Here is a 288,358-nt window from a genome sequence, read left to right on the forward strand (position 1 = left end):
TTGTAAACCCAGCAGGTTAACATTTATTTGAAACTGCTATGAGTGTTTTACATTTTCTTAGTAGTTCAACATAGTAAAGACAATGTGGAAAACAGAATACATGGTTTTGTTTGTTTGTTTGTTTGTTTGTTTTCATCTTTATTAAAATGGGTATTTGTTTATTTATATTTCAAATGTTATTCCCTTTCCCGGTTTCCATGCCAACATCACCATAACCCCTCCCCTTCCCATTCTATATGGATGTTCCCCTCCCAACCCTCCCCCAACTATACCCTTCTTAGGCATATACCCAAAAGATGCTCCCACATATAACAATAACACATGCTGCACTATGTTCATAGCAGTATTATATATAATAGCCAGAAGCTGGAAAGAACCCAGATGCCCTTCAACAGAGGAATGGATACAGAAAATGTGGTACATCTACACAATGGAATATTACTCAGCTATCAAAAACAATGACTTTATGAAATTCGTAGGCAAATGGATGGAATTGGAAAATATCATCCTGAGTGAGGTAACCCAATCACAGAAAAACACACATGGTATGCACTCATTGAAAAGTGGCTATTAGCCCTACAGTTTGAATTGCCCTAGATGCACAGAACACATGAAACTCAAGAGGGGTGACCAAAATGCGAATGCTTCACTCCTTCTTTAAAAGGGGAACAAGAATACCCTTGGCAGGGAATATGGAGGCAAAGTTTAAAACAGAGGCAGAACGAACACGCATTCAGAGCCTGCCCCACATGTGGCCCATACACATACAGCCAACCATTTAGATAAGATGGATGAAGGAAAGAAGTGCAGGCCGACAGGAACAGGATGTAGATCTTTCCTGAGAGACACAGCCAGAATACAGCAAATACATAGGCGAATGCCAGCAGCAAACCACTGAACTGAGAACAGGACCTCCGTTGAAGGAATCAGAGAAAGGACTGGAAGAGCTTGAAGGGGCTCGAGACCCCATATGAGCAATAATGCCAACCAATCAGAGCTTCCAGGGAGTAAGCCACTACCCAAAGACTATACATGGACTGACCCTGGGCTCCAACCTCATAGGTAGCAATGAATATCCTAGTTAGATCACCAGTGGAAGGAGACTCCCTTGGTCCTGTCAAGACTGAACCCCCAGTGAACATGATTCTTGGGGAGAGGGTAGTAATGGGGGGAGGATGGGGAGGGGAACTCCCATATAGAAGAGGAGGGGGACAGGTTATGGGTCCAGAAACCGGAAAGGGAATAAAAATCAAAATGTAAATAAGAAATACTCAAGTTAGTAAAGATAAAAAGTAAAAATCAAAATTGAACAGTGGGAAAAAAACAATAACTTTATGAAAATCATAGGCAAATGGATGGAACTGGAAAATGTCATCCTGAGTAAGGTTTTTATTTTTAATGGGAATGCCCTTGCATTCAGGTCATAGATATTCAGAATTCTTAATTTTCTCTTGGGGGATTTTCCCTTTAATGAAATATGAGTGTCTTTGTTCATCATACTTATAACTTTCAGTTGAAAGTCTATTTTATTGTATTTTAGGATGGCAACTCCAGGTTGTTTTTTGATCCCATTCCCTCGGTAGAACTGTTGCCATCCTTTTATTCTGAAATAGTGTCTGTCTACGTTAATGAGGTGTGCTTCTTATATGCAACAAAATGCTTGATATTGTTTGTGTAGCCCATCACACAGTTTATGTCGTTTTATAGGTGAGTTGAGTTCATTAATATTGAGAGACATTAAAACCAGATGACTGTTGGTTCCTGTTATATTTGCTATTGTAAGTATTTTTTATGTGTTTGGGGTTTTCTCCTTTAGGCTTTGCTGTGAGATGTTTAATATGTTGTCTTTTCTTTGTTATAGGTATCTTCCTTATATTAAACTTTTCCTTACAGGATTCTCTGTTGTCCTGGATTAGTAGATAGATACTGTTTGAATTTAGTTTTCTCCTGGAATATTCTAGTTTCTCCACCTATTGATTAAGAGTTTTGCTGGGTACAGTAGCCTGGGCTGGCATTTGTGTTCTCTTAGAGTCTGCATGACCTCTGACCAGGCTCTTCAGGCTTTCATAGTCTCTGTTGAGAAGTCTGGTGTAATTCTGACAGGTCTGCCTTTTTATGTTATGTGGCCCTTTTCCCTTGCAGCTTTTAATATTCTTTCTCTGTTCTTTGCATTTAGTGTGTTGAGGATTATGTGACAAGAAGAATTTATGTGAAGAGAGGGAGGTAAGACCGGTCGAATAAGTGTCGTCCCATCCCCTTGGGGAAGGTACTGTCTAAGGAGGCTTGTTTCATAGGAGAGATCAAGCACTCACTCAGGGAGAGAGGATTAAGAGTGAAGAAAAAGGATTTAATCAAGTTATTTTTTTTTTACTTAACTTGAGTATTTCTTGTATACATTTCCAGTGTTATTCCCTTTCCCGGTTTCCGGGCAAACATCCCCCTCCCACTCCCCTTCTTTATGGGCAATCCCCTCCCCATCCTCCCCCCTTGTCGCCCTCCCCCCAACAATCTAGTTCACTGGGGGTTCAGTCTTAGCAGGACCTAGGGCTTCCCCTTCCACTGGTGCTCTTACTGGGATATTTATTGCTACCTATGAGGTCAGAGTCCAGGGTCAGTCCATGTATAGTCTTTAGGTAGTGGCTTAGTCCCTGGAAGCTCTGGTTGCTTGGCATTGTTGTACATATGGGGTCTCGAGCCCCTTCAAGCTCTTCCACTTCTTTCTCTGATTCCTTCAACGGGGGTCCTATTCTCAATTCAGTGGTTTGCTGCTGGCATGCGCCTCTGTGTTTGCTGTATTCTGGCTGTGTCTCTCACGAGAGATCTACATCCGGCTCCTGTCGGCCTGCACTTCTTTACTTCATCCATCTTGTCTAAATAGATGGCTGTATATGTGTGGGCCACATGTGGGGCACGCTCTGAATGGGTGTTCCTTTTGCCTCTGTTTTAAACTTTGCCCCTCTATTCCCTGCCAAGGATATTCTTGTTCCCCTTTTAAAGAAGGAGTGAAGCATTCACATTTTGATCATCCGTCTTGAGTTTCATTTGTTCTAGGCATCTAGGGTAATTCAAGCATTTGGGCTAATAGCCACTTCTCAATGAGTGCATGCCATGTGTGTTTTTCTGTGATTGTGTTACCTCTCTCAGGATGATATTTTCCAATTCCATCCATTTGCCTACGAATTTCATAAAGTCATTGTTTTTGATAGGTGAGTAATATTCCATTGTGTAGATGTACCACATTTTCTGTATCCATTCCTCTGTTGAAGGGCATCTGGGTTCTTTCCAGCTTCTGGCTATTATACATAAGGCTACGATGAACATAGTGGAGCACATGTCTTTTTTATATGTTGGGGCATCTTTTGGGTATATGCCCAAGAGAGGTATAGCTGGATCCTCAGGCAGTTCAATGTCCAATTTTCTGAGGAACCTCCAAACTGATTTCCAGAATGGTTGTACCAGTCTGCAATCCCACCAACAATGGAGGAGTGTTCCCCCTCCACATCCTCGCCAGCACTTCCTGTCACCTGAATTTTTGATATTAGCCATTCTGACTAGTGTGAGGTGAAATCTCAGGGTTGTTTTGATTTGCATTTCCCTTATGACTAAAGATGTTGAACATTTCTTTAGTTGTTTCTCAGCCATTCGGCATTCCTCAGCTGTGAATTCTTTGTTTAGCTCTGAACCCCATTTTTTAATAGGGTTATTTGTCTCCCTGCGGTCTAACTTCTTGAGTTCTTTGTCTATTTTGGATATAAGGCCTCTATCTGTTGTAGGATTGGTAAAGATCTTTTCCCAATCTCTTGGTTGCCATTTTGTCCTAACCACAGTGTCCTTTGCCTTACAGAAGCTTTGCAGTTTTATGAGATCCCATTTGTCCATTCTTGATCTTAGAGCATAAGCCATTGGTGTTTTGTTCAGGAAATTTTTTCCAGTGCCCATGTGTTCCAGATGCTTCCCTAGTTTTTCTTCTATTAGTTTGAGTGTATCTGGCTTGAAGTGGAGGTCCTTGATCCACTTGGACTTAAGCTTTGTACAGGGTGATAAGCATGGATCGATCTGCATTCTTCTACATGTTGACCTCCAGTTGAACCAGCACCATTTGCTGAAAATGCTATCTTTTTTCCATTGGATGGTTTTGGCTCCTTTGTCAAAAATCAAGTGCCCATAGGTGTGTGGGTTCATTTCTGGGTCTTCAATTCTGTTCCATTGGTCTATGTGTCTGTCTCTGTACCAATACCATGCAGTTTTTATTACTATTGCTCTGTAATACTGCTTGAGTTCAGGGATAGTGATTCCCCCTGATGTCCTTTTATTGTTGAGGATAGTTTTAGCTATCCTGGGTTTTTTGTTATTCCAGATGAATTTGTAAATTGTTCTGTCTAACTCTTTGAAGAATTGGATTGGTATTTTGATGGGGATTGCATTGAATCTGTAGATCGCTTTTGGTAAAATGGCCATTTTCACTATATTAATCCTGCCAATCCATGAGCATGGGAGATCCAATCTATTTGGAGTTCTGTAGGCTTCTTGTGTGCCTATAGGTATCGCTTTCTTTAGGTTAGGGAAGTTATCGTCTATGATTTTGTTGAAGATATTTACTGGTCCTTTGAGCTGGCAGTCTTCACTCTCTGCTACACCTATTATCCTTAGGTGTGATCTTCTCATTTAGTCCTGGATTACCTGTATGTTTTGTGACCAGTAGCTTTTTCCACTTTACATTATCTTTGACAGTTGAGTCAATGATTTCTATGGAATCTTCTGCTCCTGAGATTCTCTCTTCCATCTCTTGTATTCTGTTGGTGAAGCTCGTATCTACAGCTCCTTGTCTCTTCTTTTGGTTTTCTATATCCAGGGTTGTTTCCATGTGTTCTTTCTTGATTGCTTCTATTTCCATTTTTAATTCCTTCAACTGTTTGTGTTTTCCTGGAATTCTTTCAGGGATTTTTGTGACTCCTCTCTATGGGCTTCTACTTGTTTATTTATGATTTCCTAGAATTCTTTCAGGGATTTTTGTGACTCCTCTCTATGGGCTTCTACTTGTTTATTTATGATTTCCTGGAAGTCTTTCAGGGATTTTTGCGATTCCTATCTGTAGGCTTCTACTTGTTCTCTAAGGGAGTTCTTCACGTCTTTCTTGAAGTCCTCCAGCATCCTGATCAAATATGATTTTGAAACTAGATCTTGCTTTTCTGGTGTGTTTGGATATTCCATGTTTATTTTGGTGGGAGAATTGGGCTCCGATGATGCCATGTAGTCTTGGTTTCTGTTGCTTGGGTTCCTGCGCTTGCCTCTCGCCATCAGATTATCTCTAGTGTTACTTTGTTCTGCTATTTCTGACAGTGGCTGGACTGTCCTATAAGCCTGTGTGTCAGGAGTGCTGTAGACCTCTTTTCCTGTTTTCTTTCAGCCAGTTATGGGGACAGAGTGTTCTGCTTTCAGGCGTGTAGTTTTTCCTATCTACAGGCCTTCAACTGTTCCTGTGGGCCTGTGTCTGGAGTTCACCAGGCAGGTCACTTGCAGCAGAAAAGTTGGTCTTACCTGTGGTCCCGAGGCTCAAGTTTGCTCGTGGGGTGCTGCCTACGAGCTCTCTGCGGTGGCAGCAACCAGGAAGATCTGCGCCGCCATTTCCGGGAGCCTCAGTGCACCAGGGCTCCAGATGGCGTTTGGTGTTTTCCTCTGGCGTCAGAGATGTGTGCAGAGTGCAGTCTCTTCTGATTTCCCAGGCGTGTCTGCCTCTCTGAAGGTTTAGCTCTCCCTCCCACGGGATTTGGGTGCAGAGAACTGTTTATCCTGTCTGTCCTAAATTCTTTTGTTTTATTGATGAAAAATGTCCCTGGTTAATTTTAAGCAGTGTGGGGCTGAGGGTGACAAGTGTGCAGGCCTGCTAACAAGCAAGCTGCAGGCTGTGCGTGGGCAACAGCACAGCTCAGGCCAAGTCAGCATAAGAAGAGTTTCAAGGTGAGGAAGCCAGCGCAGAAACAGGGATATATTGGGGTAAGATGGGCTAGCTTGAGTAAAACTTGTAATAAAAAAGGGACAAGGTAATGGTAAATTGTTTTTATGTATGCGTTCTTTTAGAGTTATGTTTTAGTCTTTGGACCTGATTAGAGATAGTTTACACCCTAGACATGAGAGAGAATGGGTTTGGGAAAAAGAGTCCTCCCAGACTCTCCATGGATGCTTTGGAGAAAGAGAAAAACTTACAGAGCTCTCCTAGTAACAGAAGAAATGGAGGAGATGTCCTGCCTCTCTGCTGGCTCCTATTGGAGAAATGCTTCTTTCTGGTTCTGGGTTCCATAAGTAGGATATCTGAGTCCCTTCGGTGGGACACCATCTAGTTTTTCCCCTGTATGTCTATTGTCTGGTGCACCAAGCTGTCCATGTCTGTCAGTTTATGTCTGTGGTTTTTGTTTCTTGTTGTTTAAATGTTTTATGTTTCATGTTCAAAAGAAAAAATGGTAAAAACTTTATCTGCCAGTCATTCACACCTTGATTTGGTTTTAACTCGTTTCAAAAAAAGGGAACAAATGAATAAAAAACAGTTTCAATGGGCCTTTGGAGCCCTGTACCTGTAGCTAGGAGCCTAGGTCAGCTGGAGAAGCTGCCTGGGGGCAGAGCGTCTACAGGAGCTGATCTTAAAGGTGCCAACAGCCCCTCAGCTTCTATGGTATGGGAGCTGATGGCTGTTTCTCTTAGAAAAATCCCTGACTTATTATTAGACTTAGCAGGTGACAAGGTGCTTCTCGTAAAATCACAGCTAGAAAAGTAAAAATGGTGCTTGGTCTAAATATCAAAGACATGTGTAGCCACTTCAATCTTGTTTCTGACTGGTTTTAAATGTATAAATATGCTCTACATGCCTTGGTCATAGATTATTGACTTTTAGGTTATTGGAGATGGTTATAAAATTATAACGTTGGTAACAGAAAGTTGACATAAAACTGGTAATTTGGATACAGTCATTCTAGACAACATGTGGCATGAGCCAACCTAGGGAAACAGGTCTAAATTGAGATAATATTTTTATGGAACTCTTATCCTAGAAACCAGGCTTCTAAAAGAATTTAGGGCAATGTCTCTTTGTTGAGGTATTGGAGACCACACCATCGTGCGTTCATATGTAGGAATTGGCAATCAAACTTTGTAGCATGAAGGATAGACTCTGTGTCTTGGAGACTAGATCGTTTGTTGGAGGTTGAGTTTTGCTTTCCAAAGTTGTGGTTTGCCCTGAAGTTACCTGTATTTTGATGCTAATTCTACTGCCCCAAGGGAAGCTTCCTAGTCTTACTCAGAACTCAGATGACTTCCAAAGTTGTGGTTGTGCTCTGGTGTTACAAGGAGAACTTAAGGATTGTGATTTAGGATTGCCAGTGTTACATTGACTAACTCAAACTTATTTATAATTTAAAAAAATGGCTAATACCCTTATTATGTAATTTCATCACTTCTTCAATGTAAGAAGTTAAAACTTTAAATCTTTCAGTGTATCTGGAAATTTTTACTACAAACCTTTGCTCTCAAAATGAGCTTTAACATTTGGGGAATAGCTGTTACACTACTCAAGAACATTTAAGAACTCAAACTGGATTGCCTAGACTCCTTAACAAGGGAGGACAATGATACCAGGCAGATTATAGGCCTTACATAGGAACAATTATTCAAAAAATATTATTCTTTATTATCCAAATGCTCTAGCACAATAATGCTGGAGACAGTAATTTGATATACAAGTCTATTTATAAATACAAGTGCTCAGTGTCCTCAATTTAATCCTAGAGGACTTGTCTTAATAAATAGTATATTAACAATGTCTTAATAAATAAACAGGGGGAATTATATCCCTGTATGCTATGCAATTATTTAAAAATACTCCTTTTATATTAATTATAAATTTGGATGCCAAGGAACACTCTGAGTTTATGGCACCCTACAACTAGGCATACTTCTGCCTAGGTGAAATAGAAAGATCCACATATTGGCATGAACATGTCCAGGTATTTTTATGTGGAAGAGGGAATCTTTGTGTTTTTTTCTACAGGATGCTACAGAAGTGTGCCAGCTGCCTGCGTGTCTGGTGAGACATGCTGATCCTGGGAGCATGAAGATTCAGCTCTCCTGGTTCGGGACCGTGGAGTCATTCCTGTGCCCTTGAAAGAAGATGGAGACTTTTTAGGATTTACCCTCACCGAGGTATCTGGGGTGGAAAGTTATATTTTGGGAGAACATATGCTCCATCCTCACCAGCTGTTAGAAATATACAACCATACCTTGGTTATTAATAAACATCATGAGTACCTGCTCGCCCCAAACCATACTTATCTGGCATGTTCATCAGGGCTGACTACCTATGTAATAATATCTGAGTTCCTGCAGCAGCACGATTATTGTGTATGAGTACAATTACTCCCCAGAATCAGCATACATGAGCCAGAGACTTTTCTTAAATCCTAGGAAAAGGGCTTTCCCCACAAAGTAAAAAGAGAACCAGTAACTGCCATCACTCTCGCGGTTCTCCTAGGACTAGGGGCTGCGGGTGCAGGCACTGGCATCACTTCCCTAGTTACCTCCCATCAATACTATAACCAGCTTAGTGAAGCCATAGATAAGGATATTGCTGAATTAAGAGATGGATTAGCTAACTTAAAAGATTCAGTTGCCTCGTTGTCTGAAGTAGTCTTACAAAATAGACGAGGCCTAGACTTAATCTTCCTACAACAAGGAGGACTTTGTGCAGCCTTAAAATAGGAATGCTGTGCTTATGTAGATAAGACTGGACTTGTAGAAGACAGTCTAAAAAAGGTGAGAGTTAGCCTAGAAAAACGAAGGAGAGAGAGAGCAACAAGAGTCTTGCTACAAAAACTGGTTTTCTACATCCCCATGGCTCTCTACCCTGTTGCCCTCAATTTTGGGACCCCTTGTGGGCCTACTTTTGTAGATTTCCTTTGGTCCTTGGGCCTTTCAGCGACTTATATGCTTTATTAAATCACAAATAGATTCTGCTTTGCCTAGAAATTCTGATTCAGTACCTTATCATTGCTTGGAGACCAGAATAGCTGAGGAGAACCAGAGAGACAATGAACAAGATGAGGTGCCTACAACATATCAGGAGAGGCTTGATTTCCACAATCTCTTATATTAATGTCATCTGGCCCCTACTCTTTCGCCCCTGGGCTCAAATAAGAGGAATGAGTAGATGACCCAGTGTAGCCATCATCAACGACGGGCAACTTCCTCTGACCCTTGACCAATCTAAGACATGGAGCCTTGAGGGCAACAAGGTGACCCTATGACAGATAAGGCTGGGGTTCGAGAGGTAGATCCTAAGACAGAGGTGGCTACACCCTGTTTAAACGTATGGGTTGGTCAAATGCTCCTCGGCCCAGTTTCTCCCCCAATAAACACACACGTATAGCCCAGTACGGTGTGTTACAGCATAAGTTCATTCCTAGCCATTGGGGTGCAGTCCTAACTGCAAGAGTGGCTCGCCATGGCCGAGCTGGGCACTCTGTGAGGCATGTCTAATCTCTCTTAGGCCACTACTTCCAGCTAATGGTCTTTTATAAAGAAAAATGGGGGAAATGTAGGGAGCCATATTGGATTTGGGCCTGGCCACTTTTTGACTCCATGGCGCAAAGTGGCTAGGTGACTCTGGGCTATTTGGCCACAGATATTCACCCCTAAGATGACTGCCATGAAGTCTTGAGATTGTTGGACAAAAGCCTCTCCCATGAATTTACAGCACAGGAAGATAACATTCAAGGGATGCCTCAGCTTGAGCATTTACCAGTTATCTCCTGAGTCAACACCTGGTGTCTCCACCGCATGACCTCATCGTCTACCGCCTGACCTCTTTGCCTCCTGCTATCACTGACTATATCCTCATCCCTCCATCCTTTGTGTTTCACAAAGGACACTCCCCCTACCTGAAAGCCTTAAAAGCTGGAACGTTCACCCCAATAAATGAGACCTTGACAATAGAATCTTGCTTGGTCTCCTTCTCCTCTCGCCCCCCATAGGCCTATGAGTAAGCATACATATAAGACTACAACCAGCTGAGTCATTTGTTGATGTTGTTGCTGTTGTTATTGTTGTTATTGATTGTGTGTATATAATTTCAGGTGTGATCACAATGCATTAAATTGCCAATTAGGGGGTTTATTCTTCCAGTAGGCTGATTCTCTGACTTGCAAATGAATGAAAGGACAGTAGGGGAATAACCCTTCTAATGACCTAGCAGCTTTGGAGAGGAAATATTAAAAAAAAAAAAAAAACCTTGGGATGGAAAACACATGAGCAGCTGAGAACACTGTTGATTTTTTGAGAGCATCCAGGTTTCATTTCCAGCAACATAAGAGTAGCTCACATCTACCTCTAATTCCAGTTTTAGAGGTTCAGAAAAAAGCTGTTCACCTCCCTAGTCAGGCAAAAATTTACCAGGCAGGAATGGGGAAAAGTCACATAAACAGGAAAAAAAAAACCCATATACATGAAATACAAGTGAAATTCTATTTTGGTGCCCATAATCATTTTCAGTAACGAACATTGCCAAGAACGGTAGCACAAATGTTAATGCAAGCACTTGGAGGCTAAGACAGTCTGATTTCCATGAGTTACAGTGCATTTTAATCTACTTAGTCACTCACAATATCAGACTAACCTCACGAATACCCCCGATTTTTTTAAAGTAAATGTAATTTTCATTTGATTCATTGGTTGACAGTAGATGTCACAAGAACTTTGACTTTGATTTACTTCTTATACTATAATCATAATACATATTGAATCTTTAACAAATTCTCATATACATTTAATCTCAGTGCCTGTGAATTATCATTGCTAGCTTTCCAATCTTCTATAAAAGAGAGAGCTAATGAATAAATTAATATTGCTAACTCTGTTAAGGAGTAGATGAGAATGTTCCTTATGTGGTTGTTCATGGCAGTCTACACTCATCATCTTCGGATCTCTTCTACCCTCAAGGTCATGGTATTCATGCTACCTGCTCTAGAGCTACAGTTAAAACACACCCCTTCCTGGTTTCCTGTACCTGGATGGAGAGACATCAGTATTCTGATCTTCCACAGAACACTTTCATACAGTTACCCTTCTACTGCTGTGATAAAACATAACATGGCCAAGGCAGGTTTTAAAAGAAAGCAGTAAATTGGGCTTACAAATCCACAGTTAGAGATGGTGCTGGCACAATAAACACAGGGCAGCAGGAAGCACTGAGAGCTTACATCTGGAACCTCAGGTTGAAAGTAGAAAATACACTAGGCATGGCTATAGGAATCCACATCCAAGACTATTAACATGATGCCCCTCCTTTAAAAGGCCACACCTCTCATCTCTCGCAAAGAGTTAAGGCAGCTGGTTAACAATTATTCAAACAGAAAAGAGTATGGGAGCCATTTTCATTTAACCAACACAGTTTTCTGAAATTCTTAGTTAGTGCCAACTTAAATGGCACTGATATGTTTTCAACATACAGTGCCATAAAATATTAACTGCATTCTCTATGACCGTTATATTTTTGTTCTATTGTATGCAATTACCTTCTATTTAACCTAAGGAAAATAGTTTAAGCATCCTATCTATAGCCACCCTGCACTTCTGAAACTACTTTAGAAGTTTTACAACAGGCTCAAGTTTTTCCTTGCTTCATTTCCATATATGCTTTTGAATCATAATCAATAATGTCTCCAGTCCCATTTATATAAAGTTGTTACCTGCTCCTAGTTCATTATCTTTACCTAAAACTGTATGTCATCAACTTAATATATCTTCTCATCTCTTTGTGGGTGACTGACTTTCTGTCTCCATGGCCTAACAAGTCCCTTCTAACAGTTGCCACATTCACAGGCAAAGCACAAGGAAAGGAAGGAAAAGCACAAGAAAGCAGTAAGGAAATATACTTTAGTCACTCAAAGACTTAGCCTTGTATGCCAGGATTCACTATGCAAACTATGTTTCAAAAGGGGATGTTGGAGATGTCCCATGAATTAATGTCCTGGTTATCTTTACTCTGTAAACCAAACACAGAAAAGAGTTTCATCCTCATTCCCATTGAGCTGATTAAGTAACCTGACCCAACGTGAAATACATGGGAAAACAGTCATTTGTATCAAAGTTCTAAATGACAGCTCATCATATACAAGGCTACAAATGCTGAAAAATAGAGTCTAATCACATCTCATTCATAGTCAAATCCAAAAAATATTAAACACATACTTGCTTTCCTCTTTCCTGCTTTCTTCACTCATTGACAAGTCATGGCTCAGCCTATTGTCCAGACATATCCAGAGTGGGCTTGGTATTTCATATCAATGAACTGTCACACAGTTTAACACCCATATGCAAACAGGACAACCTGGTCAACTGTCAGACATTTTCCAAGTATATTTGCTTGTGTCAAGTTGACAGTTGAAATTCCACAACTTTTAACTTGAATAACACCCTTCACAAGCTTGCCTGTCCATCCCTATTAACCAAGGAGTCCTGTTTTTCCTAACAAAAAACACTTCTAAATTCTTAAATCCCATGGATTAAATAGGGTTCTAGAGTCCCAGAACTTATGAGTAATCTCTATATAGTAAGAGACTTTGTTGATGACTTATAGTCTGTACTCCAAGTCCCAACAATGGTCAGAAGCAGCTGTGAATAAAAGTCCAAAGATCTAGTTTTGGCTCAGTCCCACAAGGCAGTAGAGAGAAAAAGAGAGATTCTTCCTTCTTCCATTGTCCTTATGTAGGTCTCCAGCAGAAGGTGTGTCCCAGATTAAACGTGTGTACCACCATGCCTAGATCTGGGACTTGCTTTGCTCCAGGTGACCTTGAACTCAGAGATCTCCTTGCCTTGGTCTCCTGGGATTCATAGCCACTGTGCCTCAAGATCTCATATCCCAAGATCCATGTCAGAAAACTTGTATCTCCCATCTTCAAGATCAGGATCAGAGGTGAACCCTCCAATGCTGTATTGTAATTTACTCAAGATATATTCAAGTTGACAACCTGGAATAGCCATGATACCCATAGTCTTTAAAAATACCAACATTTAAAAAAAAAACTGAAACCCTAAGTTCCCTGTGTAGATTCCTTGAAATTAACAACAACAAATGATTAGTATCCCAATATTTCAAAGTGGAAAAAAGAGAGTAGTGTAATCAATCCTACTTAAAGAGAGCAAAACCGAATAGCTTCTGTTACCACAATGTGCAAATTCGATGAAACATAATGATACTCTGGACTCAAAAAGACATGGGAAACTCCGTGTTTCAAGCTTGGCCTGTAATACTCACAGCCTCCCTCACATGCCAAATCCATTCCATACCTGCTCTTCTCCTATGTTCTAGAGTATATCATATCTTCAGGTGTCCACTGCAAATAGTGTCCTCTCCAGGGCTCTCTAATGAGACTCCACATATGCCTGAAGGACATTGGCTCTCTTTCATATTCTCAAATATTAGTACCACACAGATGATAATCACTCTTCCTTACTTAACTCATGAAATGGCCTCGTTTCTTTAGATCACACAGTTGCATGAGCTTTTGAGGTAAAACAGAAGATGTCAATTGTGGACTGATACACCAAGTTATTTTTCAGTGACACTGTCCTGTGATAGAAGACCAAGAGACCAAAAGATCAGGCAGATAGTGTTGTTTGGTATTACAACGTCTTATACAAGCTATGTCTTATGCCAAGAGTGATGACTCATAAGTAGAATATTTATTTTTAATAAAGGAATGGGATGAGGTAAGCAGAAATTACCATACAATGCGATGCAGACACCAGGAAGCTAATAAAGCAAGATTGCACAAAGCAACAAAGGATACTTCTGGATCATTATAGACAGAGTACCCAACAGCCTTGGGGCTGGTGACTATAACCTAGTATGAGAAGAAACAATAGGTTCTTCTGATCCTAAGCCAATGATCCACAAAATTGTTGGCCTTGTTCTACAGGCACTGCCAAGCATGCTCCTTGTTATAGAGAAGGAACTTAGTATTTCGCATATAATATACATAAGAGCCTCAGAAAAGGGATGCAAAGACATGCACACACAAATGTTAATGGAACTAACATGTATGTTGATGAAACAACTTTTCTTCTCCATACATTGTAGCCTCAGGGAAAAGCCTGGGAGGACCCCAGACCTCAAGACAAATCTGTAGTGCTGCTCTCTTTCATACTTCCTCCACAGCACCAACAGATTTAGCACACATGAATTGAGTGAAAATACTACAGAAGCCCAGGACAGATAGATGTGTCTGCCCCTTTCCAAACTGTAGAGCCTACACGTTTCCCTGAATATCTGCCATCACCAGGGACACAGGGATGATCCCTATCCCAGTACACATGCCAGCTGGGATCACCACAGAGCCCAGCACAGGAGACTACTCACCTCTCTGATCAAGTCCCGTCTTCTTTCTGATCTACACATCCAACCAGAGCAGATTAGACTGTCTGACCTGCTACCACACCCTACATCCTGAGCACCTCCCAGGAGATCTGCCACAAGCTTTTCAGGAGGTCTCCCTTAACCAGGGACACAGGTGAATGGCTCCAATGAGAGACAAACAATCCAGTTAACATTACAGTTAATGAGGTAATAAGAGAAAAAGCACAAGAATATAAGCAAGAGAAGCCAAGGTAATATGGCACCATGAGAAAACAGTTCTGCTACAACAGCAGGCCCTGGATACCCTAACACACCTGGAAACTAGATTCTGACCTGACATTCCAACTCATAAAGATGAAAGAAGCCTTTAAAAAGGATATAAATAATTCCCTTAAAGAAATACAGGAAAACACAGGCAAACATGTAGAATCCATTAGAGAGAAAACAAGTCAATTCCTTAAAGATATACAGGAAAACATGACCAAGCAGGTAAAGGAATTGAACAAAAATGTTCAAGACACAAAAAATTGAAACAGAAAAAGGAAATCACAAATGGAGGCAACAACCTTGAAGATGGCACCCTAGGAAACAGTTCAGGAACTACATCACCAGAAGAAGACAAGGGAGGGAAGAGAGAATCACAAGTATAGTATATGAAGATATTACCACATTGGTCAGAAAATACAATATACAAAACGTCCTCATCCAAAACATCCAGAAAATGTGGGATACAATGAGAAGAACAAACCTAAGAATAATAGGAATAGAAGAGGGCAAAGAGTCCCAGGTCAGAGAGCCAGAGAATGTCTTCAACAACATTTAAGAAGAAACTTTCCTAATCTGAAGGAGGAGATGGCCAAAAACATACAAGAAGCCTACAGAACACCAAAAACTTTGGACTAGGAAATAAAATCCTCTTGTCACACAAAATGCACAGAACTAAGAAAGAATATTAGAAGCTGTAAGGAGAAAAGGTCAAGTAACATATGAAGGTAGAACTGTGAGAATTACACCACACCCCTCAAAAGAGACACTAAACCGTGAAAATCCAGGACACATGTCATGCAGTCCATAGGAGACCAGAAGTGCCAGCCCAGGCTCCAATACCCAGCACAAATCTCAATCATCATAGATGTAGAAACAAAGATATTTCATGATCAAACCAAATTTAAACAGTATTTTTCTAATATAAAGCACTACAAAGGACACTAGACCCAATACTCCTACACAAGGTATGTAACTACACCCAAGAAAACAAGAAATTAATCAACTCACAATACCTAACATAAGACACACACACACACACACACACACACACACACACACACTACCATGTCCAACCAAAAAACAATAACAATCTTTGATCTTTAATATTTATAAAAATCAGTGGACTCAAATTCAAAATAAAGACACAAGCTAACAGACTGGATTTGCAAACAGGATTCAGCTTTTGTCTGCATACAAGAATAATACCTCACTGACAAATACAGAAAGAATTCTGAGTAAAGGTCTAGAAAAAAGTTTTCCAAGCAAATGGTCCCAAGAAACAAGCTGTAGTAGCCATTCTAATACCCAATAAAATAGACTTTCAACCAAAAATAACCAACGGAGATGGGGAAGGACACTTCATATTCATCAAAGGAAAACTCCACCAATATGAACTCTCAATTCTGAATATCTAAGTCCCAATGAAAGGACACCAGCATTCTTAAAAAAAAAAGCAAAAACATTATTAAAGCTCAAAAAACATATTGAAACTTACACAGTAATAGTGGGAGACTTCAATGGCCCACTCTCACCCATGAACAAGTTATTGAAACAGAAACTAAACAGACACACAGAAAAGCTAGCAGAAGTTATGAACTAAAAGGATTTAACAGATATCCACAAAACATGTCACCATAATACAAAAGAACAAAATTTCTCAGGATCTCATGAAATCTTCTCCAAAATTGACCAGTTAATTGGACACAAAACAAGCATCAACAGATACAAGAAGATTGAAATAATCTCATACATTCTATTGGATCACCAGGGTCTAGTAATGAACATCCATACCGAAAAAGAAAAAGAAAAAGAAAGAAAGAAAGAAAGGAAGGAAGAAAGGAAGAAAGGAAGAAAGAAAGAAAGAAAGAAAGAGAGAGAGAGAGAAAGAGAGAAAGAAAGCAAGCAACAGAAAGCACACAGATACTTGAAAACCAAAGAAATGTCTAATCAATGACAACTTGATCAGGGAGGAAATAAAGAAAAAAATAAAAAATTCCCAGAATTCAATGAAAATAAAAGCACAGCATATTCAAAATCAGAGGACACAATGAAAGTAATGTTAAGAGGAAAGTTCATACCACTAAACGACTTTACAAAGAAATTGGAGAGGTCTTATACTGAAAACTTAACAGAAAACCTGAAAGCTATAGAAGCAAAAGAAGCAAACATCCCTAAGAGGAATAGACAGCCAGAAATTGTCAAGCACATGACTAAAATCAACCATTTACAAAGAGAACAATACAAAGAATCAAAAAAACCAACAGCTGATTCTTAAAGAAAATTAACAAAGCAGATAAACTGTTAACCAATCTAACTAAAAATTATGGATACAGTATCCAAATTAAACTATTATTTAGCACCATAATATGGAATAAATTAGGAAACATGAATAAATAACCCACACAAACGTCATTTTATATCGATATGAAAACCATTCTCTTTGTACAATACCCAAAACACCACTCTGTCAGTCAGAGCAATCTAACATAAAGGCCCAATTTTCCCACACCTCGCTACAGAACAGTTAAGAACAGGAAAAGTGTACCCTACAGTACAAGGACAGTCTGATCAGTGAAGAACAAAGTTACTACAGAGGAAATATTCATACGGCTTTCCTATTTCTATTAGGATACTGCATTCTGTATACCCACTTGATGATTCAAAAACCATAAATAGCTAAAACAGACAGTGAAATGCTAACTGACTCATATAACAACTGACCTAATAGAGATTATTTACATTATCAGTTTCAAGGTTGTAAAGTTTATAATATTTGATTGTGATAACATATTCAGTCCTTTAAAAACTTACTACTTTCCCTCTACTTTAACTACAACTATGATTTTATTTCTTCCAAGTATTACTCTGAACACCCCTAGTAGTCTGCTAATATGATGCCTGTTGTTTTAACATGACACCTAATTATGAAAAGATAATCCAACTGTTAATACATTGAATTAAAAAATATTTTGCTTTGAAATGCCAAAAGAAAATCATCACAATAAATGAAATCTCAGCATATCCATTAATATGAATATTTTTCTGGAAAAGAGTAAATGAATTATCTTAAGAATGTTAAAAATGTTTTATCTGTAACAGAGGAAACTATTCAGGAAATGTTAAAATAAAGAAAAGTGTCACTTCACAGCATGCCTGGCATGGGCTCAATTCTTAGTGGGTTGCATCCTTGACAAACACAGTGAATGGCCACACTCAGTAGACTCTACTCAAGGCAGTCTCCTCAAAGTTCTCCTCACACTTAACTTTCAATGAATCCGTATATAATCATTAAACTGAAGGAGCCTCCCTTCACAAACGAGTAAGCCAGTCTGTCAGGAGATGTTAAATGCTATTCCGAAGGAAGAGTGTCAACAGGGAGGGTATTATAGAACTGATGTAATTCCAATTATTAAGCCAAATGTAGGTAATTACTGCTTTTTCTTTCTCATTTTATGCTCTTCAACTTGAAGCTCCATTTATATCTTAAAACACTGGTATTTTTAAGAGAGCAAAGTGCATAGCGGAGGAAAAGAGGAAATAAGAAGGAGGCTGCAGAGAGCGGGAGGAATGGGCAGGCTTCTCAGGGCCATGGGACAGGTTTTTTCCCATCTTCATTAACTTGGGTATTCCTTATTTACATTTCAATTGTTATTCCCCTTTCCGGTTTCCAGGCCAACATCCCCCTAAACCCTCCCCTTCTATGTGGGTGTTCCCCTCCCCATCCTCCCCCCATTACTGCCCTCCCCTGCAACAATCCATTCACTGGGGGTTCAGTCTTGGCAGGACCAAGGGCTTCCCCTTCCACTGGTGCCCTTCCTAGGCTATTCATTGCTACCTATGAGGTCAGAGTCCAGGGTCAGTCCATGTATAGTCTTTAGGTAGTGGCTTAGTCCCTGGAAGCTCTGGTTGCTTGGCATTGTTGTTCATATGGGGTCTCGAGCCCCTTCAGCTCTTTCAGTCCTTTCTCTGATTCCTTTAACGGGGGTCCCGTTCTCAGTTCAGTGGTTTGCTGCTGACATTCGCCTATGTATTTGCTGTATTCTGGCTGTGTCTCTCAGCAGACATCTACATCTGGTTCCTGTCAGCCAGCACCTCTTTGCTTCATCCATCTTATCTAGTTTGGTGGCTGTATATGTATGGGCCACATGTGGGGCAGGCTCTGAATGGGCGTTCCTTCAGCCTCTGTTCTAAACTTAGCCTCCCTATTCCCTGCCAAGGGTATTCTTATTCCCCTTTTAAAGAAGGAGTGAAGCATTCGCATTTTCTTCATCCTTCTTGAGTTTCATGTGTACTGTGTATCTGGAATAATTCGAGCATTTGGGCTAATAGTCACTTATCAATGAGTGCATACCATGTGTGTTTTTCTGTGATTGGGTTACCTCACTCAGGATATTTTCATCCAGTTACCTATGAATTTCATGAAGTCATTGTTTTCGTAGCTGAGTAGTATTCCATTGTGTAGATTTACCACATTTTCTGTATCCATTCCTCTGTTGAAGGGCATCTAGGTTCTTTCCAGCTTCTGGCTATTATAAATAAGGCAAGGCAGCTTATCCTTATTAAAGAGAAGAAAGCTTTCTTCTTACATCTGGGTTTAATTCATTTAGCATTAAAAGGGTTGAACCTTTTCCTTTCTTTATGCAATAAAGATTGGAGCTCATTAAAAAAAAAAACACTGGTATTTTAAACCATGTTTAAAATATGCCATCTGATAGCATGAAAGGTAAATTAAGCTTTTGAAAAACCTTTGAACAACTTATTCTGACCTAAACTGAGTACTGTAACTTAAGGCCCAGTATGGTATTGACCAACTTAAAAAATGAATAAATGAAAAGAAAAATTTAATTTTAAATAGGAGCTAACAAAATCAGGAGCTAATAAAATGGCTGGCCACACTGATTAGGCACTCACTGTAAAACACAGCAGAATTGATATTTTCTGCTCATCACCACAGCACTGTAGTTTCACTAGCCTAATCAAATATTCATTTTTACATAGAAAACAACCCACTTTAGTGTCTAGTAATTCCTTTTAATGCAACTACCTTTCAAAATGTTGCTGGGACAGGTGTTCAGTCGGTGTGTGAGAGCTCTCAGTAAATCCTGTGGATTTACCTGCTTGAGTCTTTCATCAGTGAGTTTGTCCTGGTTGCCTACTTGGACTTTCTGCAGTAAAGAGCAGTGAGGCGTGACCACTATGAGAGAGGTGTCAGGAAGCTGCTTACACCTATATGTTGTATACCTAAGAAGTCCAGGACACTTAAATGCTAGAACACACATCAGACATACTGAGACAACCAGAAATGCTGATCTCAAATATATTCTGAATTCTGGAAGCATTTTTTTTCCAATAATCATCAGTAATCTGCTGATGACTAGTAAGATCCAGCAGCTTCCAAACCTGGAAATCTAAACAAGTCAGCCCAGGACTTGCAAACCAATGATGCAGAAAGGTAACATTATTCAGGGACAAATTCAAAACTATCTTATGGACTGTGGCAGTTGGGTGATAGCTGGGATTTGGGGGAGGCTCTCTGTGACAGAAACAGGAGTTTTTAGGGATGGGCTCCTGAGAGTAAGTTTGGCTACTTTAAGGCTGCTCCTGGGCAGATGAGGGCAGGTGCACCTGGCTCTGACTGCATGCCCCCTCAGCCCCTCCCCCACAATTGCCTCAATCCTGGCACACTCTGTGGCTGGAGAGGCTGGTGCCAGGTAGAGAGGCAGTAAGGGCTGCACAGGGCCTCATAGCAGCTGGTGTTGGGCAGCCACGGAAGTGAGGCACCTCCCTTGCCCCTGCTGCCCTGGCACTTCAGAGGGTCTTTTCCAGCTCTCTGCTTCATACTACCTCAACTGCATTGAAGTTTTTCCTCTAAAGACTTGCGTCTCAGACATTTTCAGAGCAGTTGGTCACTTGGTCCACCATTTCAGACTGTTCAAATCATTTGTTCAAATCAAAGCTTCATTTATACCTGCACTTTCTCAGCACACAAACCCTGGACAATACATGCTACAGCTAACCAGTTTCCTTTTTTATTAATCATTTTATTCACTTGCATTCCAAATGATATCTCCCTTCCGGATTACCCCACACAAACCCCCCATCCCATCTCCTTCTCCCCCCTCCTATTTACCTCTATGAGGGGGCTCCTCCACACACTTAACCACTCACTCTTCACTTCCCTACTCTAGCATCTCCCTATTTTGGGGCATCAAGCCTCCAGAGGACCAAGGGCCTCCCCTTCAAATGAGGCCAGGTAAGGCCATCCTCTGATATATATGTATGTGGAGCCATGGATTCCCTTCATGTATACTCTTTGGTTGGTGGTCTAGTCCTTGGAATCTCCTACTGTGTAATTACTTGGTATCTTTCTTCCTATGGTGTTGCAGTTCCCTTCAGCTCCTTCAGTCCTTCCCCTAATTCTTCCATGGGGCCCCCATGTCCAGTCTGATGGTTGGCTTTGGGCACCTGAATTTGAATTGGTCAGGTTCTGGCACAGCCTGTCAGGGGAGAGTTATGCCAGGCTCCTATCAGCAAGTGTTTCTTGGCATCAGCAATAGTGTCTGTGTTTGGTGTCTGCAGATGGCATGGATCCCCAGGTGGAGTGGTCCCTGGATGGTGTTTCAGTCTTTGCTCCACTCTTTGTCTATATTTCCTTTAGACATGAACAATTCTGGGTTAATATTTTGAAATGGTGGGTGGCCACATCCCTCAGCTGGGGCCATGCTATCAACAGGATATAGTCTCTACTGGTTCTCTCTCCTCTTTGTTGAGTATTTTGCCTAATGTCATTCTGATTGGGTCCTGGGAAACTCTTGCTTCCCTGGCATCTGGGACTATCTAGTAGTTGTCACCAGTACCCATACCCCACTACTGCACACCTCTGTTCATTTTCCTGACCCTTAGTACATCTCCCCTTCTCCTCCCAGACCTCTTCCTGCCACCATTTTTCCCTGTGCCTGCTATCTCCCTCCCAGGTTCCTCCCTCTTCTACCTCCCATAATTATTTTGTTCCCCCCTCCAAGTAGGAATGAAACATCTACATTTTGCTCTTCATTCTTGGGCTTCATATGATCTGTGAATTATATTGTGAGTATTGTGAAATTTGGGCTAATATCCACTTATCAGTGAGATAAGTGATATGTGACCATATGATCAGTGACCATACCCTATGTGACCTTTTTGTGTCTGGGTTACCTTACACAGGAAGATCTTTTCTAGTTCCATCCATTTGTCTGCAAATTTCACATAGACATTTTTTACAGCTGAAAATTACTTTATTATGCAAATATACCACATTTTCTGTATCCATCCCTCTATTGAGGGAGATCAGGTTTGTCTGCAGCTTCTGGCTACTACAAATAAGGCTGCTGGTGAACTAATACCATCCCACAGTTCCCTGCACCCAAATCCCTTGGGAAAGAGAGCAGACCACCCAGGCGCACAGACATCCCAAGGCCCCAGGACAGACTGCCACCTCTGAACACCTCGGCCCACATTCCTGGTCCAAGGGGAAACTGCACAATGCCTCTGGACAGAGGGATATAAGAACAGACAACTGCCAGTACCTGCAGTTCTGGTCTGCGCCCAGGACGGAACTGATCCCCCAAACAGCTCCCTGAAGCCAAATCCCATGGGGGAGAGAGCTGGAATCTCAGAAGTGTGGATACTCCTGAGAAGTCAGTGGAGAATACCCTCTGCCCACAGTCCAGACCCAAGAGGGAATTGAATAGTGCCAAGTGTGCCCGCTGGGTGCAAGGACCTACATGAGCAATCAGGGACAGGACCCTTTGATTCCTGCCCATGCCTAGAGCTGAAATACAGTCTCCAGGAGTGCTGCCACAGCTGAGAGCAAGCACCTGTTCTCAGGAAAGGCTGAAAGAAAACAGGAAAACAGTTCTACAGGAGTGGGGCCACACAGGCCTCTCACAGGGACAAGACACTCCCAGATATGGCAAGACAAGCAAACACCAGAGACAACACAATGGCTAGAGGCAAACGCAGGAACATAATAAACAGTAACCAAGACTACTTTGAATCAACAGAGCCCAGTTCTCCAACCAAAGAAAATACTGGATATCCAAACACACCAGAAAAGCAAGATTTGGATTTGAAATTACATTTTTTGATAATGATGGAGGATTTTAAGAACGACATAAAGAACTCCCTTAGAGAAATGCAGGAATGCACAAGTAAACAAGTAGAAGCCCTTAGAGAGGAAACACAAAAATCACTGAAAGAATTACAGGAAAACACAATGAAATAAAACAGGTGAAAGAGTTGAAAATGAAAATAGAGACAATAAAGAAAGCACAAAGGGAGACAACTCTGGATAAAGAAAACCAAAGGAAGAGACAAGGAGTCGTAGACACAAGCATCACCAATAGAATGCAAGAGATAGAAGAGAGAATCTCAGGGGCAGAAGATACTGTAGAAAACATCGACACAACTGTCAAAGATAATGTAAAACGCAAAAATCTCCTAGCCCAAAACATACAGGAAATCCAGGACACAATGAGAAGATCAAACCTAAGGATAATAGGTATAGAAGAAAGTGAAGACTCACAACTTAAAGGGCCAGTAAATTATTCAACAAACTTATAGAAGAAAACTTCCCTAACCTAAAGAAAGAGATGCCCATAAACATACAAGAAGCCTACAGACCTCCAAATAGATTGGACTAGAAGAGAAATTCCTCCCGTCACATAATAGTTAAAACAGCAAATGCACAAAACAAAGAGAGAATATTAAAAGCAGTAAGGGAAAAAGGTCAAGTGACATACAAAGGCAGACCTATAAGAATTACACCAGACTTCTCACCAGAGACTATGAAAGATATAAGATGCAGGACAAATGTCATACAGACCCTAAGAGAACACAACTGCCAGCCCTAGTTACTATATCCAGTAAAACTTTCAATTAACATAGATGGAGAAACCAAGCTATTCCATGACTAAACCAAATTTACACAATATCTTTCTACAAATCCAGGCCTACAAAGGATAAGAGATAGAAAACTCCAAGACAGGGAGAGGAACTACACCATACAGAAAGCAAGAATATAATTTCCTTGCATTGAAACCAAAAGAGAGACAAACAAACATAATTTCACCTCTAACAATGAAAATAACAGGAAGCTACAATCACTATCCCTTAACACCTCTCAACATCAACAGACTCGATTCCCCAATAAAAAGACATAGGCTAACAGACTGAATAAAGAGGACCCAGCATTTTGCAACATGCAGGAAACACAGGTCAGAGACAAAGACAGACACTACCTCAGAGTAAATGGCTGAAAAAAATTTCCAAGCAAATGGCCAAAAAAACAAGCTGGAGTTGCCATTCTAATACCAAATAAAATTGAATTTCAACCAAGAGTCATTAAAAAAGATAAGGAAGGACACTTTATATTCATCAAAGGAAAAATCCACCAAGATGAACTCTCAATCCTAAATATCTATGCTCCTAATGCAAGGTCAACTACATTCATAAAAGAAACCTTACTAAAGCTCAAAGCACACATTGTAACTTACACAATAATACCAGGAGACTTCAACCCCTCACTCTCATCACTGGACAGATCATGGAAACAGAAATTAAACAGAGACATACAAAAACTAACAGAAGTTATGAACCAATTTGATTTAACAGATATTTACAGAACATTCCATCCTAAAACAAAACGATATACTTTCTTTTCAGCACCTCATGGAACCTTCTCCAAAACTGACCATATAATCAGTCACAAAACAGGCCTCAACAGATACAGGAAGATAGAAATGATCCCATGCGTCCTATCAGATCACCATGAGCTAAGACTGGTCTTCAGTAACAACAATAATGACAGAAAGCCCACATATACATGGAAGTTGAACAATGCTCTACTCAAGGACAATGTGGTCAAGGAAGAAATAAAGAAAGAAATTAAGACTTCTTAGAATTTAATAAAAATGAAGATGAAACATTCCCTAGCTTATGGGACACAATGAAAGCGGTACTAAGAGGAAAACTCATAGCTCTGAGTGCCTACAAATAGAAACAGGAGAGAGCATATGTCAGCAGCTTGACATCACATCTTAAAGCTCTAGAACAAAAGGAAATAAATAAACCCAAGAGGAGTAGAAGGCAGGAAAAAAATCAAACTCAGAGCTGAAATCAACCAAGTAGAAATGGAATGGACTATACAAAGAATCAACAAAATCAGGAGCTGGTTCTTTGAGAAAATCAACAAGATAGATAAACCCTTAGCCAGACTAACCAGTAGTCACAGACAGTGTATCCAAATTAACAAAATCAGAAATGAAAAGGGAGACATAACAAAATCTGAATAAATTTTAAAAAATCATCATATCCTACTACAAAAGCCTATATTAAATAAAACTGGAAAATCTGGAGGAAATGGACAATTTTCTAGGCATATACCAGGTACCAAAGTTAAAACAAGAACAAATAAATCATCTAAACAACCCCGTAACTCTACAGAAATAAAAGCAGTTATTAGAAGTCTCCCAACCAAACAGAACCCAGGTCCAGATGGATTCAGTGCAGAATTCTATCATACCTTCATAGAAGATCTCAACTCAATACTGTCCAAACTATTCCACAAAATTAAAACAGACGGAGCACTACCAAATTCCTTCTATGAAGCCACAATTACTCTTATACCTAAACCACACAAAGACCCAACAAAGAAAGAGAACTTTAGAACAATTTCCCTTAAGAATATTAACGCAAAAATACTCAATAAAATTCTTGCAAACTGAATCTAAGAACACATCAAAACAATCATCCATCATGATCAAGTAGGCTTCATCCCAGGGATGCAGGGATGGTTTAATGTATGAAAATCCATCAATGTAATCCACTACGTAAACAACTCAAAGATAAGAAGCACATGGTCATTTCATTAGATGCTGAGAAAGCACTTGACAAAATTCCACACCCCTTCATGATAAAAGTCCTGAAAAGATCAGGAATTCAAGGCCTGTATCTAAACATTCTAAAAGCAATATACAGCAAACCAGTAGCTGACATCAAACTAAATGGAGAGAAACTTGAAGCAATCCCACTAAAATCAGGGACTAGACAAGGCTGCCCACGCTCTCCCTACTTATTCAATATAGTTCTTGAAGTTCTAGCCAGAGCAATCAGACAGCGAAAGGAGGTCAAAGGGATACAAATTGGAAGGGAAGAAATCAAAATATCACTATTTGCAGATGATATGATAGTGTACTTAAGCGAACACAAACGATCCACCAGAGAACTACTTAACCTGATAAACAACTTCAGCAAAGTGCCGGGGCATAAAATTAACTCAAACAAATCAGTAGCCTTACTCTACCCAAAGGATAAACCGGCTGAGAGAGAAATTAGGGAATGACACCCTTAAAAATAGTCCCAAATAACAGAAAATATCTTGATGTGACTTTAACCAAGCAAGTGAGAGATCTGTATGACAAGAACTTCAAATCTCTGAAGAAATTGAAGAAGATCTCAGAAGATGACAAGATCTTCCATGGTCATGGATTGGCAGGATTAATATAGTAAAGATGGCCATTTTGCCAAAATCAATCTATAGGTCAATGCAATTCCCATCAAATTTCCTACTCAATTCTTTATAGAGATAGAAAGAGCAATTTGCAAATTCATTTGGAATAACAAAAAACCCAGAATAGCGAAAACTATACTCAACAGTAAAAGAAATTCTGGGGGAATCACCATCCCTGACTTCAAGCAGTATTACAGAGCAATAGTCTTCAAAACTGTATGGTATTGCTACAGAGACAGGCAGGTAGATCAGTGCAACAGAATTGAAGACCCAGCAATGAAACACACACCTATAGCCTCTTGATCTTTGACAAAGGAGCTAAAACCTTCCAATGGAAAAAAGATAACATTTTCAACAAATGGTGCTGGTTCAACTGGAGGTCAGCATATAGAAAAAGGCAAATCGATCCATGCTTATCACCCTGTACAAAGAAGTGGATCAAGGACCTCCACATCAAACCAGATACACTCAAATTAATAGAAGAAAAAGTGGGGAAGCATCTCAAACACATGGGCACTGGAGAAAATTTCCTGAACAAAACAATGTCTTATGCTCTAAGATCAAGAATCAACAAATGGGACCTCATAAGACTGCAAAGCTTTTGTAAAGCAAAAGACAATGTCATTAGGACAAAATGGCAACCAACAGACTGGGAAAAGATCTTTACCAATCCTACATCTGACAGAGAGCTAATATTAATCCAAAATATACAAAGAACTCAAGGAGATGGACTCCAGAGAGCCAAATCACCCTATCAAAAAATAGGGTACAGAGCTAAAGAAAACATTCTCAGCTGAGGATTATCAAATGGCCAAAAAGCATCTAAAGAAATGTTCAACATCCTTAGTCATCAGGTAAATGCAAATCAAAGCAGCCCTGAGATAAAAAAAGCTCAGATGACAGCGGACGCTGGTGAGGATGTGGAGAAAGAGGAACACTCCTCCATTGTTGGTGGGATTGCAAACTTCTACAACCTCTCTGGAAATCAGTCTGGAGGTTCTTCAGAAAATTGGGCATTACACTACCTCAGAACCCAGCTCTACCACCCTTGGGCATACACCCAAAGATGCTCCAACATACAATAAAGACACATGCTCCACTATGTTCATAGCAGCCTTATTTATAATAGCCAGAAGCTGGAAAAAACCCAGGTGCCCTTCAACAGAGGAATGGATACAGAAAATGTGGTACATTTACACAATGGAGTACTACTCAGGTATCAAAAACAATGACTTCATGAGATTCATAGGCAAATGGAATGAACTAGAAAATATCATCCTGAGGGAGGTAACCCACCACAGAAAACACACATGGCACGCACTCATCGATAAGTGGATATTAGCCCAAAACCTCGAATTACCCAAGATGCAATCCACAGACCACTTGAAGCTCAAGAAAAAGATTGAATAAAATACAGATGCTTCCACTACTTATTATAATGGGATAACAGAAATATCCATAGGAAGGGATATAGAGGCAAAGTTTAGAGCAGAGACTGAAGGAACAGCCATTCAGAGCCTGGCCCACATGTGGCCCATACATATACAGCCACCAAAACTAGATTAGACTGATGAAGCTAAGAAGTGCGTCATGTCCGGAACTGGATATAGATATCTCCTGAGAGACACAACCAGAGCATGTCAAATACAGAGGTTAACACTAGCAGCAAACTACTGAACTGAGAACAGGACGCCCTTTCAGGGATTAGAGAAAGGATTGAAAGAGCTGAAGGGGCTTGCAACCCCATAAGAATAACAATGCCAGAGATTGCCAGGGACTAAACCACTACCCAAAGACTATATATGGACCCAGGGCTCCAGCTGTGTATGTAGCAGAGAATACACTTGTTGGTCACCAGTGGAAGGGGAAGCCCTTGATCCTACCCTGGTTGGACCCCCAGTGCAGGGGAATGTAGGGGTGGATTGTAAGGGGGTTGGATTCGGGGAGGGAGACCCTTACAGGGAAGGGGGAGGGCATAGGGGTTTAAGGACAGGAAACTGGGAAAGGCAATAACATTTGAAATGTAAATAAAGAAACATATCCAATTAAAAAAAGAAGAAAAATAAGTAGAGGAGGAGGAGGACGACGAGGAGGAGGAGGAGGACCAAGAGGACGACAAGGTGGAGGAGGAGAAGGACGAGGAGGGGGAGGAGGAGGAGGAGAAGGAGGACGAGGAGGAGGACGAGGACGAGGAGGACGAGGACGAGGAGGACGAGGACTAGGAGGACGAGGACGAGGAGGACGAGGACGAGGAGGAGGAGGGCGAGGAGGAGGACAAGGACGAGGAGGAGGAGGAGGGGTGGAGGAGGACGAGGACGAGGACAAGGAGCAGCAGCAGCAACAGAAGCAGCAGCAGCAGCAGCAGCAGCAGCAGCAGCAGCAACAGAAGCAGCACCCGAAGCCGCAGCCCAAGCTCCAACAGAAGCAGCCAAAGCCAAAGCAGCTGAAGCCAAAACAGCGGAAGCCTAAGCCACCTAATCTGCTGAAACCCCCGAAGCCACCGAAGCCGCCAAAGGCACCAAAGCCTCCATAGCCACGGAAGCCGCCGAAGCAGCTAAAGCCGATGCCGAAACCGCCAAGCCGAAGCCTAAGCAGAAGCCAAAGAAGAAGCAGAAGGCGAAGCCGAAGCAGAAGAAGCTGGCGAAGCAGAAGAAGCCAACAAAGCCAAAGAAGCCAATGAGGACAAGGAAGAAGACAGAGGAGGAGGGGGAGGGGGAGGGGAAGCAAAGGGGAGAAGGCGGGGAAGGAGGAGATGATGACAACCACAAAGATGACTAGGACGAGAAGAAGAAGCCGAAGAAAAAGAAGAAGATGAAGGAGAAGAAGGTGAAGGAGAAGAAGAAGGAGAAGGAGAAGAAGGAGAAGGAGAAGGAGAAGAAGAAGGAGGAGGAGAAGCCGGAGTAGAAGGAGAAGCAGGAATAGAAGGAGAAGCCAGAGAATCTGTATCTATATCTATATCTGATAGAGGGCTAATATGCATACAAAGAAATTCATAAGTTTAGACTGCAGAGAATTAAATAACTCTAGCACAAAATGAGGTGCAGAGCTAAACAAAGAATTCTAAGCTGAGGAATATCAAATGGCCCTGAAGCTCCTAAGGAACTATTAAACATCCTTAATCATCAGCAAAAATCAAACCAAGAAAATGTTGAGATTTGACCTCAGACCACTCAGAATGACTAAGAAAAAAGTCTAAAGTGACAACAAATGTTGACGAGGATGAGGAGAAAGAGAAACATTCCTCCACTGTAGGTGGGATTGCAAGCTCTTATACTAACTCTGGAAATTAGTTTGTAAGTTCCTCAGAATTCGGACATAGTACTACCTGAGGACCTAGCTATACACCCTCCTGGGCATATACCCAAAAGGGGCGCCAACATGTGGCAAGGAAACATGCTCCATTATGTTCATAGAACCCTTATTTGTAATTGCCAGGAGCTGGAAAGAACCCAGATGTCCCGCCATCTACAGAGTACACTGACAGACCCATGTCTTAGGTGCACATGTAGCAGAGGATGGCCTTGTGGGGAACCAATGGGAGGAGAAGCCCTTGGTCTTGCCAAGGCTCTACCTCCACAGTGTAAAGGAATGCTGAGACAGGGAGGGAGGTGGGAAGGGGTGAGTGGATAGGTGGGGGAACAGCCTCATAGAAGAGGGAAAAGGAAGATGGGATGGGCGTTCATGGGTGGGAAACCAGGAAAGGGGATAACATTTGAAATGGAAATAAAAAAAATCAAATACTCCTCCCCAAAAAAGGATGAGGGGAAGGGGTGGTTGGTAAACCTCACTTGGTAAAACTCTTGCCTTGAAAACACAACTGCAGATGTGGGGACAAGGGGATCCCCAAAGCTACTTGCCTGCAAGTGTGAATATCAGTGCGCTCCAAGATAGTAAATCAATCACACCAGGGACGTGGGTGAGTGAGGTTTGTCTCCAGAACAGAGGGACCAGAGGTGGAACCCACAGGGCGGCCTGATGGCCTGAGTTCAGTCCTCAGAAGCCACAATGTGGCAGAACAGAACGGTCAGTTGACCCTGCCTTCTGGCCACTACACACTTAGCTCAACATGTGTGGGGCACTGGAAAGTGAGAGTTGAGCAGGTGTCCCTGTCGTATGGTTGGTTATCTTTTTGGTATATGCCTAGGAGTGGTATACCTGGGTCTTGAGGTAAAACAATTTTTAGTTTTCTGAGAAACCTCCAAATTAATTTTCCAAATTCATTGTACAAGTTTCCACTCCAGCAACACTGAGAAACTCTTTCCTGTGCTCTACATCCTTACCAGCATGTGCTATCACTTGAATTTTTGGACTTAGCCATTCTAACAGTGGATATGGAATCTCAGGGTCATTTTGATACTCATTTCCAAGATGGCTAAGTACTTTGAAGATTTCTTGGCCATTTGAGGTTCCGTTGTTGAGGATTCCCTGCTTATCTTTGTATGCCATTTTAAATTGATAAACCCAGGGACCAGAAATCCTGACCTGGCAGGGCTTAAGAAGTAGTTCTAGCGTAATGAGCTCCAATTGCCAAAATGAAAGCCAAAGATGATTGCACTGTGACATAGGAAGAACCTATATGGGGGTTGCAGGGATGGCTCAGTATTGATAAGGGCCTGGTGCATTTGCCAAAAATCTATGTTCTATTCTCAGAACTTATCCAGTGGCTCAAGAGTACCTGACCTTATCTTCTGGATGCTCTAGATATGACATAGGTGGCAAACACAGACGCACATGACAAGCGTTTATTATTTTGATGTTTGACCTGTATAGATATTTTGTCTGCATGTATTTCTGTGCACCAAATGAATGTAGTGCCTGAAGCATTCAGAAGTGGGTGCCACTGCCAGATCTCCTTCAAACTGTAGTTACAGACAGCTGATGGCCACCATGTACAGCTAGATATTAGGCTCATGTCTCCTAGAAGGGCAGTTAGCCAGTGCGTTTAACCACTGGGCCACATCTCCTAAAAATATTCTAAAAGATAAAATACTATAGAATCAATTTTAAAAGTGCTCAGAAAATCTCAGAGTTGCATAAGAGTGTAGGGGGTTGCGATTATTGCAACCAAAGAAACAACAAACTAGTTGTAGACTCATAAACAGGGAATTTAATGAGAGAACCACTTTCTTGATCACTAAGCATGGAAGTGTAGGAATCAAGTGGACCTCACTCTCCTACAGAATTGAGAAAGGTGACAGTCAGTGAGAGAGATTAACCTTAAGAATGCAGAAGACAAATTTATGTTCAACATACAAAATGAAATGTTTTGAAGTCTCTTGACATCGTCTAAAATTGCCACAGCCATGTACTTCTTTAAACTACTCTTAGCGAATGATTTAGCTCCCTTGAATTTAAGTTTTTATAGGAATAGCCCTCCACTGTTTTTTATTGCTTTTATTAGATAATTGCTTTATTTACATTTCAAATGTTATCCTGCTTCTCTGCTTCCAGTCCAGAAAACCGCTACTCCATCCCATCTCCTCAACCCCTGCCTCCATGAGGGTGAACTCCCACACACCCACACACTACCTCCTGCCTCCCTGCCCTGGCATTCCCCTATACTTGTCATTGAGCCTTCACAGGACCACGGGTCTCTCCTCCCATTGATGCCCAACAAGGCCCATCTTCTGCTACACATGCTGCTGGAGCCAGGGCTCGTTCCAAGTGTACTCTTTACTTGGTGCTTTAGTCCCTGGAAGCTCTGCGGTATCTGGTTGGTTGATACTGTAGTTCTTCCTATGGGGTTGCACATCCCCTCAATTACCTCAGTCCTTTCACTAACTCCCCCATTGAGGTCCCAGTTCTCAATCCAATGGCTTGCTGAGAGCATCTGCCTCTGATTTGTCAGGCTCTGGCATATTCTCTCAGGAGGCAGCTGTATCAGGCTCCTGTCAGCATGTACCTCTTGTCACCCCAATAGTGAATGGGTTTGGTGACCTCATGTGGGATGGATCCACATATGTGTTACTCTCTGGATGGCCTTTCCTTCAGTCTCTGCTCCATACTTTGTCTTCGTATTTCCTCCTGTGACTATTTTGTACCCCCTTCTAAGAAGTACTGAAGCATCAGATTTTTGTCGTTCGTCTTCTTGAGCTACAAATAGTCTCTAAATTATATGGTCAGTATGCTGAAATTTTGGGATAATATCCACCACTCCACTGTATGTTTAGATTCACCAAGCATGCTGCGGTTTAGGCAAATTAGGGAATTTTAGGATGTGGACATCAGTGGGACTGCTCCGTTATCCACCAGAAAACTCAGGTTTCCTTAGCTATTAACTAAAGATTTAGTGAGTATTATCAAGGAATAAAAACATTAAGATTATGAAGAATCAAGTTAAAAAATCTATTATAATTACAGCCATGATAAATATCCCAGAAAGTTTTATAAAGAAAAGCTTACCAGACAGCCTGAAGTCTGTGGCTTTCATATGAGAGGAATAGTGTAGATCCACAAATTAATATTTGAAGAAGTAACATTTCTAAGAAGAACTTAAAGCAAATTGTGTGAATGAGGAAATAGAGACAGAGTAGCAGGATCCAGCCCAAGAACATCAAAACCTAGGGTAGGAAAATGAGTGCTGCCCGTTCAAACGAACTGCAATAAGAAAGGTGTGCCTGGCAAAGAGCCAGGGAAAAACTGCAGAAAGAACACTGTCTCCTAATGTGATCCCGATTTTCCCCCTGAAAATACTTCAGGAAGCACATTCAACTTACATCCATTGTTATAAAGAATTATTTTGCACCTAGTCTCTGTGATTCTCTCTGAAATAACTACACACAAAACCTTGAATGTTTCACTCTCTGACTGTCTTAAATGGCATCTTGTTTCAGCATTTAGTAAGTAAAAACTCAGAATTATTGGCAGAAGGTGAATTAACCATGTGGAGATTAAGCAATGGCCTATCTACGGTACTGATCAAGATATATCAAAACATAAAACCTTTGTGTGTGTGTGTGTGTCTGTGTGTGTGTCTGTGTGTCGGTGTGTGTGTGTGCCTTTCATACAGGAACGTAAACCGTTAAAGCAGGTTACAAACCTGTCAATGTGATTTACTCATAAAATATTAATTCTACGCTCACATTGTTAAAAACATTGGTGTTTGTGTGTCCATGGTAACCTGTGATCATTCAGAATGAGGAGTTTCCTTTATTTTTTCTGAACTTTTCGCTATTGTCAATATAATCAAAATAATATGAGGATGAACTCTTGAATGGACACAAACTTGCTGCCTTGTTTTCCTATTATACAATCTTCTGCTTTATCAGGAGCTCTGAAGAATTAGCTACCTGTATGCAGAAAAAGTGTTCTAAATCCTTCTGAAAATGTACTGTCAACAGAAACAAAATCCTGCGCTTCCTTCACTACAGGATTTTTTATAAAGAATAAATACATGATGTTGATCATCACAAACATCTCCCCATTTGATTTCAAGCAGGCATGGTAACAGGATCGGCTCTGCATGGCAAACCTGAGGCCTGAATGATGTAGGAGGAGGAGCCTGAGGCAGAGATGAATCTTTGCTCTCGGCATGATTTATTGTGTGCTGTCTCCCAGGTTTATCACGTCCCTATTTATGATATCAGTGTGTGAGGGTTGTGGGTTTTTGAAATTTTTCTGTTTAATCTTAATTGAATACTGTTGCTGTTTACTTTGGATAATTGAAAGACTGTGTGAATTTTCTCTTGATAACTGACAGACTGTTGGAGATTCCTATGCATGATTTACTGGTTGTGTTCATTTCCTTTGTATGCATGACAGGCACTTAGCTTTTCCTATGGATGACTCTCACGCAATGTATGTGATGTGTGGATGACTGACAGACTGTGTGTGTTTCTAATAGATGACAGGATATGGTCATTTCTTATAAATGATTCTAAGGCTGTAGGGAATTCTTATGGATGATTGATAGGACGTAGGTTCTTCCTCCAGATGATTGCCAGCTTGGGGGTGTGCCATGTGTATTGATGACTAACAAGCTGTAGCTATTTCCTATAAATGATTGACAGGCTGTGGGCATTCCCTATGAAGGCCTGACAGGATGTGGGTACTTCCTATGGATGATTTGCAGGTAGCACTCAGTTAATATGGATGACTGACTAGAAGGCTGTACATGTTTACTGTGCATATTGAACAATTGTAGATATGTACTATGTATGGTTGACAGGCATTGGGTGGTTTTTTTTTGTTTTTTTTTTAATTAACTTGAGTATTTCTTATATACGTTTCGAGTGTTATTCCCTTTCCCGGTTTCCAGGCAAACATCCCCCTCCCCTCTCCCCCTCCCCTTTCTTATCGGTGTTCCCCTCCCCATCCTCCCCCCATTGCCGCCCTCCCCCAACAATCTAGTTCACTGGGGGTTCAGTCTTAGCAGGACCCAGGGCTTCCCCTTCCACTGGTGCTCTTACTAGGATATTCATTGCTACCTATGAGGTCAGAGTCCAGGGTCAGTCCATGTATAGTCTTTAGGTAGTGGCTTAGTCCCTGGAAGCTCTGGTTGCTTGGCCTTGTTGTTCATAAGGGGTCTCGAGCCCCTTCAAGCTCTTCCAGTTCTTTCTCTGATTCCTTCAATGGGAGTCCTATTCTCAGTTCAGTGCTTTGCTGCTGGCATTCGCCTATGTATTTGCTGTATTCTGGCTGTGTCTCTCAGGAGAGATCTACATCTGGTTCCTGTCAGCCTGCACTTCTTTGCTTCATCCATCTTGTCTAATTGGGTGGCTGTATATGTATGGGCCACATGTGGGGCAGGCTCTGAATGGGTGTTACTTCAGTCTCTGTTTTAATCTTTGCCTCTCTATTCCCTGCCAAGGATATTCTTGTTCCCCTTTTAAAGAAGGAGTGAAGCATTCACATTTTGATCATCCGTCTTGAGTTTCATTTGTTCTAGGCATCTAGGGTAATTCAAGCATTTGGGCTAATAGCCACTTACCAATGAGTGCATACCATGTGTGTTTTTCTGTCATTGGGTTACCTCACTCAGGATGATATTTTCCAGTTCCAACCATTTGCCTACGAATTTCATAAACTCATTGTTTTTGATAGCTGAGTAATATTCCATTGTGTAGATGTACCACATTTTCTGTATCCATTCCTCTGTTTAAGGGCATCTGGGTTCTTTCCAGTTTCTGGCTATTATAAATAAGGCTGTGATGAACATAGTGGAGCACGTGTCTTTTTTATAAGTTGGGGCATCTTTTGCGTATATGCCCAAGGGAGGTATAGCTGGGTCCTCAGGCAGTTCAATGTCCAATTTTCTGAGGAACCTCCAGACTGATTTCCAGAATGGTTGTACCAGTCTGCAATCCCACCAACAATGGAGGATATACTGCTTGAGTTCAGGGATAGTGATTCGTGTTGGGTGTTTCTTATGAATGATGGTCAGGGTGTAGTCATTTCTTATGAATGACTGACAGACTGTAGGCTTGTCCTTTAGAGAAGTGACAGAGTTGGTATGTGTTTCTTGGGGTTGATTCACAGGCTGTTGACATTACCTATGAATGATTTACAGGCTCTGAGACTGGGCACAGAAACAAAAGGTTAAGAATGGGACGATTTTGAGAGATAGTAGAATGTGTATTGTACTCAGTACACATCTAAGTTACATGTGGGGAGTAAATGGACTGACAGAATGAAAAACTACAGTAGGACAAGTCAGTGTATTTAAAGAAAATATTCAATAAAGAGGAAGATCTTGGAATTCTAATTCAGAATTTATTATTTATATGAAACTGTAACTTAAAGACTAAAGGCCTTTAGATCTACAAAATTATCAAGAAGCATGTGGATTATGGAATATCTACTACTGTGCTATGGTTCTCCTTCATAACCTAGTACAGCCTAACAATAGGAAATAAGGATTAGAGCCTGAGGTGTTTGGTAAAACACGTTTCCTGAAAACCTCACTGCAGATGTGGAAATAAGGGGATCCCCAAAACTTGCTTTCATGCAAGGATGAAGATCAGTGTGCTCCAAGACACTAGGATTTGAGTGAATGAACATGTCCCCAGAACTGAGGGACCAGGGGTGGAACCCATACAGAGGGATGATGGCCTGAGTTCAGTCCCTAGAACCCACAATGTGGCGGAACAGAACTGTAGAGTGGCATTGTCCTTTGACCCACACAATTACACATGTGAGTGGGGTACAGGAAATAGAGAGGAAGACAATATCAGTCTCTATCCTTCACATGTGGATCAATGCACACACAAGATGTACACAAGGTTTATACTGGGGTTCAGGGTTATAGATCCAATTCAAAATGTCTTTGTTTGACCCATCTGCAAGCACAAGTCATATTGGTGTAAATATCTCTTGGTGAAAATTTTTGCACTATACTAGAAAATTTATTGAAGTTTCATGATAAAAATTTATCTTATGGTGAAATTTACCATGTTGTATAATATTAACATACATATACATATACATACACACACACACACACATACATACACACATATGGCCTAGAGAGATGGAGACGCAGTTAAGAGTTCTAGGTTTGTTTGTAGAGCACTCAGTTTTAATTGCTAGCACATCGCTGGCCACTCAAAACCAACCATCTGTAAATCCAGTTCCAGGGGAACCAGCACTGGGTTCTATCACACATACTGCATAGAAAACGCACAGCAGTAAAAACTCCTACATATAAATCTAATCAATTTAATGATAGACAAAGAAAATAAAATGTATTAACTTCTTGACCTAAAACATGTGCCCAATAATGGGCTCTAAAGGAGACCATGGAAAAGAATTGATAAACTAACTCAATGTTTCTGTTTTCTGTACAGAAGGCCTATGAGCTGCTGTCTTCAGGTACGCAGCTCTCATATGCCTAGGAGCCTAAAGTAGGTATGCAATCCAGTGGGGCTCAGTGAAAAGGAAGCTAAGCATGACCTCTCCCCTCTCAGTAAGGAGCCTATAAAATAAAGGATGCCCAGTGCTACACTCCACAGAGCCAAGAAGACTGAACAAAAGAAGGGCACAAGAAAGGATAATTGAGAATATGGAAGGGTCATGGAAGGCATATGGATGAAGGGAAGCAGTTGGGAAAGGAGAAAGGAAGGAATAGGGTCACTGAGGGTCCAGTGTGGGGAGGGGGAGGGAACTATGATAATGAATGGAAATCTGCAACAGATAGGGGTGGTGAGTGAGGAGGCGACCTCAGAGAGAGACAGAGACTGAGGTAGGGGAGGCAACAAGAATCACTGGAGCTTGTGACTCACTGCACTGGGGATACAGAGCATGGGGATCCTGGCTCTTCTCGCTATGCAGGAAGCCCAGTGGAGCAACTGGAACATCGACCCAACCACAAAACTTTAAATCCAAATTTTTTCCTGTCTACAGGAAATGAAGGAATAGGGCTGGAGGGGAGACTGAGGGAACAGCCAACCAATAACCCACCCAACTTGAAACTGATCCCTTGAACAAGCGACAGTCCCTGACTCTGAATGATACCCTGTTATGCTAGCAGACAGAGTCTAGCACAGGCTGTCTGGAGAGGTTGCACCCAGCAGCTGACTTAGATGTACACACCCACAGCTAAAATTGGATGGATCTTGAAGACTCTTATGGAAGAAAAAGTAGAAGGATTGCAGTCCCTCAGAGGATAAGAACGCAACAGGAAGACTAACAAAATCGATTGACCTGGACTCTTAGGGCTCTTAGAGACTGATCCACCAACCAAAGAATATACAGAGGCTGGTCCTAAGCCTCCACACACATAGGTAGCACATATGGAGCTCGATCTTCGTGTGAGTCCCAAAAAAAACTGCAGCAGGGACTATCCTTAAAGCTGTTGCCCCTATGCGGGATATGTCCTTCTATCTAGACGGCCTTGTCTGGACTCAGTGGGAGAGGAAGGGCATAGTCTCACAGAGACTTCATGTTCCAGGGTGGGAAGATAACCAAGTGGCCCCTACCCTCTCAGAGGAGAAGGAGGCGGGGCGCAAGGGAAGGATTGTGGGAGAGGCTGACAGGGAGGGGGCAGTGAGCAGGATGTAAAGTAAACAAGTAAAAAATAAAATTGAAAATAATTGAACATTTTTTCTAGGAAGCATCACACGGCACAACTGAGTCTCCAGTGAAACAATAAATTTTTACTTCAGTCTACTATCACATTATACCTTTAACTCTACAATTTATATATATGATCAATTCTCCCACACAGACTGCTGTGGCATTCCAATCGATCCTGGAGGAATATCAAGGGTCTAGGGATCAGGAGCCGCAGCCACTAGAAGAAAAACAAGAATTATCAACAGCATCATCAGGCACATCACTGGTGATATTGTCATGCCCAGCATCAACAACATCAGTATCATTATCATCGGGATCAATGTAGTGAGAAACAGTGAGAAGGTGGATGCTTCTCTTGTTATTTTTAATCTCAGAAGTTGCTTCTTTTGGAATGTTGCGGTCAAAGGCTATGCTAACCTCAGAAGTCAGAGTTCAGAATGACAGCATTAAATAGACAATAACATTTAACAGGAAGTTACCCCTGCTTAGTCATTCAGGAAACACAAGGTCTTCACTGGGAGTGACCATAATCTCCTCATTCTAGACTAGAAAACAACCAATCAGAAAACAGTTTTACATGTCACTTGTATTTGTCCAAACTGGATTTATCATGTTACTAAAAATATATAAATTGAAAAAAAGTTTCAGGTTCTAGGTTATTCATGAATAGCCCTATAGAAGCATGAAATTTATTAACAAAACAGACCTAGGTTTCAAGGGAAAAAAATTCATCTATTTTAAGCTACTATTTTTGTCTAACTAATCTGATCCAACTTTTTTGTCAGTGGGAGCTCCTTGGCCATTTTCTTCATGCCATGCATGTTGAATTTGGATTTTCATCCATGTTATGACAGAGAAAAGTGAGGATACAAGCCATAAAAAAGGCAAAAAGGGGATGTGTGCTATCGCTGGTGCCGGAAGATATCCACCCACCCTGAGAGGGTTCATGCTGTGGTTTATTGGTTCAGCTGACGCAGAAGCATCAAAATTATCAACAGGTGCCTGAGTAGCAGGCAGACCTTCTTCTATGTCAGGAATAAAAGAAGATTCCTCATCTGAAGAAGCAGTATAAAATATTTCTTCTTCACTAAGGGATATCAAAAGAGTCAGGTTAGTCATTTGAATGGAGTCAAGGGAATCACAAGTGCAGGAACCAGGAGTGGGCTCTGGGTCAGCATGGGGTTTGTACCTTGTACTCTCCTTGTAAAGAGGTAAATCAACTACATAATCCAATCCAATGTGACTAGCTGGTCCTGAGTCACCTGACACAGTACTGTCATCAGCATTTGTATGGGACAGCTCTGGCTCATCTGCAGTCAGACCGTCAGCGGAATTGGTGGACTTAGTCAGCGCAAGCTCAGCTGCAGTCAGACTGGCAGCGGCAGTGGTGGACTTAGTCGGCACAGGCTCAACTGCAGTCAGACTGTCAGCGGCAGTGGTGGACTTAGTCGGCGCAGGCTCAGCTGCAGTCAGACTGGCAGCATCCTTGGTGGACTTAGTCAGTGCAGGCTCAGCTGCAGTCAGACTGGCAGCCTCCTAGGGGGACTTAGTCTGCGCAGGCTCAACTGCAGTCAGACTGTCAGTGGCAATGGTGGACTTAGTTGGCGCAGGCTCAACTGCAGTCAGACTGTCAGCGGCAATGGTGGACTTAGTTGGCTCAGGCTCAACTGCAGTCAGACTGGCAGCCTCCTTGGTGGACTTATTCTACGCAGGCTCAGCAGCATCCAGGCTGTCAGCAGTAGAAGTGGAAGGTCCAACATCAGCAGCAGCCTCAGAAGGCACGGAATGGAAATTTTCCATTTTAGTTTTTTCATCCTATAAGGAAAATTATCATTGTTATTTTTGATTTAAAATTCACTGATTTTATTCATTTCATCACCCTTCTGATAAAGTCAGGACCTTGATTTATAGTCCCCAAACTATTTCTGTATTCCGTCGATATTTAGCACTACATTCAATGATATTCAGTAACGTCTGCTTCCTTTCAGGATGAGTAAACGGCCCAGAGTCTTTAAAAATCTTTAATGTGGACATGCTTAGGTTTAAACTTACCACTATTCTGCTCTTTGGGATCTAAACTCATGGTACCTTTTAAGATGGAAATATATAAAAAGAAGTGACAAAATGTGTTTCTTGGCCTCTGATGTTTTGCTCTGCTTCTCCTCGAAATAACGATTTTGTAATATTCTCTCTCCTTCACATTCTATGGTTCATCCCAAAAGTTCCACCAGAGAACTACTACACCTGATAAAAAACTTCAGCAAAGTGGCTGGGTATAAAATTAACTCAAATAAATCAGTAGCCTTCCTCTACACAAAAGAGAAACAAGCCGAGAAAGAAATTAGGGAAACGACACCCTTCATAATAGTCCCAAAGAATATAAAGTACCTCAGTGTGACTTTAACCAAGCAAGTAAAAGATCTGTACAATAAGAACTTCAAGTCTCTGAAGAAAGAAATTTAAGAAGACCTCAGAAGATGGAAAGATCTCCCATGCTCATGGATTGGCAGGATTAATATAGTAAAAATGGCCATTTTACCAAAAGTGATCTACAGATTCAATGCAATCCCCATCAAAATATCAATCCAATTCTTCACAGAGTTAGAACAATTTGCAAATTCCTCTGGAATAACAAAAAACCCAGGATAGCTAAAACTATCCTCAACAATAAAAGGACTTCAGGGGGAATCACTATCTCTGAACTCAAGCAGTATTGCAGAGTAATAGTGATAAAAACTGCATGGTATTGGTACAGAGACAGACAGATAGACCAACGGACTAGAATTGAAGACCCAGAAATGAACCCACACACCTATGGGCACTTGATTTTTGACAAAGGAGCCAAAACCATCCAATAGAAAAAAACATAGCATTTTCAGCAAATGGTGCAGTTCAACAGAAGGTCAACATGTAGAAGAATGCAGATCGATCCATGCTTATCACCTTGTACAAAGCTTAAGTCCAAGTGGATCAAGGACCTCCACATCAAACCAGATACACTCAAACAATAGAAGAAAAAGTGGGGAAGCATCTGGAACACATGGGCACTGGAGAAAATTTCCTGAACAAAAAACCAATGGCTTATGCTCTAAGATCAAGAATGGACAAACAGGATCTCATAAAACTGGAAAGCTTCTGTAAGGCAAAGGACACTGTTGTTAGGACAAAACGGCAACCAACAGATTGGGAAAAGATCTTTACCAATCCTACAACAGATAGAGGGCTTATATCCAAAATAGACAAAGAACTCAAGAATTTAGACCGCAGGGAGACAAATAACCCTACTAAAAAATGGGGTTCAGAGCGAAACAAAGAATTCACAGCTGGGGAATGCTGAATGGCTGGGAAAAAAACTAAAGAAATGTTCAACATTTTTAGTCATAAGGGAAATGCAAATCAAAACAACCCTGTGATTTCATCTCACACCGGTGAGAATGGCTAAGATCAGAAACTCAGGTGACAGCAAATGCTGGCGAGGATGTGGTGGGATTGCAGACTGGTACAACCATTCTGGAAATCAGTCTGGAGTCTCCTCAGAAAATTGGACATTGAACTACCCGAGGACCCAGCTATACCTCTCTTGGGCATATACCCAAAAGATGCCCCAACTTATAAAAAAGACACGTGCTCCACTATGTTCATAGCAGCCTTATTTATAATAGCCAGAAGCTGGAAAGAACCCAGATGCCCTTCAACAGAGGAATGGATACAGAAAATGTGGTACATCTACACAATGGAATATTACTCAGCTATCAAAAACAATGACTTTATGAAATTCATAGGCAAATGGTTGGAACTGGAAAATATCATCCTGAGTGAGGTAACCCAATCACAGAAAAACACACATGGCATGCACTCATTGATAAGTGGCTATTAGCCCAAATGCTTGAATTACCCTAGATGCCTAGAACAAATGAAACTCAAGATGGATGATCAAAATGTGAATGCTTCACTCCTTCTTTAAAAGGGGAACAAGAATATCCTTGGCAGGGAATAGAGAGGCAAAGTTTAAAACAGATGCAGAAGGAACACCCATTCAGAGCCTGCCCCACAAGTGGCCCACACATATACAGCAGTCCAGTTAGACAAGATGGATGAAGTAAAGAAGTACAGGCCGACAGGGGCCGAATGTAGATCTCTCCTGAGAGACACAGCCAGAATACAGCAAATACATAGGCGAATGCCAGCATGAAACCACTGAACTGAGAACGGGACCCCCGTTGAAGGAATCAGAGAATGGACTGGAAGAGCATGAAGGGGCTTGAGACCCCATATGAACAACAAGGCCAAGCAACCAGAGCTTCCAGGGACTAAGCCACTACCCAAAGACTATACATGGACTGACCCTGGGCTCCGACCTCATAGGTAGCAATGAATATCCTAGTAAGAGCACCAGTGGAAGGGGAAGCCCTTAGTCCTACTAAGACTGAACTCCCAGTGAACAAGATTGTTAGGGGGAGGGAGGTAATGGGAGGAGGATGGGGAGGGAAACAGGGGGGAGGGGCTAGGGGGACGTTGGCCTGGAAATCGGGAAAGGGAAATACAATCGAAATGTAAATAAGAAATACTCAAGTTAATAAAGAAAAAAAAATAAAAATAAAAATAAAAAGTACCTGAGTTCCATGTCTTTGCTAAGTTCTTCCTAGAATAAAAATTACTCAGGTTCATCACCTGTAGTAGTTAATTGGAAACCAAATTGATCTAGGCATAAACGAAGAGCATTTGAGTTTGGTTTCTATAAATTTACAGTTTCTAATGATTCCATTATGTGTAATAATTATATCTGAACTTCCTCTTTCCTAATGATGAAATTAGAGGTCTAGAGGAAGGTAGTTAGCTACGTGTTGACAGTATGCAGTGGAGTAAGGAGTAAGTAGTGTGTGTAAGATCAGCAGACACACCCTTCTGCTTGCTTTGTAACTTCTGAAAGGGGATTTAAACAGGAAAGATGGCTGTTACTTTTGAATTTGTTTCTGTACTTTCTGTGACAAAATATCTGATGGGGAAAACCAGTCACTTATTTCAAGGAAGGAACAGGGAGGCCTGACTTTTGGCAGTACATTATTGGTTCTCACAGGCTGGTAGACCGGGAAGCAGATAACACAGTACTGGTACCACAAGTAGTCACAGCCATTAAAATCTACCACTGAAAACCTTCTGCTAGCGAGGCCAGACCCCAAAAGTTAAACAATCTCCCAAACAGTGGCCAAGTGTTCAAACACATGAACTCACATCTCTTTGTCTGATCCTCCCATGCACTGCTTAGCATTTGTGTTAATGTTAAATAACCCCGCCCCACACACACACATGCAGAGTTTATCTACTGTTTGTCTGTTAATGCTAACCAAAGTGTAAATCATGCTACAAATGTGATAAACCTACTTGGAAGCCTGACTGATAACTTGAATTTGATACCTGAGACTGGAAACAGAGGAAGGGAAAGATTCATTCATACAAGTTATCTTTTGATACCCACAATTCAACTTACATTCTCCTACTCCCCAAATAAATTAAGAACAGGACGTCCTTGAACTGACAGAGACCACCCTGCCTGCTTTATGAGTTCGTGAATTAACTCTGTACTCCAACATACCCAGCCACATGTTGTGGGCACCCTGCCTATAAGTACTTTGGACTTCAATGGGTAAAACCAGAATGCTGAGGTCCTGTCCAGGAAGTTAAGAAATATCAGAAGACTGACTTCTTATTTCCCCTGATGATAATTTTAATCTTTTTGCCTATCAAACATATTAAATCTGTGTGCTGGAAAAGGGGCTGAGGAGTTTAAAACATTCATTGCTCCTCCAGGACACCTGGCTTTGCTTTGTAAAACACATAATATTGGCTGACAAAGTTCTGGAACAACAAGAACAAAGGATGAAATGACCTCTTCTGATTTTTGTGGGGAGCACACGCACATGGTATACAGACAGAATACACGCAAAACATTCACACACATAAAGTCAGTCAATCCAAAGTAAATGAAACACAACTATGGTGGTCGCTTTCATGTTGACTGTACCTATTTCCAGGAGCATGTACTATTTGGTTTCTGTATTTTTATGAGTTCTCCTCAGTGAGTTAAAAACATGCTCATTTTCTGTTTTTTCTTCTGTTTCCATAGTCTAATTTACTATTATTACATTTTATGACAGTGATTCTCAACCTGTCTGTCATACCCTATTGGAGGAGGGCATAGAACAGTCTCACACAGGTTGGCAAAGACCTTCTGAAAATACCAATACGACATTACAGTTGATGATATTATCAATCTGACACTGATGCAGTAGCAACAAAACAGTTGTATGGTTGGGAATCACCACAGCATGAGGAACTGTATTAAAGGTCACAGCATTAGGAAGGTTGAGAAGCACTGCCTAATGCAGTGACTGGCAAGGAGTGAGGATATGGAGAGTGTGAAGGGAATGCTCAAGGCTGATCTTTCTCTACTCGTTCACTACTTGCACTAGGAAGGCATAGGCACAAACACCCATCACTCCCCTTCACAAAAGGAAATAGGTTACTTCTCACATCAGTGGGGATTACCGTTGCAGATGTATTTTCTTCCCATACTTCAAGAATTGGGTCTACCCGAGAAGACACATAAACTCCAGATTTTCTAAAACTGTTCTGGCTCTTCTTAGGTTTTATGTGGATCTTTCTCCCTGATTCTCCCTGCAATGCAGAGGGGACAGTTAACTTTTTATTTGGTCCCGAAATTAACTCTTTTCTTTTAGGATGCATGCTTTTAAATCAACTTTATTACTTAGGAATTACAGGATATTGACACATGAAAATTAAAATTCATTATTAAATATAAAATATCTTCTAATATGCCTACTTACAACTTAGCAGAGGAGGACGGTAATGGGGGGAGGATGGGGAGGGGAACACACATAGAGAAGGCGACAGGGAGGGGCTAGGGGGATGGGGAGGGTTTAGGGAGATGTTGGCCAGAAACCCGAAAACAGAATAAGAATCGAAATCTAAATAAGAAATACCCAAGTTAATAAAGATGAAAAAAATTGCATGCATTTTCCTGAGGGTCAAGTCACTTAGGAGATTCCTGGATTATAGAAATGTCTGGACTTACTAAGAAGTACTTATTATATATAAGTACACTGTAGCTGTCTTCAGACACACCAGGAGAGATCATCAGATCTCATTATAGATGGTTGTGAGCCACCATGTGGTTGCTGGGAATTGGATTCATCAAGACCTCTGGAAGAGCAGTCAGTGCTCTTAACCACTGAGCCATCTCTCCACTCCAGGAAAACCCGTATGGGAGAGGGTGAGGGGGAAGGGATGGGGGCTCATGGACAGGAAACCGGGAAGGGGAAAAACATTGGAAAAGTAAAGAAATATATCTAATAAAGAATTTTTAAAAAAGAAATATTATGGTCTAGTAAGAGTCACATTTTAAAATCAGTCAAATGTGTACTCATCTCTGCAAACAATACTTGTCAAACATCAGACATCTTCTATTGTACAAGGACTGTGCTCAATCTTCCACTCACTATGTATTTTGAGTCCATTCTCTTATTGGCCACCACTACCCACAAGGACTTACTGCTCACTTGCAGTTTGTAGAAATCTCCACATCTACAATGTAGACTCCCTTGAGCAATCTTTCCATATAAAACTGATCCCAGTTACACTATTGCTGAATTATAACAAAATTCATAAGAAAATTAATTTCACAAAGAAGCATTTTACCTTCACAGAGGAGGTAGAGCTGACATTATCCACATTCACACACCTAGGAACAACAAAGGAGGGCTTGTCAGGGAGCCTTTAGAATAACAGCATGCAACATTCTTCCAACCTCAGTTAGGTGGCTCAATCCCTTCTTCTTGAATAAGAAACCCAGGCAAACTAGCCAGTAAACTTCAGGGGATTCTCTGTCACCACCTCCTGCCTCATCGTACGTGCCCCAGGATTCAGATGCACGTGAGATCATCAGACTTCATGTGGATTCTGAGAATCCAAACTTCCATTCTCACAGACTCATGGCAAGCTCTTTATCCACTGAATCATCTCCCTTCCTAAGGATGTTTGTCCATATCTCATGCTGTGTGGGAGATAGGTCTAGTAGTTTGAACATGGTTTGCTCTACAAATAATTGTTTAGCTTGTGATTATAGAAGAAATAAAGAAGCTGAAATCGTTGTACACAAAGGCAAAGACAGTGTCATGTTCTGAACATTATACTTTTTACAGATTAATGTATTGTACAATGCACACATTCTTACCACGGTGATCTTCCTGTAAGTTGCATACCAGCTTCTAAATAGGGAAGCAAAATTTGTCACTAAACAACTATAGGAAACATGACAATAAGTGCAAAGGCTAATATTTGTGACCCTATATCTTTTGGCACCATTTATGAAAAGCCTTTAAAGTGAATAATTATTTGTAAATAATAAATATATGCAAAAACCTTCCTTCCCATTTCCTAGTATATTTTAAAGACAAAGAGAAAATTTCATCAAAAGTTACTACTTATAAAAATTGTTGTGCAAATTACCTATGATCCTGATCACTATCAGACACAGAAATTACCATCTTAGCCTGAATTGTTGTCCCATAGTGAAGGGTTAAAAGGACAGCGTCATGTTGCCACTGCTGCTTTTTGCCTCTGGACTGGGGTTGTTTGCAGCGCTCTAAGTGAGCATGCTCATCTCCTACAGTAGTGAAAGGGGCTGCTACAAAGGTCGACTTGAACTTCCTTCACTGTGGAGGAACATTCATTGCTACCACCGGGAAGCACAGTCTCTGGTGACTGTCATTGCAGGACAGTCAAGTATAGGAGACCCAAAGAACTTTACAAAACATTTCCAGCTGCAAGTGTGACAAAGCTCTTGAGAGATCAGTGTGTTACTGTAGTCGAGATCTTCTGAAGAAGATGTTAAGGGCCCTCAGATCTAGCATTGACCCCTAGCTCATTTCCATCAAAAAGAAGTTCAACATCAACTTCCATTGCCGGCCATGGCAAGAGCAACTGGAAAGACTTCCTTAGTAGTTATGCAACATGAATTATTACTCCAGAGAGAGAAGCATGAAAGAAACTTGCAGATAGAGCAGCAATCTCACATAAAACATTTTTAAAATATATTTCCACATATAAACCATAGTGTGTCTCAAGTTTCACTCTCTGGATAAAGCCTGCCCTCGAAACATGCTTCAGAGAATGAACAACCCTAGTTCATTTCCTTTACAGTATGTAAAACTCCACTGCACACCCCTTGGCATTGCCCATGACCAGAGCAAGTTTTTTGTCCTATCAACAAATGGGCTGAGAAAATGTCTCTATGGTGGACCGTATGCTCAGCATGTGTGGGGCCTCTTTCAGTCCTCGACAACACAAACAAAACTCCAGTGCTGAAATACATTTTTAAAAAAGACACCCACATTATGATAATTCTGTTTCCCTCAGGGTTATGTGAAGAGGGTCATTTAGGTTCCTCTACACTATTCTCTGGCTGGCTCTCTCCAAAGGCACAGTAGGTATGAGAGATGCTGTGGTGTAGGTTGCTGAAAGGATAAATTCTGTGGTGCTTCTCCCACTGTTGGAATCTAATCTTATTCAGACTCAATCAAGGGATCATTCAGTGCTGTGTACTGGAGAATGATGTGGTTTTTCAACCTTCCATCTACTGTGTCAATGTTGTTTTTACTGGAAATTTTGTCTTGCAGCATATAAATCAAGTAGCACTATATCTTTTGCTAATTAATAGGACTACAGGGAAAAGGTGCTGTCAGAGTAGCCCATATGGAGGCCGCTTTCATTGAATGCTAAGAATATCAGTTTTTATTCCCCAGCACTACCTACAAATCTCACACACTATTCACTTCTCCAAGGGTTCCTGAGTGAGCCAGATATTTATAATATCAAGATAATTACATTAAATGGAAGACATCTAAAAATAACTATAAGATAATCTATGAATTATCAAATAAGTATGATTGAAATATTATGAAGGGAAAAATTCCAGATTATGCTAAAAACATTTAGTCTCCAAAACATAATGAAAGTAATTGAATATTGTTTTGGTTTGTTTTTTAACCTTATCATATTTTACAGACACTAACACCTATAATACGTAGCATTAATCATATATATATTATATATAAAAACTGAAATAAAAATGTATTTTATTACAAAGTCAACTTACTGCTATGTGTCTAGAGAAGACACAAATCATGGAATAGTGTATTTTTTGTATCATAAGACACTACACGCATGAGTAGTTCAATTTGAAGAAGCTAACACGTCAGACGGTATAATTTGAATTTGACATTGCTTAGAAACAATACCTTAATAAATCTATAGTCTAAAAATGGTTGCCAGCAAGTGAACAAAGAATATAAATATATTCGTATTTGATTTCCTTATTCTTTTTATAGTAAGGGTAGAATCAGTAGAGGACTTACACTTAATCTTACCTGAATTATGCTGGATAGATGTTTTCAGAATGGATTTTAGCTGTCTTGGTGATCTTACTCGACTGTGGGGTATTTTAAGAATGTTATGTTAATATTCATATTAAACATTAATCCAATGCATTGAATTACTTCTTGTTTGATTTCCTAACTTATATTACATTACAAGTCTGGGGATACTTTCCTTTCAACTTTTCCCCATGTGGAAAAAAGGGAAGGAATTTAGCAACACAAATGAAACCATTACACAGTTACACACACACACACACACACACACACACACACACACACACACACATACACACACCTTTCCAGCTTTTGCTCTCATAGCTATACCAAGTGATATTTTTAATCTGTAGATGCAATGGAATTAGTCCCCTGACTACATTAATCATAACAGTCTCTGCCCCTGATGCAACAAAGCACCTTTTCCCATGATACTTTGTGAATATTTCACTATCTATGATGGTATCACCCAAGTGGTTTGCTTGTCGAACATCAAATAGATTTCTGTTGCTGCTAGAACTCTTCAAAACCCACCACTGCTTTTGTAATGTTCAAGCTGCTCCTTCTTAACTCATGCATGAATGAATCCTGAAGTCACAATATGCCTGTTTCTGTGCCATTTATGCGTTTTTATGAACATAAGAAGGTAATAACAGAAAAAAAGAACAATAAGACTAAGCGCATTGAGACTGTGAAACTGTTTGCACTTCCAAGTATAAGTTAAAATGCATATTTTGCAAGGAGTCTTTGAACAGTTTTAGTATGGAAAAGTTTGAATCTTGATTTTTGACATTAGCTTGTATGATTTAGGAAATTTTAAACATGGAGGAAATAAGTCATTTGATAGTATTTATAAAATGTTTTCCTGATGTAGAGCCCAAATAAAGAGAACAACATAATTGTCTTCTCTTGTGGAGGTAATTACTCTTAATGAGCACAGAATTAGCTTGAAATACACCTTTTAATTTTCTACCAAACCAGTGTCTAACCTAGCATCCTGGACAGGAATGGATGGGCCTTCACCTGTATGTTCATGTCCAACTGATGTGGAAGGCAAAAACCCCTTTTATACAGAGATAAATAATTGTCACATGGTCATTTAGTTCTATACATTCAGCTAACCTATTGAGATTCAAAGGATCTGTTACTGTGGAAAGCAGATCATATGAATGGATAATTGACGGGTGGAACTTTCAGGAAGACATTGGACTTGTGGAATAATTAAAAGGTGAATGATTCCCTCGAGTTCCAATGCCAGGTGGAATCACATGCTCTAGATGTTTCTCTGTCCTCCATTTTCACACACTGTCTCCATAAAGGGTTGTTCCCAACCTGAAACCCACATCACGTTCCGTGGGCCATGCTAGTGTGGCCAAATGTCAAGCTAGCCCCAAGCATTCTATAGCCTAGCACGGCTTCCTGTCACAGACTCTTCTCACACTCCCAACAACCCAGTGAAGTCATGACTCAACAAACTGTAGCCCAGCAACCAGAGTCATATGTTAATTACTTAATGAACAATACATTCGCACAATTAACTTATAACTAACTTATAAGGACATAAACCGCCCACCAAGATAAGATATAGTTTGTTCATCTAGACACACAAAATCCTGTACATATCCATCCCTTCAGAATAACCATAACACCCAATAAATGTACAGAGAGAATTCTTAACATCCACCTTCAAATTCTCTCAGCCTGTCATTGGATGGACTGCAACTCATGGGTGTCTTCCAACATCTATGATATATGCTACACCTTTGCATTCATAGCTGGTGCCAAAGGAGGAAAGAAATTGTTGCCATCCTCTAGTAATGACTGACTGAGAATCATTCCAAATTATGTAACATGTCAGACAAGATGAATGACTGAAATGATAACTATGAGTGTGGGTCTTAGTGTACAAGTATTTAGTAAGGCTTTGAAAAGCCAAAGAATCTTAAGTAGACACTAACTTGCACAGTTAATCCTAGCAGGCTCTTTTTAAAAACTGTATAGTTTGTTCTTGGAAATGGTGGGTGAGTATAATTTTCATTTTCTTATGAAATACACCGAACAAGTTTTCAACCTAAAATTATATTCAGAATATTGTGGGACCTGTACTACACAAGTCTCAAAGTATACCCAAAATAATTTACTTATTATCTTTGCATTTCTCTAGTATTAATGTATTGTTAAACCTTACCGGGACAAAGGCCTTTCATTGTTAAAAACAAATACTTCTGAAAATAAAAACAAAGAATGTATTATTACAAGTATAGAAGAATATTACGAATAATCAGACTCATTATTAGTATCAATGTCTATAAGAGCAATCTAGAGAGTATTCTAGAGTAAATATTCATTTGTAGCCAATTACTTCACTTAGAACCAATCCATTCCCTATATATTTCAAATCAAGGATGACAGCAATTTATCAAACATTAATGTCTAGAAATAAATAGCCGTAAACAATTGCGATGATCCTAACTGAACTCTCTCAGAATGACAGGAAGCCCAATCCTTACCAGTATGAATATAATCAACTGTGATTCTTTTTACTCTGGGCTAATGATTCTGGAAAGAATAACAGATTGGGTCTGGTGGTGCATAACATGAATACCAACACTGAGGAAGCAAAAACACATTGATCACTGTGATTCCTTAGACAAACAGAACTACAATTTAGTGAGACAATGTCTCAACTTCACCCGTAAAAAGAGAAAAACCCAGAGCCCACCTCAGGACACTGCACCTGAAAAACACCCAGGGATAAACAATTGGCTGAGGGCCAGCATGAGAATACATTCAACAAGAGCCAAATCAACATGACACATCCTGAGCCCAGATATCCTACTACAGCAAGACCTGGATATCCTAACACAATCAAAGCACAATGAAATTACTTTGAAACCAATCTTATTGATATGATAGAGGAATTTAAAGGAGAAATTAATAAATCCCTTAAAATGTACAGGAAAATATAATCAAACAGGTGAAAAATGAATAAAACATGTCAATACCTGCAAATGATAAAAAAAGAAATAAAGGAAACAAACTGATGGAACCTTGGAGATGGAAAATCTACAAAAGAGAACAAGAACAGAAGCACAGCCAACACAATAAAAGAATTGGAAGAGATGATCTCAGGCATAGAATATATACTTTAAGAAATTAATACATCATCCAAAGAAAAGGTTACCTAAAAAAATGACTGACCCAAAATGTTCAGGTAGTCTGAGACACTGTGAAATTTCCTACTAAGAATAATAGCCATGAACAAAAGTGGAGAGTACGAGCTCCAAGGATGAGAACATATGTTCAGCAAAATCATAGAAGATAATTTATACAACGTAAAGAAAGAATGCTTATGAACATAAAAGAACCTCACAGAACACCAAATTGATTAGTGTTCCCAACACATAATAATCTCTTCACAAAACGAGAATGGTAGGAATTAACACTCATTGGCTATTAATATCTCTCAATATAAGTGAACTCATCTTCCCCACTAAAAAGACACAGCCTGACAAGCAGGATGTGAAATTAGGACCAAATCTATGAAAAATAGGAATGGAAGAAGTTTCCCAGATTAAAGGAACAGAAAATATCCTCAACAACATCATAGAAGAAAACATCCCAAACTTCAAGAAAAAGATGCCTATCTACACACAAGAAGCTTAAAGTACAAATAGTACTTTATTGTGCCAGAAAAGAAAATCCTCCAGCTACATAATAACCAAAACAGTAAATCCACCAAAAAAGAGAGAAAATTAAAAAGCGGCAAGGAGAAAGAGGCAAGTAACATATTACATATAAAGGCAAACCAATCAGAAATATACCGAACTTCTCAACAGAGAATTAAAAGCCAGAAGTGCCAATGAGATGTCTTCTAGAACCTAAGAGACTACAACTGTCAGCCCAGACTACAACACTTAACAAAATTTACAAACAACATACATGGAGTAAAAAGATATTTTGTGACAAAACCAAATACAAACTATATCTTTCTACTAATCCATACCTACCAGGGATGCTACAAGCAAAACTCCAAGACAAGTAGAGTAACTGAACTCAACAAAACAGAAGAAATTAATAATCACACAGCAAAACCAATAGAAGAGAAAGACATGCAAACCAACATCAAAATAATAAGTAAAAGCAATCGTTAGTCATTAATACCTCTGAACAGGAACAGATTCACTTGCCAAACAAAAAGACAGGGTCTAAGAGAGCAGATGTATAAACAGAATCTATCGTTCTGTTGCATATCGAAACGGAACTCAGCCACAAAGATAAAAACTACCACAAAATAAAGGGCTGAACCAAAGGACTGAAAAGCAAATGGACCCAAGACACAAGCTGAAGCAGTCAATCTAATAACTGGTAAAATAGACCTTCGATCAGAAATAATCAAAAGAGATGGGAAAGGACACTGCATACAAATCAAAGGAAAATACACCAACATGATGTCTCAATTCTGAACAATGCCTGAGATGCAAGGGCATCCTGCTTCATAAAAGAAACATTTACTAATTTGGCTAATGCTTAAACCACACCTCAAACCTCACAAATTAAGAGTAGGGGGCATCAACTACATATTATCACTATTATGACCAAAGGACATGTCACCAAAAGAGAAACTAAACTGAAAAATTATGCAACTCATAGATGGCATGTACCAAATGGACCTAACAGATATCTACAGAACCTTTCACACAAATAAAAAATATGTACCGTCTCAGCATCTCATGGAATGTTCTCCAAAATTGAACATATATAGATACAGATCTACATCAACAGATAAAAGAAAAGGGAAAAAAAGAACCAACAACAATCCCCCCAAAAAACTCTTGCATCTAATAAGGTCACCATGGACTAAAGCTGGACTACATCAACAAGAAAACAACAGAAAGCATACAATCTGATAGAAACTGAACAATGCTATGCTCAGTGACCACTGGTGCAAGAAGAAATCGAAGACTTTCTAGAATTCAATGAAAATGAAGGCACAAAACATCCCAACTTAGGGAACACAATAAAAGCAGTGCAAAAGGAAAGTTCATAGCACTATGTCCCTTCATAAAATGGAGCGATTTCATAAAAGCAGCTAAACATCAAATCTGAAATATTGAAAAAAAGAAGCAAACAGGCTCAAGAGAAGATGGTATGAAAATTAAACATAGAAACATGGCAAACAATACAGAGAACAAAACCAAGGGCTGCTTACTCAAACCCACTGACATGTGATTTGACACCCATCACAAAACAAGGTGACAAACTCAAGTGAGAGTAAATGCTGGCAGGATGTGGAGCAAAGGGAAGTCTACTCCATCACTGGTGGGTGTCAACAATAACTGGATATCAATTGGGTGGTTTCTCAGAAAATTGAGAATAGTTCTACCTCCAGGGCCAGCTATAACTCTCCTGGGTGTAGTCAGAAAGATGTCACACGATACCAAAGAACCACATCTTAAACTATGTTCTAGTAGCTTTGCTATGAATTTCATAAAGGCATTGTTTTTGATAGGTAAGTAATATTCCATTGTGTAGATGTACCACATTTTCTGTATCCATTCCTCTGTTGAAGGGCATCTGGGTTCTTTCCAGCTTCTGGCTATTATAAATAAGGCTGCTATGGGCTGGAGAGTTGGCTCAGCAGTTAAGAGCACTGTCTGCTCTTCCAGAGGTCCTGAGTTTGATTCCCAGCAACCACATTGTGGCTCATAACCATCTGAAATGGGATCCGATGCCCTCTTCTGTGTGTCTGAAGACAGCTACAGTGTACTCATATAAATAAAATAAATCTTAAAAAAATAAATTTTTAAAATGAAAAAAGACAATGTGGGATACCATTCACCTACTAAGGACAAAGATAATGAATTTTGCTGGTGAATGAATAGAACTTGAGAGTATCTTCCTGAGTGACATAACCCAGACCCAAAAGACATGGATGGTGTATACTCACTTCTAAGTGGATATTAGCAATAAAGTACAGGATATCACTACTATACTCAGGACCGAAAGAAGATGAGCAAGAAAGAACCAAGAGAGGATTTTGAATCTAACTTAGAACATACTGTAAAATAGTCAGAGGAGGCAGAGGAAGGAAGGAACTAGGTGGGAGTGGGTAAATTTGGGACAATTGAGTGTTTCAGGATCGGGTCTGGGGAGATACAGAGGAGATGGCTTGACAGCCATGAAAATGAATGGATAGCTGCAGCTGGTAGGGGTGGGGTTATGGAAAAATTTTACTTGATCATCACATTAGATGCTGATAAAGCCATATAAAAACAAACACCCCTTCATGTTAAAAGTCTTAGAGACCTCAGTGATCAAATTTGCATACCTAAACCAGCCAATAGACAATAACAACTTAAATGCAGAGAAACTTAAAACCAGAGAGTAAGCAAAGCTGCCCACATACAAAGGAGACCTCGCAAAATCTACCAAAGTACACCTACACCAAAGGTGATAAACCCTTACAGAAAAGTGTCTGGATACAAGATTAACTCTGAAAACCAGCAGCCCTCCCTCATACAATAGTTAAAAGAGATAAGAAAAAATTTAGCCAAGCAAAACCCTTCACAGTAACCACAGGGAACATTAAATAGCCCAGTACAACTCTAATCAAGCTACTTAAAGTCCTGTCTGTCAAAAACATTATGTCTCTGAAAAAGGAATTAACAGGACATCTGAAGATGGAAAGGTCTCCTATGCTACAGATGGATAGGATTAACAAGGTGAAAATGGCCATCTTATAAAAAGCATCATCACATTCACTGCACTTCCCATCAAAATTGCAAGACAGTTATTTACAGACCTTGAAAGAGCAATTCTTTCAAAAAAAAAAAAACCCAAGATCGCTAAGACATAGATAGATAGATAGATAGATAGATAGATAGATAGATAGATAGATAGATAGATAGATAGAGTTAGATATCGATATAGATATAGATCTTGAATAATAAAATAATTCTTGGAGGTATCACCATCCCTGATCTCAAGACATATCACAAAGCAATCATAACAAAAGTTGTATAGAATTAGTACAGAAACAAAAAGTTGATAGGTGGAATCAAATCAAAGAAAAGACACACATATCTACCAACACATGATTATGACAAAGAAGGCAAAACCATACAATGGGGGAAAAATGAAAGTATCTTCAACAAATGATGCAGGTGTAACTGGATGTCTGCATGAAGAAGAATGCAAATAGATGAGTATTTATCACCCTGCACAAAACTCAAGTTCACATGGATGAAAGACCTCAGCATTGAAGCAGAAACATTAATATCCTTGGAACATTAGTACAGTAGACAATTTCCTAAACAGAACACCAATGTCCCAGCCTCTAAGACCAACAACTGATAAATGGGGACTCATGAAACTGAAAACCTTCTGTAAAGCAAAGGAAACCATTAAAGGACAAAACAGAAGCCTACGCATTGGGAAAAGATCTTCACCAGTCCTGCACTTGAAAGAGAAATAATGGTCAAATTATATATAAAAACCCAAGGAGTTAGACACCAATAAACCAATTGGAAAGTGAGGTAAAGTGGTAGATGGAGAATTCTCAACAGAGGAATCTCAGGAGGCAGAGAAATAGTAAATGTTCAGTCTTCAGTCATCACTGAATGCAAATAAAAAGAACTCTTAGATTCCATCCTACCCCAGTCAGAATGGCTAAAATAGAAAACACAAGTGACAGCACATGCTGGCAAGGATATTGAGCAAAGGAAACACTCCTCCATTGTTGGTGGGAGGACACATTTACAACCCCCTTTGAAAAGGAACTTGACAGTTTTTTTTTCTAAAAATTAAGAATGGATGGGATTGGCAAACATCATAATGGATGAGGTAACTGAAACCGAGAAGGACAGGCATGGTATGTACTCACTTAAAGGTGAGGACCTTAGCAGCCATAAATTACAGAATAACCAGGCCACAGTGCACAGACCTAAAGAAGCTAAGTAATGAGGGCCCAAGGGAAGATGCGTGAATCTCACTCAGGAGAGAAAATGAAATAGATATCAGGATTCAATTGAGGGAGGGAAATTTGTGGGAGATGGGGAGGGGAACTAAGGTGCAGAGCAGGTGTGGTGTGGGAGCTGGGACAGAAGATACCAGTGGAGAGGCATCTCTATCGTGAAACAAAGACCAGGAACCATGGGGGCTCTTAGCAGTCTATCTATGGAGCTGAGACTCGCGGAGCCTACTAGCAGCAGGTGATATGCAGCTTTCAGTGGTCATCTTCTGTACACAGGGGAGACTTCCAGGAGAAGGAGGAGAACACCAAAGCACTTAGAAAAACATCAACCCAAAATTTATCCTACCAGCAAGATAGGCAGGTTAAAATGGAACGGACATTAAGGAGATACCAAACCAATAACTGGACCAACTTGAGACCCACCCTGTGGAAGAGAGCCAATCTTTGACTCCATTAATGATATTTTGCTATGCTTGCAGACAGAAACCTTGGCTAATTGTTCTGAGAGTCTTCATCAAGCCCTGGATAGAAACAGATGTGCACACCCACAGCCAAATAAATATCAGGTGGAGGTTGGAGCGTCTTGTGAAAGAGTTGGGTGAAGGATATTGAATTCAAAGGAGGACAGTGCCATTGAAGGTTCAGAAACACAACAAGAAAACCTACAGATTAACCAACAGGGGACCATGAGGGCTCACAGGGACTGAACCACCAATCAAAGAGCACGCAAGGCTGCACATAGACCCCATATTCACAGGTAGCAGATGTGCAGCTTCATGTGCTCTTCATGTGGACTCCTGGTTTACTGAACTGAGGGCAGGTTCACATTCTGTTCACATTTGGATTCCTTTCTGCTAGCTGGGCTGCCTTGTGTGGTCACAGTAGGAGAGGAGCTAAAATGTCTGCACTATTTTATCTAGGGTGAATAAGACCAGCTACAATATAGTAAATTTATATATGATATAAAAATCTTACCTTTGTTAAATCTGACATGCTTCACTTTTTTTTTTTTATGTGCTGGTGTTCTTGCACTGTGGCATAGATTTTAAAGTTATGGTTATCGTACTATTCATAAGAAAAACATTTAGCGAGCATTTGAAGCCCTTTATATTTGAGTCCCCTGTGTCTTAGTTTAGATGTTTACAAACATTCTTTTTTGAAACCGGATCTCACTATGTAGCCATGCTGGTCTGAAACCCACCCCATAGACCATGTTGGACTTAACTCACAAAGGTCTGTGTGTCTCCTACCTCCCACAGTCTGGGATGTAATTCATGGAACTACAGGTCTAGGCAAATAATCTTTAATTCATTTTTCAGCAAATGATTATGATTATTGACTGGTATCCTCCCGAATTTCACAAGAGAAAACATGAGGCATGGTTAAGTTTTAAATAGAGCACAAACTAAAAGGCTCGAGAAAGCATACACACAATCTTTCCCTCTTTCCCTCCCTTCCTCCCTCCCTCCCTCCCTCCCTCCCTCCCTTCCTCCCACTTAAAAACTCTAATGACAAGATTTGCCTTGCTCAGGGATGTATGGCATTAGACTCTTAGGGAACACTAGGAGGAAAGATTCCAGGTCTGCAAGGAGATAAGAACTCCAGAGGACAAACAACAGAGTGAAATAACCTGGACACCTGGGGCTCTCAGAGACTGAACCACCAACCACAGAAAATACACGGGCTGGACTCACACCTTCCCACTCATATGTAGCAGAAGAGTAGCTGGATTTTCATATAGGTCCCAGTCAACTGGGATGGGGCCTATCGAAAAGCTTTTCCTTATACATGGGATACCTCCTTCTAGCTGAGCTGCCTTGTCTGACCTTGGAGAGAGAGGAAGTGTCTACCCTTGCAGAGACTTGAAGTGCCTGGGTGTGGGGATATATAGGGGATCCATGACTGCTCAGAGGTAAAGGGGAAGGGGAACCGGAAAGGACTGTAGAATAGGGAGACTGAGACAGGGTCAGTGAGTTTGATGTAAAGTGAATAAGAAAAAATAAAATTAAATATTTCAAAGAGCATTAAAGTTTTGAAATGAGAGTGAGCTCTCTCTAGAAAGGCTCACCTTAAAGCACAGATCTGTTGTCTGGAAATAATGGCTCAACATAAACAATAGGTAAACATGTGTACTAAACAGGGAATTTCAGCATAAACAATTTTATTTCATATGGAAAGGAATATAGCTTTGTAAGATCATTTTGTAGAGCTAAACATTAACAAAGTCTAGGACAAGATTTATAATTCTACAATACCAGAATATGTGGAAGGAAATGAACTATTTATATATCCACATTGAAAGCTCCATCTGAAATATGACAAAAAATGTCTTGGACTGCAGTATCAAGAACATTGCTGGTTCATTACAGGATGAAAGTTTACAGAAAACCTCCTAGCAAAAGGTAGTTTTCTGCTGCATTGGACATTTCAAAACTCAAACAGATCATTAGGAAACACTATTTATTACCTGTGATTATGTATGTATAATTCTAAACATGTGGCTTATGCTGTCATTTTTAGAGTCAGAAATTATAAAATTTCAGACTCAGGGACTGGGGGTGTTTATTCATGGTAGAACATTTGCCAATGACACACATGACCTTTAATTCAGTGGCAAACTGTGTCAAAATAAAAAATACTGAAGTGGACCAACAGCTGATCTAGCTTATTCTTTGTCTTGGTTCATGACTCATGAACTGAACTACTGAACTATGTAGTAATCCTGGTACTGCTGTTCTTTTGTTGTGTTGGAACAGTCTCCGTATTTCCTGTGTCATAAGCTTTCTAAATATTTGTCTCTGAGTTTTTCAAATCATTTAATATCATTTTAATATTCATACTTAAGTAATTGTCACCATCAAGAACAACACTAAGATTGTAGGGAAGGGAGAGGTAGCAATGAATATCCTAGTAAGAGCACCAGTGGAAGGGGAAGCCCTGGGTCCTGCTAAGACTGAACCCCCAGTGAACTAGACTGGTGGGGGGAGGGCGGCAATGGGGGGAAGGTTGGGAGGGGAACACCCATAAGGAAGGGGAGTGGGGAGGGGGATGCTTGCCCGGATACCAGGAAAGGGAATAACACTCGAAATGTATATAAGAAATACTCAAGTTAATAAAAAAAAAAAAAAGAACCTATTCTGCATACAGGCAACATCCTTTAGGATAACCCATGCTGTAATTGTTTGGGACTCACACAAAGATCAAGCTGCACATCTCCTACCTATGTGTGTTGAGGCTTAGGACCAGCCTCTGTATGTTCTTTGGTTGGTGGTTCAGTCTCTAAGAGCCCTAAGAGTCCAGGTCAGTTGATTTCGTTAGTCTTCCTGTGGCGTTCTTATCGTCTGAGGGACTGCAATCCTTCCACTTATTTTTCCATGACAGTCTTCAAGATCCATCCAATTTTAGCTGGGAGTGTTCATCTAAGTCAGCTTCTGGGTGAACCCTCTCATGGGACAGCCTATGCTAGACTCTGTCTGCAAGCATAACAGGATATCATTAATAGTGTCAGGGACTGTTGCTTGACAATGTGATGGGTTTCAAGTTGGGTAGGCTAGTGGTTGGCTTTTCCCTCAGTCTCTCCTCCAGTGTCCCGCGCGAGCTCGCCAGCAAGAATACATGGGAACACACGAATTCTTACTGCAGCTAAACATTTTTTGAATCTTAAGGAGAGGCCCGGGACGCCGGCAGGGCGCGGCTTATATACTCCCTAGCGCGGCACATCCACACCTGATTGGTCGCTTACCCAAGATCTCATTAGGCACGCCCCGGAGTGGGCAAAGACCTGGCACGAAGGCACTCTTGCACATGCACACACAGTTAACTTCCTGAAAGGAAGTCGGCTGGCGCGGCGGAGGCCCGCGCCATCTTGTGGTGGCGAATGTTATTGCGGCCCTCTACACTCCAGCCCTGTTCCTTCATTGACTGTAGACAGGAAAAAAATTGGATGTAAAGTTTTGTGGTTGGGTCGATGTTCGAATTGCTCCAGTGGGCTTGCTGCGTAGCTAGAAGAGCCAGTCACCCCAGGTTCTGTATCCCCAAGGCTATGATTCACAACCTCCAGTGATTCTTGTGTGCCTCCCCTATCCCATTCTCTGTCTCTCTCTCTGAGGTTGTACCCTCACTCAACACCCTTACAAGTTACAGATCTCCATGTAAGGTTTGTATGTAAGCTTGTGGACATGACCTGTGGATGATTAACAGACTATGGCCATTTTTTATGCGTGATTGACAGGCTGTGAAAATTTCTTCTGGATGACAGAGAGTTGAGAGTTGCTTGTAGATGACTGACAGGACAAGGAGGTTTCCAGTGGATGATTGACAGGACTTAGGCAATTCTTATTGATGATTGCCAGGCTGTGGGATTTCCCTATGGATAATTGACAGACTATGGAGGGTTTGCGGACAGATTTTTTGATAAGCTGTGTGTCTTGTGGATGAGTGACAGGCTGTGGGTCTTAGGCTGGATGATTGACACAATGTAGACATGACCTATGGATGCAGTTTTCAGACCACGTGTATCTATGTAAATTCTTACCAACAAATGAACAAGGAAACCCCCAGTCACTAGTACTTTGATTTTTTTTTCATTTCCAAATTTCATTTTTTATGCCCAGGAGTAATGTTTCTGTATTTGCTTCCATCAGGATCACAACATGCTTCTTAGGTAATAGATACAGTATCAATGGTAACACAGGGACTAAAAGGTAGCAAAGCAGGACTTCACGCTTTATGGTAAAATGGTCAGTGTGTGCCTGGACTTACACCAAAATTGGTAAATATCACTATGAGGTGAGAAACAATGGCACCCCAGCTCCTGGATTTTAGATTCAAAATGGTTTAAGCAAAATGAAATGAGGGTCCCAAAGACCAGGGTTCATTTCATAATATTTAAATTTATGAAGTGTAAGGATCTTGACTGGCTAAAGAAACAAAAAGGTGTAAGAATGGGACAATCTTGAGAAATAGTAGAATGGGGATTCTACACAGTACATGTGGGAAGTTACATGTGGGGAGTAAATGGACTGACAGAATGAAAAATTCCAGTTCATCAAGTCGGAGTATTTAAAGAATATGTTCAATAAACAGAGGAATATTTTGGAATTAGAATGCATAATTTATTATTTATATGAAACTGCAGCTTAAAGACTAATTAATTAAGCCTTTAGAACTACAAGATGATCAAGAAGCATGTGGACAATGGAATGTCTACTACTGTGCTACTGGTTCTCCTTCCTAAGCTAGTACAGCCTAAAAATAGGAAATAAGGGATAGAGACTGGGGTGCTTGGTAAAACTCAATTGGCAAAACACTTGTCCTGAAAACCTCATTGCAGATGTGGGTATAATGGGATCCCCAAAGCTTACTTTCCTGCAAGTATGAAGATAATTTTGCTCCAAGACAGAAAATCAAACACACTAGGGATTTGAGTGAGTGAACAGTCTCCAAATTGGAGGGACCAGGGGTGGAACGAAAATGAGGGTTGATGGTCTGTATTCAGTCCCTAGAACCCACAGTATAGCAGAACAGAACTGTAAAGTGGCATTGTCCTTTGGCCCAAACACAGTAATCCACGTGTGGGGGGTAAAGTGAGAGAAAGACAATATCAGTCTCTATCTTTCATATGTGGATCAATGCACAAACAAGATGTACACATGTACACAGTGTGAGTACTGGGGTTCAGGGTCATAGATCCAATTCAAAATGTCTTTGACCCATCTGCAAACACAGGTCATATTAGAGTAAAATGTTCTTAGTGAATTTTTTTTTACATAAACTAGACAATGTATTGAAATTTCATAAGATTTTATGATAAAATTTACCATGTTGAGATATATATATATATATATACATACATACATACATACATACATATATATATATATATATATATATATATATATATATATATATATATATATATATACCTTTAGAGATGGATGGGCTGTTAAGAGTTCTAGTTTTGACTGTAGAGCTCTCAGTTTTAATTGCTAGCACATTGCTGGTCACTCACAACTATCTGTAACTCCAATTCCAGGGGAACCAGTACTGAATTCTATCACACATACTGCATAGAAAATGCAAAGCAGCAAAATCTCCTACATATAAATCTAATCAATTTAATGATATAAAAAAAATGTAATTTCTTTAACTTAAACATGTTAAAGTGCTGAATAGATGGGCTCTAAAAGAAACATTGGAAAAGTATTTATGACTTAATTCAATGATTATGTTTTCTTATAGAAGGCCTAGGATTGGCTCTCTTTAGTTATACAGGCCTCTTATGCCTAGGAGCCCTAAATAGGAATGCAATCCAGTGGGGCTCAGTGAAAAGGAAGGTAAGCATGACCCCTCCCTCTCAGGAGGCAGCCCATAAAATACAGGATGCCCATGATAGACTCTACAGACCCAAGAAGGTAGAAAAAGAAGGGCACAAGAAAGGATATTTGAGAATATAGAATGGTCATGGAAGGCATATGGATGGATGAAAGGAGCTGATTAAGAAAGGAGATAGAAAGGGATAGGGTCAGGCAGGGTTCAGTGTGGGAAGGAGGAGGGAACCATGATAATGAATGGAGATCTGTAACTTGTAAGGGTGTTGAGTGAGGGTACAACCTCAGAGAGAGAGACAGAGAATGGGATAGGGGAGGCACACAAGAATCAGTGGAGGTTGTGAATCATAGCCTTGGGGATACAGAGCCTGGGGTGACTGGCTCTTCTAGCTACGCAGGAAGCCCACTGGAGCAATTCGAACATCAACCCAACCACAAAACTTTAAATCCAATTTTTTTTCCTGTCTACAGTCAATGAAGGAACAGGGCTGGAGGAGAGACTGAGGGAAAAGCCAACCACCAGCCTACCCAACTTGAAACCCATCGCATTGTCAAGCAACAGTCCCTGACACTATTAATGATATCCTGTTATGCTTGCAGACAGAGTCTAGCATAGGCTGTCCCATGAGAGGGTTCACCCAGAAGCTGACTTAGATGAACACTCCCAGCTAAAATTGGATGGATCTTGAAGACTGTCATGGAAAAATAAGTGGAAGGATTGCAGTCCCTCAGACGATAAGAACGCCACAGGAAGACTAACCAAATCACCTGACCTGGACTCTTAGGGCTCTTAGAGACTGAACCACCAACCAAAGAACATACAGAGGCTGGTCCTAAGCCTCCACACACATAGGTAGGAGATGTGCAGCTTGATCTTTGTGTGAGTCCCAAACAATTACAGCATGGGTTATCCTAAAGGATGTTGCCTGTATGCAGAATAGGTTCTTCTAGCTAGATTGTGTCCTAGATTAGTCTCACAGAGACTTCATGTTCCAGGGTGGGAAGATAACCAAATGGCCCCTACCCACTGAGAGGAGAAGGAGAGTGGGGCACAAGGGAACAATTATGGGAGAGGCTGACAGGGAGGGGGCAGTGAGCAGGATGTAAAGTAAATAAGTAAATATTAAAATTGAAAATATTAAAATTGAAAATAATTGAAAAAAGTTTCCAGGAAGCATCACATGGCACAACTGAGACTCCAATGAAACAATCAATTTTTACTTCAGTCTACAATCAGACTGAACATTTTATTTTAAAATTTATATATATGATCAATTCTCCCACACAGACTGTGTTTTGATATTCCAATCGATCCTGGAGGAGCATCAAGGGTCTAGGGATCAGGAGCCGCAGCCACTAGAAGAAAAAGAAGAATTATTAACAGTATCATCAGGCACATCTCTGGTGATATTGTCATGCCCAGCATCAACAACATCAGTGTCATTATCATGTAGATATCAATGTAGACATATCAATGTAGAGAGAAACAGTGAGAAGGTGGATGCTTCTCTTGTTATTTTTAATCTCAGAAGTTGCTTCTTTTGGAATGTTGCGGTCAAAGGCTATGCTAACTTCAGAAGTCAGAGTTCAGAATGACAGCGATAAATAGACAATAACATTTAACAGGAAGTTTTCCCGGCTTAGTCATTCAGGAAACACATGTTTTCACTGGAAGTGACAATAATCTCCTCATTCTAGAATAGGAAACATCCAAGTAGGAAAAAATATTACCTGGTCAGTTGTATTTCTCTAAACTGGATTTGTTACATTATGAAAATTATTTTCTATAAATTGAGAAAAAATAAAGTTTTCAGGTTCTAGGTTATGCGTAAATAGCCCTATAGAAGTATGAAATTTATTAACAAAAGAGACCTAGGTTTCTAGTAAAACAATCTTAATCTATTTTAAGCTACTATTTTAGTTTAACTTACCTGGTCCGACTCTCTTCTTAGTGGGAGCTCCTTGGCCATTTTCTTCATGCCATGCTTGTTGAATTTGGATTTTCATCCATGTTATGATGGATAAGAGTGAGGATATAAGCCATATGAAGAGCAAAAAAGGTATGCGTGGTATCTCTGTTGCCCGAAGATATCCACTCTCCCTGAGAAGGATCAAGCTGTGGTTTATTGGTTCAGCTCGTGCGGAAGCATGAAAAATATCCTCAGCACCCTGAGTAGCAGGCAGACCTTCTTCTACGTCAGGAGTAAAAGAAGATTCCTCATCTGAAGTAGCAGAATCAAATATTTCTTCTTCACTAAGGGATATCAAAAGAGTCAGGTTAGTCATTTGAATGGAGTCAAGGGAATAACAAGTGCAGGAACCAGGAGTGGGCTCTGGGTCAGCATGGGGTTTGTACCTTGTACTCTCCTTGTAAAGAGGTAAATCAACTACATAATCCAATCCAATGTGACTAGCTGGTCCTGAGTCATGACTCTCAACTAACACACTACTGTCAGCAGCACATGTAACAGACAGCCGAGGTTCAAGAGCAGCCAGACAGTCAGCAACAATGGCAGGATCTGTAGGCTCAGCATCAATAGCAGCCATACTGTCAGCAGGGTGGGTGGACATACTGGACTCAGGCTGAACAGCAGGCAGACAGTCAGCAGTACTGGAGCAATTAGTATGTTCAGGCTCAACAGCAGTCAGAATGTCAGCATGGTGGGTGGCCATAGTTGGCTCTGGCTCAGCAGAGTCCAGACAGTCAGCAGCTTTGGTGGAATTAGTCAGTTCAGGCTCAATAGCTACCAAACTGTCAGCAGGGTGTGGGGACATAGATGACTCAGGCTGAACAGAATCCAGACAGTCAGCAGGGTGGTTTGACCTAGTTAGCTCAGGCTGAACAGTAGCCAGACAATCAGCAGCTTTGGTGGAAAAAGTAGGCTCAGGCTCAACAGATGCCAAAGTGTCAGCAGGCTGGGTGGACATGGTTGGCTCAGCCTTGAGAGAAGCCAGACAGTCAGCAGCTTTATTGGCATGAGACAGCTCATGCTCAAGAGCAGCCAGACTGTCGGAACGGGGGGTGGGCATAGCTGGCTCTTGTTCAATAGAGTCCAAACCGTCAGCAGCATTGGTAGAATTATTATGTTCAGGCTCAACAGCTGCCAAACTGTCAGCAGGCTGGGTGGACATGGTTGTCTCAGTCCCAACAGAAGCCAGACAATCAGTAGCATTGGTGGAATTAATCAGCTCAGCCTGGAGAGAAGCCAGACAGCCAGCATCTTTGTTGGCATGAGACAGCTCATGCTCAAGAGCAGCCAGACTGTCGGCACGGTGGGTGGACATAGCTGGCTCTGGCTCAACATAGGCCAGGCAGTCAGCAGCACTGGAGGATTCAGTCGACTCAGGCTCAAGAGCAGCCAGACAGTAAGCAGCATTGGAGGAATGTGTAGGCTCAAGCTCATCAGTAGCCATATTGTCAGCAGGGTGGGTGGACATAGTTGTCTCAGTCCCAACAGAAGCCAAACAATCAGAAGCATTGGTAGAATCAATTGACTCAGCCTTCTGAGAAGCCAGACTGTCAGCAGTGTTGTTGGAATTAGTCAGCTCATGCTCAAGAGCAGCCAGACTGTCGGCACGGTGGGTGGGCTTAGCTGGCTCTTGTTCAACAGAGTCCAGACCGTCAGCAGCATTGGTGGAATTATGTTCAGGCTCAACAGCTGCCAAACTGTCAGTAGGCTGGGTGGACATGGTTGTCTCAGTCCCAACAGCAGCCAGACAATCAGTAGCATTGATGGAATTAATCAGCTCAGCCTTGAGAGAAGCCAGACAGTCAGCATCTTTGTTGACATGAGACAGCTCATGCTCAAGAGCAGCCAGACTGTCGGCACGGTGGGTGGACATACCTGGCTCTGGCTCAACATAGGCCAGACAGTCAGCAGAATTGGAGGATTTAGTCGACTTAGGCTCAAGAGCAGCCAGACAGTAAGCAGCGTTGGTCGAATTTGTAGGCTCAAGCTCATCAGTAGCCATATTATCAGCAGGGTGTGTGGACATAGATGACTCAGGCTGAACAGAGTCCAGACAGTAAGCAGGGTGGTTTGACCTAGTTAGCTCTGGCAGAACAGTAGCCAGAAAATCAGCAGCTCTGGTGGAAATTGTAGGCTCAGGCTCAACAGCTGCCGAACTGTCAGCAGGCTGGGTGGACATGGTTGGCTCAGCCTTGAGAGAAGCCAGACAGTCAGCAGCTTTGTTGGCATGAGACAGCTCATGCTCAAGAGCAGCCAGACTGTCGGCATGGTGGGTGGACATAGCTGGCTCTGGCTCAACGGAGTCCAGACTGTCAGCAGCATTGGTAGAATCATTATAGTCAGGCTCATGAGCAATAGGAATATCAGCAAGGTGGGTAGACATGGTTGTCTCAGACCCAACAGAAGCCAGAATATCAGCAGTATTGGAGGAATTAGTCGACTGGGGCTCAAGAGCGACCAGAAAGTAAGCAGCATTGGTGGAATGTGTAGGCTCAAGCTCATCCGTAGCCATATTGTCAGCAGGGTGGGTGGACATAGTTGTCTCAGTCCCAACAGAAGCCAAACAATCAGTAGCATTGGTAGAATCAATTGACTCAGCCTTCTGAGAAGCCAGACAGTCAGCAGTGTTGTTGGAATTAGTCAGCTCATGCTCAAGAGCAGCCAGACTGTTGGAACGGTGGGTGGGATTAGCTGGCTCTTGTTCAACAGAGCCCAGACCATCAGCAGCATTGGTGGAACTATTATGTTCAGGCTCAACAGCTGCCACACTGTCAGTAGGCTGGGTGGACATGGTTGTCTCAGTCCCAAAAGAAGCCAGACAATCAGTAGCATTGATGGAATTAATCAGCTCAGTCTTGAGAGAAGGCAGGCAGTCAGCATCTTTGTTGGCATGAGACAGCTCATGCTCAAGAGCAGCCAGACTGTCGGCACGGTGGGTGGACATACCTGGCTCTGGCTCAACATAGGCCAGACAGTCAGCAGCATTGGAGGATTTAGTCGACTCAGGCTCAAGAGCAGCCAGACAGTAAGCAGCGTTGGTCGAATTTGTAGGCTCAAGCTCATCAGTAGCCATATTATCAGCAGGGTGTGTGGACATAGATGACTCAGGCTGAACAGAGTCCAGACAGTCAGCAGGGTGGTTTGACCTAGTTAGCTCTGGCAGAACAGTAGCCAGAAAATCAGCAGCTCTGGTGGAAATTGTAGGCTCAGGCTCAACAGCTGCCGAACTGTCAGCAGGCTGGGTGGACATGGTTGGCTCAGCCTTGAGAGAAGCCAGACAGTCAGCAGCTTTGTTGGCATGAGACAGCTCATGCTCAAGAGCAGCCAGACTGTCGGCATGGTGGGTGGACATAGCTGGCTCTGGCTCAACGGAGTCCAGACTGTCAGCAGCATTGGTAGAATCATTATGGTCAGGCTCATGAGCAATAGGAATATCAGCAAGGTGGGTAGACATGGTTGTCTCAGACCCAACAGAAGCCAGAATATCAGCAGCATTGGAGGAATTAGTCGACTGGGGCTCAAGAGCCGCCAGAAAGTAAGCAGCATTGGTGGAATGTGTAGCCTCAAGCTCATCAGTAGCCATATTGTCAGCCGGGTGGGTGGACATAGTTGTCTCAGTCCCAACAGAACCCAAACAATCAGTAGCATTGGTAGAATCAATTGACTCAGCCTTCTGAGAAGCCAGACAGTCAGCAGTGTTGTTGGAATTAGTCAGCTCTTGCTCAAGAGCAGCCAGACTGTCGGCACGGTAGGTGGGCTTAGATGGCTCTTGTTCAACAGAGTCCTTACCGTCAGCAGTATTGGTGGAATTATGTTCAGGCTCAACAGCTGCCAAATTGTCAGTAGGCTGGGTGGACATGGTTGTCTCAGTCCCAACAGAAGCCAGACAATCAGTAGCATTGGTGGAATTAATCAGCTCAGCCTTGAGAGAAGCCAGACAGTCAGCATCTTTGTTGGCATGAGACAGCTCATGCTCAAGAGCAGCCAGACTGTCGGCACGGTGGGTGGACATAGCTGACTCTGGCTCAACATAGGCCAGACAGTCAGCAGCATTGGAGGATTTAGTCGACTCAGGCTCAAGAGCAGCCAGTGTGTCAGCAGGGTGATTGGACATAGTTGGCTCTGGTTCCACATCAGGCAGACTGTCAGCAGGGTGGGTGGACATGTTTGGCTCAGACTCAAGGTCAGCCAGACAGTCAGCAGCTTTGGTAGAAGTATTATGTGCAGGCTCGTCAGCAGTCAGAATGTCAGCAGGGTGGGTGGACATAGTCGGCTCAGGCTCAACAGCTGCCATACTGTCAGCAGGGTTGGTGGACATAGCGGGCTCTGGTGCAACAGCAGCCCGACAGTCAGCGGCATTGGTAGAAATAGTCGGATCAGGCTCAAGGTCAGCCAGACAGTCAGCAGTGTTGTTGAAATTAGTCAGCTCAGGCTCAAGAGCAGCCAGAGTGTCAGCAGGGTGGGTGGACATAGTTGGCTCTGGTTCCACATCAGGCAGACAGTCAGCAGGGTAGGTGGACATAGTTGGCTCTAGTGCAACAGCAGCCTGAAAGTCAGCGGCATTGGTAGAAATAGTCGGATCAGGCTCAAGGTCAGCCAGACAGTCAGCAGTGTTGTTGAAATTGGTCAGCTCAGGCTCAAGAGCAGCCAGAGTGTCAGCAGGGTGGGTGGACATAGTTGGCTCTGGTTCCACATCAGGCAGACTGTCAGCAGGGTGGGTGGACATGTTTGGCTCAGGCTCAAGGTCAGCCCGACAGTCAGCAGCTTTGGTAGAAGTATTATGTTCAGGCTCGTCAGCAGTCAGAATGTCAGCAGGGTGGGTGGACATAGTCGGCTCAGGCTCAACAGCTGCCATACTGTCAGCAGGGTTGGTGGACATAGCGGGCTCTGGTGCAACAGCAGCCCGACAGTCAGCGGCATTGGTAGAAATAGTCGGATCAGGCTCAAGGTCAGCCAGACAGTCAGCAGTGTTGTTGGAATTAGTCAGCTCAGGCTCAAGAGCAGCCAGAGTGTCAGCAGGGTGGGTGGACATAGTTGGCTCTGGTTCCACATCAGGCAGACAGTCAGCAGGGTGGGTGGACATAGTTGGCTCTGGTGCAACAGCAGCCTGAAAGTCAGCGGCATTGGTAGAAATAGTCGGATCAGGCTCAAGGTCAGCCAGACAGTCAGCAGTGTTGTTGAAATTGGTCAGCTCAGGCTCAAGAGCAGCCAGAGTGTCAGCAGGGTGGGTGGACATAGTTGGCTCTGGTTCCACATCAGGCAGACTGTCAGCAGGGTGGGTGGACATGTTTGGCTCAGGCTCAAGGTCAGCCAGACAGTCAGCAGCTTTGGTAGAAGTATTATGTGCAGTCTCGTCAGCAGTCAGAATGTCAGCAGGGTGGGTGGACATAGTCGGCTCAGGCTCAACAGCTGCCATACTGTCAGCAGGGTTGGTGGACATAGCGGGCTCTGGTGCAACAGCAGCCCGACAGTCAGCGGCATTGGTAGAAATCGTCGGATCAGGCTCAAGGTCAGCCAGACAGTCAGCAGTGTTGTTGGAATTAGTCAGCTCACGCTCAAGAGCAGGCAGACTGTCGGCACGGTGGGTGGACATAGCTGGCTCTGGCTCAACATAGGCCAGACAGTCAGCAGCATTGGAGGATTTAGTCGACTCAGGCTCAAGAGCAGCCAGTGTGTCAGCAGGGTGATTGGACATAGTTGGCTCTGGTTCCACATCAGGCAGACTGTCAGCAGGGTGGGTGGACATGTTTGGCTCAGGCTCAAGGTCAGCCAGACAGTCAGCAGCTTTGGTAGAAGTATTATGTGCAGGCTCGTCAGCAGTCAGAATGTCAGCAGGGTGGGTGGACATAGTCGGCTCAGGCTCAACAGCTGCCATACTGTCAGCAGGGTTGGTGGACATAGCGGGCTCTGGTGCAACAGCAGCCCGACAGTCAGCGGCATTGGTAGAAATAGTCGGATCAGGCTCAAGGTCAGCCAGACAGTCAGCAGTGTTGTTGAAATTAGTCAGCTCAGGCTCAAGAGCAGCCAGAGTGTCAGCAGGGTGGGTGGACATAGTTGGCTCTGGTTCCACATCTGGCAGACAGTCAGCAGGGTAGGTGGACATAGTTGGCTCTGGTGCAACAGCAGCCTGAAAGTCAGCGGCATTGGTAGAAATAGTCGGATCAGGCTCAAGGTCAGCCAGACAGTCAGCAGTGTTGTTGAAATTGGTCAGCTCAGGCTCAAGAGCAGCCAGAGTGTCAGCAGGGTGGGTGGACATAGTTGGCTCTGGTTCCACATCAGGCAGACTGTCAGCAGGGTGGGTGGACATGTTTGGCTCAGGCTCAAGGTCAGCCCGACAGTCAGCAGCTTTGGTAGAAGTATTATGTTCAGGCTCGTCAGCAGTCAGAATGTCAGCAGGGTGGGTGGACATAGTCGGCTCAGGCTCAACAGCTGCCATACTGTCAGCAGGGTTGGTGGACATAGCGGGCTCTGGTGCAACAGCAGCCCGACAGTCAGCGGCATTGGTAGAAATCGTCGGATCAGGCTCAAGGTCAGCCAGACAGTCAGCAGTGTTGTTGGAATTAGTCAGCTCAGGCTCAAGAGCAGCCAGAGTGTCAGCAGGGTGGGTGGACATAGTTGGCTCTGGTTCCACATCTGGCAGACAGTCAGCAGGGTAGGTGGACATAGTTGGCTCTGGTGCAACAGCAGCCTGAAAGTCAGCGGCATTGGTAGAAATAGTCGGATCAGGCTCAAGGTCAGCCAGACAGTCAGCAGTGTTGTTGAAATTGGTCAGCTCAGGCTCAAGAGCAGCCAGAGTGTCAGCAGGGTGGGTGGACATAGTTGGCTCTGGTTCCACATCAGGCAGACTGTCAGCAGGGTGGGTGGACATGTTTGGCTCAGGCTCAAGGTCAGCCCGACAGTCAGCAGCTTTGGTAGAATCATTATGTTCAGGCTCGTCAGCAGTCAGAATGTCAGCAGGGTGGGTGGACATAGTCGGCTCAGGCTCAACAGCTGCCATACTGTCAGCAGGGTTGGTGGACATAGCAGGCTCTGGTGCAACAGCAGCCTGAAAGTCAGCGGCATTGGTAGAAATCGTCGGATCAGGCTCAAGGTCAGCCAGACAGTCAGCAGTGTTGTTGGAATTAGTCAGCTCAGGCTCAAGAGCAGCCAGAGTGTCAGCAGGGTGGGTGGACATAGTTGGCTCTGGTTCCACATCTGGCAGACAGTCAGCAGGGTACGTGGACATAGCAGGCTCTGGTGCAACAGCAGCCTGAAAGTCAGCGGCATTGGTAGAAATAGTCGGATCAGGCTCAAGGTCAGCCAGACAGTCAGCAGTGTTGTTGAAATTGGTCAGCTCAGGCTCAAGAGCAGCCAGAGTGTCAGCAGGGTGGGTGGACATAGTTGGCTCTGGTTCCACATCAGGCAGACTGTCAGCAGGGTGGGTGGACATGTTTGGCTCAGGCTCAAGGTCAGCCCGACAGTCAGCAGCTTTGGTAGAATTATTATGTTCAGGCTCGTCAGCAGTCAGAATGTCAGCAGGGTGGGTGGACATAGTCGGCTCAGGCTCAACAGCTGCCATACTGTCAGCAGGCTTGGTGGACATAGCAGGCTCTGGTGCAACAGCAGCCTGAAAGTCAGCGGCATTGGTAGAAATCGTCGGATCAGGCTCAAGGTCAGCCAGACAGTCAGCAGTGTTGTTGGAATTAGTCAGCTCAGGCTCAAGAGCAGCCAGAGTGTCAGCAGGGTGGGTGGACATAGTTGGCTCTGGTTCCACATCTGGCAGACAGTCAGCAGGGTAGGTGGACATAGTTGGCTCTGGTGCAACAGCAGCCTGAAAGTCAGCGGCATTGGTAGAAATAGTCGGATCAGGCTCAAGGTCAGCCAGACAGTCAGCAGTGTTGTTGAAATTGGTCAGCTCAGGCTCAAGAGCAGCCAGAGTGTCAGCAGGGTGGGTGGACATAGTTGGCTCTGGTTCCACATCAGGCAGACTGTCAGCAAGGTGGGTGGACATGTTTGGCTCAGGCTCAAGGTCAGCCCGACAGTCAGCAGCTTTGGTAGAATTATTATGTTCAGGCTCGTCAGCAGTCAGAATGTCAGCAGGGTGGGTGGACATAGTCGGCTCACGCTCAACAGCTGCCATACTGTCAGCAGGGTTGGTGGACATAGCAGGCTCTGGTGCAACAGCAGCCTGAAAGTCAGCGGCATTGGTAGAAATCGTCGGATCAGGCTCAAGGTCAGCCAGACAGTCAGCAGTGTTCTTGGAATTAGTCAGCTCAGGCTCAAGAGCAGCCAGAGTGTCAGAAGGGTGGGTGGACATAGTTGGCTCTGGTTCCACATCTGGCAGACAGTCAGCAGGGTAGGTGGACATAGCAGGCTCTGGTGCAACAGCAGCCTGAAAGTCAGCGGCATTGGTAGAAATCGTGGGATCAGGCTCAAGGTCAGCCAGACAGTCAGCAGTGTTGTTGGAATTAGTCAGCTCAGGCTCAAGAGCAGCCAGAGTGTCAGCAGGGTGGGTGGACATAGTTGGCTCTGGTTCCACATCTGGCAGACAGTCAGCAGGGTAGGTGGACATAGTTGGCTCTGGTGCAACAGCAGCCTGAAAGTCAGCGGCATTGGTAGAAATAGTCGGATCAGGCTCAAGGTCAGCCAGACAGTCAGCAGTGTTGTTGAAATTGGTCAGCTCAGGCTCAAGAGCAGCCAGAGTGTCAGCAGGGTGGGTGGACATAGTTGGCTCTGGTTCCACATCAGGCAGACTGTCAGCAGGGTGGGTGGACATGTTTGGCTCAGGCTCAAGGTCAGCCCGACAGTCAGCAGCTTTGGTAGAATTATTATGTTCAGGCTCGTCAGCAGTCAGAATGTCAGCAGGGTGGGTGGACATAGTCGGCTCAGGCTCAACAGCTGCCATACTGTCAGCAGGGTTGGTGGACATAGCAGGCTCTGGTGCAACAGCAGCCTGAAAGTCAGCGGCATTGGTAGAAATCGTCGGATCAGGCTCAAGGTCAGCCAGACAGTCAGCAGTGTTGTTGGAATTAGTCAGCTCAGGCTCAAGAGCAGCCAGAGTGTCAGCAGGGTGGGTGGACATAGTTGGCTCTGGTTCCACATCTGGCAGACAGTCAGCAGGGTACGTGGACATAGCAGGCTCTGGTGCAACAGCAGCCTGAAAGTCAGCGGCATTGGTAGAAATCGTGGGATCAGGCTCAAGGTCAGCCAGACAGTCAGCAGTGTTGTTGGAATTAGTCAGCTCAGGCTCAAGAGCAGCCAGAGTGTCAGCAGGGTGGGTGGACATAGTTGGCTCTGGTTCCACATCTGGCAGACAGTCAGCAGGGTAGGTGGACATAGTTGGCTCTGGTGCAACAGCAGCCTGAAAGTCAGCGGCATTGGTAGAAATCGTCGGATCAGGCTCAAGGTCAGCCAGACAGTCAGCAGTGTTGTTGGAATTAGTCAGTTCAGGCTCAAGAGCAGCCAGAGTGTCAGCAGGGTGATTGGACATAGTTGGCTCTGGTTCCACATCAGGCAGACTGTCAGCAGAGTGGGTGGACATGTTTGGCTCAGGCTCAAGGTCAGCCAGACAGTCAGCAGTGTTGTTGAAAGTAGTCAGCTCAGGCTCAAGAGCAGCCAGAGTGTCAGCAGGGTGGGTGGACATAGTTGGCTCTGGTTCCACATCAGGCAGACAGTCAGCAGGGTGGGTGGACATAGTTGGCTCTGGTGCAACAGCAGCCTGAAAGTCAGCGGCATTGGTAGAAATCGTCGGATCAGGCTCAAGGTCAGCCAGACAGTCAGCAGTGTTGTTGGAATTAGTCAGCTCACGCTCAAGAGCAGCCAGACAGTCAGTAGCATTTGTAGAATTTGTTGGGTCAGGCTCGGCAGCATCCAGGCTGTCAGCAGTAGAGGTGGAAGCTTCACGATCAGCAGTAGCCTTAGGAATAGAATTTCTATGCTCAGAAGACACCGCATAGAAATTATCTGTTTTATATTTTTCATCCTAAAACGAAAATTAGCAGTGATACTTTTGATTGAAAATTTACTGATTTTATTCATTCTATCACCCTTCTGATAATGTCAGAACCTGGATTCATAGTCCCCAAACTATTTGTGTATTCTGTCGAAAGTTAGCACGACATTCAGTGACATTCAGTGAAGTCTGCTTCCTGTCTGCTTGAGTAATTGGCCCAGAGTTTTTCAAAGTCTTTACTGTGGATCTCTTTAGGTTTATACTTAGATTTCTTCTGCTCTTTGCTACCTGAAGTCATTTTTCCTTGTAAGATGGAAATATATAAATAGAAAGGACAAAATGTGACTCTTGGCCTCTGATGTTTTGCTCTACTCTTCCTCTAAATAGTGATTTTGTAATATTCTCTTTCCTTCATATTCTATGGTTCATTCTGCACTGTTTCTCTCTAAAACTCTCCAAGTAAAAAGGCCACCTCCCTCCCTCCGCCCCTCCCTCCCTCCTCCCTCCTCCCTCTCTCTCTCTCTCTCTCTCTCCCCCCGTCTTTTTGTACTTTCTGCTGCACTACCCCTCAAGTAGCCACTTTTCTTATTCCTTCGTGAGAGAGATGGGAATATTCTTTATACCAAATCTTTCTCTGGATAATCACCTTCTCTTTCATGCAATTAAGCATCACTTTTAAACGAGGTACTTCATTCTATAAACTAAGGTTACATTGATTACTTAGCATTAAGGGTGGGTACTAAGGAAATGTCTACATTCCAGTTTGAGAGATTAAAGGTCTGTGCAAAGGCTGAACCACAGCAATTAGTAGAAATTTGTTTATAAGTAAACAACGCAATCTGGGAGGAGGGCACAGTATCGTCAACTATTCTGTAACATCATGACTATTGCTACACTTACAGGATGTATATTAAGACCTCATCCAGCACCTCTGTGGTGGCTTGAATGTCAACAGCCCCATAGGCTCACATTATGCTTGCTGTGCAGAGCGCTGAATTATTTTCAAAAGGAGTAGGTGGTGGGGCTGTTTTGTAGTAAAACTGTTGCCAGGATGAGGTTTAAGATTTCAATAGAGAGACAGAGCTGGAAACAGAGTAGAACAACAGTGCTTTCTTTTGGCATCTGAGACACTGCCAGAACCTGAAGGGACTGACCATATAAACAGTTCTCTACACCCAAATCCTGTGGGAGGGAGAGCTAAACCTTCAGAGAGGCAGACATGCCTGGGAAACCAGAAGAGACTGCACTCTGTACACATTACTGACTCCAGAGGAAAACACCAAACGCCATCTGGAACCCTGGTGCACAGAAGCTCCCAGAAAGGGCGGCTCAGAACTTCCTGGTGGCTGCCGCCGCGGAGAGCTCATAAGCAACACCCCATGAGCAACCTTGAGCCTCCGGATCACAGGTAAGACCAACTTTTCTGCTCCAAGTGACCTGCCTGGTGAATTCAGGGCACAGGCCCACAGGAACAGCTGAAGACCTGTAGATAGGAAAAACTACACGCCCCAAAGCAGAACACTCTGTTCCCATAACTGGCTGAAAGAAAACAGGAAAACAGGTCTACAGCACTCCTGAAAAACAGGCATATAGGACAGTCTAGCCACTGTCAGAAATAGCAGAACAAAGTAACACTAGAGATAATCTGATGGCGAGAGGCAAGCACAGGAACCCAAGCAACAGAAACCAAGACTACATGGCATCATCGGAGCCCAATTCTCCCACCAAAGCAAACACAAAATATCCAAACACACAAGAAAAGCAAGATCTAGTTTCAAAATCATATTTGATCATGATGCTGGAGAACTTCCAGAAAGACGTGAATAACTCCCTTAGAGAACAAGTAGAAGCCGACAGAGAGGAATCGCAAAAATCCCTGAAAGAATTCCAGGAAAACATAAATAAACAAGTAGAAGCCCATAGAGAGGAGTCACAAAAATCCCTGAAAGAATTCCAGGAAAACACAATCAAACAGTTGAAGGAATTGAAAATGGAAATAGAAGCAATCAAGAAAGAACACATGGAAACAACCCTGGAAATACAAAACCTAAAGAAGAGACAAGGAGCTGTAGATACGAGCTTCACCAACAGAATACAAGATATGGAAGAGAGAATCTCAGGAGCAGAAGATTCCATAGAAATCATCAACTCAACAGTCAAAGATAATGTAAAGCGGAAAAAGCTACTGGTCCAAAACATACAGGAAATCCAGGACTCAATGAGAAGATCAAACCTAAGGATAATAGGTATAGAAGAGAGTGAAGACTCCCAGCTCAAAGGACCAGTAAATATCTTCAACAAAATCATAGAAGAAATCTTCCCTAACCTAAAGAAAGAGATACCCATAAGCATACAAGAAGCCTACAGAACTCCAAATAGATTGGACCAGAAAAGAAACAGCTCCCGTCACATAATAGTCAAAACACCAAACGCACAAAATAAAGAAAGAATATTAAAAGCAGTAAGGGAAAAAGATCAAGTAACATAAAGGCAGACCTATCAGAATCATACAGACTTTTCGCCAGAAACTATAAAATCCAGAAGATCCTGGACAGATGTCATACAGAACCTAAGAGAACACAAATGCCAGCCCAGGTTACTGCATCCTGCAAAACTCTCAATTAACATAGATGAAGAAACCAAGATATTCCAGGACAAAACCAAATTTACACAATATCTTTCTACAAATCCAGCACTACAAAGGATAATAAATGGTAAAGCCCAACATAAGGAGGCAAGAGATACCCTAGACGAAGCAAGAAACTAATCGTCTTGGCAACAAAACAAAGAGAAGAAAAGCGCACAAACATAACCTCATATCCAAATATGAATATAACAGGAAGCAATAATCACTATTCCTTAATATCTCTCAACATCAATGGCCTCAACTCCCCAATGAAAAGACATAGATTAACAAACTGGATACGCAACGAGGACCCTGCATTCTGCTGCCTACAGGAAACACACCTCAGAGACAAAGACAGACACTACCTCAGAGTGAAATGCTGGAAAACAACTTTCCAAGCAAATGGTCAGAAGAAGCAAGCTGGAGTAGCCATTCTAATGTCAAATAAAATCAATTTTCAACCAAAAGTCATCAAAAAAGATAAGGAAGGACACTTTATATTCATCAAAGGAAAAATCCACCAAGATGAACTCTCAATCCTAAATATCTATGCCCCAAATACAAGGGCACCTACATACATAAAAGAAACCTTACTAAAGCTCAAAACACACATTGCACCTCACACAATGATGGTAGGAGATTTCAACACCCCACTCTCATCAATGGACAGATCATGGAAATAGAAATTAAACAGAGACCTAGACAGATTAAGAGAATTCATGAGCCAAATGGACTTAACGGATATTTATAGAACATTCTATCCTAAAGCAAAAGGATATACCTTCTTCTCAGCTCCTCATGGTACTTTCTCCAAAATTGACCATATAATTGGTCAAAAAACGGGCCTCAACAGGTACAGAAAGATAGAAATAATCCCATGCATCTTATCAGACCACCATGGCCTAAAGTTGGTCTTCAATAACAATAATGGAAGAATGTCCACATATACGTGGAAATAAAACAATGCTCTATTCAATGATAACCAGGTCAAGGAAGAAATAAAGAAAGAAATTAAAGATTGCTTAGAATTTAATGAAAACGAAGGTACAACATACCCAAACTTATGGGACACAATGAAAGCTGTGCTATGAGGAAACTCATAACGCTGAGTGCCTGCAGAAAGAAAGAGGAAAGAGCATATGTCAGCAGCTTGACAACACCCCTAAACGCTCTAGAACAAAAAGAAGCAAACACACCCAGGAGGAGTAGAATGCAGGAAATAATCAAACTCAGAGCTGAAATCAGCCAAGTAGAAACAAATGGACCATAGAAAGAATCAACAGAACCAAGAGATGGTTCTTTGAGACAATCATTAAGATAGATAAACCCTTAGCCAGACTAACTAGAGGACACAGAGAGTGTGTCCAAATTAACAAAATCAGAAATGAAAAGGGAGACATAACTACAGATTCAGACGAAATTCAAAAAATCATCAGATCTTAGTATAAAAGCCTGTATTCAACAAAACTTGAAAATCTGCAGGAAATGGACAATTTCCTAGACAGATACCAGGTACCAAAGTTAAATCAGGAACATATAAACCAGATAAACAACCCCATAACTCCTAAGGAAATGGAAGCAGTCATTAAAGGTCTCCCAACCAAAAAGGGCCCAGGTCCAGACGGATTCAGTGCAGAATTCTATCAGACCTTCATAGAAGACCTCATACCAATATTCTCCAAACTATTCCACAAAAATGAAACAAACGGAGCACTACCGAATTCCTTCTATGAAGCCACAATTACTCTTATACCTAAACCACACAAAGACCCAACAAAGAAAGAGAACCTCAGAACAATTTCCCTTATGAATATCGACACAAGAATACTCAATAAATATCTGGCAAACCAAATCCAAGAGCACATCAAAACAATCATCCACCATGATCAAGTAGGCTTCATCCCAGGCATGCAGGGATAGTTTAATATACGGAAAACCATCAACGTGATCCATTATATAAACAAACTGAAAGAACAGAACCACATGATCATTTCATTAGATGCTGAGAAAGCATTTGACAAAATTCAACACCACTTCATGATAAAAGTCCTGGAAAGAATAGGAATTCAAGGCCCATACCTAAACATAGTAAAAGCCATATAGAGCAAACCAGTTGCTAACATTAAACAATATGGAGAGAAACTTGAAGCAATCCCACTAAAATCAGGGACTAGACAAGGCTGCCCACTCTCTCCCTACTTATTCAATATAGTTCTTGAAGTTCTAGCCAGAGCAATCAGACAACAAATGGAGGTCAAGGGGATACAGATGGGAAAAGAAGAAGTCAAAATATCACTATTTGCAGATGATATGATAGTACATTTAAGTGATCCCAAAAGTTCCACAAGAGAACTACAAAAGCTGATAAACAACTTCAGCAAAGTGGTTGGGTATAAAATTAACTCAAATAAATCAGTAGCCTTCCTCTACACAAAAGAGAAAAAGCTGAGAAAGAAATTAGGGAAATAACACCCTTCATAATAGATCCAAATAATATAAAGTACCTCGGTGTGACTTTATCCAAGCAAGTAAAAGATCTGTACAATAAGAACTTCAAGACTCTGAAGAAAGAAATTGAAGAAGACCTCAGAAGATGGAAAGATCTTCCATGCTCATGGATTGGCAGGATTAATATAGTAAAAATGGCCATCTTACCGAAAGCAATCTACAGATTCAATGCAATCCCCATCAAAATACCAATCCAGTTCTTCAAAGAGTTAGAAAGAACAATTTGCAAATTCATCAACAAAAAGCCCAAGATAGCTAAAACTATCCTCAACAATAAAAGGACTTCAGGAGGAATCACTATCCCTGAACTCAAGCACTATTACAGAGCAATAATGATAAAAACTGCATGGTATTGGAACAGAGACAGACAGATAGACCAATGAAACAGAATTGAAGACCCAGAAATGAACCCACACACCTATGGGCACTTGATTTTTGACAAAGGAGCCAAAACCATCCAATGGAAAAAAGATAGCATTTTCAGCAAATGGTGCTGGTTCAACTGGAGGTCAACATGTAGAAGAATGCAGATCGATCCATGCTTATCACCCTGTACAAAGCTTAAGTCCAAGTGGATCAAGGACCTCCACATCAAACCAGATACACTCAAACTAATAGAAGAAAAACTAGGGAAGCATCTGGAACACATGGGCACTGGAAAAAATTTCCTGAACAAAACACCAATGGCTTATGCTCTAAGATCAAGAATCGACAAATGGGATCTCATAAAACTGCAAAGCTTCTGTAAGGCAAAGGACACTGTGGGTAGGACAAAACGGCCACCAACAGATTGGGAAAAGATCTTTACCAATCCTACAACAGATAGAGGCCTTATATCCAAAATATACAAAGAACTCAAGAAGTTAGACTGCAGCGAGACAAATAACCCTATTAAAAAATGGGGTTCAGAGCTAAACAAAGAATTCACAGCTGAGGAAGGCGAAATGGCTGAGAAACATCTAAAGTAATGTTCAACATCTTTAGTCATAATGGAAATGCAAATCAAAACAACCCTGAGATTTCACCTCACACCAGTGAGAATGGGTAAGATCAAAAACTCAGGTGACAGCAAATGCTGGCGAGGATGTGGAGAAAGAGGAACACTCCTCCATTGTTGGTGGGAAAGCAGACTGGTGCAACCATTCTGGAAATCAGTCTGGAGGTTCCTCAGAAAATTGGACATTGAACTGCCTGAGGATCCAGCTATACCTCTCTTGGGCACATACCCAAAAGTTGCCCCGACATATAAAAAAGACACGTGCTCCACTATGTTCATAGCAGCCTTATTTATAATAGCCAGAAGCTGGAAAGAACCCAGATGCCCTTCAACAGAGGAATGGATACAGAAAATATGGTACATCTACACAATGGAATATTACTCAGCTATCAAAAACAATGACTTTATGAAATTCATAGGCAAATGGCTGCAACTGGAAAATATCATCCTGAGTGAGGCAACCCAATCACAGAAAAACACACATGGCATGCACTCATTGATAAGTGGCTAGTAGCCCAAATGCTTGAATTACCCTAGATGCATAGAACAAATGAAACTCAAGACGGATGATCAAAATGTGAATGCTTCACTCCTTCTTTAAAAGGGGAACAAGAATACCCTTGGCAGGGAATAGAGAGGCAAAAATTAAAACAGACACAGAAGGAACACCCATTCAGAGCCTGCCCCACATGTGGCCCAATCATATACAGCCACCCAATTAGACAATATGGATAAAGCGATGAAGTGCATGCCGTCAGGATACGGATGTAGATCTCTCCTGAGAGACACAGCCAGAATACAGCAAATACATAGCCGAATGCCAGCAGCAAACCACTGAACTGAGAACGGGACCCCCGTTGAAGGAATCAGAGAAAGAACTCGAAGAGCTCGAAGGAGCTCGAGACCCCTTATGAACAACAATGCCAAGCAACCAGAGCTTCCAGGGACTAAGCCACTACCTAAAGACTATACATGGACTGACCCTGGACTCTGACCTCATAGGTAGCAATAAATATTCTAGTAAGATCACCAGTGGAAGGGGAAGCCCTTGGTCCTGCTAAGACTGAACCCCCAGTGAACGTGATTGTTGGGGGGAGGGCAGCAATGGGGGGAGGATGGGGAGGGGAACACCCATAAAGAAGGGGAGGGGGAGGGATTAGGGGGATGTTGGCCTAGAAACCAGGAAAGGGAATAACATTCGAAATGTGAATAAGAAATACTCAAGTTAATAAAAAAAAAGATTTCAATAGACTGGTGTCATTTCCACTAAGTTCTCTCTTTCCTGTGTAGGTCAAGATGTGATCTCTCAGCTGCTGCTTCATCGTCATGCTTGTCTGCCTGAATCATGATGGTGATTTCTGTATCCAATTTAACCAAGAGACCCACTTCACACCATCTCTTTCTTCTAAACATTTTCTTTCCCATGATATTTTTTACAACTATAGAAAGTGACTAACATAAGCATCAGCTAGTTACAATAAGAGTGTATTTAACAGAGTCTGAAGGATTCATTCAAAGCTGTGAAGTGGTGTTACCCAGGGGATTTGGTCACAAAATGTGTTATCAAATTCCATAAAGCTAGCTTAGATAGGATGCCCGGAACACTCGTTGATTTAAATAGATAAATTCAGGAAGTTGGGCTTGTGAATGGGTTTGATGCTGCATTGTAAATGGGAAGCCTCATTGACTCATACTGCATAAGAAATAAGATCTTCACATGTTTGTTCTTCCTTACACCTCAGGGAAACCCATAACATGGCAGTCTACTTTTGACTTTCAGTGCCAGGTTTGAGGATGATTTACGTTTCTTACTTGCAAAACTGACACGTCAAACATTCTCTGCATCAACAAGCAATATATCACAGAGAAGATTCAACAGAACAGGTGAAGGAGGACTGTTGATCAAAGAATAATGTTGAAGAAGCATGCATTTCCTCTTAGTGTTCACACTATTAAAATGGATCATGAGAGAATTTAAGTTCCTTGGATTTCCTGAGAAAGACAGACTTGAATATAGCAAACCATGGGGTATGTTACACACATAGTCATGTTTTCATATGCAATGTGTTACCAGACTACTTATCACTACCCCATTGAACCATCTGGCTGGCAAATATGCATATACACATGTGTGTGCACTTATACGCATGTATGTATTTGTAACTACATATGTGTACGTGAGAAGATGTGTATACATGCATATATATGCAAGTATATGTATATATGTATATATGTATATATATTTACTGCTTTTAAAATAAAAGGAGAAAGATTGGTGTATAGCCGTTTAGAATAAAAATGAAATGTAGTAAGTGTGAATTTCTCATTCATGTGATCTTTTTCTTTCAGCCAAACTAGGCATCACCTTTGAAATGTGCCTGTGTCATTGTAAATCCTGCTGGCTGTACTTGTTTATAATGACTTATACCTGGTATTCCGCTAGCATGGGGTAGAGAACTGGTATTAACTAGCTAAGGTCTTTCATTTTTTTATTTTATACTCATTACACTGCATTTCCCATGTAGTCTTGTGGGAAGTCTTGTGTTCGTTTGGTTTTATTCAAATTTAACATCAGAAATGATGTTTAGTTTTACTTCAGTGACATTTATTCCTTGGAAGAATGGAAACTACCTTTGTCTTAGTTGTCTCTGTAAGATCCCACTGCTGTAATGATATTGTGGATTGTATTCTAATCATGGGCATATAAAATTTAGTTACTATATTCATCACCATTATTTGTACATTCCATAGCATCATAAAATTCTAGTTAGGATAAAATGTGTTTGCATTAGAAATTTTAGTTTAGAAAATTCTAATGACTTTTCACTGCAATAGAAGGTGATTGCCGAGTGAATTTCTGTTTATTAAAGTACCTGAGTTCTATGTCTTTGCTAAGTTCTTCCTAGAATAAAAATTACTCAGGTCATCACCTGTAGTAGTTAATTGGAAACCAAATTGATCTAGGCATAAACGAAGAGCATTTGAGTTTGGTTTCTGTAAATTACAGTTTCTAATGATTCCATTATGTGTAATAATTATATCTGAACTTCCTCTTTCCTAATGATGAAATTAGAGGTCTAGAGGAAGGTAGTTAGCTACGTGTTGACAGTATGCAGTGGAGTAAGGAGTAAGTAGTGTGTGTAAGATCAGCAGACACACCCTTCTGCTTGCTTTGTAACTTCTGAAAGGGGATTTAAACAGGAAAGATGGCTGTTACTTTTGAATTTGTTTCTGTACTTTCTGTGACAAAATATCTGATGGGGAAAACCAGTCACTTATTTCAAGGAAGGAACAGGGAGGCCTGACTTTTGGCAGTACATTGTTGGTTCTCACATGCTGGTAGACCGGGAAGCAGATAACACAGTACTGGTACCACAAGTAGTCATAGCCATTAAAATCTACCACTGAAAACCTTCTGCTAGCAAGGCCAGACCCCGAAAGTTAAACAATCTCCCATCAGTGGCCAAGTGTTCAATCACATGAACTCCCATCTCTTTGTCTGATCCTCCCATGCACTGCTTAGCATTTGTGTTAATGTTAAATAACCCCCCCACACACACACACACACATGCAGAGTTTATCTACTGTTTGTCTGTTAATGCTAACCAAAGTGTAAATCATACTACCAATGTGATAAACCTACTTGGAAGCCTGACTGACAACTTGAATTTGATACCTGAGACTGGAAACAGAGGAAGGGAAAGATTGATTCATACAAGTTATCTTTTGATACCTACAATTCAACTTACATTCTCCTACTCCCCAAATAAATTAAGTACAGAATGTCCTTGAACTGACAGAGACCATCCTGCCTGATTTATGAGTTCATGAATTAACTGTGTACACAAACATACCCAGCCTCCTGTTGTGGGCACCCCGCCTATAAGTACTTTGGACTTCATTGGGTAAAACCAGAATGCTGAGGTCCTGTCCAGGAAGTTAAGAAATATCAGAAGACTGACTTCTTATTTCCCCTGACGATAAATTTAATCTTTTTGCCTATCAAACATATTAAATCTGTGTGCTGGAAAAGGGGCTGAGATGTTTAAAACATTCATTGCTCCTCCAGGACACCTGGCTTTGCTTTGTAAAACACATAATATTGGTTGACAAAATTCTGGAACAACAAGAACAAAGGATGAAATGACCTCTTCTGACTTTTGTGGGAAGCACACGCACATGGTATACAGACAGAATACACGCAAAACATTCACACACATAAAGTCAGTCAATCCAAAGTAAATGAAACACAACTATGGTGGTTGCTTTCATGTTTACTGTACCTATTTCCAGGAGCATGTACTATTTGGTTTCTGTATTTTTATGAGTTCTCCTCAGTGAGTTAAAAACATGCTCATTTTCTGTTTTTTCTTCTGTTTCCATAGTCTAATTTACTATTATTACATTTTATGACAGTGATTCTCAACCTGTCTGTCATACCCTATTGGAGGAGGGCATAGAACAGTCTCACACAGGTTGGCAAAGACCTTCTGAAAATACCAATACGACATTACAGTTGATGATATTTTCAATTTGACACTGATGCAGTAGCAACAAAACAGTTGTATGATTGGGAATCACCACAGCATGAGGAACTGTATTAAAGGTCACAGCATTAGGAAGGTTGAGAAGCACTGCCTAATGCATTGACTGGCAAGGAGTGAGGATATGGAGAGTGTGAAGGGAATGCTCAAGGCTGATCTTTCTCGACTTGTTCACTACTTGCACTAGGAAGGCATAGGCACAAACACCCATCACTCCCCTTCACAAAAGGAAATAGGTTACTTCTCAAATTAGGGGTATTACCATTATGGATTTTTTTGCTTTCCATACATCAGGTACTGGCTCTCCTCGAGAACACACATAAACTCCAGATTTTCTAAAAATGTTCTGGATCTTCTTAGGTATTATATGGAATTTACTTCCCGATTCTCCCTGCAATGCAGAGAAGAGAGTTTACTTTTTATTTGGTCTCGAAATTAACTCTATTCTTTTAGGATGCATGCTTTCAAATCAACAATGTTCTGTAGGAATTACAGGATATTGACACATGAAAATCAAAATTATTAAATATAAAATATCTCTTATATGCCTATTTACAACTTAATAGGATACCATCAAGAAGTTAAAATATTTATGCTAGCCTAGATTAAGAGAAAATCATTAACTGACAAACTTGACCTTGTTCTTGTTGAGACTAAGCTTAATTCACTATCAGTCAATTATTCTGCTTCTAGTTTAAGATGATTATTAATATTAATGAGGCCCCTTCTAACAGTCTTACTCTTCCATTGTGGGGAATCACAAAATGCACATTTTTCATTTACAAATAAATGGCAATTTAATTGCTAGCACTGTCCATACCATAGAACCGGTGAAACTGCTTTATAGAAACACATTGGTCCACTGAGTCACATTCAAAAATCATTAAATTGCCACTCTTCATTCACACAGCCCCTCACTATAGGGCTATAGGTTATATAGAAACAGGTTTCTTAACCTTGAGCAGCTCACAGTGATAAAGCATCCTCAGACTGGATATGGAAATATCTAAGTAAAGCACTACAATATTTTAACTGTTTGAATGTGGCACAAAGAATATAAGTTTATATTATTTTAAAATCCATAAAGAAGAACTTAAATGGAAATATACAGTAATTGACTCCCTGCATCTAAAAATGCTGGATAATTGGGAAAAACACTTGTTTTTCTAGATGAAGAGCTTTCAACATACCCTCATAGAATCAAATAGAAAATGCTCTATTCTCATAAGACAAATTTGATGAACATATTACAAACTGCTACATAGCCACAATTTCTCCTTAGTGTAAATACACATGAAATAGAGAAACCAAGGAGATTCTCTCATACAGGATCCTAAAATAGCAGTGTCCAAAGGTAGATAAAAATTGCATGCATTTTCCTGAGGGCAAAGTCACTTAGGAGATTCATGGATTATAGAAATGTCTGGACTTACTAAGAAGTACTTATTATATATAAGTATACAGTAGCTATCTTCAGACACACCAGGAGAGATCATCAGATCTCATTATAGATGGTCGTCAGTCAACATGTGGTTGCTGGGAATTGGATTCATCAAGACCTCTGGAACAGCAGTCAGTGCTCTTTTTTTTTTTTTTTTTGGTTTTTTTGTTTTTTTTTTTTTTTTTTGGTTCTTTCAGTCAGTGCTCTTAACCACTGAGCCATCTCTCCAGCCCAGGAAAACCGATATGGGAGAGGGTGAGGGGGAAGGGATGGGGGCTCATGGACCGGAAACCAGGAAGGGGAAAAACATTGGAAAAGTAAGTAAAGAAATATATCTAATAAAAATTTTTTAAAAAAGAAATATTATGGTCTAGTAACAGTCACATTTTAAAATCAGTCGAACATGTACTCATTTCTGCAAACAATACTTGTCAAACATCAGACATCTTCTATTGTACGAGGACTGCGCTCAGTCTTCCACTCACTATGTCTTTTGAGTCCATTCTCTTATTGGCCACCACTACCCACAAGGACTTACTGCTCACTTACAGTTTGTAGAAATCTCCACATCTACAATGTGGACTCCCTTGAGCAATCTTTCCATATAAAACTGGGATAGTTACACTATTGCTGAATTGTAACAAAATTCATAAGAAAATTAAACTCACAAAGAAGAATTTTACCTTCACAGAGGAGGTAGAGCTGACATTATCCACATTCACACACCTAGGAACAAGAAAGGAGGGCTTGTCAGGGAGCCTTTAGAATAACAGCATGCAACATTCTTCCAACCTTGGTTTTGTGGCTCAATCCCTTCTTCATGAATAAGAAACCCAGGCAAACTATCCAGTAAACTTCAGGGGATTCTCTCTCACCACCTCCTGCCTCACCATAAGTGCCCCAGGATTCAGATGCACATGAGATCCTCAAGACCTCATGTGGATTCTGAGAATCCAAACTTCCATTCTCACAGACTCATGGCAAGCACTTTATCCACTGAATCATCTCCCTTCCTAAGGATGTTTGTCCATAACTCATGCTGTGTGGGAGATAATTGTTCAGCTTGTGATTATAGAAGAAATAAAGAAGCTGAAATCGTAGTACACAGAGGCAAAGAGAATGTCAGGTTCTGAACATTATACTTTTTACAGATTAATTTATTGTAAAATGCACAGATTCTTACCATGGTGATGTTCCTGTAAGTCTCTTACCAGCTTCTAAAGAGGGAAGCAAAATTTGTCACAAAACAACTATAGGAAACATGACAATAAGTACAAAGGCTAATATTTGTGACCCTATATCCTTTGGCACCATTTATGAAAAGCCTTTAAAGTGAATAATTATTGGTAAATAATAAATATATGCAAAAACCTTTCTTCCCATTTCCTAGTATATTTTAAAGACAAAGAGAAAATTTCATCAAAAGTTACTACTTATAAAAATTGTTGTGCAAATTACCTATGATCCTGATCACTATCAGACACAGAAATTATCATCTTAGCCTGAACTGTTGTCCCATAGTGAAGGGTTAAAAGGACAGCGTCATGTTGCCACTGCTGCTTTTTGCCTCTGGACTAGGGATGTTTGCAGCACTCTAGGTGAGCATGCTCAACTCGTACAGTAGTGAAAGGGGCTGCTACAAAGGTCGACTTGAACTTCCTTCACTGTAGGGGAACATTCATTACTACCACCGGGAAGCACAGTCTCTGGTGACTGTCGTTGCAGGACAGTCAAATATAGGAGACCCAAAGACCTTTACAAAGTATTTCCAGCTGCAAGTGTGACAAAGCTCTTGAGAGATCAGTGTGTTACTGTAGTCGAGATCTTCTGAAGAAGATGTTAAGGGCCCTCAGATCTAGCATTGACCCCTAGCTCATTTACAGCAAAAAGAAGTTCAACATCAACTTCCATTGCCGGCCATGGCAAGAGCAACTGGAAAGACTTCCTTAGTAGTTATGCAACATGAATTATTACTCCAGAGAGAAGCATGAAAGAAACTTGCAGATAGAGCAGCAATCTCACATAAAACATTTTTAAAATATATTTCCACATATAAACCATAGTGTGTCTCAAGTTTCACTCTCTGGATAAAGCCTGTCCTCGAAACATGCTTCAGAGAATGAACAACCCTAGTTCATTTCCTTTACAGTATGTAAAACTCCACTGCACGCCCCTTGGCATTGCCCATGACCAGAGCAAGTTTTTGTCCTATCAACAAATGGGCTGAGAAAATGTCTCTATGGTGGACCATATGCTCAGCATGTGTGGGGCCTCTTTCAGTCCTCGACAACACAAACAAAACTCCAGTGCTGAAATACATTTTAAAGAAAGACACCCACATTATGATAATTCTGTTTCCCTCAGGGTTATGTGAAGAGGGTCATTTAGGTTCCTCTACACTATTCTCTGGCTGGCTCTCTCCAAAGTAGGTATGAGAGACGCTGTGGTGTAGGTTGCTGAAAGGATAAATTCTGTGGTGCTTCTCCCACTGTTGGAATCTAATCTTATTCAGACTCACTCAATGGATCATTCAGTGCTGTGTACTGGAGAATGATGTGGTTTTTCTACCTTCCATCTACTGTGCCAATGTTTTTTTTTTTTTACTGGAAATTATGTCTTGCAGCATATAAATCAAGTATCACTATATCTTTTGCTAATTAATAGAACTACAGGGAAAAGGTGCTGTCAGAGTAGCCCATATGGAGGCTGCTTTCATTGAATGCTAAGAATATCAGTTTTCATTCCCCAGCACTACCTACAAATCTCACACACCATTCACTTCTCCAAAGGTTCCTGAGTGAGCCAGATATTTATAATATCAAGATATTCACATTAAGTGGAAGACAACTAAAAATGACTATAAGATAATCTGTGAATTATAAAATAAGTATGATTGAAATATTATGGAGGGAAAAATTCCAGATTATGCTAATGATATTTAGTCTCCAAAACATAATGAAATTAATTGAATACTGTTTTTGGTTTGCTTTTTAATATGATAATATTTTCACACACTGACACCTATGACATGTAGCAATAATCATATATATAGTATATATGCTAAAACCTGAAATAAAAATGTATTTTATATCAAAGTCAACTTGCTGCTATGTGTCTAGAGAGGACACAAATCATGGAATAGTTTTTTTTTTTAATCAAAGGTCACTACATGCATCAATAGTTCGATTTGAATATAGTAGCATTGCAGATGATATAATTTGAATTTGAAATTTCTTAGAAGCTCTGGTTGGTTGGCATTGTTGTTCATATGGGGTCTCAAGCCCCTTCAAGCTCCTTCAGTCCTTTCTCTGATTCCTTCAACGGGGGTCCCGTCCTCAGTTCAGTGGTTTAATGATGGCATTTGCCTATGTATTTGCTGTAGTCTGGCTTTGCCTCTCAGGAGAGATCTACATCCGGTTCCTGTCGGCCTGCACTTCTTTGCTTCATCCATCTTATCTAGTTTGGTGGTTGTATAAATTTTTAAAAATCCCATAAAAGAAAAAAGGAAAAAAAAGAAAAAAAAAGAAATACAGGGTAAAAAATGGAGCAGAGAGGAAAGGAAAGGCTGTCCAGTGACCGGCCTAACTTGGGATCTATCCCATGCATAGGCACCAAACCCTGATACTATTACTGATGCCATGTTGTGCTGGCAAACAGGAGCCTAGCATGGCTGTCCGCTAAGAGGCTCTACCAGAAGCTGACTAAGACAGACGCAGAGACAGCCAACCACTGGATTGATGTCTAGAATGCCTATGGAAAAGTTGTGTAAAGAAATAAAATGTAATTCAATAAAAAGAATGCAAATACATAAAACAACTTTAAAAGAAAAAAAGAAATTTCTTAGAAACAATATCTTAAGTAAATCTGAATTCTAAAAATGGTTGCCAGGAAGTGAAGAATGGATATAAATATATTCATATTTGATTTCCTTACTTTCCTAGCACAAACAAAGTTCTTTCTATAGTTAGGGTAGAATCAGTAGAGGACTTACACTTAATCTTACCTGAATTATGCCGGTTAGAGTTTTTCAAAATGGATTTTAGCTGTCCTGGTGGTCTTACTCCACTGTGGTGTATTTTAAGAATGTTATGTTAATATTCATACTAAACATTAATCCAATGCATTGGATTACTTCTTGCTTGATTTTCTAACTTATATTACATTTTAAATTGTTTTAAAAAGCTATTCATTTGTTCTTTAACCAGTTGAGTATGTCTGGGAATACTTTACTTCCAACTTTTCCCCATGTAGAAGAAAGGGAAGGAAATTAGGCCCAAAAATTAGCCCAATGAAACCATTATACAGATACATATATACACACAACCACCTCTCTAGCTTTTGCTCTCATAGCTATACTGAGTGATATTTTTAATCTATAGATGCAATGGAATTAGTCCCCTGACTACATTAATCATAACAGTCTTTGCCCCTGATGCAGTAAGGCACCTATTCCCATGATACTTTGTGAATATTTCACTATCTATGATGGTACCACCCAAGTGGTTTGCTTGTCGAACATCAAATAGATTTCTGTTGCTGCTAGAGCTCTTCAAAACCCACCACTGCATTTGTAATGTTCAAGCTGCTCCTTCTTAACACACGCATGAATGAATCCCGAAGTCACAATCTGCCTGTTTCTGTGCCATTTATCCATTTTTATGAACATAATAAGGTAATAACAGAAACAAAGAACAATAAGACTAATTGCATTGAGACTGTGAAACTGTTTGCACTTCCAAGTATAAGTTAACATGCGTATTTTGCAAGGAGTCTTTGAACAGTTTTAGTATGGAAAAGTTTGAATCTTGATTTTGACATTAGCTTGTATGATTTAGGGAATCTTAAACATGGAGGGAATAAGTCATGTGATAGTATTTATAAAATGATTTCCTGATGCAGAGCCCAAATAAAGAGAACAACATAATTGTCCTCTCTTGTGGAGGTAAGTAATCCTAATGAGCACAGAATGAGCTTGAAATACACCTTTTAATATTCTACCAAACCAGTGTCTAACCTAGCATCCTGGACAGGAATGGATGGGCCTTCACCTAAATGTTCATGTCCAACTGATATGGAAGGCAAAAACCTCCTTTATAGAGAGATAAATAATAGTCACATGGTCACTTAGTTCTATACATTCAGCTAATCTATTGAGATTCAAAGGATCGATTACTGTGGAAAACTGATCATATGAATGGATATTTGATGGGTGGAGCTTTCAGAAAGACATGGGTCTTGTGGAATAATTAAAAGGTAAATGACTGGTTCCCATGAGTTCCCATGCCAGGTGCAATCACATGCTCTAGATGTTTCTCTGTCATCCATTTTCACACACTGTCTCCATAGCGGGTTGTTCTGTGGGCCATGCTAGTGTGGCCACATGCCAAGCTAGCCCCAAGCATTCCATAGCCTAGCACCGCTTCCTGTCACAGACTCTTCTCACACTCCCAACAATCCAGTGAAGTCATGACTCAACAAACTGTAACCCAGCAACTGTAACCCAGAGTCATATGTTAATTACTTAATGAACAATACATTTGCACAATCAACTTACAACCAATTGATAAGGACATAAACCACCCACTTAGGTAAGATATAGTTAGTTCATCTAGACACACACAAACCAGTACATATCCATCCCTTAAGAATAGCCATAACAACCTATAAATGTAAAGTGAGAAATGTTAATATCCACCTTCATGGAATCTCAGCCTTTCATTGGATGGACTGCAACTCATGCGTTTCTTCTAAGATATATGATATATGCTACACCTGACAAAAAGTTCCTTTGCCTTCATAGCTGGTGTCAAAGGAGGAAAGAAATGGTTGCCATCTTGTAGTAATGACTGACAACTGAGAATCATCCCACATTATGTACCGTGTCAGAGAGATGAATGCCTGAAATGATAACTATGAGTGTGGGTCTTAGTCCACAAATACAATTTAGTAAGGCTTTGAAAAGCTAAAGAATCTTAAGTGGACATTAACTTTCAGAGTTAATCCTAGCAGGCTCTTTTTAAAAACTGCATAGTTTTTTCTTGGAAATGGCATACTTGTGAGCATACTTTTCACATTCATATAAAGTACACTGAACAAATTTTAGGCTAAAATTATATTCAGAATACTGTGGGACCTGTAAGATACAAGTCTCAAAGTATACCCAAAAAGAATTTGCTTTTTATCTTTGCACTCCTCTAGTACTAATGTACTGTTAAGCCTTACCAGGACATAGGCCTTTCATCTTTAAAAAACAAGACTTCTGAAAATAAAAACAAAATATGTATTATTACAAGTATAGAAGAATATTACAAATAAAATTATGAAACTCATTTTTAGTATCAATGTCTATGAGAACAATCTATTGAGTACTCTAGAGTAAATATTCATTTGTAGCCAATTACGTCACTTAGAACCAATCCATTCCCTGTATATTTCAAATCAAAGATGGCAGTAATTTATCAAACATCAATGTCTAGAAATAAATACCCGTGAACAATTGTGATGATCCTAACTGAACTCTCTCAGAATGACAGAAAACCCCATCCCTGCCAGTATAAAAACAATCAACTGTGATTCCTTTTACTCTGGGCTAATGATTCTTGAAAGAATAACAGATTGGGTCTGGTGGCGCACAACATGAATCCCAACACTGAGGAAGCAAAAGCATATGGATCACTGTGATTCCTTAGACAAAGAGAGCTACAATTTAGTGAGACCATATCTTAACCTAACCCCTAAAAAGAGAAAAACCCAGAGCCCACTTCATGACTCTTGCACCAGTAAACACCCATGGACAAAGAGTTGGCTAAAGGCCAGCATGAGAATACACTCAACAAGAACAAAACAATATAACACACCTAGAGCCCAGCTATCCTACTACATCAAGACCTGGATATGCTAACAAAATCAAAACACAATAAAATGACATTGAATCCAATCCTATGAATATGATAGAGGAATTTAAAGGAGAAATTATCAAAACCCTTAAAATATACAGGAAAATACAATCAAACAGGTGAGCAAAATGAATAAAATATGTCAACACCTGCAAATGATTAAAGAAGCAATAAAGGAAACCCAAAATGATAGAACCTTGGAGAAAGAAATACTCCAAAAGAGAACAAGAACAGAAGCACAGCCAACACAATAAAAGAATTGGAAGAGATGATCTCAGGCATACATGATATACTCAAAGAAATTAATACGTCAACCAAAGAAAATATCACCTAAAAAGTTACTGACTCAAAATATTCAGGTAGTCTGAGACACTGTGAAATTTTGTACTAAGGATAATAGGAATTGTTCAAAAGTGAAGAGAGTACCAGCTCCAAAGATGAGAACATATGTTCAACAAAATCATAGAAGGAAATTTGTACAACATAAAGGAAGAATGCCTATAAACTTAGAGGAACCTTACAGAACACCAAATTGGTTGGTGTTAACAAAAATAAATAATAATCACTCATTCACAAAATGAGAATGGCAGGAATTAACACTCATTTGTTGTTAATATCTCTCAATATCAGTGAACTCATCTTCCCCATTAAAAAGGCACAGCCTGATAGGCTCGATGTGGAATCAGGGCCAAACTTAAGAAAAATAGGAACAGGAGAAGAAGATTCCCAGATTAAAGGCCCAGAAAATATCTTCAACAACATCATAGAAGAAAACATCCCAAACCTCAAGAAAAAGATGCCTACATACACACAAGAAGCTTACACTACAAATAAGAATTTACTGTGTCAGAAAATAAATCCTCCAGCTACATAATAACCAAAACATTAAATCCCCAAAGCAAAGAGAGAAAATTAAAAAGCCACAAGGAGAAAGAGGCAAGTAACATATTACATATAAAGACAGAACAATCAGAATTATACCAAACTTCTCAACAGAGAATTAAAAGCCAGAAGAGCCAGAGAGATGTCTTACAGACCCTAAGAGACTATAGCTGTCAGCCCAGACTACAATACTTAGCAAAATTTTCAATCAATTTTACTCAAGGTGGAGTAAAAAGCTATTCTGTGACAAAACCAAACGCAAACTATATCTTTCTACTAACCCATCACTAATCAGGATGCTACAAGCAAAACTCCAAGACAAGGAGAGTAACTGAACTCAATTAACACGAGAAACTAATAATCGCATAGTAAAACCAACCAAGAGAAACACATGCAAACCAAAATCAAAATACCAAGTAAAAGCAATCATTAATTATTAATATCTCTGAACAGGAACAGATTCACTTACCAAATAAAAAGACATAGTCTAAGAGAGTAGATGCATAAACAGAATCTATACTTCTGTTGCATATAGAAATGCAACTCAGCCACAAAGATAATCACTGCCACAGAATAAAGGACTGGACAAAAGGTCTGTAAAGCAAATGGACCCAAGAGTCAAGCTGCAGCAGCCAATCTAATATCTGGTAAAATAGACTTTCAATGAGAAATAATTAAAAGAGATGGGAAAGGACACTGCATATAAATCAAAGGAAAATCCAACAAGATGATGCTTCAATTCTAAACATCAATGCTTGCGATACAAGTGCATCCTCCTTTACAAAAGAAACATTTACTAATTTTGTTAAAGCTTAAACCACACCTCCAATTCCACACATTAATAGTAGGGGACATCACCTACATATTATCACGTTAATGACCAACAGGCATGTCACCAAAAGAGAAACTAAACTGAAATGTAATGCAACTAGTAGATGTCATGAATCAAATGGACCTAACAGATATCTGTGGTGGTTTGCCCTTAAGTTTCTGTATTTTGATGCTAATTCCACTGCCCCAAGGACAGCTGCCTAGTCACATACTCAGAACTCAGATGACTTCACCAGAACCACCTCCCCACTGAATTTGTAAAATACAGGTGAGGGGCAGGTACAGGATAGTAGGAGACCTGACATTGGAGGAGAAGCAAGGATGGGCAGGAGAGAAGCTTGAAGGAAGAGAAGGGGATTAACACAGAGAAGAGGAGAGAGAGGGGGGAGGAGCCATGGCAGGTGATGTTAAGATTCTGCTCTGTGTATTTACAGGTTGTTATCAATCTTCCTAAGGGATGGATGGTACCAGGCCTTGTATGTTTAAGTGGCAACTATACCTTACCAATTGGATCAAAGATTATTGTGTTGTGTGTTCTTTTATGTGAGGGTTTGAGTGTAGGAAAATGTGCGGCTGGGCTGTGTTTCCGCCAAGATATCTAGCAGATATCTTGGGGCACCGAGGTGCGGACCTAGCGGGGTAAAAGACAACTTTTAGTTTTTATTTTAATATTTTTACAACAACAGATATCTATAGAAGCTGTCACTCAAATGAAAAAATATGTATCTTCTCAGCACCTCATGGAACCTTCTCCAAAATTGAACATGTACAGATACAGATCTACAACAGATACAAGAAAATACAACAACAACAACAACAACAACAAAAGAACACCAAAATGCTTTTGTGTCTGATAAGGTCACCATGGACTAAAGTTGGACTATGTCAACAACAAAAACAATGGAAAGCCTACAATCTCATGGAAACTGAACAACTCTATGCTAAGTGACCACTGTTGAAAGAAGAAATCAAAGTCTTTCTAGAATTCAATGAAAGTGAAGGCACAAATCATACAAACTTAGGGAACACAATAAACGCAGTGCAAAAGGAAAGTTCATAACACTATGTCCCTTCAAAAGAAATGGAGAGATTTCATAATAGCAGCTAATCAGCACATATGCAATATTAAAAATAAAAACAAGCATACACGCTCAAGAGAAGATGGTATGAAAATTAAACATAGAAACATGGGAAACAATACAAAGAATGAACAAAACCAAGAGCTGCTTACTCAAAACCACTCTGACATGTCATTTGACACCCATCACAAAAGCAAAGATGAAAAACTCAAGTGAGAGTGAATGCTGGCAGGTTGTGGAGCAAAGGGAACACTAATCCATCACTGATGGACGTGAAACTTTGAACAACAACTTTGGAAATCAATTGGGTGGTTTCTCACAAAACTGAGAGAAAAAAACTGTTCTACCTCAAGGGCCAGCTATAACGCTCCTGGGTGTGTAGTCATAAAGATGTCACACTGTACCAAAGAAACACTTGTCAAACTATGTTCATAGTAGCTTTGTTCATACTAACCAGAATCTGGAAACAACCTGGATGTCCCTCTACTGAACAATGAATAAAGAAAGTGATGTATGGCTCCCAAACCCCGTGGGAGGTCCGGACACTTCTGGTTTTTAGCGGGAGTCCGAATCTCGTGCTCCCTGCCTCCAGCTCACTGCTCCCAAACCCCGTGGGAGAGAGAGCTCACCGCCCGGACAGGTGGGCACTCCTGAGACTGCAGAGCAGAAGAGACCACCAACACTGTCCACCCCTGCCCATATACCTGGCCCAAGAGGAACGGTCTGTGGGTTCCCGTAGATAAGGGCACAGGAGCAGCAGGTCCGCTGCATCTGAGACACCGCAGGAACCTGAAGAGACCAGCCAGATAAACGGTTCTCTGCACCCAAATCCTGGGAGAGGGAGAGCTAAACCGTCAGAGAGGCAGACATGCCTGGGAGACCAGAAAAGACTACACTGTGCCCACATCTCTGACTCCAGAGGAAAACACCAAACGCCATCTGGGACTCTGGTGCACAGGGGGCTCCAAGAAAGGGCGGCGCAGGTCCTCCTGGTTGCTGCCCCTGAGGAGAGATCATGAGCAACACCCACGAGCAATCTTGAGCCTCGGGACCACAGATAAGACCAACTTTTCTGCTCCAAGTGACCTGCCTGGTGAATTCAGGGCACAGGCCCACAGGAACAGCTGAAGACCTGTAGATAGGAAAAACTACACGCCCCAAAGCAGAACACTCTGTTCCCATAACTGGCTGAAAGAAAACAGGAAAACAGGTCTACAGCACTCCTGACACACAGGCTTATAGGACAGTCAAGCCACTGTCAGAAATAGCAGAACAAATAAACACTAGAGATAATCTGATGGCGAGAGGCAAGCACAGGAACCCTAGCAACAGAAACCAAGACTACATGACATCATCGGATCCCAATTCTCCAACCAAAGCAAACACGGAATATCCAAACACACCAGAAAAGCAAGATCTATTTTCAAAATCATATTTGATCGATACTGGAGGACTTCAAGAAAGACATGAAGAACTCCCTTAGAGAAATGCAGGAAAACATAAATGAACAAGTAGAAGCCTACAGAGAGGAATCACAAAAATCCCTGAAAGGATTCCAGGAAAGCACAAACACTTGAAGGAATTAAAAATGGAAATAGAAGCAATCAAGAAAGAACACATGGAAACAACCCTGAATATAGAAAACCAAAAGAAGAGACAAGGAGCTGTAGATACGAGCTTCACCAACAGAATACAAGAGATAGAAGAGAGAATCTCAGGAGCAGACGATTCTATAGAAAACTATCGACTCAACTGTGAAAGATAATGTAAAGCAGAAAAAGCTACTGGTCCAAAACATACAGGAAATCCAGGACTCAATGAGAAGATCAAACCTAAGGATATAGGTATAGAAGAGAGTGAAGACTCCTAGCTCAAAGGACCAGTAAATATCTTCAACAAAATCATAGAAGAAAACGTCCCTAACCTAAAGGAAGAGATACCCATAAGCATACACGAAGCCTACAGAACTCCAAATAGATTGGACCAGAAAAGAAACAGCTCCCGTCACATAATAGTCAAAACACAAAACGCACAAAATAAAGAATATTAAAAGCAGTAAGGGAAAAAGATCAAGTAAAATAAAGGCAGAACTATCAGAATCACACCAGAAACTGTGAAAGCCAAAAGATCCTGGACAGATGGCCTACAGACCTTAAGAGAACACAAATGCCAGCCCAGGTTACTTTATCCTGCAAAACTCTCAATTAACATAGATGAAGAAACCAAGATATTCCAGGACAAAACCAAATTTACACAATATCTTTCTACAAATCCAGCAATACAAAGGATAATAAATGGTAAAGTCCAACATAAGGAGGCAAGCTACACCCTAGAAAAAGCAAGAAACAAATCGTCTTGGCAACAAAACAAAGAGAAGAAAAGCACACAAACATAACCTCACATCCAAATATGAACATAACAGGAAGCAATAATCACTATTCCTGAATATCTCTCAACATCAATGGCCTCAACTCCCCAATAAAAAGACATAGATTAACACACTGGATATGCAATGAGGACCCTGCATTCCCTACAGGAAACACACCTCAGAGACAAAGACAGACCCTACCTCAGAGTGAAAGGCTGAAAATCAACTTTCCAAGAAAATGGTCTGAATAACCAAGGTGGAGTAGCCATTCTAATATCAAATAAAATCAATTTCCAATTAAACATCATCAAAAAAGATAAGGAAGGACACTTCATATTCATCAAAGGAAAAATCCACCAAGATGAACTCTCAATCCTAAATATCTATGCCCCAAATACAAGGGCATCGACATACATAAAAGAAACCTTACTAAAGCTCAAAACACACATTGCACCTCACACAATAATAGTAGGAGATTTCAACACCCCACTCTCATCAATGGACAGATCATGGAAACACTAATTAAACAGAGACGTAGACAGACTAAGAGAAATCATGAACCAAATAGACTTAACAGATATTTATAGAACATTCTATCCTAAAGCAAAAGGATATACCTTCTTCTCAGGTCCTCATGGTACTTTCTCCAAAATTGACCATATAATTGGTCAAAAAACAGGCCTCAACAGGTACAGAAAGATAGAAATAATCCCATGGGTGCTATCAGACCACCACGGCCTAAATCTGGTCTTCAATAACAATAATGGAAGAATGCCTACTTATACGTGGAAGTTGAACAATGCTCTACTCAATGATAACCTGGTCAAGGAAGAAATAAAGAAAGAAATTAAAGACTTCTTAGATTTAATGAAATCGAAGGTACAACATACCCAAACTTATGGGACACAATGAAAGCTGTGCTAAGAGGAAAACCCATAGCTCAGAGTGCCTGAAGAAAGAAACAGGAAACAGCATATGTCACCAGCTTGAGAGCACACCAAAAACTCTAGAACAAAAAGAAGCAAATACACCCAGGAGGAGTAGAAGGCAGGAAATAATCAAACTCAAAGCTGAAGTCAGCCAAGTAGTAACAAATGGACCATAGAAAGAATCAACAGAACCAAAAGATGGTTCTTTGAGACAATCAATAAGATAGATAAACCCTTAGCCAGACTAACTAGAGGACACAGAGAGCGTTTCCAAATTAACAAAATCGGAAATGAAAAGGGAGACATAACTACAGATTCAGACAAAATTAAAAAAATCATCAGATCTTACTATAAAAGCCTATGTTCAACAAAACTTGAAAATCTGCAGGAAATGGACAATTTCATAGACAGATACCAGGTACCGAAGTTAAATCAGGAACAGATAAACCAGTTAAACAACCCCATAACTCCTAAGGAAATAGTAGCAGTCATTAAAGGTCTCCCAACCAAAAAGAGCCCAGGTCCGGACGGGTTCAGTGCAGAATTCTATCAGACCTTCATAGAAGACCTCATACCAATACTATCCAAACTATTCTACAAAATTAAAACAGATGGAGCACTACAAAATTCCTTCTATGAAGCCACAATTACTCAAACCACACACAGACCCAACACAGAAAGAGAACTTAGAACAATTTCCCTTATGAATATAGACGCAAAAATACTCAATAAAATTCTGGCAAACCGAATCCAAGAGCACATCAAAACAATCATCCACCATGATCAAGTAGGCTTCATCCCAGGCATGCAGGGATGGTTTAATATACGGAAAACCATCAACGTGATCCATTATATAAACAAACTGAAAGAACAAAACCACAGGATCATTTCATTAGACGCTGAGAAAGCGTTTGACAAAATTCAACACCCCGTCATGATAAAAGTCCGGGAAAGAATAGGAATTCAAGGCCCATTCCGAAACATAGTAAAAGCCATACACAGCAAACCAATTGCTAACATTAAACTAAGTGGAGAGAAACTTGAAGCAATCCCACTAAAATCAGGGACTAGACAAGGCTGCCCACTCTCTCCCTACTTATTCAATATCGTTCTTGAAGTTCTAGCCAGAGCAATCAGACAATAAAAGGAGGTCAAGGGGATACAGATTGGAATAGAAGAAGTCAAAATATCACTATTTGCAGATGATATGATAGTACATTTAAGTGATCCCAAAAGTTCCACCAGAGAACTACTAAAGCTGATAAACAACTTCAGTAAAGTGGCTGGGTATAAAATTAACTCAAATAAATCAGTAGCCTTCCTCTACACAAAAGAGAAACAAGCCGAGAAAGAAATTAGGGAAACGACACCCTTCATAATAGACCCAAATAATATAAAGTACCTCGGCGTGACTTTAACCAAGCAAGTAAAAGATCTGTACAAGAAGAACTTCAAGACTCTGAAGAAAGAAATTGAAGAAGACCTCAGAAGATGGAAAGATCTCCCATGCTCATGGATTGGCAGGATTAATATAGTAAAAATGGTCATCTTACCAAAAGCGATCTACAGATTCAATGCAATCCCCATCAAAATACCAATCCAATTCTTCAAAGAGTTAGACAGAACAATTTGTAAATTCATCTGGAATAACCAAAAACCCAGGATAGCTAAAACTATCCTCAACAATAAAAGGACTTCAGGGGGAATCACTATCCCTGAACTCAAGCAGTATTACAGAGCAATAGTGATAAAAACTGCATGGTATTGGTACAGAGACAGACAGATAGACCAATGGAACAGAATTGAAGACCCAGAAATGAACCCACAGACCTATGGGCACTTGATTTTTGACAAAGGAGGCAAAACCATCCAATGGAAAAAAAGATAGCATTTTCAGCAAATGGTGCTGGTTCAGCTGGAGGTCAACATGTAGAAGAATGCAGATCAATCCATGCTTATCACCCTGTACAAAGCTTAAGTCCAAGTGGATCAAGGACCTCCACATCAAACCAGATACACTCAAACTAATAGAAGAAAAACTAGGGCAGAATCTGGAACACGTGGGCACTGGAAATAATTTCCTGAACAAAACACCAATGGCTTATGCTCTAAGATCAAGAATCGACAAATGGGATCTCATAAAACTGCAAACCTTCTGTAAGGCAAAGGACACTGTAGTTAGGACAAAACGGCAACCAACAGAGTGGGAAACGATCTTTACCAATCCTACAACAGATAGAGGTCTTATATCCAAAATATACAAAGAACGCAAGAAGTTAGAGTGCAGGGAGACCAATAACCCTATTAAAAAATGGGGTTCAGAGCTAAACAAAGAATTCACAGCTGAGGAATGTCAAACAGCTGAGAAACACCTAAAGAAATGTTCAACATCTTTAATCATAAGGGAAATTCAAATCAAAACAACCCTCAGATTTCACCTCATACCAGTAAGAACGGCTAAGATCAAAAACTCAGGTGACAGCAAATGCTGGCGAGGATGTGGAGAGAGAGGAACACTCCTCCATTGTTGGTGGGAAAGCAGACTGGTACAACCATTCTGGAAATCAGTCTGGAGGTTCCTCAGAAAATTGGACATTGACCTGCCTGAGGATCCAGCTATACCTCTCTTGCGCATATACCCAAACGATGCCCCAACATATAAAAAAGACATGTGCTCCACTATGTTCATAGCAGCCTTATTTATAATAGCCAGAAGCTGGAAAGAACCCATATGCCCTTCAACAGAGGAATGGATACAGAAAATGTGGTACATCTACACAATGGAATATTACTCAGCTATCAAAAACAATACCTTTGTGAAATTCATAGGCAATGGTTGGAACTGGAAAATATCATCTTGAGTGAGCTAACCCAATCACAGAAAAACACATATGGTATGCACTCATTGATAAGTGGATATTAGCCCAAATGCTTGAATTACCCTAGATGCATAGAACACCTGAAACTCAAGATGAATGATCAAAATGTGAATATTTCACTCCTTCTTTAAAAGGGGAACAAGAATACCCTTGGCAGGGAATAGAGAGGCAAAGATTAAAACAGAGACTGAAGGAACACCCATTCAGAGCCTGCCCCACATGTGGCCTATACATATACAGCCACCCAATTAGACAAGATGGATGAAGCAAAGAAGTGTAGGCAGACTGGAGTCGGATGTAGATCTCTCCTGAGAGACACAGCCAGAATACAGCAAATGCATAGGTGAATGCCAGCACTGAATTGAGAATAGGACCCCCATTGAAGGAATCAGAGAAAGGACTGGAAGAGCTTGAAGGGGCTCGAGACCCCATATGAACAACAATGCCAAGCAACCAGAGCTTCCAGGGACTAAGCCACTACCTAAAGACTATACATGGACTGACCCTGGACTCTGACCTCATAGGTAGCAATGAATAGGCTAGTAAGAGCACCAGTGGAAGGGGAAGCCCTGGGTCCTGCCAAGACTGAATCCCCAGTGAACGTGATTGTTGGGGGGAGGGCGGCAATGGGGGAGGATGGGGAGGGGAACACCCATAAAGAAGGGGAGTGGGAGGGGTTAGGGGGATTTTGGCCTGGAAACTGGGAAATGGAATAACACTTGAAATGTAAATAAGAAATACATAAGTTAATAAAAAAAAGAAAGTGATGTATACTTTCAAAATGGCATATTATCCCACTATTACAAACAAAGGCAGAATGAATTTTGCAGGTAAATCAATGGAACTTGAGAATATCCTCCGGAGTCCAAACAGGACATGTGTGTTATGTACTCACTTATAGATGGTTATTGGCCAAAAATACAGACACCATGCTATTATCCACAGACTCAGAAAAGCTACACAAGAAGGAATGCACAAGTGAGGATGCCTGTATCTCACTTAAAGGAGTGCATAAAGCAGTCCTAAGAGGAAGACGGAGGGAGTGAACTGAATAGAGAAGAGATACAGAGGGCTATGGGATGGGTTCGGAATCAGGTGTGGGTAAGGAAGAGGAGAGATGGATGGATGGTCCTGAAAGTGAATGGAAATCTGCAACTGACAAGGGTGAAGTTTTTTTTTTTTTAATGAAAAAAGACAATGTGGGATACTATTCACCTACTAAAGACAAAGACATAATGACCTTTGCAGGTGAATGAATAGAACTTGAGAATAACTTCCTGAGTGACATAACCCAGACCCAAAAGACATGGATGGCGTATACTCACTTCTAAGTGGATATTAGCAATAAAGTACAGGATATCAATACTATACTCAAGACCAAAAGAAGATGAAGAAGAAAGGACCAAGAGAGGATTTTGAATCTAACTTAGAACATACCGGAAAATACTCAGAGGAGGCAGAGGAAGGAAGGAACTAGGTGGGAGTGGGTAAATTTGAGACTACTGAGTGTTTCAGGATCGGGTCTGGGGAGATACAGGGGAGATGGCTTGACAGCCATGAAAATGAATGGATAGCTGAAGCTGGCAGGGGTGGAGATATCAAAAAAATTCACTTGGTCATCACATTAGATGCTGATAAAGTCGTTGATAAAATCAAGCACCCCTTCATGTTAAAAGTCTTAGAGACCTCAGTGATCAAATTTGCATACCTGAACCAGCCAATAAACACTAACAACTTATATGCAGAGAAACTTAAAACCAGAGAGTAAGCAAAGCTGCCCACATACAAAAGAGACCTCACAAAATCTACCAAAGAACTCCTACACCAAAGGTGATAAACCCTTACAGAAAAGTGTCTGAATACAAGATTAACTCAAAAAACCAGCAGCCCTTCCTCATGCAACAGTTAAAAGGGATAAGAAAAATTTAGTCAAGCAAAACCCTTTACAGTAACCACAGATAACATTAAATAGCCCAGTACAACTCTAATCAAGCTACTTAAAGACCTGCCTGTCAAAAACTTTATGTCTCTGAAAAAGGAATTAACAGGACATCTGAAGATGGAAAGATCTCCTATACTACAGATGGATAGGATTAACAAGGTGAAAATGGCCATCTTACAAAAAGCATCTTCACAGTCAATGCATTTCTCTTCAAAATTGCAAGACCATTATTTACAGACCTTGAAAGAGCAATTCTTTAAAAAACAAAAAACCCATGATAGCTGACAGATAGATGATAGATAGATGATAGATACATAGATGATAGATAGATGATAGATACATAGATAGATAGATAGATGATAGATAGATAGATATCTTGAATAATTAAATAATTTTTGGAGGTATCATCATCCCTGATATCAAGACATATCACAGAGCAATCATAACAAAAGCTGTATAGAATTAGTATAGAAACAAAAAGTTGACCGATGGAATCAAATCAAAGAAAAAACACACATACCTACCAACACATGATTTTGACAAAGGCAAAACCACACAATGGGGAAAATAGGAAAGTTTCTTCAACAAATGGTGCAGGTGTAACTGTATGTCTGCATGAAGAAGAATGCAAATAGATCTGTATTTCTCAACCTGCACAAAACTCAAGTTCATGTGGATGAAAGACCTTGACATTGAAACAGAAACTTCAATATACTGAGGACATCGGTACAGTAGACAATTTCCTGAACAGCACACCACTGTCCCAGCCTCTGAGATCAATGATTGATAAATGGGGACTCACAAAACTTAAAAACCTCTGTAAAGCAAAGGACACCATCAAAAGGACAAAAGAGAAGCCTACATTTTGGGAAAAGATCGTCATCAGTCTTACACTTCACAGAGAAATAATGGTTAAAATATATAAAAAGCCCAAAAAGTTAGACAGCAATAAACCAATCTGAATATGGTGTACAGTGGTAAACGAAGCATTCCCAGCCGAGGATGCTCAGGAGGCCGAGAGACATCAAATGCTCATCTTCAGTCATCACTGAATGCAGATCAGAAGTACCCTGAGTCCATCCTACACCAGTCAGAGCAGCCAGAATCAAAACCTCAAGGGACAGCCATGCTGACAAGGATATTGAGCAAAGGGAACATTCCTCCATTGTTGGTGGGAGAGACATTAAAATCCCTTTTCTTTTTTTTTCTTTTTCTTTTTTTCAGAGCTGGGGACCGAACCCAGGGCCTTGCGCTTGCTAGGCAAGTGCTCTACCGCTGAGCTAAATCTCCAACCCCTAAAATCCCTTTTGAAAAGCAATTTGGCGGGTTTTTTTTTTCCAAAAATTTTGAAATAGTTTTTACCTTAAGACACAACTATGTCAATCATGGGCATATACCCCAAACTTGCTCCACCATACCACCCAAGCACACTTGCTTAGCTATGTTCATAAAACCTCTCCTTGTAATAGCCATGGACAGGAGACAACTGAAAAACTGATTAAGGAAATGTGGTATATTTGCACAATGAAATAATACTCAGCTATGAAAAACATGGAATTTGAGAAAATTGCAGGCAAATGGATGGGATTGGCAAACATCATATTGGATGAGGTAACTGAAACCGAGAAGGACAGGCATGGTATGTACTCACTTAAAGGTGAGGACCTTAGCAGCCATAAATTACAGAATAACCAGGCCACAGTGCACAGACCTAAAGAACCTAAGTAATGAGGGCCCAAGGGAAGATGCGTGAATCTCACTCAGGAGAGAAAATGAAATAGATATCAGGATTCGATTGAGGGAGGGAAATTAGTAGGATGGGGAGGGGAACTAAGGTGCAGAGCAGGTGTGGTGTGGGAGCTGGGACAGAAGATACCAGTGGAGAGGCATCTCTGTGGTGAAACAAAGACCAGGAACCATGGGGGCTCTTAGCAGTCTATCTATGGAGCTGAGACTTGCAGAGCCTACTAGCAGCAGGTGATATGCAGCTTTCAGTGGTCATCTTCTGTACACAGGGGAGACTTCCAGGAGAAGGAGGAGAACACCAAAGCACTCAGAAAAACATCAACCCAAAATTTATCCTACCAGCAAGATATGCAGGTTAAAATGGAACGGACATTAAGGAGATACCAAACCAATAACTGGACCAACTTGAGACCCACCCTGTGGGAGAGAGCCAGTCTTTGACTCCATTAATGATATTTTGCTATGCTTGCAGACAGAAACCTTGGATAATTCTTCTGAGAGTCTTCATCAAGCCCTGGATAGAAACAGATGTACACACCCACAGCCAAATAAATATCAGGTGGAGGTTGGGGCGTCTTGTGAAAGAGTTGGGGGAAGGATATTGAATTCAAAGGAGGACAGTGCCATTGAAGGTTCAGAAACACAACAAGAAAACCTACAGATTAACCAACAGGGGCCCATGAGGGCTCACAGGGACTGAACCACCTATCAAAGAGCACGTCAGGGCTGCACATAGACCCCATATTCAGAGGTAGCAGACGTGCAGCTTCACGTGCTCTTCATGTGGACTCCTGATTTACTGAAGTGAGGGCAGGTTCTCATTCTGTTGCCTGCATTTGGATTCCTTTCTGCTAGCTGGGCTGCCTTGTGTGGTCACAGTAGGAGAGGAGCTAAAATGTCCGCACTATTTTATCTAGGGTGAATAAGACCAGCTACAATATAGTAAATTTATATATGATATAAAAAATCTTACCTTCCAAAAATCTTACATGCTTCACTTCTTTTTTATGTGCTGGTCTTCTTGCACTGTGGCATAGATTTATAAGTTATGGTTATTGTACTATTCATAAGAAAAACATTTAGCGAGCATTTGAAGCCCTTTATATTTCAGTCCCCTGTATCTTAGTTTAGATGTTCACAAACAATGTTTTTTGAAACCGGATCTCACTATGTAGCCATGCTGGTCTGAAACCCACGCCATAGACCATGTTGTACTTAACTCACAAAGGTCTGTGTGTCTCCTACCTCCCACAGTCTGGGATGTAATTCATGGAACTACAGGTCTAGTCAAACAATTTTGAATTTATTTTTCAGCAATTCACTATGACTGTTGACTGGTATCCTTGCGACTTTCTCAAGAGAAAACATGAGGCATGGTTAGCTTTTAAATAGAACACAAACTAAAAGGCTCAAGCATGCATACACACAATCAATCAATCTCTCTCTCTGTCTCTCTCTCTCTCTCTCTCTCTCTGACACTCTGTCTCTCTCTCTGTCTCTCTCTCTGTCTCTCTCTGTCTCTCTCTCTGTCTCTCTCTGTCTGTCTCTGTCTCTGTCTCTGTCTCTGTCTCTGTCTCTCTCTCTCTCTCTCTCTCTCTCTCTGTCTCTCTCTCCTCCCTCCCTCTTAAAAACTCTAAAGAGAATATTTGCCTTGCTCAGGGATGTATGGCAGTAGACTCTTAGGGAACACTAGGAGGAAAGATTCCAGGTCTGCAAGGAGATAAGAACTCCAGAGGACAAACAACAAAGTGAAATAACCTGGACGCCTGGGGCTCTCAGAGACTGAACCACAAACCACAGAACATACACGGGCTGGACTCACACCTTCCCACTCATATGTAGCAGAAGAGCAGCTAGGTTTTCATATGGGTCCCAGTCAACTGGGATGGGGCCTATCAAAAAGCTGTTGCTTATACATGGGATACCTCCTTCTAGCTGAGCTGCCTTGTCTGACCTTGGAGAGAGAGGAAGTGTCTACCCTTGCAGAGACTTGAAGTGCCAGGGTGTGGGGATACATAGGGGATCCATGACTGCTCAGAGGTGAAGGGGAAGGGGAACCAGAAAGGACTGTGGAATAGGGAGACTGAGACAGGGTCAGTGAGTTTGATGTAAAATGAATAAGAAAAAATAAAATTAAATATTTCAAAGAGCATTAAGTTTTGAAAGGAGAGTGAGCTCTCTCTAGAAAGGCTCACCTTAAAGCACAGATCTGTTGTCTGGAAATAATGGCTCAACATAAACATTAGGTAAACATGTATACTAAACAGGGAATTTCAGCATAATAATTTTATTTCATATGGAAGGGTATATAGCTTTGTAAGATCAATTTTTTTAGAGCTAAACATTCACAAAATCTAGGAGAAGATTTATAATTCTAAAATACCAGAATATGTGGAAGGAAATGAACTATTTATATATCCACATTAAAAGCTCCATCTGAAATGTGATACAAAAATGTCTTGGAGTGCAATATCACCAACATTGCTAGTTAATTACAGGATGAAAGTTTACCGAACACCTCCTAGCAAAAGGTTGTTTTCTACTGCATTGGACATTTCAAACAGATCATTAGGAAACACTATTTATTACCTGTGATTATGTAACATATAATTCTAAAGATATGGCTTATACTGTCATTTTTAAGGTCAGAAATTATAAAATTTCAGACTCAGGGACTGGGGGTGTTTATTCATGGTAGAACATTTGCCAATGACACACATGACCTTTAATTCAGTGGCAAACTGTGTCAGAATAAAAAATACTGAAGTGGACCAACAGCTGATCTAGCTTATTCTTTGTCTTGGTTCATGACTCACGAACTGAACTACTGAGCTATGTAGTACTCCTGGTACTGCTGTTCTTTTGTTGTGTTGGAACAGTCTCTTTTCTAGCTCATATTTCGTGTGTAATAAGCTTTCTAAATATTTCTCTCAGAGTTTTTCAAATCATTTAATATCATATTAATATTCCTGACTTAAGCAATTCTCACCATCAAGAACAACACTAAGATTGTAGAAGAGAAGAAACTGTACCTGTTTGACACTTGCACGGCCTGTGCATCTGCACTCATTGATTCTAAGAAGTTTATCATTTCAGTCTGATTTTCATATGTTGCAAGTTGCAGTGGTGTCAAGCCATACTGTAAAGAAAACAGTATTACATTTTATAAAACAACTTGTTTCTCAACTGAAAGTTCATCACAGATTTTGTGAACATAAACACACACTGTACTGAGTCACAAGGCATCATTTTTCCTACAACACCTGCTGTGCTTTCCACACACAGCTCTCTTCTTCCCTTTGACACATCTTTTGTCTACACAACACTGCATATGAACACCAATCCCTTCCAGAATTTTCACCAAACACTCAATGGTTCCAATCTTCTTAGCTCCAAAAACTAGGACCTCCATGGACACAACCCCAAAATATAAAGTTTGGTATGCCCCTGTTGAAGGAGTGTGCTCAAGAGGTATCTGGAGCAGAGTTTCTCAATCTGCACTCCAAATATATTTCTTTTCTAAACTAAGAATTATCTCCCAAGGGCAATAGCATCTTCTATGAATACCAAAACTTTTGAAAATCATAAAAATGTTTTGTATATTTTCTCAATGATCAGATTTTCTAATTTGCCTGACACCTCTCTCCTTTCCCAGTCTGCCCTCATTCCTGAGCCAAACACACATCAATACCTTCTTAGCAGCAACCCAGTTCTATATATTCTACAATCATTAAACTTGAAATGTATTTCTTTTCCTTGTTGGTGTAGATGTGATGTGATGTGATGTGTGTGTGTATGTGTGTGTGTGTGTGTGTGTGTGTGTCTGTGTGTGTGTGTGTGTGTGTGTAATCCTAAAGCCTATAATCTTGAATTTCAAACTTAAAGTCAACGCTGAGACAAAGTATGCTATTCTGTGGGTTTTTTGGCACTAATTATAAATACACACACACACAGACACACACACACACACAAACACACACACACACACACACACACACACACACACATATATATTTAAAGAGAAAAAGCGTTCCTCTGAAAACATTCAGTGAGAATGCTTGAGGTTCTGCATGTAGAAAATAGGTCTGAGTGTCCCAGCTAGAAGTAGCTAGAAGTGCATTGGGAATGAAGTTGAATGACCTTTACCTCTGTTTTGGCTTCAATATCTACGTTGTACTCCAGGAGCATCTTTACAATTGCTATGCTGCCCCTGGAAATGGCATGGTGAAAGGCTGTATTCCCACTGTAATCCATCAAATTTGGATTAGCATTGTGCCTGAGCAATACACAAACACAATGTGTGTTGTCCCGCTGCGCAGCCTGTGGAAATTGTACAAAGAAATACATCTTCACTTCAAGGAAGCCAAGGGAGACATTTCTACAATGGCACTGAATAGTTTCTCTGAAATCAGACAGAGTTTTAGTTATTCATATTTTCCTTCCATTTTGACACAAGGTCTTCTTAAATACTCCAGGCTTGACTCATTTAATGATCTCCCCACCACATCTTTTTCCAAGTGGTAGAATTAAGGGGTTCTACCAACCCACCTAGATGTCCTAAGCACTCAGGTCTGTGTGGTTGGCTGTCACAATGCAGAGATTGCTTGTTTGCTTAGATTTTGTTCTTTTTGCCAATGTGATACATGCTTAATACTCCTGGAAAGATCCTCACTTGAGGAATTGGACTGGCCTCTGGGGCACTGTGTGGAACTATTTTTTTTTTTATTTAGACAGAAGTAGGAAAGCCCAAAGTCTTGTGGTAGGGGCATGCCTGAGTTCAAAGTTGTATAAAAAAAAAGCTGAGCAAACCTGGGTAAAAGCCATGGAAAGCTGCATTCTCCCCTGATCTCTAGTTTAGTTCTTCCCCCCAGTTCCTGATTTGAGTTCCTGACCAGGTTTCCCATGAGGATCAACTGGGATGAATAAATGTAAGCTAAATAACTTTTTCCTCTCCTGAGTAAGTTTTGGTCTGTGTTTTCTCACAACAACAGAAACCAAACAAGGACACCTCTAATCCATTTCATACCAAAACAGATGGCCAATAGCTACCTTAATCAACGGTGTGCAGCCTTCATCATCCTGGATGTTAATGTTGGACTTATTTTCTAATAACAGTGTCACTACATCTGGATGGTTGTGGGCACTCGCATAATGCAGCGATGTCCTGCAAATTGAAAACACATTTAGCAACATCTCTGAATTCCCAGTAAGACTATCATCACCTGTAAGTACTACATAATATGAAGGTGATTTCTATCTGATGGAAGAAAGTAACTACAATGTTCTTATTTATTGAGGTCTACTCAAATGTTCATTTACTGTGCTAGGGATATGGTACATGACTCTTCCTATTTAAGGCAGGTGTTCTATCCTGACCTTCTTCGCTGCTCAAAGCAGCCTGTCTGAATCCTAGAAAAGTTCCCAAATTGATCTCAGCTTGAATTTAAGTCATACTCTAATATCTGGAACTTACTAGTTACTCCTCGGTATTTTCAGGAGCTCCATGACTCCATGTCCCCATCCAAGGGATGAACATTAAACATATCTTAATAGGGGCTACTCTGATGTTTCAGTTCGAATGGGGAAGAAATCTGCTACAACACTACAAGCATTTCCAGCTCCTGAGAGCTCAGCATTTCCTGATCATGGTAATGATTTCTCTTCCTAGTGATAACAAACAGAACTATTCTGTGAGAGAAAAACAGGATTTTATCAGCAGTACACATAAAAAAATTCATATAAAAGAAGTTTACATTTCTTAATCCTCCTATCTTATCCATTGTGGTTACCTTCATTTTCATTCACATTTTACCCTCTCTAAGAATGGAAGGTCATTTAACCTTTTTATTAGTTTACAACTATAATTAGCAATACTTTTAGCACTTTACAAAATTAAAGGTAATTATCATGCAACCCATTGTGGCCTACATTAAACAAAAATATGTCACAATCGACAGGTAAGTGGCAATTTTACCGGTCACTTGCATCTATGTACATTTTTAACAGTGAACAAAATATAAGCCCTCAGTCCTCAATACTTTCTTTTATTTTTATTTTCACATTTCATTTTTTATGCCCATATGTAACACTTCTATACTCGGTATAGAAACCAGGACCTCATGCTTTGCCATATATTGATCAATGTGCCCATGGACTCACACCAAAATCAGGTAAATATTGCTACAAGGTAATAACCTATGGTGGCATAGCTGCCTTGCTTGAGATTCATAGAGTTTCAGTAAAATGAAAGAAGGGTTCCAAAGAGTAATGTTCATTTCATGTTATATTTAAATTTATAGAATGTAAGGAAGCTTGACTGGGCAGAGAAATGAAGTTTTACAAATGGGAAGATCTTGAGAGATATTAGAACGTGTATTCTACACAGGGGATATCTAAGTTACATGTGGGGAATAAATGGACTGACAGAATGAAAAATTACCATTGGACAATTCAGTGTTTTTAAAGAAAATATTCAATGAACAGAAGAATATTTTAAAACTAAACTTCATTCTTGTATTCTTTATATGAAGCTCCACCTTAAAGACTAATTAACATCTTAGAATAACAAAATGATCAAGAAGCATGTGAACTAGGGAAAATATGCTGGTGTGTCATCGATTCCCCTTCAACCATAAAGACAGGATATAAGAATGAGGTGCTAACCTTTAAAAGTCTTGGAAAAATCAGGAATTCAAAGCTTACTATAAACATAGGAAAAGCAATATACAGCAAACCAATAGCCTACATCAAACTAAATTGAGAGAAAGTTGAAGGAATACCACTAAAATCAGGGAGTAGTCAAGGATGCCCCCTTAAACAAATTCAGCAAAGTGGCTGGATACAAAATTAACTCAAACAAATCAGTAGCCTTTCTCTATTCAAAGGATGAACAGGCTAAGAAAGGAATTAGGGAAACAACACCTTCAGAATAATCACAAATAAAATAAAATAACCCAGTGTGACTCTAACCAAGCAAGTGAAAATCCTGTTTGGTAAGAACTTCAAGTCTCTGAAGAAAGAATAGAAGATCTCATAAGATGGAAAGATCTCCCATTCTCACAGATTGGCAGGATTAACATTATAAAATTGGGCATCTGTCCAAAAGCAATCTACTGATTCGACGCAATCTCCATCAAAATTCTAACTCCATTCCCCATGGAGGTAGAAAGAGCGATTTGGAAATTCACTTGCATTAACAAAAAAACAGGATCCTGAGAACTATACTCAACAAGAAAAAAAATTCTGGGGGAATCACCCTCCCTAACCTTAAGCTGTATTACAGAGCAATAGTGATAAAAATGTTATGATACTGGTACAGCGATAGGCAAGTAGATCAATGGAATAGAATAGGAGACCCAGAAATGAACCCATACACCTACCTATGGTCACTTGATTTTTAACAAAAGAACTAAAACCATCTAGTGGGAAAAAGATAGCTTTTTCAACAACTGGTGCTGAATCAACTGGCACTCAGCATGTAGACTGCAAATCAAACCTTTCTTATCACCCTGTACACAGTTAAAATCCAAGCAAATCAAGGATCTCCACATAAAACCAGATATACTCAACTTAAAAGAAGAAAACATGGGGAAGAGCCTAGAATACATGAGCCTGGAATACTTGGGAAAATTTCCTGAACAGAACAGCAATAGTTTATTCTCCAAGATCAAGAATCAACAAATGGGACCTCATCAAATTGCAAAGCTTCTGTAAGGCAAAGAGTACTGTCATTAGAAGAAAATGGTTACTAACAGATTGGAAAAGATTTTTATGAATCCTACATCTGATAGAAGGCTTACATCCAATATACACATAGAATTCAAATAGTTGGACTCCAGAGAATCAAATTACTCTATTACAAAATGGGGAGCAGAGCTAAACAAAGAATTCTCAATTGAGGAATATCAAATGGCCAAAAAGAACCTAAATGACTGGTCAACATCTTTAGTCATCAGAGAAAATGCAAATCAGTACCACCCTGTGATTCAACGCCACACCAGTCAGAGTGGCTAAGATCAAAACTCAGGCAACAGAGGTAGGCGAGGATTTGGAGAAGGAGGAACACTCCTCCTTTGTAGGTGGGAGAGCAAGCTGGGACAACTCTGGAAATCTGTTTGGAGGACCCAGCTTTACACACTCCTGTGCATATACACAAAAAGGGCTCCAATATAAAACAAAGAAACATATTCCATAACATTCACAACAGCCTTATTTACAATAGCCAGGAGCTGGAGAGAACCCAGATATCCGTTCATCTAAAGAGTTCACATGGAAAGACCCCTGGCTTCAACTGCATATGTAGAAGAGGATGGCCTTGTTGGGCACCAATAAGAGGAGAAGCTCGTGGTCCTGCCAAGGCTCTAGCCCCAGTGGAACGGAATGCTAAGGCAGGGAATCCGGAAGGAGTGGGCAAACGGGTGGGGGTGAACCCTCATATAAGAGGAGGAGGGACGATGAGCAAGGGGGTTCATGGTAAGAACCCACACACACACAGAGAAAAAGGAATGAGGGGCTGGGGTAGTTGTTAAAACTCAACTGGTAAAGCATTTGTCCTGAAAACCTGACTGCTGATCTTGGGATAAGGGGATCCGCAAAGCTCACTTGCCTACAAGTGTGAGGATCAGTGTGCTCCAAGACAGTAAATAAAGCACACCATGGACTTGCTTGAGTGGAGTCTCCAGAACAGAGGGACGATGGGCTGGAACCCACAGGGAGGCCTGCTTGCCTGAGCTCAGGCCTTAGAACCCCATGGTGGTACAACATAACTAGCAGTCGACATTGTCTCTGACCACCACACCCTAAGCTCCACACGTGTGGGGCACAGGAAGTGAGATGAGGACAATCTCTGTCCTTCACATGTGTATCGATGTAAAAACAACAGTACAGAAGGTGATTACATGGGAGCATGGTCACAGTTCCAGTTCTAAATGTCTTTGATCCATTATTATTTTATACTATATTATTATATTGTATCATATACATTATATTATATTATACATTATTATATTGCATCATATTATGTATTAAGAAAGTCGTCATAGAAACAGGGGGAGTGGGAAGTGGGATGGAAGAGGCAGGACAGGACATAACATTGAAATGTAAATGTATGAACTATCTAATAAAAATGAAAAAACAGAAAACAACAACAACAAAGAAGAAAGAAAATCTAGATAGGGGTCTTGGCAATAACAGCTCTAGTTTTGTTTAGTAGAGAACTCAGTTTGATTGCTAAGACACACAGGGCAGCTCACAACTGTCTATAGCTGCAGTTCCAGGGGATCCTGCACCAGGTTCTATCACAATGGTACACAGAAAATACACAGAGGCAAATCAACGGTATTTATGTGTGTGAATGTGTGTGTCTTTTTGTATGTTTACAAAATGTAAGGGTTAACATAAGAATAAAATTATGTAGTTTCATTAAGGCCTAGGAGCTGCTGTTCCACAGTGTGGAGGTCTCATACGACTAAGAGCATTTAGCAGGTATAAAACCCAGGGGTCCCCAGTGAAAATGAGCCTATGTATGACCACTCTCTACCCTCAGATTGTAGCCCTGGAAGTTGATTTGTCTTCCTCCTTAGCCCTGAGTGTCCCTAACAGTTCCCACCCTCCTCCTTTTACTCCCCTCATCAATTTGAAGCCCCATTACCTGCCCCTCCAATCAGATTCATCCACATGATGATGACATTCATGGATCATACTTTCAATTTTCTCCACGTCCCCAACACAGGCCGCTCTTTGTAATCGACCCACGGGATCATACCCGATCAGATAGAGGGGAAATTTCGTCGTTTTCTTTTGACGCAGGCATCCAAAACCAGGACAGGAGCGCCACAGACGGGTGTACCAGCGTCCCCTTCTGGGGAACTTCAATGCCAGAGCATCATATTCAAAATCTTCCTCCATTATGGAGCTCTAGGGCCGCCCAGGACCTTCTTACCCTCTCTTCCCTCCCATTTAGCTAATCTCCACCTCCCAAATTATACGATAAGAGTTTGCTAAAATCACCAATTCTTGCCAAAGAAGTGTAGGCAAGACCTGCTCGTTCAGGGTTAACTGAACTATACTTCATCACCTAGTAACACAGCTGCACTGGCACCACCATAGTGACATGCTCTGAGCTCACAATGGAGCTGGCTTACGGACTGTACCCTATGCTTATGCTCCATGTGTGCCCCCCTCAGACTCCACTGTTAGGAGCCCAGCCCCCTCAGTGCTTGTTCAAAGCTCTGTCAATGTTGACGCTGAAGTAGATCTATTTGCATGGCCTTCAAAGGGAGTACTGAGGGCAGTTAGGGCAGCCATTGCAATCTGTAACCCTAAGACTGGCCTGATGGACCTAAAAAAATCATCCTGATTTAGGAAACCCAGACCCAAAACAACAAACATTTCATGTGTCTGCTGTTAAGGATGTTAGGTTTTAAGTATCTGATATGAGAACTACAATCTGGATAACCACACAGGATTCCTGACTACTAGGGAACTAGGGGGCAGAAGAATATCTGCCCAGGAAGAGGAAGGAGTGTATAGTGTTGGGAAGAGATAAAGAAAAGCTAGAATAGGAGGGGTTAATGAGAGGGAACCAGGAGAAATGGGTAGAGGCAAAGGGTACACACTTCTACCTCCCTCGCATTTTTCAAGCCCCATTACCCTCCTTTCATATTCATCAACATGATGTTGACTGGAGTTGATCACTCTCTCCAGTGTATCCAGGTCACCTGCAGGCTGCATGTTGGAATGGGCACACAGATTCATACTTGATAAGGAAGAGGGTCAGTTTCTTTTTCTTAACCAAGCACCCACTGCCCTGGCATGCAAGCCTAGGTAAAGTAGGAAATAAGGGGAGGGACAACAAACACTAAAGTCCCTTTGAAAAAATTAAATGGAAATCTGCTACTCTATTAGCTTCCTATATGTATGGAATACATATGGAGCCAAAAACTAACATGATACGAGGCTCCACCTAGACATGTTGTGCCACCAAGTTACAAATCCAGCAACAGGAATGGGTGAAAACCTGTTGAGTCATTACCCAAAGGGTCCTATAGAAAACCTTGACCATCACAAGCCAGTGCCAAGACTATTGGTTGCTCTATACAATCTGATGTTCAGGACTGACTTCTGAAGATAACATTTCTGTCATCACAGGGGGGGATAGGTTGAGCCGGGGTCTAACTAGACTCTTCACACTACTAACCAGAGTTCATAATACTGGAAGGTAACCTGTCTGCTACTGGAGGGCAAAGGTAATCCTCAATATCAGTCAGCTTCAAACCCTGAAACCTACAGTAACACCTACAAAGAAGCTCAAAGGCATCTTCAAATCTAATTATAGGCGATCTAGAACCCTCATATCTTCACAGGCCCAGACATACATATAGTGCACACACAGACACGTAGGCAAAACATTCATACATGTGAAAGAAGCATAATCTTTCAATAATAACATGTTTACAGGTATGTAATACACTTATGCAGCAAATTCATCTTTTTCAAGTATATAATCTAGGAGTGCATTCTTACTATGTCATTAAAATTATGCATCCCTTATACTATTGGTTTTAAAAATATTTTAAGTTTGAGAAAACTCTGTGGCCATTAGAAGGTACTCTTTATTCCTCCAGATCCTACCCCCTATCAACTTGTTAGGCACCAGCTCAGCCTATCCCTCTTTAATGACAGAAGTGTTACTTTAAGTATAGGAACTTAAGATCAGGATGTGTAGAGCACACCATAGCCCATGGTGTGCCTAGGTTTCACGGATGCTTTGAGTTAATGAGTAAACTGGCTGCAATCCAATCTAACATTTGGTCTCATTCGGTTGGTTTTTGGTGTAGATGTTGTCGTCGTTGTTGTTGTTGTCATTGTTGTTGTTGTTGCTGCTGCTGCTGCTGCTGCTGCTGCTGCTGCTGTTGCTTCTGACATTGTTTGATAGATTGATTGGTTTTTTGGTGTCTGGTTTTTTGAGGTTTTTGTTTGTTTAATTGATTCCTTGTGTGAGTGATTGGTTGATTTTTCAAGAAAGTTTGTCTCTGCCCACCCCCCTCTCTCTCTCTCTCTCTCTCTCTCTCTCTCTCTCTCTCTCTCTCTCTCTCTCTCTCTCTCTGTGTGTGTGTGTGTGTGTGTGTGTGTGTGTGTGTGTTTGAGTGTGTGTAGCTCTGGCTGTCCTGAATCTACCTCTGTAGACCAGGCTGGCCCCAAACTCGTGAAAATCTACATGCCTCTGCCTCCTGAGTGCTGGGATAAAGTTCTATGCCCTCACCGACCAGGTCATTTTGCATATTTAACATAAATGAAGTCATCTAATATAGAAATATCCCCTTTCTTGGTCATTAAATAATAGCTTCTTTTATCATAAGATAGTGTCAATGCCTCTGTCCATCTCTAGAGACATTGTATCAATATTATAAACTCTGTTTACCCGTTCATCATGCTGGACCATTTGGGGTTCTCTCTTTTGTCTTTTACACTTAGCAGGGCAATTATACATCAATCACAAAAAAATGAGCTTCAGACTTGCCCTCAGGACAATGTGATGGAGAAGATACCTCTACTGTGATTCACTTTTCCCAGATTATATCCACATTTTGTAGAGTTGCTTAAAATCAACCAGCATCCTAGCCTCCAAGGCTCCAGTACTGCTGTTGAGCAGAGTCAGAGAGGATGGAAGAGTGAATTTTGGGGGCATTCCTGTAAAACTAGGTCTTCTGGATGGAACAAATGATAGCAGTCATGAGTCCAATACAGGGGCCTTTGCTGAAAACACCCCACACAGAATGGGGCATCCTAATTCCATCAGGTACTGGAAGGAGCTCCTGAAGTTTTAAAGGGTACCAGTTGAAGACTGGTTTTCACTTGAAAAATACACTAAAAAGCTACTGATGTAATAAAGAGTATAGAAACTTGTGGCTTTCACTTAAAACATTTTAATGGGAAACTCTTTTTTTTTTATTAACTTGAGTATTTCTTATATACATTTCAAGTGTTATTCCCTTTCCTGGTTTCTGGGTAAACATCCCCCGAATCCCTCCCCCTCCTGTTCTTTATGGGTGTTCCCCTCCCCATCCTCCCCCCCATTGCTGCCCTCCCCCCAACAATATTAGTTCACTGGGGGTTCAGTCTTAGCAGGATCCAGGGCTTCCCCTTCCACTGGTGCTCTTACAAGGATATTCTTAATGGGAAACTCTTAATTAAAAGGCAAACAGTTTAGGTCAACACTCATAGGATGAGTCACTAGGACTAGCAGCAGAGTCCTTGACAAGAGGGAGTCCTACTTAGCAATGTCATGATAAACCCTCACAAATCAGAGGCCCACTGCTCTCCTTGGACTGTTTTACTAACAGTGCTGTGCTGGCTTTCTTTTACAACTTTACAGCATACGCAGACCAGACTCCATAAATCGTCATGTCTGCAAACGTCATCTGCTGTTCGTGACGTCACTTTATCTCTGAAAAAAACTGAGCTTCACTAAGGATCACCTTGGACATGGATACATCTACTGTCATGGTATTGGCCTGCTGCCTGCCCGATGGCAAAGAAGGACAAATGAGTCACCTCCAGGACACTGCAGTCACAGAGACATGGATTCTCCTTGATCAAGGTTCCAATCTCCTGGATTGCGTCATCTGGTAAGTGCGTGAGAAGTATTTGTTCTTTTCACACATAAAATCCTGTTCACCAAAATCAGTGAGTGCACAGTGCACCCTTCAGGTGCAGACCTGACCTATTAGACTGAGAATAAATTTTAACAAACATCCATGCTCAGTGGAATCCAAACATCACATCTGTCTTCCCAAGTGGAGGATATTTATACTCATTAAATTGCAGATATTACTAAAATACCTAAATACTGAAGGGAAACCCAGGGTGGCTGGTGCCATTGTGCCATCCTTAGGTGATGCTCCCACAGGTCCTCTGAATGCACGAAAGGGAAAGTACTGACCTCTACCTTCATCCACTCAGCAATTCCTTGTTTGAATCCTATTGACTTCTTAGTATTACTTCTCAGATTCCATGTTGTTTTTTCTTCTCTTTTACTAGGGACTTGGTATTATGTCTGTAAGTCACTCACTACAGTAATCTATCACCCCAATCTCTTAGAATCTCTACGTTTATTTGCTATAGAGATAATGAAGTCTTGAGGGAGAGATGTAAAGGAGTCATACCATTTAAAATGGAGTTACCACCTTCTCTGTACACTTTCCAGGTTGGGGTCTCTGTGTTAGTGTCTATAGCCTACAAGAAGATGATGCTTTTCTAATGAGGGTTCCAAACACAGATCTATAGCTATGACAGTCATTTCATTGATACGGATAAGAGTACTGTGTTTTCCTCTTGGCTCAGGACATACCTACTCTTAGGATTTTGGCTGCTTTAGCAGTTTCAGGCCTGGCTTCCATCACATAGAGTGTGTCTGAAATAGAATCAGGAAAGAGAATTATTTCCATAATATGTGTTCCACTACTGTACCAGAACATCTTAAGAGCCAGTAACTGGTTTACTTTGCAGTATTTGTAGCTTTGGAATAACCATGTTTGCATTTCTGTTCTGAAATCATGCAGACTACTTTACGTATCATGAATGCTACTTGGTAGGTGTGAAGCTTAATAGATAAGGCTTTTCTTGTGTTTATAGAGTAAATATACTTATTTTTATAGGAATCTATTAAGATTTTTACGAATGGTAGAGGCATCATTTTCAGCTAAATGATGATGATCATTGATTTATGCCATGTTTTAAATTTCAGGAGGTATGATTTATGAATGGATGTTTTTATTCTCTGTGCTATAGGAGTAATGTTCAGGAAGTACCATTCTGTACAGCGAAGTCAAACATATTTCCTATTTTCTCATCTGCCACATCTGTGGTATGAAGTCTTATGTTTTGTTCCATGATGCATGTGGCATTGACTTTTGTGCTTGTTGTGTGTAATGGACCAAGTTTCTGTCTTCTCCATGAAGCTGTCTCTATTCATCAGTATAATTTGTTAACGTGCTGTCAATTCCCCATATACCATGGATTTATTTTTAATTTTTATTTTTTAATTAATTAGTTAATTAATATATACTTTCCTTCAATCTCTTCTCCAAATTTTGGCTTCATATTTCCTGCTATAAATATTTTTGTTCCCCCTTCTAAGAAATACTGACACAAACACATTTTGGTTGTCCTTCTTCTTGAGCTTTATGTGATCTGTGGATTGCACCTTGGCTCATCTGAGCTTTGGGGCTACTATTCACTTATCAGTGAGTGCACACCATCTGTGTTATTTTCTGGGGTCACCTCACTCAAGATGATATTTTCTAGTTCCATCCTTTTGCCTATGAATTTCATGAAGTCATTGTTTTTTAATAGCGGAGTAGTACTGCGTTTGTGTAATTGTACCACATTCTCTGTATCCATTCTTTTGTTGATGGACTTCTGGGGTCTTTCCAGCTTCTAGCTATTAAAAATAAGGCTGCCATGGACTTACTGGAGCATGTTTGTCTGTTATATGTTGGAGCATCTATTGATTCTATGCCCACAAATGCGTATACCTGGGTCCTCAGGTAGTACTATGTCCAATTTTCTGAGGAAACCCCCAGCTGAATACCAGAGCAGTTGTACCAGCTCGCTATCCAAGTAACAGTGGAGGAGTGTTCTGCTTTCTCCACATTCTTGTCAGAATCTGTGGTCACCTGAGTTTTGTTCCTAGCCACTCTGAGGGGTGTGAAGTAGAATCTCAGCATTGTTTTGATTTGCATTCCCCTAATGACTAAGGTTGTTGAAGAACATTTCTACAGGTACTTTTCAGTTGTTCGATATTCCTCAGCTGAGATTTCTCTGTTTAGTTCTATATCCATTTCTCTAATAGGATTATTTGGCTCTCTGGAGTCTAAGTTCTTGAGTTCTTAGTACATATTGGATATTAGACCTCTATTGAATGTAGGAGAGGTGAAGACCTTTTCCCAATCTCTTGGTTGCCGTGTTGTCCTAAAGACAGTATCCTTTGCCTTGGAGAAGCTTTGCAATATTATGAGGTCCCATTTGAAAGTCCTTGAGCAGAAGCCATTGGTGTTTCTTTTCAGGAAAATTTCCGCAGAGTCCCTGCGTTCGAGGCTTTTCTCCACAGTTTCCCCTATGGCTTTGAGTGTTTTCTTTTTATGTGGATGTCCTTGATCCACTTGCCCTTGAGCTTTGCACTAGGGAAGAAGATCAATTTGCATTCTTCTGGGTGCGAACTTCCAGTTGATCCAGCAACAATTATTGAAAAAGCTATCTTTTTTCTACTGTATGGTTATATTTCCTTTGTCAAACATCAAGGGACCATAGGAGTATTTGTTCATTTCTGTGTCCTCAATTCTATTACATTGATCTACCTGCTTGTCTCTGTTTTTAATACCATACAGTTTTTAAAACTATTGCTCTGTAATACAGCTTGAGGTCAAGGACGGTGATTCTATCTTTTATTGATATTATTTCTTTATGTTGAGGATAGTTTTCTCTATCCTTGTTTTTTTTTTGTTGTTATTCCAAGTGAATTTCCAAATTCATCTTTCTGACTCTATGAAGGATTGAATTGGAATTTTGATAGATTGTATTGAATCAGTAGATTGCTATCAGCAAGATAGCCATTTTTTATTTATTTACTTTTACACTTCAGATTTCATTCCCCTACCAATCCACCCCCTGACAGTCCCACATCTCAATATTGCATACCTCCTCCCCCTACCCCTTGTCTCCTCCACAAGGATATCCCCAGCCCAGCAACTCCACCATATGTATAAGCTTCCTGGAGCCTCTAGTCTCTTGAAGGGTAGACATCTGCTTTACCTGAACCCAGACAGGGGTGTTCAATGACTCATGGCTGTCTGTGTACAAATTTATGGACAGATGCTTAATTACGTTTCCCAACCTATGAGCCTTTGAATACTGTTGCAGATTTCATTATTGCTTTACCTCTATGGTGTATTAACTCCAAATCTGTGCCTGTGAGGGCTCAAGCTGCGCTAATGTTGATGACTGTGCTGACCTACATGGCTCCTTTATATTGACCTGTTAAATTAATGATGGATTTCTAAATGTCATTAAAGAATCGTGTTAGTATTCTTAGGGGGTTGCACAGATTATCTAGATAAATTTTTGTGTTATGGCCACTGTCTTACGTAGGACTTTAGTTGTGTGAACAGACACCATGACCAAGGCAACTCTTAAAAGGACACCATTTCATTAGGGCTGGTTTACAGCCTCAGAGGTTCAGACCTGTTATCATCACAGCAGGATCACTGCAGCCACCAATCAGACATGGTGAAGGAGGATCTGAGAGCTGTAGATCTTCATCTGGATGGTCCTGCAGAATACTGCCTTCTAGGCAGCTAGGATGAGTGTGTTAAACCCCTTACACACAGTCGCACACCTACTCCAACAGGGCCACACCTACTCCAACAGGACCACGCTTCTAATAGTGCCACCCCTGAGCCAAGGAAATATAAACCATCACATCCAACTCCACCATATTAATCCTTCTGACCTAGGAGCGTGGGGCCTTTCCATGTTACTGTATCTTCTTCTGTTAATTTACATTAAGTTTAGAGTTTTTACTGTACAAGTCATTCAATTCCTTGGTTATATTTAATCTATAATGTCTGTGAGAATCTGTTAGTTTGCTTATTTGCAGAGTGTGCTGGGTATTTGGATTTAGGAAACTAACTTGGTTTTATGCATTGCTTTTCCTCTAATACAATGCTGAACAATTGAATAGCTGCAGGGGAATTTGGGTGGAGGCTTTAGAGTCTTTTGTGTATATCAACCACCCAGGCCTAAATAAAGTGACATTGGCTTCATTCTTTCAAGGGTGTACATCTATCTCATTCACTTGTGCTGTTATTCTAGCTAAGACTTCAATGATTTTATTGAACAGGGGAAGATCAAATATACTTTTCACATTTCTGATTTCTGATTTAGTGTGAATGCTTGGCATAAATATTTTAGAATGATATTTGCTGTGTACCATTCTTATCTTGTCTTTATTATATTGAACTGTATCCTGGGTCTGATGGTTTGTATGTGTGAAGCCGAGGAAGTAGCAGTATTAGAAGTTGTGACCCTGTTGGAATAGGCATGTCACTGTGGGTGTGGGCTTTAAGACCCTGATCTTAGCTGCATGGCAGTCAGTCTTAAACTAACAGCCTTCACGTAAACATGTAGACTACTCAGCTATCAAAAAACAATGACTTTATGAAATTCAAAGGCAAGTGGATGGAACTGGAAAATATCCTGAGTGAGGTAACCCAATCACAGAAAAACACACATGGTATGTATGCACTCATTGATAAGTAGATATTAGCCCAAATGCTCGAATTACCCTAGATGCATAGAACACATGAAATTCAAGAGGGATGACCAAAATGTGAATGCTTCACTCCTTCTTTAAAAGGGGAACAAGAATACCCTTGGGAGGGAATAGGGATGCAAAGCTTAGCACAGAGGCTGAAGGAACACCCATTCAGAGCCTGCCCCACATGTGGCCCATAAATATACAGCCACCAAACTAGATAAGATGGATGAAGCAAAGAAGTGCAGGCTGACAGGAACCAGATATAGATCTTTCCTGAGAGACACAGCCAGAATAAGGCAAATACATTGGCGAACGCGAACAGCAAACCACTGAACTGAGAACAGGACCCCCGTTGAAGGAATCAGAGAAAGGACTGAAAGAGATTGAAGGGGATGAGACGCCATATGAACAACAATGCCAACCAACCAGAGCTTCCAGGGACTAAGCCACTACCCAAAGACTATACATGGACTGATTCTGGGCTCCAACTGCATAGGTAGCAATGAATAGCCTAGTAAGAGCACCAGTGGAAGGGGAAGCCCTTGGTCCTGCCATGACTGAACCCCCAGTGAACGTGACTATTGGGGGGAGGGCAGTAACAGGGGAAGATGGGGAGGGTAACACCCATATAGTAGGGGAAGGGGAGTGGTTGGGGGATTTGGCCCAGAAACCGGCAAAGGGAATAACAGTTGAAATTTAAATAAGAAATACCCAAGTTAATAAAGATGGAGGAAAAAATACTGAATAAAAGAAAGGAATGTAAACCATTGAGGCACGTTGTAAACCTGTCACTAGAATTCATTAATTAAATATTAATTCTATGTGCATATTGTTTAAACATCTGTGTTTCTTTCAATGGTAAAATGTGATCATATTCACAATGAGGCATTTCCTTTCATTTTACTGACGTTTCTTGTTGCTATTGTCAATATAATTGAAATAAGGTGAGGTTGGACTCTTGAATGGACACACAAGGCAGGGCCTTGTTTTCACATTACACACTCTTCTGCTTTATCAGGAGCTCTGAAGAATTAGCTACCGTATGCAGAAAAACCGTGGACTAAACCCTTCTGAAAATGTGCTGTCAACAGAAACAAAATCCTGCGCTTCCTTCACTACATGATTTTTATAAAGCTATTAGAATAAATTGATGAAGTTCCTCATCACAAACATCTCCCCATTTGATTTCAAGCAGGCATGGTAACAGGATCGGCTCTGCATGGCAAACCTGAGGTCTGAATGATGTAGGAGGAGGAGCCTGAGGCAGAGATGGATCTTTGCTCTCGGCATGATTTATTGTGTGCTGTCTCCAGGTTTATCATGTCCCTATTTATGATATCAGTGTGTGAGGGTTGTGGATTTTGGAAATTTTTCTGTTTAATCTTAATTGAATACTGTTGGATAATTGAAAGACTGTGTGAATTTTCTCTTGATAACTGACACACTGTTGAAGATTCCTATGCATGATTTACTGGTTGTGTTCATTTCCTTTGTATGCATGACAGGCACTTAGCTTTTCCTATGGATGACTCTCACGCAATGTATGTGATCTGTGGATGACTGACAGACTGTGCGTGTTTCTAATAGATGACTGGAGAGGCTGTTGACTTTACTGTGGCTGTTTGAAAGGATATTGAAATTTCTTATAAATGGTTCTAAGGCTATGGGCAATTCCTATGGGTTATTGATAGGATATAGATTTTCCCCCCAGATGACTACCAAGTTGGGGGTGTGCCATGTAGCTGACAAACAGGCAACTCTTTCCTACACATGATTGACAGGTTGTTGGTTTTTCCTATGAATGCCTTACAGGTTGTGGGTACTTTCTATGGATGATTTCATGTAGCAGTCATTTACCATGGAGGACTGACTGAAAGTCTGTGCATATTTGTTATGCATACTGAACAATGGTAGATACATACTATGTATGGTTGACAGGCTTTGGCTATTTCTTATCAATGATGGACAGGGTGTAGGTATTTCCTATGAATGACAGATAGAGTGTGGGCTTGTCCTTTGGACAAGTGACAAAGTTGGTATATGTTTCCTGGGGCTGAGTGATAGGCTGTTGACACTACCTATGAATAATCCACAGGCTTTGAGATATGTTGTGAAAGACTGACAGGCTGTGGGTCTCTCCATTGAATGACTGGCTATGGGAGTTTCTAATGTAAGACTGACCGGCTCTGAGAGGTTTGTATATAAGTTAGTCGCCATGTCCTGTGGGTGATTAACAGACTATGGCCATTTGTTATGTCTGATTGACAGACTGTGATAATTTCTTCTGGATGACTGACAGGTTTTGTGAGTTGCTGGTAGATGATTGACAGGGTGAGGGGATTTCCAGTGGATGACTGACAGGACATGGGCAATTCTTATGGATGGTAGCCAGGCTGTGGGCTTTTACTTTGGATGATGTAGGTGTTGGGGACAGATTTTTGATAAGCTGTATGACTTGTGGGTGACTGACATGTTGTGCTTCTTAAGCTGGATGATTGATACATCATAGGCATGACCTACAGATGCAGATCTACAGACCAATTGTTTCACTGTAAATTTTATAAACAAATGAAAATTGAAATCCCCAGTCACCAATACTTTGACTTTTTCAATCCAAATTTCATTTTTTATGCCCATGATTAAGCTTTCTATATTTGCTACCATTAGGATCACAACATATTGCTTAGGTAATAAATAAAGTATCCATGTTAACCCGGGAGCAAAAATGTAGCAAAGCAGGACCTTGCATTTTGTTTTAAAATGGTCAATGTATCCCTGGACTTACACTAAATTTGGTAAATATAAGTAGAAGGAGATAAACTATGGCATCCAATCTCCTATATATGAGATTCAAAAAGGTTTCAGCAAAATGAAATGAGAGTTCCAAAAAGCAAGGGTCATTTCATGCTATATTTACATTTATATGATGTAAGGAAGCTTGACTGGGCAGAGAAACATAAAGGTTTAAGAATGGGAAGTCCTTGAGTTATATTTTTTTTTCGGAGCTGGGGACCGAACCCAGGACCTTGTGCTTGCTAGGCAAGGGCTCTACCACTGAGCCAAATCCCCAACCTGACCTTGAGATATATTAAAATGTGTATTATACACAATAGACATTTAATTACATGTGAGGAATAAATGGACTGACAGAATGAAAAACTATAGTTGGACAAATCAGAGTTTGAAGAAAATATTCAATAAGCATAAGAATATTTTCAAACTATAATTCATTCTTGGATTATTTATATGAAGCTCTACCTTAACAACTAATAAACACCTTAAAATAACAAAATGATTAAGAAGCATGTGGACTTCGGAAAATATGCTGGTGTGCTATCAATTCCCCTTCAAGCAAAAAAATATGAAATACGAATGAGGGCCTAGCCCATCACACTGCTCCCTGATCTCAAATCCCATGGAGAAGAGAGCTAAACACCAAGAAGTATGGAACATCCTGAGACCACAGGACAGACAGACACATCTGTCCACTTTCAACACCACATTCTCATCAATGGACAGATAAGAGAAACAGAAATTAAACAGCGACATAGAGAAACTAACAGAAGTTATATACTAAATGGATTTAACAAATATTTATAGAACATTAAATAATAAAACAAAAGGATTTACATTCTTCTCAGCACCTCATAGTACCTCCTCGAAAATTGACCATATAATTGTCAAAAAAAATAGGCATCAATAGATACAGGAAGATAGAAATAATTCTATTTGTCCTATCAGATCACCATGGACAAAGGCTGGTCTTCAATAAAAACAATAATGACAGAATGCCCTCAGATACATTGAAGTTTAACAACACACTACTCAATGAAAACTTGGTCAAGGAAGAATTAATGATAGAAATTAAAGATTTCTTAGCACTTCCTTCGGATGCAAGTTACTAGATGACTGCTTCTCGGCCTCGCCAGGAAACTAGTAAGTTCCTCTGGGATCAAATAGAATTTTATAAGAACATAATGGATGGAGAGGAGAAAACCTATGGTGGCTGTGAAGGCCCTGATGCCATGTATATGAAATTAATATCTTCTGATGGTCATGAATTTATTGTAAAAAGAGAACATGCATTAACATCAGGAACAATAAAGGCCATGTTGAGTGGTCCAGGTCAGTTTGCGGAGAATGAAACCAATGAGGTCAACTTTAGAGAGACCCTTCACATGTGCTATCGGAAGTGTGCATGTATTTTACCTACAAGGTCCGCTATACTAACAGCTCCACTGAAATTCCTGAATTCCCAATTGCACCTAAAATTGCACTGGAACTGCTGATGGCCGTGAACTTCTTAGATTGTTAAATAAGATAAATTATAATAAACTGTTAATTTTTTTTCAGTATTTAATACCTGTAGTTCAGTTAGTAATTTTTTCACATATAGCATGTTGCCTTTATGAAATTGAACTCTAAAGTTAATTGCTGAGCAGATTTCTTCTGTCATTTGCATAGCAGAGTTCAAATTTGCTGCTACATCAACAAATTAAGGAAGTTTCACAAGCCAAAAAATAAATAAATAATGCCAGTTTAAAAAAAAGATTTCTTAGAATTTAATAAAAATGAAGATACAACACACCCAAACATTTAGGACACAGTGAGAGCAGTACTAAAAGGAAAAATCATAGCTCTGAGTGCTGCCAAAAGAAACAGGAGAGCGCATACTCAGCAGCTTGACAGCACATCTAAAAAGTCTAGAGCCAAAAGAAGTAAATACACACAAGAGGAATAGAAGGGAAGAAATAATAAAACTAAGAGCTAAAATCATCCAAGTTTTAAAAAAAGGAGTACACAAAGAATCAACAAAAGCAGGAGCTGGTTCTTCGACAAAATCAACAAGATAGATAAACCCTTAGCAAGAATACCCAGAGTGTATCCAAATTAACAAAATCAGAAGGGAAAAGGGAGACATAACAAAAAAATCTGAGGAAATTAAAAATATCAACAGATCCCACTACAAAAGCATATATTCAACAAAACTGGAAAATCTGGAGGAAATAGACAATTTTCTAGACAAATACAAGGTACTAAAGTTAAATCAGAAACAGATAAACATCTAAACAACACCATAATTCCTAAAGAAGTAGAAGCAGTTATTAAGAGTCTCCCAACCAAAGAGAACCCAGGACTCCATGAATTTACTGCAGAATTCTATCAGGCCTTCATAGAAGACCTCATATCAATACTGTCCAGATTAGTTCCCAAAACAGAAATAGGCAGAGCACTACCAAATTCCTTCTTTGAAACCACAGTTACTGTTATAACTAAACCACACAAAAATCCAACAAAGAAAGAGAACTTGAGACCATTTACCCTTATGATTATTGATGTAAAAATACTCAATAAAAATCTTGCAAAGTGAATGCAAGAACACATCAAAATAATCACCCATCATGATCAGTTAGGCTTCAGCCCAGGGATGAAAGGATGGTCCAATATACTAAACGATAACCTGGGCAATGAAGAAATAAAGAAAGAAATTAAAGACTTCTTAGAATTTAATGAAAATGAAGGTACGACATACCCACACGTACGGGACACAATTAAAGCTGTGCTAAGAGGAAAACTCATAGTTCTTAGTGCCTGCAGAAATAAACAGGAGAGAGCATATATCAGCAGCTTGACAGCACACCTGAAAGCTCTAGAACAAAAAGAAGCAAATACACCCAGGAGGAGTAGAAGGCAGGAAATAATCAAACTCAGAGCTGAAATCAACCAAGTAGAAAAAAAGAGGACCATAGAAAGAATCAACAGAACCAAAAGTTGGTTCTTTGAGAAAATCAACGGGACAGATAAACCCTTAGCCAGACTAAGGAGAGGACACAGAGAGTGTGTCCAAATTAACAAAGTCAGAAATGAAAAGGGAGACATAACTACAGATTCAGAGGAAATTAAAAAAATCATCAGATCTTATTATAAAAGCCTATATTCAACAAAACTTGAAAATCTGCGGGTAATGGAAAATTTCCTAGACCGATACCAGGTACCGAAGTTAAATCAGGAACAGATGAACCAGATAAACAACCCCATAACTCCTAAGGAAATAGAAGCAGTCATTAAAGGTCTCCCAACCAAAAAGGGCCCAGGTCCAGACGGATTCAGTGCAGAATTCTATCAGACCTTCATAGAAGACCTCATACCAATATTATCCAAACTATTCCACAAAATTGAAACAGATGGAGCACTACCAAATTCCTTCTATGAAGCCACAATTACTCTTGTAACTAAACCACACAAAGACCCAACAAAGAAAGAGAAATTCAGACCAATTTCCCTTATGAATATAGACGCAAAAATACTCAATAAAATTCTGGCAAACCGAATCTAAGAGCACATCAAAACAATCATCCACCATGATCAGGTAGGCTTCATCCCAGGCATGCAGGGATGGCTTACTATATGGAAAACCATCAATGTGATCCATTATATAAACAAACTGAAAGAACAAAACCACATGATCATTTCATTAGATGCTGAGAAAGCATTTGACAAAATTCAACACCCCTTCATGATAAAAGTCTGGGAAAGAATAGGAATTCAAGGCCCATACCTAAACATAGTAAAAGCCATATACAGCAAACCAGTTGCTAACATTAAACTAAATGGAGAGAAACTTGAAGCAATCCCACTAAAATCAGGGACGAGACAAGGCTGCCCACTCTCTCCCTACTTATTCAATACAGTTCTTGAAGTTCTAGACAGAGCAATCAGACAACAAAAGGAGGCAAAAGGGATACAGATTGAAAAAGAAGAAGTCAAAATATCACTATTTGCAGATGATATGGTAGTACATTTAAGTGATCCCAAAAGTTCCACCAGAGAACTACTAAAGCTGATAAACAACTTAAGCAAAGTGGCTGGGTATAAAATTAACTCAAATAAATCACTAGCCTTCCTCTACACAAAAGAGAAACAAGCCGAGAAAGAAATTCGGGAAACGACACCCTTCATAATAGACCCAAATAATATAAAGTACCTCGGTGTGACTTTAACCAAGCAAGTAAAAGATTTGTACAATAAGAACTTCAAGACTCTGAAGAAAGAAATTGAAGAAGACCTCAGAAGATGGAAAGATCTCCCATGCTCATGGATTGGCAGGATTAATATAGTAAAAATGGACATTTTACCAAAAGCGATCTACAGATTCAATGCAATCCCCATCAAAATACCAATTCAATTCTTCAAAGAGTTAGAACAATTTGCAAATTCATCTGGAATAACAAAAAACCCAGGATAGCTAAATCTATCCTCAACAATAAAAGGTCTTCAGGGGGAATCACTATCCCTGAACTCAAGCAGTATTACAGAGCAATAGTGATAAAAACTGCATGGTATTGGTACAGAGACAGACAGATAGACCAGTGGAAGACAATTGAAGACCCAGAAATGAACCCACACACCTATGGGCACTTGATTTTTGACAAAGGAGCCAAAATCATCCAATGAAAAAAAGATAGCATTTTCAGCAAATGGTGCTGGTTCAACTGGAGGTAATCATGTAGAAGAATGCAGATCGATCCATGCTTATCACCCTGTACAAAGCTTAAGTCCAAGTGGATCAAGGACCTACACATCAAACCAGATACACTCAAACTAATAGAAGAAAAACTAAGGGAGCATCTGGAACACATGGGCACTGGAAAAAATTTCCTGAACAAAACACCAATGGCTTATGCTCTAAGATCAAGAATCGACAAATGGGATCTCATAAAACTGCAAAGCTTCTGTAAGGCAAAAGACACTGTGGTTAGGATAAAACGGCAACCAACAGATTGGGAAAAGATCTTTACCAATCCTACAACAGATAGAGGCCTTATATCCAAAATATACATAGAACTCAAGAAGTTAGACCGCAGGGAGACAAATAACCCTATTAGAAAATGGGGTTCAGAGCTAAAGAAGAATTCACAGCTGAGGAATGCCGAATAGCTGAGAAACACCTAAAGAAATGTTCAACATCTTTAGTCATAAGGGAAATGCAAATCAAAACAACCCTCAGATTTCACCTCACACCAGTGAGAATGGCTAAGATCAAAAACTCAGGTTACAGCAGATGCTGGAGAGGATGTGGAGAAAGAGGAACACTCCTCCATTGTTGGTGGGGTTGCAGACTGGTACAACCTTTCTGGATATCAGTCTGGAGGTTACTCAGAAAATTGGACATTGAACTGCCTGAGGATCCAGCTATACCTCTCTTGGGCATATACCCATAAGATGCCCCAACATATAAAAAAGACACGTGCTCCACTATGTTCATAGCAGCCTTATTTATAACAGCAAGAAGCTGGAAAGAACCCAGATGCCCTTCAACAGAGGAATGGATACAGAAAATGTGGTACATCTACACAATGGAATATTATTCAGCTATCAAAAACAATGACTTTATGAAATTCGTAGGCAAATGGTTGGAACTGGAAAATATCATCCTGAGTGAGGTAACCCAATCACAGAAAAACACACATGGTATGCACTCATTGACATGTGGCTATTAGCCCAAATGCTTGAATTACCCTAGATGCCTAGAACAAAGGAAACTCAAGACGGATGATTAAAACGTGAATGCTTCACTCCTTCTTGAAATGTGGAACGAGAATACCCTTGGCAGGGAATAGAGAGGCAACGATTAAAAGAGAGACAGAAGGAACACCCATTCAGAGCCTGCCCCACATGTGGCCCATACATATACAGCCACCCAGTCAGACAAGATGGATGAAGCAATGAAGGGCAGGCTGACAGATGCGGGATGTAGATCTCTCCTGAGAGACACAGCCAGAGTACAGCAAATACATAGGCGAATGCCAGCAGCAAACCATTGAACTGAGAATAGGACCCCATTGAAGGAATCAGAGAAAGAACTGGAAGAGCTCGAAGGGGCTCAAGACCCCTTATGAACAACACTGCCAAGCAACCAGAGCTTCCAGGGTCTAAGCTACTACCTAAAGACTATACATGGACTGACCCTGGACTCTGACCTCATAGGAAGCAATGAATATCCTAGTAAGAGCACCAGTGTAAGGGGAAGTCCTGGGTCCTGCTAAGACTGAACCCCCAGTGAACGTGATTGTTGGGAGGAGGGCAGCAATGGGGGAAGGATGGGGAGGGGGAACACCCATAGCGAAGGGGAGGGGGAGGGATTAGGGGGATATTTGCCCAGAAACCGGGAAAGGAAATAACACTCGAAATGTAAATAAGAAATACTCAAATTAATAAAAAAAATTGACTTCAACAAGTTTCTAACCCCAGGACCATTTCTAAAATTCAAAGATTGTTTTCTCTACTATAAAGTATATGTGTATTTAATGGTTTTATCTTATAATTATTATATAACTTCTATCCATTATATGATAATGAACTCATCTTTTTCAGTAGCACATACATTTTATACTTTATTATGTAAAAGGTATGGCTCAGGTACAATATTTCATTGCATAAATGTTATATTTTGTAATAAAGAGAAAACAACAACAAAAAAAAAGTCCTGGAAAGATCAGGAAATCAAAACCCATAACTAAACATAGTAAAAACAATATACAGTGAACCAGTAACTAACATCAAACTAAATGGAGAGGAACTTGATGAAATCCCACTAAAATCAGGGACTAGATAAGGCTGCCTGCACTGTAACTACTTATTCAATACAGCCCTGGAATTCCGAGCCAGAGCAGTCAGACAACAAAAGGAGGTCAAGGGATACAAAGTGGGAGGGAAGATGTCACAATATGGCTATTTGCCAACGATAGGATATTATATTTAAGTGACGCCAAAAGGTCCACCAGAGAATTACAAAACCTGATATTAACTTCAGCAAATTTTTGGATACAAAATGACTCAAAAAAATTAGTAGCCTTCCTCCACTCAAAGGAAAAACAGGCTGAGTAAAATTAGGGGAAATGACACCCTTCACAATAGTCGCAATAGTATAAAATACCTCAGTGTGACTTTAACGAAATAAGTGAAAGATCTGTATAACAAGAACTTCAAGTCTCTGAAAAGACATTGAAGAAGATATCAGAAGATGGAACGGCCTCACATTCTCATGGATTAGCAGGATTAATATAGTAAAAGTGGTCATTTTGCCAAAAGCAATCTACAGATTCACTGCAATCCCCATCAAAAATCCAACTCAATTCTTCAGACATAGAAAGAGCAATTTACTAATTCATTTGGAATAAAAAAAACCAGGATAGCAAAACCTATACTCAATGATAAAAGAACTTCTGGGGAAATCATCATTCCTGACCTCAAGCAGTATTACAGAGCAATAGTGGAAAAAAAGCTGTATGGCTTAGTAACATAGACAGCTAGACAGATCAGTGAAATATAATTGAAGACCCAGACCTGAACCCACCCACCTTTGGTCAATTGATCTTTGACAAAGAGCAAAAACCATCCATTTGTAAAAAGATAGCATTTTCAATAAATGGTGCTCATTCAATAGGTTAGCATGTAAAAGATACAAATCAAACAATTCTTATCTCCCTGTACAAAGCTTAAGTCCAAGTGGATCAAGAACATCAACATTAAAACATATACACTGGAACTAATGGAAGAAAAACTGGAGAATAGACTCACACACATGGGCACTGGGGAAATTTTCCTAAACAAAACAACAATGACTTATGTGCTAAGGTCAAAAATTGACAAATGGAACCTCATAAAACTGCAAAGCTTCTGTAATGCAATGGATACTTTTCAATAGAACAGAACAGCAACCAACAGATTTGGAAAAGATCTTTACCAATATTACATCTGATGCAGGGCTAATATCGAAAATATACAAAAAAAAAAAAAAAAAAAACAAAACCAAGAACTTAGAATCCAGAGAGCCAAATAACCCTATTAAAATTTGGGTTCAGAGCTAAACAAAGAATTCTCAGCTGAGGAATATCAAATGGCTGAGAAGCACCTATAGAAATGTTTAGCATACTTAGTCATCAGGGGTGTACAAATCAAAAAACCCTGAGATTCCACTCACACCAGTAAGAATGGCTACGATAAAAAAACTCAGGTGACAGCAGATGCTGGCCAGGATGTGGATAAAGAGGAAAACTCTTCCATTGTTGGTAGGATTGCAGACTGGTACAACCACTCTGGAAATCAGCCAGGAGGTTCCTGAGAAAATTCCACTACCTGAGGACCCAGCCACACCTCTCCTGGGCATATACCCAATAGATGCCCCAACAAACAACCAGGAAACACGCTCCACTATGTTCATAGCAGCCTTATTTATAATAGCCAGAAGCTGGAAAGAACCCAGATGCCCTTCAACAGGGGAGTGGATTCAGAAAATAAGGTACATCTACACAATGGAGTACTACTCAGCAATCAAAAACAATGACTTCATGAAATTCATAGGCAAATGGAATGAACTAGAAAATATCATGCTGAGTGAAGTAACCCAATCACAGAAAAACACACATGGTATGCACTCATTCATAAGTGGATATTAGCCGAAAACCTCGAATTACTCTAGATGCAATCCACAGACCACATGAAGCTCATGACAAAGGATGAATAAAATACAGATGCTTCCACTCCTTCTGAAATGGGATAACAAAAATATCCATAGGAGGGAAATAGAGGCAAAGTTTAGAGCAGAGACTGAAGGAACAGCCATTCAGAGCCTGCCCCACATGTGGCCCATACATATACAGCCACCAAAACTACATTTGACTGATGAAGCTAAGAAATGTGTGATGACACGGACCGGATATAGATGTCTCCTGAGAGACACAACCAGAGCATGTCAAATGCAGAGGTGAACACTAACAGCAAACTACTGAACTTAGAACAGGACTCCCTTTTGGGGAATTAGAGAAAGGATTGAAAGAGCTGAAGGTGCTTGCAACCCGATAAGAACAACAATGTCAGAGATGCCCAGGGACTAAACCACTACCCAAAGAGTATACATGGACCCAGGGCTCCAACTGCATATGTATCAGAGAATAGACTTGTTGAACACTAGTGGAAGGGGAAACCCTTGGTCCTACCCTGGGTGGACCCACAGTGCAGGGGAATATAGGGGTAGGTTGTAAAGGGTGTGGGTTTGGGGGGAGAATACCCTTATAGGGAAGGGGGAGGGGATGGGGTCATATGGAGAGGAAACTAGGAAAGGGAATAAAGCAGCAGCAGCAGCAGCCTGAGGAGGAGGAGGAGGAGGAGGAGGAGGAGGAGGAGGAGGAGGAGGAGGAGGAGGAAACAGACTGGAGGAGCTGAAGGGGTTTCAACACCACAGGAAGAACAACACTATCAACCAACCAGAATCGCAGAGTCCCCAGAGACTAAAACACCAACCAAAGAGTAGCTTGATACTTATGTATTGCTTTTCTAGGTATCACATTATCTATTTACTGACTAACTGATTTATGGGATTTTGCTGTTCGTGGTTTGTTTTAGATACGGGCACTGTAGAATAGGATAGAAGCCTCCAAAAGGGCTTTTATCTGTCCCTCTTGAGACACTAATCCTGTCTAGCTCCAGATGGCTCCAGGCATTTAGAGAACATTAATTAGCTCAGTAATGCCACTGTGTGCTCACAGAAAGGGATTGATTCAAAATTGCCAACATTATCTCTGGAGCTAGTTAAGTTTGCCACAGTCAAAACAAATCTAAATAAACTTGTATCTAATAAAAGCTATAATATATTTAAAGTAAAAAAAAAAGAATGAAGGCTAGCCTTCATTTTAAAAGTCTTGGAAAGATCAGGAATTCAAGTCCCAAATCTAAACATAGTAAAAACAATATACAGCAAACCAGTAGCCAACAGCAAACTAAATGGAGATAAACTTGAAGAAATACCACTAAAATCAGTAGCCTTCCTCTATTCAAAGGATAAACAGGCTCAAAAAGAAATTAGGGAAATAATGCACTTCACAATAGTAACAGATGTTAAAAAAATACCTCGGTGTTACTCTAACCAAGCAAGTGAATGATCTCTTTGACAAGACCTTCAAGTTTCTGAAGAAAGAATTTGAAAAAGATCTCATAAGATGGGAAGATCTCCCATGCTCATGGATTGACGGGAATAAAAATGTAAAATGGCCATCTGATCAAAGGGAATTTACAAATTCAATGTAATCCCCATGAAAATTTCAACTCTATTCTTCATAGAGGTAGAAAGAGCAATTTGCAAATTCGTTTGAAATGACAAGAAATCCAGGATAGTGAAAACTATCTTCAACTATAAAAGAATTTCTGGGAGAATCACCATCCCAGGCCTCAAGCTGTATTATATAGCAATAGTGATAAAACCTGTATGGTTTGGTACAGATTCAGACAGGCAGATCAATGGAATAGAAGTGGAGACCCAGAAATGAGCCCACACACCTTTGGGCCCTTGATGTTTGACAAAGGACCTAAAACCATCCACTGGAAAAAATATGGCATTTTGAACAAATGTTGCTGGATCAACCAGCAGTCAGCATGGACAATGCAAATCAAATGTTTCTTATCACCCCGTACACAGCTAAAATCCAAGCGAATTGAGGATCTCCACATAGAAGAAGATACACTCCAAATAATGAAAGGAAAATTGGGGAAGACCCTGGAACACGTGGGCACTAGGGAAAATTTCCTGAATAGAACACCAATAGCTTATGCTTTAAGATCAAGATTCAACAAATGGGACCTCAAAAAATTGCAAAGATTATGCAAGGAAAAGGACACTGTCATTAGGACAAAATGGAAAACAACAGATTGGGAAAAGATCTTTACCAATCCTATATCTGATAGAAGGGTAATATGTAATATATATAAAGAAATCTAGAAGTTTAGACTGCAGAAAATCAAATAACTCTACTACAAAATGAGGTAAAGAGCTAAACAAAGAATTCTAAGCTGAGGAATATCAAATGGCCCTGAAGCTCCTAAGGAACTATTAAACATCCTTAATCATCAGAAAAAATCAAACCAAGAAAATGCTGAGATTTGACCTCACACCACTCAGAATGACTAAGGACAAAATCTAAGGTGACAACAAATGTTGATGGGGATGTGGAGAAAGAGGAACACTCCTCCACTGTATGTGGGAGAGCAAGCTGGCAAAATAATTCTGGAAATTAGTTTGTAAGTTCCTCAGAAAATTGGACATAGTACTACCTGAGGACCCAGCTATACCCCCTAGTGGGCATATACCCAAAAGGGGCTCCAAAATATAGCAAGGAAACATGCTCCATTATGTTCATAGAACCCTTATTTGTAAATGCCAGGCGCTGGAAAGAATTCAGATGTCCCTCCATCTACAGAGTACACATTGGCTGACCCATGGCCTCAGGTGCATATGTAGCAGAGGATGGCCTTATTGGGAACTAATTGGAGGAGAAGCCCTTGGTCTTGCCAAGGCTCTATCCCCCAGTGTAAGAAAATGCTAAAGCAGTGAGGTGGGAAGAGGTGAGTAGATGGGTGGGGGAAAACCCACATAGAAATTGGGAAGGGGCGATGTGATAGGCTGTACATGGATGGGAAACCAGGAAAGGAGATAACATTTGAAATGGAAATAAAAAAATATCAAACAACCCCCTCCCAAAAAAATGAAGGGCTGTGGTGGCAGGTAAAACTCACTTGGTAAAACATTTGCCCTGAGAAACTGACTGTAGATGTGGGGATAACGGGAGCCCCAGAGCTTACTTGCCTGCAAGTGTGAGTATCAATGTGCTCCAAGATAGTAAATCAATAACACCAGGAACGTGGGAGAGTAAAGTTTGTCTCCAGAACAGAGGGACTAGAGGTGGAACCCACAGGGGGGCCTGATGGCCTGAGTTCAGTCCTCAGAAGCCACAATGTGGTAGAACAGAACCGTCAGTTGGCTCTGCCCTCTGACCACTACACACTTAGCTCCACGTGTGTGGAAAGTGAGAGGAAGTCAATGGCAATCTCTGACCGTCACATGTATATCAGTGCAAAATCAACAGTACACAAGGTCCTCACTCACCTTCTGTGAGGGGGCATGGTCACAGTTCCTGTTCAAAATGTCTTTTATCCATTAGCAAACAGGTAATATTGATCTAATATTCATTATTGATATTTTGTCCCAAAGTTGACAATTTGTCTTATGATTAATTTTCCAGTACTGTCTATTAACATTAATGCTCTATATATTAAGAAAGTCTTCATAGAATCAGGGGTTGTGGAGAGGAATGGGAGAGTCAAAGAAGGGGATAACATTTGAAATGTAAATACATAAAATACACAAACACCTCCAGCAAAGTGGCTGGGTATGAAATTAACTCAAATAAATCAGTAGCCTTCCTCTATACAAAAAAGAAACAAGCCGAGAAAGAAATTAGGGAAATGACACCCTTCATAATAGTCCCAATTGATATAAAATAACTCGGTGTGACTTTAACCAAGCAAGAGAAAGATCTGTATGATAAGAACTTCAAGCTTCTGAAGAAAGAAATTAAAGATGAGCAATGCTCTACTCAATGATATCCTAGAAAAGGAAGAAATAAAGAAATTAAAGACTTCTTAGAATTTAATGAAAATGAGGGTACAACATACCCAAACTTATGGGACAAAACGAAAGTTGTGCTAAGAGGAAAACTCATAGCTCTGAGTGCCTGCAGAAAGACACAGGAGAGAGCATAGGTCAACAGCTTGACAGCACACCTAAAAGCTCTAGAACAAAAAGGAGCAAATACACCCAGGAGGAGTAGAACGCAGGAAATAATGAAACTCAGAGCTGAAATCAGCCAAGTAGAAACAAAAAGGACTATACAAAAAATCAACAGAGCCAAAAGCTGGTTCTTTGAGAAAATGAACAAGATAGATAAACCCTTAGCCACACTAACAAGAGGACACAGAGAGTGTGTCCAAATTAACAAAATCAGAAATGAAAAGGGAAACATAACAACAGAATCAGAGGAAATTCAAAAAATCGTCAGATTTTACTACAAAATCCTATATTCAACAAAACTTGAAAATCTGCACGTAATGGACAATTTCCTAGACAGATACCAGTTACCAAAGTTAAATCAGGAACAAATAAACCATTGAAACAACCCCATAACTCCTAAAGTAGTAGAAGCAGTCATTAAAAGTCTCCCAACCAAAAAGAGCCCAGGTCCAGACGGGTTTAGTGCAGAATTCTATCAGACCTTCATAGAAGACCTCATACCAATACTATCCAAATATTCCAGAAATTTAAAACAGACGTAGCGCTACCGAATTCCTTCTGTGAAGACAGAATTACTATTATACCTAAACCACACAAAGACCCAACATAGAAAGAGAACTTCAGATCAATTTCCCTTACGAATATCGACGCAAAGATACTTAATAAAATTCTTGAAAACCAAATCCAAGAGCACATCCAAACAATCATCCATTATGATCAAATCAGCTTCATCACAGAAATGCAGGGATGGTTTAATATACGAAAAACCGTCACCGTAATCCACTATATAAACAAATTGAAAGATAAAAACCACATGATCATTTCATTAGATGTTGAGAAAGAATTTGACAAAATTCAACCCCCCTTCATGATAAGAGACCTGGAAAGAACAGAAATTCAAGGCCCATATCTAAACATAGTAAAATTCATATACACCAAACCAGTAGCTAATATTAAACTAAACGGAAATAAACATGAAGCAATCCCACTAAAATCAGGGACTAGACAAGGCTGGCCACTCTTTCCCTACTTCTTCAATATAGTTCTTGAAGTTCTACCCAGAGCAATCAGACAAGAAAATAATATAAACGGGATACGGATTGGAAAGGAAGAAGTCAAAATATCACTATTTGCACACGATAAGATTGTATATTTAAGTGATCCCAAAAGTTCAACCAGACAACTACTAAACCTAATAAACACCTTCAGAAAAGTGACTGGGTATAAATTTAACTCGAATAAATCAATAGCCTTCCTCTAACACAAAAGAGATACAAGCCAAGAAAGAAATTAGGGAAATGACACCCTTCAAAATAGTCCCAAATGATATAAAATAACTTGGTGTGACTTTAACCAAGCAAGTGAAAAACCTGTATGATAAAAATTTCTAGCCTCTGAAGAAAGGAATAGAAGAAGATCTCAGAAGATGGAAAGATCTCCCAGGCTCATAGATTGGCAGGATTAATATAGTAAAAATGGCCATTTTACTAAAAGCAATCTACAGATTCAATGCAATCCCCATTAAAATACCAATCCAATTCTTCAGAGAGTTAGACCGAACAATTTGCAAATTCATCTGGAATTACAAAAAACCCAGGATAGCTAAAACTATCCTCAACAATAAAAGGACTTCCAGGGGAATCACTTTCGTGAACTCAAGCAGTATTACAGAGCAATAATGATAAAAACTGTATGGTATTGGTACAGAGACAGACAGATAGACCAGAGGAATAGAATTGAAGACCCAGAAATGAAGCCACACACATATGGTCACTTGATTTTTGACAAAGGAGCCAAAACCATCCAATGGAAAAAGCATTTTTCAGCTAATGGTACAGGTTCAACTGGACGTCAGCATGTAGAAGAATGCAGATCAATCCATGCTAATCACCCTGTACAAAGCTTAAGTCCAAGTGGATCAAGGACCTCCACATCAAACCAAATACACTCAAACTAATAGAAGAAAAAGTGGGGAAGCGTCTTGAACACATGGGCACTGGAGAAGATTTCATGAACAAAACACCAATGGCTTATACTCTAAGATCAAGAATGGACAAATGGGATCTCATAAAACTGCAAAAACTCGGGCTGGGGATTTGGCTCAGTGGTAGAGCGCTTACCTAGGAAGCGCAAGGCCCTGGGTTCGGTCCCCAGCTCCGAAAAAAAGAACCAAAAAAAAAAAAAAAAAACTGCAAAAACTCAATAAAACTCTTGCAAACTAAATCTAAGAAAACATCCATCATCATCAAGTAGGCTTCATCCCAGGCATGCAGGGATGGTTTAATATACGGAAAACCATCAATGTAACCCACTATATAAACAAATTCAAAGATAAGAAGCACATGGTCATTTCATTAAATACTGAGAAAGCATTTCACAAAATTCCACACTCCTTCATTATAAAAGTCCTGGAAAGATCAGGAATTCAAGGCCCCTATCTAAACATAGTAAAAGCAACATACAGCAAACCAGTAGCTAACATCAAACTAAATGGAGAGAAACTTGAAGCCATCCCACTAAAATCAGGGACTACACAAGGCTGCCCACGCTCTCACTACTTATTCAATATAGTACCGGAAATCCTAGTCAGAGCAATCAGACAGCAAAAGCAGGTCAAAGGGATACAAATTGGAAGGGAAGAAATCAAAATATCACTATTTGCAGATGATATGATAGTGTACTTAAGCGAACACAAAAGACCCACCAGAGAACTCCTTAACCTGATAAACAACTTCAGCAAAGTGCCGGGGTGTAAAATTAACTCAAACAAATCAGTAGCCTTACTCTACCCAAAGGATAAACAAGCTGAGAGAGAAATTAGGGAATGGCTCCCTTAACAATAGTCCCAAATAACATAAAATGCCTTGGTGTGACGTTAACCAAGCGAGTGAGAGATCTGTATGACAAGAATTTCAAATCTCTGAAGAAATTGAAGAAGATCTCAGAAGATGACAAGATCTTCCATGCTCAAGGATTAGCAGGATTAATATGCTAAAGTTGGCCATTTTGCCAAAATCAATCTACAGGTCAATGCAATCCCCATCAAATTTCCTGCTCAATTCTTTATAGAGATAGAGCAATTTGCAAATTCATTTGGAATAACAAAACCCCAGGATGGCGAAAACTATACTCAACAATAAAAGAAATTCTGGGGGAATCACCATCCCTGACTTCAAGCAGTATTACAGAGCAATAATCTTCAAAACTTTATGGTATTGGTACAGAGACAGGCAGGTAGATCAGTGCAACAGAATTGACGATCCAGCAATGAACCACACACCTGTAGCCACTTGATCTTTGACAAAGGAGCTAAAACTGTCCAATGGAAGAAAGATAGCATTTTCAACAGATGGTGCTGGTTCAACTGGAGGTCAGCATATAGAAGAATGGAAATGGATCCATTCTTATCACCCTGTACAAAGCTTAAATCCAAGTGGATCAAGAACCTCCACATCAAACCAGATACACTCGAATTGATAGAAGAAAAATTGGAGAAGAGTCTCAAACACATGGGCACTGGGGAAAATTTCCTGAACAAAACAAAAATGGCTTATGCTCTAAGATCAAGAATCAACAAATGGGACCTCATAAAACTACAAAGCTTTTGTAAAGCAAAAGACAATGTCATTAGGACAAAACAGCAACCAGCAGATTGGGAAAAGATCTTTACCAATCCTACATCTGATAGAGAGCTATTATTAATCCAAAATATACAAAGAACTCAGGAGGTAGACTCCAGAGAGCCAAATCACTCTATCAAAAAATAGGGTACAGAGCTAAAGAAAACATTCTCAGCTGAGGATTATCAAATGGCCAAAAAGCATCTAAAGAAATGTTCAACATCCTTAGTCATCACGTGAATGCAAATCAAACAGCCCTGAGATAAAAAAAAAAAAAAACCTCAGGTGACAGCAGACACTGGTGAGGATGTGGAGAAAGAGGAACACTCCTCCATTGTTGGGGGGATTGCAAACTTCTACAACCTCTCTGGAAATCAGGCTGGAGGTTCCTCAGAAAATTGGACATTACACTACCTCAGGACCCAGCTCTACCACCCTTGGGCACATACCCAAGAGATGCTCAAACATACAACAAAGACACATGCTCCACTATGTTCATAGCTGCCTTATTTACAATAGCCAGGAGCTGGAAAGAACCCAGATGCCCTTCAACAGAAGAAAGGATTCAAAAAATGTGGTAAATCTACACAATGAAGTATTACTCAGCTATCAAAAACAATGACTTCATGAAATTCATAGGCAAATGGAATGAACTAGAAAATATCATGCTGAGTGAGGTTACTCAATGACAAAAAACACACTTGGTATGCACTCATTGATAAGTGGATATTAGTCAAAAACCCAATTTCCCAAGACACAATCTACAGACCACAGGAAGCTCAAGAAGAAGGATGACCAAATTGCAGATGCTCCTACATTTTCTTAAAATTGGGGAAAATATTCATGTGATGGGATATGGAAGCGAAGTTTAGAGCAGCGACTCAAGAAATGGCTGTTCAGAGCCTGACACACATATGGCCCATGTATATACAACCACCAAAACTAGATAAGATTGATGAAGCTAAAAAGGGACCGGATATAGATCTCTCCTGAGAGACAATCCAGAGCATGTCTAATACAGAGGTCAATGCTAGCAGCAAACCACCAAACTGAGAAGAGGACCCTGTTGGGCAGAATTAGAGGAAGTATTGAAAGATTTGAAGGAGCTTGCAACCCCATAAAAACAAGAATGCCAACCAACCAGAGCCTCCAGGGACTAAACCATCACCTAAAGACTATACATGGACTGACCCAGGTCTCCAGCTGCATATGTAGCAGAGAATAGCCTTGTTGGGGCACCAGTGGAAGGGAAAGCCCTTGGTCTTGCCACGGTTGGACCGCCAGTTCAGGGGAATATGGGGGAGGGCAATGAGGGGGATGTATAGGAGGAATACCTGTATAGGGGAGAAGGAGGGGAAGGAATGTGGGCTTATGGACAGGAAACCAGGAAGGGGAATAACCTTTGAAATGTAAGTAAAGAAACATATAATAAAAATTAAAAATAAATAAATTTAAAAATAAGTAAATAAATAAATAAATAAATAAATAAATAAATAAATAAATAAATAAATAAGGCTGCTATGGAACATAGTGGATCATGTGTACTTGTTAAATGTTGGGGAATCTTTGTAGGTATATGCCCAGGGTTATATATCTGGTTCTGAGGCACGGTGTCCAGTTTTCTGAAGAACCTCCAGCCTGATTTCCGGAGTGATTGAACAAGCCTGCAATGCTACCAGCAATGGAGGGCTGTTCCTCTTTTTCCACATGTTGGCCAGCATATGCTGTCACATGAGTTTTTACTCTTTGCCATTCAGACTGATATGAGGTAGAATCTCATGGTCATTTTGAGTTTCATTTCCCTCATGACTAAGGATTTTGAACACTTCTTTAGATGCTTCTTGGACATTTGAAATTCATCAGTTGAGAATTCTTTACCTCTGTACCCCATTTTTAATAGGGTTATTTTTCTCTCAGGAGTTTAACTTCTGGGAATTCCATGAAGCCACAGTTATGTTGATAACTAAACCACACAAAGACTCAAAAAAGAAAGAGAATTTCAGACCAATTTTTCCTATGAATATTGAGGCAAAAATACTCAATAAATTTCTAACAAACCTATTTCAAGAACGCTTTAAAATAACCATTCATCATGATAAAGCAGAGTTCTGCCCAGAGATGCAGGGATGGTTCAATATATGAATATCAATCAACATAATCTACTATATAAACAAACTAAAAAATACATTATCATTAAAAGCCTTGGGCAAAATACACCACCCCTTAATGTTAAAAGTCTTGAATAATCAGGAATTCACGGCCCAAATCCAAACATAATAAAAGCAAGGAACAGCAAACCAATGGGCAATATCAAACTGACAGAACGTTCACATATTCATGGAAGTTGAACAACTCTATCCTCAATGACAACTTGGTCAAGGAAGAATTAAAGAAATAAAGACTTCTTAGAATTTAATGAATATGAAGATACAACATATCGAAATATAAGGGACACAATGAAAGCAGTGCTAAGAGTAAAACTCATAGCTCTGAGTGCTTGCAAAAGAAACAGGAGAGAGCATACTCAGCTACTTGACAGCACACCTAAAAGCTCTAGAACAAAAGAAACAGATACACCCAAGTGGTGTATTTGTAGAAGGCAGCAAATAATCAAACTCCAGGCTAAAATTAAGCAAGTAGAAACAAAAAGGATTACATAAAGATTCAACAAAACCTGGAGCTGTTTCTTTGAGAAATCAACAAGATAGATAAACACTTAGACAGACTAATCAGAGACCACAGAGAAGTGTAGCCAAATCAAAAAAATCATAAATGAAAAGAGAGACATAGCAAAATCTGAGTAAATTTAAAAAAATCATTAGATCATCCAACAAAAGCCTATATTCAGCATAACTGGAAAATCTGGAGGAAATGGACAATTTTCTAGACAAATACCATTTACCAATGTTAAATGAGGAACACATAAACCATCTAAACAATCCTGTAACTCCTAAAGAAATAGAAGCAGTGATTAAGAGTCGCCTAACCAAAAAGAGCCCAGGACGAGATGGATTTAGTGCAGAATTCTATCAGAATAGAAGATATCACAGCAATACTATCCCGATTATTCCCCCAAAAAGAAACAGATGGAGCACTCCCAAATTCCTTCTATGAAGCTACAATTACTCTTATACAGAAACCACACAAAGACCCCATGAAGAAAGAGAAGTTCAGACCAATTTCTTTTATGAATATTGACACAAAAATACTCAATAAAATTCTTGTAAATGGCAAACAGAATCAAAGAACACATCAAAACCATCATCCATCATGATCAAGTAGGCTTCATCCCCGGCATGCAGAGATGGTTTAATATACAGAAAACCATCAACATAATCCACTATATAAACAAACCGAAAGAACAAAACCACATGATCATTTCATTAGATACTGAGAAAGCATTTGACAAAATTTCAACACCCCTTCATAATCAAAGTTCTGGAAAGAATAGGAATTGAAGGCCCATACCTAAACATAGTAAAAGCCATATACAGCAAACCAGTTGCTAACATTAAACTAAATAGACAGTAACTTGAAGCAATCCCACGAAAATCAGGGACTACACAAGGTTACCCACTCTCTCCCTACTTATTCAATATAGTTCTTGAAGTTCTGGCCAGAGCAATCAGACAACAAAAGGAGATCAAAGGGATAAAGATTGGAAAAGAGGAAGTCAAAATATCACTATTTGCAGATGATATGATAGTATATCTAAGTGAACCCAAAAGTCCCACCAGAGAACTACTAAAACTGATAAACACCTTATGCAAAGTGGCTGGGTCTAAAATTACTCAAATAAATCAGTAGCCTTCCTCTACACAAAAGAGAAACAAGCCAAGAAAGAAATAGGGAAATGACACCCTTCCTAATAGTCCCAAATAATAAAAAATACCTCGGTGTGACTCTAGCCAAGCAAGTGAAAGATCTGTATGATAATAACTTTAAGCCTCTGAAGAAAGAAATTGAAGAAGACCTCAGAAGATGGAAAGATCTCCCATGCTCATGGATTGGCAGGATTAATATAGTAAAAATGGCCATTTTACCAAAAGCGATCTACAGATTCAATGCAATCCCCATCAAAATACCAATCCAGTTCTCCAGAGAGTTAGACAGAACAATTTGCAAATTCATCTGGAATAACAAAAAACCCAGGATAGCTAAAACTATCCTCAAAAATGAAATCACTTCCAGGGGAATCACTCTCCCTGAACTCAAGCAGTAATACAGAGCAATAGTGATAAAAAAAAAAAAAAAAAAAAAAACTTCATGGTATTGCTACAGAGACAGACAGATAGACAAGTGGAATAGAAGTGAAGATGCAGAAATGAACCCATACACTTATGGTCACTTGATTTTTGAGAAAGGAGCCAAAACCATCCAATGGAAAAAAGAGCATTTTCAGCAAATGGTGCTGGTTCAACTGGTGGTCAGCCTGTAGAGGAATGCAGATCGATCCATTCTTTTTTTTTTTTTTTTATTAACTTGAGTACTTCTTATATACATTTCGAGTGTTATTCCCTTTCCCGGTTTCCGGGGAAACATCCCCCTCCCACCTCCCCTTCCTTATGGGTGTTCCCATCCCAACCCTCCCCCCATTGCCGCCCTCCCCCCACCAGTCTAGTTCACTGGGGGTTCAGTCTTAGCAGGACCCAGGGCTTCCCCTTCCACTGGTGCTCTTACTAGGATATTCATTGCTACCTATGAGGTCAGAGTGCAGGGTCAGTCCATGTATAGTCTTAGGTAGTGGCTTAGTCCCTGGAAGCTCTGGTTGCTTGGCATTGTTGTACATATGGGGTCTCGAGCCCCTTCAAGCTCTTCCAGTTCTTTCTCTGATTCCTTCAACGGGGGTCCTATTCTCAGTTCAGTGGTTTGCTGCTGGCATTCGCCTCTGTATTTGCTGTATTCTGGCTGTGTCTCTCAGGAGCGATCTACATCCGGCTCCTGTCGGCCTGCACTTCTTTGCTTCATCCATCTTGTCTAATTGGGTGGCTGTATATGTATGGGCCACATGTGGGGCAGACTCTGAATGGGTGTTCCTTCTGTCTCTGTTTTAATCTTTGCCTCTCTCTTCCCTGCCAAGGGTATTCTTGTTCCCCTTTTAAAGAAGGAGTGAAGCATTCACATTTTGATCATCCGTCTTGAGTTTCATTTGTTCTAGGCATCTAGGGTAATTCAAGCATTTGGGCTAATAGCCACTTATCAATGAGTGCATACCATGTATGTCTTTCTGTGATTGGGTTAGCTCACTCAGGATGATATTTTCCAGTTCCAACCATTTGCCTACGAATTTCATAAAATCGTTGTTTTTGATAGCTGAATAATATTCCATTGTGTAGATGTACCACATTTTCTGTATCCATTCCTCTGTTGAAGGGCATCTGGGTTCTTTCCTGCTTCTGGCTATTATAAATAAGGCTGCAATGAACATAGTGGAGCACGTGTCTTTTTTATATGTTGGGGGATCTTTTGGGTATATGCCCAAGAGAGGTATAGCTGGATCCTCCGGCAGTTCAATGTCCAATTTTCTGAGGATCCTCCAGACTGATTTCCAGAATGGTTGTACCAGTATGCAATCCCACCAACAATGGAGGAGTGTTCCTCTTTCTCCACATCCTCGCCAGCATCTGCTGTCCCCTGAGTTTTTGATCTTAGCCATTCTCACTGGTGTGAGGTGAAATCTCAGGGTTGTTTTGATTTGCATTTCCCTTATGACTAAAGATGTTGAACATTTCTTTAGGTGTTTCTCAGCCATTCGGCATTCCTCAGCTGTGAATTCTTTGTTTAGCTCTGAACCCCATTTTTAATAGGCTTATTTCTTTCCCTGTGGTCTAACTTCTTGAGTTCTTTGTATATTTTGGATATAAGGCCTCTATCTGTTCTAGGATTGGTAAAGATCTTTTCCCAATCTGTTGGTTGCCGTTTTGTCCTAACCACAGTGTCCTTTGCCTTACAGAAGCTTTGCAGTTTTATGAGATCCCATTTGTCGATTCTTGATCTTAGATCGATCCATTCTTATCACCCTGTACAAAGCTTAAGTCCACATGGATCAAGGACCACCACATCAAACCACATACACTGGAAGTTATAGAATAAATAGTGGGGAACTGTGTCAAACTTGTAGGGACTGAGAAAAATTTCCTGAAAAAATGCCAATGGCTTATGCTCTAAGATCAAGAATCAAGACATGGGACCTTATAAAACTGCAAAGCTTCTGTAAGGCAATGTACACTGTCATTAGGACAAAACAGCAACCTATAAATTGGGAAAAAATCTTTACCAATACTACATCCGATACAAGGCTAGTATCAAAAAAAGATGAACTCAAGAACTTAGGCTCCAGAGAGCCAAATAACACTATTTAAAAATGTGGGGCAGGCTCTGAACGGCCATTCCTTGAGTGTCTGTTGTAAAGTTTGCCTCCATATCCCCTCCTATGAATACTCCCCCCCCCATTTTAAGAAGGATTGCAAGCGTCTGCATTTTGGTCATCCTTCTTCTTGAGCTTCATGGGGTCTGGGGATTGCATCTTGGGTAATTTGAGCTTTTGGGCTAACATACAATAATCACTGAGTGTAGAACATGTGTGTTTTCCTGTGAATGGGTTAACTCACTCAGGTTGATATTTTCTAGTTCTTTCCATTTGCCTCTGAGTTTCATGAAGTCATTGTTTTTGATAGTTGAGTAGTACTCCATTGTGTCGATGTACCACATTTTCTGAATCAATTTCTCTGTTTAAGGCATCTGAATCCTTTCCAGTTTCTGGCTATTATAAATAAGGTTGCTATGAAAATAATGGAGCATGTTTTCTTGTTGCATGTTGGAGCATCATTTGGGTCTACGCCCAGGAGAGGTATAGCTGGGTCTTTAGGTAATGCAATGTCCAATTTTCTGAGGAACCTCCAGAATGATTTCCAAAGTGGTTATACCAGTTTGCAATTCCACCAACAATGGAGGAGTGTTCCTCTTTCTCCACATCCTCACCAGCATCTGCTGTCATCTGAGATTTTTATCCTAGCCTTTCTGACTCGTGTGAGGTGGAATCTCAGGGATTTTTTGATTTGCATTTCCCTGATGTCTAAGAATATTGAACTAAGAATATTTCCTAAGGTGCTTCTCGCCCATTCGATATTCCTCACCTTTTAATTTGTGTGTGTGTGTGTGTGTGTGTGTGTGTGTGTGTGTGTGTATCCACCAAAACTAGGTAAGATTGATGAAGCTAAGAAGAGCATGCTGACAGGAACCAGATATAGGTCTCTACTACAGACACAACCAGAGCATGTCAAATACATAGGTAAACACTAGCACCAACCCACTCAACTGAGAACGGGACTCCCTTGGGGAAATTCCAGAAGGAATTGAAAGATCTGAAGGTTCTTGCCACCCCATAAGAATACCAAGGCCTACCATCCAGAGCTTCCAGGGACTAAACCACTACCCAAAGACCATACATGGACTGACCCAGGACTCCAAATGCATATGTTGCAGAGTTGGAATATCATTTCTTAGGCACCAGTGGAAGGGGAAGTCCTTGGTCCTGCCAAGGTTGGACCACAGAGTGGGGGAATGTCTGGGGGTGTAGAACGGGAGAATGAATGGGAGGGCCTCAGTTATGGTGAAGGAGGAGGGGATAGGAGGCTTATGGATAGGAAAATGGGAAAGGAATGTACATCTGAAATGTAAATGAAGAAATATATCCCATCAAAAAAAAAGAAGAAGAAGGAGGAGGAGGAGGAGGAGATGAAGAAGAAGAAGAAGAAGAAGAAGAAGAAGAAGAAGAAGAAGAAGAAGAAGAAGAAGAAGAAGAAGAAGAAGAAGAAGAAGAAGAAAACGGACTGGAGGAGCTGAAGGGGTTTCAACCCCATAAGATTAATTACAACATCAACCATTCAGACCCTCCACAGCTCCCAGAGACTAAACCAGCAACCAAAGTGAAGCTTGACACCCGTGTGTTGCTTTTCTAGGTATCACACTATTTATTTACTGACTAACTCATTTATGAGATTTTGCTTTCTTTGTTTGTTTTGAATATGGGCACTGTAGGATAGGCTGGAAGCCTCCAACAGGGCTTCTAGCTAACCCTCTTGACACACTAAACCTGTCTAGCTCCACATGGCTCCTGGCACTTAGAGAACTTTAATTAGTTCAGTAATGCCACTGTGTGCTCACAGTTAGTGAATGATTCGAAATTGACAACAATGTCTGTGGAGCCTGTTAAATTACAACAATCAACACAAATCTAAGTAATCTTCCATCCAATAAAAACTATAATATATGTAAAGTAAAAAGTGAGGGCTAGCCTTCATTTTAAAATTCTTGGATTGATCAGGAATTCAAGGCCCATACCTAAACATAGTAAAAACAATATACAGCAAACTAAATGGAGAAAACCTTGAAGAATTAGCACTAAAGTCCACGGCCTTCCTCTATTCAAAGGATAAACAGGCTCAGAAAGGAATTAGGGAAATGACACCCTTCACAACAGTAACAAATGATATAAAATACCTCGCTGTGACTCTAATCAAACAAGTGAATGATCTCTTTGACAAGAACTTTAAATTTCTAAAGAAAGAACTTGAACAAGATCTCATAAGATGGAAAGATTTCCCATGCTCACATATTGGCAGGATTAAAATTGTAAAAATGGAAATCTGACCAAAAGCAATCTAAGATTCAATGTAATTCCCATGAAAGTTCCAACTCTATTCCTCATTTAGGTAGAAAGAGGAATGTGCAAATTCATTTGGAATAATAAAAAATCCAGGGTAGTGAGAACTGTCCTCAAAAATGAAAGAACTTCTGGGAGACTCACCATCCCAGGTATCAGGCTGTATTACATATCAATAGTGATAAAAACTGCATGGTTTGGTACACAGACAGGCAGGTTGATCAAGGGAGTAGAATTGGAGACAGAGAAATGAACCCACACAACTTTGGTCACTTGATGTTTGACAAAGACACTGAAGTCATTCAGTGGAAAAAAGACAGCATTTCCAGCAAATGCTGTTGAATCAACTGGCAGTCAGCATGTAGAATGCAAATCAAACTTTTCTTGTCACCCTGTACACAGCTAAAGTCCACGTGAATTGAGGATCTCCACATAGAAGCAGATACACTCAAAATAATAAAAGGAAAATTGGGGAAGAGCCTGGACCACATGGGCACTGGGGAAATTTTCCTGAATAGAACACCAATAGCTTAGGCTCCAATTTCAAGTATCAAAAAATGAGACCTCAAAAAATTGCAAAGATTATGCAAGGAAAAGGACACTGTCATTAGGACAAAATGGAAACTAACAGATTAGAAAAAGATCTTTACGACTCCTACATCTGACAGAAGGCTAATATGCAACGTATACAAAGAAATCTATGTTTAGACTCCAGAGAATCAAATAGCTCTATTACAAAATGAGGAGGTGCAAACTTAAATAAAGAATTCTAAACTGAGGAATATCAAATGTCCCAGAAACTCCTAAGGAACTATTGAACATCCTTAATCATCAGGGAAATGTAAATCAAGAAAATGAAGAGATTCCACCTCACACCAGTAGAATGACTAAGAACAAAATCTCAGGTGACAACAGATGTTGGTGAGGATGTGGAGAAAGAGGAACACTCCTCCTTGTAGGTGGGAGAGCAAGCTGGTACAACTCTAGAAATTACTTAGCATGTTCCTCAGAAAATTGGGCATAGTACTACCTGAGGACCCAGCTATACCCCATCCTGGGCATACATCTAAAAGGGGCTCCAACATATAACAAAGACACATGCTCAAATTATGATCATAGCACCCTTTTTGTAATTGCCTGGAGCTGGAAAGAACCCAGATGTCCCTCCATGTACAAAGTACACATTGACACACTCATGTCTTCAGGTCATATGTAGCAGAGGATGACCTTTTTGGGAACCAATGAGAGGAGAAGCCCTTGGTCTTGCCAAGGCTCCACCTCCCAGTGTAAGGGAATGCTAAGACAGGGAGGTGGGAAGGGGTGAACGGATGGGTGGGAAAACACCCTAATAGAAGAGGGGGAGGGGCAATGTGATAGGCAGTTCATGGATGGGAAACTAGGAAAGGGGATAACATTTGAAATGGGAACCAAAAATATCAAATAAAAATCCCCCCACCCCCAGAATAGGGAGGCTAAGTTTAGAATAGACGTAGAAGGAACACCCATTCAGAGCCTGCCCCTCATGTGGCCCATACATATACAGCCACCAAACTAGATAAGATGGATGAAGCAAAGAAGTGCAGGCTGACAGGAACCAGATGTAGATCTCTCCTGAGAAACACAGCCAGAATACAGCAAATACATAAGTGGATGCCAGCAGCGAACCACTGAACTGAGAACGGGACCCCCGTTGAAGGAATCAGAGAAAGGATTGAAAGAGCTTGAAGGGACTTGAGACCCCATATGAACAACAATGCCAAGCAACCAGAGCTTCCAGGGACTAAGCCACTACCCAAAGACTATACATGGACTGACCCTGGGCTCCAACTGCATAGGTAGCAATGAATAGCCTAGTAAGGTCATCAGTGGAAGGGGAAGCCATTGGTCCTGCCAAGGCTGGACCCTTAAATAATGGGATTCTTGGGGTGAGGTAATGGGGGGAGAATGGGGAGGGGAACACCCATATAGAAGAGGAGGAGGAGGGGTTCGGGGGATGTTGGCCTGGAAACCGGGAAAGGGAATAACAATTGAAATGTAAATAAGATACATCCAATTTAATATTGACCGGGAAATAAAAGAAAAGGAAAAAATCGCCCCCCCCCCCCGAAAAATAATGAAGCGCTTTTGCGGTTGGTAAACCTCACTTGGTAAAACATTTGCCCTGAAAACCCGACTGTAGATGTGGGGATAAGGGGAGCCCCAAGGCTTACTTGCCTGCAAGTGTGAATATCAATGTGCTCCAAGATAGTAAATCAATCACATGAGGGACGTGGCTGGGTGAGGTTTGTCTCTAGAACAGAGGGACCAGGGGTGGAACCCACAGGGAGGCCTGATGGCCTGAGTTCAGTCCTCAGAAGCCAGAACAGAACCATCAGTTGGCTCTGTCCTCTGACCACTACACACTTAGCTCCACATGTGTGGGGCACTGGAAAGTGAGAGAAAGACAATGGCAATCTCTAACCTTCACATGTATATCAGTGCAAAATCAACAGAACAGAAGGTCCTCACTCACCTTCTGTGAGGGGGACATGGTCACAGTTCCTGTTCAAAATGTCTTTTATCCATTAGCAAACAGGTAATGTTGATCTAATATTCATTATTGATATTGCCCTAAAGTTGACAATTTGTCTTATGATAAATTTTCGAGTGCTGTCTATTATAATTAATGCTCTATATATTAATAAAGTCTTCATAGAATCAGGGGTTATGGAGGGGGAATGGGGATAACATTTGAAATGTAAATACATAAAATATCTAAGAAAAAAAGAAAAAAGAACAAAAAGAACAAAAACAGGAAAAACAAAAAGAAAATCTACATGGGGGCATGGCAGTGACCAGCTCTAGTTTTGGTTTGAATAACACTCAGTTCTGATTGCTAGGACACACAGGGCAGCTCACAACTGTTTATAGCTGCAGCCCCAGGGGAACCAGCACCATGTTCTACCACACATGGTACACAGAAAATACACAGAGGTAAAACGATTGTGTGTGTGTATGTGTGTGTGTGTGTGTGTGTGTGTGTGTGTGTTTGCCCGCGTGCATGTGTGTCTGTATCTGTGTGCCTTTTTGTATGTTTACACAACTTAAGTTATACATAAAAATAAAATTAGGTAGTTTCATTAAGGCCTAGGACCTGCTGTCACACAGGGTTGAGGTCTCATATGACTAAGAGCTTTCAGCAGGTATAGACTCAGGAGTCCCCAGGCTTGGGCTCTGTCTTCAAATCATGGGTCACCTGGTACCCATCATGAAAAGGATGCTTAGGGATCCTGAAGAAAGACAAGCAGCTAGGGAGAGCAGCAGAACGCCTTGACTTGCTGTTTGGCAAATGGTGCTGCAGAGACTTGTGAGATTGCCTGGGCTCTGTTAATGTTTTGGGGGTTTTGCTTTGGTTTGGTGTTTTGAGCCAGGATTTCTCTGTAGACCAGGCTGCCCACAAAGTGAGATTCTATCTCAGAAGTAGTAAGTTACCTTGCCAGAGACGGTGTCATCTGCTTCAGATGTCTTCTGTGAGCCTTTGTAGAAAGGTTGCTGACTGATTTATGTGATGCCACAGAGCTGTTTGTAATGAGGCAGGAAAACAGGGACGTATGTGAGGGCTGCCTTTGCTCCTTGTGTATCACAGGCCAAATCCTTCCTTCCTAAACTCCAGACTTGCGCGCTGCCCCTTTACCTCTTGAGCAGATGAAGTCCTTGTGGAGATGACCGCAGCTCCATCCTGCAGTTGTTGGTTCTGACAGACAGCCCCGAGAGACCACAAAGCCTTTAAGGATAGGGCGTGTTCTGGAAGTCCGCTGATGTGGGGTTCACCCACACTGGACAGCCCAGACGGAGCAAGTCTCACATCCGCCATCTTGGTGAAGGCCCACAACAGCTCCAGGAAGCGGAAGTACATGGATCGGGGGAGGAGTCCTCCAGCACTGGTTAGAATGGACAGTCTCAAAACGGCCAGGGAGGTAAACGCCCCAAGCATGTCCAGGATCGAGGCCACTTCTCTTATCATCACCGAGAGGTCTCTGTGACCTCTGTCTCAGTACTTTTCTCCCTGACATGATTTATTAATACATGTATGTTATTTTGGGGTTATTTATTTTCCACTACTGTCAATGCCAGTCACCTTAAAAGGCAATCATTCACCTATTCCAAAAACACTGTGGGTTTATTCTACATTTCTCTCAGCGAACAAAAGCAAAAAGTGCCAAGTATAACAGTTTAATATTTGTCACCAAGTTAAAAAAATGAAAAAAATACATATATAAATACATATATATACACATATATATTTATATATATATATGCATGCATGCGCCAAGGGAATACATACGGAGCCAAAAACTAACAGAAGACACAAGGCTCCACCTAGACATCTTGTGTCACACAATTTCACCTCCAGTAACAGGAATGGGTAACAAACTGCTGAGTCATTAACCATAGGGTCCTATAGGAAGCCTCAACTGTCACAGGCTTGTGTCAAGACTATTGGTTGGTCTACACAATCTGATGTTCAGGACTGATTTCTGATGGTAACACTTCTGTCATCACAGTGGGAGATGTTGAGCCGGGGTCTAGCTAGACTCTTCACCCTACTAACCAGAGTTCATAATACTGGAAGATAACCGGTCTGCTACTGGAGGGCAAAGGTAATCCTCAATATCTGTCACCTACAAACCCTGCAACCTACAATGACACCTATGTGGAAGCCCAAAAGCATCTTCAAATCTAATTCCAGGTGATCTAGACCCCTCTTATATCTTCACAGGCCCAGACATGCATATAGTGCACCGACAGACACATAGGCAAAACTTTCACACATAGGAAATAAGCATAATGTTTCAATAATAATAGGTTCACAGGTATGTAGTAAACTTATGTGCTAAGTTCATTACTTACAAGCATACAATGTAGTAGTGGTTTCTTAGTACTTTATTAAAGTCATGCTCCCATCACCCTATTGTTTTAAAAACATTCTCATCTTTGACAGGAAACCCTGGGCCATTACAAGTTACTCTTTTTTACTCCACAGCCTACCCCCTATCAACTTTTTAGGCACCAGTTCCAACTATCCCTCTTTGATGATAGAAGTATGACCTTCAAATATACAACCTTAAAATCAGATTGTGTACAGCTCCAATGCCATTGCAATAGCCCATAATATGAATGGTTTTCTGAGGGGCCCTTTGATTAATGAGGAAACAAGCTGGTACCCAATCTAACTTCTGCTTTACGTTTCTCATTCTGTTAGTGTTTGTTGTTGCTGTTGTTGCTGCTGCTGCTGCTGCTGCAGTTGTTGTGTTTAATTGATTGATTTCTTTTTGTTGTCTTGTTTTTGAGGTTTTTGTTTGATTGATTGATTGATTGAATGATTGATTGATTGTGTGAGTGCGTGTATGTCCGTGTGTGTGTGTGTATGTCCGTGTGTGTGTGTGTGTGTGTGCGTGTGTGTGTGTGTGTGTGTGTGTAGCATCCCTGGCTGTCCGATACCTAACTCTGTAGACCAGGCTGGCTTTAAACTCATGGAGAACTACATGTCTCAGCCTCCTGAGTGCTGGGATTAAAGGCATATGTCACCACCAACCAGTTCATTCTAGGTATTTAATAGAAATTAATGATCTAATATAAAAATAAAGCTTTTTGGTCATTAAAATGCTATTTTCACTGAGTTTACGGATTGTAATGTGTTTTCATGTTTTAGGATTATTATGAATACCTCTTGTCATTGCTAGATACTAGTCCATTGTATTGATATGCCACACTTTGTTTACCTATTCATCATGCTATACTTCTTGGGGTTCCTCCCTTTTGTCATTTATAAGTTCTGTGCACATTCAGCTGCTTGAGGCTGAACCATTTTATATATATAGTTCCAACAGTAATATAGAAGGTTGCTATTTCTCAGTTCCTTTACAGTCTCACATGTGCCATACAAGTGCTCCACCACTGACCTACACACTCAGCATATGAATATATATATATATCATTTTATTATACTATATGTTATATATAAATGAGAAACTTATAAGAGTATTTATAAAACGTATGTGTCAACTACACTCCAGTGCTCTGTGAACTGAGCTATCGAAGTCTCTTCAAAACAACTACAGAAAATACTTGCAAAGTAGGTTTTATACCAGGAAAGCAGGGATGGTTCAGTTACAAACACTCAACAAGTCATCTGCCATATAAACAAACTGAAAGAAAAAATCAGCAATTGATGACAGAGTGGAGACTGAGGGATACTAGCCAAACTTGATACCCATCCGTGGGCAAGCACCAATCCTTGACATTTCATAATACTCTATAACAGAGTATTTTATAACAATTATAACAATTACAGACAAGTGTTTAGCATGGCTGTCCTCTGAGAGGCTCCACTGAACAGCTTACTCAGACAAATGCAGACATCCACAGCTAAACACTGGGTAGAACTTAAGGACTCATATACAAGATTCAGAAGAAGGATTGCAGCCCTCAAGGGGAATGAAACTCCATAGGCCGTCCAGCAGAGTTAACTAAACTTGACACTTTGGGCTCTCAGCATCTGAACCACCAGCAAAAGAACATACAGGGGTTGGAGACAGGCCTCCCAGTACATGTGTAGAAGATATGCAGCTCGATATTCATGTGTGGCCTGAGCAACTGGAGCAGGGGCTGGACCAAAAGTTGTTGCTTTTCTGGTTGGTATGTTCTTCTAGCTAGGTATCTAGCTGGAAATCTCTGGAGAAAGGTCTTGAAATCCATTGCCCATGCTGACCTTTTACTGTTGAGATTTTAGACATCTTTATATATTTTGGACAAAAAATTGCTATAAGCCTATACCTTTACATAATTTCTGGAAATATTTCAAACAGCAGGAAAAACACACTGACTTCTTCTGGACACAAATGAATTAAAAAAATCAGGAACTTGAGTGTCAGGCCCTGGTGTCTTATACAATTATTTATTGTACTAAAAATTATTTACTTCCCTTAAAATGTTGTGCTTGTCTTCACAGTTCGAGAGCTGCCTTCCATGTGTGAAGCAAACTCGCACTGCCTCTAAAGTACTTGCACATCCTTACGTGTTCCTTAATATTGTCTAAGATTTGATGTACTTAGAAAGTGACAGAAATATTAGAAATGCTTCTGCTTTTTAAATGAAAAGAATGTCAATGGGAAGAAATTTGTAGAAAAGCAACCATTGAGATGACACAGCACCTAAGATCATTTTCCATTCAAGCCTGATGACCTGCAATCTTGGTAGGAGGATCAAACCAATTCTAAGACATTGCACTCTCACCTCTACATATGGACTTTGTCACTTACAAACACACACACACACACACACACACACACACACACACACACACAGAGAGAGAGAGAGAGAGAGAGAGAGAGAGAGAGAGAGAGAGAGTGGGGAGGGGCAGAGATTACTGCCTTGTTCACATGATTTGCTCAACCTGTTTTCTTTTTTTTTTTTATTTTTCCGGAGCTGGGGACCGAACCCAGGGCCTTGCGCTTCCTAGCAAGCGCTCTACCACTGAGCTAAATCCCCAGCCCCTCAACCTGTTTTCTTATACAACTGAGGCCCATCCACCCAGAAGTACCAACATCTAGTATCACCACCTACAATTACAGGGGACATTCTACATTAACCACAGAAAATGACCCACAGACTTCCTTCAAGACAATGTGATGGAGAAGAAACCTCTACTCTGATTCAGTCTTCCCAGATTATACGTAGATTTATGGAAAGTTCATTAAAATCAAACAGCACAACATCCTCCAAGGCTCAGGTACTGTTGTGGAAGAGGGAGTCAGAAAAGATATAAGGACAAAATGTGGGGAGACGTGCTGTGAAACTAGGTCTTCTGGATGTGACAAAGTAATGACAGTCATGAATATAATAAGGGTGATTTCCTCAAAACGCCCTACACGAGAATGGAGCATCACCATCATCTCAGGTATTTGGAATGGCTCATAAAGTCACCATTAATGGCCACTTGTGGAGGGAGCAGAATAAACGTTTTACAAAAATAAAGAAAGAAAAAAAGGAAAGAAAGGAGGAAGGAAAGGAAAGAACAAAAATTCAGAGAAGCCACATTTCAACTGTCTTCTCTTTGCCAACTAATAACACATGACTTGATAATATGAGAAGTAAGAGTAGGGTTAAAGATTGTTTTCCCTTGAAAATACACTAAAAAGCTACTGATGCAATAAAAATTTTAAAATGCAAGACTTTCACTTTGAACATTTTAATGGGAAACTCTTACAATTAAGAGGCAAGCAGTTTAACTCAAAACTCATATGCTAAGTCCCTTGGACAAACAATACAGTCTGTGACACCAAGGTGTTCTATTTAGCAACTTTATGATATATCCTCACAAATCAGAGGGACAGGCAATGTACACTCCCTTCACATATTAAGTGCATGTAGTATATATCGGGAAGAGATTTAACTGAAAGACAGAGTTAGAGGTCAGTGTTTGGTCAAACTATAGGCTCTATGGTGGAGGGTTACAGTGAAGACAGCACAAACCAGAAACCTAGAAGCACTACATACAAACAGCTAAAGGCAAGAAGGCACATGTGTGATGGGAAGCTACAAAGGAGTGGACTGAGAGTCTCTGAGAGATTAAAATGAATACTGAACAGTTGCCTGATTGATAAGGTTGGCTTAGTGCAGGCTGTGGACACTGACAACTAACCCAAAGGAAGGGCTAAGTCCTGAGGAAGCAGTGCATGAGCCTAAGTGGTATCTGATTTTGTGCAAAGGGGGACAGAGCTGCCATCTCAACAATGCAACACATTGACCTCTGTTGAAACCCTGGGCAGATAGCTACATGGTTACATATCTGGGTCCATTGATCTCCTTGGACTGTTTTTCTCACAATGCTCTGCTGCCTTTCCTTTACAAATTTATAACATGTGAAGACCTGACTCCATAAAATACCATTTCTCCAATTGCCATCTGCTGTTCATGATGTCACTTATCTCTGAAAAAATTTAATTCAATTGGATATATATATATATATATATATATATATATTCATTCTTGTTACTGGCCTGCTACCTGCCTAATCACGAAAAAGCAGAAGAAATGAGTCATTTTCAGGATAATGTGGTCTCACAGAGACATGGATTCTCCTTGATCGGGGGTCAAGTCTCCTGGATTGTGTCATCTGGTAAGTGCGTGAGAAGTATTTGTTCTTTTCACACATAAAATCCTGTTCACCAAAATCAGTGAGTGCACAGTGCACCCTTCAGGTGCAGACCTGACCTATTAGACTGAGAATAAATTTTAACAAACATCCATGCTCAGTGGAATCCAAACATCACATCTGTCCTCCCAAGTGGAGGATATTTATACTCATTAAATTGCAGATATTACTAAAATACCTAAATACTGAAGGGAAACCCAGGGTGGCTGGTGCCATTGTGCGGTCCTTAGGTGATGCTCCCACAGGTCCTCTGAATGCACGAAAGGGAAAGTACTGACCTCTACCTTCATCCACTCAGCAATTCCTTGTTTGAATCCTATTGACTTCTTAGTATTACTTCTCAGATTCCATGTTGTTTTTTCTTCTCTTTTACTAGGGACTTGGTATTATGTCTGTAAGTCACTCACTACAGTAATCTATCACCCCAATCTCTTAGAATCTCTACGTTTATTTGCTATAGAGATAATGAAGTCTTGAGGGAGAGACGTAAAGAAGTCATCCCATTTAAAATGGAGTTACCACCTTCTCTGTACACTTTCCAGGTTGGGGTCTCTGTGTTAGTGTCTATAGCCTACAAGAAGATGATGCTTTTCTAACGAGGGTTCCAAACACAGATCTATAGCTATGACAGTCATTTCATTGATACGGATAAGAGTACTGAGTTTTCCTCTTGGCTCAGGACATATCTACTCTTAGGATTTTGGCTGCTTTAGTAGTTTCAGGCCTGGCTTCCATCACATAGAGTGTGTCTGAAATAGAATCAGGAAATAGAATTATTTCCATAATATGTGTTCCACTACTGTACCAGAACATCTTACGAGCCAGTAACTGGTTTACTTTGCAGTATTTGTAGCTTTGGGATAACCATGTTTGCATTTCTGTTCTGAAATCATGCAGACTACTTTACGTATCATGAATGCTACTTGGTAGGTGTGAAGCTTAATAGATGAGGTTTATCTTGGTTTGTATTGTAAATATACTTATTTTTTATAAGAATCTATTAAGATTTTTATGAATGGCAGAGGCATCATATTCAGTCAAATGATGATGATCATTGATTTATGCCATGTTTTAAATTTCAGGAGGTATGATTTATGAATGGTTGCTTTTATTCTCTATGCTATAGGAGTAATGTTCAGGAATTACCATTCTGTACAGTAAAGTCAAACATATTTCCTACTTTCTCCTCTGCCACATTTGTTGTGTGAAGTATTATGCAGATCCGTATGTATGTGATGTATGTGGCATTGACTTCTGTGCTTGGTGTTGAAATGGACTAAGTTTCTGTCTTCTGCATGCAGTTATCTCTATGGATCAGTGTAATTTGATGAAGTGCTGTCAATTCCCCATATACTGTGAATGTTTTCTTTATTTTTATTTTGATTTTTTAAATTTATTTATTTATTTATACTTTCCTTCAATCTCTTCTCCAAATTTTGGCTTCATATTTCCTACTATAAATATTTTTGTTCCCCCTTCTAAGAAATACTGACACATAGACATTTTGGTTGTCCTTCTTCTTGAGCTTTATGTGGTCTGTGGATTGCACCTTGGCTCATCTGAGCTTCAGGGCTACTATTCACTTATCAGTGAGTGCACACCATCTGTGTTATTTTCTGGGGTCACCTCACTCAAGATGATATTTTCTAGTTCCATCCTTTTGCCTATGAATTTCATGAAGTCATTGTCTTTTTAATAGCTGAGTAGTACTGCGTTTGTGTAATTGAACCACATTCTCTGTATCCATTCTTTTGTTGATGGACTTCTGGGTTCTTTCCAGCTTCTAGCTATTAAAAATAAGGCTTCTATGGACTTACTGGAGCATGTTTGTCTGTTATATGTTGGAGCATCTATTGATTCTATGCCCAGGAATGAGTATACCTGGGTCCTCGGGTAGTACTATGTCCAATTTTCTGAGGAAACTCCCAACTGATTTCCAGAGCAGTTGTACTGGCTTGCTATCCAAGTAACAGTGGAGGAGTGTTCCTCTTTCTCCACATCCTTGCCAGCATCTGTCATCACCTGAGTTTTTGTTCTTAGCCATGCTGAGGGGTGTGAGGAGGAATCTCAGCTTTGTTTTGATTTGCATTCCCCTGATGACTAAGGTTGTTGAACATTTCTATAGGTACTTCACAGCCATTCAATATTCCTCAGCTTAGGACTTTAGTTGTGTGAACAGACACCATGGCCAAGGCAACTCTTAAAAGGACACCATTTCATTAGGGCTGGTTTACAACTTCAGAGGTTCAGACCTGTTATCATCACAGCAGGATCACTGCAGCCACCAATCAGACATGGTGAAGGAGGATCTGAGAGCTGTAGATCTTCATCTGGATGGTCCTACAGAATACTGCCTTCTAGGCAGCTAGGATGAGTGTGTTAAACCCCTTACACACAGTCGCACACCTACTCCAACAGGGCCACACCTACTACAACAGGACCATGCTTCTAATAGTGCCACCCCTGAGCCAAGGAAATATAAACCATCACATCCAACTCCACCATATTAATCCTTCTGACCTAGGAGCGTGGGGCCTTTCCATGTTACTGTATCTTCTTCTGTTAATTTACGTTAAGTTTAGAGTTTTTAACTATACAAGTCATTCAATTCCTTGGTTATATTTAGTCTATAATATCTGTGAGAATCTGTTAGTTTGCTTATTTGCAGAGTGTGCTGGGTATTTGGATTTAGGAAACTAACTTGGTTTTATGCATTGCTTTTCCTCTAATACAATGCTGAACAATTGAATAGCTGCAGGGGAATTTTGGTGGAGGCTTTAGAGTCTTTTGTGTATATCAACCACCCAGGCCTAAATAAAGTGACATTGGCTTCATTCTTTCAAGGGTGTATATCTATCTCATTCACTTGTGCTGTTATTCTAGCTAAGACTTCAATGATTTTATTGAACAGGGGAAGATCAAATATACTTTTCACATTTCTGATTTCTGATTTAGTGTGAATGCTTGGGCATATATATTTTAGAATGATATTTGCTGTGTACCATTCTTATCTTGTCTTTATTATATTGAACTGTATCCTGGGTCTGATGGTTTATATGTGTGAAGCCCAGGGAATAGCAATATTCCAAGTTGTGACCATGTTGGAATGTGTGTCACTGAGGTGTAGGCTTTAGGACCCTGATCCTAGCTGCATGGGAGTCAGTCTTAAACTAACAGCCTTCACATAAAGATGTAGTCTCTCAGCTCCTCCTGCACCATGTCTCCCTGGATGCCACCATACCCCTACCTTGATGATAATCAAGTGAACCTCTGAACACATAAACCAGCCCCAATTAAACGTTGTCCTTCATAAGATTTGTCTTGGTCATGGTGTCTATTCACAGCAGTAATACCCTAACTAGGACACTGGGTATCCCTATTCTCTCAAGGATGTCTTTCAATACTAACGTTGAATAATTTCAAAACCATTTTACCTCTCCTCAGTTGGTCATATAGACTCTGACTTTAATAATGCAATAAATAATATTTAATCCTCTAGATAGACAAGATCTTATCTGCATCTCTAGGATCATGAGAGCTTTATAATGGTGAATTATCATTTTGATGTAGATATGAATAATTTCTTAAAGGGTTATACTGACAATTTTACATCTACAAAGATCCAAAGAATTTTTAATTAGTAAATAAATTAATCAATTCTACACTCTAGATATTATTCCCCTCCTGGCCCATTCCCCAAGAATTCTGGATCCCATAACCCCCCGCCAATTCTACTGGGGATATCCACACCCACAAAACGTCTAAACTTCCTGGGGCCTCCAATCTCTTGAGGATTAGTGGCATCTTCTGTGACAGAAGCCTGACCAAGGGGTCCTCTGCTATATATTACATATACTTTTGTTTTATTTTTTATATTTTTATTCACTTTATATCTCAATCATTGCCCCCTCTGAGACCATCCTAACACCATTCTTCCTTCCATCCCACCTCTCCTCCTCCTCTAAGAGGTTGAACTCCCGAGCCCCGTGAGTATTCCCGCACCTTGCCACATCAAGAAACAGCAGGATTACGTCATCCACTCCTACTGAGTCTAGAAAAAGTATCAGATTTCACAGACAAGAAACGGCTTTAAAAAGAGCTCCCACCCCACTTTTAGCACTCGAAATAAAGTGTGAGCTGCACATCTTCAACAAATGTGTGTCAGACAAGTTCTGCTTCATGTACTACATTGTTCAGTCTCTGAGAGGTCCCAAAGGTTCAGTTTAGATGACTCTGTTGGTATTCTGTGTAGTTGATGTTCTGTTCCAGGCCCTCACTCATTCCCCTAAATCTCCCATAAGAGTCTGTAGGCATGATACAATGTTTCACTATGGGTTTCTGAATCTGTTTCAGTCAGCTGCTAGGTAGAACCTGTCAGCGGAGGGTTAAGTGATTCCTTTGTCTTCTAGTATAACAAAGTATCATTAATATTGTCAGGAACTTGTACTTGCCTGTGGATGGGTCTAAACTTAGGACCTTTATAGGTTGTCCATTCCCATAGTCTCTGCTCCACATTTCTCTCTGCATTTCTTGTAGGAAGGATAAACTTGGGGTCAAAAGTTTTGTGTCTTCTTGTGGGTTGTTGTCCTTATATTCCCACTGGAGTTCCTGTGTGGCTACAGAAGTGGCATCTTCAGTTTCCATATCCCCACTGCCAGGAGTATCAGCTAATGTCACCACTATTTACCGTGGGAAATGTCCCACTCCAGGTGTCTGGTATATCCTCAAGATGTTCCCACCTTCCGCACCCCCCAACTCTGTCTCTCTCTGCCTCTGTCTGTCTCTCTCTGTCTCTCTGTCTCTGTCTCTCTCTCTCTGTCTGTCTCTCTGTCTCTCTCTCTCTCTCTCTCTCTCTCTCTCATTCTCTCTTATTCTCTCTCTCTCTCTCTCCCTCTCTCCAGCTATAGGTTTTCATTTACACTTCTGGTTCTCCAGCCCTCTCTTCTGTCTCTCCTCAAACTTCATACTCAACTCATTCCCTATTCCTCTTCCTATCCCTCTCTTACTCAGTTCTCTCCCTACATATTTCTCCTATGACTATTTTATTCCCCCTCCTAAGTGAGAATCAGGTATTTTATATTGAGCTTTCCTTCATATTCAGTATCTTTCTGTATATACGGTATATTATGATTACACTGTAATTTTGACTAATAAGCACTTATAAGTCAGTACATTCAATGCATGTTTTTGGGTGTGGGTTACCTAACTCAGGATGATATTCTCAATTTCCACCTATTTGCTTGCAAAATTCAAGATGTCTTTGTTTTTCATAGCTGAATAGTATTCTACAGTGCAAATGTACCACATTATTTTTTATCCATCCTTGTTTTAGGGGCAATTGAATTGTTTCTAGTTTATGCGTATTATGAACAAAGCTACTATGATCATAGTTGAGCAAGTGCCCCTGTTGTATAGTAGGTAACCGTTTGTGTAAATGCCTAGGAGTGGTATAGCTAGGTCTTGAGGTAAAATTATTTTGAGTATTCAGAGAAAATGCCAAATTAATTTTCCAAATTAATTGTACAAATTTCTACTCCAGCAACAATGAAAAAATCTTTTCTGTGCTCCACATCCTTACCAGCATGTACTATCACTTGAAATTATGGACTTAGCCTTTCTAACAGTGTATATGAAATCTCAGCATCATTTTGATTCTCATTTCAAAGATGGTTAAGGACTTTGAAGATTTCTTTAAGTGCTTCTTGGCCATTTGAAATTCCTTTGTTGAGAATTCTCTGCTTATCTTTGTACCCCAATTTTAATTGATAAACCCAGGGACCCGAAAGCCTGACCTGGGAGGGCTTAAGAAGTAGTGCTCTCTTGAAGAGCTCCAACTGCCATGGACAAAAACAAAGCAAAATTACACCATAAAATAGGGAAAATCAATGTGGGGCTTAGAGGAATGACTCAATATTGATAAGGGTTGGTTGCATTTTCCAACAACCTATTTCTATTCTCAGAATCATCCAGTGCCTAAGAGCACTTACATCTCTGGGACCTGAACCTCTCTTCTGGACACTATAGGTGCAACATAGGTGGTAAAAACAGACACCCATGGGTAAGTATGCATTATTTTGATATTTGACCTGTATAGATACTTAGCATGTATTTCTGTGCACCAAATGAATGTAGTGTCTGTAGCATCCAGAATAGAATTCCACATCCCCTTCAAACTGTAGTTACACACAGTTGAAGGCCAAAATGTACAGCTGCATATTAGACTCAGGTCTCCTAGAAGTGCAGTTAGCCACTGCTCCTAACGACTGAGCCATATCTCTAGACCTAAAAATATTCCAAAGGATAAAATACTATAGAATCAATTTTTAAAGAGCACTGAAAATCTCAGAGTTGCAACAGAGTGTAGGGGGATGCAATTGTTGCAACCAAAGTAACAACAAAGAAGTTCTAGACTCATAAACAGTGAATTTAGAAGGAGAGAACTATTTTCTTGATCAGTAAGCATGAAAGAGTAGGAATTAGGTGGACCTCGCTCTCCTACAGGATTAAGAATGGAAAAAGAGTCAGTTTTAGAATTCAGAAGACAAAATTCTCTTCAACATAGAACATGGAATGTTTTGAGGTCACTTACCATCTTCTAAATTTCCACAGACATTTTCTTCTTTAAACTGCCCTCAGAAAATATTTAGTTCCATTGATTTCCAGTTTTTATAGGAATAGCCCTCTACTCTTTTTCATTTCATTCGTAAGATTTTTTATTTACATATGAAATGATTCCCCTCCAGAAAACCTCAGCCCATCACATCACCCCACACCATGCCTCCATAAGGGCACTCCCCACCCTCCCACCCACTCCCACCTGCTTCCCTGCCCTGGCATTCTCCTTCACTGGGGCATTGTGTCTTCACAGGACCACAGGCTTCCCTTCCCATTGATGCCCAACAAGGTCCATCTTCTGCTCCATATTCTGCTGGAGCCAGGGGTTGCTCCATGTGTATGCTTTACTTGGAGCTTTAGTCCCTGGAAGCTCTGCGGTATCTGGTTGGTTGACATTGTTTTTCTTCCTATGGGGTCCTTTCTCTAACTCCTCCATTGTGGTCCCACTTCTCAGTCCAATGGTTTGTTGAGAACATTGCCTCTAAATTTCTCAGGCTCTGGCAGAGCCTCTCAGATGACACCTATATCAGGCTCCTGTCAGCATGCACCTCTTGGCATCCACAAGAGTGCCTGAGTTTGGTGATGGATCCCCTTATGTTGCACTCTCTGGATGGCCTTTCCTTCAGTCTCTGCTTCACACTTTGTATTCCCTCCTATGACTATTTTATACTCCCTTTGTGTAGGGGTGTGTGTGTGTGTGTGTGTGTGTGTGTGTGTCTTTCATTCAGGAATGTAAACAATTGAGGCACGCTGTAAACCTCTCACTGGGATTTATTAAATAAATATTAATTCTATGTTCATATTGTGTAAACATTTGTGTTTATATCCTTGGTAAACTGTGATCATATTCACAATGAGGCATTTCCTTTCATTTTTCTGACGTTTCTTGTTGCTATTGTCAATATAATTGAAATAAGGTGAGGTTGGACTCTTGAATGGACACACAAGGCAGGGCCTTGTTTTCACACTTTTCTGCTTTATCAGGAGCTCTGAAGAATTAGCTACTGTATGCAGAAAAACCGTGGACTAAACCCTTCTGAAAATGTGCTGTCAACAGAAACAAAATCCTGCGCTTCCTTCACTACATGATTTTTATAAAGCTATTAGAATACATTGATGAAGTTCATCATCACAAACATCTCCCCATTTGATTTCAAGCAGGCATGGTAACAGGATCGGCTCTGCATGGCAAACCTGAGGTCTGAATGATGTAGGAGAGGAGCCGGAGGCAGAGATGGATCTTTGCTATCAGCATGATTTATTGTGTGCTGTCTCCCAGGTTTATCACGTCCCTATTTATGTTGTGAGTGTGTGGGGGTTGTGGGTTTTTGAACATTTCTATGTTTAATATTTAATTGAATACTGTTGATATTTACTTTGTATAATTGACAGACTGTGTGAATTTTCTCTTGATAACTGACAGACTATTGGAAATTCCTATGCACAATTGGCTTGCTGTGGTCATTTCCTATGCATGAATGGCATGCACTTAGTTTTTCCTATGGATGACTCTCAAGCAATGTGTGTGTCCTCTAGATGACTAACAGACTGTGTGTGTTTCCAATAGATGACTGAAAGGCTGTTGACTTTCTCTGTGGATTTTCAGAGGATATGGGCATTTTTTAGAAATGGTTCTAAGGCTGTGGGCAATTCCTATGGGTGTTTGATAGGCTGCAGGTTTTTCCCACAGATGGTTGCCAGGTTGGGGGTCTGCCATGTAGGTGACAAACAGGCTGTAACTCCTTCCTACGGATGATTGACATGTTGTAGGTGTTTCCTATGAATGCCTGACAGGTTGTGGGTACTTTCTATGGATGATTTGCAGGTAGCAGTCAGCTAATATGGATGACTGACTGGAAGGCTGTGCATGTTTGCTATGCATATTGAACAATTGTAGATGTGTACTATGTATGGTTGACAGGCGTTGGGTGTTCCTTATGAATGATGGACAGGGTGTGGGTATTTCCTGTGAATGACTGACATAGTGTAGGCTTGTACTTTGGACAAGTGACAAAGTTGGTATGTGTTTCCTACGGTTGAGAGACAGGCTGTTGACTCTACCTATGAATAATTGACAGGCTCTAAGATATGTTATGAAAGACTGACAAGCTGTGGGTCTCTCCATTGAATGAGAGGCTATGGGAGTTTCTAATGAATGACTAACAGGCTCTGAGGGGTTTGTATATAACTTTGTGGGCATGTCCTGTGGGTGATTAATAGACTATGGCCATTTGTTAGGTCTGATTGACAGACTGTGATAATTTCTTCTGGGTGACTGACAGGTTTTGTGAGTTGCTGATAGATGATTGACAGGATGAGGGGGTTTCCAGTGGATGACTGACAGGACATGGGCAATTCTTATGGATGGTTGCCAGGCTGTGGGCTTTTCCTTTGGATAATTAACAGGCTATGTAGGTTTTAGGGACAGATTTTTGATAACCTGTATGACTTGTGGGTGACTGACATGTTGTGGGTCTTATGCTAGATGACTGACACAACATAGGCATGACCTACAGATGCAGATCTACAGACTATTTGTATCTCCGTAAATTTTAGCAACAAATGAAAAATTGAAACCCCCAGTCACCAATACTTTGACTCTTTTCATTTCCAAATTTCATTTTTTTACACCCACGATTAAGGTTTCCATATTTGCTGCCATTAGGATCACCACATACTGCTTATAGATAAAGTATCCATGATAACACAGGGGCTAAAAGGTAGTAAAGCAGGACCTCAGGCTTTATGGTAAAATGGTCGATGTGTCCCTGGACTTACAACAAATTGGGTAAATATAAATACAAGGAGATAACCTATGGCATCCAATCTCCTATACATGAGAGTCCAAAAGGTTTCAGCAAAAAGAAACGAGGTTTCCAAATAGCAAAGTTCATTTCATGTTATATTTACATTCATATAATGTAAGGAAGCTTGACTGGGCAGAGGAATGTAAAGGTTGAGGAATGGGAAGATCTTGAGATATATTAGAATGTGTATTATACACAATAGATATTTAAGTTACATGTGGGGAATAAATGGACTGACAGAATGAAAAAGTAAAGTTGGACAAGTCAGAGTTTTAAAGAAAATATTCAATAAGCAAAAGAATATTTTCATTATATTATATCAAATATAATTCATCCTTGCATTATTTACATGAATCTCTACCTTAACAACTAATTAACACCCTAAAATAACAAAATGATCAAGAAGCATGTGGACTTCAGAAAATATGCTGGTGTATCATCAATTCTCCTTCAAGCAAAAAAATAGGAAATGAGAATGAGAGTGTAGATCCCTAATCTCAAATCCCGTGGGGAAGAGAGCTGAAAACTGAGAAGTGCAGAACATCCTGAAACCGCAGGACACTTCTGCTCACCTCTGCCCACATCCCTGGTCAGACAGGAAACTGCATAGTTCCTCTGGACACAGTAATATAGGAACTGTTAGCAGCAGGTACCTGCAGTTCTGGTCGGTGCCCAGAACTGAACTGAATGAGTCAAACAGCTCCCTGCTCCCAAATCCTGTGGGGGAGATAGCTGGACCCTCAGAAGTGAGGACACTCCTGAGAAATCAAAGGACACTACCCTCTGCCCACATTCCCAGCCCAAGAGGGAATGGTCTAGTGTCATCTCTGCCTGCTGGGTGCAGGGACATAGGAGCAGTCGGGGGTGGGGGATCCTTCCAATTCCTACCTGTGCCAAGAGCTCAAAGACAGTCACCAGGAGCACCTCCATACCTGAGAGCAGAGCACCTCTTCCCAGAAATGGCTGAAAGAAAACAGGAAAACAATTCCACCTGAGTGATGACACAGAGGCCCGTTGAAAGAACAAAAAAACAAGAATAGCAAAAACTATACTCAACAATGAAAGAACTTCCTGGGGAATCACCATCCCTCACCACAAACAGTATTACAGAGCAATAGTCATAAAAACTGTATGGTATTGGTACAGAGACCTGCAGATAGATCAGCGAAATAAAACTGAAAATCCAGAAATTTTTCCACACACCGTTGGTCACTTAATCTTTGAAAAAGGAGCTAAAATCATCCAATGGAAAAAAAGCGTTTTCAACATATGGTTCTAGATCAATGGAGGACAGCATGTAGAAGAATGCAAATAGTTACGTTCTTTTTTATTAATCTTTTATTAGATATGTTTCCTTATTTACATTTTAAAAGTTATTCCCCTTCCCAGTTTCCGCTCCATCTGCCCCCATCCCCTCCAATATCCTCCCCCATATGGGTATTACCCCATACAGTCCCCTTACTGCCCCCCCACATACCCCTGCACTGGGAGTCCAACCTTCGGAGGACCAAGGGCTTTGTGTCCATTCTTATCTCCCTATACAAACCTTAAGTCCACATGGATCAAGGACCTCCAAATCAAACCACATGCACTGAAAGTAACAGAAGAAAAAGTAGGGAACTGTCTCAAACACGTGAGAACTGGGAAAAATTTCCTGAACAAAACACCAATGGTTTATGCTCTAAGATCAGGAATCAACAAATGGGATCTCATAAAACTACAAAGCTTCTATGAGGCAAAGGACACTGTTGTTAGGACAAAATAGAAATCGACAAATTGGGAAAAGATCTTTACCAATACTACATCTGATACAGGGCTAATATCAAAAATATAGAAAGAACTCAAGAACTTATGTTCCAGAGAGCCAAATAACACTATCAAAAACTGGGGTACAGAGCTAAACAAAAATTCAAAGGTGAGGAATATCGAATGGGTGAGAAGCACCTTAGGAAATGTTCAACATCCTTAGTCATCAGGGCAATGCAAATCAAAACAACCCTACAATTTCACCTCACACTAGTCAGAATGGCTAGGATAAAATCTCAGGTGACAGTAGATGCTGGTGAGGATGTGGAGAAAGAGGAACACTCCTCCATTGTTGGTAGGATTGCAAACTGGTACAACCAATTTGGAAATCAGTCTGGAGGTTCCTCAGAAAATTGAACATTCCACTACCTGAGGACCCAGCTACACCTCTCCTGGGCAAAGACCCAAATGGTGCTCCAACATATAACAAAGACACATGCTCCACTATGTTCATAGCAGACTTATTTATAATAGCCAGAAGCTGGAAAGAACCCAGATGCCCTTCAACAGAGGAATGGATACAGAAAATGTGGTACATCTACACAATGGAGTACTACTCAACTATATGATTTCATGAAATTCAGAGGCAAATGGATGGAACTGGAAAATGTCAACCTGAGTGAGGGAACCCATTCACAGGAAAACACACATGGTCTACACTCAGTGATAATTGTATGTTAGCCCAAAAGCTCAAATTACCCAAGATGCAATCCCCAGACTCCATGAAGTTCAAGAAGGATGACCAAAATTCAGATGCTTGCAATCCTTCTTAAAATGGGGAACAAAAATATTCATAGGAGGGTATATGGAGGCAAACTTTACAGCAGACACTCAAGAAACGGCCATTCAGAGCCTGCCCAAATGTGCCCCATATATATATACAGAAATACAGAGAGAGAGAGAGAGAGAGAGAGAGAGAGAGAGAGAGAGAGCGAGCCACCAAAACTAGGTGAGACTGATGAAGCTAAGAAGAGCATGATGACAGGAACCGGATATAGGTCTCTCCTGAGAGACACGAGCTGAGCATGTCAAATACATAGGTAAACACTAGCAGCAACCTACTCAACTGAGAATGGGGCACCCTTGGGGAAATTACAGAAGGGACTGAAAGATCTGAAGGTTCTTGAAACCTCATAACAATACCAAGGCCTACCATCCAGAGCTTCCAAGGACTAAATCACTACCCAAAGACTTTACATAGACTGTCCCAGGACTCCAACTGCATATGTTGCAGAGTTGGAATATCATTTTTGGGCACCAGTGGAAGGGGACGTCCTTGGTCCTGCCAAGGATGGACCCCAGAGCGGGGAAATGTCGGGGGCATAGAAAGGGGGAGTGATGGGATGGCCACAGTTATGATGAAGGAGGAGGGGATAGGAGGCTTACGGACAGGAAAATGGGAAAGGAATGTACATTTGAACATAAATAATTTATCCAATTAAAAAGAAGAAAAAGAAAACAGACTGAAGGAGCTGAAGGGGCTTTCAATCCCATAGGAATAACAACAACATCAACCATCCAGACCCTCCAGAGCTCCCAGAGACTAAACCATCAACCACTAAGCCACTACCCAAAGACTATACATGGACTGACCCTGGTCTCCAACTGCATAGGTAGCAATGAATAGCCTAGTGGGGCACCGGTGGAAGGGGAAGCCCTTGGTGCTGCCAAGACCTAATGCCCAGTGAACAGGATTGTTGTGGGGAGGGTTGTAAGGAGAGGAGGATGGAAAGGTGAACACCCATATAGAAGGGGAGGGGAAGGGGTTAGGGGGATGTTTGCTTGGAAACCAGGAAAGGTAATAACAACTGAAATGTAAATAAGAAATACTCAAGTCGAGGAAACAGACGGGATAAACAGTTCTCTGCACCCAAATCCCGTGGGAGGGAGAGCTAAAACTACAGAGAGGCAGACACGCCTGGGAAACCAGAAGAGACTGCACTCTGCACACATCCAGACGCCAGAGGAAAACACCAAACGCCATCTGGAACCCTGGTGCACGGAGACTCCCAGAAAGAGCGGCGCAGATCTCCTCGGTTGCTGCCGCCGCGGAGAGGACTTAGGCAGTACCCCACGAGCACACTTGAGCCTCGGAACCTCAGGTAGGACCAACTTTTCCCCTGCAAGTGACCTGCCTGGTGAACTCAAGACACAGGCCCACAGGAACAGCTGAAGACCTGTAGAGAGGAAAAACTACACGCCCGAAAGCAGAACACTCTGTCCCCATAACTGGCTGAAAGAAAAAAGGAAAACAGGTCTACAGCACTCCTGACACACAGGCTTATAGGACAGTCTAGCCACTGTCAGAAATAGCAGAACAAAGTAACACTAGAGATAATCTGATGGCGGGAGGCAAGCGCAGGAACCCAAGCAACAGAAACCAAGACTACATGGCATCATCGGAGCCCAATTCTCCCACCAAAATAAACATGGAATATCCAAACACACCAGAAAAGCAAGATCTAGTTTCAAAATCATATTTGATCATGATGCTGGAGGACTTCAAGAAAGACGTGAAGAACTCCCTTAGAGAACAAGTAGAAGCCTACAGAGAGGAATCACAAAAATGCCTGAAAGAATTCCAGGAAAACACAATCAAACAGTTGAAGGAATTAAAAATGGAAATAGAAGCAATCAAGAAAGAACACATGGAAACAACCCTGGATATAGAAAATCAAAAGAAGAGACAAGGAGCTGTAGATAGAAGCCTCGCCAACAGAATACAAGAGATGGAAGAGAGAATCTCGGGAGCAGAAGATTCCCTAGAAATCATTGACTCAACTGTCAAAGATAATGTAAAGCGGAAAAAGCTACCGGTCCAAAACATACAGGAAATCCAGGACTCAATGAGAAGATCAAACCTAAGGATAATAGGTATAGAAGAGAGTGAAGACTCCCAGCTCAAAGGACCATTAAATATCTTCAACAAAATCATAGAAGAACACTTCCCTAACCTAAAAGAAGAGATACCCATAGGCATACAAGAAGCTTACAGAACTCCAAATAGATTGGACCAGAAAAGAAACACCTCCCGTCACATAATAGTCAAAACACAAAACGCACAAAATAAAGAAAGAATATTAAAAGCAGTAAGGGAAAAAGGTCAAGTAACATATAAAGGTAGACCTATCAGAATTACACCAGACTTTTCGCCAGAAACTATGAGGCCAGAAGATCCTGGACAGATGTCATACGGACCCTAAGAGAACACAAGTGCCAGCCCAGGTTACTGTATCCTGCAAAACTCTCAATTAACATAGATGGAGAAACCAAGATATTCCATGACAAAACAAAATTTACACATATCGTTCTACAAATCCAGCACTACAAAGGATAATAAAGGGTAAAGCCCAACATAAGGAGGCAAGCTATACCCTAGAAGAAGCAAGAAACTAATCGTCTTCGCAACAAAACAAAGAGAAGAAAAGCACACAAACATAACCTCACATCCAAATATGAATATAACAGGAAGCAATAATCACTATTCCTTAATATCTCTCAACATCAATGGCCTCAACTCCCCAATAAAAAGACACAGATTAACAAACTGGATACTCAACGAGGACCCTGCATTCTGCTGCCTACAGGAAACACACCTCAGAGACAAAGACAGACACTACCTCAGAGTGAAAGGCTGGAAAACAAATTTCCAAGCAAATGGTCAGAAGAAGCAAGCTGGAGTAGCCATTCTAATATCAAAAAAAATCAATTTTCAATTAAAAGTCATCAAAAAAGATAAGGAAGGACACTTCATATTCATCAAAGGAAAAATCCACCAAGATGAACTCTCAATCCTAAATATCTATGCCCCAAATACAAGGGCACCTACATACGTAAAAGAAACATTACTAAAGCTCAAAACACACATTGCACCTCACACAATAATAGTGGGAGATTTCAGCACCCCACTCTCATCAATGGACAGATCATGGAAACAGAAATTACACAGAGACGTAGACAGACTAAGAGAAGTCATGAGCCAAATGGACTTAACGGATATTTATAGAACATTCTATCCTAAAGCAAAAGGATATACCTTCTTCTCAGCTCCTCATGGTACTTTCTCCAAAATTGACCATATAGTTGGTCAAAAAACGGGCCTCAACAGGTACAGAAAGATAGAAATAATCCCATGCGTGCTATTAGACCACCACGGCCTAAAACTAGTCTTCAATAACAATAAGGGAAGAATGCCCACATATACAAGGAAATTGAACAATGCTCTACTCAATGATAACCTGGTCAAGGAAGAAATAAAGAAAGAAATTAAAGACTTCTGAGAATTTAATGAAAATGAAGGTACAACATACCCAAACTTATGGGACACAATGAAAGCTGTGCTAAGAGGAAAACTCATAGCGCTGAGTGCCTGAAGAAAAAAACAGGAAAGAGCATATGTCAGCAGCTTGACAGCACACCTAAAAGCTCTAGAGCAAAAAGAAGCAAATACAACCAGGAGGAGTAGAAGGCAGGAAATAATCAAACTCAGAGATGAAATCAACCAAGTAGAAACAAAAAGGACCATAGAAAGAATCAACAGAACCAAAAGTTGGTTCTTTGAGAAAATCAACAAGATAGATAAACCCTTAGCCAGACTAACGAGAGGACCCAGAGAGTGTGTCCAAATTAACAAAATCAGAAATAAAAAGGGAGACATAACTACAGATTCAGAGGAAATTCAAAAAATCATCAGATCTTACTATAAAAGCCTATATTCAACAAAACTTGAAAATCTACAGGAAATGGACAAGTTCCTACACACATATCAGGTACCAAAGTTAAATCAGGAACAGATAAACCAGTAAAACAACCCCATAACTCCTAAGGAAATAGTAGCAGTCATTAAAGGTCTCCCAACCAAAAAGAGCCCAGGTCCAGACAGGTTTAGTGCAGAATTCTATCAGACCTTCATAGAAGACCTCATACCAATATTAGCCAAACTATTTCACAAAATTGAAACAGATGGAGCACTACCAAATTCCTTCTATGAAGCCACAATTACTCTTATACCTAAACCACACAAAGACCCAACAAAGAAAGAGAACTTCAGACCAATTTCCCTTATGAATATCGACGCAAAAATACTCAATAAAATTCTGGCAAACCGAATCCAAGAGCACATCAAAACAATCATCCACCATGATCAAGTAGGCTTCATCCCAGGCATGCAGGGATGGTTTAATATACGGAAAACCATCAACGTGATCCATTATATAAACAAACTGAAAGAACAAAACCACATGATCATTTCATTAGATGCTGAGAAAGCATTTGACAAAATTCAACACCCCTTCATTATAAAAGTCCTGGAAAGAATAGGAATTCAAGGCCCATACCTAAACACAGTAAAAGCCATATACAGCAAACCAGTTGCTAACATTAAACTAAAGGGAGAGAAACTTGAAGCAATCCCACTAAAATCAGGGACTAGACAAGGCTGCCCACTCTCTCCCTACTTATTCAATATAGTTCTTGAAGTTCTAGCCAGAGCAATCAGACAACAAAAAGAGGTCAAGGGGATACAGATCAGAAAATAAGAAGTCAAAATATCACTATTTGCCGATGATATGATAGTATATTTAAGTGATCCCAAAAGTTCCACAAGAGAACTACTAAAGCTGATGAACAACTTCAGTAAAGTGGCTGGGTATAAAATTAACTCAAATAAATCAGTAGCCTTCCTCTACACAAAAGAGAAACAAGCCGAGAAAGAAATTAGGGAAACGACACCCTTCATCATACACCCAAATAATATAAAGTACCTCGGTGTGACTTTAACCAAGCAAGTAAAAGATCTGTACAATAAGAACTTCAAGACACTGAAGAAAGAAACTGAAGAAGACCTCAAAAAATGGAAAGATCTCCCATGCTCATGGATTGGCAGGATTAATATAGTAAAAATGGCCATTTTACCAAAAGCGATCTACAGATTCAATGCAATCCCCATCAAAATACCAATCCAATTCTTCAAAGAGTTAGACAGAAAAATTTGCAAATTCATCTGGAATAACAAAAAACCCAGGATAGCTAAAACTATCCTCAACAATAAAAGGACTTCAGGGGGAATCACTATCTCTGAACTCAAGCAGTATTGCAGAGCAATAGTGATAAAAACTGCATGGTATTGGTACAGAGACAGACAGATAGACCAATGGAATAGAATTGAAGACCCAGAAATGAACCCACACACCTATGGTCACTTGATTTTTGACAAAGGAGCCAAAACCATCCAATGGAAAAAAGATAGCATTTTCAGCAAATGGTGCTGGTTCAACTGGAGGTCAACATGAAGAAGAATGCAGATTGATCCATGCTTATCACCCTGTACAAAGCTTAAGTCCAAGTGGATCAAGGACCTCCACATCAAACCTGATAACTCAAACTAATAGAAGGAAAACTAGGGCAGCATCTCGAACACATGGGCATTGGAAAAAATTTCCTGAACAAAACACCAATGGCTATGTTCTAAGATCAAGAATCGACAAATGGGATCTCATAAAACTGCAAAGCTTCTGTAAGGCAAAGGACACTGTGGTTAGGACAAAACGGCAACCAACAGATTGGGAAAAGATCTTTACCAATCCTACAACAGATAGAGGGCTTATATCCAAAATAGACAAAGAACTCAAGAAGTTAGACCACAGGGAGACAAATAACCCTATTAAAAAATGGGGTTCAGAGCTAAACAAAGAATTCACAGCTGAGGAATGCCGAATGGCTGAGAAACACCTAAAGAAATGTTCAACATCTTTAGTCATAAGGGAAATGCAAATCAAAACAACCCTGAGATTTCACCTCACACCAGTGAGAATGGCTAAGATCAAAAACTCAGGTGACAGCAGATGCTGGCGAGGATGCGGAGAAAGAGGAACACTCCTCCATTGTTGCTGGGATTGCAGACTGGTACAACCATTCTGGAAATCAGTCTGGAGGTTCCTCAGAAAATTGGACATTGAACTGCCTGAGGATCCAGCTATATCTCTCTTGGGCATATACCCAAAAGATGCCCCAACATATAAAAAAGACACGTGCTCCACTATGTTCATTGCAGCCTTATTTATAATAGCCAGAAGCTGGAATGAACCCAGATGCCCTTCAACAGAGGAATGGATACAGAAAATGTGGTACATCTACACAATGGAATATTACTCAGCTATCAAAAACAACGGCTTTATGAAATTCGTAGGCAAATGGTTGGAACTGGAAAATATCATCCTGAGTGAGCTAACCCAAACACAGAAAGACATACATGGTATGCACTCACTGATAAGTGGCTATTAGCCCAAATGCTTGATTTACCCTAGATGCCTAGAACAAATGAAACTCAAGACGGATGATCAAAATGTGAATGCTTCACTCCTTCTCTAAAAGGGGAACAAGAATACCCTTGGCAGGGAAGAGAGGCAAAGATTAAAACAGAGACTGAAGGAACTCCCATTCAGAGCCTGCCACACATGTGGCCCATACATATACAGCCACCCAATTAGACAAGATGGATGAAGCAAAGAAGTGCAGACCGACAGGCGCCGGATGTAGATCTCTCCTGAGAGACACAGCCAGAATACAGCAAATACAGAGGCGAATGCCAGCATCAAACCACTGAACTGAGAATAGGACCCCCGTTGAAGGAGTCAGAGAAAGAACTGGAAGAGCTTGAAGGGGCTCGAGACCCCATATATACAACAATGCCAAGCAACCAGAGCTTCCAGGGACTAAGCCACTACCTAAAGACTATACATGGACTGACCCTGGACTCTGACCTCATAGGTAGCAATGAATATCCTAGTAAGAGCACCAGTGGAAGGGGAAGCCCTGGGTCCTGCTAAGACTGAATCCCCAGTGAACTAGACTGTTGGGGGGAGGGCGGCAATGGGGGGAGGGTTGGGAGGGGAACACCCATAAGGAAGGGGAGGGGTGGGGGGATGTTTGCCCGGAAACCAAAGAATTATTATTAAGTATTAAATAAATTAAAAAATATAATAATTTGACAGATAAAGAAAAAGCCAGAATCCTATGAATTAAAACGTTGACTAATTGAAAAAAAAAAGAAATACTCAAGTTAATAAAGATGAAAAAATTATAAAAACAATTCCAAAAAAAAGTAAATAAGAAATAACCAATTTAATAAAGATGGAGAGAAGGAAAAAAAACACACACGATCATTTCCTTATATGCTGAGAAAATATTTGAAATAATTAATCAACCTTGATGATAAATGTCCTGGAAATGTCAGCAATCAAGGTCCATAACTAAACATAGTAAAACCATGTACAGCAAACCAGTAACTAACACCAAACTAAATGGAAAGGAACTTGAAGCAATACCACCAAAATCAGGGACTAGATAAGGCTGTCTACTCTCTAACTACTTATTCAATATAGTACTGGAAGTCCTAGCCAGAGCAATCAGACAACAAAAGGAGGTCAAAGGGATACAAATTGGAAGGGAAGAAGTCAAAATATCACTATTTGCAGATGATATGATAGTATATTTAAGTGACCCCAAAAGTTCCACCAGAGAACTACTAAACCTGACAACTTTAGCAAAGTGTTGGGTATAAAAATAATTCGAACGAATCAGTAGCCTTCCTCCACTCAAAGGATAAACAGGCTGAGAAAAAAAATTAGGGAAATGACACCCTTCAAAATAGTCCCAAATAATATAAACTAACTTGGTGTGACTTTAATGAAATAAATGAAAGATCTGTATGACAAGAACTTCAAGTCTCTGAAAAGACATTGAAGAAGATACCAGAAAATGGAACGGCCTCCCATTCTCATGGATTGGCCAGATTAATAGAGTAAAAATGGCCATTTTGCCAAAAGCAATCTACAGATTCACTGCAATCCCCATCAAAAATCCAACTTGATTCTTCAGAGATAGAAAGAGCAATTTACTAATTCATTTGGAATAAAAAAAAAAACCAGGATAGCAAAACCTATACTCAACGATAAAACAACTTCTGTGGGAATCATCATCCCTGACCTCAAGCAGTATTACAGAGCAATAGTGAAAAAAAGCTGTATGGTATAGTTACAGAGACAGTCAGACAGATCAGTGAAATATAATTGAAGACCCAGATCTGGACCCACACACCTTTGGTCACTTGATCTTTGACAAAGAGCAAAAACCATCCAATAGAAAAAAGATAGCATTTTCAACAAATGGTGCTGGTTCAATAGGTTAGCATGTAGAAGATACAAAAAAAAAATTCTTATCTCCCTGTACAAAGCTTAAGTCTAAGTGGATCACGAACATCAACTTCAAACCACATACACTGTATCTAATAGAAGAAAATGTGGGGAAGAGGCTCAAACACATGGACATTGGGGAAAATTTCCTGACAAAACAACAATGGTGTATGCTCTAAGATCAAGAATTGACAAATGGAACCTCATAAAACTGCAAAGCTTCTGCAATACAAACGACACTTTCAATAGGACAGAACAGCAACCAACAGATTTGCAAAAGATCTTTATCAATACTACATCTGATACAGGGCTAATATCCAAAATATACAAAAAAAACCCTAATAACTTAGACTCCAGAGAGACAAATAAATCTATTAAACATTAGGGTGCAGATGTAAACAAAGAATTCCCAGCTGAAGAATACTGAATGTCTGAGAATCACCTAAAGAAATGTTCAGCATACTTAGTCATCAGGGAAATGCAAATCAAAAAACACCCTGAGATTTCCACCTCACACTAGTCAGAATGGCTAAGATAAAAAACTCAGATGCTGGCCAGGATTTGGAAGGATTGCAGAATGGTACAACCACTCTGGAAATCAGTCTGGAGGTTCCTGAGAAAATTGGCATTGCATTACCTGAGAACCCAGCTATACCTCTCTTGGGCATATACCCAAAAGATGCCCTAAATATAACAAAGACACGTGCTCCACTATGTTCATAGCAGCCTTATTTATAATAGCTAGAAGCTGGAAAGAACCCAGATGCCCTTCAACAGAGGAATAGATACAGAAAATGTGGTACATCTACACAATGGAATATTACTCAGCAATCAAAAACAATGACTTCATGAAATTTATAGGCAAATGGTTGGAACTGGAAAATATCATCCTGAGTGAGGTAACCCAATCACAGAAAAACACACATGGCATGCACTCATTGATAAGTGGCTATTAGAACAAAACCTTGAATTACTCTAGATGCAATCCACAGACCACATGAAGCTAAAAAAAAAAACAATGAATAAAATACAGATGCTTCCATTCCTTCTTAAAATGGGATAACAAAAATATCCATAGGAGGAGGCAAAGTTTAGAGCAGAGACTGAAGGAACAGCCATTCAGAGCCTGGCCCACATGTGGCCCATACATATACAGCCACCAAAACTAGATTAGACTGATGAAGCTAAGAAGTGTGTGATGACAGGAACCGGATATAGATGTCCCCTGAGAGACACAACCAGAGCATGTGAAATGCAGAGGTGAACACTAGCAGCAAACTACTGAATTGAGAACAGGACCCCCTTTCACGAATTAGAGAAAGGACTGAAAGAGCTGAACGTGCTTGCAACCCCATAAGAACAACAATGCCAGAGATTGCCAGGGACTAAACCACTACCCAAAGACTATATATGGACCCAGGGCTCCAGCTGTGTATGTATCAGAGAATACACTTGTTGGTCACCAGTGGAAGGGGAAGCCCTTGGTCCTAACCTGGTTGGACCCCCAGCTCAGGGGAATGTAGGGGTGGGTTGTAAGGGGGTGGATTCGTGGAGGGAGACCCTTACAGGGAAGGGGGAGGGCATTGGGTGTTTATGGACAGGAAACTGGGAAAGGGAATAACATTTGAAATGTTAAATAAAGAAATATATCCAATATAAAAGAAGAAGAAAAATAAGAAAAAGTTAAAGGAGGGGGAGGAGGAGCGGGAGGAGGAGCAGCAGTAGCAGCAGCAGCAGGAGCAACCTAAGCAGAAGCAGAAGATGCAGCCAAAGCAGCACCTGACGCAGCAGGCCAAGCCACAGCCGAAGAAATCGACACCGAAGCTGTCGATGCGGCTGAAGCCGCCGAAGCCAACGAAGTCGATGCTGAAACCACCGAAGCCGAAGCTGACCAAGAAGCCAACGCTGAAGCCAAAGCCGAAGCCGAAGCCGAAGCCGAAGCCGAAGCCGAAGACAAAGCCGAGGCAGAGTCCGAGGCCGAGGCCGAAGCCGAAGACAAAGCCTAAGCTGAAGGCGAGGCCGAGGCTGCCAAAGAAGCTGTGGAAGCTGATGCGGCCTACGCTGATGTGCCGGAAGTCGATGCCGACCAAGCCAGTGCCCACGAAGCCGATGCCGCTGAAGCCGATGGGGCCGAAGCTGCCTAAGTCGAAGCCGAAACTGAAGCTGAAGCCGAAGAAGAAGGGAAAGAAGAAGTGAAAAAAGAAGGCGAAGACAAAGCCAAGAAGAAGGGAAAGAAGCAAAAGAAGCCGAAGCCAAGGAGCCAACAAAGCCTAAGAAGCCGACGAAGCCGACAACTTCTAGGAAGAAGACGAAGACAAAGAAGACTGAGGAGGAGGAGGAGGAGGAGGAGGAGGAGGAGGAGGAGGAGGAGGAGGAGGAGGAGGAGGAGGAGGAGGAGGAGGAGGAGGAGGAGGAGGAGGAGGAGGAGGAAGATTAGGAGGACGAGGATCACAGGAAGCGGGGGGAGGGGGGAGAGGGGAGGGTGAAGAGGAGAAGGAGGGGTAGGAAGAGACGACAACGATGAAGACAACGAAGACAACGACTAAGAAGAAGGTGAAGGAGAAGACAGAGTATAGAAGGCTAATATGCAATGTGTACAAAGAAACTCAGAAGTTTTGACTGCAGAGAATCAAATAACTCTAGTACAAAATGAGGTGCAGAGCTAAACAAAGAATTCTAAACTGAGGAATATCAAATGGCCCTGAAGTACCTAAGGAACTATTAAACATCCTTAATCATCAGCAAAAATCAAACTAAGAAAATGCTGAGATTTGACCCCACACCAGTCAGAATGGCTAAGAACAAAATCTAAGGTGACAACAAATGTTGACGAGGATGAGGAGAAAGAGGAACACTCCTCCACTGTAGGTGGGATTGCAACTCTGGAAATTAGTTTGTAAGTTCCTCAGAATTCGGACATAGTACTACCTGAGGACCTAGCTATACAGCCTCCTGGGCATATACCCAAAAGGGGCACCAACATATAACAAGGACACATACTCAGTTACATTCATAGCACCCTTACTTGTAATTGCCAGGGCTGGAAAGAACCCAGATGTCCCGCCATCTACAGAGTACACTGACAGACCCATGTCTTCAGGTGCATATGTAGCAGAGGACGGCCTTGTTGAGCACCAATGGGAGGAGAAGCCCTTGGTCTTGCCAAGGCTCTATCCTCTCCACAATGTAAGGGAATGCTAAGACAGGGAGGTAGGAAGGGGTGAGTATATGGGTGGGGGAAAACCCTCAGGGGGAGGGGCGATGAAATAGGGGTTCATGGATGGCAAACTAGGAAAGGGGATAACATTTGAAATGGAAATGAAAAATATCAAATAAAAATCCCCCCCAAGAAAATAATGAAGGGCTGTGGTGGTTGGTAAAGCTCAATTGGTAAAACTTTTGCCTTGAAAACCCGACTGTAGATGTGGGGATAAGGGGATCCCAAAGCTGCTTGCCTGCAAGTGTGAATATCAGTGCACTCCAAAGTAGTAAATCAATCACACCAGGGATGTGGGTGAGTGAGGTTTGTCTCCAGAACAGAGGGACCAGGGGTGGAACCCACAGGGAGGCCTGATGACCTGAGTTCAGTCCTCAGAAGCCACAATGTGGCAGAACAGAACTGTAAGTTGGCTCTGTCCTCTGACCAGTACACACTTAGCTCCACATGTGTGGGGGACAAGAAACTGAGAGGAAGACAATGGGAATCTCTGACCTTCACATGTATATCAGTGCAAAATCAACAGAACAGAAGGTCCTCACTCCCCTTCTGTGAGGGGAACATGGTCACAGTTCCTGTTCAATATGTCTTTTATCCATTAGCAAACAGGTAATGTCAATCTAATATTCATTATTGATATTGCCCTAAAGTTGACAATTTGTCTTATGATTAATTTTCCAGTGCTGTCTATTAACATTAATGCTCTATATATTAAGAAAGTCTTCATAGAATCAGGGGTTGTGGAGGGGGGATGGGAGAGGCAAGAAAGGGGATAACATTTGAAATGTAAATACATAAAATATCCAAGAAAAAAGAAAAAAGAACAAAAAGAACAAAAACAGGAAAAACAAAAAAAAATCTAGATAGGGGGCTTGGCAGTGACCAGCTCTAGTTTTGGTTTGAATAACACTCAGTTCTGATTGCTAAGACACACAGGGCAGCTCACAACTGTCTATAGCTGCAGTCCCAGGGGAACCAGCACCAGGTTCTACCACACATGGTACACAGAAAATACACAGAGGCAAAACAATTGTGTGTGTGTGTGTGTGTTTGTGTGTGTGTGTGTTTGCCCACGTGCATGTGTGTGTCTGTATCTGTGTACCTTTTTGTATGTTTACACAACTTAAGTTATACATAAAAATAAAATTAGGTAGTTTCATTAAGGCGTAGGAGCTGCTGTCCCACAGGGTGGAGGTCTCATATGACTAAGAGCATTCAGCAGGTATAGACTCAGGAGTCCCCAGGCTTGGGCTCTGTCTTCAAATCATGGGTCACCTGGTACCCATCATGAAAAGGATGCTTAGGGATCCTGAAGAGAGACAAGCAGCTAGGGAGAGCAGCAGAACGCCTTGACTTGCTGTTTGGCAAATGGTGCTGCAGAGACTTGTGAGATTGCCTGGGCTCTGTTAATGTTTTGGGGGTTTTGCTTTGGTTTGGTGTTTTGAGCCAGGGTTTCTCTGTAGACCAGGCTGCCCACAAAGTGAGATTCTATCTCAGAAGTAGTAAGTTACCTTCCCAGAGACGGTGTCATCTGCTTCAGATGTCTTCTGTGAGCCCTTGTAGAAAGGTTGATGACTGATTTATGTGATGCTACCAGAGCTGTTTGTAATGAGGCAGGAAAACAGGGGACGTATGTGAGGGCTGCCTTTGCTCCTTGTGTATCACAGGCCAAATCCTTCCTTCCTAAACTCCAGACTTGCGCGCTGCCCCTTTACCTCTTGAGCAGATGAAGTCCTTGTGGAGATGACCGCAGCTCCATCCTGCAGTTGCTGGTTCTGACAGACAGCCCCGTGAGACCACAAAGCCTTTAAGGATCGGGCTTGTTCTGGAAGTCCGCTAATGTGGGGTCCACCCACACTGGACAGACTAGACGGAGCAAGTCTCACAACCGCCATCTTGGTGAATGCCCACATCAGCTCCAGGAAGCGGAAGTACATGGATGGGGGGAGGAGTCCTCCAGCACTGGTTAGAATGGACAGTCTCAAAACGCCCAAGCATGTCCAGGCCACTTCTCTTTACATTTCCATGTGGACTTTGTGACCTCTGTCTCAATACTTTTCTCCTAGGCATGATTTTTAATACATGTATGTTATTTTATACTTATCTATTTTCCCACTACTGTCACTACCAGTCACCTTAAAAGGCAATAATATACATATTCCAAAAACCCTGTAGGTTTCTTCTACACTTCTCTCAGCCAACAAAAGCATGAATGCCCAGTTTAACAGTTTAACATATGTGGCCAAATTTTAAAAAATGAAAATAATAATATATATGAATATAAATATATATATGAATATATGAATATATGAATATATAAATATATATATATATAAATCTGTGTCTGTGTGTGTGTGTGTGTGTGCGCGCGCACAGAGGGAATACATATGGAGCCAAACTAACAGAGGACACAAGGCTCCACCTAGATATCTTGTGCCACACAATTTCACCTCCAGTAACAGGAATGGGTAACAAACTGCTGAGTCATTAACCATAGGGTCCTATAGGAAGCCTCAACTGTCACAGGCTTGTGTCAAGACTATTGGTTGGTCTACACAATCTGATGTTCAGGACTGATTTCTGATGGTAACACTTCTGTCATCACAGTGGGAGAGGTTGAGCCGGGGTCTAGCTAGACTCTTCACCCTACTAACCAGAGTTCATAATACTGGAAGGTACCCTGTCTGCTACTGGAGGGCAAAGGTAATCCTCAATATCTGTCACCTACAAACCCTGCAACTACAATGACACCTATGTGGAAGCCCAAAAGCATCTTCAAATCTAATTCCAGGTGATCTAGACCCCTCTTATATCTTCACAGGCCTGGACATGCACACAGTGCACACACATATACATAGGCAAATCATTCACACATAGGAAATAACCATAATGTTTCAATAATAATAGGTTCACATGTATGTAGTAAACTTATGTGCTAAGTTCATTACTTACAAGCATACAATCTATTAGTGCTTTCTTAGTATTTTATTAAAATTATGCCCCTATCACCCTATTGGTTTTAAAAAAAAATTATCTTTCACCAAAAAACCTGTGGCCATTACAAGCTACTCTTTATTCCTCCACAGCCTACCCCCTATTAAATTTTTAGGTACCACTTCCAACTATTGATGATAGAAGTATGACCTTCAAATATATAACCTTAAAACCAGGTTGTGTACAGCACCAGTGCCTTTGCAATAGCCCATAATATAAATGGTTTTCTGAGGGGCCCTTTGATTAATGAGGAAACAGGCTGGAACCCAATCTAACTTCTACTTCAGGTTTCTCATTCTGCTAGCGTTTGTTGTTGCTGCTACTGTCTTATTGATTGATTGATTTTTTTTGTGTCTGGTTTTTGAGGTATTTGTTGGATTTGATTGAATGAGTGAGTGAGAGAGAGAGGGTGAGTGAGTTATTTCCAGAATGAATGTGCGTGTGTGCATGTGCTTGTGTGTGTGTGTGTGTGTGTGTGTGTGTGTGTGTGTAGCACCATTGGCTGTCCTGAATCTAGCTCTGTAGACCAGACTGGCCTTAAACTCATGGAGAACTGCATGCCTCTGCTGCCTGAGTGATGCGATTAAAGGCATATGTCGCCACCAACCACTTCATTCTAGGTATTTAATAGAAATGAAATCATCTAATATAACATTAACCCCTTTTTGTTCACTAGAATTTCTTTTTTCACAGAGTTTAATGTTTGTCATTTTTATTAATGTTTTAGGATTAGTATCAATAAGTCTTGTCATTGCTAGATACTAGTCCATTGTATTGATATGCCACACTTTGTTTACCTATTCATCACACTGTACTTCTTCGGGTTCCTCCCTTTTGTCATTTATAAGTTCTGTGCACATTCAGGTGCTTAAGACTGAACCATTTTATATTTATACTTCAAACAGTAATATAGAAGGTTGCTATTTCTCAGTTCCTTTACAGTCTCACATGTGCTCTTGCACTTTTAGACACTACACAAGTGCTCTACCACTGACCTACACACTCAGCATATAAATATATATGAATATATATTGTTATATTATACTATATGTTACATAAATGATAAACATATAAAATATATTTCTCAACTGCACTCCCCTGCTCTATGAACTGAGCTACCACACTCTCTACAAAACAACTAGATAGAATACTTGGAAAATAGGCTTTATACCAGGGAAGCAGCAATGTTCAGTTTACAAACACTCATCAAATTTATCTGCCATATAAAGAAACTGATAGAAAAAAATCAGGAATTGATGACAGAGTAGAGACTGAGGGAATGGCCAGCTAATTACTAGCCAAACTTGATACCCATCCGTGGGCAAGCACCAATCCTTGACATTTCATAATACTCTGTAACAGAGTATTTTATAACAATTGTAACAACTGCAGACAAGTGTTTAACATGGCTGTCCTCTGAGAGGCTCCACTGAACAGCTTACTCAGACTGATGCAGATATCCACAGCTAAACAGTGGGTAGAACTTAAGGACTCATATACAAGATTCAGAAGAAGGATTGCAGCCCTCAAGGGGAATGAAACTCCATAGGCCATACAGCAGAGTTAACTAGACTTGACACTTTGGGCTCTCAGTGTCTGAACCATCAGCAAAAGAACACACAGGGGCTGGAGACAGGCCTCCCAGTACATGTGTGGCAGATGTGCAGCTCGATATTCATGTGTGTCCTGAACAACTGGAACAGGGGCTGGACCAAAAGCTGTTGCTTTTCTGGTTGCTATGTTCTTCTAGCTGGGCATCTTCGAATATATAAATGAAGTACTTGGAAATCTCTGGAGAAGTGTCTTGAAATCCATTGTCCACGCTGTCCTTTTACTGTTGAGTTATTAGACATCTTCATATATTCTGGACAAAGATTGCTACATCTATACCTTTGCATAAACTTCTGGAAATATTTCAAACAGCAGGAAAAACACACTGGCTTCTTCTGGACACAAATGAATAAAGACATCAGGCCCTGGTGTCTTATACAATTATTGATTGTACTAAAAATTATTTACTTGCCTTAAAATATTGTGCTTGTCTTCACTGTTAGAGAGCTGCCTTCCATGTGTGAAGCAAACTCACACTCCCTCTAAAGTACATGCACAGCCTTATGTGTTCCTTAATACTTTCTAATGCTTGATGTATTTAGAAAGGGACAGAAATATTAAAAACACTTATGTTTTTGAATGAAAAGAATGTTAATGAGAAGAAATTCGTAAAAAAGCATCCATTTAGATGATGCAGCACATAAGATCATTTTCCATCCAAGCCTGATGACCCTCAATCTTGGTAGGAGGATCAAATCTACTCTAAGACATTGCAGTCTCACCTCTACATATATGCATCATCACTTACACACACACACACACACACACACACACACACACACACACACACTCAGAGAGAGAGAGAGAGAGAGAAGTGGGAGGGGCAGTGCTTGCTCCCATGGTTTGCTGAACCTGTTTTCTTATACAATTGAGGCCCATCCACCCTGGAATACCAACATCTAGGACCACCACCTACAATTACAGGGGACATTCTACATTAATCACAAGAAAATGACCCACAGACTTCCTTCAAGACAATGTGATGGAGAGGATACCTCTACTCTGATTCAGTCTTCCCAGATTATATGTAGATTTATGGAAAGTTCATTAAATTCAACCAGCACAACATCCTCCAAGGCTCAGGTACTGTTGTTGAAGAGGGAGTCAGAAATGATATAAGAACAAAATTTGGGGAGACATGCTGTGAAACTAGGTCTTCTGGATGTGACAAAGTAATGACAGTCATGAATCCAATACAGGTGTTTTCCTGAAAACACCCTACACAAGAATAGGGCATCATGGGGCTGGGGATTTAGCTCAGTGGTAGAGCGCTTGCCTAGCAAGCACAAGGCCCTGGGTTTGGTCCCCTGCTCTGAAAAAAAAAAGAATGGGGCATCACCATCATCTCAGGTATTTGGAGTGGTTCATAAAGCCCCCATTAATGGCCACTTCTTGAGGGAGTAGGATAAAAGTTTTACAAAGGAAAGAAAGAAAGAAAGAAAGAAAGAAAGAAAGAAAGAAAGAAAGGGAGAGAGAGAGAGGGAGAGAGAGAGAGAGAGAGAGAGAGAGAGAGAGAGAGAGAGAGAGGAAGAAAGTTAGTTCAGAAAAGCCAGGTTTCAACTGTCTTTTCTCTTTGGCAACTAATAACACATGACTTGGTAATATGAGTAGTTTTTCAGAGTAGGGTTAAAGAGAGATTGTAGGGCGCCCTCCTGTGGTGAACAACGGTACTGCGCATGCGCAGGTTTTGTACCTGGAGTCAGTTGGCCGGGACGGTACCATGCTAGTGAGGTGATTCATTCTCCGCCAATCCCTGAAGGACAATTAGCCACAGCCTGTTATGTATATAAGGCGAGTGCTTTGCCGCTCGAGGTCCCCGTATCAGCAAAGAGGTGGTCCTGCAATAAAGGTTGTTGAGAAGAATCCGACCGTGTTGCGTCTTCCTTGCTGGCCGAGGCAGGCAAGACAATTGGTGGCCTGTGCGGTGACCCGAGGACAATCTCGTGGATTCAGAACTCTTAAAGTTCAGGACGGTGACATCGGTAAATTCCCGGATAAGGGACCATAAGGTTCTCTGGAGGTAAGCAGAGAAGATGAAAGCCTTGCTATAGAAACCGAAAGGTTTGTAAACTATGGCAATGTTGTTTCCAATGGATCCTTTGTGGGTAGGGCTTGTACCTCTTTTTGTTTCCTTTTTTCTTTGTGTGGGATAGAGAAGCCACAGAGGGCAAGCTTAAGCCCTGACCAAAACCTCTTTGGCGAATGGTCCGTGCCTGCTTAGAGGATAAACGACGTGAGGAAGCCGTTAGAGCCATTAGGACAGGTCAGAGGGTCCTTGCAGAGCAACAAGAAAGTAGGTCGAAGGGAGAAAAGTTCTCGAAAGAAAAAAAGAAAAGAAAAGGAGATAAAAGGAACAGAGAGAAGGTAGAGATAAAAAAAAAGAGGATAATCAGAACCAGGAAACAAATAAGATATATTCTTCTTTAAAAGCCTTGACCTTAGAAATGTCAGATGATTCAGAGCTTAGTGAGGATGATGAGGCTGATTTCGAGGAAGAGGCTGCTCAGTGTGAGAGGGAGAGATATGATCCAGACTGGCCACACGCTAGTGCCACATGGCAACAAGGCGGACAATTAGACAAGAAAGCGGTTATACCAACAGCACCTCCGTATAACCCTCAATATAAAAGCATGGTGAAGCCTACAAAAGCTACTTCCTTTTGCCCAGAGGTGTGGAAAGAGATGGGATTAAGTTTTCCAGTGTTTCTGGATGCTAACGGGCATTGATATCATGAACATGTTGACTTTAAGACTATAAAGAAATTGGCAGAATCGGTCAGAACCTATGGGGTGAGTGCAGCTTTTGTTGTGGCTCAAGTTGAGGCTATTGCTAGGTATTGCCTCACCTCTGGGGATTGGGGGAGTCTGGCTAAAGCCTGCCTCTCCTCAGGTCAATACTTAGATTGGAAATCTTATCTTTTTGAGTATGCTAATACTCAGGCCACCATTAATCTAGCCTCAGGAGTAGACCCTCAGAGACATTGGGATGCTGACATTGCTATTGGGTCTAGGGAGATTCACTCTGCACCAGACTGGTTATCCAGAACAAGTCTATAGTCAAATTAATGAAATAGCCATCAAGGCATGGAAAGCACTGCCTAATAGGGGTGCAGTCTTCGGGAACCTTACCAAGGTTCTGCAAGGACCCACAGAGCTGTTTTCAGACTTTGTAGCCTGCATGGTAGAGGCTGCTACCAAGATCTTCGGAGACCCTGATACAGCCATGCCTCTCATTAAGCAGCTAGTGTATGAGCAATGTACAAAAGAATGTAGGACTGCTATAAACCCATACTAACACAAAGGTTTAGAAATTTGGATGAAAGTCTGCAGGGAACTGGGAGGACCATTGACTAATGCTGGCCTAGCGGCAGCTGTGATACAGTTAGGAAAAACTGCCACCACGGATACCTGTTTCAAATGTGGCCATAAAGGGCATTATCGAAGACAGTGTCCTGAAAGGAATAAGGGGAGAATTAGTGATAGACCTAAGCAGCCTGGACTATGTCCACAGTGTAAGAAGGGAAGTCATTGGGCAAATGAGTGTAGATCTGTGAAGGACTTGGATGGCCGACCCCTAGCGACAGGATATGGTGGTGCACGGCCAAAAAACAGACAACAGGGCCCACGTCCCCAGGGCCCTCAAATATATGGGGCTCTGCAGGGCGACAGACAGGGACAGGACAATCAGAGGCCTTGGCCTTTCCTTCGCCACCCAAAGGACCGAGGAGAGCCACTAAAGGCTCCGCAGGACTGGACCTTCACTCCACCACCAGACTCGTACTAACCCCCCAAATGGGAGTACAGCCTGTAGACACAGATTTTAGAGGACCCCTCCCTAAAGATACAGTTGGGCTATTGTTGGGATGCTCCTCCTCTGCCCTGAAGGGTTTACAGATTGTGCCCGGAGTAATTGACCCTGATTATTTAGGCACAGTAAAAGTCCTGGTAGCCTCCCCCTAGGGAATTACTGCAATTTCCCCTGGAGACAGAATCGCTCAAATGCTGCTTCCGCCTAGCTTGCATAAGTGCTTTCCTGCTGAAAATAGAATCAGAGGGGACAGGGGCTTAGGATCTACAGGCTCCCGATTTGCCTTTATCTCATTGGAACTGGGTGATCATCCAATGTTAACATTGACTGTAGAGAGACAATCATTCCTTGGCCTGTTGGACACTGGAGCAGATCATAGTATTATCTCTGCTCATGACTGGCCACCTAGGTGGCCTACGCAAACATCATCTCAGGCCCTACGTGGTCTAGGGTATGAAATGGCTCCTTTTATAAGCTCCAAAGAATTGACATGGAAGGATACAGAAGGGAGATCAGGAAAGATTGCTCCCTATGTTATAGACATTCCCGTGACACTGTGGGGCAGAGATGTTTTGATAAATCTAGACATGAGACTGACTAATGCTTACTCCCTGCAAGTTAAGGATATAATGGCGAAAATGGGCTACATGCCTAGAAAAGGTCTGGGAAAAAATTACAAGGACGAGTTGACCCAGTACTGTCAAAACAAAAACAAAACAGGACGGGTCTGGGTTTTTCCTAGGGGCCATTGAGGGAGGAATACCCATTACGTGGAAAACAGAGGAGCCTGTATGTGTTCCTCAATGGCCTCTATCCTCTGAAAAATTAATTGCTGCTGCCGAATTAGTATTTGAACAATTGCAATTAGGACATATTAAACCATCCAGATCACCTTGGAATACACCCATATTTGTTATTAAGAAAAAGTCAGGAAAATGGCGATTATTGCAGGATTTAAGAGCTATCAATTCTCAGATGCAAACAATGGGTCCCATACAGAGAGGTTTGCCATTACTCTCCAGCATCCCTGCCGATTGGCCTATTATTATTATTGATATTAAAGATTGTTTTTTTCCATCCCTCTTGCTCCACAAGATAGCCTGCTATTTGCCTACTGAGTCTAGAAAAGGGCTGCTGATTCCACAGATAGGCAACAGCTTTAAGAACAGCTCCCACTCCATGTTTGGGGCCCATAATGAAGACTGAGCTACATATCTGCAGCATATGTGTGGGGGCCTAGGACTACTTCATGTATGATCTTAGGTAGGTAGTTCAGTCTCTGAGAGGTTCAGTTTACTTGATTCCTGGTATTCCTGTGTAGTTGCTATCCTCTTCTGGCCCTCAGTCATTCTGCCAAGTGTCCCATAAGAGCCTCTGAACACAATATTTGGCTGTAGGTTTCTAAATCTGCTTCAGTCAGTGCTTGGTGGAACCTATCAGAGGAAAGTTAAGCTATTCTTCTGTCTCCAAGCATAACGAATTATCGTTAATGGTGTCAGAGACTTGTACTTGCCTGTGAGATGGGTCTAACGTTGGGCCTCTTGTTGGATGCCCATTCTCTCAGTCTCTGTTCCATCTTGTCCCTGCCTTTCTTGCAGGAAGGATAAATTTGGGGGTCACAAATTTGTGTCCTCTTGTGTGTTGGTGTCCTTATTCTTCTACTGGAGTTTCTACCTGACAGGCAGCTTCTTCATCTTCCATATCCCCACTGCTATGAGTATCAGGTAATGTCACCACCATTTGTCCTGAGAACTTTTCCACCCCAGGTGTCTGATACATCCTCAGGAGGACCTCATTCAGCAAACACACACACACAGAGAGAGACACACACACACACAGGCTCACACACACACACACACACACACAGGTGCACACACAGAGACATACAAACAGATACACACAAGCACACACACACAGACATATAAACAGATACACACACAAACACACCATGTCTGCTGTAGATTTCCATTTATTCTCTGGGCTCTGTGACCCTGTTTTATGTTTCACCTCATATGTGATACTGAATCCCTTCCCCATTCCTTTTTCTATACTTCTCTTACACAGTGCCCTCCCTCCATCTTTCTCCTATTACTCTTTTACTCCCCCTCCTTGTGAAAAGCATGCATTCTCTCTTGAGCCTTCCTTGTTGTTTAGCATCTCTGGGTCTATAGAATGCACTGAGAGTGTTTTGTATTTTATTGCTAATATCCACTTATAAATAAGTACATACACTGCATGTCTTTTTAGGTGTGGTTACCTAATTGAGGATGACATCAATTTCCATCCATTAGTTTTTCATACCTGAATAGTATTCTACTGTGTAGATATAGCATTTTCTTTATCTATTGTTTGTTTGAGGAGCATCTGGGTTATCTCCAGTATCTGGCTATTATGAAGAAAGCTGCTATGAACATAGTTGAGCAAGTGTCTCTGTTCTGTACTAGGTTATCTTTTGGGAATGTACCCTAGGTATTTTTTTTACTAATTATTTATTTTTTATCATTCCATATTTATTCACCTCTTGGTCCTCGACCTCCCAGTGTTCCATATTGCATACCTCCCTCCCCTTGCAATCACCCTCCCTTAACTTCTCCACAAGAACATTCCCATTCCATGCACTCCACCCAACCCGTAAAGTTCCTGGGAATTCTAGTCTTTGAGGATTAGGTGCATCCTTCTCTGACTGAACACAGACCTGGGAGTCCTCTGCTGTATGTGTGTTGGAGGCCTCATCTCAGCTGCTGTATACTACCTGGTTGGTGATCTAGTGTCTAAGCAATCTCAGGGGGGCTAGGTAATTGAGACTGCTGGTCCTCCTCCAGGGTTACCCACCTCCTTCGCTTCCTCCAGCTTTTCTCCAATTCAACCAGAGGAGTCAGCAGCTTCTGTTCACTGGTTGGGTGCACATAACTGCATCTGACTCTTTCAGCTGCTTGTTGGGTCTTTTGAGGAGCAACCATGATACATCCCTTTTTGTGAAAGCTCCATAGCTTCAGTAATGGTTTCAGGTCTTGGCACCTCCCCTTGAGCTGGATCTCACTTTGGGCCTTTTGCTTGACCTCCTTTTCCTCAGCTCCTCTCCATTTCCATTCCTGCATTTCCTTCAGACAGGAAGAAATATGGGTCAGAGCTTTGGCTGTGGCATAGCTACTCCATCCCTCACTTGATTCCCTGTCTTCCTGGGGAAAAGACAGGTGGACTCAAAAAGTTCAGTCTTTTCACAGTAGGGCCTTTCATCTAGGGTACCCCATTTGAGACCAGAGAGTCGTTCACTTCCCAGGTCTCTGGTATATTCTAGAGGGTCTTCTCAACCTCTGTCCTCACAAGTTCATCTGTTTCAATGTTTTCTGCTGTACCTCAGGGCTTCAGATCATGATACCAGATCATGACCCTCCCTACCTCATTCCCTCCCAGTACCTCCCTCCCTCCCCCTTGTGATTGCTTTCTGTTCCCTCCCAAGTGGAACTGAGGCTTCCTCACTTGAGCCCTTAGTTTGTTGACCTTTTTGAGTCCTGTGGACTCTATGGGTATTCTGTATTTTTTTATTTTGGCTAATATCCACTTATTAGTGAGGACATATTGTGCATGTCCTTTTGGGTCTGAGTTACTTCACTCAGGATGACATTTTCTAGTTCCATCCACGTGCCCGAAAAATGCAGAATGTCCTCATTTTTAATAGCTGGTTAGTATTCCATTGTGTAAATGAACCACATTTTCTCTATCTATTCTTCTGTCTTGGAACATCTGCATTGTTTCCAGGTTTCAGCCATCACAAGTGAAGCAATTATGCACATAGTGGAATATGTGTCCCTGTGGCAGGCTGCAGAATCTTGGGTATATTCCCAAGAGTAGTATTTCTGCATCTTTAGGTATGTCTATTTCCAATTTACTGAGCAACCTCCAAATTGATTTCCAGAGTGGTTGTACCAGTGTGCAATCCCACCAGGAATGGAGGAGAGTTCCTCTTTCACCACATCCTCACAAACATCTGTTGTTAATTGAGGTTTAGATCTTAGATATACTGAGTGGTGTAAGGTGGAATCTCAGGGTCACTTTGATTTGCATTTCTCTGATCAATAATGAATTTGAACATTATTTAGGTGTTTCTCAGCCATTCGAGGTGGTACAAATTTTCCTTTTAGCACTGCTTTCATTGTGTGCCATAGGTTTGGGTATGATGTGTTCATATTTTCATTAAATTCCAGAAAGTGGTGGTTTTTTCATCCCAGACCAAATGATCATTAAGTAGAGAGTTGTTCAGTTTCCACATGTATGTGGGTTTTCTCTTGCCTTTGCTCTTATTAAAGACCAGCCTCAGGCTATTGTGGCCTGAAAGGGTGCATGGGATTATTTCAATCTTCTTGTATTGGTTAAGAACAGTTTTGTATCCAATTATATGTTCCATTTTGGAGAAGATACCATGAGGTACTGAAAAGAAGGTGTATTCTTTCTTTAGGGTGAAATGTTTTGGATATATCTGTTAAATACTTTTGGTTCATAACCTCTATTAGTTTCACTGTGTCTCTGCTTAGTTTCTCTACCAAAGACCTCTCCATTGATGAGACAGGGGTGTTGAAGTCTACCATGATTATTGTGTGGGTTTCAATGTGTCTTTTGAGCTTTACTAAAGGTTTGTTTTTTGTTTTGTTTTGTTTTGTTTTGCTTTGCTTTCTTTTTGTAAACCCAGCAGGTTAACATTTATTTGAAACTGCTATGAGTGTTTTACATTTTCTTAGTAGTTCAACATAGTAAAGACAATGTGGAAAACAGAATACATGGTTTTGTTTGTTTGTTTGTTTGTTTGTTTTCATCTTTATTAAAATGGGTATTTGTTTATTTATATTTCAAATGTTATTCCCTTTCCCGGTTTCGATGCCAACATCACCATAACCCCTCCCCTTCCCATTCTATATGGATGTTCTCCTCCCAACCCTCCCCCAACTATACCCTTCTTAGGCATATACCCAAAAGATGCTCCCACATATAACAATGACACATGCTGCACTATGTTCATAGCAGCCTTATATATAATAGCCAGAAGCTGGAAAGAACCCAGATGCCCTTCAACAGAGGAATGGATACAGAAAATGTGGTACATCTACACAATGGAATATTACTCAGCTATCAAAAACAATGACTTTATGAAATTCGTAGGCAAATGGATGGAATTGGAAAATATCATCCTGAGTGAGGTAACCCAATCACAGAAAAACACACATGGTATGCACTCATTGAAAAGTGGCTATTAGCCCTACTGTTTGAATTGCCCTAGATGCACAGAACACATGAAACTCAAGAGGGGTGACCAAAATGCCAATGCTTCACTCCTTCTTTAAAAGGGGAACAAGAATACCCTTGGCAGGGAATAGGGAGGCAAAGTTTAAAACAGAGGCAGAAGGAACACCCATTCAGAGCCTGCCCCACATGTGGCCCATACACATACAGCCAACCATTTAGATAAGATGGATGAAGGAAAGAAGTGCAGGCCGACAGGAACAGGATGTAGATCTTTCCTGAGAGACAAAGCCAGAATACAGCAAATACATAGGCGAATGCCAGCAGCAAACCACTGAACTGAGAACAGGACCTCCGTTGAAGGAATCAGAGAAAGGACTGGAAGAGCTTGAAGGGGCTCGAGACCCCATATGAGCAATAATGCCAACCAATCAGAGCTTCCAGGGAGTAAGCCACTACCCAAAGACTATACATGGACTGACCCTGGGCTCCAACCTCATAGGGAGCAATGAATATCCTAGTTAGATCACCAGTGGAAGGGGACTCCCTTGGTCCTGTCAAGACTGAACCCCCAGTGAACGTGATTCTTGGGGAGAGGGTAGTAATGGGGGGAGGATGGGGAGGGGAACTCCCATATAGAAGAGGAGGGGGACAGGTTATGGGTCCAGAAACCGGAAAGGGAATAACAATCAAAATGTAAATAAGAAATACTCAAGTTAGTAAAGATAAAAAGTAAAAATCAAAATTGAACAGTGGGAAAAAAACAACAACTTTATGAAAATCATAGGCAAATGGATGGAACTGGAAAATGTCATCCTGTGTAAGGTTTTTATTTTTAATGGGAATGCCCTTGCATTCAGGTCATAGATATTCAGAATTCTTAATTTTCTCTTGGGGGATTTTCCCTTTAATGAAATATGAGTGTCTTTGTTCATCATACTTATAACTTTCAGTTGAAAGTCTATTTTATTGTATTTTAGGATGGCAACTCCAGGTTGTTTTTTGAGCCCATTCCCTCGGTAGAACTGTTGCCATCCTTTTATTCTGAAATAGTGTCTGTCTACGTTAATGAGGTGTGCTTCTTATATGCAGCAAAATGCTTGATATTGTTTGTGTAGCCCATCACACAGCTTATGTCGTTTTATAGGTGAGTTGAGTTCATTAATATTGAGAGACATTAAAACCAGATGACTGTTGGTTCCTGTTATATTTGCTATTGTAAGTATTTTTTATGTGTTTGGGGTTTTCTCCTTTAGGCTTTGCTGTGAGATGTTTAATATGTTGTCTTTTCTTTGTTATAGGTATCTTCCTTATATTAAACTTTTCCTTACAGGATTCTCTGTTGTCCTGGATTAGTAGATAGATACTGTTTGAATTTAGTTTTCTCCTGGAATATTCTAGTTTCTCCACCTATATTGATTAAGAGTTTTGCTGGGTACAGTAGCCTGGGCTGGCATTTGTGTTCTCTTAGAGTCTGCATGACCTCTGACCAGGCTCTTCAGGCTTTCATAGTCTCTGTTGAGAAGTCTGGTGTAATTCTGACAGGTCTGCCTTTTTATGTTATGTGGCCCTTTTCCCTTGCAGCTTTTAATATTCTTTCTCTGTTCTTTGCATTTAGTGTGTTGAGGATTATGTGACAAGAAGAATTTATGTGAAGAGAGGGAGGTAAGACCGGTCGAATAAGTGTCGTCCCATCGCCGTGGGGAAGGTACAGTCTAAGGAGGCTTGTTTCATAGGAGAGATCAAGCACTCACTCAGGGAGAGAGGATTAAGAGTGAAGAAAAAGGATTTAATCAAGTTCTTTTTTTTTAATTAACTTGAGTATTTCTTGTATACATTTCCAGTGTTATTCCCTTTCCCGGTTTCCGGGCAAACGTCCCCCTCCCACTCCCCTTCTTTATGGGCAATCCCCTCCCCATACTCCCCCCCTTGTCGCCCTCCCCCCAACAATCTAGTTCACTGGGGGTTCAGTCTTAGCAGAACCTAGGGCTTCCCCTTCCACTGGTGCTCTTACTAGGATATTTATTGCTACCTATGAGGTCAGAGTCCAGGGTCAGTCCATGTATAGTCTTTAGGTAGTGGCTTAGTCCCTGGAAGCTCTGGTTGCTTGGCATTGTTGTACATATGGGGTCTCGAGCCCCTTCAAGCTCTTCCAGTTCTTTCTCTGATTCCTTCAACGGGGGTCTTATTCTCAATTCAGTGGTTTGCTGCTGGCATGCGCCTCTGTGTTTGCTGTATTCTGGCTGTGTCTCTCACGAGAGATCTACATCCGACTCCTGTCAGCCTTCACTTCTTTACTTCATCCATCTTGTCTAACTAGATGGCTGTATATGTGTGGGCCACATGTGGGGCAGGCTCTGAATGGGTGTTCCTTTTGCCTCTGTTTTAAACTTTGCCTCTCTATTCCCTGCCAAGGATATTCTTGTTCCCCTTTTAAAGAAGGAGTGAAGCATTCACATTTTGATCATCTGTCTTGAGTTTCATTTGTTCTAGGCATCTAGGGTAATTCAAGCATTTGGTCTAATAGCCACTTATCAATGAGTGCATGCCATGTGTGTTTTTCTGTGATTGTGTTACCTCACTCAGGATGATATTTTCCAATTCCATCCATTTGCCTACGAATTTCATAAAGTCATTGTTTTTGATAGGTGAGTAATATTCCATTGTGTAGATGTACCACATTTTCTGTATCCATTCCTCTGTTGAAGGGCATCTGGGTTCTTTCCAGCTTCTGGCTATTATACATAAGGCTACGATGAACATAGTGGAGCACATGTCTTTTTTATAGGTTGGGGCATCTTTGGGTATATGCCCAAGAGAGGTATAGCTGGATCCTCAGGCAGTTCAATGTCCAATTTTCTGAGGAACCTCCAAACTGATTTCCAGAATGGTTGTACCAGTCTGCAATCCCACCAACAATGGAGGAGTGTTCCCCCTCCACATCCTCGCCAGCATTTCCTGTCACCTGAGTTTTTGATCTTAGCCATTCTGACTAGTGTGAAGTGAAATCTCAGGGTTGTTTTGATTTGCATTTCCCTTATGACTAAAGATGTTGAACATTTCTTTAGTTGTTTCCCAGCCATTCGGCATTCCTCAGCTGTGAATTCTTTCTTTAGCTCTGAACCCCATTTTTTAATAGGGTTATTTGTCTCCCTGCGGTCTAACTTCTTGAGTTCTTTGTCTATTTTGGATATAAGGCCTCTATGTGTTGTAGGATTGGTAAAGATCTTTTCCCAATCTCTTGGTTGCCATTTTGCCCTAACCACAGTATCCTTTGCCTTACAGAAGCTTTGCAGTTTTATGAGATCCCATTTGTACATTCTTGATCTTAGAGCGTAAGCCATTGGTGTTTTGTTCAGGAAATTTTTTCCAGTGCCCATGTGTTCCAGATGCTTCCCTAGTTTTTCTTCTATTAGTTTGAGTGTGTCTGGTTTGATGTGGAGGTCCTTGATCCACTTGGACTTAAACTTTCTACATGGTGATAAGCATGGATCGATCTGCATTCTTCTACATGTTGACCTCCAGTTGAACCACCACCATTTGCTGAAAATGCTATCTTTTTTCCATTGGATGGTTTTGGCTCCTTTGTCAAAAATCAAGTGCCCATAGGTCTGTGGGTTCATTTCTGGGTCTTCAATTCTGTTCCATTGGTCTATCTGTCTGTCTCTGTACCAATACCATGCAGTTTTTATCACTATTGCTCTGTAATACTGCTTGAGTTCAGGGATAGTGATTCCCCCTGAAGTCCTTTTATTGTTGAGGATAGTTTTAGCTATCCTGGGTTTTTTGTTATTCCAGATGAATTTGTAAATTGTTCTGTCTAACTCTTTGAAGAATTGGATTGGTATTTTGATGGGGATTGCATTGAATCTGTAGATCGCTTTTGGTAAAATGGCCATTTTCACTATATTAATCCTGCCAATCCATGAGCATGGGAGATCTTTCCATCTTCTGAGGTCTTCTTCAATTTCTTTCTTCACAGTCTTGAAGTTCTTATTGTACAAATCTTTTCCTTGCTTGGTTAAAGTCACACCGAGGTACTTTATATTATTTGGGTCTATTATGAAGGGTTTCATTTCCCTAATTTCTTTCTCGTCTTGTTTCTCTTTTGTGTAGAGGAAGGCTACTGATTCATTTGAGTTAATTTTATACCCAGCCACTTTGCTGAAGTTATCAGCTTTAGTAGTTCTCTGGTGGAACTTTTGGGATCACTTAAATATACTATCATATCATCTTCAAATAGTGATATTTTGACTTCTTCTTTTCCCATCTGTATCCACTTGACCTCCTTTTGTTGTCTGGTTGCTCTGGCTAGAACTTCAAGATCTATATTGAATAAGTAGGGAGAGAGTGGCAGCCTTGTCTAGTCCCTGATTTTAGTGGGATTGCTTCAAATTTCTCTCCATTTAATTTAATGTTAACAACTGGTTTGCTGTATATGGCTTTTACTATTTTTAGGTATAGGCCTTGAATTCCTATTCTTTCCCAGACTTTTATCCTGAAGGGGTGTTGAATTTTGTCAAATGCTTTCTCAGCATCTAATGAAATGATCATGTTGTTTTGTTCTTTCAGTTTGTTTATATAATGGATCACATTGATGGTTTTCCGTATATTAAACCATCCTTGCATGCCTGGGATGAAGCCTACTTGATCATGGTGGATTATTGTTTTGATGTGCTCTTGGATTCCGTTTGCCAGAATTTTATTGAGTATTTTTGTGTCTATATTCATAAGGGAAATTGGTCTGAAGTTCTCTTTATTTGTTGGGTCTTTGTGTGGTTTAGGTGTAAGAGTAATTGGGGCTTCAAAGAAGGAATTTGGTAGTGCTCCATCTCTTTCAATTTTGTGGAATAGTTTGGATAATATTGGTACGAGGTCTTCTATGAAGGTCTGATAGAATTCTGCACTAAACCCATCTGGACCTGGTCTCTTTTTGGTTGGGAGACCTTTAATGACTGCTTCTAGTTTCTTAGGAGTTATGGGGTTGTTTAACTGCTTTATCTGTTCCTGATTTAACTTTGGTACCTGGTATATGTCTAGGAAATTGTCCATTTCCTGCAGATTTTCAAGTTTTGTTGAATATAGGCTTTTATAGTAAGATCTGATGATTTTTTGAATTTCCTCCGAATCTGTAGTTATGTCTCCCTTTTCATTTCTGATTTTGTTAATTTGGATACACTCGCTGTGTCCTCTCATTAGTCTGGCTAAGGGTTTATCTATCTTGTTGGTTTTCTCAAAGAACCAACTTCTGGTTCTGTTGATATTTTCTATGGTCCTTTTTGTTTCTACCTGGTTGATTTCAGCTCTCAGTTTGATTATTTCCTGGCTTCTACTCCTCCTGGGTGTGTTTGCTTCTTTTTGTTCTAGAGCTTTTAGGTGTGCTGTCAAGCTGCTGACATATACTCTTTCCTGTTTCTTTCTGCAGGCACTCAGCGTTATGAGTTTTCCTCTTAGCACAGCTTTCATTGTGTCCCATAAATTTGGGTATGTTGTACCTTCATTTTCAGTAAATTCTCAGAAGTCTTTAATTTCTTTCTTTATTTCTTCCTTTACCAGGTTATCATTGAGTAGAGAATTGTTCAATTTCCACGTATATGTGGGCATTCTTCCCTTATTGTTATTGAAGACCAGTTTTAGGCCGTGGTGGTCCGATAGCACGCATGGGATTATTTCTATCTTTCTGTATCTGTTGAGGCCCGTTTTTTGACCAATTGTATGGTCAATTTTGGAGAAAGTACCATGAGGAGCTGAGAAGAAGGTATATCCTTTTGCTTTAGGGTAGAATGTTCTATAAATATCTGTTAAGTCCATTTGGCTCATGACTTCTCTTAGTCTGTCTACGTCTCTGTTTAATTTCTGTTTCCATGATCTGTCCATTGATGACAGTGGGGTGTCCTACTATTATTGTTTGAGGTGCAATGTGTGTTTTGAGCTTTAGTAATGTTTCTTTTACGTATGTAGGTGCCCTTGTATTTGGGGCATAGATATTTAGGATTGAGAGTTCATCTTGGTGGATTTTTCCTTTGATGAATATGAAGTGTCCTTCCTTATCTTTTTTGATGACTTTTAGTTGAAAATTGATTTTATTTGATATTAGAATGGCTACTCCAGCTTGCTTCTTCTGACCATTTGCTTAGAAAGTTGTTTTCCAGCCTTTCACTCTGAGGTAGTGTCTGTCTTTGTCTCTGAGGTGTGTTTCCTGTAGGCAGCAGAATGCAGGGTCCTCATTGCATATCCAGTTTATTAATCTATGTCTTTTTATTGGGGAGTTGAGGCCATTGATGTTGAGAGATATTAAGGAATAGTGATTATTGCTTCCTGTTATATTCATATTTGGATGTGAGGTTATGTTTGTGTGCTTTCATTCTCTTTGTTTTGTTGCCAAGACGATTAGTTTCTTGCTTCTTCTAGGGTATAGCTTGCCTCCTTATGTTGGGCTTTACCATTTATTATCCTTTGTAGTGCTGGATTTGTAGAAAGATATTGTGTAAATTTGGTTTTGTCATGGATTATCTTGGTTTCTCCATCTATGTTAATTGAGAGTTTTGCAGGATACAGTAACCTGGGCTGGCATTTGTGTTCTCTTAGGGTCTGTATGACATCTGTCCAGGATCTTCTGGCTTTCATAGTTTCTGGCGGAAAGCCTGGTGTAATTCTGATAGGTCTGACTTTATATGTTACTTGACCTTTTTCCCTTACTGCTTTTAATATTCTTTCTTTATTTTGTGCGTTTGGTGTTTTGACTATTATGTGACGGGAGGTGTTTCGTTTCTGGTCCAATCTATTTGGAGTTCTGTAGGCTTCTTGTGTGCCTATAGGTATCGCTTTCTTTAGGTTAGGGAAGTTTTCGTCTATGATTTTGTTGATATTTACTCGTCCTTTGAGCTGGCTGTCTTCACTCTCTGCTACACCTATTATCCTTACGTGTGATCTTCTCATTGAGTCCTGGATTTCCTGTATGTTTTGTGACCAGTAGCTTTTTCCACTTTACATTATCTTTGACAGTTGAGTCAATGATTTCTATGGAATCTTCTGCTCCTGAGATTCTCTCTTCCATCTCTTGTATTCTGTTGGTGAAGCTCGTATCTACAGCTCCTTGTCTCTTCTTTTGGTTTTCTATATCCAGGGTTGTTTCCATGTGTTCTTTCTTGATTGCTTCTATTTCCATTTTTAATTCCTTCAACTGTTTGTGTTTTCCTGGAATTCTTTCAGGGATTTTTGTGACTCCTCTCTATGGGCTTCTACTTGTTTATTTATGATTTCCTAGACTTCTTTCATGGATTTTTGTGACTCCTCTCTATGGGCTTCTACTTGTTTATTTATGATTTCCTGGAATTCTTTCAGGGATTTTTGCGATTCCTATCTGTAGGCTTCTACTTGTTCTCTAAGGGAGTTCTTCACGTCTTTCTTGAAGTCCTCCAGCATCCTGATCAAATATGATTTTGAAACTATATCTTGCTTTTCTGGTGTGTTTGGATATTCCATGTTTATTTTGGTGGGAGAATTTGGCTCCGATGATGCCATGTAGTCCTGGTTTCTGTTGCTTGGGTTCCTGCGCTGGCCTCTCGCCATCAGATTATCTCTAGTGTTACTTTGTTCTGCTATTTCTGACAGTGGCTGGACTGTCCTATAAGCCTGTGTGTCAGGAGTGCTGTAGACCTGTTTTCCTGTTTTCTTTCAGCCAGTTATGGGGACAGAGTGTTCTGCTTTCAGGCGTGTAGTTTTTCCTATCTACAGGCCTTCAACTGTTCCTGTGGGCCTGTGTCTGGAGTTCACCAGGCAGGTCACTTGCAGCAGAAAAGTTGGTCTTACCTGTGGTCCCGAGGCTCAAGTTTGCTCGTGGGGTGCTGCCTACGAGCTCTCCGCGGTGGCAGCAACCAGGAAGATCTGCGCCACCATTTCCGGGAGCCTCAGTGCACCAGGGCTCCAGATGGCGTTTGGTGTTTTCCTCTGGCGTCAGAGATGTGTGCAGAGTGCAGTCTCTTCTGATTTCCCAGGCGTGTCTGCCTCTCTGAAGGTTTAGCTCTCCCTCCCACGGGATTTGGGTGCAGAGAACTGTTTATCCGGTCTGTCCTAAATTCTTTTGTTTTATTGATGAAAAATGTCCCTGGTTAATTTTAAGCAGTGTGGGGCTGAGGGTGACAAGTGTGCAGGCCTGCTAACAAGCAAGCTGCAGGCTGTGCGTGGGCAACAGCACAGCTCAGGCCAAGTCAGCATAAGAAGAGTTTCAAGGTGAGGAAGCCAGCGCAGAAACAGGGATGTATTGGGGTAAGTTGGGCTAGAAAAGGCCTCGATGATTTGGACTAGCTTGAGTAAAACTTGTAATAAAAAAGGGACAAGGTAATGGTAAATTGTTTTTATGTATGCGTTCTTTTAGAGTTATGTTTTAGTCTTTGGACCTGATTAGAGATAGTTTACACCCTAGACATGAGAGAGAATGGGTTTGGAAAAAAGAGTCCTCCCAGACTCTCCATGGATGCTTTGGAGAAAGAGAAAAACTTACAGAGCTCTCCTAGTAACAGAAGAAAGGCAGGAGATGTCCTGCCTCTCTGCTGGCTCCTATTGGAGAAATGCTTCTTTCTGGTTCTGGGTTCCATAGGTAGGATATCTGAGTCCCTAGCAAGCACAAGGCCCTGGGTTTGGTCCCCTGCTCTGAAAAAAAAAAGAATGGGGCATCACCATCATCTCAGGTATTTGGAGTGGTTCATAAAGCCCCCATTAATGGCCACTTCTTGAGGGAATTGGATAAAAGTTTTACAAAGGAAAGAAAGAAAGAAAGAAAGAAAGAAAGAAAGAAAGAAAGAAAGGGAGAGAGAGAGAGGGAGAGAGAGAGAGAGAGAGAGAGAGAGAGAGAGAGAGAGAGAGAGACAGAGAGAGGAAGAAAGTTAGTTCAGAAAAGCCAGGTTTCAACTGTCTTTTCTCTTTGGCAACTAATAACACATGACTTGGTAATATGAGTAGTTTTTCAGAGTAGGGTTAAAGAGAGATTGTAGGGCGCCCTCCTGTGGTGAACAACGGTACTGCGCATGCGCAGGTTTTGTACCTGGAGTCAGTTGGCCGGGACGGTACCATGCTAGTGAGGTGATTCATTCTCCGCCAATCCCTGAAGGACAATTAGCCACAGCCTGTTATGTATATAAGGCGAGTGCTTTGCTGCTCGAGGTCCCCGTATCAGCAAAGAGGTGGTCCTGCAATAAAGGTTGTTGAGAAGAATCCGACCGTGTTGCGTCTTCCTTGCTGGCCGAGGCAGGCAAGACAATTGGTGGCCTGTGCGGTGACCCGAGGACAATCTCGTGGATTCAGAACTCTTAAAGTTCAGGACGGTGACATCGGTAAATTCCCGGATAAGGGACCATAAGGTTCTCTGGAGGTAAGCAGAGAAGATGAAAGCCTTGCTATAGAAACCGAAAGGTTTGTAAACTATGGCAATGTTGTTTCCAATGGATCCTTTGTGGGTAGGGCTTGTACCTCTTTTTGTTTCCTTTTTTCTTTGTGTGGGATAGAGAAGCCACAGAGGGCAAGCTTAAGCCCTGACCAAAACCTCTTTGGCGAATGGTCCGTGCCTGCTTAGAGGATAAACGACGTGAGGAAGCCGTTAGAGCCATTAGGACAGGTCAGAGGGTCCTTGCAGAGCAACAAGAAAGTATGTCGGAGGGAGAAAAGTTCTCGAAAGAAAAAAAGAAAAGAAAAGGAGATAAAAGGAACAGAGAGAAGGTAGAGATAAAAAAAAAGAGGATAATCAGAACCAGGAAACAAATAAGATATATTCTTCTTTAAAAGCCTTGACCTTAGAAATGTCAGATGATTCAGAGCTTAGTGAGGATGATGAGGCTGATCTCGAGGAAGAGGCTGCTCAGTGTGAGAGGGAGAGATATGATCCAGACTGGCCACACGCTAGTGCCACATGGCAACAAGGCGGACAATTAGACAAGAAAGCGGTTATACCAACAGCACCTCCGTATAACCCTCAATATAAAAGCATGGTGAAGCCTACAAAAGCTACTTCCTTTTGCCCAGAGGTGTGGAAAGAGATGGGATTAAGTTTTCCAGTGTTTCTGGATGCTAACGGGCATTGATATCATGAACATGTTGACTTTAAGACTATAAAGAAATTGGCAGAATCGGTCAGAACCTATGGGGTGAGTGCAGCTTTTGTTGTGGCTCAAGTTGAGGCTATTGCTAGGTATTGCCTCACCTCTGGGGATTGGGGGAGTCTGGCTAAAGCCTGCCTCTCCTCAGGTCAATACTTAGATTGGAAATCTTATCTTTTTGAGTATGCTAATACTCAGGCCACCATTAATCTAGCCTCAGGAGTAGACCCTCAGAGACATTGGGATGCTGACATTGCTATTGGGTCTAGGGAGATTCACTCTGCACCAGACTGGTTATCCAGAACAAGTCTATAGTCAAATTAATGAAATAGCCATCAAGGCATGGAAAGCACTGCCTAATAGGGGTGCAGTCTTCGGGAACCTTACCAAGGTTCTGCAAGGACCCACAGAGCTGTTTTCAGACTTTGTAGCCTGCATGGTAGAGGCTGCTACCAAGATCTTCGGAGACCCTGATACAGCCATGCCTCTCATTAAGCAGCTAGTGTATGAGCAATGTACAAAAGAATGTAGGACTGCTATAAACCCATACTAACACAAAGGTTTAGAAATTTGGATGAAAGTCTGCAGGGAACTGGGAGGACCATTGACTAATGCTGGCCTAGCGGCAGCTGTGATACAGTTAGGAAAAACTGCCACCACGGATACCTGTTTCAAATGTGGCCATAAAGGGCATTATCGAAGACAGTGTCCTGAAAGGAATAAGGGGAGAATTAGTGATAGACCTAAGCAGCCTGGACTATGTCCACAGTGTAAGAAGGGAAGTCATTGGGCAAATGAGTGTAGATCTGTGAAGGACTTGGATGGCCGACCCCTAGCGACAGGATATGGTGGTGCACGGCCAAAAAACAGACAACAGGGCCCACGTCCCCAGGGCCCTCAAATATATGGGGCTCTGCAGGGCGACAGACAGGGACAGGACAATCAGAGGCCTTGGCCTTTCCTTCGCCACCCAAAGGACCGAGGAGAGCCACTAAAGGCTCCGCAGGACTGGACCTTCACTCCACCACCAGACTCGTACTAACCCCCCAAATGGGAGTACAGCCTGTAGACACAGATTTTAGAGGACCCCTCCCTAAAGATACAGTTGGGCTATTGTTGGGATGCTCCTCCTCTGCCCTGAAGGGTTTACAGATTGTGCCCGGAGTAATTGACCCTGATTATTTAGGCACAGTAAAAGTCCTGGTAGCCTCCCCCTAGGGAATTACTGCAATTTCCCCTGGAGACAGAATCGCTCAAATGCTGCTTCCGCCTAGCTTGCATAAGTGCTTTCCTGCTGAAAATAGAATCAGAGGGGACAGGGGCTTAGGATCTACAGGCTCCCGATTTGCCTTTATCTCATTGGAACTGGGTGATCATCCAATGTTAACATTGACTGTAGAGAGACAATCATTCCTTGGCCTGTTGGACACTGGAGCAGATCATAGTATTATCTCTGCTCATGACTGGCCACCTAGGTGGCCTACGCAAACATCATCTCAGGCCCTACGTGGTCTAGGGTATGAAATGGCTCCTTTTATAAGCTCCAAAGAATTGACATGGAAGGATACAGAAGGGAGATCAGGAAAGATTGCTCCCTATGTTATAGACATTCCCGTGACACTGTGGGGCAGAGATGTTTTGATAAATCTAGACATGAGACTGACTAATGCTTACTCCCTGCAAGTTAAGGATATAATGGCGAAAATGGGCTACATGCCTAGAAAAGGTCTGGGAAAAAATTACAAGGACGAGTTGACCCAGTACTGTCAAAACAAAAACAAAACAGGACGGGTCTGGGTTTTTCCTAGGGGCCATTGAGGGAGGAATACCCATTACGTGGAAAACAGAGGAGCCTGTATGTGTTCCTCAATGGCCTCTATCCTCTGAAAAATTAATTGCTGCTGCCGAATTAGTATTTGAACAATTGCAATTAGGACATATTAAACCATCCAGATCACCTTGGAATACACCCATATTTGTTATTAAGAAAAAGTCAGGAAAATGGCGATTATTGCAGGATTTAAGAGCTATCAATTCTCAGATGCAAACAATGGGTCCCATACAGAGAGGTTTGCCATTACTCTCCAGCATCCCTGCCGATTGGCCTATTATTATTATTGATATTAAAGATTGTTTTTTTCCATCCCTCTTGCTCCACAAGATAGCCTGCTATTTGCCTACTGAGTCTAGAAAAGGGCTGCTGATTCCACAGATAGGCAACAGCTTTAAGAACAGCTCCCACTCCATGTTTGGGGCCCATAATGAAGACTGAGCTACATATCTGCAGCATATGTGTGGGGGCCTAGGACTACTTCATGTATGATCTTAGGTAGGTAGTTCAGTCTCTGAGAGGTTCAGTTTACTTGATTCCTGGTATTCCTGTGTAGTTGCTATCCTCTTCTGGCCCTCAGTCATTCTGCCAAGTGTCCCATAAGAGCCTCTGAACACAATATTTGGCTGTAGGTTTCTAAATCTGCTTCAGTCAGTGCTTGGTGGAACCTATCAGAGGAAAGTTAAGCTATTCTTCTGTCTCCAAGCATAACGAATTATCGTTAATGGTGTCAGAGACTTGTACTTGCCTGTGAGATGGGTCTAAAGTTGGGCCTCTTGTTGGATGCCCATTCTCTCAGTCTCTGTTCCATCTTGTCCCTGCCTTTCTTGCAGGAAGGATAAATTTGGGGGTCACAAATTTGTGTCCTCTTGTGTGTTGGTGTCCTTATTCTTCTACTGGAGTTTCTACCTGACAGGCAGCTTCTTCATCTTCCATATCCCCACTGCTATGAGTATCAGGTAATGTCACCACCATTTGTCCTGAGAACTTTTCCACCCCAGGTGTCTGATACATCCTCAGGAGGACCTCATTCAGCAAACACACACACACAGAGAGAGACACACACACACACAGGCTCACACACACACACACACACACACAGGTGCACACACAGAGACATACAAACAGATACACACAAGCACACACACACAGACATATAAACAGATACACACACAAACACACCATGTCTGCTGTAGATTTCCATTTATTCTCTGGGCTCTGTGACCCTGTTTTATGTTTCACCTCATATGTGATACTGAATCCCTTCCCCATTCCTTTTTCTATACTTCTCTTACACAGTGCCCTCCCTCCATCTTTCTCCTATTACTCTTTTACTCCCCCTCCTTGTGAAAAGCATGCATTCTCTCTTGAGCCTTCCTTGTTGTTTAGCATCTCTGGGTCTATAGAATGCACTGAGAGTGTTTTGTATTTTATTGCTAATATCCACTTATAAATAAGTACATACACTGCATGTCTTTTTAGGTGTGGTTACCTAATTGAGGATGACATCAATTTCCATCCATTAGTTTTTCATACCTGAATAGTATTCTACTGTGTAGATATAGCATTTTCTTTATCTATTGTTTGTTTGAGGAGCATCTGGGTTATCTCCAGTATCTGGCTATTATGAAGAAAGCTGCTATGAACATAGTTGAGCAAGTGTCTCTGTTCTGTACTAGGTTATCTTTTGGGAATGTACCCTAGGTATTTTTTTTACTAATTATTTATTTTTTATCATTCCATATTTATTCACCTCTTGGTCCTCGACCTCCCAGTGTTCCATATTGCATACCTCCCTCCCCTTGCAATCACCCTCCCTTAACTTCTCCACAAGAACATTCCCATTCCATGCACTCCACCCAACCCGTAAAGTTCCTGGGAATTCTAGTCTTTGAGGATTAGGTGCATCCTTCTCTGACTGAACACAGACCTGGGAGTCCTCTGCTGTATGTGTGTTGGAGGCCTCATCTCAGCTGCTGTATACTACCTGGTTGGTGATCTAGTGTCTAAGCAATCTCAGGGGGGCTAGGTAATTGAGACTGCTGGTCCTCCTCCAGGGTTACCCACCTCCTTCGCTTCCTCCAGCTTTTCTCCAATTCAACCAGAGGAGTCAGCAGCTTCTGTTCACTGGTTGGGTGCACATAACTGCATCTGACTCTTTCAGCTGCTTGTTGGGTCTTTTGAGGAGCAACCATGATACATCCCTTTTTGTGAAAGCTCCATAGCTTCAGTAATGGTTTCAGGTCTTGGCACCTCCCCTTGAGCTGGATCTCACTTTGGGCCTTTTGCTTGACCTCCTTTTCCTCAGCTCCTCTCCATTTCCATTCCTGCATTTCCTTCAGACAGGAAGAAATATGGGTCAGAGCTTTGGCTGTGGCATAGCTACTCCATCCCTCACTTGATTCCCTGTCTTCCTGGGGAAAAGACAGGTGGACTCAAAAAGTTCAGTCTTTTCACAGTAGGGCCTTTCATCTAGGGTACCCCATTTGAGACCAGAGAGTCGTTCACTTCCCAGGTCTCTGGTATATTCTAGAGGGTCTTCTCAACCTCTGTCCTCACAAGTTCATCTGTTTCAATGTTTTCTGCTGTACCTCAGGGCTTCAGATCATGATACCAGATCATGACCCTCCCTACCTCATTCCCTCCCAGTACCTCCCTCCCTCCCCCTTGTGATTGCTTTCTGTTCCCTCCCAAGTGGAACTGAGGCTTCCTCACTTGAGCCCTTAGTTTGTTGACCTTTTTGAGTCCTGTGGACTCTATGGGTATTCTGTATTTTTTTATTTTGGCTAATATCCACTTATTAGTGAGGACATATTGTGCATGTCCTTTTGGGTCTGAGTTACTTCACTCAGGATGACATTTTCTAGTTCCATCCACGTGCCCGAAAAATGCAGAATGTCCTCATTTTTAATAGCTGGTTAGTATTCCATTGTGTAAATGAACCACATTTTCTCTATCTATTCTTCTGTCTTGGAACATCTGCATTGTTTCCAGGTTTCAGCCATCACAAGTGAAGCAATTATGCACATAGTGGAATATGTGTCCCTGTGGCAGGCTGCAGAATCTTGGGTATATTCCCAAGAGTAGTATTTCTGCATCTTTAGGTATGTCTATTTCCAATTTACTGAGCAACCTCCAAATTGATTTCCAGAGTGGTTGTACCAGTGTGCAATCCCACCAGGAATGGAGGAGAGTTCCTCTTTCACCACATCCTCACAAACATCTGTTGTTAATTGAGGTTTAGATCTTAGATATACTGAGTGGTGTAAGGTGGAATCTCAGGGTCACTTTGATTTGCATTTCTCTGATCAATAATGAATTTGAACATTATTTAGGTGTTTCTCAGCCATTCGAGGTGGTACAAATTTTCCTTTTAGCACTGCTTTCATTGTGTGCCATAGGTTTGGGTATGATGTGTTCATATTTTCATTAAATTCCAGAAAGTGGTGGTTTTTTCATCCCAGACCAAATGATCATTAAGTAGAGAGTTGTTCAGTTTCCACATGTATGTGGGTTTTCTCTTGCCTTTGCTCTTATTAAAGACCAGCCTCAGGCTATTGTGGCCTGAAAGGGTGCATGGGATTATTTCAATCTTCTTGTATTGGTTAAGAACAGTTTTGTATCCAATTATATGTTCCATTTTGGAGAAGATACCATGAGGTACTGAAAAGAAGGTGTATTCTTTCTTTAGGGTGAAATGTTTTGGATATATCTGTTAAATACTTTTGGTTCATAACCTCTATTAGTTTCACTGTGTCTCTGCTTAGTTTCTCTACCAAAGACCTCTCCATTGATGAGACAGGGGTGTTGAAGTCTACCATGATTATTGTGTGGGTTTCAATGTGTCTTTTGAGCTTTACTAAAGGTTTGTTTTTTGTTTTGTTTTGTTTTGTTTTGCTTTGCTTTCTTTTTGTAAACCCAGCAGGTTAACATTTATTTGAAACTGCTATGAGTGTTTTACATTTTCTTAGTAGTTCAACATAGTAAAGACAATGTGGAAAACAGAATACATGGTTTTGTTTGTTTGTTTGTTTGTTTGTTTTCATCTTTATTAAAATGGGTATTTGTTTATTTATATTTCAAATGTTATTCCCTTTCCCGGTTTCGATGCCAACATCACCATAACCCCTCCCCTTCCCATTCTATATGGATGTTCCCCTCCCAACCCTCCCCCAACTATACCCTTCTTAGGCATATACCCAAAAGATGCTCCCACATATAACAATGACACATGCTGCACTATGTTCATAGCAGCCTTATATATAATAGCCAGAAGCTGGAAAGAACCCAGATGCCCTTCAACAGAGGAATGGATACAGAAAATGTGGTACATCTACACAATGGAATATTACTCAGCTATCAAAAACAATGACTTTATGAAATTCGTAGGCAAATGGATGGAATTGGAAAATATCATCCTGAGTGAGGTAACCCAATCACAGAAAAACACACATGGTATGCACTCATTGAAAAGTGGCTATTAGCCCTACTGTTTGAATTGCCCTAGATGCACAGAACACATGAAACTCAAGAGGGGTGACCAAAATGCCAATGCTTCACTCCTTCTTTAAAAGGGGAACAAGAATACCCTTGGCAGGGAATAGGGAGGCAAAGTTTAAAACAGAGGCAGAAGGAACACCCATTCAGAGCCTGCCCCACATGTGGCCCATACACATACAGCCAACCATTTAGATAAGATGGATGAAGGAAAGAAGTGCAGGCCGACAGGAACAGGATGTAGATCTTTCCTGAGAGACAAAGCCAGAATACAGCAAATACATAGGCGAATGCCAGCAGCAAACCACTGAACTGAGAACAGGACCTCCGTTGAAGGAATCAGAGAAAGGACTGGAAGAGCTTGAAGGGGCTCGAGACCCCATATGAGCAATAATGCCAACCAATCAGAGCTTCCAGGGAGTAAGCCACTACCCAAAGACTATACATGGACTGACCCTGGGCTCCAACCTCATAGGGAGCAATGAATATCCTAGTTAGATCACCAGTGGAAGGGGACTCCCTTGGTCCTGTCAAGACTGAACCCCCAGTGAACGTGATTCTTGGGGAGAGGGTAGTAATGGGGGGAGGATGGGGAGGGGAACTCCCATATAGAAGAGGAGGGGGACAGGTTATGGGTCCAGAAACCGGAAAGGGAATAACAATCAAAATGTAAATAAGAAATACTCAAGTTAGTAAAGATAAAAAGTAAAAATCAAAATTGAACAGTGGGAAAAAAACAACAACTTTATGAAAATCATAGGCAAATGGATGGAACTGGAAAATGTCATCCTGTGTAAGGTTTTTATTTTTAATGGGAATGCCCTTGCATTCAGGTCATAGATATTCAGAATTCTTAATTTTCTCTTGGGGGATTTTCCCTTTAATGAAATATGAGTGTCTTTGTTCATCATACTTATAACTTTCAGTTGAAAGTCTATTTTATTGTATTTTAGGATGGCAACTCCAGGTTGTTTTTTGAGCCCATTCCCTCGGTAGAACTGTTGCCATCCTTTTATTCTGAAATAGTGTCTGTCTACGTTAATGAGGTGTGCTTCTTATATGCAGCAAAATGCTTGATATTGTTTGTGTAGCCCATCACACAGCTTATGTCGTTTTATAGGTGAGTTGAGTTCATTAATATTGAGAGACATTAAAACCAGATGACTGTTGGTTCCTGTTATATTTGCTATTGTAAGTATTTTTTATGTGTTTGGGGTTTTCTCCTTTAGGCTTTGCTGTGAGATGTTTAATATGTTGTCTTTTCTTTGTTATAGGTATCTTCCTTATATTAAACTTTTCCTTACAGGATTCTCTGTTGTCCTGGATTAGTAGATAGATACTGTTTGAATTTAGTTTTCTCCTGGAATATTCTAGTTTCTCCACCTATATTGATTAAGAGTTTTGCTGGGTACAGTAGCCTGGGCTGGCATTTGTGTTCTCTTAGAGTCTGCATGACCTCTGACCAGGCTCTTCAGGCTTTCATAGTCTCTGTTGAGAAGTCTGGTGTAATTCTGACAGGTCTGCCTTTTTATGTTATGTGGCCCTTTTCCCTTGCAGCTTTTAATATTCTTTCTCTGTTCTTTGCATTTAGTGTGTTGAGGATTATGTGACAAGAAGAATTTATGTGAAGAGAGGGAGGTAAGACCGGTCGAATAAGTGTCGTCCCATCGCCGTGGGGAAGGTACAGTCTAAGGAGGCTTGTTTCATAGGAGAGATCAAGCACTCACTCAGGGAGAGAGGATTAAGAGTGAAGAAAAAGGATTTAATCAAGTTCTTTTTTTTTAATTAACTTGAGTATTTCTTGTATACATTTCCAGTGTTATTCCCTTTCCCGGTTTCCGGGCAAACGTCCCCCTCCCACTCCCCTTCTTTATGGGCAATCCCCTCCCCATACTCCCCCCCCTTGTCGCCCTCCCCCCAACAATCTAGTTCACTGGGGGTTCAGTCTTAGCAGAACCTAGGGCTTCCCCTTCCACTGGTGCTCTTACTAGGATATTTATTGCTACCTATGAGGTCAGAGTCCAGGGTCAGTCCATGTATAGTCTTTAGGTAGTGGCTTAGTCCCTGGAAGCTCTGGTTGCTTGGCATTGTTGTACATATGGGGTCTCGAGCCCCTTCAAGCTCTTCCAGTTCTTTCTCTGATTCCTTCAACGGGGGTCTTATTCTCAATTCAGTGGTTTGCTGCTGGCATGCGCCTCTGTGTTTGCTGTATTCTGGCTGTGTCTCTCACGAGAGATCTACATCCGACTCCTGTCGGCCTTCACTTCTTTACTTCATCCATCTTGTCTAACTAGATGGCTGTATATGTGTGGGCCACATGTGGGGCAGGCTCTGAATGGGTGTTCCTTTTGCCTCTGTTTTAAACTTTGCCTCTCTATTCCCTGCCAAGGATATTCTTGTTCCCCTTTTAAAGAAGGAGTGAAGCATTCACATTTTGATCATCTGTCTTGAGTTTCATTTGTTCTAGGCATCTAGGGTAATTCAAGCATTTGGTCTAATAGCCACTTATCAATGAGTGCATGCCATGTGTGTTTTTCTGTGATTGTGTTACCTCACTCAGGATGATATTTTCCAATTCCATCCATTTGCCTACGAATTTCATAAAGTCATTGTTTTTGATAGGTGAGTAATATTCCATTGTGTAGATGTACCACATTTTCTGTATCCATTCCTCTGTTGAAGGGCATCTGGGTTCTTTCCAGCTTCTGGCTATTATACATAAGGCTACGATGAACATAGTGGAGCACATGTCTTTTTTATAGGTTGGGGCATCTTTGGGTATATGCCCAAGAGAGGTATAGCTGGATCCTCAGGCAGTTCAATGTCCAATTTTCTGAGGAACCTCCAAACTGATTTCCAGAATGGTTGTACCAGTCTGCAATCCCACCAACAATGGAGGAGTGTTCCCCCTCCACATCCTCGCCAGCATTTCCTGTCACCTGAGTTTTTGATCTTAGCCATTCTGACTAGTGTGAAGTGAAATCTCAGGGTTGTTTTGATTTGCATTTCCCTTATGACTAAAGATGTTGAACATTTCTTTAGTTGTTTCCCAGCCATTCGGCATTCCTCAGCTGTGAATTCTTTCTTTAGCTCTGAACCCCATTTTTTAATAGGGTTATTTGTCTCCCTGCGGTCTAACTTCTTGAGTTCTTTGTCTATTTTGGATATAAGCCCTCTATGTGTTGTAGGATTGGTAAAGATCTTTTCCCAATCTCTTGGTTGCCATTTTGCCCTAACCACAGTATCCTTTGCCTTACAGAAGCTTTGCAGTTTTATGAGATCCCATTTGTACATTCTTGATCTTAGAGCGTAAGCCATTGGTGTTTTGTTCAGGAAATTTTTTCCAGTGCCCATGTGTTCCAGATGCTTCCCTAGTTTTTCTTCTATTAGTTTGAGTGTGTCTGGTTTGATGTGGAGGTCCTTGATCCACTTGGACTTAAACTTTCTACATGGTGATAAGCATGGATCGATCTGCATTCTTCTACATGTTGACCTCCAGTTGAACCACCACCATTTGCTGAAAATGCTATCTTTTTTCCATTGGATGGTTTTGGCTCCTTTGTCAAAAATCAAGTGCCCATAGGTCTGTGGGTTCATTTCTGGGTCTTCAATTCTGTTCCATTGGTCTATCTGTCTGTCTCTGTACCAATACCATGCAGTTTTTATCACTATTGCTCTGTAATACTGCTTGAGTTCAGGGATAGTGATTCCCCCTGAAGTCCTTTTATTGTTGAGGATAGTTTTAGCTATCCTGGGTTTTTTGTTATTCCAGATGAATTTGTAAATTGTTCTGTCTAACTCTTTGAAGAATTGGATTGGTATTTTGATGGGGATTGCATTGAATCTGTAGATCGCTTTTGGTAAAATGGCCATTTTCACTATATTAATCCTGCCAATCCATGAGCATGGGAGATCTTTCCATCTTCTGAGGTCTTCTTCAATTTCTTTCTTCACAGTCTTGAAGTTCTTATTGTACAAATCTTTTCCTTGCTTGGTTAAAGTCACACCGAGGTACTTTATATTATTTGGGTCTATTATGAAGGGTGTCATTTCCCTAATTTCTTTCTCGTCTTGTTTCTCTTTTGTGTAGAGGAAGGCTACTGATTCATTTGAGTTAATTTTATACCCAGCCACTTTGCTGAAGTTGTTTATCAGCTTTAGTAGTTCTCTGGTGGAACTTTTGGGATCACTTAAATATACTATCATATCATCTTCAAATAGTGATATTTTGACTTCTTCTTTTCCCATCTGTATCCACTTGACCTCCTTTTGTTGTCTGATTGCTCTGGCTAGAACTTCAAGATCTATATTGAATAAGTAGGGAGAGAGTGGCAGCCTTGTCTAGTCCCTGATTTTAGTGGGATTGCTTCAAATTTCTCTCCATTTAATTTAATGTTAACAACTGGTTTGCTGTATATGGCTTTTACTATTTTTAGGTATAGGCCTTGAATTCCTATTCTTTCCCAGACTTTTATCCTGAAGGGGTGTTGAATTTTGTCAAATGCTTTCTCAGCATCTAATGAAATGATCATGTTGTTTTGTTCTTTCAGTTTGTTTATATAATGGATCACATTGATGGTTTTCCGTATATTAAACCATCCTTGCATGCCTGGGATGAAGCCTACTTGATCATGGTGGATTATTGTTTTGATGTGCTCTTGGATTCCGTTTGCCAGAATTTTATTGAGTATTTTTGTGTCTATATTCATAAGGGAAATTGGTCTGAAGTTCTCTTTATTTGTTGGGTCTTTGTGTGGTTTAGGTGTAAGAGTAATTGGGGCTTCAAAGAAGGAATTTGGTAGTGCTCCATCTCTTTCAATTTTGTGGAATAGTTTGGATAATATTGGTACGAGGTCTTCTATGAAGGTCTGATAGAATTCTGCACTAAACCCATCTGGACCTGGTCTCTTTTTGGTTGGGAGACCTTTAATGACTGCTTCTAGTTTCTTAGGAGTTATGGGGTTGTTTAACTGCTTTATCTGTTCCTGATTTAACTTTGGTACCTGGTATATGTCTAGGAAATTGTCCATTTCCTGCAGATTTTCAAGTTTTGTTGAATATAGGCTTTTATACTAAGATCTGATGATTTTTTGAATTTCCTCCGAATCTGTAGTTATGTCTCCCTTTTCATTTCTGATTTTGTTAATTTGGATACACTCTCTGTGTCCTCTCATTAGTCTGGCTAAGGGTTTATCTATCTTGTTGGTTTTCTCAAAGAACCAACTTCTGGTTCTGTTGATACTTTCTATGGTCCTTTTTGTTTCTACCTGGTTGATTTCAGCTCTCAGTTTGATTATTTCCTGGCTTCTACTCCTCCTGGGTGTGTTTGCTTCTTTTTGTTCTAGAGCTTTTAGGTGTGCTGTCAAGCTGCTGACATATACTCTTTCCTGTTTCTTTCTGCAGGCACTCAGCGTTATGAGTTTTCCTCTTAGCACAGCTTTCATTGTGTCCCATAAATTTGGGTATGTTGTACCTTCATTTTCAGTAAATTCTCAGAAGTCTTTAATTTCTTTCTTTATTTCTTCCTTTACCAGGTTATCATTGAGTAGAGAATTGTTCAATTTCCACGTATATGTGGGCATTCTTCCCATATTGTTATTGAAGACCAGTTTTAGGCCGTGGTGGTCCGATAGCATGCATGGGATTATTTCTATCTTTCTGTACCTGTTGAGGCCCGTTTTTTGACCAATTGTATGGTCAATTTTGGAGAAAGTACCATGAGGAGCTGAGAAGAAGGTATATCCTTTTGCTTTAGGGTAGAATGTTCTATAAATATCTGTTAAGTCCATTTGGCTCATGACTTCTCTTAGTCTGTCTACGTCTCTGTTTAATTTCTGTTTCCATGATCTGTCCATTGATGACAGTGGGGTGTCCTACTATTATTGTTTGAGGTGCAATGTGTGTTTTGAGCTTTAGTAATGTTTCTTTTACGTATGTAGGTGCCCTTGTATTTGGGGCATAGATATTTAGGATTGAGAGTTCATCTTGGTGGATTTTTCCTTTGATGAATATGAAGTGTCCTTCCTTATCTTTTTTGATGACTTTTAGTTGAAAATTGATTTTATTTGATATTAGAATGGCTACTCCAGCTTGCTTCTTCTGACCATTTGCTTAGAAAGTTGTTTTCCAGCCTTTCACTCTGAGGTAGTGTCTGTCTTTGTCTCTGAGGTGTGTTTCCTGTAGGCAGCAGAATGCAGGGTCCTCATTGCATATCCAGTTTATTAATCTATGTCTTTTTATTGGGGAGTTGAGGCCATTGATGTTGAGAGATATTAAGGAATAGTGATTATTGCTTCCTGTTATATTCATATTTGGATGTGAGGTTATGTTTGTGTGCTTTCATTCTCTTTGTTTTGTTGCCAAGACGATTAGTTTCTTGCTTCTTCTAGGGTATAGCTTGCCTCCTTATGTTGGGCTTTACCATTTATTATCCTTTGTAGTGCTGGATTTGTAGAAAGATATTGTGTAAATTTGGTTTTGTCATGGATTATCTTGGTTTCTCCATCTATGTTAATTGAGAGTTTTGCAGGATACAGTAACCTGGGCTGGCATTTGTGTTCTCTTAGGGTCTGTATGACATCTGTCCAGGATCTTCTGGCTTTCATAGTTTCTGGCGGAAAGCCTGGTGTAATTCTGATAGGTCTGCCTTTATATGTTACTTGACCTTTTTCCCTTACTGCTTTTAATATTCTTTCTTTATTTTGTGCGTTTGGTGTTTTGACTATTATGTGACGGGAGGTGTTTCGTTTCTGGTCCAATCTATTTGGAGTTCTGTAGGCTTCTTGTGTGCCTATAGGTATCGCTTTCTTTAGGTTAGGGAAGTTTTCGTCTATGATTTTGTTGAAGATATTTACTCGTCCTTTGAGCTGGCTGTCTTCACTCTCTGCTACACCTATTATCCTTACGTGTGATCTTCTCATTGAGTCCTGGATTTCCTGTATGTTTTGTGACCAGTAGCTTTTTCCACTTTACATTATCTTTGACAGTTGAGTCAATGATTTCTATGGAATCTTCTGCTCCTGAGATTCTCTCTTCCATCTCTTGTATTCTGTTGGTGAAGCTCGTATCTACAGCTCCTTGTCTCTTCTTTTGGTTTTCTATATCCAGGGTTGTTTCCATGTGTTCTTTCTTGATTGCTTCTATTTCCATTTTTAATTCCTTCAACTGTTTGTGTTTTCCTGGAATTCTTTCAGGGATTTTTGTGACTCCTCTCTATGGGCTTCTACTTGTTTATTTATGATTTCCTAGACTTCTTTCATGGATTTTTGTGACTCCTCTCTATGGGCTTCTACTTGTTTATTTATGATTTCCTGGAATTCTTTCAGGGATTTTTGCGATTCCTATCTGTAGGCTTCTACTTGTTCTCTAAGGGAGTTCTTCACGTCTTTCTTGAAGTCCTCCAGCATCCTGATCAAATATGATTTTGAAACTATATCTTGCTTTTCTGGTGTGTTTGGATATTCCATGTTTATTTTGGTGGGAGAATTTGGCTCCGATGATGCCATGTAGTCCTGGTTTCTGTTGCTTGGGTTCCTGCGCTGGCCTCTCGCCATCAGATTATCTCTAGTGTTACTTTGTTCTGCTATTTCTGACAGTGGCTGGACTGTCCTATAAGCCTGTGTGTCAGGAGTGCTGTAGACCTGTTTTCCTGTTTTCTTTCAGCCAGTTATGGGGACAGAGTGTTCTGCTTTCAGGCGTGTAGTTTTTCCTATCTACAGGCCTTCAACTGTTCCTGTGGGCCTGTGTCTGGAGTTCACCAGGCAGGTCACTTGCAGCAGAAAAGTTGGTCTTACCTGTGGTCCCGAGGCTCAAGTTTGCTCGTGGGGTGCTGCCTACGAGCTCTCCGCGGTGGCAGCAACCAGGAAGATCTGCGCCACCATTTCCGGGAGCCTCAGTGCACCAGGGCTCCAGATGGCGTTTGGTGTTTTCCTCTGGCGTCAGAGATGTGTGCAGAGTGCAGTCTCTTCTGATTTCCCAGGCGTGTCTGCCTCTCTGAAGGTTTAGCTCTCCCTCCCACGGGATTTGGGTGCAGAGAACTGTTTATCCGGTCTGTCCTAAATTCTTTTGTTTTATTGATGAAAAATGTCCCTGGTTAATTTTAAGCAGTGTGGGGCTGAGGGTGACAAGTGTGCAGGCCTGCTAACAAGCAAGCTGCAGGCTGTGCGTGGGCAACAGCACAGCTCAGGCCAAGTCAGCATAAGAAGAGTTTCAAGGTGAGGAAGCCAGCACAGAAACAGGGATGTATTGGGGTAAGTTGGGCTAGAAAAGGCCTCGATGATTTGGACTAGCTTGAGTAAAACTTGTAATAAAAAAGGGACAAGGTAATGGTAAATTGTTTTTATGTATGCGTTCTTTTAGAGTTATGTTTTAGTCTTTGGACCTGATTAGAGATAGTTTACACCCTAGACATGAGAGAGAATGGGTTTGGGAAAAAGAGTCCTCCCAGACTCTCCATGGATGCTTTGGAGAAAGAGAAAAACTTACAGAGCTCTCCTAGTAACAGAAGAAAGGCAGGAGATGTCCTGCCTCTCTGCTGGCTCCTATTGGAGAAATGCTTCTTTCTGGTTCTGGGTTCCATAGGTAGGATATCTGAGTCCCTTCGGTGGGACACCATCTAGTTTTTCCCCTGTATGTCTATTGTCTGGTGCACCAAGCTGTCCATGTCTGTCAGTTTATGTCTGTGGTTTTTGTTTCTTGTTGTTTAAATGTTTTATGTTTCATGTTCAAAAGAAAAAATGGTAAAAACTTTATCTGCCAGTCATTCACACCTTGATTTGGTTTTAACTCGTTTCAAAAAAAGGGAACAAATGAATAAAAAACAGTTTCAATGGGCCTTTGGAGCCCTGTACCTGTAGCTAGGAGCCTAGGTCAGCTGGAGAAGCTGCCTGGGGGCAGAGCGTCTACAGGAGCTGATCTTAAAGGCGCCAACAGCCCCTCAGCTTCTATGGTATGGGAGCTGATGGCTGTTTCTCTTAGAAAAATCCCTGACTTATTATTAGACTTAGCAGGTGACAAGGTGCTTCTCTTAAAATCACAGCTAGAAAAGTAAAAATGGTGCTTGGTCTAAATATTAAAGACATGTGTAGCCACTTCAATCTTGTTTCTGACTGGTTTTAAATGTATAAATATGCTCTACATGCCTGGGTCATAGATTATTGACTTTTAGGTTATTGGAGATGGTTATAAAATTATAACGTTGGTAACAGAAAGTTGACATAAAACTGGTAATTTGGATACAGTCATTCTAGACAACATTTGGCATGAGCCAACCTAGGGAAACAGGTCTAAATTGAGATAATATTTTTATGGAATTCTTATCCTAGAAACCAGGCTTCTAAAAGAATTTAGGGCAATGTCTCTTTGTTGAGGTATTGGAGACCACACCATCGTGCGTTCATATGTAGGAATTGGCAATCAAACTTTGTAGCATGAAGGATAGACTCTGTGTCTTGGAGACTAGATCGTTTGTTGGAGGTTGAGTTTTGCTTTCCAAAGTTGTGGTTTGCCCTGAAGTTACCTGTATTTTGATGCTAATTCTACTGCCCCAAGGGAAGCTTCCTAGTCTTACTCAGAACTCAGATGACTTTCAAAGTTGTGGTTGTGCTCTGGTGTTACAAGGAGAACTTAAGGATTGTGATTTAGGATTGCCAGTGTTACATTGACTAACTCAAACTTATTTATAATTTAAAAAAATGGCTAATACCCTTATTATGTAATTTCATCACTTCTTCAATGTAAGAAGTTAAAACTTTAAATCTTTCAGTGTATCTGGAAATTTTTACTACAAACCTTTGCTCTCAAAATGAGCTTCAACATTTGGGGAATAGCTGTTACACTACTCAAGAACATTTAAGAACTCAAACTGGATTGCCTAGACTTAGATTGCCTTAACAAGGGAGGACAACGATACCAGGCAGATTATAGGCCTTACATAGGAACAATTATTCAAAAAATATTATTCTTTATTATCCAAAAGAATAATGCTAGAGACAGTAATTTGATATACAAGTCTATTTATAAATACAAGTGCTCAGTGTCCTCAATTTAATCCTAGAGGACTTGTCTTAATAAATAATATATTAACAATGTCTTAATAAATAAACAGGGGGAATTATATCCCTGTATGCTATGCAATTATTTAAAAGTACTCCTTTTATATTAATTATAAATTTGGATGCCAAGGAACACTCTGAGTTTATGGCACCCTACAACTAGGCATACTTCTGCCTAGGTGAAATAGAAAGATCCACATATTGGCATGAACATGTCCAGGTATTTTTATGTGGAAGAGGGAATCTTTGTGTTTTTTTCTACAGGATGCTACAGAAGTGTGCCAGCTGCCTGCGTGTCTGGTGAGACATGCTGATCCTGGGAGCATGAAGATTCAGCTCTCCTGGTTCGGGACCGTGGAGTCATTCCTGTGCCCTTGAAAGAAGATGGAGACTTTTTAGGATTTACCCTCACCGAGGTATCTGGGGTGGAAAGTTATATTTTGGGAGAACATATGCTCCATCCTCACCAGCTGTTAGAAATATACAACCATACCTTGGTTGTTAATAAACATCATGAGTACCTGCTCGCCCCAAACCATACTTCTCTGGCATGTTCATCAGGGCTGACTACCTATGTAATAATATCTGAGTTCCTGCAGCAGCACGATTATTGTGTATGAGTACAATTACTCCCCAGAATCAGCATACATGAGCCAGAGACTTTTCTTAAATCCTAGGAAAAGGGCTTTCCCCACAAAGTAAAAAGAGAACCAGTAACTGCCATCACTCTCGCGGTTCTCCTAGGACTAGGGGCTGCGGGTGCAGGCACTGGCATCACTTCCCTAGTTACCTCCCATCAATACTATAACCAGCTTAGTGAAGCCATAGATAAGGATATTGCTGAATTAAGAGATGGATTAGCTAACTTAAAAGATTCAGTTGCCTCGTTGTCTGAAGTAGTCTTACAAAATAGAAGAGGCCTAGACTTAATCTTCCTACAACAAGGAGGACTTTGTGCAGCCTTAAAATAGGAATGCTGTGCTTATGTAGATAAGACTGGACTTGTAGAAGACAGTCTAAAAAAGGTGAGAGTTAGCCTAGAAAAACGAAGGAGAGAGAGAGCAACAAGAGTCTTGCTACAAAAACTGGTTTTCTACATCCCCATGGCTCTCTACCCTGTTGCCCTCAATTTTGGGACCCCTTGTGGGCCTACTTTTGTAGATTTCCTTTGGTCCTTGGGCCTTTCAGCGACTTATATGCTTTATTAAATCACAAATAGATTCTGCTTTGCCTAGAAATTCCGATTCATTGCTTGGAGACCAGAATAGCTGAGGAGAACCAGAGAGACAATGAACAAGATGAGGTGCCTACAACATATCAGGAGAGGCTCGATTTCCACAATCTCTTATATTAATGCCATCTGGCCCCTACTCTTTCGCCCCTGGGCTCAAATAAGAGGAATGAGTAGATGACCCAATGTAGCCATCATCAACGACGGGCAACTTCCTCTGACCCTTGACCAATCTAAGACATGGAGCCTTGAGGGCAACAAGGTGATCCTATGACAGATAAGGCTGGGGTTCGAGAGGTAGATCCTAAGACAGAGGTGGCTACACCCTGTTTAAACGTATGGGTTGGTCAAATGCTCCTCGGCCCAGTTTCTCCCCCAATAAACACACACGTATAGCCCAGTATGGTGTGTTACAGCATAAGTTCATTCCTAGCCATTGGGGTGCAGTCCTAACTGCAAGAGTGGCTCGCCATGGCCGAGCTGGGCACTCTGTGAGGCATGTCTAATCTCTCTTAGGCCACTACTTCCAGCTAATGGTCTTTTATAAAGAAAAATGGGGGAAATGTAGGGAGCCATATTGGATTTGAGCCTGGCCACTTTTTGACTCCATGGCGCAAAGTGGCTAGGTGACTCTGGGCTGTTTGGCCACAGATATTCACCCCTAAGATGACTGCCATGAAGTCTTGAGATTGTTGGACAAAAGCCTCTCCCATGAATTTACAGCACAGGAAGATAACATTCAAGGGATGCCTCAGCTTGAGCAGATACCAGTTATCTCCTGAGTCAACACCCGGTGTCTCCACCGCATGACCTCATCGTCTACCGCCTGACCTCTTTGCCTCCTGCTATCACTGACTATATCCTCATCCCTCCATCCTTTGTGTTTCACAAAGGACACTCCCCCTACCTGAAAGCCTTAAAAGCTGGAACGTTCACCCCAATAAATGAGACCTTGACAATAGAATCTTGCTTGGTCTCCTTCTCCTCTCGCCCCCCATAGGCCTATGAGTAAGCATACATATAAGACTACAACCAGCTGAGTCATTTGTTGATGTTGTTGCTGTTGTTATTGTTGTTATTGATTGTGTGTATATAATTTCAGGTGTGATCACAATGCACTAAATTGCCAATTAGGGGGTTTATTCTTCCAGTAGGCTGATTCTCTGACTTGCAAATGAATGAAAGGACAGTAGGGGAATAACCCTTCTAATGACCTAGCAGCTTTGGAGAGGAAATATATATATATACCTTGGGATGGAAAACACATGAGCAGCTGAGAACACTGTAGATTTTTTGAGAGCATCCAGGTTTCATTTCCAGCAACATAAGAGTAGCTCACATCTACCTCTAATTCCAGTTTTAGAGGTTCAGAGAAAAGCTGTTCACCTCCCTAGTCAGGCAAAAATTTACCAGGCAGGAATGGGGAAAAGTCACATAAACAGGAAAAAAAACCCATATACATGAAATACAAGTGAAATTCTATTTTGGTGCCCATAATCATTTTCAGTAACGAACATTGCCAAGAACAGTAGCACAAATGTTAATGCAAGCACTTGGAGGCTAAGACAGTCTGATTTCCATGAGTTACAGTGCATTTTAATCTACTTAGTCACTCACATTATCAGACTAACCTCACGAATACCCCCGATTTTTTTAAGTAAATGTAATTTTCATTTGATTCATTGGTTGACAGTAGATGTCACAAGAACTTTGACTTTGATTTACTTCTTATACTATAATCATAATACATATTGAATCTTTAACAAATTCTCATATACATTTAATCTCAGTGCCTGTGAATTATCATTGCTAGCTTTCCAATCTTCTATAAAAGAGAGAGCTAATGAATAAATTAATATTGCTAACTCTGTTAAGGAGTAGATGAGAATGTTCCTTATGTGGTTGTTCATGGCAGTCTACACTCGTCATCTTCGGATCTCTTCTACCCTCAAGGTCATGGTATTCATGCTACCTGCTCTAGAGCTACAGTTAAAACACACCCCTTCCTGGTTTCCTGTACCTGGATGGAGAGACATCAGTATTCTGATCTTCCACAGAACACTTTCATACAGTTACCCTTCTACTGCTGTGATAAAACATAACATGGCCAAGGCAGGTTTTAAAAGAAAGCAGTAAATTGGGCTTACAAATCCACAGTTAGAGATGGTGCTGGCACAATAAACACAGGGCAGCAGGAAGCACTGAGAGCTTACATCTGGAACCTCAGGTTGAAAGTAGAAAATACACTGGGCATGGCTATAGGAATCCACATCCAAGACTATTAACATGATGCCCCTCCTTTAAAAGGCCACACCTCTCATCTCTCACAAAGAGTTAAGGCAGCTGGTTAACAATTATTCAAACAGAAAAAAGTATGGGAGCCATTTTCATTTAACCAACACAGTTTTCTGAAATTCTTAGTTAGTGCCAACTTAAATGGCACTGATATGTTTTCAACATACAGTGCCATAAAATATTAACTGCATTCTCTATGACCATTATATTTTTGTTCTATTGTATGCAATTACCTTCTATTTAACCTAAGGGAAATAGTTTAAGCATCCTATCTATAGCCACCCTGCACTTCTGAAACTACTTTAGAAGTTTTACAACAGGCTCAAGTTTTTCCTTGCTTCATTTCCATATATGCTTTTGAATCATAATCAATAATGTCTCCAGTCCCATTTATATAAAGTTGTTACCTGCTCCTAGTTCATTATCTTTACCTAAAACTGTATGTCATCAACTTAATATATCTTCTCATCTCTTTGTGGGTGACTGACTTTCTGTCTCCATGGCCTAACAAGTCCCTTCTAACAGTTGCCACATTCACAGGCAAAGCACAAGGAAAGGAAGGAAAAGCACAAGAAAGCAGTAAGGAAATATACTTTAGTCACTCAAAGACTTAGCCTTGTATGCCAGGATTCACTATGCAAACTATGTTTCAAAAGGGGATGTTGGAGATGTCCCATGAATTAATGTCCTGGTTATCTTTACTCTGTAAACCAAACACAGAAAAGAGTTTCATCCTCATTCCCATTGAGCTGATTAAGTAACCTGACCCAACGTGAAATACATGGGAAAACAGTCATTTGTATCAAAGTTCTAAATGACAGCTCATCATATACAAGGCTACAAATGCTGAAAAATAGAGTCTAATCACATCTCATTCATAGTCAAATCCAAAAAATATTAAACACATACTTGCTTTCCTCTTTCCTGCTTTCTTCACTCATTGACAAGTCATGGCTCAGCCTATTGTCCAGACATATCCAGAGTGGGCTTGGTATTTCATATCAATGAACTGTCACACAGTTTAACACCCATATGCAAACAGGACAACCTGGTCAACTGTCAGACATTTTCCAAGTATATTTGCTTGTGTCAAGTTGACAGTTGAAATTCCACAACTTTTAACTTGAATAACACCCTTCACAAGCTTGCCTGTCCATCCCTATTAACCAAGGAGTCCTGTTTTTCCTAACAAAAAACACTTCTAAATTCTTAAATCCCATGGATTAAATAGGGTTCTAGAGTCCCAGAACTTATGAGTAATCTCTATATAGTAAGAGACTTTGTTGATGACTTATAGTCTGTACTCCAAGTCCCAACAATGGTCAGAAGCAGCTGTGAATAAAAGTCCAAAGATCTAGCTTTGGCTCAGTCCCACAAGGCAGTAGAGAGAAAAAGAGAGATTCTTCCTTCTTCCATTGTCCTTATGTAGGTCTCCAGCAGAAGGTGTGTCCCAGATTAAAGGTGTGTACCACCATGCCTAGATCTGGGACTTGCTTTGCTCCAGGTGACCTTGAACTCAGAGATCTCCTTGCCTTGGTCTCCTGGGATTCATAGCCACTGTGCCTCAAGATCTCATATCCCAAGATCCATGTCAGAAAACTTGTATCTCCCATCTTCAAGATCAGGATCAGAGGTGAACCCTCCAATGCTGTATTGTAATTTACTCAAGATATATTCAAGTTGACAACCTGGAATAGCCATGATACCCATAGTCTTTAAAAATACCAACATTTAAAAAAAAAACTGAAACCCTAAGTTCCCTGTGTAGATTCCTTGAAATTAACAACAACAAATGATTAGTATCCCAATATTTCAAAGTGGAAAAAAGAGAGTAGTGTAATCAATCCTACTTAAAGAGAGCAAAACCGAATAGCTTCTGTTACCACAATGTGCAAATTCGATGAAACATAATGATACTCTGGACTCAAAAAGACGTGGGAAACTCCGTGTTTCAAGCTTGGCCTGTAATACTCACAGCCTCCCTCACATGCCAAATCCATTCCATACCTGCTCTTCTCCTATGTTCTAGAGTATATCATATCTTCAGGTGTCCACTGCAAATAGTATCCTCTCCAGGGCTCTCTAATGAGACTTCACATATGCCTGAAGGACATTGGCTCTCTTTCATATTCTCAAATATGAGTACCACACAGATGATAATTACTCTTCCTTACTTAACTCATGAAATGGCCTCGTTTCTTTAGATCACACAGTTGCATGAGCTTTTGAGGTAAAACAGAAGATGTCAATTGTGGACTGATACACCAAGTTATTTTTCAGTGACACTGTCCTGTGATAGAAGACCAAGAGACCAAAAGATCAGGCAGATAGTGTTGTTTGGTATTACAATGTCTTATACAAGCTATGTCTTATGCCAAGAGTGATGACTCATAAGTAGAATATTTATTTTTAATAAAGGAATGGGATGAGGTAAGCAGAAATTACCATACAATGCGATGCAGACACCAGGAAGCTAGTAAAGCAAGATTGCACAAAGCAACAAAGGATACTTCTGGATCATTATAGACAGAGTACCCAGCAGCCTTGGGGCTGGTGACTATAACCTAGTATGAGAAGAAACAATAGGTTCTTCTGATCCTAAGCCAATGATCCACAAAATTGTTGGCCTTGTTCTACAGGCACTGCCAAGCATGCTCCTTGTTATAGAGAAGGAACTTAGTATTTCGCATATAATATACATAAGAGCCTCAGAAAAGGGATGCAAAGACATGCACACACAAATGTTAATGGAACTAACATGTATGTTGATGAAACAACTTTTCTTCTCCATACATTGTAGCCTCAGGGAAAAGCCTGGGAGGACCCCAGACCTCAAGACAAATCTGTAGTGCTGCTCTCTTTCATACTTCCTCCACAGCACCAACAGATTTAGCACACATGAATTGAGTGAAAATACTACAGAAGCCCAGGACAGATAGATGTGTCTGCCCCTTTCCAAACTGTAGAGCCTACATGTTTCCCTGAATATCTGCCATCACCAGGGACACAGGGATGATCCCTATCCCAGTACACATGCCAGCTGGGATCACCACAGAGCCCAGCACAGGAGACTACTCACCTCTCTGATCAAGTCCCGTCTTCTTTCTGATCTACACTTCCAACCAGAGCAGATTAGACTGCCTGACCTGCTACCACACCCTACATCCTGAGCACCTCCCAGGAGATCTGCCACAAGCTTTTCAGGAGGTCTCCCTTAACCAGGGACACAGGTGAATGGCTCCAATGAGAGACAAACAATCCAGTTAACATTACAGTTAATGAGATAATAAGAGAAAAGCACAATAATATAAGCAAGAGAAGCCAAGGTAATATGGCACCATGAGAAAACAGTTCTGCTACAACAGCAGGCCCTGGATACCCTAACACACCTGGAAACTAGATTCTGACCTGACATTCCAATTCATAAAGATGAAAGAAGCCTTTAAAAAGGATATAAATAATTCCCTTAAAGAAATACAGGAAAACACAGGCAAACATGTAGAATCCATTAGAGAGAAAACAAGTCAATTCCTTAAAGATATACAGGAAAACATGACCAAGCAGGTAAAGGAATTGAACAAAAATGTTCAAGACACAAAAAATTGAAACAGAAAAAGGAAATCACAAATGGAGGCAACAACCTTGAAGATGGCAACCCTAGGAAACAGTTCAGGAACTATATCACCAGCAGAAGACAAGGGAGGGAAGAGAGAATCACAAGTATAGTATATGAAGATATTACCACATTGGTCAGAAAATACAATATACAAAACGTCCTCATCCAAAACATCCAGAAAATGTGGGATACAATGAGAAGAACAAACCTAAGAATAATAGGAATAGAAGAGGGCAAAGAGTCCCAGGTCAGAGAGCCAGAGAATGTCTTCAACAACATTTAAGAAGAAACTTTCCTAATCTGAAGGAGGAGATGGCCAAAAACATACAAGAAGCCTACAGAACACCAAAAACTTTGGACTAGGAAATAAAATCCTCTTGTCACACAAAAATCAGAACACAAAATGCACAGAACTAAGAAAGAATATTAGAAGGTGTAAGGAGAAAAGGTCAAGTAACATATGAAGGTAGAACTGTGAGAATTACACCACACTCCTCAAAAGAGACACTAAACCGTGAAAATCCAGGACACATGTCATGCAGTCCATAGGAGACCAGAAGTGCCAGCCCAGGCTCCAATACCCAGCACAAATCTCAATCATCATATATGTAGAAACAAAGATATTTCATGATCAAACCAAATTTAAACAGTATTTTTCTAATATAAAGCACTACAAAGGACACTAGACCCAATACTCCTACACAAGGTATGTAACTACACCCAAGAAAACAAGAAATTAATCAACTCACAATGAACCTAACATAAGACACACACACACACACACACACACACACACACACACACACACACACACTACCATGTCCAACCAAAAAACAATAACAATCTTTGATCTTTAATATTTATAAAAATCAGTGGACTCAAATTCAAAATAAAGACACAAGCTAACAGACTGGATTTGCAAACAGGATTCAGCTTTTGTCTGCATACAAGAATAATACCTTACTGACAAATACAGAAAGAATTCTGAGTAAAGGTCTAGAAAAAAGTTTTCCAAGCAAATGGTCCCAAGAAACAAGCTGTAGTAGCCATTCTAATACCCAATAAAATAGACTTTCAACCAAAAATAACCAACAGAGATGGGGAAGGACACTTCATATTCATCAAAGGAAAAGTCCACCAATATGAACTCTCAATTCTGAATATCTAAGTCCCAATGAAAGGACACCAGCATTCTTAAAAAAAAAAGCAAAAACATTATTAAAGCTCAAAAAACATATTGAAACTTACACAGTAATAGTGGGAGACTTCAATGGCCCACTCTCACCCATGAACAAGTTATTGAAACAGAAACTAAACAGACACACAGAAAAGCTAGCAGAAGTTATGAACTAAAAGGATTTAATAGATATCCACAAAACATGTCACCATAATACAAAAGAACAAAATTTCTCAGGATCTCATGAAATCTTCTCCAAAATTGACCAGTTAATTGGACACAAAACAAGCATCAACAGATACAAGAAGATTGAAATAATCTCATACATTCTATTGGATCACCAGGGTCTAATAATGAACATCCATACCGAAAAAGAAAGAAAGAAAGAAAGAAAGAGAGAGAGAGAGAGAGAGAGAGAGAGAGAGAGAGAAAGAAAGCAAGCAACAGAAAGCACACAGATACTTGAAAACCAAAGAAATGTCTAATCAATGACAACTTGATCAGGGAGGAAATAAAGAAAAAAATAAAAAATTCCCAGAATTCAATGAAAATAAAAGCACAGCATATTCAAAATCAGAGGACACAATGAAAGTAATGTTAAGAGGAAAGTTCATACCACTAAACGACTTTACAAAGAAATTGGAGAGATCTTATACTGAAAACTTAACAGAAAACCTGAAAGCTATAGAAGCAAAAGAAGCAAACATCCCTAAGAGGAATAGACAGCCAGAAATTGTCAAGCACATGACTAAAATCAACCATTTACAAAGAGAACAATACAAAGAATCAAAAAAACCAACAGCTGATTCTTAAAGAAAATTAACAAAGCAGATAAACTGTTAACCAATCTAACTAAAAATTATGGATACAGTATCCAAATTAAACTATTATTTAGCACCATAATATGGAAAAAATGAGGAAACATGAATAAATAACCCACACAAACGTCGTTTTATATCGATATGAAAACCATTCTCTTTGTACAATACCCAAAACACCACTCTGTCAGTCCGAGCAATCTAACATAAAGGCCCAATTTTCCCACACCTCGCTACAGAACAGTTAAGAACAGGAAAAGTGTACCCTACAGTACAAGGACAGTCTGATCAGTGAAGAACAAAGTTACTACAGAGGAAATATTCATACGGCTTTCCTATTTCTATTAGGATACTGCATTCTGTATACCCACTTCATGATTCAAAAACCATAAATAGCTAAAACAGACAGTGAAATGCTAACTGACTCATATAACAACTGACCTAATAGAGATTATTTACATTATCAGTTTCAAAGTTGTAAAGTTTATAATATTTGATTGTGATAACATATTCAGTCCTTTAAAAACTTACTACTTTCCCTCTACTTTAACTACAACTATGATTTTATTTCTTCCAAGTATTACTCTGAACACCCCTAGTAGTCTGCTAATATGATGCCTGTTGTTTTAACATGACACCTAATTATGAAAAGATAATCCAACTGTTAATACATTGAATTAAAAAATATTTTGCTTTGAAATGCCGAAAGAAAATCATCACAATAAATGAAATCTCAGCATATCCATTAATATGAATATTTTTCTGGAAAAGAGTAAATGAATTATCTTAAGAATGTTAAAAATGTTTTATCTGTAACAGAGGAAACTATTCAGGAAATGTTAAAATAAAGAAAAGTGTCACTTCACAGCATGCCTGGCATGGGCTCAATTCTTAGTGGGTTGCATCCTTGACAAACACAGTGAATGGCCACACTCAGTAGACTCTACTCAAGGCAGTCTCCTCAAAGTTCTCCTCACACTTAACTTTCAATGAATCCATATATAATCATTAAACTGAAGGAGCCTCCCTTCACAAACGAGTAAGCCAGTCTGTCAGGAGATGTTAAATGCTATTCCGAAGGAAGAGTGTCAACAGGGAGGGTATTATAGAACTGATGTAATTCCAATTATTAAGCCAAATGTAGGTAATTACTGCTTTTTCTTTCTCATTTTATGCTCTTCAACTTGAAGCTCCATTTATATCTTAAAACACTGGTATTTTTAAGAGAGCAAAGTGTATAGCGGAGGAAAAGAGGAAATAAGAAGGAGGCTGCAGAGAGCGGGAGGAATGGGCAGGCTTCTCAGGGCCATGGGACAGGTTTTTTCCCATCTTCATTAACTTGGGTATTCCTTATTTACATTTCAATTGTTATTCCCCTTTCCGGTTTCCAGGCCAACATCCCCCTAAACCCTCCCCTTCTATGTGGGTGTTCCCCTCCCCATCCTCCCCCCATTACTGCCCTCCCCTGCAACAATCCATTCACTGGGGGTTCAGTCTTGGCAGGACCAAGGGCTTCCCCTTCCACTGGTGCCCTTCCTAGGCTATTCATTGCTACCTATGAGGTCAGAGTCCAGGGTCAGTCCATGTATAGTCTTTAGGTAGTGGCTTAGTCCCTGGAAGCTCTGGTTGCTTGGCATTGTTGTTCATATGGGGTCTCGAGCCCCTTCAGCTCTTTCAGTCCTTTCTCTGATTCCTTTAACGGGGGTCCCGTTCTCCGTTCAGTGGTTTGCTGCTGACATTCGCCTCTGTATTTGCTGTATTCTGGCTGTGTCTCTCAGCAGACATCTACATCTGGTTCCTGTCAGCCTGCACCTCTTTGTTTCATCCATCTTATCTAGTTTGGTGGCTGTATATGTATGGGCCACATGTGGGGCAGGCTCTGAATGGGCGTTCCTTCAGCCTCTGTTCTAAACTTAGCCTCCCTATTCCCTGCCAAGGGTATTCTTATTCCCCTTTTAAAGAAGGAGTGAAGCATTCGCATTTTCTTCATCCTTCTTGAGTTTCATGTGTACTGTGTATCTGGAATAATTCGAGCATTTGGGCTAATAGTCACTTATCAATGAGTGCATACCATGTGTGTTTTTCTGTGATTGGGTTACCTCACTCAGGATATTTTCATCCAGTTACCTATGAATTTCATGAAGTCATTGTTTTCGTAGCTGAGTAGTATTCCATTGTGTAGATTTACCACATTTTCTGTATCCATTCCTCTGTTGAAGGGCATCTAGGTTCTTTCCAGCTTCTGGCTATTATAAATAAGGCAAGGCAGCTTATCCTTATTAAAGAGAAGAAAGCTTTCTTCTTACATCTGGGTTTAATTCATTTAGCATTAAAAGGGTTGAACCTTTTCCTTTCTTTATGCAATAAAGATTGGAGCTCATTAAAAAAAAACACTGGTATTTTAAACCATGTTTAAAATATGCCATCTGATAGCATGAAAGGTAAATTAAGCTTTTGAAAAACCTTTGAACAACTTATTCTGACCTAAACTGAGTACTGTAACTTAAGGCCCAGTATGGTATTGACCAACTTAAAAAATGAATAAATGAATAGAAAAAATTAATTTTAAATAGGAGCTAACAAAATCAGGAGCTAATAAAATGGCTGGCCACACTGATTAGGCACTCACTGTAAAACACAGCAGAATTGATATTTTCTGCTCATCACCACAGCACTGTAGTTTCACTAGCCTAATCAAATATTCATTTTTACATAGAAAACAGCCCACTTTAGTGTCTAGTAATTCCTTTTAATGCAACTACCTTTCAAAATGTTGCTGGGACAGGTGTTCAGTCGGTGTGTGAGAGCTCTCAGTAAATCCTGTGGATTTACCTGCTTGAGTCTTTCATCAGTGAGTTTGTCCTGGTTGCCTACTTGGACTTTCTGCAGTAAAGAGCAGTGAGGCATGACCACTATGAGAGAGGTGTCAGGAAGCTGCTTACACCTATATGTTGTATACCTAAGAAGTCCAGGACACTTAAATGCTAGAACACACATCAGACATACTGAGACAACCAGAAATGCTGATCTCAAATATATTCTGAATTCTGGAAGCAATTTTTTCCAATAATCATCAGTAATCTGCTGATGACTAGTAAGATCCAGCAGCTTCCAAACCTGGAAATCTAAACAAGTCAGCCCAGGACTTGCAAACCAATGATGCAGAAAGGTAACATTATTCAGGGACAAATTCAAAACTATCTTATGGACTGTGGCAGTTGGGTGATAGCTGGGATTTGGGGGAGGCTCTCTGTGACAGAAACAGGAGTTTTTAGGGATGGGCTCCTGAGAGTAAGTTTGGCTACTTTAAGGCTGCTCCTGGGCAGATGAGGGCAGGTGCACCTGGCTCTGACTGCATGCCCCCTCAGCCCCTCCCCCACAATTGCCTCAATCCTGGCACACTCTGGGGCTGGAGAGGCTGGTGCCAGGTAGAGAGGCAAAAGGGCTGCACAGGGCCTCACAGCAGCTGGTGTTGGGCAGCCACGGAAGTGAGGCACCTCCCTTGCCCCTGCTGCCCTGGCACTTCAGAGGGTCTTTTCCAGCTCTCTGCTTCATACTACCTCAACTGCATTGAAGTTTTTCCTCTAAAGACTTGTGTCTCAGACATTTTCAGAGCAGTTGGTCACTTGGTCCACCATTTCAGACTGTTCAAATCATTTGTTCAAATCAAAGCTTCATTTATACCTGCACTTTCTCAGCACACAAACCCTGGACAATACATGCTACAGCTAACCAGTTTCCTTTTTTATTAATCATTTTATTCACTTGCATTCCAAATGATATCTCCCTTCCGGATAACCCCACACAAACCCCCCATCCCATCCCCTTCTCCCCCCTCCTATTTACCTCTATGAGGGGGCTCCTCCACACACTCAACCACTCACTCTTCACTTCCCTACTCTAGCATCTCCCTATTTTGGGGCATCAAGCCTCCAGAGAACCAAGGGCCTCCCCTTCAAATGAGGCCAGGTAAGGCCATCCTCTGATATATATGTATGTGGAGCCATGGATTCCCTTCATGTATACTCTTTGGTTGGTGGTCTAGTCCTTGGAATCTCCTGGTGTGTAATTACTTGGTATCTTTCTTCCTGTGGTGTTGCAGTTCCCTTCAGCTCCTTCAGTCCTTCCCCTAATTCTTCCATGGGGCCCCCATGTCCAGTCTGATGGTTGGCTTTGGGCACCTGAATTTGAATTGGTCAGGTTCTGGCACAGCCTGTCAGGGGAGAGTTATGCCAGGCTCCTATCAGCAAGTGTTTCTTGGCATCAGCAATAGTGTCTGTGTTTGGTGTCTGCAGATGGCATGGATCCCCAGGTGGAGTGGTCCCTGGATGGTGTTTCAGTCTTTGCTCCACTCTTTGTCTATATTTCCTTTAGACATGAACAATTCTGGGTTAATATTTTGAAATGGTGGGTGGCCACATCCCTCAGCTGGGGCCATGCTATCAACAGGATATAGTCTCTACTGGTTCTCTCTCCTCTTTGTTGAGTATTTTGCCTAATGTCATTCCGATTGGGTCCTAGGAAACTCTTGCTTCCCTGGCATCTGGGACTATCTAGTAGTTGTCACCAGTACCCATACCCCACTACTGCACACCTCTGTTCATTTTCCTGACCCTTAGTACATCTCCCCTTCTCCTCCCAGACCTCTTCCTGCCACCATTTTTCCCTGTGCCTGCTATCTCCCTCCCAGGTTCCTCCCTCTTCTACCTCCCATAATTATTTTGTTCCCCCCTCCAAGTAGGAATGAAACATCTACATTTTGCTCTTCATTCTTGGGCTTCATATGATCTGTGAATTATATTGTGAGTATTGTGAAATTTGGGCTAATATCCACTTATCAGTGAGATAAGTGATATGTGACCATATGATCAGTGACCCTATGTGACCTTTTTGTGTCTGGGTTACCTTACACAGGAAGATCTTTTCTAGTTCCATCCATTTGTCTGCAAATTTCACATAGACATTTTTTTACAGCTGAAAATTACTTTATTATGCAAATATACCACATTTTCTGTATCCATCCCTCTATTGAGGGAGATCTGGTTTGTCTGCAGCTTCTGGCTACTACAAATAAGGCTGCTGGTGAACTAATACCATCCCACAGTTCCCTGCACCCAAATCCCGTGGGAAAGAGAGCAGACCACCCAGGCGCGCAGACATCCCAAGGCCCCAGGACAGACTGCCACCTCTGAACACCTCGGCCCACATTCCTGGTCCAAGGGGAAACTGCACAATGCCTCTGGACAGAGGGATATAAGAACAGACAACTGCCAGTACCTGCAGTTCTGGTCTGCGCCCAGGACGGAACTGATCCCCCAAACAGCTTCCTGAAGCCAAATCCCATGGGGGAGAGAGCTGGAATCTCAGAAGTGTGGATACTCCTGAGAAGTCAGTGGAGAATACCCTCTGCCCACAGTCCAGACCCAAGAGGGAATTGAATAGTGCCAAGTGTGCCCGCTGGGTGCAAGGACCTACATGAGCAATCAGGGGCAGGACCCTTTGATACCTGCCCATGCCTAGAGCTGGAATACAGTCTCCAGGAGTGCTGCCACAGCTGAGAGCAAGCACCTGTTCTCAGGAAAGGCTGAAAGAAAACAGGAAAACAGTTCTACAGGAGTGGGGCCACACAGGCCTCTCACAGGGACAAGACACTCCCAGATATGGCAAGACAAGCAAACACCAGAGACAATGGCTAGAGGCAAACGCAGGAACATAATAAACAGTAACCAAGACTACTTTGAATCAACAGAGCCCAGTTCTCCAACCAAAGAAAATATTGGATATCCAAACACACCAGAAAAGCAAGATTTGGATTTGAAATTACATTTTTTGATACTGATGGAGGATTTTAAGAAAGACATAAAGAACTCCCTTAGAGAAATGCAGGAATGCACAAGTAAACATGTAGAAGCCCTTAGAGAGGAAACACAAAAATCACTGAAAGAATTACAGGAAAACACAATGAAACAAAACAGGTGAAAGAGTTGAAAATGAAAATAGAGACAATAAAGAAAGCACAAAGGGAGACAACTCTGGATAAAGAAAACCAAAGGAAGAGACAAGGAGTCGTAGACACAAGCATCACCAATAGAATGCAAGAGATAGATGAGAGAATCTCAGGGGCAGAAGATACTGTAGAAAACATCGACAAAACTGTCAAAGATAATGTAAAACGCAAAAATCTCCTAGCCCAAAACATACAGGAAATCCAGGACACAATGAGAAGATCAAACCTAAGGATAATAGGTATAGAAGAAAGTGAAGACTCACAACTTAAAGGGCCAGTAAATTATACAACAAACTTATAGAAGAAAACTTCCCTAACCTAAAGAAAGAGATGCCCATAAACATACAAGAAGCCTACAGACCTCCAAATAGATTGGACTAGAAGAGAAATTCCTCCCGTCACATAATAGTTAAAACAGCAAATGCACAAAACAAAGAGAGAATATTAAAAGCGGTAAGGGAAAAAGGTCAAGTGACATACAAAGGCAGACCTATAAGAATTACACCAGACTTCTCACCAGAGACTAGGAAAGATATAAGATCCAGGACAGATGTCATACAGACCCTAAGAGAACACAACTGCCAGCCCTAGTTACTGTATCCAGTAAAACTTTCAATTAACATAGATGGAGAAACCAAGCTATTCCATGACTAAACCAAATTTACACAATATCTTTCTACAAATCCAGGCCTACAAAGGATAAGAGATAGAAAACTCCAAGACAGGGAGAGGAACTACACCATACAGAAAGCAAGAATATAATTTCCTTGCATTGAAACCAAAAGAGAGACAAACAAACATAATTTCACCTCTAACAATGAAAATAACAGGAAGCTACAATCACTATCCCTTAACACCTCTCACCATCAACAGACTTGATTCCCCAATAAAAAGACATAGGCTAACAGACTGAATAAAGAGGACCCAGCATTTTGCAACATGCAGGAAACACACGTCAGAGACAAAGACAGACACTACCTCAGAGTAAATGGCTGGAAAAAATTTTCCAAGCAAATGGCCAAAGAAACAAGCTGGAGTTGCCATTCTAATACCAAATAAAATTGAATTTCAACCAAGAGTCATTAAAAATGATAAGGAAGGACACTTTATATTCATCAAAGGAAAAATCCACCAAGATGAACTCTCAATCCTAAATATCTATGCTCCTAATGCAAGGTCAACTACATTCATAAAAGAAACCTTACTAAAGCTCAAAGCACACATTGTAACTTACACAATAATACCAGGAGACTTCAACCCCTCACTCTCATCACTGGACAGATCATGGAAACAGAAATTAAACAGAGACATACAAAAACTAACAGAAGTTATGAACCAATTTGATTTAACAGATATTTACAGAACATTCCATCCTAAAACAAAACGATATACTTTCTTTTCAGCACCTCATGGAACCTTCTCCAAAACTGACCATATAATCAGTCACAAAACAGGCCTCAACAGATACAGGAAGATAGAAATGATCCCATGCGTCCTATCAGATCACCATGAGCTAAGATTGGTCTTCAGTAACAACAATAATGACAGAAAGCCCACATATACATGGAAGTTGAACAATGCTCTACTCAAGGACAATGTGGTCAAGGAAGAAATAAAGAAAGAAATTAAGACTTCTTAGAATTTAATGAAAATGAAGATGAAACATTCCCTAGCTTATGGGACACAATGAAAGCAGTACTAAGAGGAAAACTCATAGCTCTGAGTGCCTACAAATAGAAACAGGAGAGAGCATATGTCAGCAGCTTGACATCACATCTTAAAGCTCTAGAACAAAAGGAAATAAATAAACCCAAGAGGAGTAGAAGGCAGGAAAAAAATCAAACTCAGAGCTGAAATCAACCAAGTAGAAATGGAATGGACTATACAAAGAATCAACAAAATCAGGAGCTGGTTCTTTGAGAAAATCAACAAGATAGATAAACCCTTAGCCAGACTAACCAGTAGTCACAGACAGTGTATCCAAATTAACAAAATCAGAAATGAAAAGGGAGACATAACAAAATCTGAGTAAATTTTAAAAAATCATCATATCCTACTACAAAAGCCTATATTAAATAAAACTGGAAAATCTGGAGGAAATGGACAATTTTCTAGGCATATACCAGGTACCAAAGTTAAATCAAGAACAAATAAATCATCTAAACAACCCCGTAACTCTATAGAAATAAAAGCAGTTATTAGAAGTCTCCCAACCAAACAGAGCCCAGGTCCAGATGGGTTCAGTGCAGAATTCTATCATACCTTCATAGAAGATCTCAAATCAATACTGTCCAAACTATTCCACAAAATTAAAACAGACGGAGCACTACCAAATTCCTTCTATGAAGCCACAATTACTCTTATACCTAAACCACACAAAGACCCAACAAAGAAAGAGAACTTTAGAACAATTTCCCTTAAGAATATCAACGCAAAAATACTCAATAAAATTCTTGCAAACTGAATCTAAGAACACATCAAAACGATCATCCATCATGATCAAGTAGGCTTCATCCCAGGGATGCAGGGATGGTTTAATGTATGAAAATCCATCAATGTAATCCACTACGTAAACAACTCAAAGATAAGAAGCACATGGTCATTTCATTAGATGCTGAGAAAGCATTTGACAAAATTCCACACCCCTTCATGATAAAAGTCCTGAAAAGATCAGGAATTCAAGGCCTATATCTAAACATTCTAAAAGCAATATACAGCAAACCAGTAGCTGACATCAAACTAAATGGAGAGAAACTTGAAGCAATCCCACTAAAATCAGGGACTAGACAAGGCTGCCCACGCTCTCCCTACTTATTCAATATAGTTCTTGAAGTTCTAGCCAGAGCAATCAGACAGCGAAAGGAGGTCAAAGGGATACAAATTGGAAGGGAAGAAATCAAAATATCACTATTTGCAGATGATATGATAGTGTACTTAAGCGAACACAAACGATCCACCAGAGAACTACTTAACCTGATAAACAACTTCAGCAAAGTGCCGGGGCATAAAATTAACTCAAACAAATCAGTAGCCTTACTCTACCCAAAGGATAAACCGGCTGAGAGAGAAATTAGGGAATGACACCCTTAAAAATAGTCCCAAATAACAGAAAATATCTTGATGTGACTTTAACCAAGCAAGTGAGAGATCTGTATGACAAGAACTTCAAATCTCTGAAGAAATTGAAGAAGATCTCAGAAGATGACAAGATCTTCCATGGTCATGGATTGGCAGGATTAATATAGTAAAGATGGCCATTTTGCCAAAATCAATCTATAGGTCAATGCAATTCCCATCAAATTTCCTACTCAATTCTTTATAGAGATAGAAAGAGCAATTTGCAAATTCATTTGGAATAACAAAAAACCCAGAATAGCGAAAACTATACTCAACAGTAAAAGAAATTCTGGGGGAATCACCATCCCTGACTTCAAGCAGTATTACAGAGCAATAGTCTTCAAAACTGTATGGTATTGCTACAGAGACAGGCAGGTAGATCAGTGCAACAGAATTGAAGACCCAGCAATGAAACACACACCTATATCCTCTTGATCTTTGACAAAGGAGCTAAAACCTTCCAATGGAAAAAAGATAACATTTTCAACAAATGGTGCTGGTTCAACTGGAGGTCAGCATATAGAAAAAGGCAAATCGATCCATGCTTATCACCCTGTACAAAGAAGTGGATCAAGGACCTCCACATCAAACCAGATACACTCAAATTAATAGAAGAAAAAGTGGGGAAGCATCTCAAACACATGGGCACTGGAGAAAATTTCCTGAACAAAACAATGTCTTATGCTCTAAGATCAAGAATCAACAAATGGGACCTCATAAGACTGCAAAGCTTTTGTAAAGCAAAAGACAATGTCATTAGGACAAAATGGCAACCAACAGATTGGGAAAAGATCTTTACCAATCCTACATCTGACAGAGAGCTAATATTAATCCAAAATATACAAAGAACTCAAGGAGATGGACTCCAGAGAGCCAAATCACCCTATCAAAAAATATGGTACAGAGCTAAAGAAAACATTCTCAGCTGAGGATTATCAAATGGCCAAAAAGCATCTAAAGAAATGTTCAACATCCTTAGTCATCAGGTAAATGCAAATCAAAGCAGCCCTGAGATAAAAAAAGCTCAGATGACAGCAGACGCTGGTGAGGATGTGGAGAAAGAGGAACACTCCTCCATTGTTGGTGGGATTGCAAACTTCTACAACCTCTCTGGAAATCAGTCTGGAGGTTCTTCAGAAAATTGGGCATTACACTACCTCAGAACCCAGCTCTACCACCCTTGGGCATACACCCAAAGATGCTCCAACATACAATAAAGACACATGCTCCACTATGTTCATAGCAGCCTTATTTATAATAGCCAGAAGCTGGAAAAAACCCAGGTGCCCTTCAACAGAGGAATGGATACAGAAAATGTGGTACATTTACACAATGGAGTACTACTCAGGTATCAAAAACAATGACTTCATGAGATTCATAGGCAAATGGAATGAACTAGAAAATATCATCCTGAGGGAGGTAACCCACCACAGAAAACACACATGGCACGCACTCATCGATAAGTGGATATTAGCCCAAAACCTCGAATTACCCAAGATGCAATCCACAGACCACTTGAAGCTCAAGAAAAAGATTGAATAAAATACAGATGCTTCCACTACTTATTATAATGGGATAACAGAAATATCCATAGGAAGGGATATAGAGGCAAAGTTTAGAGCAGAGACTGAAGGAACAGCCATTCAGAGCCTGGCCCACATGTGGCCCATACATATACAGCCACCAAAACTAGATTAGACTGATGAAGCTAAGAAGTGCGTCATGTCCAGAACTGGATATAGATGTCTCCTGAGAGACACAACCAGAGCATGTCAAATACAGAGGTGAACACTAGCAGCAAACTACTGAACTGAGAACAGGACGCCCTTTCAGGGATTAGAGAAAGGATTGAAAGAGCTGAAGGGGCTTGCAACCCCATAAGAACAACAATGCCAGAGATTGCCAGGGACTAAACCACTACCCAAAGACTATATATGGACCCAGGGCTCCAGCTGTGTATGTAGCAGAGAATACACTTGTTGGTCACCAGTGGAAGGGGAAGCCCTTGATCCTACCCTGGTTGGACCCCCAGTGCAGGGGAATGTAGGGGTGGATTGTAAGGGGGTTGGATTCGGAGAGGGACACCCTTACAGGGAAGGGGGAGGGCATAGGGGTTTAAGGACAGGAAACTGGGAAAGGCAATAACATTTGAAATGTAAATAAAGAAACATATCTAATTAAAAAAAGAAGAAAAATCCCTCGCTGAAGGAATCAGAGAAAGAACTGGAAGAGCTTGAAGGGGCTCGAGACCCCAAAAGTACAACAATGCCAAGCAACCAGAGCTTCCAGGGACTAAGCCACTACCTAAAGACTATACATGGACTGACCCTGGACTCTGACCTCATAGGTAGCAATGAATATCCTAGTAAGAGCACCAGTGGAAGGGGAAGCCCTGGGTCCTGCTAAGACTGAACCCCCAGTGAACTAGACTATGGGGGGAGGGCGGCAATGGGGGGAGGGTTGGGAGGGGAACACCCATAAGGAAGGGGAGGGGGGAGGGGGATGTTTGCCCGGAAACCAGGAAAGGGAATAACACTTGAAATGTATATAAGAAATACTCAAGTTAATAAAAAAAATAAAAAAAGAAGAAAAATAAGTAGAGGAGGAGGATGAGGACGAGGAGGAGGAGGAGGAGAAGGACGAGGACAAGGAGGTGGAGGAGAAGTATGAGGACCAGGACAACGAGGAGGAGGAGGAAGAGGACCAAGAGGATGACAAGGTGGAGGAGGAGAAGGACGAGGAGGGGGAGGAGGAGGACGAGGAGGACGAGGAGGAGGAGGAGGGGGAGGAGAAGGAGGATGAGGAGGAGGACGAGGACGAGGAGGACAAGGACGAGGAGGACGAGGACGAGGAGGACGAGGACGAGGAGGACGAGGACGAGGAGGACGAGGACGAGGAGGACGAGGACGAGGACGAGGAGGAGGACGAGGACGAGGAGGAGGAGGAGGGGTGGAGGAGGACGAGGACGAGGACAAGGAGCAGCAGCAGCAACAGAAACAGCAGCAGCAGCAGCAGCAACAGAAGCAGCACCCGAAGCCGCAGCCCAAGCTCCAACAGAAGCAGCCAAAGCCAAAGCAGCTGAAGCCAAAACAGCGGAAGCCTAAGACACCTAATCCGCTGAAACCCCCGAAGCCACCGAAGTCGCCAAAGCCGCCAAAGCCTCCATAGTCACGGAAGCCGCCGAAGCAGCTAAAGCCGATGCCGAAACCGCCAAGCCGAAGCCTAAGCAGAAGCCAAAGAAGAAGCAGAAGGCGAAGCCGAAGCAGAAGAAGCTGGCGAAGCATAAGAAGCCAACAAAGCCAAAGAAGCCAATGAGGACAAGGAAGAAGACAGAGGAGGAGGGGGAGGGGGAGGGGAAGCAAAGGGGAGAAGGCGGGGAAGGAGGAGATGATGACAACCACAAAGATGACTAGGACGAGAAGAAGAAGAAGCCGAAGAAAAGGAAGAAGATGAAGGAGAAGAAGGTGAAGGAGAAGAAGGAGAAGGAGAAGAAGGAGAAGGAGAAGGAGAAGGAGAAGGAGAAGGAGAAGGAGGAGAAGGAGAAGGAGAAGGAGAAGAAGAAGGAGGAGAATTAGCCGGAGTAGAAGGAGAAGCAGGAATAGAAGGAGAAGCCAGAGAATCTGTATCTATATCTATATCTGATAGAGGGCTAATATGCAATATATACAAAGAAATCCAGAAGTTTAGACTGCAGAGAATCAAATAACTCTAGCACAAAATGAGGTGCAGAGCTAGACAAAGAATTCTAAGCTGAGGAATATCAAATGGCCCTGAAGCACCTAAGGAACTATTAAACATCCTTAATCATCAGCAAAAATCAAACCAAGAAAATGTTGAGATTTGACCTCACACCACTCAGAATGACTAAGAAAAAAGTCTAAAGTGACAACAAATGTTGACGAGGATGAGGAGAAAGAGAAACATTCCTCCACTGTAGGTGGTATTGCAAGCTCTTACAGTAACTCTGGAAATTAGTTTGTAAGTTCCTCAGAATTCGGACATAGTACTACCTGAGGACCTAGCTATACACCCTCCTGGGCATATACCCAAAAGGGGCGCCAACATGTGGCAAGGAAACATGCTCCATTATGTTCATAGAACCCTTATTTGTAATTGCCAGGAGCTGGAAAGAACCCAGATGTCCCGCCATCTACAGAGTACACTGACAGACCCATGTCTTAGGTGCACATGTAGCAGAGGACGGCCTTGTGGGGAACCAATGGGAGGAGAAGCCCTTGGTCTTGCCAAGGCTCTACCTCCACAGTGTAAAGGAATGCTGAGACAGGGAGGCAAGTGGGAAGGGGTGAGTGGATAGGTGGGGGAACAGCCTCATAGAAGAGGGAAAGGGAAGATAGGATGGGCGTTCATGGGTGGAAAACCAGGAAAGGGGATAACATTTGAAATGGAAATAAAAAAAAAATCAAATACTCCTCCCCAAAAAAGGATGAGGGGAAGGGGTGGTTGGTAAACCTCACTTGGTAAAACTCTTGCCTTGAAAACCCAACTGCAGATGTGGGGACAAGGGGATCCCCAAAGCTACTTGCCTGCAAGTGTGAATATCAGTGCGCTCCAAGATAGTAAATCAATCACACCAGGGACGTGGGTGAGTGAGGTTTGTCTCCAGATCAGAGGGACAAGGGGTGGAACCCACAGGGCGGCCTGATGGCCAGAGTTCAGTCCTCAGAAGCCACAATGTGGCAGAACAGAACGGTCAGTTGACCCTGCCTTCTGGCCACTACACACTTAGCTCCACATGTGTGGGGCACTGGAAAGTGAGAGTTGAGCAGGTGTCCCTGTCGTATGGTTGGTTATCTTTTTGGTATATGCCTAGGAGTGGTATACCTGGGTCTTGAGGTAAAACAATTTTTAGTTTTCTGAGAAACCTCCAAATTAATTTTCCAAATTCATTGTACAAGTTTCCACTCCAGCAACACTGGGAAACTCTTTCCTGTGCTCTACATCCTTACCAGCATGTGCTATCACTTGAATTTTTGGACTTAGCCATTCTAACAGTGGATATGGAATCTCAGGGTCATTTTGATACTCATTTCCAAGATGGCTAAGTACTTTGAAGATTTCTTGGCCATTTGAGGTTCTGTTGTTGAGGATTCCCTGCTTATCTTTGTATGCCATTTTAAATTGATAAACCCAGGGACCAGAAATCCTGACCTGGCAGGGCTTAAGAAGTAGTTCTATCGTAATGAGCTCCAATTGCCAAAATGAAAGCCAAAGATGATTGCACTGTGACATAGGAAGAACCTATATGGGGGTTGCAGGGATGGCTCAGTATTGATAAGGGCCTGGTGCATTTGCCAAAAATCTATGTTCTATTCTCAGAACTTATCCAGAGGCTCAAGAGTACCTGACCTTATCTTCTGGATGCTCTAGATATGACATAGGTGGCAAACACAGACGCACATGACAAGCGTTTATTATTTTGATGTTTGACCTGTATATATATTTTGTCTGCATGTATTTCTGTGCACCGAATGAATGTAGTGCCTGAAGCATTCAGAAGTGGGTGCCACTGCCAGATCTCCTTCAAACTGTAGTAACAGACAGCTGATGGCCACCATGTACAGCTAGATATTAGGCTCATGTCTCCTAGAAGAGCAGTTAGCCAGTGCGTTTAACCACTGGGCCACATCTCCTAAAAAATATTCTAAATGATAAAATACTATAGAATCAATTTTAAAAGTGCTCAGAAAATCTCAGAGTTGCATAAGAGTGTAGGGGGTTGCGATTATTGCAACCAAAGAAACAACAAACTAGTTGTAGACTCATAAACAGGGAATTTAATGAGAGAACCACTTTCTTGATCACTAAGCATGGAAGTGTAGGAATCAAGTGGACCTCACTCTCCTACAGGATTGAGAAAGGTGACAGTCAGGGAAAGAGATTAACATTAAGAATGCAGAAGACAGCGGAAGGGGTGGCACAGGTCTTCCTGGTTGCTGCCGCTGCAGAGAGCCCGTGGGCAGCACCCCACGAGCGAACTTGAGCCTCCGGACCACAGGTAAGACCAACTTTTCTGCTGCAAGAAAGCTGCCTGGTGAGCTTGGGACACAGGGAAGAGAATTCCTCTAGGACCGGGCACGTTCTGTGTTCACCGGAAGTCCCACACCCTCGGATCCCGGCCCGCAGCAGCTCTCTGCTCCCAGACCCTGTGAGAGAGAGACCCAACCGCCTGGTCAGGTGGGCACTCCTGAGGCTGCAGAGCGGAAGAGACCACCAACACTGCTCACCCCTGCCCACATCCCTGGCCCAAGAGGAAACCTTATAAGGCCTCTGGGCTCCCGTGGGGGAGGGCCCAGGAGCGGCAGGACCCCTGCCAGAGACACCGCCGGACCCTGAAGGAAACAGACCAGATAAACAGTTCTCTGCACCCAAATCCCGTGGGAGGGAGAGCTAAACCTTCAGAGAGGCAGACAAGCCTGGGAAACCAGAAGAGACTGATCTCTGAACATACATCTCGGACGCCAGAGGAAAACACCAAAGGCCATCTGGAACCCTGGTGGACTGAAGCTCCCGGAAGAGGCGGCACAGGTCTTCCTGGTTGCTGCCGCCGCAGAGAGCCCATGGGCAGCACCCCACGAGCGAACTTGAGCCTCGGGACCACAGGTAAGACCAACTTTTCTGCTGCAAGAAAGCTGCCTGGTGAACTCAAGACACAGGCCCACAGGAACAGCTGAAGACCTGTAGAGAGGAAAAACTACACGCCCGAATGCAGAACACTCTGTTCCCATAACTGGCTGAAAGAAAACAGAAAAACAGGTCTACAGCACTCCTGACACACAGGCTTATAGGACAGTCTAGCCACTGTCAGAAATAGCAGAACAAAGTAACACTAGAGATAATCTGATGGCGAGAGGCAAGCACAGGAACCCAAGCAACAGAAACCAAGACTACTTGGCATCATCGGAGCCCAATTCTCCCACCAAAATAAACATGGAATATCCAAATACACCAGAAAAGCAAGATCTAGTTTCAAAATCATATTTGATCATGATGCTGGAGGACTTCAAGAAAGATGTGAAGAACTCCCTTAGGGAAACACAGGAAAACATTAATAAACAAGTAGAAGCCTACAGATAGGAATCGCAAAAATCCCTGAAAGAATTCCAGGAAAACACAATCAAACAGTTGAAGGAATTAAAAATGGAAATAGAAGCAATCAAGAAAGAACACATGGAAACAACCCTGGATATAGAAAACCAAAAGAAGAGACAAGGAGCTGTAGATACAAGCTTCACCAACAGAATACAAGAGATGGAAGAGAGAATCTCAGGAGCAGAAGATTCCATAGAAATCATTGACTCAACTGTCAAAGATAATGTAAAGCGGAAAAAGATACTGGTCCAAAACATACAGGAAATCCAGGACTCAATCAGAAGATCAAACCTAAGGATAATAGGTATAGAAGAGAGTGAAGACTCCCAGCTCAAAGGACCAGTAAATATCTTCAACAAAATTATGAAAGAAAACTTCCCTAATCTGAAAAAAGAGATACCCATAGGCATACAAGAAGCCTACAGAACTCCAAATAGATTGGACCAGAAAAGAAACACCTCCCATCACATAATAGTCAAAACACCAAACGCACAAAATAAAGAAAGAATATTAAAAGCAGTAAGGGAAAAAGGTCAAGTAACATATAAAGGCAGACCTATCAGAATCACACCAGACTTCTCGCCAGAAACTATGAAGGCCAGAAGATCCTGGACTGATGTCATACAGACCCTAAGAGAACACAAATGCCAGCCTAGGTTACTGTATCCTGCAAAACTCTCAATTAACATAGATGGAGAAACCAAGATATTCCATGACAAAACCAAATTTACACAATATCATTCTACAAATCCAGCACTACAAAGGATAATAAATGGTAAAGCCCAACATAAGGAGGCAAGCTATAACCTAAAAGAAGCAAGAAACTAATCGTCTTGGCAACAAAACAAAGAGAAGAAAAGCACACAAACATAACCTCACATCCAAATATGAATATAACGGGAAGCAATAATCACTATTCCTTAATATCTCTCAACATCAATGGCCTCAACTCCCCAATAAAAAGACATAGATTAACAAACTGGATACGCAACGAGGACCCTGCATTCTGCTGCCTACAGCAAACACACCTCAGAGACAAAGACAGACATTACCTCAGAGTGAAAGGCTGGAAAACAATTTTCCAAGCAAATGGTCAGAAGAAGCAAGCTGGAGAAGCAATACTAATATCAAATAAAATCAATTTTCAATTAAAAGTCATCAAAAAAGATAAGGAAGGACACTTCATATTCATCAAAGGAAAAATCCATCAAGATGAACTCTCAATACTAAATATCTATGCCCCAAATACAAGGGCACCTACATACAAAAAAGAAACCTTACTAAAGCTCAAAACACACATTGCACCTCACACAATAATAGTGGGAGATTTCAACACCCCACTCTCATCAATGGACAGATCATGGAAACAGAAATTGAACAGAGATGTAGACAGACTAAGAGAAGTCATGAGCCAAATGGACTTAACGGATATTTATAGAACATTCTATCCTAAAGCAAAAGGATATACCTTCTTCTCAGCTCCTCATGGTACTTTCTCCAAAATTGACCATATAATTGGTCAAAAAACGGGCCTCAACAGGTACAGAAAGATAGAAATAATCCCATGCGTGCTATTGGACCACCACGGCCTAAAACTGGTCTTCAATAACAATCAAGGAAGAATGTCCACATATACTTGGAAATTGAACAATGCTTTATCAATGATAACCTGGTCAAGGAAGAAATAAAGAAAGAAATTAAAAACTTTTTAGAATTTAATGAAAATGAAGGTACAACATACCCAAACTTATGGGACACAATGAAAGCTGTGCTAAGAGGAAAACTCATAGCGCTGAGTGCCTGCAGAAAGAAACAGGAAAGAGCATATGTCAGCAGCTTGACAGCACACCTAAAAGCTCTAGAACAAAAAGAAGCAAATACACCCAGGAGGAGTAGAAGGCAGGAAATAATCAAACTCAGAGCGGAAATCAACCAAGTAGAAACAAAAAGGACCATAGAAAGAATCAACAGAACCAAAAGTTGGTTCTTTGAGAAAATCAACAAGATAGATAAACCCTTAGCCAGACTAACGAGAGGACACAGAGAGTGTGTCCAAATTAACAAAATCAGAAATGAAAAGGGAGACATAACAACAGATTCAGAGGAAATTCAAAAAATCATGAGATCTTACTATAAAAACCTATATTCAACAAAACTTGAAAATCTTCAGGAAATGGACAATTTCCTAGACAGATACCAGGTACCGAAGTTAAATCAGGAACAGATAAACCAGTTAAACAACCCCATAAATCCTAAGGAAATAGAAGCAGTCATTAAAGGTCTCCCAACCAAAAAGAGCCCAGGTCCAGACGGGTTTAGTGCAGAATTCTACCAAACCTTCATAGAAGACCTCATACCAATATTATCCAAACTATTCCACAAAATTGAAACAGATGGATCACTACCGAATACCTTCTACGAAGCCACAATTACTCTTATACCTAAACCACACAAAGACCCAACAAAGAAAGAGAACTTCAGACCAATTTCCCTTATGAATATCGATGCAAAAATACTCAACAAAATTCTGGCAAACCGAATCCAAGAGCACATCAAAACAATCATCCACCATGACCAAGTAGGCTTCATCCCAGGCATGCAGGGATGGTTTAATATATGGAAAACCATCAACGTGATCCATTATATAAACAAACTGAAAGAACAGAACCACATGATCATTTCATTAGACGCTGAGAAAGCATTTGACAAAATTCAACACCCCTTCATGATAAAAGTCCTGGAGAGAATAGGAATCAAGGCCCATACCTGAACATAGTAAAAGCCATATACAGCAAACCAGTTGCTAACATTAAACTAAATGGAGAGAAACTTGAAGCAATCCCACTAAAATCAGGGACTAGACAAGGCTGCCCACTCTCTCCCTACTTATTCAATATAGTTCTTGAAGTTCTAGCCAGAGCAATCAGACAACAAAAGGAGATCAAGGGGATACAGATCGGAAAAGAAGAAGTCAAAATATCACTGTTTGCAGATGATATGATAGTGTATTTAAGTGATCCCAAAAGTTCCACCAGAGAACTACTAAAGCTGATAAACAACTTCAGCAAAGTGGCTGGGTATAAAATTAACTCAAATAAATCAGTAGCCTTCCTCTACACAAAAGAGAAACAAGCCGAGAAAGAAATTAGGGAAACGACACCCTTCATAATAGACCCAAATAATATAAAGTACCTCGGTGTGACTTTAACCAAGCAAGTAAAAGATCTATACAATAAGAACTACAAGACACTGTAGAAGGAAATTGAAGAAGACCTCAGAAGATGGAAAGATCTCCCATGCTCAGGGATTGGCAGGATTAATATAGTAAAAATGGCAATTTTACCAAAAGCAATCTACAGATTCAATGCAATCCCCATCAAAATACCAATCCAATTCTTCAAAGAGTTAGACAGAACAATTTGCAAATTCATCTGGAATAACAAAAAACCCAGGATAGCTAAAGCTATCCTCAACAATAAAAGGAATTCAGGGGAAATCACCATCCCTGAACTCAAGCAGTATTACAGAGCAATAGTGATAAAAACTGCATGGTATTGGTACAGAGACAGACAGATAGACCAATGGAACAGAATTGAAGACCCAGAAATGAACCCACACACCTATGGTCACTTGATTTTTGACAAAGGAGCCAAAACCATCAAATGGAAAAAAGTTAGCATTTTCAGCAAATGGTGCTGGTTCAACTGGAGGTGAACATGTAGAAGAATGCAGATCGATCCATGCTTATCACCCTGTACAAAGCTTAAGTCCAAGTGGATCAAGGACCTTTACATCAAACCAGACACACTCAAACTAATAGAAGAAAAACTAGGGAAGCATCTGGAACACATGGGCACTGGAAAAAATTTCCTGAACAAAACACCAATGGCTTACGCTCTAAGATCAAGAATCGACAAATGGGATCTCATAAAACTACAAAGCTTCTGTAAGGCAAAGGACACGGTGGTTAAGACAAAACGGCAACCAACAGATTGGGAAAAGATCTTTACCAATCCTACAACAGATAGAGGCCTTATATCCAAAATAGACAAAGAACTCAAGAAGTTAGACCGCAGGGAAACAAATAATCCTATTAAAAATGGGGTTCAGAGCTAAACAAAGAATTCACAGCTGAGGAATGCCGAATGGCTGAGAAACACCTAAAGAAATGTTCAACATCTTTAGTCATAAGGGAAATGCAAATCAAAACAACCCTGAGATTTCACCTCACACCAGTGAGAATGGCTAAGATCAAAAACTCAGGGGACAACAGATGCTGGCGAGGATGTGGAGGAAGAGGAACACTCCTCCATTGTTGGTGGGATTGCAAACTGGTACAACCATTCAGGAAATCAGTCTGGAGAATCCTCAGAAAATTGGACATTGAACTGCCTGAGGATCCAGCTATACCTCTCTTGGGCATATACCCAAAAGATGCCCCAACATATAAAAAAGACACGTGCTCCACTATGTTCATTGCAGCCTTATTTATAATAGCCAGAAGCTGGAAAGAACCCAGATGCCCTTCAACAGAGGAATGGATACAGAAAATGTGGTACATCTACACAATGGAATATTACTCAGCTATCAAAAACAACGAGTTTATGAAATTCGTAGGCAAATGGTTGGAACTGGAAAACATCATCCTGAGTGAGCTAACCCAATCACAGAAAGACATACATGGTATGCACTCATTGATAAGTGGCTATTAGCCCAAATGCTTGAATTACCCTTGATGCCTAGAACAAATGAAACTCAAGACGGATGATCAAAATGTGAATGCTTTACTCCTTCTTAAAAGGGGAACAAGAATACCCTTCGCAGGTAAGAGAGAGGCAAAGATTAAAACAGAGACTGATGGAACACCGATTCAGAGTCTGCCCCACATGTGGCCCATACATATATAGCCACCCAATTAGACAAGATGGATGAAGCAAAGAAGTGCAGACCGACAGGAGCCGGATGTAGATTGCTCCTAAGAGACACAGCCAGAATACAGCAAATACAGAGGCGAATGCCAGCAGCAAACCACTGAACTGAGAATAGGACCCCCGTTGAAGGAATCAGAGAAAGAACTGGAAGAGCTTGAAATGGCTTGAGACTCCATATGTACAACAATGCCAAGCAACCAGAGCTTCCAGGGACTAAGCCCCTACCCAAAGACTATACATGGACTGACCCTGGACTCTGACCTCATAGGTAGCAATGCATATCCTAGTAAGAGCACCAGTGGAAGGGGAAGCCCTGGGTCCTGCTAAGACTGAACCCCCAGTGAACTAGACTGGTGGGGGGAGGGCGGCAATGGGGGGAGGGTTGGGAGGGGAACACCCATAAGGAAGGGGAGGGGGGAGGGCGATGTTTGCCCGGATACCGGGAAAGGGAATAACACTTGAAATGTATATAAGAAATACTCAAGTTAATAAGAAATAAATAAATAAATAAATAAATAAATAAATAAATAAATAAATAAATAAATAAAAGAATGCAGAAGACAAATTTGTGTTCAACGTACAAAATGAAATGTTTTGAAGTCTCTTGACATCGTCTAAAATTGCAACAGCCATGTACTTCTTTAAACTACTCTTAGCGAATGATTTAGCTCCCTTGAATTTAAGTTTTTATAGGAATAGCCCTCCACTGTTTTTTATTGCTTTTATTAGATAATTGCTTTATTTACATTTCAAATGTTATCCTGCTTCTCTGCTTCCAGTCCAGAAAACCGCTACTCCATCCCATCTCCTCAACCCCTGCCTCCATGAGGGTGAACTCCCACACACCCACACACTCCCTCCTGCCTCCCTGCCCTGGCATTCCCCTATACTTGTCATTGAGCCTTCACAGGACCACGGGTCTCTCCTCCCATTGATGCCCAACAAGGCCCATCTTCTGCTACACATGCTGCTGGAGCCAGGGTTCGTTCCAAGTGTACTCTTTACTTGGTGCTTTAGTCCCTGGAAGCTCTGCGGTATCTGGTTGGTTGATACTGTAGTTCTTCCTATGGGGTTGCACATCCCCTCAATTACCTCAGTCCTTTCACTAACTCCCCCATTGAGGTCCCAGTTCTCAATCCAATGGCTTGCTGAGAGCATCTGCCTCTGATTTGTCAGGCTCTGGCATATTCTCTCAGGAGGCAGCTGTATCAGGCTCCTGTCAGCATGTACCTCTTGTCACCCCAATAGTGAATGGGTTTGGTGACCTCATGTGGGATGGATCCACATATGTGTTACTCTCTGGATGGCCTTTCCTTCAGTCTCTGCTCCATACTTTGTCTTCGTATTTCCTCCTGTGACTATTTTGTACCCCCTTCTAAGAAGTACTGAAGCATCAGATTTTTGTCGTTCTTCTTCTTGAGCTACAAATAGTCTCTAAATTATATGGTCAGTATGCTGAAATTTTGGGATAATATCCACCACTCCACTGTATGTTTAGATTCACCAAGCATGCTGCGGTTTAGGCAAATTAGGGAATTTTAGGATGTGGACATCAGTGGGACTGCTCCGTTATCCACCAGAAAACTCAGGTTTCCTTAGCTATTAACTAAAGATTTAGTGAGTATTATCAAGGAATAAAAACATTAAGATTATGAAGAATCAAGTTAAAAAATCTATTATAATTACAGCCACGATAAATATCCCAGAAAGTTTTATAAAGAAAAGCTTACCAGACAGCCTGAAGTCCGTGGCTTTCATATGAGAGGAATAGAGTAGATCCACAAATTAATATTTGAAGAAGTAACATTTCTAAGAAGAACTTAAAGGAAATTGTGTGAATGAGGAAATAGAGACAGAGTAGCAGGATCCAGCCCGAGAACATCAAAACCTAGGGTAGGAAAATGAGTGCTGCCCGTTCAAACGAACTGCAATAAGAAAGGTATGCCTGGCAAAGAGCCAGGGAAAAACTGCAGAAAGAACACTGTCTCCTAATGTGATCCCGATTTTCCCCCTGAAAATACTTCAGGAAGCACATTCAACTTACATCCATTGTTATAAAGAATTATTTTGCACCTAGTCTCTGTGATTCTCTCTGAAATATCTACACACAAAACCTTGAATGTTTCAGTCTCTGACTGTCTTAAATGGCATCTTGTTTCAGCATTTAGTAAGTAAAAACTCAGAATTATTGGCAGAAGGTGAATTAACCATGTGGAGATTAGGCAATGGCCTAACTACGGTACTGATCAAGATATATCAAAACATAAAACCTTTGTGTGTGTGTGTGTGTGTGTGTCTGTGTGTGTGTGTCTGTGTGTGTGTGTGCGTGTGTGTGTCTGTGTGTGTGTCTGTGTGTCGGTGTGTGTGTGTGTGCCTTTTATACAGGAACGTAAACCATTAAAGCAGGTTACAAACCTGTCAATGTGATTTACTCATAAAATATTAATTCTACGCTCACATTGTTAAAAACATTGGTGTTTGTGTGTCCATGGTAACCTGTGATCATTCAGAATGAGGAGTTTCCTTTATTTTTTCTGAACTTTTCGCTATTGTCAATATAATCAAAATAATATGAGGATGGACTCCTGAATGGATACAAACTTGCTGCCTTGTTTTCCTATTATACAATCTTCTGCTTTATCAGGAGCTCTGAAGAATTAGCTACCATATGCAGAAAAAGAGTTCTAAATCCTTCTGAAAATGTGCTGTCAACAGAAACAAAATCCTGCGCTTCCTTCACTACAGGATTTTTTATAAAGAATAAATACATGATGTTGATCATCACAAACATCTCCCCATTTGATTTCAAGCAGGCATGGTAACAGGATCGGCTGTGCATGGCAAACCTGAGGCCTGAATGATGTAGGAGGAGGAGCCTGAGGCAGAGATGAATCTTTGCTCTCGGCATGATTTATTGTGTGCTGTCTCCCAGGTTTATCACGTCCCTATTTATGATATCAGTGTGTGAGGGTTGTGGGTTTTTGAAATTTTTCTGTTTAATCTTAATTGAATACTGTTGCTGTTTACTTTGGATAATTGAAAGAATGTGTGAATTTTCTCTTGATAACAGACAGACTGTTGGAGATTCCTATGCATGATTTACTGGATGTGTTCATTTCCTTTGTATGCATGACAGGCACTTAGCTTTTCCTATGGATGACTCTCACGCAATGTATGTGATGTGTGGATGACTGACAGACTGTGCGTGTTTCTAATAGATGACAGGATATGGTCATTTCTTATAAATGATTCTAAGGCTATAGGGAATTCTTATGGATGATTGATAGGACGTAGGTTCTTCCTCCAGATGATTGCCAGCTTGGGGGTGTGCCATGTGTATTGATGACTAACAAGCTGTAGCTATTTCCTATAAATGATTGACAGGCTGTGGGCATTCCCTATGAAGGCCTGACAGGATGTGGGTAATTCCTATGGATGATTTGCAGGTAGCACTCAGTTAATATGGATGATTGACTAGAAGGCTGTACATGTTTACTGTGCATATTGAACAATTGTAGATATGTACTATGTATGGTTGACAGGCATTGGGTGGTTTTTTTTGTTTTTTTTTTTTTAATTAACTTGAGTATTTCTTATATACATTTCGAGTGTTATTCCCTTTCCCGGTTTCCAGGCAAACATCCCCCTTCCCCCTCCCCCTCCCTTTTCTTATCGGTGTTCCCCTCCCCATCCTCCCCCCATTGCCGCCCTCCTCCCACCAGTCTAGTTCACTGGGGGTTCAGTCTTAGCAGGACCCAGGGCTTCCCCTTCCACTGCTGCTCTTACTAGGATATTCAATGCTACCTATGAGGTCAGAGTCCAGGGTCAGTCCATGTATAGTCTTTAGGTAGTGGCTTAGTCCCTGGAAGCTCTGGTTGCTTGGCATTGTTGTTCATAAGGGGTCTCGAGCCCCTTCAAGCTCTTCCACTTCTTTCTCTGATTCCTTCAGTGGGAGTCCTATTCTCAGTTCAGTGCTTTGCTGCTGGCATTCGCCTCTGTGTTTGCTGTATTCTGGCTGTGTCTCTCAGGAGCGATCTACATCCGGCTCCTGTCGGTCTGCACTTCTTTGCTTCATCCATCTTGTCTAATTGGGTGACTGTATATGTATAGGCCACATGTGGGGCAGGCTCTGAATGGGTTTACTTCAGTCTCTGTTTTAATCTTTGCCTCTCTATTCCCAGCCAAGGATATTCTTGTTCCCCTTTTAAAGAAGGAGTGAAGCATTCACATTTTGATCATCCATCTTGAATTTCATTTGTTCTAGGCATCAAGGGTAATTCAAGCATTTGGGCTAATAGCCACTTATCAATGAGTGCATACCATGTGTGTTTTTCTGTGATTGGGTTACCTCACTCAGGATGATATTTTCCAGTTCCAACCATTTGCCTACGAATTTCATAAAGTCATTGTTTTTGATAGCTGAGTAATATTCCATTGTGTAGATGTACCACATTTTCTGTATCCATTCCTCTGTTGAAGGGCATCTGGGTTCTTTCCAGCTTCTGGCTATTATAAATAAGACTGCTATGAACATAGTGTAGCACGTGTCTTTTTTATAAGTTGGGGCATCTTTTGGGTATATGCCCAAGAGAGGTATAGCTGGATCCTCAGGCAGTTCAATGTCCAATTTTCTGAGGATTCTCCAGACTGATTTCCAGAATGGGTGTACCAGTCTGCAATCCCACCAACAATGGAGGAGTGTCCTTTTTCTCCACATCCTCGCCAGCATCTGCTGTCACCTGAGTTTTTGATCTTAGCCATTCTCACTGGTGTGAGGTGAAATCTCAGGGTTGTTTTGATTTGCATTTCCCTTATGACTAAAGATGTTGAACATTTCTTTAGGTGTTTCTCAGCCATTCGGCATTCCTCAGCTGTGAATTCTTTGTTTAGCTCTGAACCCCATTTTTTAGTAGGGTTATTTGTCTCCCTGCGGTCTAACTTCTTGAGTTCTTTGTCTATTTTGGATATAAGCCCTCTATATGTTGTAGGATTGGTAAAGATCTTTTCCAAATCTGTTGGTTGCCGATTTGTCAAACCACAGTGTCCTTTGCCTTACAGAAGCTTTGCAGTTTTATGAGATCCCATTTGTCGATTCTTGATCTTAGAGCATAAGCCATTGGTGTTTTGTTCAGGAAATTTTTTCCAGTGCCCATGTGTTCCAGATGCTTCCCTAGTTTTTCTTCTATTAGCTTGAGTGTATCTGGTTTGATGTGGAGGTCCTTGATCCACTTGGACTTAAGCTTTGTACAGGGTGATAAGCATGGATCGATCTGCATTCTTCTACATGTTGACCTCCAGTTGAACCAGCACCATTTGCTGAAAATGCTATCTTTTTTCCATTTGATGTTTTTGGCTCCTTTGTCAAAAATCAAGTGCCCATAGGTGTGTGGGTTCATTTCTGGGTCTTCAGTTCTGTTCCATTGGTCTATCTGTCTGTCTCTGTACCAATACCATGCAGTTTTTATCACTATTGCTCTGTAATACTGCTTGAGTTCAGGGATAGTGATTCGCGTTGGGTGTTTCTTATGAATGATGGTCAGGGTGTAGTCATTTCTTATGAATGACTGACAGACTGTAGGCTTGTCCTTTAGAGAAGTGACAGAGTTGGTATGTGTTTCTTGAGGTTGATTCACAGGCTGTTGACATTACCTATGAATGATTTACAGGCTCTGAGACTGGGCACAGAAACAAAAAGGTTAAGAATGGGACGATTTTGAGAGATAATAGAATGTGTATTGTACTCAGTACACATCTAAGTTACATGTGGGGAGTAAATGGACTGACAGAATGAAAAAACTACAGTAGGACAAGTCAGTGTATTTAAAGAAAATATTCAATAAACAGGAAGTTCTTGGAATTCTAATTCAGAATTTATTATTTATATGAAACTGTAACTTAAAGACTAAAGGCCTTTAGATCTACAAAATTATCAAGAAGCATGTGGATTATGGAATATCTACTACTGTGCTATGGTTCTCCTTCATAACCTAGTACAGCCTAACAATAGGAAATAAGGATTAGAGCCTGAGGTGTTTGGTAAAACACGTTTCCCGAAAACCTCACTGCAGATGTGGAAATAAGGGGATCCCCAAAACTTGCTTTCCTGCAAGGATGAAGATCAGTGTGCTCCAAGACACTAGGATTTGAGTGAATGAACATGTCCCCAAAACTGAGGGACCAGGGGTGGAACCCATACAGAGGGATGATGGCCTGAGTTCAGTCCCTAGAACCCACAATGTGGCGGAACAGAACTGTAGAGTGGCATTGTCCTTTGACCCACACAATTACACATGTGAGTGGGGTACAGGAAATAGAGAGGAAGACAATATCAGTCTCTATCCTTCACATGTGGATCAATGCACACACAAGATGTACACAAGGTTTATACTGGGGTTCATGGTTATAGATCCAATTCAAAATGTCTTTGTTTGACCCATCTGCAAGCACAAGTCATATTGGTGTAAATATCTCTTGGTGAAAATTTTTGCACTATACTAGAAAATTTATTGAAGTTTCATGATAAAAATTTATCTTATGGTGAAATTTACCATGTTGTATAATATTAACATACATATACATATACATATACATACACACACACACACACACACACACATACATACATACATATGGCCTAGAGAGATGGAGACGCAGTTAAGAGTTCTAGTTTTGTTTGTAGAGCACTCAGTTTTAATTGCTAGCACATCGCTGGCCACTCAAAACCAACCATCTGTAAATCCAGTTCCAGGGGAACCAGCACTGGGTTCTATCACACATACTGCATAGAAAATGCACAGCAGTAAAAACTCTTACATATAAATCTAATCAATTTAATGATAGACAAAGAAAATAAAATGTATTAACTTCTTGACCTAAAACATGTGCCCAATAACGGGCTCTAACAGAGACCATGGAAAAGAATTGATAAACTAACTCAATGTTTCTGTTTTCTGTACAGAAGGCCTATGAGCTGCTGTCTTCAGGTACGCAGCTCTCATATGCCTAGGAGCCTAAAGTAGGTATGCAATCCAGTGGGGCTCAGTGAAAAGGAAGCTAAGCATGACCTCTCCCCTCTCAGTAAGGAGCCTATAAAATAAAGGATGCCCAGTGCTACACTCCACAGATCCAAGAAGACTGAACAAGAGAAGGGCACAAGAAAGGATAATTGAGAATATGGAAGGGTCATGGAAGGCATATGGATGAAGGGAACCAGTTGGGAAAGGAGAAAGGAAGGAATAGGGTCACTGAGGGTCCAGTGTGGGGAGGGGGAGGGAACCATGATAATGAATGGAAATCTGCAACAGATAGGGGTGGTGAGTGAGGAGGCGACCTCAGAGAGAGACAGAGACTGAGGCAGAGGAGGAAACAAGAATCACTGGAGCTTGTGACTCACTGCACTGGGGATACAGAGCATGGGGATCCTGGCTCTTCTCGCTATGCAGGAAGCCCAGTGGAGCAACTGGAACATCGACCCAACCACAAAACTTTAAATCCAAATTTTTTCCTGTCTACAGGAAATGAAGGAATAGGGCTGGAGGAGAGACTGAGGGAACAGCCAACCAATAACCCACCCACCCTTGAACAAGCGACAGTCCCTGACTCTGAATGATACCCTGTTATGCTAGCAGACAGAGTCTAGCACAGGCTGTCTGGAGAGGTTGCACCCAGCAGCTGACTTAGATGTACACACCCTCAGCTAAAATTGGATGGATCTTGAAGACTCTTATGGAAGAAAAAGTAGAAGGATTGCAGTCCCTCAGAGGATAAGAACGCAACAGGAAGACTAACAAAATCGATTGACCTGGACTCTTAGGGCTCTTAGAGACTGATCCACCAACCAAAGAATATGCAGAGGCTGGTCCTAAGCCTCCACACACATAGGTAGCACATATGGACCTCGATCTTCATGTGAGTCCCAAAAAAAACTGCAGCAGGGACTATCCTTAAAGCTGTTGCCCGTATGCGGGATATGTCCTTCTATCTAGACGGCCTTGTCTGGACTCAGTGGGAGAGGAAGGGCATAGTCTCACAGAGACTTCATGTTCCAGGGTGGGAAGATAACCAAGTGGCCCCTACCCTCTCAGAGGAGAAGGAGGCGGGGCACAAGGGAAGGATTGTGGGAGAGGCTGACAGGGAGGGGGCAGTGAGCAGGATGTAAAGTAAACAAGTAAAAAATAAAATTGAAAATAATTGAACATTTTTTCTAGGAAGCATCACACGGCACAACTGAGTCTCCAGTGAAACAATAAATTTTTACTTCAGTCTACTATCACATTATACCTTTAACTCTACAATTTATATATATGATCAATTCTTCCACACAGACTGCTGTGGCATTCCAATCGATCCTGGAGGAACATCAAGGGTCTAGGGATCAGGAGCCGCAGCCACTAGAAGAAAAACAAGAATTATCAACAGCATCATCAGGCACATCACTGGTGATATTGTCATGCCCAGCATCAACAACATCAGTATCATTATCATCGGGATCAATGTAGTGAGAAACAGTGAGAAGGTGGATGCTTCTCTTGTTATTTTTAATCTCAGAAGTTGCTTCTTTTGGAATGTTGCGGTCAAAGGCTATGCTAACCTCAGAAGTCAGAGTTCAGAATGACAGCATTAAATAGACAATAACATTTAACAGGAAGTTACCCCTGCTTAGTCATTCAGGAAACACAAGGTCTTCACTGGGAGTGACCATAATCTCCTCATTCTAGACTAGAAAACAACCAATCAGAAAACAGTTTTACATGTCACTTGTATTTGTCCAAACTGGATTTATCATGTTACTGAAAATATATAAATTGAAAAAAAATTTCAGGTTCTAGGTTATTCATGAATAGCCCTATAGAAGCATGAAATTTATTAACAATACAGACCTAGGTTTCAAGGGAAAAAAATTCATCTATTTTAAGCTACTATTTTTGTCTAACTAACCTGATCCAACTTTTTTGTTAGTGGGAGCTCCTTGGCCATTTTCTTCATGCCATGTATGTTGAATTTGGATTTTCATCCATGTTATGACAGAGAAAAGTGAGGATACAAGCCATATAAAAGGCAAAAAGGGGATGTGTGCTATCGCTGGTGCCCGAAGATATCCACCCACCCTGAGAGGGTTCATGCTGTGGTTTATTGGTTCAGCTGACGCAGAAGCATCAAAATTATCAACAGGTGCCTGAGTAGCAGGCAGACCTTCTTCTATGTCAGGAATAAAAGAAGATTCCTCATCTGAAGAAGCAGTATAAAATATTTCTTCTTCACTAAAGGATATCAAAAGAGTCAGGTTAGTCATTTGAATGGAATCAAGGGAATAACAAGTGCAGGAACCAGGAGTGGGCTCTGGGTCAGCATGGGGTTTGTACCTTGTACTCTCCTTGTAAAGAGGTAAATCAACTACATAATCCAATCCAATGTGACTAGCTGGTCCTGAGTCACCTGACACAGTACTGTCAGCAGCATATGTAAGGGACAGCTCGGGCTCATCTGCAGTCAGACCGTCAGCGGCATTGGTGGACTTAGTCAGCGCAAGCTCAGCTGCAGTCAGACTGGCAGCGGCATTGGTGGACTTAGTCGGCGCAGGCTCACCTGCAGTCAGACTGTCAGCAGCATTGGTGGACTTAGTCGGCGCAGGTTCAGCTGCAGTCAGACTGGCAGCGGCAGTGGTGGACTTAGTCGGCGCAGGCTCAACTGCAGTCAGACTGTCAGCGGCAGTGGTGGACTTAGTCGGCACAGGCTCAGCTGCAGTCAGACTGGCAGCATCCTTGGTGGACTTAGTCGGCGCAGGCTCAGCTGCAGTCAGACTGGCAGCATCCTTGGTGGACTTAGTCAGTGCAGGCTCAACTGCAGTCAGACTGTCAGTGGCAATGGTGGACTTAGTTGGCGCAGGCTCAACTGCAGTCAGACTGTCAGCGGCAATGGTGGACTTAGTTGGCTCAGGCTCAACTGCAGTCAGACTGGCAGCCTCCTTGGTGGACTTATTCTGCGCAGGCTCAGCAGCATCCAGGCTGTCAGCAGTAGAAGTGGAAGGTCCAACATCAGCAGCAGCCTCAGAAGGCACGGAATGGAAATTTTCCATTTTAGTTTTTTCATCCTATAAGGAAAATTATCATTGTTATTTTTGATTTAAAATTCACTGATTTTATTCATTTCATCACCCTTCTGATAAAGTCAGGACCTTGATTTATAGTCCCCAAACTATTTCTGTATTCCGTCGATATTTAGCACTACATTCAATGATATTCAGTAACGTCTGCTTCCTTTCAGGATGAGTAAACGGCCCAGAGTCTTTAAAAATCTTTAATGTGGACATGCTTAGGTTTAAACTTACCACTATTCTACTCTTTGGGATCTAAAGTCATGGTACCTTTTAAGATGAAAATATATAAAAAGAAGTGACAAAATGTGTTTCTTGGCCTCTGATGTTTTGCTCTGCTTCTCCTCTAAATAACGATTTTGTAATATTCTCTCTCCTTCATATTCTATGGTTCATCCCAAAAGTTCCACCAGAGAACTACTACACCTGATAAAAAACTTCAGCAAAGTGGCTGGGTATAAAATTAACTCAAATAAATCAGTAGCCTTCCTCTACACAAAAGAGAAACAAGCCGAGAAAGAAATTAGGGAAACGACACCCTTCATAATAGTCCCAAAGAATATAAAGTACCTCAGTGTGACTTTAACCAAGCAAGTAAAAGATCTGTACAATAAGAACTTCAAGTCTCTGAAGAAAGAAATTTAAGAAGACCTCAGAAGATGGAAAGATCTCCCATGCTCATGGATTGGCAGGATTAATATAGTAAAAATGGCCATTTTACCAAAAGTGATCTACAGATTCAATGCAATCCCCATCAAAATATCAATCCAATTCTTCACAGAGATAGAACAATTTGCAAATTCATCTGGAATAACAAAAAACCCAGGATAGCTAAAACTATCCTCAACAATAAAAGGACTTCAGGGGGAATCACTATCTCTGAACTCAAGCAGTATTGCAGAGTAATAGTGATAAAAACTGCATGGTATTGGTACAGAGACAGACAGATAGACCAATGGACTAGAATTGAAGACCCAGAAATGAACCCACACACCTATGGGCACTTGATTTTTGACAAAGGAGCCAAAACCATCCAATGGAAAAAAGATAGCATTTTCAGTAAATGGTGCTGGTTCAGCTGGATGTCAACATGTAGAAGAATGCAGATCAATCCATGCTTATCACCCTGTACAAAGCTTAAGTCCAAGTGGATCAAGGACCTCCACATCAAACCAGATACACTCAAACAATAGAAGAAAAAGTGGGGAAGCATCTGGAACACATGGGCACTGGAGAAAATTTCCTGAACAAAACACCAAAGGCTTATGCTCTAAGATCAAGAATCGACAAATGGGATCTCATAAAACTGCAAAGCTTCTGTAAGGCAAAGGACACTGTGGTTAGGACAAAACGGCAACCAACAAATTGGGAAAAGATCTTTACCAATCCTACAACAGATAGAGGGCTTATATCCAAAATAGACAAAGAACTCAAGAAGTTAGACCTCAGGGAGACAAATAACCCTACTAAAAAATGGGGTTCAGAGCGAAACAAAGAATTCACAGCTGGGGAATGCTGAATGGCTGGGAAAAACCTAAAGAAATGTTCAACATCTTTAGTCATAAGGGAAATGCAAATCAAAACAACCCTGTGATTTCATCTCACACCAGTGAGAATGGCTAAGATCAGAAACTCAGGTGACAGCAAATGCTGGCGAGGATGTGGTGGGATTGCAGACTGGTACAACCATTCTGGAAATCAGTCTGGAGGCTCCTCAGAAAAATGGACATTGAACTACCCGAGGACCCAGCTATACCTCTCTTGGGCATATACCCAAAAGATGCCCCAACTTATAAAAAAGACACGTGCTCCACTATGTTCATAGCAGCCTTATTTATAATAGCCAGAAAATGGAAAGAACCCAGATGCCCTTCAACAGAGGAATGGATACAGAAAATGTGGTACATCTACACAATGGAATATTACTCAGCTATCAAAAACAACGGCTTTATGAAATTCATAGGCAAATGGTTGGAACTGGAAAATATCATCCTGAGTGAGGTAACCCAATCACAGAAAAACACACATGGCATGCACTCATTGATAAGTGGCTATTAGCCCAAATGCTTGAATTACCCTAGATTTCTAGAACAAACGAAACTCAAGATGGATGATCAAAATGTGAATGCTTCACTCCTTCTTTAAAAGGGGAACAAGAATACCCTTGGCAGGGAATAGGGAGGCAAAGTTTAAAACAGAGGCAGAAGGAACACCCATTTAGAGCCTGCCCCACATGTGGCCCATACATATACAGCCATCCAGTTAGACAAGATGGATGAAGCAAAGAAGTGCAGACCGACAGGAGCCGAATGTAGATCTCTCCTGAGAGACACAGCCAGAATACAGCAAATACATAGGCGAATGCCAGCATGAAACCACTGAACTGAGAACGGGACCCCCGTTGAAGGAATCAGAGAAAGGACTGGAAGAGATTGAAGGGGCTTGAGACCCCATATGAACAACAATGCCAAGCAACCAGAGCTTCCAGGGACTAAGCCACTACCCAAAGACTATACATGGACTGACCCTGGGCTCTGACCTCATAGGTAGCAATGAATATCCTAGTAAGAGCACCAGTGGAAGGGGAAGCCCCTAGTCCTACTAAGACTGAACTCCCAGTGAACAAGATTGTTAGGGGGAGGGAGGTAATGGGAGGAGGATCGGGAGGGGAGCAGGGGGGAGGGGCTAGGGGGACATTGGCCTGGAAATCGGGAAAGGGAAATACAATCGAAATGTAAATAAGAAATACTCAAGTTAATAAAGAAAAAAATAAAAATAAAAATAAAAAGTACCTGAGTTCCATGTCTTTGCTAAGTTCTTCCTAGAATAAAAATTACTCAGGTTCATCACCTCTAGTAGTTAATTGGAAACCAAATTGATCTAGGCATAAAGGAAGAGCATTTGAGTTTGGTTTCTATAAATTTACAGTTTCTAATGATTCCATTATGTGTAATAATTATATCTGAACTTCCTCTTTCCTAATGATGAAATTAGAGGTCTAGAGGAAGGTAATTAGCTACGTGTTGACAGTATGCAGTGGAGTAAGGAGTAAGTAGTGTGTGTAAGATCAGCAGACACACCCTTCTGCTTGCTTTGTAACTTCTGAAAGGGGATTTAAACAGGAAAGATGACTGTTACTTTTGAATTTGTTTCTGGACTTTCTGTGACAAAATATCTGATGGGGAAAACCAGTCACTTATTTCAAGGAAGGAACAGGGAGGCCTGACTTTTGGCAGTACATTATTGGTTCTCACAGGCTGGTAGACCGGGAAGCAGATAACACAGTACTGGTACCACAAGTAGTCACAGCCATTAAAATCTACCACTGAAAACCTTCTGCTAGCGAGGCCAGACCCCAAAAGTTAAACAATCTCCCAAACAGTGGCCAAGTGTTCAAACACATGAACTCCCATCTCTTTGTCTGATCCGTCCATGCACTGCTTAGCATTTGTGTTAATGTTAAATAACCCTCCCACACACACACACATGCAGAGTTTATCTACTGTTTGTCTGTTAATGCTAACCAAAGTGTAAATCATGCTACAAATGTGATAAACCTACTTGGCAGCCTGACTGATAACTTGAATTTGATACCTGAGACTGGAAACAGAGGAAGGGAATGATTGATTCATACAAGTTATCTTTTGATACCCACAATTCAACTTACATTCTCCTACTCCCCAAATAAATTAAGAACAGGACGTCCTTGAACTGACAGAGACCACCCTGCCTGCTTTATGAGTTCGTGAATTAACTGTGTACACCAACATACCCAGCCACCTGTTGTGGGCACCCTGCCTATAAGTACTTTGGACTTCAATGGGTAAAACCAGAATGCTGAGGTCCTGTCCAGGAAGTTAAGAAATATCAGAAGACTGACTTCTTATTTCCCCTGATGATAATTTTAATCTTTTTGCCTATCAAACATATTAAATCTGTGTGCTGGAAAAGAGGCTGAGGAGTTTAAAACATTCATTGCTCCTCCAGGACACCTGGCTTTGCTTTGTAAAACACATAATATTGGCTGACAAAGTTCTGGAACAACAAGAACAAAGGATGAAATGACCTCTTCTGATTTTTGTGGGAAGCACACGCACATGGTATACAGACAGAATACACGCAAAACATTCACACACATAAAGTCAGTCAATCCAAAGTAAATGAAGCACAACTATGGTGGTTGCTTTCATGTTGACTGTACCTATTTCCAGGAGCATGTACTATTTGGTTTCTGTATTTTTATGAGTTCTCCTCAGTGAGTTAAAAACATGCTCATTTTCTGTTTTTTCTTCTGTTTCCATAGTCTAATTTACTATTATTACATTTTATGACAGTGATTCTCAACCTGTCTGTCATACCCTATTGGAGGAGGGCATAGAACAGTCTCACACAGGTTGGCAAAGACCTTCTGAAAATACCAATACGACATTACAGTTGATGATATTATCAATCTGACACTGATGCAGTAGCAACAAAACAGTTGTATGGTTGGGAATCACCACAGCATGAGGAACTGTATTAAAGGTCACAGCGTTAGGAAGGTTGAGAAGCACTGCCTAATGCAGTGACTGGCAAGGAGTGAGGATATGGAGAGTGTGAAGGGAATGCTCAAGGCTGATCTTTCTCTACTTGTTCACTACTTGCTCTAGGAAGGCATAGGCACAAACACCCATCACTCCCCTTCACAAAAGGAAATAGGTTCCTTCTCACATCAGTGGGGATTACCGTTGCAGATGTATTTTCTTCCCACACTTCAAGAATTGGGGCTACCCGAGAAGACACATAAACTCCAGATTTTCTAAAACTGTTCTGGCTCTTCTTAGGTTTTATGTGGATCTTTCTCCCTGATTCTCCCTGCAATGCAGAGGGGACAGTTAACTTTTTATTTGGTCCCGAAATTAACTCTTTTCTTTTAGGATGCATGCTTTTAAATCAACTTTATTACTTAGGAATTACAGGATATTGACACATGAAAATTAAAATTCATTATTAAATATAAAATATCTTCTAATATGCCTACTTACAACTTAGCAGAGGAGGACGGTAATGGGGGGAGGATGGGGAGGGGAACACACATAGAGAAGGCGACAGGAAGGGGCTAGGGGGATGGGGAGGGTTTAGGGAGATGTTGGCCAGAAACCTGAAAACAGAATAAGAATCGAAATCTAAATAAGAAATACCCAAGTTAATAAAGATGAAAAAAATTGCATGCATTTTCCTGAGGGTCAAGTCACTTAGGAGATTCCTGGATTATAGAAATGTCTGGACTTACTAAGAAGTACTTATTATATATAAGTACACTGTAGCTGTCTTCAGACACACCAGGAGAGATCATCAGATCTCATTATAGATGGTTGTGAGCCACCATGTGGTTGCTGGGAATTGGATTCATCAAGACCTCTGGAAGAGCAGTCAGTGCTCTTAACCACTGAGCCATCTCTCCAGCCCAGGAAAACCCGTATGGGAGAGGTGAGGGGGAAGGGATGGGGGCTCATGGACAGGAAACCGGGAAGGGGAAAAACATTGGAAAAGTAAAGAAATATATCTAATAAAGAATTTTTAAAAAAGAAATATTATGGTCTAGTAATAGTCACATTTTAAAATCAGTCAAATGTGTACTCATCTCTGCAAACAACACTTGTCAAACATCAGACATCTTCTATTGTACAAGGACTGTGCTCAATCTTCCACTCACTATGTCTTTTGAGTCCATTCTCTTATTGACCACCACTACCCACAAGGACTTACTGCTCACTTGCAGTTTGTAGAAATCTCCACATCTACAATGTAGACTCCGTTGAGCAATCTTTCCATATAAAACTGATCCCAGTTACACTATTGCTGAATTATAACAAAATTCATAAGAAAATTAATTTCACAAAGAAGCATTTTACCTTCACAGAGGAGGTAGAGCTGACATTATCTACATTCACACACCTAGGAACAACAAAGGAGGGCTTGTCAGGGAGCCTTTAGAATAACAGCATGCAACATTCTTCCAACCTCAGTTTTGTGGCTCAATCCCTTCTTCGTGAATAAGAAACCCAGGCAAACTATCCAGTAAACTTCAGGTGATTCTCTGTCACCACCTCCTGCCTCATCATAAGTGCCCCAGGATTCAGATGCACTTGGGATCATCAGACTTCATGTGGATTCTGAGAATCCAACCTTCATTCTCACAGACTCATGGCAAGCACTTTATCCACTGAATCATCTCCCTACCTAAGGATGTTTGTCCATATCTCATGCTGTGTGGGAGATAGGTCTAGTAGTTTGAACATGGTTTGCTCTACAAATAATTGTTTAGCTTGTGATTATAGAAGAAATAAAGAAGCTGAAATCGTTGTACACAGAGGCAAAGACAGTGTCAAGTTCTGAACATTATACTTTTTACAGATTAATGTATTGTACAATGCACACATTCTTACCACGGTGATCTTCCTGTAAGTTGCATACCAGCTTCTAAATAGGGAAGCAAAATTTGTCACTAAACAACTATAGGAAACATGACAATAAGTGCAAAGGCTAATATTTGTGACCCTATATTTTTTGGCACCATTTATGAAAAGCCTTTAAAGTGAGTAATTATTTGTAAATTATAAATATATGCAAAAACCTTCCTTTCCATTTCCTAGTATATTTTAAAGACAAAGAGAAAATTTCATCAAAAGTTACTACTTATAAAAATTGTTGTGCAAATTACCTATGATCCTGATCACTATCAGACACAGAAATTACCATCTTAGCCTGAACTGTTGTCCCATAGTGAAGGGTTAAAAGGACAGCGTCATGTTGCCACTGCTGCTTTTTGCCTCTGGAATAGGGATGTTTGCAGCACTCTAAGTGTGCATGCTCATCTGGTACAGCAGTGAAAGGGGCTGCTACAAAGGTCGACTTGAACTTCCTTCACTGTGGAGGAACATTCATTGCTACCACCGGGAAGCACAGTCTCTGGTGACTGTCATTGCAGGACAGTCAAATATAGGAGACCCAAAGACCTTTACAAAACATTTCCAGCTGCAAGTGTGACAAAGCTCTTGAGAGATCAGTGTGTTACTGTAGTCGAGATCTTCTGAAGAAGATGTTAAGGGCCCTCAGATCTAGCATTGACCCCTAGCTCATTTCCATCAAAAAGAAGTTCAACATCAACTTCCATTGCCGGCCATGGCAAGAGCAACTGGAAAGACTTCCTTAGTAGTTATGCAACATGAATTATTACTCCAGAGAGAGAAGCATGAAAGAAACTTGCAGATAGAGCAGCAATCTCACATAAAACATTTTTAAAATATATTTCCACATATAAACCATAGTGTGTCTCAAGTTTCACTCTCTGGATAAAGCCTGCCCTCGAAACATGCTTCAGAGAATGAACAACCCTAGTTCATTTCCTTTACAGTATGTAAAACTCCACTGCACACCCCTTGGCATTGCCCATGACCAGAGCAAGTTTTTGTCCTATCAACAAATGGGCTGAGAAAATGTCTCTATGGTGGACCGTATGCTCAGCATGTGTGGGGCCTCTTACAGTCCTCAACAACACAAACAAAACTCCAGTGCTGAAATACATTTTAAAAAAAGACACCCACATTATGATAATTCTGTTTCTCTCAGGGTTATGTGAAGAGGGTCATTTAGGTTCCTCTACACTATTCTCTGGCTGGCTCTCTCCAAAGGCACAGTAGGTATGAGAGATGCTGTGGTGTAGGTTGCTGAAAGGATAAATTCTGTGGTGCTTCTCCCCCTGTTGGAATCTAATCTTATTCAGACTCAATCAAGGGATCATTCAGTGCTGTGTACTGGAGAATGATGTGGTTTTTCAACCTTCCATCTACTGTGTCAATGTTGTTTTTACTGGAAATTTTGTCTTGCAGCATATAAATCAAGTATCACTATATCTTTTGCTAATTAATAGGACTACAGGGAAAAGGTGCTGTCAGAGTAGCCCATATGGAGGCTGCTTTCATTGAATGCTAAGAATATCAGTTTTCATTCCCCAGCACTACCTACAAATCTCACACACCATTCACTTCTCCAAAGGTTCCTGAGTGAGCCAGATATTTATAATATCAAGATATTCACATTAAATGGAAGACAACTAAAAATAACTATAAGATAATCTATGAATTATCAAATAAGTATGATTGAAATATTATGAAGGGAAAAATTCCAGATTATGCTAAAAACATTTAGTCTCCAAAACATAATGAAAGTAATTGAATACTGTTTTTGGTTTGTTTTTTTGTTTTTTTTTTATTAACTTGAGTATTTCTTATATACATTTCAAGTGTTATTCCCTTTCCCGGTTTCCCGGCAAACATCGCCCTCCCCCCTCCCCTTCCTTATGGGTGTTCCCCTCCCAACCCTCCCCCCATTGCCGCCCTTCCCCCATAGTCTAGTTCACTGGGGGTTCAGTCTTAGCAGGACCCAGGGCTTCCCCTTCCACTGGTGCTCTTACTAGCATATTCATTGCTACCTATGGGGTCAGAGTCCAGGGTCAGTCCATGTATAGTATTTAGGTAGTGGCTTAGTCCCTGGAAGCTCTGGTTGCTTGGCATTGTTGTACTTTTGGGGTCTCGAGCCCCTTCAAGCTCTTCCAGTTCTTTCTATGATTCCTTCAACACGGGACCTATTCTCAGTTCAGTGGTTTGCTGCTGGCATTCGCCTCTGTGTTTGCTGTATTCTGGCTGTGTCTCTCAGGAGCGATCTACATCCGGCTCCTGTCGGTCTGCACTTCTTTGCTTCATCCATCTTGTCTAATTGGGTGGCTGTATATGTATGGGCCACATGTGGGGCAGGCTCTGAATGGGTGTTCCTTCAGTCTCTGTTTTAATCTTTGCCTCTCCCTTCCCTGCCAAGGGTATTCTTTTTCCTCATTTAAAGAAGGAGTGAAGCATTCACATTTTGATCATCCGTCTTGAGTTTCCTTTGTTCTAGGGATCTAGGGTAATTCAAGCATTTGGGCTAATAGCCACTTATCAATGAGTGCATACCATGTATGTCTTTCTGTGATTGGGTTAGCTCAATCAGGATGATATTTTCCAGTTCCAACCATTTGCCTATGAATTTCATAAACTCGTTGTTTTTGATAGCAGAGTAATATTTCATTGTGTAGATGTACCACATTTTCTGTATCCATTCCTCTGTTGAAGGGCATCTGGGTTCTTTCCATTTTCTGGCTATTATAAATAAGGCTGCGATGAACATAGTGGAGCACGTGTCTCTTTTATATGTTGAGGCATCTTTTGGGTATATGCCCAAGAGAGGTATAGCTGGATCCTCAGGCAGTTCAATGTCCAATTTTCTGAGGAACCTCCAGACTGATTTCCAGAATGGTTGTACCAGTCTGCAATCCCACCAACAATGGAGGAGTGTTCCTCTTTCTCCACATCCTCGCCAGCATCTGCTGTCACCTGAGTTTTTGATCTTAGCCATTCTCACTGGTGTGAGGTGAAATCTCAGGGTTGTTTTGATTTGCATTTCCCTTATGACTAAAGATGTTGAACATTTCTTTAGGTGCTTCTCAGCCATTCGGCATTCCTCAGCTGTGAATTCTTTGTTTAGCTCTGAACCCCATTTTTTAATAGGGTTATTTGTCTCCCTGAGGTCTAACTTCTTGAGTTCTTTGTATATTTTGGATATAAGGCCTCTATCTGTTGTAGGATTGGTAAAGATCTTTTCCCAATCTGTTGGTTGCCGTTTTGTCCTAACCACAGTGTCCTTTGCCTTACAGAAGCTTTGCAGTTTTATGAGATCCCATTTGTCGATTCTTGATCTTAGAGCATAAGCCATTGGTGTTTTGTTCAGGAAATTTTTTCCAGTGCCCATGTGTTCCAGATGCTTCCCTAGTTTTTCTTCTATTAGTTTGAGTGTGTCTGGTTTGATGTGGAGGTCCTTGATCCACTTGGACTTAAGCTTTGTACAGGGTGATAAGCATGGATCGATCTGCATTCTTCTACATGTTGACCTCCAGTTGAACCAGCACCATTTGCTGAAAATGCTATCTTTTTTCCATTGGATGGTTTTGGCTCCTTTGTCAAAAATCAAGTGACCATAGGTGTGTGGGTTCATTTCTGGGTCTTCAATTCTAGTCCATTGCTCTATCTGTCTGTCTCTGTACCAATACCATGCAGTTTTTATCACTATTGCTCTGTAATACTGCTTGAGTTCAGGGATAGTGATTCCCCCTGAAGTCCTTTTATTGTTGAGGATAGCTTTAGCTATCCTGGGTTTTTTGTTATTCCAGATGAATTTGCAAATTGTTCTGTCTAACTCTTTGAAGAAATGGATTGGTATTTTGATGGGGATTGCATTGAATCTGTAGATTGCTTTTGGTAAAATGGCCTTTTTTACTATATTAATCCTGCCAATCCATGAGCATGGGAGATCTTTCCATCTTCTGAGGTCTTCTTCAATTTCTTTCCTCAGTGTCTTGAAGTTCTTATTGTACAGATCTTTTACTTGCTTGGTTAAAGTCACACCGAGGTACTTTATATTATTTGGGTCTATTATGAAGGGTGTCGTTTCCCTAGTTTCTCTCTCGGCTTGTTTCTCTTTTGTATAGAGGAAGGCAACTGATTTATTTGAGTTAATTTTATACCCAGCCACTTTGCTGAAGTTGTTTATCAGCTTTAGTAGTTCTCTGGTGGAACTTTTGGGATCACTTAAATATACTATCATGTCATCTGCAAATAGTGATATTTTGACCTCTTCTTTTCCGATCTGTATCCCCTTTATCTCCTTTTTTGTCTGATTGCTCTGGCTAGAACTTCAAGAACTATATTGAATAAGTAGGGAGAGAGTGGGCAGCCTTGTCTAGTCCCTGATTTTAGTGGGATTGCTTCAAGTTTCTCTCCATTTAGTTTAATGTTAGCAACTGGTTGGCTGTATATGGCTTTTACTATGTTTAGGTATGGGCCTTGAATTCCTATTCTCTCCAAGACTTTTATCATGAAGGGGTGTTGAATTTTGTCAAATGCTTTCTCAGCATCTAATGAAATAATCATGTGGTTCTGTTCTTTCAGTTTGTTTATATAATGGATCACGTGATGGTTTTCCGTATATTAAACCATCCCTGCATGCCTGGGATGAAGCCTACTTGATCATGGTGGATGATTGTTTTGATGTGCTCTTGAATTCGGTTTGCCAGAATTTTATTGAGTATTTTTGCGTCGATATTCATAAGGGAAATTGGTCTCAAGTTCTCTTTCTTTGTTGTGTCTTTGTGTGGTTTAGGTATAAAAGTAATTGTGGCTTCGTAGAAGGAATTCGGTAGTGCTCCATCTGTTTCAATTTGGTGGAATAATTTGGATAATATTGGTACGAGGTCTTCTATGAAGGTCTGATAGAATTCTGCACTAAACCCGTCTGGACCTGGTCTCTTTTTGGTTGGAAGACCTTTAATGACTGCTTCTAGTTCCTTAGGAGTTATGGGGTTGTTTAACTGCTTTATCTGTTCCTGATTTAACTTTGGTACCTGGTATCTGTCTAGGAAATTGTCCGTTTCCTGAAGATTTTCAAGTTTTGTTGAATATATGTTTTTATAGTAAGATCTGATGATTTTTTGAATTTCCTCTGAATCTGTAGTTATGTCTCCCTTTTCATTTCTGATTTTGTTAATTTGGATACACTCTCTGTGTCCTCTCGTTAGTCTGGCTAAGGGTTTATCTATCTTGTTGATTTTCTCAAAGAACCAACTTTTGGTTCTGTTGATTCTTTCTATGGTCCTTTTTGTTTCTACTTGGTTGATTTCAGCTCTGAGTTTGATTATTTCCTGCCTTCTACTCCTCCTGGGTGTATTTGCTTCTTTCTGTTCTAGAGCTTTTAGGTGTGCTGTCAAGCTGCTGACATATACTCTTTCCTGTTTCTTTCTGCAGGCACTCAGCGCTATGAGTTTTCCTCTTAGCACAGCTTTCATTGTGTCCCATAAGTTTGGGTATGTTGTATCTTCATTTTCATTAAATTCTAAAAAGTTTTTAATTTCTTTCTTTATTTCTTCCTTGACCAGGTTATCATTGAGTAGAGCATTGTTCAATTTCCACGTATATGTGGGCATTCTTCCCTTATTGTTATTGAAGACCAGTTTTAGGCCGTGGTGGTCCGATAGCACGCATGGGATTATTTCCATCTTTCTGTACTTGTTGAGGCCCGTTTTTTGACCAATTATATGGTCAATTTTGGAGAAAGTACCATGAGGAGCTGAGAAGAAGGTATATCCATTTGCTTTAGGATAGAATGTTCTATAAATATCTGTTAAGTCCATTTGGCTCATGACTTCTCTTAGTCTGTCGACATCACTGTTTAATTTCTGTTTCCATGATCTGTCCATTGATGAGAGTGGGGTGTTGAAATCTCCCACTATTATTGTGTGAGGTGCAATGTGTGTTTTGAGCTTTAGTAAGGTTTCTTTTACGTATGTAGGTGCCCTTGTATTTGGGGCATAGATATTTAGGATTGAGAGTTCATCTTGGTGGATTTTTCCATTGATGAATATGGAGTGTCCTTCCTTATCTTTTCTGATGACTTTTAGTTGAAAATTGATTTTATTTGATATTAGAATGGCTACTCCAGCTTGCTTCTTCTGACCATTTGCTTGGAAAGTTCTTTTCCAGCCTTTCACTCTGAGGTAGTGTCTGTCTTTGTCTCTGAGGTGTGTTTCCTGTAGGCAGCAGAATGCAGGGTCCTCGTTGCGTATCCAGTTTTTTAATCTATGTCTTTTTATTGGGGAGTTGAGGCCATTGATATTGAGAGATATTAAGGAATAGTGATTATTGCTTCCTGTTATATTCATATTTGGATGTGAGGTTATGTTTGTGTGCTTTCATTCTCTTTGTTTTGTTGCCAAGACGATTAGTTTCTTGCTTCTTCTAGGGTATAGCTTGCCTCCTTATGTTGGGCTTTACCATTTATTATCCTTTGTAGTGCTGGATTTGTAGAAAGATATTGTGCAAATTTGGTTTTGTCATGGAATATCTTGGTTTCTCCATCAATGTTAATTGAGAATTTTGCTGGATACAGTAACCTGGGCTGGCATTTGTTTTCTCTTAGGGTCTGTATGACATCAGTCCAGGATCTTCTGGCCTTCATAGTTTCTGGCGAGAAGTCTGGTGTGATTCTGATAGGTCTCCCTTTATATGTTACTTGACCTTTTTCCCTTACTGCTTTTAATATTCTTTCTTTGTTTTGTGCGTTTTGTGTTTTGACAATTATGTGACGGGAGCTGTTTCTTTTCTGGTCCAATCTATTTGGAGTTCTGTAGGCTTCTTGTATGTCTATGGGTATCTCTTTTTTTAGGTTAGGGAAGTTTTCTTCCATGATTTTGTTGAAGATATTTACTGGTCCTTTGAGCTGGGAGTCTTCACTCTCTTCTATACCTATTATCCTTAGGTTTGATCTTCTGATTGAGTCCTGGATTTCCTGTATGTTTTGGACCAGTAGCTTTTTTCGCTTTACATTATCTTTGACAGTTGAGTCAATGATTTCTATGGAATCTTCTGCTCCTGAGATTCTCTCTTCCATCTCTTGTATTCTGTTGGTGAAGCTTGTATCTACAGCTCCTTGTCTCTTCTTTTGGTTTTCTATATCCAGGGTTGTTTCCATGTGTTCTTTCTTGATTGCTTCTATTTCCATTTTTAATTCCTTCAACTGTTTGATTGTGTTTTCTTGGAATTCTTTCAGGGATTTTTGTGTCTCCTCTCTATGCGCTTCTACTTGTTTATTTATGTTCTCCTGGAATTCTTTCAGGGATTTTTGTGTCTCCTGTCTATGGGCTTCTACTTGTTTATTTATGTTTTCCTGGAATTCTTTCAGGGATTTTTGCGATTCTTTCAGGCATTTTTGCGATTCCTCTCTGTAGGCTTCTACTTGTTCTCTAAGGGAGTCCTTCACGTCTTTCTTGAAGTCCTCCAGCATCATGATCAAAAATGATTTTGAAACTAGATCTTGCTTTTCTGGTGTGTTTGGATATTCCATGTTTGTTTTGATGGGAGAATTGGGCTCCGATGGTGCCATGTAGCCTTGGTTTCTGTTGCTTGGGTTCCTGCGCTTGCCTCTCGCCATCAGATTATCTCTAGTGTTACTTTGTTCTGCTATTTCTGACAGTGGCTAGACTGTCCTATAAGCCTGTGTGTCAGGAGTGCTGTAGACCTGTTTTCCTCTCTTTCAGCCAGTTATGGGGACAGAGTGTTCTGCTTTCCGGCGTGTAGTTTTTCCTCTCTACAGGTCTTCAGCTGTTCCTGTGGGCCTGTGTCTTGAGTTCACCAGGCAGCTTTCTTGCAGCAGAAAAGTTGGTCTTACCTGTGGTCCCGAGGCTCAAGTTCGCTCGTGGGGTGCTGCCCACGGGCTCTCTGCAGCGGCAGCAACCAGGAAGACCTGTGCCGCCGTTTCCGGGAGCTTCAGTGCACCAGGGTTCCAGATGGTCTTTGGCTTTTTCCTCTGGTGTCCAAGATGTGTGTGCAGAGAGCAGTCTCTTCTGGTTTCCCAGGCTTGTCTGCCTCTCTGAAGGTTCAGCTCTCCCTCCCACGGGATTTGGGTGCAGAGAACTGTTTATCCGGTCTGTTTCCTTCAGGGTCCGGTGGTGTCTCAGGCAGGGGTCCTGCCGCTCCTGGGCCCTCCCCCACGGGAGCCCAGAGGCCTTATACAGTTTCCTCTTGGGCCAGGGATGTGGGCAGGGGTGAGCAGTGTTGGTGTTCTCTTCCGCTCTGCAGCCTCAGGAGTGCCCACCTGACCAGGCGGTTGGGTCTCTCTCTCACAGGGTCTCTTTGGTTTGTTTTTTAACCTTATCATATTTTACAGACACTAACACCTATAATACGTAGCATTAATCATATATATATTATATATAAAAAACTGAAATAAAAATGTATTTTATTACAAAGTCAACGTACTGCTATGTGTCTAGAGAAAACACAAATCATGGAATAGTGTATTTTTTGTATCAAAAGACACTACACGCATCAGTAGTTCAATTTGAAGAAGCTAACACATCAGACGGTATAATTTGAATTTGACATTTCTTAGAAACAATACCTTAATAAATCTATAGTCTAAAAATGGTTGCCAGCAAGTGAACAAAGAATATAAATATATTCGTATTTGATTTCCTTATTCTTTTTATAGTAAGGGTAGAATCAGTAGAGGACTTACACTTAATCTTACCTGAATTATGCTGGATAGATGTTTTCAGAATGGATTTTAGCTGTCTTGGTGATCTTACTCGACTGTGGGGTATTTTAAGAATGTTATGTTAATATTCATATTAAACATTAATCCAATGCATTGAATTACTTCTTGTTTGATTTCCTAACTTATATTACATTACAAGTCTGGGAATACTTTCCTTTCAACTTTTCCCCATGTGGAAAAAAGGGAAGGAATTTAGCAACACAAAATTAGCCTAATGAAACCATTACACAGTTACACACACACACACACACACACACACACACACACACACACACACACACACCTTTCCAGCTTTTGCTCTCATAGCTATACCAAGTGATATTTTTAATCTGTAGATGCAATGGAATTAGTCCCCTGACTACATTAATCATAACAGTCTCTGCCCCTGATGCAACAAAGCACCTTTTCCCATGATACTTTGTGAATATTTCACTATCTATGATGGTATCACCCAAGTGGTTTGCTTGTCGAACATCAAGTAGATTTCTGTTGCTGCTAGAACTCTTCAAAACCCACCACTGCTTTTGTAATGTTCAAGCTGCTCCTTCTTAACTCATGCATGAATGAATCCTGAAGTCACAATATGCCTGTTTCTGTGCCATTTATGCATTTTTATGAACATAATAAGGTAATAACAGAAAAAAAGAACAATAAGACTAAGCGCATTGAGACTGTGAAACTGTTTGCACTTCCAAGTATAAGTTAAAATGCATATTTTGCAAGGAGTCTTTGAACAGTTTTAGTATGGAAAAGTTTGAATCTTGATTTTTGACATTAGCTTGTATGATTTAGGAAATTTTAAACATGGAGGAAATAAGTCATTTGATAGTATTTATAAAATGTTTTCCTGATGTAGAGCCCAAATAAAGAGAACAACATAATTGTCTTCTCTTGTGGAGGTAATTACTCTTAATGAGCACAGAATTAGCTTGAAATACACCTTTTAATTTTCTACCGAACCAGTGTCTAACCTAGCATCCTGGACAGGAATGGATGGGCCTTCACCTGTATGTTCATGTCCAACTGATGTGGAAGGCAAAAAACCCTTTTATACAGAGATAAATAATTGTCACATGGTCATTTAGTTCTATACATTCAGCTAACCTATTGAGATTCAAAGGATCTGTTACTGTGGAAAGCAGATCATATGAATGGATAATTGACGGGTGGAACTTTCAGGAAGACATGGGACTTGTGGAATAATTAAAAGGTGAATGATTCCCTCGAGTTCCCATGCCAGGTGGAATCACATGCTCTAGATGTTTCTCTGTCCTCCATTTTCACACACTGTCTCCATAAAGGGTTGTTCCCAACCTGAAACCCACATCATGTTCCGTGGGCCATGCTAGTGTGGCCAAATGTCAAGCTAGCCCCAAGCATTCTATAGCCTAGCACAGATTCCTGTCACAGACTCTTCTCACACTCCCAACAACCCAGTGAAGTCATGACTCAACAAACTGTAACCCAGCAACCAGAGTCATATGTTAATTACTTAATGAACAATACATTCGCACAATTAACTTATAACTAACTTATAAGGACATAAACCGCCCACCAAGATAAGATATAGTTTGTTCATCTAGACACACAAAATCCTGTACATATCCATCCCTTCAGAATAACCATAACACCCAATAAATGTACAGAGAGAATTCTTAACATCCATCTTCAAATTCTCTCAGCCTGTCATTGGATGGACTGCAACTCATGGGTGTCTTCCAACATCTATGATATATGCTGCACCTTTGCATTCATAGCTGGTGCCAAAGGAGGAAAGAAATTGTTGCCATCCTCTAGTAATGACTGACTGAGAATCATTCCAAATTATGTAACATGTCAGACAAGATGAATGACTGAAATGATAACTATGAGTGTGGGTCTTATTGCACAAGTATTTAGTAAGGCTTTGAAAAGCCAAAGAATCTTAAGTAGACACTAACTTGCACAGTTAATCCTAGCAGGCTCTTTTTAAAAACTGTATAGTTTGTTCTTGGAAATGGTGGGTGAGTATAATTTTCATTTTCTTATGAAATACACCGAACAAGTTTTCAACCTAAAATTATATTCAGAATATTGTGGGACCTGTAAGACACAAGTCTCAAAGTATACCCAAAATAATTTACTTATTATCTTTGCATTTCTCTAGTATTAATGTATTGTTAAACCTTACCGGGACAAAGGCCTTTCATCGTTAAAAACAAATACTTCTGAAAATAAAAAAAAGAATGTATTATTACAAGTATAGAAGAATATTACGAATAATCAGACTCATTATTAGTATCAATGTCTATAAGAGCAATCTAGAGAGTATTCTAGAGTAAATATTCATTTGTAGCCAATTACTTCACTTAGAACCAATCCATTCCCTATATATTTCAAATCAAGGATGACAGCAATTTATCAAACATTAATGTCTAGAAATAAATAGCCGTAAACAATTGCGATGATCCTAACTGAACTCTCTCAGAATGACAGGAAGCCCAATCCTTACCAGTATGAATATAATCAACTGTGATTCTTTTTACTCTGGGCTAATGATTCTGGAAAGAATAACAGATTGGGTCTGGTGGTGCATAACATGAATACCAACACTGAGGAAGCAAAAACACATTGATCACTGTGATTCCTTAGACAAACAGAACTACAATTTAGTGAGACAATGTCTCAACTTCACCCGTAAAAAGAGAAAAACCCAGAGCCCACCTCAGGACACTGCACCTGAAAAACACCCAGGGATAAACAGTTGGCTGAGGGCCAGCATGAGAATACATTCAACAGGAGCCAAATCAACATGACACATCCTGAGCCCAGATATCCTACTACAGCAAGACCTGGATATCCTAACACAATCAAAGCACAATGAAATTACTTTGAAACCAATCTTATTGATATGATAGAGGAATTTAAAGGAGAAATTAATAAATCCCTTAAAATGTACAGGAAAATATAATCAAACAGGTGAAAAATGAATAAAACATGTCAATACCTGCAAATGATAAAAAAAGAAATAAAGGAAACAAACTGATGGAACCTTGGAGATGGAAAATCTACAAAAGAGAACAAGAACAGAAGCACAGCCAACACAATAAAAGAATTGGAAGAGATGATCTCAGGCATAGAATATATACTTTAAGAAATTAATACATCATCCAAAGAAAAGGTTACCTAAAAAAATGACTGACCCAAAATGTTCAGGTAGTCTGAGACACTGTGAAATTTCCTACTAAGAATAATAGCCATGAACAAAAGTGGAGAGTACGAGCTCCAAGGATGAGAACATATGTTCAGCAAAATCATAGAAGATAATTTATACAACGTAAAGAAAGAATGCTTATGAACATAAAAGAACCTCACAGAACACCAAATTGATTAGTGTTCCCAACACATAATAATCTCTTCACAAAACGAGAATGGTAGGAATTAACACTCATTGGCTATTAATATCTCTCAATATAAGTGAACTCATCTTCCCCACTAAAAAGACACAGCCTGACAAGCAGGATGTGAAATTAGGACCAAATCTATGAAAAATAGGAATGGAAGAAGTTTCCCAGATTAAAGGCACAGAAAATATCCTCAACAACATCATAGAAGAAAACATCCCAAACTTCAAGAAAAAGATGCCTATCTACACACAAGAAGCTTAAAGTACAAATAATACTTTATTGTGCCAGAAAAGAAAATCCTCCAGCTACATAATAACCAAAACAGTAAATCCACCAAAAAAGAGAGAAAATTAAAAAGCGGCAAGGAGAAAGAGGCAAGTAACATATTACATATAAAGGCAAACCAATCAGAAATATACCGAACTTCTCAACAGAGAATTAAAAGCCAGAAGAGCCAATGAGATGTCTTCTAGACCCTAAGAGACTACAACTGTCAGCCCAGACTACAACACTTAGCAAAATTTTCAAACAACATACATGGAGTAAAAAGATGTTTTGTGACAAAACCAAATACAAACTATATCTTTCTACTGATCCATACCTACCAGGGATGCTACAAGCAAAACTCCAAGACAAGTAGAGTAACTGAACTCAACAAAACAGAAGAAATTAATAATCACACAGCAAAACCAATAGAAGAGAAAGACATGCAAACCAACATCAAAATAATAAGTAAAAGCAATCGTTAGTCATTAATACCTCTGAACAGGAACAGATTCACTTGCCAAACAAAAAGACAGGGTCTAAGAGAGCAGATGTATAAACAGAATCTATCGTTCTGTTGCATATCGAAACGGAACTCAGCCACAAAGATAAAAACTACCACAAAATAAAGGGCTGAACAAAAGGACTTAAAAGCAAATGGACCCAAGACACAAGCTGAAGCAGTCAATCTAATAACTGGTAAAATAGACCTTCGATCAGAAATAATCAAAAGAGATGGGAAAGGACACTGCATACAAATCAAAGGAAAATACACCAACATGATGTCTCAATTCTGAACAATGCCTGAGATGCAAGGGCATCCTGCTTCATAAAAGAAACATTTACTTATTTGGCTAAAGCTTAAACCACACCTCAAACCTCACAAATTAAGAGTAGGGGGCATCAACCACATATTATCACTATTATGACCAAAGGACATGTCACCAAAAGAGAAACTAAACTGAAAAATTATGCAACTCATAGATGGCATGTACCAAATGGACCTAACAGATATCTACAGAACCTTTCACACAAATAAAAAATATGTACCGTCTCAGCATCTCATGGAATGTTCTCCAAAATTGAACATATATAGATACAGATCTACATCAACAGATAAAAGAAAAGGGAAAAAAAGAACCAACAACAATCCCCCCAAAAAACTCTTGCATCTAATAAGGTCACCATGGACTAAAGCTGGACTACATCAACAAGAAAACAACAGAAAGCATACAATCTGATAGAAACTGAACAATGCTATGCTCGGTGACCACTGGTGCAAGAAGAAATCGAAGACTTTCTAGAATTCAATGAAAATGAAGGCATAAACATCCCAACTTAGGGAACACAATAAAAGCAGTGCAAAAGGAAAGTTCATAGCACTATATCCCTTCATAAAATGGAGCGATTTCATAAAAGCAGCTAAACATCAAATCTGAAATATTGAAAAAAAGAAGCAAACAGGCTCAAGAGAAGATGGTATGAAAATTAAACATAGAAACATGGCAAACAATACAGAGAACAAAACCAAGGGCTGCTTACTCAAACCCACTGACATGTGATTTGACACCCATCACAAAACAAGGTGACAAACTCAAGTGAGAGTAAATGCTGGCAGGATGTGGAGCAAAGGGAAGTCTACTCCATCACTGGTGGGTGTCAACAACAACTGGATATCAATTGGGTGGTTTCTCAGAAAACTGAGAATAGTTCTACCTCCAGGGCCAGCTATAACTCTCCTGGGTGTAGTCAGAAAGATGTCACACGATACCAAAGAACCATATCTTAAACTATGTTCTAGTAGCTTTGCTCATACCAACCAGAAACTGGAAACAACCTTGATGTCCCTCTACTGAACAATGGATAAAGGAAAAGATGTGTACCTACACGATGGCATACTATGCAGCCATTAAGAACAAGGGCAGCATGAATTATACAGTCAAAGCAATGGAACGTGAGAACATCATCCTGAGTCCCAACAGGACATGTGTGGTATGTACTCACTTATAGATGGTTATTGGCCAAAAAGTGCAGGTACCATAGAACTATCCACAGACTCAGAAAAGCTACACAAGAAGGAATGCACAAGTGAGGATGCCTGAATCTCACTTAAATGAGTGTACAAAGCAGTCCTAAGAGGAAGTCGGAGGGAGTGAACTGGATAGAGAAGAGATACAGAGGGGTAGGGAGGGGTTCAGAATCAGGTGTGGGGAAGGAAGAGGAGTGATGGGTGGAAGGTTCTGAAAATGAATGGAAATCTGCAACTGACAAGGGTGAAGAGCAGGGGGCATCTCTGATGAGACAGAGACCTAGAATCATTGAGGCACACAAGAAAAAACTGGGATGACCTTAGCTGTGACTGACCACGTTGGGGATATGGCACCCATAATTTATTTTGTCTACCAAAAATATTGCAAGTCCAAGGTTAGAGCAGAGACTGAGAGTATGGCCAACCAAGAGCAGCCCAAATTGAGACCAATCTCATGAGCAGGTACCAATCCCTGACATTATTAATGATATTCTTTAATGTTTGCAGGCATGAGCAAGCTGTCATCTGAGAGGCTCCATCCAGCATCTCACTTGGACACATAGATACAGATACCCACAGCCAAACAGTGGAGGGAACATGGGAATCTATGTGGAAGAATACAGGAAAGTACTGAGTACCCAAAATGGGATAGCAATTCCACAGGAAAACCAACAGAGTAAACTAACCAGGACCCTTGAGGCTCTTAGGCTAGGGACCACCAACCAAAGTACATACGTGGGCTGGGCCTAGGCCTCCCCGACCTACATAGCAGACATGCAGCTTGGTCATCATGTGGGTCCAAAGAACTGGAGCGAGGGCTATCCCAAAAGCTATTGCATATCCTTGGGATATGTTGTTCTAACTCGGCTGATTCGTCGGGACTCAATGGGAAAGGAAGCACCTAGCCTTGCAGACACGTCAAGTGCAAGTCTCCTACCCACTCAGGGGAGAAGGAGTGGGAGATGGAGGAAGGATTGTGTAAAAGGAGTGACCAGGAGACAATCGATGAGCTGAATTTAAAGTGAATAAGTAAAGAAAAATTATATTAAGTTAAGAATAATAATTTATAGACCTGAGATATGGGTCAGCATTTAAGCACACATGGTGCTCTTCCAGAGGACTACAGTTCAGTTCTCAGTCCCGTCTCTAAAACTCTTACTCCAACTCTATGAGAGTGACTACTTCTGGCTTCATAGGTCACATGTACACATACTTTTTTTTTATTAACTTGAGTATTTCTTACTTACATTTCGAATGTTATTCCCTTTCCCGGTATCCGGACCGACATCCCCCTAACACTTCCTCCTCCCCTTCTTTATGGGTGTTCCCCTCACCATCCTCCACCCATTGCCGCCCTCCCCCCAACAATCACGTTTACTGGGGGT

General features: G+C 40.9%; 2 protein-coding genes, 1 long non-coding RNA gene and 1 pseudogene across 4 annotated transcripts; 2 read left to right on the forward strand and 2 right to left on the reverse strand.

Annotated features, from left to right (window-relative positions):
- Positions 1-64,187: 64,187 nt before the first annotated feature.
- On the reverse strand, positions 64,188-116,603 carry LOC148000495 (uncharacterized). Of its 2 annotated transcripts, XM_087589413.1 has the most exons (13): positions 116,196-116,549; positions 111,596-111,710; positions 110,693-110,866; positions 109,579-109,685; positions 107,520-107,572; positions 93,217-93,253; positions 90,998-91,059; positions 88,178-88,211; positions 87,678-87,720; positions 85,816-85,944; positions 65,334-74,908; positions 64,909-65,231; positions 64,188-64,333 (listed from the first exon to the last, which is right to left on the reverse strand). In XM_087589413.1, the coding sequence occupies exons 1-13, from the start codon at positions 116,450-116,452 to the stop codon at positions 64,311-64,313; spliced, it is 10,932 nt and encodes a 3,643-aa protein (XP_087445539.1). In that variant the 5' UTR covers positions 116,453-116,549; the 3' UTR covers positions 64,188-64,310. The 2 variants fall into 2 exon arrangements, with proteins under 2 accessions (XP_087445539.1, XP_087445538.1); XM_087589412.1 differs by lacking the exons at positions 90,998-91,059; positions 93,217-93,253 and having other exon boundaries at positions 65,334-73,714; positions 74,124-74,908; positions 116,196-116,603.
- Positions 116,604-119,918: 3,315 nt separating this feature from the next.
- Positions 119,919-227,911, forward strand: LOC148000496 (uncharacterized). The gene is made up of 4 exons (XR_015639751.1): positions 119,919-120,174; positions 167,926-168,023; positions 225,984-226,135; positions 227,674-227,911. It is a non-coding gene; the product is annotated as an uncharacterized LOC148000496 (long non-coding RNA).
- LOC148000497 (elongin-C pseudogene) lies at positions 128,762-129,177 on the forward strand (annotated as a pseudogene).
- A 36,343-nt stretch (positions 227,912-264,254) lies between the features above and the next one.
- Positions 264,255-283,905, reverse strand: LOC148000498 (uncharacterized). The gene is made up of 9 exons (XM_087589595.1): positions 283,881-283,905; positions 283,465-283,501; positions 281,268-281,329; positions 272,543-272,576; positions 272,009-272,051; positions 270,840-270,968; positions 265,384-266,111; positions 264,959-265,281; positions 264,255-264,411 (listed from the first exon to the last, which is right to left on the reverse strand). Exons 1-9 carry the CDS (start codon positions 283,903-283,905, stop codon positions 264,389-264,391), a joined length of 1,404 nt encoding a protein of 467 aa, XP_087445721.1. The 3' UTR covers positions 264,255-264,388.
- Between the last annotated feature and the right edge of the window lie 4,453 nt (positions 283,906-288,358).

The sequence above is a fragment of the Rattus norvegicus genome, chromosome 16 (genome assembly GCF_021556685.1).
Source record: "Rattus norvegicus strain SHRSP/BbbUtx chromosome 16, alternate assembly SHRSP_T2T, whole genome shotgun sequence".
Taxonomy (NCBI): domain Eukaryota; kingdom Metazoa; phylum Chordata; class Mammalia; order Rodentia; family Muridae; genus Rattus; species Rattus norvegicus.

Excerpts from the sequence above, each read along its gene's own strand:
- LOC148000495 (XM_087589413.1), bottom strand. The coding sequence starts at position 116,452 with ATGGAGGAAGATTTTGAATATGATGCTCTGGCATTGAAGTTCCCCAGA. Across the intron at positions 111,711-116,195 it reads GAATCTGATTGGAGGGGCAG|GACATCGCTGCATTATGCGA; the intron begins GTAATGGGGCTT and ends TTCAATTTGCAG. Across the intron at positions 107,573-109,578 it reads GCCGTGCAAGTGTCAAACAG|TGCAAGAAGACCAGCACATA; the intron begins GTACAGTTTCTT and ends TCTATGCCACAG.
- LOC148000498 (XM_087589595.1), bottom strand. The coding sequence starts at position 283,905 with ATGTGTTTTTGCTTCCTCAGTGTTG. Across the intron at positions 272,052-272,542 it reads CTTACAGGAAGATCACCGTG|GTGTGTGAATGTAGATAATG; the intron begins GTAAGAATGTGT and ends TGTTGTTCCTAG. Across the intron at positions 270,969-272,008 it reads GCTCTACCTCCTCTGTGAAG|GGAGAATCAGGGAGAAAGAT; the intron begins GTAAAATGCTTC and ends TCTGCATTGCAG.